The 248,174-nt window shown below is 38.5% G+C and overlaps 4 protein-coding genes and 1 long non-coding RNA gene across 20 annotated transcripts; 3 read left to right on the top strand and 2 right to left on the bottom strand.

The window, feature by feature from the left end:
- Positions 1-8,501: 8,501 nt before the first annotated feature.
- Positions 8,502-17,330, top strand: ODAPH (odontogenesis associated phosphoprotein). 2 transcript variants are annotated; one of them, XM_070263702.1, is made up of 4 exons: positions 8,502-8,659; positions 10,214-10,351; positions 13,702-13,847; positions 15,218-17,329. In XM_070263702.1, the coding sequence occupies exons 1-3, from the start codon at positions 8,593-8,595 to the stop codon at positions 13,836-13,838; spliced, it is 342 nt and encodes a 113-aa protein (XP_070119803.1). In that variant the 5' UTR covers positions 8,502-8,592; the 3' UTR covers positions 13,839-13,847; positions 15,218-17,329. The 2 variants fall into 2 exon arrangements, with proteins under 2 accessions (XP_070119803.1, XP_001490873.1); XM_001490823.3 differs by lacking the exons at positions 10,214-10,351; positions 13,702-13,847 and having other exon boundaries at positions 15,218-17,330.
- Positions 17,331-30,546: 13,216 nt separating this feature from the next.
- CDKL2 (cyclin dependent kinase like 2) lies at positions 30,547-61,821 on the bottom strand. Its single transcript, XM_023637955.2, has 14 exons — positions 60,968-61,821; positions 58,534-58,732; positions 52,420-52,614; positions 49,990-50,168; positions 48,758-48,870; positions 47,394-47,533; positions 45,462-45,550; positions 43,469-43,604; positions 42,330-42,619; positions 41,643-41,736; positions 38,252-38,375; positions 37,909-38,015; positions 33,685-33,773; positions 30,547-32,668 (listed from the first exon to the last, which is right to left on the bottom strand). The coding sequence occupies exons 2-13, from the start codon at positions 58,699-58,701 to the stop codon at positions 33,708-33,710; spliced, it is 1,701 nt and encodes a 566-aa protein (XP_023493723.2). The 5' UTR covers positions 58,702-58,732; positions 60,968-61,821; the 3' UTR covers positions 30,547-32,668; positions 33,685-33,707.
- An 11,444-nt stretch (positions 61,822-73,265) lies between these two features.
- Positions 73,266-152,255, bottom strand: G3BP2 (G3BP stress granule assembly factor 2). 12 transcript variants are annotated; one of them, XM_070263692.1, is made up of 13 exons: positions 151,365-151,658; positions 114,281-114,440; positions 91,046-91,164; positions 88,009-88,090; positions 87,042-87,215; positions 86,154-86,244; positions 85,347-85,449; positions 84,654-84,834; positions 83,554-83,652; positions 79,057-79,159; positions 77,229-77,357; positions 76,547-76,665; positions 73,266-76,190 (listed from the first exon to the last, which is right to left on the bottom strand). In XM_070263692.1, exons 3-13 carry the CDS (start codon positions 91,138-91,140, stop codon positions 75,918-75,920), a joined length of 1,449 nt encoding a protein of 482 aa, XP_070119793.1. In that variant the 5' UTR covers positions 91,141-91,164; positions 114,281-114,440; positions 151,365-151,658; the 3' UTR covers positions 73,266-75,917. The 12 variants fall into 12 exon arrangements, with proteins under 12 accessions (XP_070119793.1, XP_070119794.1, XP_005608759.1 ...); XM_070263693.1 differs by lacking the exon at positions 114,281-114,440 and having other exon boundaries at positions 151,486-152,245; XM_005608702.4 differs by lacking the exon at positions 114,281-114,440.
- Positions 106,943-129,645, top strand: LOC138923634 (uncharacterized). Its single transcript, XR_011437539.1, has 3 exons — positions 106,943-110,085; positions 111,494-111,622; positions 129,310-129,645. It is a non-coding gene; the product is annotated as an uncharacterized lncRNA (long non-coding RNA).
- Positions 151,719-247,341, top strand: USO1 (USO1 vesicle transport factor). 4 transcript variants are annotated; one of them, XM_005608703.4, is made up of 25 exons: positions 151,741-151,970; positions 177,578-177,664; positions 177,741-177,805; positions 184,895-184,971; positions 201,453-201,553; positions 201,974-202,076; positions 202,229-202,284; positions 206,722-206,842; positions 215,989-216,167; positions 220,303-220,443; positions 221,827-221,915; positions 222,313-222,467; positions 223,123-223,334; positions 224,751-224,771; positions 231,059-231,169; positions 231,493-231,611; positions 231,760-231,941; positions 232,225-232,346; positions 235,207-235,345; positions 236,580-236,743; positions 237,332-237,421; positions 240,059-240,157; positions 241,748-241,855; positions 245,542-245,757; positions 246,300-247,341. In XM_005608703.4, the coding sequence occupies exons 1-25, from the start codon at positions 151,905-151,907 to the stop codon at positions 246,387-246,389; spliced, it is 2,913 nt and encodes a 970-aa protein (XP_005608760.1). In that variant the 5' UTR covers positions 151,741-151,904; the 3' UTR covers positions 246,390-247,341. The 4 variants fall into 4 exon arrangements, 2 of the variants coding, with proteins under 2 accessions (XP_005608761.1, XP_005608760.1); XR_011437537.1 differs by having other exon boundaries at positions 151,830-151,970; positions 238,365-240,157; XM_005608704.4 differs by lacking the exon at positions 224,751-224,771 and having other exon boundaries at positions 151,719-151,970.
- The last annotated feature ends 833 nt before the right edge of the window (positions 247,342-248,174 follow it).

Raw genomic sequence — 248,174 nt, 5'->3', positions numbered from 1 at the left:
CACACAGAAGCATTTTATCATTTATATTTGGCCCAGAAATTAGATTCTACTCCTGATCTTATGACAGAATGGTTCTCCCACTCACTGTGGACCAAATTCATTCACATTGGTTCATTTGTATGCTCATGCATTCCTGCAGCCCAGAAGAATCGGCTGAGTATCTGCCATGTAGAAAGCACTGGGGTCACCCTCAAATAAATGACACCCTTGGAAGGTGAATCTTCTGAGCAGTGGCCCACCCCCTCTCTCCTCACAGACGACTGTTCTTCCCACTTGCCTTGTGAAGTACATCCATGGTCCTTTTGACATTTCGGAGAGAATAAAATATGAATTTATACAGGGTGATTTCTTAAAACTTTTTATAGAAGGAAGTTCCAAACAAAAGTAGAGAGTATAATAAACTCTAATGCACCCACCACCCAGCTTTAACAATGACACACATGGGCAATCTTTTTTTTTTTTTTTTCAGAAAGATCTAGCCCTGAGCTAACTGCTGCCAATGCTCCTCTTTTTGCTGAGGAAGACTGGCCCTGAGCTAACATCCATATCCATCTTCCTCTACTTTATATGTGGGACCCCTACCACAGCATGGCGTGCCAAGCGGTGCCATGTCTGTACCCAGGATTCGAACCGGTGAACCCCGGGCCACCAAAGCAGAACGTGCGCACTTAACTGCTGCACCACCGGGCCAGCCCCTCACACAGGCAATCTTGTTCCATCTATACTCCCATTCACTCCCCATCCTCTGATTATTTTGAAGCAAATCCCAGATAGCATATAATCTGTAGATATTTCAGCATCTTTTTCTAAAAAGTAAGGACTCCAATTTTTTGACAAAGCCATTTATTATTATCACATCTACAATAATCCCTTAATATCATCAAATATCCAGTCAATGTTCACATTTTTTTTTTACAATTTATTTACTTGAAACAGGACCCATATAAAGTCCAAATGTTGTAATTGGTTGATGTGTCTCTTAAATCTCTTTTAATCTGTAGGTTCTCCCTCTATCTCTTTTTATTTATTTGTTTTGCCTTGAAAAGAATGTTTTTCTTAATAAACCAAGTCTTTTGCCCTACCCTACTTGGGGGAATTTTGAGGATATTTTCGCAGAGCTTTTACAGCAATAAGTTGATGACCAGGGTATCAGAGCACACCCAGCACAGTGATTAGAGCAAGAATTCTGCAGCTGAGCAGCCTGGGTTCACACCACAGCTCTGCACTTACTAGTCACATGACAACCTCTGTGCCTGTTTTCTCATCTTTAATATGAGGATGACAATAGTACCCACCTCATTGAGTTGTTTTGAGGATTAAATGGCTTAATGTATATACAGTAATTAGAACAGTGATGCATGGAGGACTGGAAATGATATGTTATACAGGTCAGGGAGCTGAGAGGCAGTGATGCTGACTGGTCCAAGGTCTCACAGCAGACTGCTGGCAGGGCAGGGACTAAAACACTCATTTATCCCACTGGTTTAATACTATTTCAAACCATCGATAAATGAGGGCTCTCATGGAGCGGACATCACTCTGACCCTGCCCAGGATGTTTTTGCCATTCTGTTGTTAAATCACTGGGATGGCTTTAGGAAACTTCTCCAGGCCTTAATCTCCTGATCTGCCAAATGGGGGAATTGGAGTTGTGCCTGAGGTGCCAAAATCCCTTTTAGGAGAAATCCCAGCAGAAGATGCCGTAACGAGCCTTACAGAGGAGTCATACAGGCCACCACAGAGCGGCACCTTCAGATCAGGGTCAACCACAGAACCCTTAGATTCCCCAAAGGAGCATCTGCCCCTATCCTTCTGCCAGAGAACTCTGAGCCACCCCCAGACCTCCTGGAGATAAGCCTCGAAGCGCCAGCCAGCCGCTACTCCCTCAGCCTGACTCAGGGAACAGGCCTGTATCCACCACTCCCCAGGCTACCTGACACCTGTAATCCTGACTCATCACAGGCCTAATGACAGCTTTCCTGGATTACTCACGGGGCCATGTGAGGGGAATGCCTCTCCCAGACAGCTTCAGCAGTTTCTGCAGCAGGAGACTAGCCTCACTGGACATAACTGTAGCTCGCCTTTGTTTCTCCAAGGCCTGGCCACAAACGGGGCCTTCCCAACAGGACTGCAGAGATGAGCATCCCAACAGGACTGCAGAGAGGAACATCCCAACAGGACTGCAGAGATGAGCATTCCAACAGGACTGCAGAGATGAGCATCCCAACAGGACTGCAGAGAGGAACATCCCAACAGGACTGCAGAGATGAGCATCCCAACAGGACTGCAGAGATGAGCATCCCAACAGGACTGCAGAGATGAGCATCCCAACAGGACTGCAGAAAGGAACATCCCAACAGAACTGCAGAGAGAAACGAGGCAGGCTGCAGACGATCCATTCCTCAGACCGACATCCTGGTGGGTCCTTGAGGGTGTAAAAGGCGGTTCCTCAGAGCCACAGATGGACACTAGAACAGGCCAGCCTTTCTGAACATTGCTGGTCTAACCTGCCGGTGCTGGGTTTTTTTCCTCTCAGGCTGCTTGGTCCATTTCAATTAATACAAAAGGATAGTTTACATTGTCTCAATTTGAGAAGATAAAATAAGTTACTTACCAAAACCCGTTTTCACTGTAACCAAACCCAGTGTCTTCAGAGTTTGAGCTCTCTGAAATTCTAAACACATTTTTAACACACGAGGAAAGGGGAAAAGGGAAACTGAGAGGGGAGCAAACCAGGGAGGTCGCCATGAGATTCTCCTCAAAACACAGAGGTTGGGCCTCTAATTGAAAGACAGGCTGTCCTGAGGCAGGGAGGGGCTCTGCTCAGGGGCATCTTTCTGAAGTACAGTTGTTCGAGGCAGTTCAAGGCTCACAAACCAGCCTGCAGTTGCTAAAGTCACCCCACACATCTCTGCTAAGGAGCACTTGGCTATGCCCCTCATGATCCACAAACACCCAGGTTCTTATTTAGAAGCCTTTGCTTTCTTAAGTATCTTCATATGTGCTCGTCCCCTAAACCTGCAGAGCAGCGTGGACACATGTGAAAGTGAGAGAGAGAGAACATGGGTGCGTATTCGTCAGGGTTCTAGGAGAAACCGAACCAGTAGGATGGGCATATAGAGAATGGGGAAGAGTTCTTTCAAGGAATTGGCTTGCGGGATGGCGGAGGCTGGCAAGTCCAAAATCTGCAGGGTAGACTGGCAGGGTGGAGACCAGGGAAGAGCTGACATTGCAGATCAAGTCCAAAGGCCGCTGTCCGCTGCAGAATTCCCTCTTGCTCTTGCTCGGAGGAGGTCAGTCTTCTGTCTTTTTGTTCCATTCAGGCCTTCAGGTGATTGGGTGATGCCCACCCACAATCTGCTTTACTCAAAATCCCCCAATTTAAATGTTAGTGTCATCCAAAAACATGCTCCCAGAAACATCCAGAATAGGATTTGACCAAATCTCTGGGCACCATGTCCCAGCCAAGCTGACACTTAATATTAACCATCACAGGGTGCTGATGGGAGGAGAAAGAAAGGAGATGAAATTGCCCTGAGCTCAGATCCAAATAGCAGGGTGTGGCAGAGAGCTAGAGACCCTGGGTAAAGCCACCTTCCTGCCCTCATGTCCTTTGCTGACAGGGTCTTGCTGGATTATAAGGTGCATGAAAGCACATGCACTGGCAGAGACCCTTCTCCAGCCCCCTCCCCAGACATTCATTTACCCGTGTATTCCAGACTATTTATTGAGTGTCTGCTATGTGGCGAGCACTGAGGCTACAACTGTAATCAAGATTCAGCTCTTCTGCACACTTAAAAATGGTTAAAATGGTATTTTTACGTTCTATCACAATTAAAAATAAATTTAAAAAATATTTTAAAGACTCAGTTCTTGCCATGAAGGGTCTCGAAGTCCAGAGAGAGAGGACAGATACAGAGAACAACTTCGGTGTTGGGAGTCACCCACAGTGAGATGGGGCAAGCCAGAGAACCCAGAGCCCGTGGGGGTCAGCAGACACTGCGCCTTGCGCACCCACTCACCTTGTCCTTTCTCTCCCCTCAGAGCAAAGCTGCACTGGACATAGAATTTCCAGTCACACTACCAACCGGGCTACAAGTCAAATCCTCCTTATTGACCAAAATAGAATCCTCACTTCTCGTCCTGAATGTCACGGTCCCTCTCCACAGACCAATTGTAAAGTTTCTTAGTATTTACTCACTAAAGTGCCAATGTATTTTCACTCTCCCAATTTTTCTTTATGGAAAAGGCAATATTATAAGAGCATTTTTTTTAATTCAACCATAATCTCACCACCTGATCACACTCAACCACAGCAGTCAAATTCTCAGACAAAAACCTTGGCGGGCCAGCCCGGTGGTGTAGTGGTTAAATTCTCACACTCCACTTCCATGGCCCAGGGTTCTTGGACTCAGATCCTGGGCACAGACCTACACACCACTCATCAAGCCATGCTGTAGGGGCGTCCCACATACAAAATAGAGGAAGATTGGCACAGATGTTAGCTCAGGGCTAGTCTTCCTCACCAAAAAAAACCAAAAAGATCTTGGCTTTTATCTATGACTCCCCAGTGTCTCTCACACCCTACTTCCAATACATCAGGAAATCTTGTCAACTCTACCTTCAAAATATGTCCAGAATGTTCCTATTCCACACACCATGACTATTACCACCCCAGTCTATGTCGCCATCATCTCCCCCCATACTACTTCTGTACTGTATTATAACTGGGCTTCTTGCTTCCACCCTTGCCCCTAACAATCTATTCTCCACACAGTGGCCGGAGTTGTCCTTTCAAAAGGTAAGTAAGATCCTGTCACTCCTTTCTGCAAAATCCTCCAATGGCTTCCCATCTCACTCAGAGTAATGACTGGCCTCCCGTTATTCCTTGACCTTTTCTCCTCCTACTGTCCCCCTGACTCACTCTGCCCTGCTACAACGGCCTCCTTGCTGTTGTATGTTACATGCCATGCCTACTCCTGTCCCAGGGCCTTTGCACTGGCTGTCCCCACTGCTTGATACACTCTTCCCCCAGACATCCACATGGATAACTTCCTACCTCCCTCAAGTCCTTGTTCAAATATCATATTCTACTTAAAACTGCAACGCCCACCAACATTTCTTACTCTATTATCTTTTATTTTTCTGTATCACACATCACAGATTAGTCTCACATTCTAACATGTTATATAATTTACTCCTTTGTTATGTTTCTTGTTTATTCTCCATCTCTACTCCTCTAGAATGGTAACTCCACTAGCATCTTTTTGTCTGTTTTTCTCAGAAATGTAGCCCAAGCTCCTGGAATAGTGTCTGGCAAATAAATAGTTGTTGAATGAATGGTGAGAGAAAAGTATACATCCTTAAAGCAACACTTCCCAACCCAAACACCCCACTTCCCTGGGCTCCAAACCTGGGGAAAGAATGTGAGGGACTTCCCCTAAAAAGTACACAAAGCCTTCTTAGACTAGTGTTCCTTCTGTGATGACACGTGTCACTAGAGTATATTGGAAACTTTTTATCAGGGCAACCTGAACACAGACACTGGATAGAATGAAACCAATGAATAATTCCGTCTTGGTTGACATTTGGTTGGAACAAGTTCACATGCCAAGATGTGGTTGAACCATGTGACCCTTGAGTCACCAACAACTATTTCCTGACACTCTCCTTCCAAAAAAATGTTATAAATATCACTATATTTGTAGCAATTTCAGGCATTTAGTAATAGAAAGTTGTTCTTTTTTATTTTCACAGGAACGTAGACCGGCCTGTTTGTTATCAGGTATTCTGTGTAAGTGACACATACTGGAGACTGATTGTGGGGTGGGAAGGTCATTTGACACCATAGAGTAGTAGACACTAATCAGAGTAGCCCCGTGGTTAACATCCCTAGTGGCCCGGTCTGTTACTCCCACCTCCTCTTCTAGTCTGAGCTCCCCCACTGCCCAGCCACATGACCCGGTTGGCCGACCAGAGTTCTTCCCCGGGTCGTTTCTAAGGGAAGAGCCTCTTTCCTCACAGACTGTTAAGCCAGAGGATATAAAACAAAAGAGTCAATTAAAATGAAAAGATAAGTTCATTAATGAATTAGTGAGTAAATGAATGAATGAATTTTTAAAACAAAGTAAACATATTGAATTAGAAGAAAGAACATGAACTTTGGAGTCAGAAAAATCCCAATTCTGAGTCTCAGCCTTACTTCTTAATATCTTTGAGTCTTTGAGAAAGAGATGTAACTCTTCTTGAGTCCAACATCACCTCCTCGTGAAGTTATTGTAAGAAAAACACCTAACACAAACCGGCTGTGTGGACATCGGATCAACAGCAGTGACCCAAAGCCATTGTAGCTTTCTTGACGTTGGGAATACAGAAATTAGAATCTCACTGATCAGCCTTTAACAAAATAGTAACATTATGATTTGTGGATTTTTAAAGCATATGACTGCAAAGATATTTTTACCAAAATTACCACATTTGAAATAAGCTTTCAGAAATATTTCCCTATTTTTTAGATAAATAAAGATTTTTATGAATGAATCTGATAGCCAGATAAACTCACAACAGCTTCATTGATTCTATGTGTTGTCGAACACTTAGTTCCACTTTATATATAACATACAAATAAATAAGATATGGCAAGACTTAGTTACTCTCTACACCAATAGTAAAGAAAAAAGTTAGTATTTTCTGTCAAATGAGAATTTGATGAAATTTTTTAAAGTTTTATTCATTTTGAAATTTCATTCCTTTACTTTGTAAATTTCAGGGCAATAGATGCAAACAGAAAAAAGTTACACTATTTTGCTTTCGTTATTTATTTTTATCAACACTTCAATTGGAAGCTCGTCAAAAATCCAACACAGAAAAGAAAGAGGATCAGAAGAAATACTACAAATGTCCATCGACCAAAACTTTGGTTAAATAATTTACAATCCATTCATAAATCAGAACACTGGGCAGTAGTTAAAGAGATTACGTGGATCTAATTTTATTGGCATGGCGATATACTTCCAATGCAGCAGGCAAAGTAGCAGACGCAATACACACTCACCTAAAATTATAGGTTATGTTTCTCTGTTTTGTAGCCTTAGTACTTCCTCTCTCTTAACATTCAAAACCCTTTATTGTTATTCTTTAGTTAATATTTAATGTCCCTGCCAAACTGTATGCTCCGCTAGAGCAGGAACCCTATCTTAGCCCCAGCACCTAGACCAGTGTCTGCACACGATACGTGGTCAATAGAGAGCTGTTGAATGAGTAGGTAATGCCTTGATCTCAGGAACTGAGCTTGTTCTGGATGATCCCTACTTCCTTTCCAAACTGCTGACAAACTGTCCATTTAATCATCTGTTCTAGAATTCTGCCTAGGATTATCATCAAGTGGAATTTATCATTTTCTAATTTGAGTGTTAACATTCTTACTCATTTCACCTCTCGGTTTGCACGGTCTCCCTCGTTAGATTGTCAGCTCAGCGAAGCCAGGGACTGTGTTCTGTTTTGTTCTTTCTGCAATGCCCTGGAAAATGTTCTGGTCAAGGTGGAGGCCTTTGGAGTGATTGAATCCCTTGGCACATACAACCTCTTAAGAGAGTAAAGTCAGAACTGGAGTCACTATAATTTAATACGCCACAACTCCCTTTCACGGAGCAGGCGCTGTGATTGGCGCTTTCTGTCAGTTACCTCTTTCATTCATCACAACAATCCTCTGAAGGAAATACCCCAAGTCCCATTTTACAGACGAGGCATCTGAGGTTTCAAGTCTCAGGGACTCGCTCCTGATCACCCAGCTAGTAAGAAAAGGAACCAAGACTGGAACCAGTTTTTTCTAACTCCAAGGTTTATGCTCTTAACTACTTGTGACCATGCCCTCCCATTCGTCCAGCAACTGACAGACAAGTCCTTCTCTCAGCAAACAAACCTGGCCCAGATATACCATGGCCATTTTGTGGGCAGTTTGATGAATCAGAAGAAACCCCATAAAGCAACTTGCTAAGCTAATCTCCCCAAATTTTCAGATTTGTTTAGATAGTGACCCTAACGGCTACTAGAGAAGAGAGTTTTCTGATTCTGCTGCCCTTGGCTCCTGGACAACAGCAGAGAAGAGAAGAAGAAGCCGTAATCTGCCTGGGGCCTGTAAACAGCCTCTTCAAACCACCTGGATCAGGAAGACTTTGGATAGTGCCCTCCCCATCCTGTTTGGCTTTTTGAAGTCAGTAAGCTACCCAGAGGGAAGTAGTGTTGAGTATTTCCTGGACAGATTCTCTTGCAGAGGGAGACCCACACACACGAGTTAAGAGAAGGCACTAACATGGGAGAAGATTCGAGGGAATGAAAAGGATAGTGAGGGGGTGGTTGTCCACAACCCAATTCCAAGGACAGATGAATGATGTTTGGCTGTGGTGACAAGAAGCTTCTGGCTGATAAATACTGTCTGGAATTTCCTTGTGGATTTTTTGCCCTCATACCACAGGCCCTGATCGCTGTGGTCCACTATGCAATGCAAATTACCTGAATCAGGCTGCTGGTGACTCACCAACTCCCCTTTAAAGCTACGTTGGGTTCAAGGCAGTGCCTGCTCAGGGCAGGAGCCATGGCTCACCGGTTCTGCGTCTCCTTCTGGCTACTGGTCTGCTGGTTGGTGGTAACTGTGGCAGAAGGTAAGGGTTTTGTTTTTATTCCATTGTGGGCCCACTAATTAATAAGTTGTGTGAAAAGACAAAATTTGGCTCCATGATTATACATATCCATCCATCTGTGTGGTTAAAGAGAAAGAGACTGAATTTTATCATCCGAAGAGCTCTAGCTCTGTGACTTTAGATACGCTTAACCTCTCTGATATCCTCACATGTGAATTGACAGTATTAATAATATTCATTATTATGGGGGTTGTGAGGATCAAACGAACCATCATACAAGAAAGCTCTTCAAACTTAAAAGACTATTCAGATACCAGTTGTTATTGTTACAGGGCTAACGATTTCCACTTTGAATTACAGCAATGTCCACATTTTTATATCCCCTGCAGCCAAGTAATTTGCATGCGGTGGGTGCTTAGTCTCTGTTAACTGCTTTAATCAATCACATTTTTTTTCAGCTGTGTCTTGGTGCTACTGAGGTGAGCATAGATTTCTTTCTTCAGAATTATATGAGGTTCAATTTCTCCACTGTTCCTGTCATCTAGCCTTTCCCCCACTACAAAATTGCCAGTGGCCTCAGCCTTGGAATTGGTTTGCAGACCCATGGGGAGAGGAAAGAGAAGGATAGGGAAGAGAGGAGAAAGGAACGAGAGAAGGAAAGGGAGACTTGGATCTAAGGATTTTTCACAGTTCACTTTGTTCCAGAAAAGATACTGTCAAGAAAGGAGAGACCCAGGAGTCAAACTGAGTCCTTTGCCCCTTTCACACGCCCCTGAGGCTTTGCGGGGGCTCAGCCAGACCCTGTTCATCCCCCAACAAGCTCCCTGCTCCCATCCCCCAAAGCGGAGAGGGCCAGAGACATCAGAGCAGGTGGTGAGACCACCAGAGGTCACCGTGGCCAGTCCCTGCATGGACTCTGGCGATCAGATGGCGAGGAGACACAGATTACAAATAACACCTGCCGGTTCCCAGGACAAGGCCCCCAAGCATCTCCTGCTAAAAGGGGCATCTAAAAGAGACACATAAAACAGAACCAGCCACCTGACACTGCTTTCCAGAAAGTGAACCACTCTTCAGGAAGCTTTGTAAATATGTAGCTAAACAGGTTATAATGAGATGAGAGGCTTATTCACATCTGAAAAACACCCATTAACATGGGAGATTTGATTTCTGAATTTGGCTCACTCTTCCCCACCATCCCTCAGACTGGCGTGGAAGTCCTTCAAGTGTAGCTTCATTCTATCCAAGTTCCAGCTCCAGGTCAACGGACCCACCTCACCGCTCGCTTACACACACCGTCTGGCTCTGCCCAACATGGCCGTCTGTGAGTCTCCACTCTCACCCTGTTCTCTGTCCTCCCCAGCCAACTGGGGCTGCTCCCTCTTCCTGCTTTCACCTCTGTTTGCTGCAATTTTGTTCACATAATTACATTTAAATGTCACTATAGTATTGCCTTCACAAAGGCTTTCTTAAGGCACCTAATTTTAGAATTGGAACCTCTCTCAGACGTCTTGGAATCCTTATAACAGTCTGTACATCACCCCTGCGCTTGCTGCACTCTGCTCTGTATTACAGGTCGGTGTATCTGTGGCGTCTCCCCACTTCTCGAGCACAGGCCCCGTGTCTTTCTCATCTCTGCATTTGCCACAGCACCTGACACAGTAACCTGCACACTGTTAAAACGACTGGACTTACAGCATAGAATTGAAAGAGGTCTGTGCGACAGTTTCTGGGTTCCAGATTCTTTATCTGTAAACTTCGAGGTTTGCCCAAAGCCAGCCATTCCATGAGTCTACAAAATGAATTGAGTGGCAGTTATTGTGAGTAAACTAATCCCAGGACTTACACTTCTTTCTGGTTCAGCTGTGAAAGCACATGAGAATTGTTCTGATATTCCATGCGCCGTGTAAAGGAAGAACAGCATATTCATACATCAAGTATAAGGTGCACTTCTCTTAACAATCAGTATAGTTCATTACAAACCAGCTGTTGTCTGCCCAAATAACCACAGACTACAGGTAATTACATATATAAAAAAAAGTCTTCCCATCCTTACTTTTTTTTTTAAAGTACTAATTGTTGGTATGCTATGAATTTCATGTCTAGACTATAATAAACCCATTTAAAATTGATGTCCAAACTCCAAGCAATATTTTGGCTTGATTTTTTATCATACTCTAATTTTAAATGTAAATTATTATTACAAATTTTCTGGGACTGGAATTAAATACTCACTGAGCTTCACGAAAATCTACAGGAGGAGCATTCAACATCTGCCTGACCGTTCATTCCATTTATCAACCATGTGCCAAGCACACTCTAAGCAGGGACCACTCTAGGAACTGGCGACAAAGCAGAGACCAACAGTCCACAGGCCCTGTCTTCATGGAGGCCCTGTTCTAATAACATCTGCACCCTTTAGTCCTATCAATAGTGCACAGATTTTGGGGCCGGCCCCGTGGCCGAGCGGTTAAGTTCACACACTCTGCTTCAGCTGCCCAGGGTTTCACCTGTTCGGATCCTGGGCGTGGACCTAGCACGGTTCATGAAGCCGTGCATAGGCAGCGTCCTACATAGCAGAACTAGAAGGACCTGCAACTAGAGTATGCAGCTAGGTACTGGGGAGCTTTGGGGAGAAGAAGAAAAAGAAAAAAGACTGGCAACAGATGTTGGCTCAGGTGCCAATCTCAAAAAAGAAAAAATTTAATAAAAAAAAATTAAAGCTTAAAAAAAAAATAGTGCACAGATTTTACACATAAAATGTAACCAGATGAGCCCAATAAAATGAGGCTCATGCTAACAAAAACCTTTCTATCACATTCAAGATTAATAACAACAGTAGCTAAGCCCTACAAAATGCATAACTGTATGTTCTCAGGACTTTACATTTCTTATTTCAGATAATGCAACAAGCCAATGAGATGGGTAGTATTATTTTCTCCATTTGACAAAGAAAGAAAAGGAGACCCTCTAAGTTAAGGAAACTGTCAATAGTCACACTGTTATTAAATGGCAGAGCTCAGGGAACCTGACTCCAGAGCCTATGCTTTTAAACACTATGCTGTTCTGCTTCTCAAAGTGTTCTCAATCTGCATTTAAATATGTGACCTACTTTGGTATGATTAAGGTTACAGAAGAGCTCTCGTCTTTGACATTCAGTGCCTTTGGTGGCACGTCAGTATGTTACGTAACGAGAAATATTTGCTGGTTGGTGATCATATTATTCCTGAGAGGTAGGACCGTAGTAACTTTTGCAATTATAGAAACTGAGATTTCTCTCAGTCAATTCAATTCCACTGCAGGCCCGGTGCTAGGGATGAGAGAGAGTGGTCTACAGGGTGGTCACGTGGATATTTCAGTGGAGGAGGAATATAACCGCTGAAAAGTAATCACATGACTGAGTATTATGAAAGTGGACGCACAGGGTGCTGTGGAAGCATGCTGCCAGGGGCCTTAGCCAGCCTCAGGGCAGGGAAAGCCACCCTGAGGAGGTGAGACATGAAATCTGCATAGGAGTAAGCCAGGCAAAGAGGGCAGGAGATGATGCTCTGGGCTTTTTAACAGCCCAGGACTACTGATGACTTTTGCCAAAGTAGTTCTTGTGGAGGGGAGGAAGTCAAGTCAGATTCCAATAGATTAAATAGGTGGGGGGTCACGGGGAAATGGAGTCAGAAGTGTGTAGACTTGTCTTTGAGGTGAGAGAAGTAGGAACCAAAGACTTTCATGACAGATTATCAAAGTTCTCTCTCTGAAACATGAAGCTAAGGAATCTACTTAGAAAGGTAAAGAGAATTCTGAAGAGAATTCTTCAAGTGAATGAAAAATGAGAATTTTGAAGGGGCTCTAAGGAGAGTATCAAAGGTTTAGAAGACACTGGGAATGGAGCAGAACAAAGATAAACATAAAAATTGACGAGCAGTGTTAACTCAGCCAAAGTTGGAGGCCACGTATGGCATCAACCCACTCACTCAGAAGTGTGGTCTTAACCTTATAAGGACCTGTGACAGATTCCCAAACGAATCCCTATGGATCACACATTTTAGAACACTTGTGCTAGCCAACCAGTGACTGAAGTGGTCACCATGTGTCTAGTCTGCTGGAAGAATTTGGTTTTATGTCGTCCTGCCCACATTTTGGGGGTGGTTACTGGAACAAGCTTGTATCTTGGTCTTGAGCCCTTGGAAATTCTCAGAAGAAGAGAGGACTGAACACCACTGGACATCCCAGAGCCAGAGCAAACCTGCCTAGCAGCCACTAACGCCCCATTGTCGGCAGGAGGATTTGGAGAGTAGCCTCAGGTTTTAAGAAATGAGATGACTACAAGGAGTGGGTGGTTGGTTGGTTTTTAACAGCTGGAGTACAGCTTACTGAGTGGCAGAGCTCAAGACCTAGCTAAGCCTGATCTGACAGCAAAATGTCAAGATGGAGCTTAAGAATAAGGCTAGCTTCTCCCCTAGCAATCGGATTCTTGGCAGAAAGTTTTCACATTACAAAGGTTCAGTACTGATCTAATTGTGTGGGAGGAAAGAATGAGTAATGTGAGATTTAACCATCTTCTGTAGTTCAAAATGCCTTAATCTAGTCTCAATCACAGGATTTCAACTCGCAGTAGCCTGGATGGGTAAGGGAAAAAGAGTCAGTATTTCATTCAAGAAACAGACACCCATTCAAGCTAGCTTTAAAAAAGAGTAAAGCTAGGGGGCCGGCTCCGTGGCCGAGTGGTTGAGTTCACATGCTCCGCTGCAGCGGCCCAGGGTTCGGATCCTAGGCATGGACATGGCACCGCTCCTCAGGCCACGTTGAGGCAGCGTCCCACATCCCACAACTAGAAGGACCTGCAACTAAGATATACTACTATATACCGGGGGGGCTTGGGGAAATAAAGCAGAAAAAAAAAAAAAAAGAGTAAAGCTAGATGTGGAGTGATTATTATAAAGATATCTTCAAGAACCTCAAGCACAGTCAGCCCTCAGAGGCACCAGCCCTGGATAGTCAAAAACCAAGGCTGCTTTCACCATCACTCATTTACGACATGGTCTCTTGTCTCTTTTTCTCTTCAAAAGGTCTTCCCCATTCTACAGCTTCTCTGGAGACACTGGCTTCTCTGCTTACCCAATATTCATCTGGCCAAAACCTGACACTCCACCCTCTGCCCTACACCTTCCACGAACATCTGCCACTAACTGTGTCTCTTTGTTGAGATTCTCAGGTGAGAATCTGATTGGTCATTGGCCAGCCAATAAATGAGTTGAGTGTCGAACAGCAGTCCCATCAGCCGTAGCCAAGATGGGTAGGACTGACTTTTCCAGGGGTTGTGGGTGAACCAGAATCTCTGGAAGGGCTGTGAACACAAGAAGGCAATAAGCATACCCAATACAACCAAGAAACCTCAGTTCAGCTGTTCTAAAGATGAGGGGAATCTAGCTCTTTTTAAGTGCCTCAGTTCTCTCACCTTCCTGAAGGGAGCTCATTTTTCCATCACTCATACTCAGCAGCCCTTTCCAGGCCAGCGATTGGTAAGTCTCTTAAGGGAGTGAGGAGTAATTTTCTAAAGGGAAGCTTCGATTTACATAGCCATTTCGATCGGATCAAACAGCGAGAGAGAAGACCTTGACGCTTGAGCTTGATCCAAATTTCTTCTCGGAAACTCATTTCATCCGGGCCCTCCGTGCTGGTTCCCCTGCTGCGTGCAGATGCCCCTCCCTTCCTCTTGGGGGAGTCATTTCACTGCTGGGGCAAGCGAATGGGCCTTTTGGATTAATAGCCGTCAAGGAGCATTTATTTTTATTTTCTTAACATTAATTAAGCTCTTTTTTTCCACTGAATTTTCTTTATTTAGTTATAATTTGTGCACAATAAATGCACAAACTTAAAGGTACAGATCGATCACATTTTACATATACATATATATGTGTGTGTATATAAAGATATGTGCATACATATGTGTATATGTGTATATATGTCAATATAAATGTGTGTGTGTGTATCTGTGTCCATGTAACACTCACCCAGATCAAGATCTAAAGAATTCTTTGGTTACTTTTTCCACTAAATAACGCCTACCCTAACCTTAAGCTAAATTAAAAAAAATTTTTTACCATAGATTACATTTGCTTGTTCTTGAACTTCATATAAATGGAACCTCACAGTATGTACTCTTTTGTGTCTAAGTTATTTTGTTCAACATAACATTTGTGGGATGCATCCATATGTGGTTGTATGAGTAATTCTTCCTTTTCATTTCGGAGTACTATTTCATCGTATGACTACAGGCTGTTTATCCATTCTCTTATTGATGGACATTTGCGATGTTTGCAAGTTTAAGCTGATATAAATAAGGCTGCTGTGAACATTCGTGAACTAGTCTTTTGTAGACATACGCACATTCTCTTGGGTAAACTCCCCAGAGTGGAATGGCTCGGTCATAAGGTGCATCCATGTTTCATTTTATTACACTTTGGCAATTCTTCCAAGTAGGCTTTGAGACTTCTCTATTTCTCTATTCCAATCTTTCTCCCCTGCTGACACCTATAGTATCTCCTTTCTGCTCTTTCCTAACATGCAGTTGTCTCCCTCCAGGACAAGAAGAGGTGGTGACCCCTCCTGGGGGCTCACGAAATAATGGAGACCCCACAGACTGCCAGATCTTTACCCTCACCCCTCCCCCCACCACAAGGAACCCTGTGACGAGGATCCAGCCCATCACAAGGACACCCAAGTGTCCCTTCATTTTTTTCCCACGACGAAGGCCCAGAGTCTACATTAGGTTTCCAAACAGACCTTTCCTCCCTCCATGGTGCAACCGCCGTTTTCAGTTTCATCCGTTTATTTGGCCACGCGTTCGCCTTCCTCCTCGTTATCAGTATTTCCCTGGAAGAAATGTCGGGAGAGGAAGCTCATCTGAGGAAAGCAGAGAGAAGAGAGAAGCCCCAAACATGCTGAAGCCAAAGAGGCCAATGCCGCGGAAAAGATTATAAAAGATTTCTGTTTTCTTTTTCCAAACTAAAACTATTGGGTTTGAAGATTAAGTATCTTAAACACTTGAACACTAACTAGAAATTGTTCTCCTTGTCAGCAGTGAAGATACTTGGTTATAGATTATTTATGTTCACAAAACAGGAGCAGGAACTACATTCTTCTTATCCCAAACTTTTTATGATCACAGGATATTTAAACTAATAAAAACCTAAAATGGGTGGTTCAAATAATTCCTATTCAAACTGAGATGCCAAAAGAATCACCTCCCTCTTCTAAATTGGAGTGAAGAGCATTTAAATAACCTGAGATTGTTATAAACCAAATGAAGACCTTAATGACACCATTTGATGCTCACTGGAAAACTTGCAGAGCAAGGCGCATTTACAAAGTGAACTTTAAAAGAAATCATAGAAAACTGAAAGCTTTATTCTATTTTCTGTTTGGCAGTGTTATAGATAGCAGTTATTTATTCATTTATTATTATTGAGGTGTAATTGACATAACATTATATTAGTTTCGAGTGTACAATGTAATGATTCAACGTTTGTATATATTGCAAAATGATCACCACAATAATTCCAGTTAACATCTGTCATCATAAGTAGTTACAAAAATTTTTTTCTTGTACTGGGAACTTTCTAGATCCACTCAGTCTTTTAACAACAAAAAAAGAAATTATAAAGATTAAAGCAAAACAAAGTTACAGGAAGTCTGACTACAGATAATACTTTAATGATATCAAAAACTGAATTACCTAACCAAAAAACTCTTTATTTTTTTTAATTCTTTTTTTAAGGTGTGCTTTTTTGGGGGAAAAACTGGACCTGAGCTAACATCTGTTGTCAATCTTCCACCTTTTTTTTTCCTCCCCAAAGCCCCAGTACATGGTTGTATATCCTAGTTGCAAGTCATTCTAGTTCTTCTATGTGGGACGCCACCACAGCATGGCTTGGTGAGTGATGTGTAGGTGCGCACCCAGGATCTGAACCGGTGAACCCTGGGCATGCAAACTTAACCACTCTGCCATGGGGCTGGACTCCCTCTTTTTTTAACTGTAATATCTGAATGTAGTTTAATGTTAACTTTTTAAGCAACCAACACAAATTGGTTTAATAAGCATCTCTGTTTCTCCTATTATCATCGTATAGATACTAGCCTAAATAAGATACTTCCCCTAAAACTTTCAACATAGTTCTGGGCTCAAAAGTCTCGTTAAAAGTTTGCATGAATGTTCTCGTAACTCTAGAAGTGTATACACATAAGTTCACTCCACTATAGGAAACTTGTATTCTGAGGGTGCAACATAAGTAACAAATCCCACAGATTGCATTCGTTGGCTATTTCTTTAGCCATTCTGCAAAACGCTGTCTCCTATTTGTGCCACTCATCTTGCCTTGAGAGAGGAACTTTGGTTTTGCATGTGTGGTCGGTGGCTTACACCTGTGCCTCTCAAGAAGTATGTGCAAAAGTTGCTGCTGCTGCTGCTGCTTCTACAAAGAAAAAGAAAAGGAGCGGAAAAGACGTGAGGATGCTGGAATGTTGCCTGGGAAATGGGGAGAGACGTAAAATCATCATGCTGTGCTTCCTTGCTATTATTAAAAGAGAAAAAGAAAAAACTATTTCTTTCACTCATTTTATAGCATATTTTTACAATAAGAACAGATATTTGCTTCAAAATTGCAGGCTTTAATAAAAGCTGTGTTTAAAATCCTTATTAAGAAACTCTGTATTTTGTAATAAATCTGCTCCCTTTTCTGTTTTCTTTTTGGTTAGTGGGGCATAAGCAGAAAAGGGCCACCTTGGGCAAACTTGAAGACTGATAAAGGTTTGTATCTGGATCTTTCCTCCCTTTCTGTCCGCACTCCTCTGCCATGTCGTGCCCACCACTCACTGCTCACCTAGGCACTCGGTGGACTTACAGAGCCTCCAAGTGTCCCAAACTAAGCTGGCTTTGACTGGGCTTTCTCTCCCCAGACATTAGAAATTTGCAATCCAAAACTTCACTGCTCTGAAATCCAGTCCCGGAAGGCCTTGCTAGGAGACATGTAAACCCCAGGAAAACTAAGACAAAGTAAAGATGGATAAACAGTTTCAATCCATCAGTTATAGGAAACAGGCTACTCCCGTAGTGTTTCATAGTGAAGGCCTTTTTCAAGAGAACTCTCAGTAAAATTGCACCATTCCTCGCCCTTGGACATGCGTAGAGTTGTCTATATGAGAAACAGCCCACACCTGCAATTAAAAGCATAGGCTTTTGTGACTTAAAAAACAAATACATCTTTTAGGTTAATAAATTTTTCTCTTAAAATACACTGATGTTGGGGCTGGCCCACTGGCGCAGCAGTTAAGTGTGCACATTCCACTTCAGCAACCTGGGGTTTGCTGGTTCGGATCCTGGGTGTGGACATGGCACGGCTTGGCAAAAAGCCATGCTGTGGTAGGCATCCCACATGTAAAGTAAAGGAAGATAGGCATGGATGTTAGCTCAGGGCCAGTCTTCCTCAGCAAAAAGAAGAGGATTGGCAGCAGTTAGCTCAGAGCTAATCTTCTTGAAAAAAAAATAATACAGTGATGCCTAGCAGGTTTATTGACTCGGGGACAGCCTTCGATCACTAATAACTCAAAATGAATTAGTTTACCAAATGTTTTCCTCACCACCTAGGTGGGGTTAGTGGGTTTTGTAGCAATGGGAGTCTGTTGGAAGGGAGTGATAACTCTTAAATGCATCTTTTGCTTTGTGGCAGAAGTAGCTTGTGCAAGTCTAAAGTTCTAATTATGCTAAAGAGGTATAACCTGAGTCTGATCATCAGACAAACCCAAATTGAGGGACATTGACAAAACAATTGCCCTGTGATCTTCAAAAATGTAGATGTCATGGTAGACAAAGTTTAAAGAAGATTAGAGAGACATGACAACCAAACGTAGGATGTGCTCCTGGAGGCGGGAAGGAGAGGGCGAGATAGCCGTAAGGACACTGTTGGGACAACTGGCGGATTTTTAATGTGGCCCACGTGTTAGATAATAGTCTTACATCAGTGTTAAATTTTTTGAATTTGATAATTATGTAAGAGCCCATCCTCACATAAAAATCTGAAGTATTTGAAGGTAAGAGTATGATTTCTATAAATAAATCTCAAACTATTCAGGGAAAAAAGTGTGTCTATGTGGTGAGGGGAAGGGAAGGACGAAGAGTAATAAAGCAAACGTGGCAAAATGTTTTTACAATTGATGTATTTGGGTGAAAGGTATACAGGAGTTTTTGTGTACTATTCTTGTAATATTTCTGTAGTTTGAAATTATTTCAAAATGAGAGTAAGAAGACGTTATTAAAAACAACAGAGGTGTTAGCGACAGGGAGGCTCCTCTGGGTTTTATTTGTGGGGGAGGAAGTGGCCATTTAGGGCCTCAGGGGACAGATGGGGAGATGACAGAGTTAGATGAGACATGAGAGGTGGAGGTACAAAGAGAAGGAAGGTTAAAAAAGAGGCGAGGTCTTGAGAAAACTATCCCAGGAAAGGTGCGTTTAAAGTGCCTGCAGTGACCCAGGATGGGGACAGCCCTACTCCAGGCCAAGTTGTTTCAGCTGCTCGCCCGAGAAGGGGAATTTGGGCTCTGGGAGGGTACCACTCTTGCATGGGCTGAGCAGCCTCCAGAGCCCTGGCCCTGGCGTGTGTGGAAGGGGAGAGGCAGGGAGAGACGGGAGGAGGAGGAGACGCGGCAACACTGGGCAGTTGATGCCCAGGAAGTGATCAGGAAGGAAGGCAATGGGGTGCAGGGCTGCAGGTGAGTTGGAGAGCAGACTTTGCGCTTGTCAATACCAGCAGCCCCCTTTATTTCCAGACAAAAGGTTGTCAACAAACCTGGAAATGAGTCCTGGTCTTGTGGAAACTGAACTCAGCTTCGTGGGGCTGACCGCTCTGGCCCAGGGTGGTATATGACTTTGGTTCAGCCTGGGACAGGGGCCAGGCCAGGCCCAGCCTGATGGAACCCAGGTCTGGATGTGAAGCAAGACCCCCCTGGTGGGAGTTGAGGGTGGTCTAAGGAGTGATTTGGGAGGTAAGGTGCCACCCTAAGCAGTTACTGGTGTGGCACCCAAGGTGTCTGACAGGCGGGGGCCGCCGAGGCAGGATGCTTATGTGTCTCTGAACAAAACTGGCCCATGCTTTATATTCCAGGTGGATGCTGCTCCCCCTCAGACTTTTTTTGCCTCCAGGTTCAGGGCTAACCTCTTCTGTGAGTTCACTCTGCCTCTCCTCCTCCCTTAACTCTCTCCATGTTATCCGTTCACTTATGACATTGCTTCTGGTCATCTGGTCAGCCTGGGCCAGCTGCTCAAGTCACTGATGGAGTGGGTATTGTTGGTAACTGGGAAGGAGGAGAGGCACTCCAGGCCAAGACTCTGGGGGTGGGTTGGTGTTCTTTGCCTGTAGAGAGGGTGGGGGTTGAATGTACATCCTTGGGTGGCCCGCAGGGATGGCAGCAGCTGAAAGTTACTAAAACGCCTCATGGACCGTGGTTTGTTACTCTAGTGTTCATCATAGCCATCAGATGGCACCAGGGGACATGGAGCCCCTGGCCAGTGTGAATCATAGTGGGGCAGGAGGGAAGACCCTGAAGGAGAGAGCCAGCCTAACTTGACACCTTCCAGATAGGAGGAAGTTCTCCAAAGTCATGTTTCCAGCCCTCGCTCAGGAAGCCCTGTATTCAGGAGGCCACTATTTAAGGTTTTCAGATAAGCTTATGAGGTGGCAATCTTAACAAGTCCAAAGCAGATGCTTCCAGGGCCATCAGCAGAGGTGCTGCATTGACTGACTGACCCGGGAGCCCCAACCCCGAGGCACATGAATGCCAGCGGGCACCTCTCCTTTTCTGGGCTGCAGGTTTTCAGAAGCTGCATCTTCTAAATTGAGCTTCCTGTTATACTAGTTCTGTGCTATGAACCTTGCTTCAAGAAGATTCGTAAGCTGTAAAACATTATAAGGTTGATGCCACAACGCAGAGTTGTGCCTTGCAGAAGGAGTTTGTAGAAGGAGTTTGCAGATGGAGCCCAGTGACCCCCTCACCTACCTGCCTGCCTGTGCATTGGTCAGAGGAGTTCTTAGCGTGATGATATAACCTGTGTGTTCACATTTGAAATGCCTTAGGCAAAGGGAACATTTAGATGAGGCAGACTGGCAATTGAAGGGAGTCATTGTGTTGTATAAAGTCTGGGAGGGAACAAATTGGTCATGCCCGACTCTGTGTTGGAAATGGTAGGTCTAGCTTGGGCGTTCCAATTGCACTGCAGACTGCCAAGAGAAGAGAAAGGTGGAGGTACAGATAGTGATCTTTGATTCATCTTGCTCTATTCGTTTTTCTAACCTGAATTTTACTTGATTAGAATTCAAAGTAATCTTGGCATTCAAATGGGAGGACGCTGAGGTGAGGGTTGTTGGAGTGGGCACAGCTTGGCAGTGGCACAGGAAGGGGCAAAGGTGGAGAAAGGGAGAAGGTTGGTTAGGTAAATATTGCAGAGGGTGGAGGTGGTAGGGGTGGGTGGAAGGAAATTCTCTGGAGAAAAGACCAGTAGGCAGAGTTCTGGGGAATTTAATAGAGCTCCTGGGCAAAGAAAATACTAGTTAATACTAGTAAATTGCTAATGCCAGTTAAATTGTTGCTTGGAAGCAAGAAAATTGCTTGGAAACTTTCTCAACTGCTTAGAACTCTGCTAAGTGCAGGGGGAAAGCAGCAAAATTGTTTTGCTTTGCTGCAAGGTGGAGAAGACTGAAAAGGTGTAAATGAAAACCTGAATATCAGCCACTTGAAAGATGGGTGTCTGAAACTTGCATCAGCAGGAGATTAACATCCTTTACTGCTTTGCAAGCTTCCTAAGTGGTTCATTTGAAGCTGTGAAGGTGTGCATGCTGGGGATCAGTAAAAGATGCAGAAAAGATTTCCAAATGCCCAAATTGTGGGCTTCAGAAGTATTTACATCTGAGATTTCGGACTCATCTCGCTTACAATGAGATTAGATGTACTCTTGGGTTTGTCTCTCCTATTTTTGTTCGCTGAGATATTTTGTGATTGAAAATTCTGAGCAAAGCAAAAATGCAATGATTTCTAAAGGAATGTCATATGTTAAGTCAGGCTTTATAAACCCAACTTTTGGAGACTGAAGTCAGCATCATGGCAGAGTGAGCTTTCCTGGCAATCTCTCTCCTCCACCATACCACAAAAAAGACATTCATGCTCCAACAGAGGGCATCCAAACACAACACAAAAGACGTCTGAGAGACCCATGCAGCCGTATGATGGAGGGCGGAGAGGCTGGAGCCCCCCTTGGAGGAGGTGGAACGGGGTAAGAGAAACTTTGCTCCCTCCCCAAAAGACTGGGATCGGATCCTGGGAACGGACCTACACACTACTCATCAAACCATGCTGAGCAGCACCCCACTTACAAAACAGAGGAAGACTGGCACAGATGTTAGCTCAGTGATAACCTTCCTCAAACAAAAAGAGGAAGATTGGCAACAGATGTTAGCTCAGGGCCAATCTTCCTCACCGAAAGAAAAAAAAAGGACTTGTATGTTGCTCCATATGGTAAAAACTAGTCCTGTTGCATCATGGGCATAATTACTAATCCTTTTTCTTCCCCTTTACAGTACAAATAAAGGTTTGAGTTCTAAACACCCAAGAGAAAACTACAAAAAATTAATCTTGAATTTATCTATGCTTTGAAGATAAGTTAAAAATAAAATCCTATTCCTACATCCCACACTACCAATAACCTTGTAACAATTCACACATTAGTTATAAGAGTTACAGGGCATCTAGTCTGGTTGAGCTGGGACTCAAACATTCACTGATATTTAGGGAAAGGTAGCTTTTAATTGGGTAGTTTTTTTTTTTAAGATTTTATTTTTCCTTTTTCTCCCCAAAGCCCCCCAATACATAGTTGCATATTTTTTCAGTTGTGGGTCCTTCTAGTTGTGGCATGTGGGATGCTGCCTCAGCATGGCCTGATGAATGGTGCCATGTCTGTCCATGCCCAAGATCTGAACCAGCAAAACCCTGAGCCCCCATAGCGGAGCATACGAACCCAACCACTCAGCCACGGGGCCGGCCGCATAATTGGGTAGTTTTAATTCTCCTAATTAAAGGGAAAGTTTGGTTGGAAGTTTGGGTCTCAGAGGGAGAGAGAGAAGGTATAAGATGGCGTGTCATTCCATCCGTTGGATTGAATTCAGGTAGTCAGTGGTGAGCACCAGAAGCTGATACAAATGTCTTTAAAAGAAACTTTAGGAGCCTCTGAACATGGCAGAGCTGTGATGGGGCAACGTGACAAAGTGTGGCACAGATTGGAGAAGGAGGCCATTCTCCCCACCTCTGCACAGAACTCATTCCTTCTCTGGCACCCTGACAAACAGCAGCAACTTTGGGAAAATCAGGAAACAGCAGGATCCTCATCCTAGATGCCGGTTCCTCACAGAGGGCGCTGTCCACCTCGGCAGCCATGAAGCGCTTGCAGGGCTTTGTGGGCAGCAGGCGGCAACAAGGGACAGTCAACCCAGGAGAGGAAGGAAGTGCAGGCTGCGTGGGGTCTGCTACTGAATGGTTGCTTTGTTGCACATTTAATTACCGGGCAAACAATGGAGTTTGCTAAATGCCTGATTAAAAACGACAAATTAAGAAAGAGCTGACATTTTATAACTGTTACCTTATGGTATTTGGAAAATTATTTGAGGAGATGTGTTAGTTTGATAGGACTGCTATAACAAAACACCACAGACAGGGTGGCTCCAACAATAGAAATTTATTTTCTCCCAGTGCTGGAAGCTGGACGCCCAAGATCGAGGGTCAGCAGGGTGGCTTTCCTCTGAGGCCGCCCTCCCCGGCTTCCATATGGTGTCCTCTCGCTGCCTCTTCACACGGTCTTTTCTCTGTGCATGTGCCCCTCTGGGGTCTGTGTGTCCAAAATTTCTCTTCTTAATAAGGACACCAGATTGGACTAGGGACCACACTAATGGCCTCATTTTGACTTAAATCACATTCTAAGTCACTGGGGATTAGGGGATATGAATTTGAAGGGGATATGAATTTGAAGGGGATAAATTCAGCCCATAACAGGAGGTATCCAATTTTGATAGCATAACCACAAACTCCCAGAAGAGCTGCATGATTAGAGGAAGCTCTAAGTCTAAAGAAAACAGGGGTTACAATGTTCAGGCACTTTTATACATAAGAAAAATTAAAGAAGACCACCACTTTCCTTTTTCAAGCACAGAGCACATCTGACTTTTTCTTTTTCTTTTTTAGGATGATTAGCCCTGAGCTAACATCTGCTGCCAATCCTCCTCTTTTTGCTGAGGAAGACTGGCCCTGAGCTAACATCCATGCCCATCTTCCTCTACTTTATATGTGGGACGCCTACCAACCACAGCCTGGCTTGCTAAGCAGTGCCATGTCCTCACCCGGGATCCGAACCACAAACCCCAGGCCACCGAAGCATAACGTGCGAACTTAACTGCTGCGCCACTGGGCCAGCCCAGAATAGTGATGAGTTTTGATGGGTAATTGGCTGAGTAGGGGCAAGAGGGAGCCTGTGGGACCTGGAAATATTCCATATCTTGATCTGGATGGTGGTTGCACAGGTGTATACATTTATGAAAATTCATCAAGCTATATGCTTAAGATGTATGTATTTTACTATATGTAAGTTATATATCAATTGAAAATGTTTAAAAATGCTGCTGTGTAAAGGAATTCAGTAAATGTATGCTAATTATAGATTTTGTTTATCAAACAAGCATTCAAATAGTCTATTGACTGGTAGCTAGCAAGGTTGTATTAAGCAATATTTCACTGAGAAGTCAGACAGCGAAAGACAAATACTGTATACTATCACTTATATGTGGAAACTACAAAAGCCAAATGCACAGAAACAGAGAGTAGAGTAGTGGTTACCAGGGCGGAGGGGTGGGGGAAATGGGGAGATGCTACTCAAAGAGTATAAACTTCCAGTTAAAAGGTTAACCAGTTCTGGGGATCTAATGTACAGCATGGTGATTATAGTTAATAATACTGTACTATCTACTTGAAAGTTGCTAAGAGAGTATATCTTAAATGTTCTCGTGACAAAAAAAAGAAATGGTAATTATGTGATGGGCTGGAGGTGTTAGCTGACGCTCTGGTGATGATCATTTTGCAATATATACATAGATCAAATCAGGTTGAACTTACACAATGTTATGTCAATTATGTCTCAATAAAGCTTGGGGGGAAAAAAGCAATATTTCACTGAAATATCACCTTGCGACAGCAAGCAGAAGACTTGGCGTATTTTTTAGTACATATGTACCAATAAGCATTCATCTTTCCCAACTAGGGCCAGAAATTTTCCAACAGCCTTCAATATAACTCTATACTTCATAAAGTTGGCTAGCCAAAGAATCACAAAAAGAGATAAACATACATTCCAAACAGAAAATACCTCTCACAATTTCAACATTGGGAATTTATGAAAAGCATGAATTGGCGGTGGTTACCAGGGAAAAGGGGGGGTGGGGGGAGGGCACAAAGGGGGATGTGGTGTACACACAACATGACTAACAATAATGTACAACTGAAATCTCACAAGGTTGTAATCTATCATAACATTAATAAAAAAATAAATAAAAAAGTACATTAAAAAGAGCATGAATTGGACAGTAGCAGTTCAATGATTTATACAGAAGGCACCATCACAAACAATTACATCGGAAACCGCTTGGCATACATGTACAGGTCCTTCTGGCGGCCTGCACGACCTGGGCCCCCGCCCCCCACTCGTCGTCCCCAGCGTCTTCCTCTCTGACCTCATCTCATACTACTCTCATCCTTTCTCACTCCACTCCAGACACACTGCCCTCCTCGCGGCTCCTCAAATGAACCAAGGACACTCCCTCCTCAGGGCCTGTGCCCTTGCTGGTCCCTCTGTCTACAGCGCTCTTGCCCCCAGTATCTACATTACCCACATGGGTCCTTCCTTCACTTCTTTCAAGACATTCAAAAACTGCCACTTCTCAGTTTCCCTGGCCACCCTATCTAAACGTGCGGGCACAGACCCACTTCTCCCCGTCCTGGCTTTATTTTTCTTCCTAACGTGAATCACATTCAATCTTTCTATGTGTATTCTTAGTTATCTTGTTTATTATTCATCTTTCACATCAGAAAGGAAGCTCCTTAAAGGCAGTGATTTGTGTCTACTGTGTTCACTCCTTTATCCCCAGGACTTAAAACAATACCTGCATATAGTGGGGACTCAATAAATATTTGTTAAATAAACGAACTTTTAAACCTCCTGATATTTAACCCTGTTTCCTTCCCAATCAACTCCCACATCTCAGGGGAAGTCTCAGGATTTTAAAATCTGCTCCAGAAAAAAAGAACTTCTATGGAGGAGAGAAAGCTAAGGTTCCTACCCCCCTCTCAAATAGAGCAGTCAGTGGCCTCCAGCGCATGTTTTCAACGTTCTTTCAGGAATTTTAACATGACTCGTTCTCTGTTTTACTGCAGATAAAATTTCTCTCTTCAGTAGTTTCTTAGAGAATAGGTCGGAATGGTAAGCAGAGAGAATCCTCCAATTTAATTGCTCACTTAATTTTGCAATTTTTCAGGCTTTTATTAGCAGCATCTATCACTTTTTTAAAAACTTGAGTCCAATCCTCTTGGTAAAATCTTTCCTCCAAGGCCAGGTCAAGACATGCAGGTGTCCTGGGAAGGCTAATTATTTGAGACGACTCTTCAAACCATTATTCTTTAAATATCTGTTCAACAGGCAAGGAGAAACTGACTTTCTGACAACAAAATGTATATACATCTTGGCCTATGTTCCAAATAGGAGGTTTATTACATGTTCTGCACACAATAAACGCTTTAGTCTCTTTGGGAATATCTTTCACAGTTTCATGCACTTGGAAAACTAGATATCCATCCTCATCCTTTCAGAATAGAGGTAGATTTCATATAGTCATAGTAATAAAATCGTGTTCAAAATGTGTTTTAAAATTGTTTCCATATTGGTAAAGTATTTCTCCTTTTCTATAGTCCCTTTTCAGCTTTCTTTGGTAATTTCTTTTTAAATCGACACGTTAAGAGGTATAGTAAGGACTTAAATTTTGGACACAAAATAGATAGCTTATTTCCCCTGAGCAACATGCCCTGTACTTTTTCAAATTCAGAATTCCAGTGGACCAACTGCTGACTTAACATACACGTGAGCTGACTGATATCAAGGTTGGAAATGTGTCCGGGGCTGTACCATGCAAACTCCCTATGCTGCATTCCAATATCATCAAGAAAAATAGCCAGTGCCAGTGTGGACTAATCTTCAAATTTCCGTTCATTGTGAGCATCGACTTACATCTTGCTGCTTATATAGAAATCACGCTTGAAAACTATATTTTGAATTAATTCCAAAGATGTCCAGAGCCCTCCTTGGATTAGCACTCTTAGAAGTGGCCTGATTGGCCTTCCTGCTGCTCTGCGTTTGCCCATCTGCTCACATTTTATCGTCGTGAGGCAAGTTTACTTTCATAATTCCCCAACTTATTTTTCTTTTACTCAGGATTCTCAGCGAAGTCCACAGATCCCCTCCACCACCCCCAAGCTCCCATCAGCCAAGCCCTCCTCCAGCCACTGGTTCTGCCTTGCTGACCTCTGAGTCACCAGCCACCTGACATTAGGGGAGCCCTGACACAATCACAGAGACAGAGACCACATGCATTGGGTCTCTTCTGCTCCCACTGAGCGTCATAAACCCCAGGACTGGACTACTGGAGTGTTAAACTGTCAATGTCCACTAGGGTGCGCCACTCCACCGGCGGTTCCACCTGATGGACCGGCTATTTCTGCTCTCCTTTGCTACCCCTGTGGTTCAGATAGATTAAGCACTCCTTAACATTGGGCCCTTGAAAACGGAAAAAGAAGATCGTTTATTGCATGCACGAAAGGAACAGATAATACTCCTCAGGTAAAATTCATCATAGATTTTAGCATTTTTCCTCTTCGGAAGGATATGGCTTACTGTGAGTGGGGCTTTACTGCCCCCTCCTGGATCACGTCTTGGCAGCACTGGCAAACCTGGGCAGAGCCAAAGAAGCAGGGTGTCATCCTAGTGAAATGGACGTCAGGCCACCTGCAGCAACCCCTGAGCTCAGACTTTCATAACTCTCCTTAATTCCTGTCCTTCCCAGCAGAACTGACTTCTTCATCCGTCTACCCTAGAAGGGAGAAGTACTTATCCCTCATTGACTTATTTCCTCCCAAGACCCAACAGAAGCAAGGGGATCTCACCACCTTACTTAAGAAGACAAGCGTAATGAAAAATACATTCTTCTGGCTGGGTTATATTTCCCAATACAAAATAAGTTTTGAGCTACAAGATGGCTTGAGCCAAACTATATTATCTGAACCTGGTCTTTGCCTTTTTTTTTCAGAAGGTAGGAAACCTATGTACAAAGGAAAATCTCCAATGCTCAAGCTAAAAATCTGCTTTACCTTTTTTTAAAGAGCTTTAATACCCTTTTTTCACAGAAGAAACCCAAATGACCAATAAATACATAAAAAGAAAAACATATATGAAAATATATGTAACATCAGTAGTAATCAAGAAAATATAAACAAAAGCAGCATAACTTTCATCCATCAGATTGGTAAAAATGGAAATTACTAGTAACATCTAATATGGTCCGGCTATGGGGAAATAAACTTTCTCATATGCTGGTGAAGAATATAAATCGTACAGCATTTTTGGAGGACAGTTTGGTGGACTCAGTCAAAATCTAAAATGAAGCACACCTTTTGCAGCTTCAATGTCCCCCTCTTGCAAGCAACGAGATTGTTTCTCCAGCATCCATTCTATGTACACCCGCTCAGCTGTGTAGAAGCCAGGTGGTTCTGCAAGTAGGCTGTCATTGGCCCAAACCAATCAGCATAATCCTGTTTCCTTTCATTCTCACTGTTAATCCACACAAAGGAATTTAACAGAGGCCCGGCCAATCAGTGCATACCATTCCTCTGGCTACAGTGCTTGATTCCAGGGAAGCAGCATCCAAATTTGGCTTAATTGGAGTGAAGCTTGTTTGATGGCTGGGCAAACACACTTCCTCCTCTGTAAGTGAATGAGGACGCATGTAGCTCCAGGAGGCTAAGCTCCCAAAGTTTATACTATCTAAACAAAATTTTTTAAATTGATTCCAGATCTAAGTAATCATGACCATATATTTATTTCAACAAACACGTATGGCTCTATCATCTATTAAGTGAGTGATATGGAGTAAATTCCACAAACTTTCTAAGCCTACTACCTTGCCTGTAAAATATGACTAACGATTCGTACCTTCATAGGATTATTATTCCTGTTGTCAGATAGAAATCACTCTGCTAGACGGTGTGGAGCAGAAATAGATAAATAAGGTATGGTTCCCAATTTTTAGAGACACAGACAATTTATTGGGGATCATGACACTAGTTGTCGTGCTTGCCTGTGTGCCTTCAGAATCTGGCCCCGACTCTCCTAGAGGGTCTAGGAGCAACTTAATAAACAGCTTTTCTACTTAAAAAAATATAGTGGGGGAGACAGACAGGTAGGTGTAAGCAAAAGGAGAGATGATCCAAGGGAGAGGGCCGAAGACAGGTTGAGGAGGGACCCGTAACCAACCAACGACACACTGTTGCCCCAGGGCGAGGGCTAGGTTTAATCTCTAGCAGCAACATTAACGGAGATGACTTTCCAGACCTCGAGGCACGGAGAAAACTGTCTGGAGATAAACTGACAGAAAAACCTGTTCTCTTGACTGATAGGAGATCCCATCCTAGTCTCAATGTCTAATCGAGATATTTTGGTTTCATTTCTCTGATTCTTTCTCAGTTCATGTTAACCAACAATACATTTTCCAAAATTTTGCTCGCACCTTCCTCCCTCCTACAGGAGATGACCTTGCATGCAAAGCAGAACAAGAATGCATTTACCAAGACTATGCGGGGGGCGGCGGGGGGGTGGGGGGGGGGGAGGAATAAAATTTCACTGAAAGTGAAGGAAAATGACATTTTGTAAATGGGTTTTTTTCTTAAAGAAAATTTCTCAGTGTATAATACATTCAACATTAGATAGCCACAAACACGTATAAACACAAAGCTCTAGGTCACAAGTTACTCAGAAGTAATGTCAAGATTTGTGGTAAGGTACTTCTCAAAAGGACAAGTTAAGAAACATAAGCTGTATGTAGTTACATTTTCAAGTTCTTTTATGTCAAAGCTATCAAGAGAAAAAATGAGACCCTTTAAAAAGCAATGTGCGAACATAATTTTCATTCACATAGAGGAGTGCTAAGGGCTCATTTCTAATGCAAAAACACTTTACACAAAACAACAGAGAAAAATCCATTTAGTCCAATTCACTAGGACCAGCCTTAATGCCTTAGGAACAGGGACCTGGTGTTTCTAATCCCCGGCCAGTGGTTCAGTTGCACAGAGGACAGCTTTGAAAACAAACCAACCACATTTTTCAGTCTAGTCTGACTGACAGTTTAGTACAAATCCAGCCTTATCTTGGAGTACAACTAAGATAAAAGAACCAATAATGAGAGAGTCACGTAAGAAAATACACCTTCTAAGTTCCCAGTTCAACAGGAAGTCAGCTATTCTAACCAAAGAAGAGATTCTCAGTCAGGAGAACCAGGTTCTAAGCCGGAGTCTGTCACAACCTTCCCAGGTAGTCTTCACAAGGCGCGTTACTTTATGACCAGGCTGCTTGAGTCACTGGCTGTGTAAGGAAATTAACTTGCCACTCCCATATCCAAAGTTTCCCAAAAAGAATAAAAAGAGTATTTCAAACCTATTTGTTAATTACCATACAGTATTGCATACATCATTTATAGTCTCTTTAATTAAATAAATGCAAATAAAAACCATTTATGGAGATCAGTAAGATATAATATTTATTAATTTTAAAACATACATACACACAGCAAGCCCATTTCTCCCTACCAGTACATACATATATTTCCTATTAATATGTGGCTTAATCATATCCTTGTAAGGAGAGACAAAGTAAACTGAAACTGAAAAAAAGGGATGATTTTGGTTCAGCATCTATAGCCCCAGTTTGCAAAATCTTCTCTTTCAAGTAGTTCTGCTAAGGTTTTAACCAAATGTGAGCTTCAAGTGTCAAAGTAAATAATTTCTAGTTTCTTAATTCTAGAGTTCACAAAATGTTTTACTAGGCTAAAGATACTAAAAGCAAATATAGAAATGAGAAGGTAACTGATCCTAAACCCTCAGACATTGAGGTGATACTTTCACACCGATCTTTAAATAAAAATAACATTGAAATAAATTGGAGAACCACTTGGCTTTTAAGTATTGCCTGCTTTCCATGCTGTGGAGTCTGTTGGTAATATTTTTCAAAGTGAAAATAAAGTAACATTTTGATGGGAACCTCTTAATGCCTATACACTAATTATGTTCAGTGTGTGAGCCATACCAAGCTAGTCAAATCCCTGGTCAGGGGTTAAAGAGAGACCCTCAGAATCAAGCCCAAACTGTAATTGAACCACCTCTAGACTTCTTCACTGGAGCCTCCCCACCTTGCCTCCTCCCGAACGTCCTACTCTTTTGAGGCCCAAGTGTGGATGGTCAGAATTTCAATATTAAGCTCCTCAGAGTAATAGAGAAAAGTGCTAGTGAAATTCTTGGCCTAAGTTCTAGTCAATGTCTTTTGGAAAAAACAACACACTGTTAATTGGTTAAGGTAAAAAAACCCCACACAAATTCTGGTCCCCTTAACAACCATTCTCTAAAATGATAAATGCAGAGCATAACTGGAAACCCAGGAACCAAAAACCTGGAGTCAAATTGACTTAGCCCTCCCACCTAAAAGTTGTGGCCCAGTGCATCAGAAAAGATGCGTGGACTGTAGGTAAATGATTTTGCACCTTGGTGAAAAGCTTTTGGGAAGGCTAAGTGTCTGAGGAAACAAGGAGAGAGGAACATCTCTGGGTTCTAATATCACCTTCACACTATCGGTGGGCAGCAGTGAAGTCCTTAACAGCGGACAGGCCCTCCTTCAAGCCTCTTCAGCTGGGGAGTCAGTAGCAGCTGGCCCAGAGAAGAGTGAATCAGTTCTGATCAATTGGTGACCCTGCTTCCGGTCTCCTAATTTTGTATGTATACCTCTTTTTCAATGAGAAGCGCAGTACTCAACTCCAAATATATCTACAAAATTCTCCTTCACCACTCTTGTTTCAGTCATGTTCGGGCACACAGGAAGCTTAGCACCAGAATCTTACAAAACAGAGGGCTATCCAATGCCAGAGTTGTATAAGTCATTGGAAATAAAAGGTTTCTTTGCGAAATTTGCATTAGCGTGGTTCTTAGAAGATCAGCAAAGAGGCCAGATTCCCATAATACACTGATCAAACATCAACAATAATCACAGAAACCAGACATACATCTATCCATAGAGAGCAGTCACATATCTCCTTAAAGCCTAGAAACAAGCAAGATTTTTAATGAGCTTTTATAGTTACAATAGGGTAAAGGAAACATTTTCTCTTACTGATTCTTGTTTTTTCATTTTCTTCAACAGATCCTAGTTCTTATCACCTACTTCCACCAAACCCTCTCCTACATAAATGTACACATTTATACAGAAAACACACAAAGTTCAATGCATAAATAACCTTTTATAATGTTTCTCTCTCTCTCCCTTTTTTTCACTCACTTTTACTCTTGGGTAACTTTTAAAATACAATCTACTAACAGTAAATACACATTCTCATAACAAGAACAATATCACTATCTTGAAATAGCATCAGTGGACCTGAAAAGTGATGGGATAAGGGCTGGGGAGGGGCGCTTGTTCAATCTTCCTTTGAAACACTTGAAAGTCGTGTCTTTCCTTCATCTTCTGCAAGGCCTTTCTCAGAAAACGCAGGCAGTTCAGAAGTAAATGACCAAAACCACGAATCTCTCCTTCTGGGATATCACCACTTTTGTTGCAAGAGGATGTCATCTCAAGTGCTAGAGCAGCATCTAAAAGTACAGGGGGACGTATGCCACCAAACATTTTACATGAAATCTTTCTAGAAATTGATTTCTATCTCACTTGCTCTCTCCTATTGTATATATTGATAATATTGATAGGTATTACATAGTCTAAGAAAACCTTAGATCACATGTATCAAAAACAAGATTTTAAAGACAATCTTTAGGATAATTACCAAGCAAAACTATCAGGTGTAACACACCATCTCCTTTCATGTAAAAACATGACTAATTTTGACAAAATAGATCCAAGTTTTATAGATCCTGCAGTTTATACTGTATGTATAAAGAACGCATTGTAAAGACTTCTTCCAGGCCTTGGAAGGGACATGTACAAATGAGGCATTGAAACTTAAGCTTTGTTCACTTCACAGTAAATTCACATTTGACATCACGGATGTTCACGAGGCTTTGTGGAGGTTATCAGAATAATTCCAACAATACAGTAAGAGAATGTGGGATTTTATTATCATCACATTTTACAGAGTTAATGAGATATTAAACATTGAATGACTTGTCTGATGTCACCTAGCAAATTATCACTCAAAAAGGTCTGATTTTTGTTTTTTTAGTACTAAAAAGGTATATTTAAAAGGAAGGCAATCACGTATCTGGTATAGTGCTGATCCCTCTTCATTGGGGAAAAAGATTACCAAGCAATCATTTAATCTTTCTTGCTTTACAAGACTGATGGGCAAATGACTGATAATGGAGATAAGTCTACATCCTCCTGGAGCATATGTCACCCTAAATTCACATTACTGCATCCAATGAAATACAGGAGATTAGTTTAAGGGCAAGAGATTGAACTCTACGGAAAGGGATTTCATCACAGAGACAAATGCTACTTCTGTTTTTTCAAGTCGTACAACTCTTTCTCTATCAGGAGTTCTCATGGAATCGATAGCTACAGAATGTTTGGGTTGCAGGATATGTCTTCAGCAAGCTACAGAATAATTCCCATGAAAGGTTACACAGCTTTAAGTATGAGAAATCAGACCTACCCAGTTCAGAACAAAAACGACACTCAGTGCTGGTGTTCCACTCGAGGCAAGTCAGCCTCTGAATCATCTGACAGGGGAGATTCCGATATCTATAAGTTAATAATCAAGCATTATAGATTCTCAGTAATTGTAAAAGTCCCATTCCCCAAAAGTCCCAATTCTTGTTGTTCAAATATCAGACATTCAGAATGCACTATTCATAGCTCAAGTGGCTTGCACAGAAGAGGATGAAGTAAGGGGACATTATTCTTTGACCTCTTTGTTGATACATCTGTTAAAAGATACTTCTGATGTGCCAGGGCAGGGTCAACCCACTACAACCCACTCCTCCTATTTAACCCCAAAAGAACAAACAAAACAAAACAAAACAAAACAAAACAAAACAAAACAAAACCTTTGGGAAAAATACAAAAAATTGGGGATTAAGAGAGAAGAGTCAAAACTTGAAGATGTGACCCTTCAGGTGGGGGTAGGTTTCCAATTTTGTCTGTTTTTCACTCCTGTGGTTTTGCCCAAAGGACAGGCCCTAGTCTCAGAGTAGTGAGGAAGTGCAAGAGGCTAAAAGTCTGACAGAAACCCCATCTTTATAACCAGAGAAACCAGGAAAAAGGGTCCCTGCAGGCCAGAAAGCAAGGGGGGGGGGGGTGGTGGATTCTGAAGGGAAAAGAACTACAGAAGGGCATCATCTACTTCTGTGTGTAAACCCACAGAAGTCTCAGTCCAATTCCTGAGGACGCATGCTCCAAACATGGGAGAGCTCCAAACCAGCACAGCAAACGCTTAGAGAACTGAACTGAGATTTGAATCACCCGCACAAGTCTTGCAGGACAGATGCAAACCAGGATAACAAAGGCTTAGAGAACCGAGATTTGGACCACCTGTCATGGAAGGTAAGGCAGAAGTTACAGTGTGAACGAAACTTGGGTGACTGCTTCCTAAAACAAAAACTTCAACATTCTCCAGGGGATTACAGCAGGACCCAGAGACTACACAATATAACACATGTAGCCTCATGATGTCCAAGACACAATTCAAAACTACTGGACACAAAAAGATCTAGGAAAGTTGATCAATTCCCAAGAGAAAAGACAAACTACAGATATCAATCCTGAGATGGCCCAGATGTTAGAACTGTATATACATAGCTATTTATGTATATTTATGTATAGTATGTATGTGTATATATATAAATATGTATATAACATATACTTATATATGTTTGTTTGTGTGTATATAAAGACTTTAAAGCAGCCATTATACCTACATTACATGAGGTAAAGGAAAACATACTTGAAATGAATGAAGGGACAGGAATTCTTAGTAGAGAAATAGAAGCTCTAATAAAGAACCAAGTGGATTTTTTGGACTAAAAATACAGTATCTGAAGTTTAAAAACCTCACTGGATGGGAGTAATAGCAGAACGGAAATGACAAAGTAAAGAGTCAAAGAACTTGAAGACAGATCAATAGAAATTATCACATCTGAAGAATAGAGAGAAAAAAGATTAAAGAAAGTGAACGGAGTCCCAGGAATCTGTGAGAAAACAGCAGAAGGTCTAACATACATGTCATTGGAATCTCAGAAGGAAAAGAGAAAGAGATTGTGGTGGAAAAAAATATTTGAGGAAATAATTAACAAAAACTTCCCAAATTTGGTAAAAGAGATAAGTTTACGGATTCAAAAAGCTCAGCAAACTCCAAATAGGATACGCTCAAAGAAAACTGTGCTTAGACACATCATATTCAAACTACTGAACCCAAAAGATAAAGACGAAATTTTGAAAGCAGTTAGAGAAAAATGAAACATCATATATACAGGGAACAACAATTCAAATGCCTGAGATTTCCCTCCAGAAATCATAGAGATCAGAAGACAGAGGAATAATATCTTTATAGTCCTAGGAGAAAAATTAAAAACAAAAACAAAAACCTACCAACTCAAATTCTGTATCCAGTGAAAATATATTTCAGGAATGATGGCGAAATAAAGTCATTCTCAAATGAAGAAAAACTAAAGTTTGTCACCATCATTTCTGCTCTGCAAGAAATGCCTAAGGGAAGTTTTTTAGGCTGAATGAAAATGATACCAGAAAATAAAACTGCAATCTTTAAGAAATAAGGAGGAACAACAGAAATAGTGAGTAGTTAGATAAATATAGAAGATGAGCTAATCCTCATAAATTGTTTAAAATATTTATAACTGTTTAAAGCAAAACGTTTGGCATTATGTAGTGGGGTTTTCAATGTACGTAAATAAAATACATATAACTCTGACATAAAGTTTAGGTTGGGGGGGAATATGTTTGCAAGATTTCTACATTTTATACGTGGTACAGTATTTACTCTAGGTAGACCGTGAAAGATAAGTTATGCATATTATAATCCCTAGAGCAACCACTTAAAAATAAAAATGAAAAGAGATATTTCCAAAAATCCAATACTAAAAACATTCAAAAGAAGACTGGAAAGGGAAAACAGAACAGAGCTAGAACCAAACATATAAATAATCACGTTAAATGTTAATGGCCTAAATATTCAGCAGTAGGCAGAATTTTAAAGATATCCCCCTAAGATTCCTGTGCCTGGTTAGGCAAACTAATCTAGCTACTGCTGTGAGGGGATGTTGCACATGGAATCAATGTTACTAATCAGCTAACCCTGAGACAGAGAGATTCTCCTGGTGGCCCGATGTAATCCCATGCACGCTTAAAAGCAGGCGAGTGAGTCAGAGAGGGGAGGCAGAGGGAGATAAGAGTCAGAGAGTGAGAAGGATTCAACTGCTGTCACTGGCTTTGAAGAGGGTGGAATTACAGGTCACAGCTTCTGCCAGAAGGCCTTTTGCTCTCAGTCTTCTGTCACTTCTTTTTCCATTCGGATTTTCCACACGTACACTCGTGTTGTTTTGGTGTTAATTTGTGTTTTGTGCCACACCTACTTTCTCCTTTACTGTATTTTAAAGACAACTGGAAATTGAACAACTAAACTGAGAGTGAAAATGCAGAACCAATTTATAAATATAAAAGGATTAGTTCAGAACAACAAATAAAAATATTGAGGAAGTGTGAAGGTAGTGAAAGAAAGGCTTTCTAGTTTCATAGCATGAAACTAGATTTGGTTATGTCAGCCCTGAAAAGTGGTTTTGAACAACTGCACTTACAAAGAGCAAGTGAAAAATTCTGCACCTTTAAAATCCACAAATTTAATTTAGAAGTATACAGGGAATTTACTGAGACTCTGTGGTTCCCAAATGTAAAATTTGTGCCAGTGATTAACCTTCACACAACAGGAATTTGTTTAATTTTGATTACATTGCTACAGAAATTGTTGGCAAGAGATAAGACAAAGCAACAGCAGTCAATAAACTTTTTTCTCAGTATCTGCCTCTGTAATTTGTTATCCTCAACACTATTCCCCTTGTTTGTAGAGCTCTACAAAATTATTTAAGGAGTAACAGTAGGAAAAAGCATCCACACAGATAAGGAGGCAACATATGAATGGTCTCTATGAAATGGAAATGCTTTAATAAAGAGGATAGAGAATTAAATTCCAAAACAAAAGTTGCCTAGCGTCAAGCAAAGGTGAGAAATCTGTTTGAAGAAGTAAAGGGAAAGTACAATGATACACATCCAAAGCTTGTGGCTGGCTAGGGTTGGCTCAGCTGATTAAAAAGTCTGCCAGTTTTCCTAATGTAAACATGAGTGATGTGACCAGTGTTGATAGAAAAGTAGCAGAAACAAATATTCTGAAGAGGTAAGAGAAATTATAGAGAAAGATGACCATAAGGAATAGCAAATCTTTAGCACAGATGGAGTGGATTGTCTTGGGGGAAAAGCACCAAGTACACAGTACATTTTAAAAGAATAAAAACAATTTCAGAGTTTCACTCTTTGAAAGATAGGTTATAACTTCGGGGTTAATGCAATGAAACACCATAAACTACCACAAAACATATAGTTATATAAAAGCCATAGTTAGGCTACACACACACGCATTTTTAATATATAAAAAAACTGATTACTATAAGCTGGGGAACATTTATATAAATATATATGTAATAAAGGTAGTAAGGGCAATGAGAGAGAAAACAAAATTTAACAGGCAAAATTTTATAGATCCCACCAATAAACTACCCAATCTTTAAGAGCAAACTCTCTCTAAAATACTTTCATGGGAAGGATGAGAGAGACCCGAGTTCCATCCAACCTACAAAGCGTGTTTCTGTACCTGATGTAATGCAACACCGGGGGCATGCAGGTCGACAGCAGCTAGGGAAGGCATTCGAGATTCTGAGAGGTTTTTATTCTCTTTCCTTATTAACCTGGAATTTTGAGCTAGATAAAAAATAACCATAAACACCATGAAAAAATTAAGACATTTTTGTTAGTTTTTCACATTCTATATCTGTCCCTCAGTATACACTTATTGTACATAAGTCTGTACATATTTACTTACTTAAATATGTAAAGTTACTATGAATTTTTATTTTTAATATTCTGTTAGTTTATTTAACATACATTTTAAATAATGTAAACAAAAGGGATAAAAAGCAAAAGCATTATAAACATACCGATGCCTTCCAAGGCTCTTAGTTCAGGGAGATGATTATAGTTCAGTTCAGGTAAATGGACGTCTGTCTTTGAGTATTCCCTTCTTTTCTTATTTGCCTGAAGTAGGCTCTTTTCATTAGTGACCTAATATCATCAGAATGGTTGACACAAATGAATTAGCTTCTAGGTAAGCTAGGCTTGCTCCCTTCTATAACTATGTTCATATCCTAAAATTTATGGAATTGAAGGGCTGGAATAATGTAAAATTTGAAGAACATTAATAACACACAAAACCTTGAAACCGATATAACGTTACATGTCAATTATACCTCAATTAAAAAAAAAAGAAAAGAGGGGCTGGCCCCGTGGCCGAGTGGTCAAGTTCGCACGCTCCACTGCAGGCGGCCCAGTGTTTTGTTGGTTCAAATCCTGGGCGCGAACATGGCACTGCTCATCAAACCACGCTGAGGCAGCGTCCCACATGCCACAACTAGAAGGACCCACAATGAAGAATATACAGCTATGTACCGGGGGACTTTGGGGAGAAAAAGGAAAAGAATAAAATCTTTAAAAAAAAAAAAAAAAAGAAAAGAGGACTGTTGGCATCTCCTCGTCTAAGAGAAAAGAAATGTATTCCTTGAAGGCCAGAAAATAAAACATTCCTAAAACAGAAACACACAAACACACAACAATTTTACCCAATTATTTCAAACCTTTCCTCATTAAATTTATTAAAATTGCTGGCAAGCGGACTACTTGGTTGCTATGAGTTTCTCCTTCTCCCCCTGCCAACCTTCAGTGTAAGTCTTGGCAGGCAGTAAAAGGTTAAGAGATGGGCATCATTGTCCTGGTCCACCAGGCCAGCAAGGTCAGGCCTTGTGAACTCACTGGGCTTTTCAGCACATGGTTGCTCTTGGCCACCTCAATTTTGAACAGCTTGTCTTGTGTAAATCACGTCTCCTAGCTTGTTTTTTGCTTCCCCAACATAATCTTGTTACTCATTTTTCTATATTTGTCCTTGTCTTGCTCCTCAGGGTTAGCACATGATACCATCTTCCTAGGAATACAGTTTATTAAGAATTATACTTCACTTATTTTCCTAATTTTTCTTAGTACTATTATTTGATAAAGTCTAAAAAAAAAAATGAAGTACAGGATAGTAGTGGCACTTCGATTCTGCACTTTATGAATTTGACATTTTCCCAATCTGTTTCATTTAAGAATCACAGAAACACTATATTCTTTTCCATATTTTCAAAACAGATGATATGTAGAGATTATGTGACTTGCTAAAATTTAAAAAAACATATGTATAATGAAATCATATATATGTATGAGTATATACACACATATGTATGTATAACTAAATACACACACATATAATGACAGCATTAAGACAACTAGGTTCTGTGATGCCTCAACTTTAACACTTGTGCATCATGCCACTCTGCCTCCCAGCAAGTCTTCAGGAGTCCTGTGGTGAGTTTCTTTTTTTTATAGATGTTTCTGCTTGTTCTTTTCATAGAACAAGTGCTAAGGCTCTTGGTTCAAATCAGCTATAAAATAAAATAATTCACAAAAAATAGTTCACAAAAACTATCTACAAGTACAAAAATAAATAAGTGATGAGTTCGAAATACTAGATTTACATATTCAAAGAGTGAAAAATAAAATACATAAGAGGTGTTTATAATACTATATTTATGCATATCTCAGAACTGGGGCATGAAGCACGGGCGAGGGTACTGATCTTCAACCCAGAAGCTGATGAAGTTTAGGCTTAGCTCTGTCTCCATTAATTTTCATGAGGAAAAGACTCCAGTGGGTCTTCTCCCCGCTAATCTTTACCTCCTTTCTTGATGGCCTCTTGCAAAGAAAGATAAACGGAAATAAGATCTTAAATCATCAGCCAGCATTGATTACACAATGCCCGAAGGAAGGCTGTTATCAATTCCAGCGAAATGGTATTGAGCCAGCTACTCTGAAAAGCCTTGCTGATCAAAATAATCTTCCAAAGCAGACCAGGAATGTAAAACACAAACATCCACAAAGAAATCAGTAAGATGTATCAAAAAGGAAAGTACTAAGGGTACAGAAATTGTAGGATAAGAAAAATTAAAAGAAGAACAAACCCAATGTCCAAATGATAAGAGATATGAAAGACTATATTTTTCAGCTCCGAGGATAAAGAGAAAGGTAGAGAAGCGAAATCTGTGAGAAAAGTGTTCCTTTGGGGATATGTCCATACCTCCCTCTCCCTGCCAGAATTCATTTGCCACATTTCTTAAGCAACTTCAGTGTGCTAGACCCCATTCTAGGTGGTGAAGAGCAGTGAGGAAAACTAAATACAAACCCCTGCCTTGGAGGCTTACGTTCAAGTTGAGGGAGACAGACAATATGTAAATAAGAGAATATAGAGGATGTCAGGTTTATGCAATGGAAAAAACATAAGCAAGGAGAGGGGATAGAGAGTAATGGGAGACAAAATGAGTTTTAATATTAGGGAAGACCTCACAAGGAGGCTTGACGTAAGCCAAGGAGGAGAAAATCAAAATTTGGGGAGTTATCTAGGGAAAGAATGTTTTAAGCAGAGGAAACAGCAAGTGCAAAAGCCCAAACGTGGCAGCATGTCTGGCCACGTTCCAGGAATAATAGGGAAATCGGTGCAGTTGGAATAGACGGATTCAGGAATGACAGTTGCGAGGGTGCGATAGAGGGTGGCGGAGTGAGTTTTTCAGGGACTTACAGGCCCTGTAAGGACTTTGGTCTTTACTCAGAGATGAGAAGCCAACGGAGGGAGTTCTGAGTGGAAGAATGATGATGATTTAACTTAATTTTAAAAAGAAGCATTCTGGTAACTATGTTGAGCATAATAATGCTCCTCTGAACCTGCTACCTGCTTCTATTACAATCTGACACTATGTTTCAATTTGTTGATCCTCTACGAGACCACGAGCTCCTTGAAGAGAAAGATTGACTTACGCATTCCAGTGTCTTACACATAATAGATAATCAATAAATATTTGTTAAATGAATAAATAGAATACTTTCACCAAAAATCTGGTATGGGTGAGATAAGACAATTTATCTTCTCATCTACTCTAAAAAAGAACTGATCACACCAAACATTAGGTTAAGAAAATTTATCATTACCGAAAAAATTGAAACAGATATTTTAATAATAACATCTAATATTTAAACTTCCAGATTTATAATAAAACTTATCTAAACTTTAAGACTTTCACATTTATGATTATGATAGGCTGGGATGATATATATGCATAATTAAGGTTCCACTTTATGATATGTCTCCAAGTGAAATCCTCAGTTCTTCACTATCATCTTCAACATTAATGAAGGTCTGGAAATGACTAACGCTTGCTCTTCTACCACCGAGAACAGTTCACTTACTGATGTGGTCACATTAATATTATAAATGCCTGATGGAGAATGTTTATTTGGTTTAATGAATGGAATGCAATACTTCTTGGTTTTCTCATCCACCCTGTAATAACAACAACAAAAAGTTTAAGTTAGAACCAGCAGTAATTATTTTTTCAACCACAAAACCAAATGACATAGCACCAAGTGACATGCAGTTTAATCAAAATCTAAAGCCTCTTCTTAAACACGCAATGCACAGAGATCTGGGGACATATTCAGTCCTTTACTACTTCCTTCCTGCCTCCCACCAAGCCCCCAACTCCACCCAAATAAATTACCTTCCTTTCAGCAAAATTCCCAAAAGGAGCTTCTTTGTGCCACTAAATGCCCACGCCATACCATGCAGCAGCAGACCCTCAAACCAACTCTCTCTTTTATTACGACAACCGCCTTTCACGTTGTTAGACTAAATAGCTATAGGCTCTTCACCTTAAACAATGCAACCCTACTTTCTTGGGACTCACGTGAAATTTTTGATCAAATGCTAATCATTTTTATCACATAGGCCAAAAAGTCTTTTCAAACAGCAATCTGGCAAGAATGAATAGAATCCAGAAGCCTGAGAGTAATACGATATGGCTGAACTGACAAACAGTTGCATTGTGCAAATGTATCCTTAAACAACAATTTGTTCTTATTTCCCTAATTCTATACCTGTAACTCTGAACTCCTGGAACAGTCCCCACTCCAGAAGTGACACTGGGAGGCACTGCAGAAAGATTGTGCGTAAGTGGGGGAATTGCCACGCCTGGATTCCTGGTGCGATCCACACCGCTATCGTTGCAGTCTCTGAGGCTTGTTGAAGGCACTGTTCGGTTGTGGCTCTGCCCATTGTCATGGAGACAGCTGGCATTTGAAGCTCGACTGACTTTTTCTCCATCAATTTTTGAGCCTTTTATTTTAAATACTTTAGAATCCTTAATTTTGGGATCAGCGTTGGTATCCTGGCCATTAATAAAAATGTTAATAACATTAATGATCTGAGGAGAATGAAAAATCACCTCTTCCTATAAAGTACTTGTCAACTAAACCAGAATTCCACAGATAACACTTTTTGTGCTCTTTTCTTTATTCCACCTATGGAATTAAAATTAAACCCAGGATTCTTGTTCAGACATTTATTTCAAATGGAAATGCAAGTCACACTAGCTCTGATATATAAATCAGATTTATATAACATACATATATATCGAATTTATATCTATTTCGGTGGAAAAAAACATAGAAGAGTAATCAACCATGCCCACTTTTGTTCTTATATATTTAGAGTTAGGAAACACAAAATGGAGACCCCTTTCTTCTTTTGGTTTACTTGAGAAAACGGGAGTGGGTTGGTAGTGGATTTGAATTACCTTACTAAGAACAGATTCCGATAAGTTACCAGGAAAAGTAAACTTCAAATAAATTAAATACCCGAATCTCAATTTTAAAATGTTCTGCTTTATGTGAAATTCTAAAAATGATCATTTCCTCTCCTATAACTCAAGGGAAAACAATGGTGAGTTTGTGTCCATGTGTTTCCACGTGGGTGTGCAGACATATGTCTAAATGTTCTTAGATGAGTGTGATTTCCTGACAAACCCTATTGTACGGTCTGGTGCGCAGTCTGGCACACAGTTGGCACTCAATACACGTCACATAAAGAGTTTTTTTAAACAGGTAACAGCTACAGAGAAGATATATTTTTACAACTCAGCTAAAAGTTCACAACTTGTTCACCACTCAGAAAAGTTTTTTTTAATTTTCATTTTTTCCTCCCAAAATTTAAAGACACATTAAACATGGACATTTACCTGTACCACAAGTGTTTTTCTCCCTCCACCTAAGGAATCATCTTTTTCCTTTTCCTTCTTTCTATTTTGGGGTTTTTTAGATAAAGGAATATTTCTGGCATCTTTCTGTACTTTTAACTGTAGCTCCTGAGAAAACCTACATAAAAATACATTTGTCAATAAAATAAAATTGTGTGTGACAGATAAATCTAGAAAAAAATTGGTTTTCAAGATATTTATTTTGAAAAATTGAGTATTAAACTAGACTGTGTTATTTAAAATGAGAAAAATTATAGTATAGATTAGTAGTTCTCAAAAGGGGGCCCGTGGACCCCTTGGTATCCCTGAGAACCTTTCAGGAGGTTCAAAAGGTCACAGCTATTCTTATCTTAATACGAAGAGGACTTCTTTTTCAGCAGGTTAACATCTGCGCTGATGCTATAAATGCAAAGGCGGGTAAAACTGCTGGCGCCTTACCAAGAATAAGCAGCGGCACCAAACCGTACCAGCAGTCATTGCATTCCTCATGGTAAAAAAAAAAAAAAAGGAAGTTTCGTTTAAGAATGTCTCTAATGAAGCTGTAACAACAGTATTAATTTTATTAAATCTCAACCCTTGAACACGTCTTTTTTCACATTCTGTGACAAAATGGAAATACGCAATCAGTGCCTCTGTTTGAGACTAAGGTGCAATGGTTTTCCCAAGCAAAGGACTTGTGTGACTGTTTGAGATACACACTAAAGCAGCCACTTTCCACGAAATGACTTTTTACTTGAAAGAAAGAGCGACAGGAAAAACTATGGTTACTCAGACTTGGGCTGCTCGGCAGACATTTTCTTTTTAAAAAATGAACAAAGGAGCTTGTCACCTCAAGGAAAACAACTGATAATATTGTGTCAGTGATAAAATTCAAATTTTTACGCAAAATTAGAATTCTGTTAAACTTGTATCTACTACTGTGAGCTTAGCAGATTCCCAATACTTAAAGACTTTTCTGATGAGAGACAATGTGACTTTTTGATATTGTATAATGAAATGTATCAACATTTTAAAGATCTGCATAACAGCAAAACTGTATTTTCCAAATGACGAATGCATAATGTTACAAAAGCATGCATGGGTTACAGATCTAGTCAAAGTGCAAGATAAACCAATGGATTTTGATGTAACAGGGTACGAAAAGTTCACTGATACAGATTCAGATTCCACAACGCAATCAATCTTTAAGAAACTACCACTGTCAAGTTTTGGTACAGTATCAGTTTTTGGTATAAAGTCAAAGAATAACCACAATTATCTAAAAGGGCTATCAAAATACTCTTTCATTTTCCAACTATACATTTGTGTGAGGCCAGAGTTTCCTCACATACTACAACCAAAGCAACCAAAACAAGTTCCGCATTCACAGCTAATCGAATGCAGAAGCAAATATGAGAATCCAGCTGTCTTTTATTAAGCTAGATATTAAATAGATTTGCAAAAATATAAAGCAATGTCATTGCCACTCATCTCACCATTTTTTGTTTTGTCAGCTGCACTAATACCAGCAGCTGGAACAGCACGAGAGACCATGCCAGCAGGTCTGGCAACCACAGGTTTGGCACATCAAGGTCTCAACGTGTCAGCAGTGTCACAGGACTGGGTGTGGTACGAGTTCGGCAGCAACAGGAGATGGCACTTTTGCAAATGCATCAGCACCCAGGATGATGCATCACACAGCTCGTATCAACATAGAAATCAGTGACCTGAGTGGTAGATGTCACCACAGGAAAACAGAAAGAAAAGCGTGAAGTGACTGCTTCATGAAAACCAAGAGGCTTAATTTCCTGAATGCAGGGGACCACTCCTAGGAATTGTGTTATTGCTAAGGGTGAATGGAGGTAGGTAAATATTTGAGATCCTGTAAAAGCAAGTGGGTAGGCAAATAAGAGAAATACTGTTTGGTACTGTTATGGAGGCCTTACTTTAACCCTAGGTGGTGGTGTGACCTAGAAAACACGAGTCAGTATTATACCTCTCAGCAAATCCATCCATATGAAAGAAATCATGGTGCAGGAGCTCAGCACAGAAGGGCCTTTTGTCTGGGTCAATATGTAAGCATTTCTGGAAAACCAAGGAATACATACAGTTCATATCAAAGAAAAGCTGCCTACATTTAAATTTTTAAACAGAAAAATAGAAAATTCCTCTTTCATGTCAATGAATTTTAAACATCTGTAATAAATGATAAAGAATAAAGCAAAAATCTAGACAATGACCACCAATGGTTGCTAATATCACCAAAAGGAAGACCACCAGATATTCAGGGTCTCCAGATGGAAATACACCAACCTCTCATGAAGTAGTCTTGCCAAGCTCCAGTTCTACTATGAGTTTATAAGAAATGCAGGACACAGGGGAACATATTAAACTATTCTATGTAGCAAATTCTAAGGGACAAACAACCTAGTTTCTTCAACAAATAAATGGCAAGGTTTAAACAAAAAAGAAAGAGATGAAGAGGAGCTTATAAATTAAGAATCTTAAAAGACATATCAACCAATTGCAATCTATAGACTTCATGTGGATCCTAATTCAAACTATGAAAAGAAAGTATGAGAAAATAAATGAAACTTTGAGCATTGATTAGATGTTTTATGATATTAAGGAATTATTGTGAATTTTTAAAATTTAAAGCTCTTGCAGATTGGAGGGGAACGGATCTACTTGGTGCTTACTATTGTGCTAGATACTTTGCACAGATGATTTTAGTTTAGTGCAAGTCTTGTTCTGATTAATCAGAACTACTCAATGCCAGTAAAAATAAAAGGGACTCAATAAGTAGCTTTAAATGAACAAGAAAAGTTCTATAAATAATTAAGTTACTTACAAGTGAAATAATACAACATCTGAAATTTGCTTCAAAATACCCCCCCCTCAAAAAAAAGTTGAGGAGGGTCTGGATAGATGAAAGATTGTCAAAAGGCTGTTAATTGTTGAAGCTAGATACAAGTACGTGAGGGTTTATTATACTATTATTCTTTCTACTTTCTTTTCTATGTTTGAAAATCTCTATAATAAAATGTTTAGAAAGGTACTGGATTCTACTAGAAGGGACACAAGGCAGATGACAGTTATGTATTTATTCCCTTTAAATCTCTTCACAGAAGATCATAAAGCTAATCTCAACGAAAAATATTTTCATCTGTTAGATTACGTAGAAAAGTGGAAACGTATTATTCTAAGAACTTGTTATAATTAGTTACAAGCTTATGAAACTATTTTTTTAAATAAGTTATTTAAAGAATTAAAAAGTAAAAAATACCTTGGGTAAATGTTATGTGATCCCAGTGTTTTACAGATACTTATTTTATCAATACTTTAGGACAATCCTAACTAATAAGAATTTTTTTGAGCTAATAATTCCAAAAGGCCCACTTTTAGAGACAATTTGATCCAGTGAGAATCTTCCTAAGATCTCCTTCAAATACAAGGCAAAGGCGATGACCGTTTGTGAATTAGCTTCAGCGAATCCAGCGATGAGGCAAAAGCCCCTTTAACGATCACTATAGGTCATGGTCCTATGCCCCACACTTTAATATTTTCCGACTTCCCTACCATTCTTTTTCTTTTCTTATCCTACTTTTCTTCTCTTTTCTAGTTACACAAGGCTTGCATTTTAAATGGTAAACATTAAAAACATAGCGTTATGAGGATGTTTTCATACTTAAAACAGGCTAGATAACACTAAATGGTTTCCTAAAACAAGTAAAATTTTTAGGCCTTTATCTCTGAAATCCCCCACCCCTGCCAAATTATTTAAACCCTTTCTTAATGTACAAAGATTAAAATCATCGGGGTAACTTGTTGACCTAAAAGATCAACTAGAGAAGAAAAAAAGAAGAGAAAACCAAGTCTCCGTAATGTAAATTCCCCATCAGAAGGTGAACAGAAAAAGTGTGATAACCTTTGCTAAATCTATCACAACTTCAGAGAGCTTGGGATAGCGTCTTTCAAGAGGTTCTGTTTCCTTGATTTCAGGCAACCTTACTCCAGCAAACGCAGGATTCTTATAAAACAGCTCCTGATGTCTTGGAATTAGATTACCTGGAAGTGAGAAGAGCACAGATCTCTGTCATTATACATCATAACAGAAAGGACAAAGAGACAGGGGATGTGGAGTAGAGAAAAGAGGAGAACACCGCTTATGGAATTGGGGCTCTCTTAGCAGGAAAATGAGCCACACAGTGCTCTTATTGTCGTGGCACCGGGCAGTCTTTTACAGGGGTTTTGACAAAAGTCAACTCAAGGAAATTAACATTGTTATCTTGACATACTCATTTAGAAAATTTCAGTTGTATACATAGAACTGAAGACTTGAGGGAGCAGAGGAAAAGGACAGGTAAAGAACAGTTTATAATTTTTTAGATGTAAGTACCACCACTCCATTTCTAAAAACAAAGCAAAGAATGCTGACCAAAACAACGAAAATATTAATAGTCATATGGTCAGTCAATAGTCATATAGTTATATGGTTAATCTATATAAATCAGTTCCACCCTTTAAGAATTTAATTTTTGGTCAACTGATTTTATACTTGAATCTAAGGTCTGATTTGAACACTTTCATCCTTTTTCTCAACTTTAAAACCTAATTTAATAAAATATATATGAAAATTCTGCTGTAAGAAACCATTGTATTGTTTATTGAATTTCTAATCTGGAAACTTAAATCTAATAGTTAAATAACCCCCAAGTATTTCCCATTATGTCCATTTTCCAAGCTCTGTCTCCCAACAGGAGGTTGATATTTCAACAAATGTAAAAAGACTTTTATAGTCTAGTTTTCACACTGTCCAAAGCACTAAGAACAAAAGTCAGATTTGCAGCAAGATTTAACTACCTTGGAAGTCTCTGTGTCTCTCAATCTGAAGGTGAGGATGAGGGCAACAGTAGTATTACACCAAATGCTTGCTGACCCAAAGATAAGTGATCATTTACATCCTCTCTACATTGATTTGTTGAATGCAAAAGCGCAGAGAAAATGTACAGCCTTTACTCTTTTCTTTGAGGGGAGGGTAGGTGGGGGGTAATGATTAAGACCATATGTCAGATAGACCAAAGCCAGACTGAGAATGAATGAATGGATAGAGAGAGAGAGAGATACAGACAGAGATAGATAGACAGACACATGAGGTTTTCCTATTTGTTCCCTACCTCCACTTAAAACACATATCATCTTTAACATATCAACAGCTTGTGAAATCAGTGCAAGCAAACAAAAACATAGGAAAAAACCTCTAATATTTAAAATGCAGATGTATTATCTTACCTAAACACACCATAATATGATATAGCTGATCAATATCAGAATCTCCAGGAAAGAGGGGCTCCCCCATGAGCATTTCAGTTACCAGACAGCCAATGGCCCACACATCAACAGCCCTGAAAGAAAATCAATTTTGTGTAAAATCTGGCATCCTAATACGTTTACTGTCACTGACTCTGTTCTGCATATTACTGTTGGTATTCTTGGTATTGAGAAAGTAGTAGTAAGCCTTAAAGTACTCGTAAAAATACATTTCTCCATAAACAAAGTACTATAAACTTAAAGTAACCCCCAATTTTACATGCCAGATTTCCAGAAACTTCAGTCACGTGACATAAATAGAAAAGTCTTCTGAAAAGTCAAAACAGTTATTATGTGACTTTATTCCAGAAATAAACCTTTTGGATTTCCATTCAGAACCTATTCATTCTTTGTTTACACATAATTCTAACAAGGTTGATCCGTCTATCCCACCATACACTGAAAACAGCACATGAGAAGGAAGTGGCTGTTGGGGACACAAACAGTAACAACAAGCAGAACTGAAAGCTAACAGGGAGAAAATAGAAAAACTGTCCTAAAAGTTAGTCACAAGAACTTAAAGAAGAATATGATAGTGTCATTAGCATAGGTCAACTACCTTGAAATTGCTTAAGATCATAGCTGAATTATAAAATGGTACAAAAGTTCAGTATGGCAATAAAATGAGAACTTAGTCAAGAAAATATTAAATGGTGTATACTCTACAAGCAGAAAAACTGTAGAAAATATATTAGGAAGATTTCTATTAAAAGCAGTTAAAGTTAGTCCCTCTTTTTTGAAGAGTTCACTCATGAAGACTCTATGTTTTAAAAATTCACACTCAGTTATGTTCTACCCCTACCTTTGCCCACCCCACCTCACCTCTCTCCAACAGTGTCAGACTTACCCAATCAATGTTAACTCTCTTTACAGTGATAAATATATCTATTTCCAGTTCACTGTAAGAAACAAGCCACTTACTCACCTTGATTTCCCTACCTTTAAAATAAGTATACTCACCCCAACTTGTTTCACAAGAATGTTTAAAGGAGAAGCACCAAAAATGATTACAAATCACTTTCCAAAGTTCCCTAAATTCAAATCTTCCTTTCAGTGTTAGAGGGGTCTTTTATTATATTAGAAACATATTCCATTTTATCAAGAAGAGACAGTTAAATTGGCCCTCTCCCCACCCCGCCTTGCTCACGTCTTACTTGCCATACTTGACATCACCAACCAATAGCTCTGGAGCTCTGTACCATCGGGTTGCCACATAATCAGTATAAACCTCTCCAGGAGCTGCCAATGTTCGCGCAAATCCAAAATCACATAACTTGACAACACCAGACTGGGAGACTAATATGTTCTCAGGCTTTATATCCCTGTGTATGATCTAAGACAAAAAGCAAAGTATGACATATATTGGCACCTCAAGTTAAGCAAATTATTTTTTGAGCACCTGCCATGCGTAGCATATTGTTTTTGTCCCATAATGAATGCAAATAAAAGCATATAAGGGGCCGGCCCGGTGGCGCAACAGTTAAGTGCCTACATTCCGCCTTGGTGGCCCAGGGTTCGCTGGTTCAGATCCCGGGTGCAGAATGGCACCACTTGGCAAACCATGCTGTGGTAGGTGTCCCACATATAAAGCAGAGGAAGATGGGCATGGATGTTAGCTCAGGGCCAGTCTTCCTCAGCAAAAAGAGGATTGGTGGCAGATGTTAGCTCAGGGCTAATCTTCCTCAAAATTTTTTTTTAAAAAAGCATATAAAATTGTTCCTGGCTTTAAAGAACCTGGCACCTAGTTGGGCAAGAAAGAACCTTTATGCCTGAAATTTTATTTAAACAATCAAAGATATTGGATGAAACATATATTATTACTGACTAAATCAATTGCTCTGTTAATGACTGCTCTCAAGACTAAGAGAGTAAAGTTATCATTGAAGACTGGGGTGGTCAAGGAAAATTTTTATGAAAGGGATGGGTTCTAAGATAGATTGTTAATACTAAGTATAACTGGGATAAATGTAGAAATGGAAGGGCAATCCAAGTGAAGGCAACAAGGAGGGCAAAAGAGTGAAGATGGGAATAGGTCAGGAGACTCTGGAGAAATGCTTCTGCTAGAGTAGGGGTTATGTACGAGGGAGGAATGTTGCCTTCACTGCTAGTCTGGGAAGTATGAGCTTGTGTCAAGGCCATGGGAACCCATGGAAGTGACATGACCAATACAGTGTTCAAAGAAGATGTTGCTCATAAACAAGCTAAATCAGAGAGCGGGACTCGAGGCAGGAAGAAGAGCAGTGGGACAACTATGAGGTGATAAGGGCCTAAACTAGGCTGGTGCTCAGAGGAATGGAAAGGAAGAGAGAGAGTTTAGAAATATTTTAAATCAAGAATCAACAGAACTTAGGAAATAATCTCAGATATTTTATTTAAACCTGGGAATCTAAAACAGTGGTGGTTCCATTACTAAAAATAGAAAAGTCTACAAAAAATTAGTTTTGATGGAATAATTAGTAGTTTTGTTTTAGCCATATGGGTTTTTAGGTGGATTGCTGTGCACCCAAGCGAAGGCATTCATCAGGCAATTAGAAGTGTAAATAGGCTAAAACAAAGGTCAGTGGTTAAGATTTCTAAAGGAGATACCATTGAAGAAGAAAGGGACAATACTAAAAGTTCTACAGCTAGGCAAAGCAAACTACTAGGTCTAGCTCTCTAAAACAGGTAAATTGTATTTCGAAAAATCTAAAACATTTATTTTAAACTCTTTCAGAGGACTAGCATCCTAAATGGCAATCTGCACTGCTGAGCATTTTGCAAAGGCTACCAACTCCTATTACATCCTAGACATCTCATGGCGAGGTCACAGGGCCAGCCCCACACCTCCCATTAGCATTTATTACTTTTACAAGCACACAAAAAAGTCATTTAAAACATTTTGTAAAACTGGCAGAATCAATGTGTTGAGTTATTCACTTTATACTTTATAAGTATCATTTTACCTAGAGGTGCCTTTACATGATACTCGAAGAATATAAAATTATTGTGGTAGACAACAGGGTGAGAACAGGGATTTTCACATTTCACAACTAGGCAAAGAATCTGAACTAACACATACATGGATGCTTGGGTGTATGCATTTGTCAAAACTCATTAGTTAAATCTGTGCATTTCACTCAGTAAATGTTACCTCAAAAAAACCCCCCAAAAAACCAGAAAACAAATATTAAACTCTAGTTAATGATATGCATAGTTGAAGTATTTAGAGTTGAAGTATAGTTCTGATGTCTGCAACTTACTTTCAGATGCATAAATGAATAGACAGATTGATAAGGATAAATAGATGAATAAATATGTCATAAAGCAAATATAGAAAATGTTAACAAGTATAGAATCCAAGTAGTAGGTATATGGTTGTTCACTGTACACTCTTTTGATTTTTCAATATAGCCTAAAATTTTCATAATAAAATGTTTGGGGAAAGAATACACGTATTATAATATGTGAAAATTGGCAATATCAAAGTAACATAGTTCATTTCAATTACTTTACTAGTCCAAACTTCAGTTTAAACAAGTATCTCAAATTAACTGTATCTGGAGAGTCAATCACTGGCAAAATAACTATTTAAACTAAATACTTACATTGTGACTATGACAAAATCCAATTCCATTAATAATCTGAAACAAATACTTTTGAACTAGTTGGTAGTCTAGTCCATTTGGAAAGAGTTCCAAGTCATCAAGAATTGTATGATCAACAAATTCAAAGACTAGGTACCATCGCTTTTTTTTCTTACACACTTCCAACAGATTCACCAGATTTTCATGCCTCAGTTGCTGTTACAAAAAAAAATGCAAAATAGTTTTTACAAGACCAAATTATTAGCAATTAGTCACAATCTAAAATAGATCTTAGCATAAGAAAAACACATAAATAAAATGCATAAAGTATAAATTGTAAAAGTATATTCTAGTTTTTAAATTATAGTCAAAAGACCACACTGCTCCATTCTCCTCTCAGAGAACACAATGAAGCCAATGAAAGAAAAAAAAAAATGTAGCTCCATCTTCAATGACTCTAAGGAGGATCTATAACCCCACCCACAACAAATGAGGTGGGACTGCCACATGTAGTCAAGGTCAAACAGGAGTGTAGAAAGATACCAAGGGATCATGTGTGGGTACAAAGCTGGCAGAGCAGAGTTTTCCAAAGTTGGTGACATACCCTGAAAAGGAAACACAAACAGACAAAGCTTCTTTGATGAAACGGGAACAGGGCTCATGGACCGTCAGTGAAAGCATCGCTAGAACTGAATGGCACCGAGCAACAGCAGAGGAGGGGCCTGAACAACCACACAGAAACTGATCTGCTGGAAGCAATCTGTTGGCGACGCCGAATGGAAGGCAAAACCATTCATTATGAACAGACCTGCAAATACAAGTTTCAGAGAAACTAGGATAACAGAAGTCAATCCCACACTCAGGTCTGTGTTGTAAGGAGCATCACTTGAACCATGGTGGACTCCTACTAGCCTGCAACAAGATCACGACTTCTCCCTCAGATGAACCTCCCACAAATAGCTGGTCCAGGAAGGGTTCACTTTGTTACAAGATAACAAACAATAAAAAAGGAACCAATCCAGGATTCAAAGATACTATAAGAAAAGAGGTAGAAAGGATAAGGAAATGCAAATAGCAGATGAATATTCACCAGAAAATGTTCTCACCTTTAAAGGGAAAGAAAGCACCGGCATATAGCCATCAAAATCCTCAAGGATCCAGGAACTTTACACCCAAAGAAATTGTCATTCAAGTAAAAGACAACAGAGAAAAAATTTTGAACATGAGCAAGGAATCTATTAGTGCAGAACTAAGTCTTATAGCACAAATGTGGGCATGATGGTTACAAAATAGAAATAGGAAATTAAAATAGGATACTAAAAACCCAACAATGCACAAATGACATTACTGACAGATTGAGGAGAAAAAAGAGAAGCTGCAAACAAGATAAGAGTATATGTATGCTGATTTCTTGTCAATGGGTTAAAATTATATTTTGACATGAAATTTTAAATTACAAGGTCTAATTATATTTACAGATTTAATGTAAACACTAACACAAATAAGATATCTTCTAAAATCAGGTGGTGGGTAGTGGGAGAGAGAAGGAAATAGAAATATAACAATTTATAAAGGATTAAGTATATTATATAATGTTATAGTTATAAAGGTAATAAATAGTATAAAATAAAACCTTTCCAAATTACCATAGGAAACATATCCAATATTTTAAAAAGAATTCAGAGACTACACAGAAAGATATTTTTAAAGAAGTAATAAAATAACATAATATTATACATAATAATAACTAATACTTACATAATGCTTACTGTGTTCCAGGCACTATTCTAAGCACAAAAATTCTACAAAAAATAGGTACAATTATTATCCTGTTTTATAGATGAGGAAACTAAAGCACAGAGAGGTTAAGTAACTTGTCCAAGCTCACAGAGAAATAAATGATAGAGGCAAGATTAGAACCCAGGAATTGTGGCCTCTGTGTTTTCCCGAAAACAGTTCATTTTTGTTCAGTTCCTCCTTCATGTCCATAACCCCTACCCTATAAAAACACTCAGACCTGTACCTGATTTATATGTGAAATATTTAGATTTCTTATTCTTAACCACTAAGCCATGCTGACTCTAGAGGGGAAAAAAATGAAAACTAAGACCAAACTTATCTGTTCCATCACAACCACAAATGGCTAAACTCACCTATTAAAATAAAAGATTCCAGATTGAACATAAAGCACTTTCCAAATACATTACTGGTTAAACAAATTAAGGTATAGCCATACAATGAAATAAAATGCAGCAATTAAAAAGACGATCATATAGAAGAATATCTTAATCTCTAGATAGGGAAAACCTTTTTAAGCCAGATATAAATGGCATCAACCATAAAAGGAAAGATGGAAAATTAAACTACACTGACATAAGCAACTTCTGTTTACTAAAAGATAACATTAAGAGAGTGGAAGAAAGCTTTTTTAAGAAAATAATAGATAAAACCAAACTATAGTGCTCAGGAATGCATGTTTATTTGGTAAACGTAAAAAAAATTCAAGGCAATGATTAACATGCAAGTAATAGCATTTACCTTGAAGGAGCGGGAAGAGTTAGTGACTGGGACGGTGCAAGAAAGGGGTTGTTGGCAATGTTTTATTTCTTGACCTGGATGTGGTTCCATGAATGCTTGCTTTCCAATAACTCATTGAGCTATAATTACAGTTTTTTTGCACTGTCTATATGTGGGCTATATTTCATAATAAGAAATCATTTAAAAATACAACACCCAAAATTAACAACTCAGTGATGGAGATTAATGACATACGGAGGAGAAAATTAGTGAACTAAATGATGGGTCAGAATAAACTATTCAGAACAGTGCACAGAGAGACAAATAGATGGAAAGAAAAACAGGGGGGAGACAGAGGATTCAGTGAGAAGATTTAGTATATGTTAACTGGCCAAAAACAGAGGAGAAAGGGAATGAGTTGAAATAATATTTGAAGAAATAATAAGTGAGAATTTTCCAGCATTAATAATAGAAATCATAGATTCACGAAGACCCAATGAAGCAAGATAAATTAAAAGATATCCACACTAGACACATCATAGTGAAAGTGCAAGAAAACAAATCAAAGAGAAAAATTTAAGTGGCCAGAAAACAAAACTAACTTATGCTGTTTGGAATCAGGAGAGTTGTGACCTGGGTGGAGAAGGAAAGCAGTAGTGACTGGAGAAGGGATAAGGCGGCTTCTGAGGTGATTTTAATGTGTTCTTTCTTGACTTACAGGATGGTTACATGGGGTTGTTCAGTTTTTTAAAATCCATAAAGATGTATCCTTATGATAATAAACTTTTTTCCATGTATATCCTATGTCAACAAAAAGTTGAGAGAAAAAGAAATCCAGACATAAAAAGTAAACTTAGAAAAGAGCAGCAATTGGACTGACACCTGACTTCTCAAGAGCCTCAATGGAAGCTAGAGGACAAAACAATGCTATCTTCACATTGTTGAAAAAAATAACTGCCAACTTAAAATTCCATTTACAGCAAAAATATCTTTCAGGAATGATAGCAAAATAAAGGCATTTTCACACAAACTAAAATTGAAATGTTTTGTCTACAGTAGACCCTCACAAAAGGAAACCTAAATAATATATTTCAGGAAGAAGAGAAGAGATCCTGATAAATGATCTGAGATGCAGAAAAGCAGGAAGAACAAAGAAAGTGCTAAACATAAACCTAAATGAACATTGAACAATAATTACATCTTGTGGTGTTTAAAAATATTTGTAAGGATTAATATATGACAATGTCAGCAGATAAGATGGAAGGGAATAACTAGAGATAAGTATTGTGAAGTTTTTTATATTGTCTGGAAGAAGGATAAAAGTATTGGATAATGTTGGACTTTAACAAATGTCTCGGGTAACCACTAAAAAGATAGAAACACAATGTATAATTTTCAAATTATTAGAGGGATGATAAGTGTAATCAATCCAAAGAAAGAAAAGGAAAAGAAATACAGAACTAGTAAGACATACAGCACATATTAAGATGGTAGATTTATACCCAAATATATCAGAAATTACATTACACGTAAATAGACTAAATGTTCTAATTAAAAGGCAGAGATCGTAAAGCAGGGTACAAAACAAAATGTAACTATACAATGTTCACAAGAGACATATCTAAACAAGGATTGTGAAAAATTGAAAGTAAAAAGGTGGAAAAAGATATACAATGCAAACACTAACAAAATTAAACTAGTGTAGCCTCATTAGTTTCAGACAAAACATACTTTAAGACAAAACATCCACTATAATAAAAAGAGTTATTTCATGACGATAAAAGATTTGATTCAACATTGATATAATAATTCTAAATTTGATATACTAAATGGCCTTCCTGTTTATAAAGTTAAACATTAACTGAACTACAATGAAAAACAGACAAATCACTAACCACAGAGGAAGACTTTAACATATTTCTTCTCAGTACTGGATAGAACAAGCATACAAAAAAAAATCAGTCAGAATTTAGAAGATTTAGAACATCCAAATAACAAAATCAACAAACCTGACTTAATGGAATACTTTTCAAGCACACAAGGAATTTTGTTGTTGTTGTTGTTGACATATTCTGAACCACAAAGCAAATTTCAAGAATTTCAAAGGATTAAAATCTTACATAGTGTAAACTCAGATCATAGGGCAATTGTGCCAAAAGTAAATAACCAAAGGAGGGAAACCTAGAAAATTCCCCCATGTTTGGAAATTAAGAGAAATGAGAAAGTATTTTGAACCGCTAATCAAAATTTCTGGGATTCACAGGCCCACCCAGTGGCATACTGGTTAAGTTCATGCACTCCACTTTGCTGGCCCAGGGTTCATGGGTTCGGATCCCAGGCACAGACCTATACATCATTCATCAAGTCATGCTGTGGCAGCATCCCACATACAAAATAGAGGAAGACTGGCACAGATGCTACCTCAGCAACAATCTTCCTCATGCAAAAAGAGGAAGATTGGCAACAGATGTTAGCTCAGGGCCAATCTTCCTCACCAAAAAAAAAAAAAAAAATCTGGGATACATACCAAGCTTTTCTTAAAAGGAAATTTTCAGCCTTAAATGCATATATGAGGGGAAAAAAAAAAAGGCTGGAAATTAAGAAGTAAGCATCTATCTCAACAGGTTAGGGAAAAGAGCTGCAAAATAAATCAACCCTAAATAAGTAGAAAGAATGTAATACTAAAGAACAAAAATCAATGAAATAGAAAAGAAATATACAATAAAGAAGATCAACAAAGCCAAAAGTTGGTTCTTTCTAAAAATAAATAAAATTGATAAACCTCTGGTGAGATTGATTAAAGAAAGAGAGTTAACATAGCAGGCCTGAGACTGCTATTTTACCTGCAAAGTAATCTGTTGGCTCTGACCTGGGAACTTGGATTTCAGGAGGGTTCCCTTCAATTCCAGAACTGATCAAGTGGCTGACTGTGCAAATAATATTATTTATGCCAAATACCTGTATTTCTTCTGGGAGTCTGGAATTTTGGTAAAAGCCTGCTAGAGGCTACCTACATGACCAGCCCTCAATAACAAAGCTAGGCACTGAATTTCCAAGGAATTTCCTTGGTAGAAAATACTTCACATGTGTTGTCACAAACTCATTGCTGGAGGAAATAAGTGCATCCTGCATGACTCCACTGGAAGAGGATTCTTGGAAGCTTGTGACAGGTTTCCTCTGCAATGTGCTCTATGTGCCTTTTCCCTCTGCTGATTTTGCTATACATCCTCTCACTGTAATAAATCATAGCCACAAGTACAACTATATGCTGATTGCTGGGAGTCCTCCTGGTGAATCATCAAACCTGGGGGTGGTCTTTGGGACCCCCAACACAGATAACAGACAGACAGATAGATAGATACACAGATGGGCAGGTAGACAGATAGGCAGATAGATACAGGAGAAGCAACAAATACTTTTAAAATGTTTATATTCATAAGATAAATGAATATGCATATGTAATCATTTTATTTGTTTATTGCCAGAAAAGAAGAAATTTACATTTTAAACCTTATTATGGAAATAAAACAAATATAAAAACTAATTTTTTTTCTAAAAATGTAATCTTGATCAAGAAACAACTCATTTTCTTTCAACTCAATATGTGTATTCACCCACCTTTAGTAACTTGATTTCTCGCATAGCAATTTTTTTAACCATTTTGTCATCATCACTTTCTAAGAACTTCTTGATGGCCACAATTCTTCCACTATCTTTATTCCTACACTTCATCACCATTCCGTAGCTCCCTTCTCCAACCAATCCCAGGTTCTCATATTTTTCCATTTTAATTCAAAACCAGTAGGAAATTTTCTTGCTGTGGAAACCCAAACACAGAGTTAATAAAGTTGAGTATATTCATTCCCTCTACCCTCCCAGCAAATTAATTCTTCCTCACTTGTTTTCCATATTAGAGCAGTCCCTGTGTCGATGGCTGTCCTGAACTGACTCACAATTCCTTATTGTTTTCACATCTAAGCTATGTTTTCAAAATATTCACATACATTCTTAATAGACAGGCAAATGCAGTTGAAGCCATTAACTTTGAATTTAAATTACTAAATGTCACATTAATGATATTTAATATATTTTTAATTAAGATAAAGCAATACTTGAAAAATCATGCAAAACAACTACAGCTCACTTTAGAAAAACACAATTCCTTTTCGTTCAAAGGTGAAAAAGGCACAAGTGAATTTCGTTTTAGTGAAGAATAAATTTATTTTTTTACATCAGATTTAAAAGATCAAAGCTGAAAATCTTTATGCACTTTCTACTCACTTGGGAAAAATATTTGTTCACAAAACGATCACTTACCAAGTTAACACTAAGAAACCTTGATAAACTGTATTTCTTTACTTTTCTTACTATAGTAATTAAATTCCTATATTGAACTTACAAAGTAACAACTATGAAATCACAGTGTATAAGCAGATGTTTTAAAATTAATTATTAGTAGTACCAAATACAGTATTTCAAAATTCCTTTTATTTAATGATTACTCACTATAAGTACGATCATTGAATTTTGTGTTTAGAATGATTTTATATCCCATTATATGACATTTTCTGGATAAAGACAATCTTAATAAAATCTTCTTTACTTTACTAATGATTGATGAAGGTCCAGCAATCATTCCACTATGCATTTTGGTACAGAAAAAAACTTTTCAGTCCAAGTACAGATAGATTTTAATTCATAAGGTTTGATTGTCATGAAATATAAAAGTTAATAAGCTACAACTTCAAAGTTAAATTTATTTTTTAAATCTGATTTTGAAATTAAATTCCAGAGCAAAGATTAAAAAATATTGCTCTTAATCCCAATATGATTCTAAACATTTTGGGAGAAAAATAGTCTTTTGGTAACTATATATTCAAATGATGATTTAGGGTTGAATTTTTTTTAACTTGACAACATAAAAACACTCATTCATAAAACTTGGAAAGAGAAAAAAAAATCCTCGCCTGTTACATTAATTGTGTACATACGGCAACTGAAAATTAATTTATCCAGATTGCGAATTGTGATGTTTTACTTGCTTCCCTATTGGTACACTGATGACAAAGACAAAAGAAATATCCTCTTTGTTCTAGCAAACTGTGATAATTCAACGTATACAATTTCAGCAGTTTACATTTAATAATTTACAGTTTTATTTATACTTTTTTTTTAACATAGATATACTTTGAAAACCAGAAGACTGATCTTTGTGGGGGGGGGGGAATGAAAATAAATCTCAGTCAACACCAAGTCCAATTATTTCATTATTTTACTACCAGCTGTGATGGTGGGTTCTACTATAAACTGTTCATAGAGCAGTGTCCTCGACACTAATTTTCCATACATTTGACATTTCACCTTTCACTTAACATCTATTAACTATTTTTAAATAAAGTGTGTGCTTGAAAAAAGTTTTCGGTGTAATTCTCTCTCTCCTTTCCTTAATTTTTTTTCCTTCCATTAAGACAGCATATTTTATCAAGGAGTAGACCTTAGGTTTACTATGCCAAGGCCAAAAATAGTTGGAATCTATAACCTGGATCATTTTAAAACATTTTGCAAATGGTGTCCTCACTATTTGAAAATGCAAAGTGAACCAAATTAAAACTACCTTAAGCATGTTTAAGACACTCTGAAGCATATCACAAGCTAACACTTATGCAAGTTGACTACTCCAAGTTAATTCTGCATACCAGCTTCACATTAGGTCGCAGCACATTGAACACACCTGCTTTTTCAAGTGGCCCTGCCCACAAATACCTTTAAGTATCACAGCTTAAAAAGCCTCTGGTTTCCTGAAACAGTTACTCATAAACTATAACTTTTCATGCCTTCTACTCCTGAATGTAAGGATAACACAAACTAAAAAGAAGGCTGGCCAACTGGCAATGCGGTATGTCTGGACGTGTGCCATGTAAGCATACTGTTCTAATACCAACAATTTAGATAATAAAAATAATACTAATTTTTTATTTTGATAAAGACAGGCTGAAATGTAGAATAGATAAAAGAATGAGATAATAGAAGCTTTTAAAAGCGTTACACTTACTGTTTCTTTAAAATCCTTTCGCGTGGAAAGACCCAAAGGTTTTCAACTTGGAAACAAATTTGAGGTGAAATGCATCTCGCTCGCAGGTCTAAAATACGCTGGCTAGCAAACTGGCAGTTCCAGCGCGCTTCCGATTTCTTCTGCAGACACGGTCACGGGTCCTGGGTAAAGCAGGCAGGGAGGCAGACTGGCCTCGGCCCCCCGCAAGCTCACGCTCAGGAGGACCACGGGGCATGCTGTCGTCGTCAAGGCAACGACCTCACTCGCTCCCCAACCATAGGCACAAAGTCTCCAGAGAGAGAGATGGCCCAGGTCAGAATGCGTCCACGGCAGGCACCAACACCTGTTAAGGCCAAGGCCTGTAGAGAAATTAGCCGGAGTAGGAGGGCACCGCCCCCCGCCTCGGAAGGTGCTCGGTCCCGGGAGTCGGGGCACCTGCTCGGCTCCAGCCAGCCCTGGGCGAAGGCGTTGGCCTCCCAGCTGCAAGGGGGCGGGTCCTCCCCCGCCCGGGCCACGCCAAGTGCGCCAAGCCTGCCGTGTTCTGATTGGCTGAGCCCTGTTGTCAAGAGCTATGATTGGCTTAGCGCTCACCACCCTGCCCCTGCATCTGGGGCTCGGCTCAGGTAGTGTTCACGGATGCGCAGACGCCGGCGTTCACGCTCGCCTACTTTCTCAAGTGATGGGGTACCTTTCTGCCTCGGTTGAGAGATCTCTCTTCGCAACGGAGGGCAAAAGGGGATGATGGTGCTCACGGAGAGGGTAAAAGCCTTGGTGCTTTTGTAGGATTGGGAGAAAATAAAAGGGGGAGGCCATGCAAAGAACGGGACGCAGCGCTCCTCCCAACTTCCCCTGCTGGGGCGGGGAGCGACGCCCGGGCGCCCTCCCCGGGGAAGGTCCGGGCCCGACCGCGGTTCCGCGCTTCCTTTCCGGTCTGGGCGGTGGCTCTAGTCTGCCCCAGGTAGGAGATGACAGTCCAGGAGGTGATGACTAGTAGGCGAGGCAAGGTGAAAGTAGGTAAATGACAGAACTGACGTTAGAAAGGAGGTGGACAGCCTGGGCACTGAAAGTGAGGGAAACGTTTTGAGTGGAGGTAACGGAAGGAGAAGAGAGGACATGAATGAAGTAAGGAAAAGAGCAAGGACGGTTGGGGGACTAGAAGAGATGCACAATATTGGCTTCTGGTAGCCAAGTAGGGTGCAGCTGGTGGGGTGCGACGTTTAAGGCACAGACAACTCCATCCATGACCAGGTAAGACTGGTAGATCAGAATCATGCACATTGCTGAAGTCACACAAGAAAGAGGGCTTTCCTCATTATCAAGGAATTTGGGGTTTAGGCCATACCTCAGCCGTGAGGAGGCCTTAAGCACTCAGTTATCTTCACATTAAATATGAAAACGAAGTTTTATAATCGTATTTGGTCTCTATAATACCTTGATCCAGTTAGGAGAGTGTCCTGGATAGCAGATATTTATACCCACAGGCAATATTAAGGTATTATTTCCTTCTTGTATACTAAGAAATAAATATTCTGGTTTATAAATAATCTTTTGTGAGTTTTGTTAGCATGAATTAATCTTCCAGTGCTTGACCACCTTGGTCAAAACTGCTTAAAATCTAGTCCCTGAACCTGTAGTGATGAGGACCAGACCTGGGACTTGGGTATAGAAAGAATATAATTCTTTGGTCAATCCAAGATGTAACTCTTAATGTGGCAATTAGCTCTATGCTTAGCTGTGACCGAGTTGGAGGGAGCCCAGCCCTGCTTTGTTACCTCTATAGGCTAGAAAAGAATGTAATAAACTACTTTTATAGGAGGGGCAGCTCCCCTTTTACAGTAGTCCCCCCTTATCCATAGGGGATGTGTCCCAAGACCCCCAGTGGATGCCTGAAACCACAGATAGTACCAAACCCTACATATACTATGTTTTTTCCTATACATAACAGATTTGAGGTGCAATAGCAAAACTAGCAAAAAATTTCTTTTTCCTTCTTCACAAATTCACGGATAGATTTGTTCTTAGCAACCTCCGCATATGATTTTTTTTTCTTTCCTTATTAGGTCAAGAACTTTCACCTTTTCACTTAAAGGAAGCACTTTACAGGTTGTCTTTGGCATCTCTGAATTGCCAGCATTACTACTCTGACACTTGGGGCCATTATTAAGTAAAATAAGGGTTACTTGAACACAACACCGTGATATTGAGACAGTTGATCTGATAACCGAGATGGCTACTAAGTGACTAACTGGCAGTTATCGTATACAATGTGGATACGCTGGACAAAGGGATGATTCACATCCCAGGCAGGACTGAGGACGGTGGCCCGAGATTTCATCATGCTACTCAGAATGGCTGCACAACTTAAAATTTATGAACTGTTTATTTCTGGAATTTGCCAATTAATATTTTCGGACCACAGTTGACTGCAGGTAACTGAAACTGTGTAAAGTGAAACCAGATAAGGAGGACTACAGTGTAAAGTGACAAATCCAGGTTTGTTGGGCCTGAAGCTTGAGAACAAGAATGCAAAAATATTTTACTTTTGCAACTTTACGAAAATATTCAAACATAAACATTTTAAAGGCCACTTTAAGCAAGAGGCCCTGAAGCTTAAATAACCTGTTTATATCCCACAGGGAACCAAAAGGATAAAGAATAAATATACTAGATGTGGTGAACAGGTAATGCTTGAGAAAACAATTTCAAAAAGAATTGAGTTTGAAAGCCAACTGTAAAGGATACATAAGGTGTTCAAGAATTACGTATCCTGGGTAAAGCCATTACATGTTTGCTGAAGAGGAGGTAGCATTAGGTAGAAGCAGGATTGAGTTACTGTTTCTTTTCTTTTTTAGGAAGATTAGCCCTGAGCTAACATCTGCCACCAATCCTCCCCTTTTTGCTGAGGAAGACTGGCCCTGAGCTAATGTCTGTGCCCATCTTCCTCTACTTTATATGTGGGATGCCTGCCACAGCATGGCTTAACAAGTAGTGTGTAGGTCTGCGCCCGGGATCCAAACCAGCGAACCGTGGGCCACTGAAGCAGAAAGTGTGAACTTAACCGCTGCACCACCAGGCAGCTCCTATTTTCTCTTTTTAAGCAGAGAAATCTTTGTAGAGAAAAACAACAGAGAGAGAGGCTTTAAAGAGGCAAGAAAAGGAATAATTAATGAAAAATCAAGAACAGGTAGTGAAGGTAATAAAGTATGAGAAGGGTTTACCCTTGAAGAGGTTTAGAGAAAAGAGGAAAAACTGAGAAAAGTGTAGGACAGACACATCAGCTGGCCTAGATCGTCTCAGAAAAATAACTTCATTTTTTTCAGAAAAAGATAATGGTGAGATTGAGGCTCAAGGATTTGAAAGCAGAAATTCTTTGAAATAGGTAGTATGAATCAAGTCATTTTGATATGAAAGGAATACAAAATAATAAAACATGCTCACTTGAGCCTGGACATCATGAATTTACAGGGAAACCAGCCGACTTGTTTCATAGGACTTGGCATCCCCAGGGGCAAGAATGGAGAAGATAGATGATATGTAAGCTACCTCTTAGAGAATTGTAGTGCAAGGAGATTAAATAAAGGAGTTAAGAAATCAAGGATGATTTATATAATGTTATAGACCAATGTTACCTCAATAAAAATTTTTCTTAAATAAGAGATTTTTTGAGATATATATATTGGAAGAAATCAAGGATGATAGAGAAAGCACCACTGAAATGGCTTGCCATGGGTTGCAGCTAGATAGGAAGACAAATTATGACAGAACTTAGTTAATAAACAGAAAATACAGAGGCACTGAGGGAGTGGAGGTCATTGCAGGCATGAAGGGTAAGTTTAATGGGAGGGAAATAGGAGGAAAAAAAGTCACTGTCAAAGAAAACAATTTGTGAATTTAAGATCTTGGAAATGGCACATGATGATGATGATCAAAGAGTAGAAAGTTTGGCTTTTCCTTTGGGTAGCTGAAGGTTAGCGAAAAATGTCATTGGAGTTGAGTTCAAAGAAACTTAAGGTGACAGTATGAAAAGTCATGAGCTTTTTGTGAAAAATCTTAACACGAACTACCCAAGTGGGACAACAGAAGAGGTTGACATTTTAATCACTAAAGAAAGTGAAAATGTTGTAAAAGTTTAAAGAAAACAGTTGTGCGAGTACATGAGATTAGCAACAAGACAGAGCTTGAGAAATGGCCAAGAAACCAAGATCAAGAGACCAAGGACCATATCAGAAATTCCACTCCTAGGTATATACCCAAGAAAAATGAAAACCTATGTTCACACAAAAAACCTGAACACAAATGTTCATAGTAGCATTGATATTCATAACAACCAGAAGGTGAAACTCAAATGTCTATCAACTTATTCAGCCATAAAAAGGAATGAAGTACTGATACATCCTACAACATGGATGAATCTTGAAAACATGTTAAGTGAAGGAAGCCAGACACAAAAAGCCACGTTATGATTCCCTTTATATAAAGTGTCCAGCATAGGCCAATCCACAGAGACAGAAAGTAAATTAGTGGTTACCAGGGACTGAGGGGGAGATGGGAATGAGGGACTACCAATGGGTATGGGGTTTCTTTTTAGGGTAATGAAAACGTTCTGGAATTAGATATTGGTGATGGTTACACAACTTTGTAAATATACTAAAAACCGCTGAATTGTACACTTTAAAAGGGTGAGTTTTATGTATGTGAATTATATCTCAATTTAAAAAGTAGACTACAGGAGGATAAGAAATAGCCTCCCCAGAAATCTTTTTCTTTTTTTAGCTTAGAATAGCCCAATTCTCTTCCTCACATTAGCAATCATCTCTGTTAAATGACTCTTGGCAACAATCATTCTCCACCTATCTTGATGTCACAAAACAATGTGCTTAGGTCAGTTTCTTTCCAAAAAAACACCTGTCACTTAGGTCCCATGAGATACTGATTAATCATGGGTTTTTGGCATCACTTCAATTGAGTCACCAAGTGAACAGAAGGGCCATAAAATCTTCAGACTTCTTTATTTTCAGTTTATTATAGAGCATGCAGCTATGAATATATTCCACCATTCTATTAAGAAAATGGACTGACTCACTTTGGAGTTCTGGTTCTTTGATGCAAGGACACTTGCCATAGAAGAGAGAATTCTGTTCTCAGCCAAGTAGTTGATTCAATGACCTCATTACTACATTTAAAAATGACTAACACAATTACATTTGGAAACCTAAAGTACAGTCTATCACTTATTTTGCCAAGTTCAACATACACTGTATTTTGATCTGCCAGTCATCAACACATCTAACCTATATATATCATAACACTGTGAACCTGGAAATCCATTTCTCAAATGTTAAAAATAATATATATTTGTTGCACTGGTAACATGCCTCTTTTTTTTTTTTTGAGGAAGCCTGGCCCTGAGCTAATATCCATGCCCGTCTTCCTCTACTTTATATGTGGGACTCCTGCCACAGTATGGCTTGACAAGTGGTGTGTAGGTCCGCACCCAGGATCCAAACTGGTGAACCCTGGGCCACCGAAGTGGAACATGCAAACTTAACTGCTGCGCCACCAGGCTGTCCCCTAAAGTCTGTCTTGATGTCCCATTTCCCTCTAGCCTCTACTCCATTCCTCTGTTCATCTTCATAGCAACACTACAGAAAAAAGTCTGTTCATCTCTTACCTCCAGCTGTCTCTCAGGCTTTCATCATTATCACATGACTGAAATAGTTCTTCCCAAAAGTCACTATGACCTACGTCCTGCCAAAGCCATCAGTGGCAGATTACTAGCTACTCACATAAGTTGGTTCCTTTTCCCTGTAGGTATGGCTTGTTTATTTTCTGCAAACTCCATTGTAGTTAGGGGTGGCCATGTGATTGAACTCAAGCCAATGGAAGATGGGATGTGTACCATTCCCAGTCCTGGCCCATAAAAATCTCTGCTCAGGAACCTCCATGTTCCTTTTCCCTTTCAGCTGGCTATAATGGAGATGAAGCCACACATTGAAGTTGGTAGAGCCTTCACTCATCTGTGTCCCTAAATGACTAAGTGAGGGAGGGTCAGACCACTGGCCTCTTCACCACCACTCTCCTATTTTTTAAATGAAGGTGGAAAAAAAACTATTGTGTTTGAGCCATTAGACATTTTGGGGTCTATTTACTATAGCAGTTAGCCCACCCTAATTCATTCACTACCTTATTTGACCTCTCAGCAGCAGTTGACACAACTGCCTATTCTTTCCTTCTGAAATAAACTCTTAAAACTGAGCTTTTGGGCAGGCCCTGTGGCGCAGCGGTTAAGTTCACACGTTCCAATTCAGCAGCCCAGGGTTCGCGGGTTCTGATCCCGGGTACGGACATAGCGCAGCTCAGTAAGCCATGCTGTGGTAGGCGTCCCACATATAAAGTAGAGGAAGCTGGGCATGGATGTTGGCTCTGGGCCAGTCTTCCCCAGCAAAAAGAGGACGATTGGCAGCAGATGTTAGCTCAGGGCTAATCTTCCTCAAAAAGCAAAACAAAACAAAACAAAACAACCCCTGAGCTTTCCATGACACCAATACTTGACATATATTGTCTCCCTCAGTTTTCTTTGCATGCTTCTATTGTACTACAATCCTAAATTTGGGAGTATCTAAGGCCTCAGTTACAGCCTCTTCTGTACATTCTCTTCCCAGGTGAGCTCATCTAATCCAATAGCTGCAAAGACCTATACTGACCACTCACAGCACTGAGCTCTCAGAATTCCGAAATCATACCACCTAACATTTCTTCTTGGACATCTAACTGGCATATGAAACTAAAAATGGCTAAAAAAGAACTGGTGATTTTCCCTCCACAATCCACTCGTGCTCCTCCATCTCAACAGAGTACTGCCTTCCACCCAATTTGCATTGAAATCCTAGGAGTCATCCTTGAATATTATCTTTCCCTCACATTCAAAGTTCAATCCACAATCACATCTTCTAAGTTCTAGCTCCAAAATTTCTTATTAGCTGACCGTTTGTCACCATCTTCACTGCTACAACCCTAATCCAAGCTACCACCTCCTCGTCTCTTCTTGACAGGCTCCTCAGTAATTCATGTCACATCACTTCCCTGTTCAGATCCCGACAATCCCAGTGTGAGAGTAAAATCCAAACTACAAGGCCAACCTCAATTTAGCTCTTCCCTCTTTTTTGTTGGTGAGGAAAATTGTCCCTGAGCTAATGTCTGTGCCAATCTTCCTCTATTTTGTATGCAGGATGCCACCACAGCATGGCTTGATGAGCAGTGTAGGTCCACACCTGGGATCCAAACCCAAGAACCCCGGGCTGCCAAAGTGGAGGGTGCGAACTTAACCACTATGCCACTGGGCCGGCCCCAGCTCTTCCCTACCTCTTGATATCATCTGCTTACTGTTATGGCCACACTGGCCTTATTGCCTTTGAATACACCAAGCTCCTCTCAAACACAGGGCCTCTGCACTGGTTCTTCCTTCTACTTGGTATGCTCTTCCTCCAGATCTTCTCAAGGCTACCTTCTCCTCATTTCTGATCTCAAATGTACTTCTCCACAGGCCTTTCATTACCACCCTCAGCAATGAGGAACAGCCCCATCTCCAGTCTCTATTACATTCCCTACTACTTCTACCCTCTATTAGCCACATGGTCTTAGAAAAGTAGCTAACCCTACTGGCCTGAGTTAACCCTTCTGTAAAATAAACAGTACTCCTCCTGATAGAGTCACTGTTACAATAAATGAGCTGTACTGTGCCCAGGACTAATCAGGACTGAAATTACTTCATTTGTTGCCTCTCTCCCTCAAAAAATACGAGTTTCCTGAGGGTAGGCCATACCTGCTGTATTGCTAGCCAGCACCTAGAAAGGTTCCGGGAACATGATAGATGCTAACAAATATTCACTGACTGCCATACAAGTCTTTCTCCCTTCTTTCACTTATGTTTAAGTGCCTGCTTTGACACATCACTCTAAGTCACTCCTGATAAGTCACCATCCATTAAAATGTCTCTCATATCTGTTTTCTATTCCAAAAGTCATTATCCTCATCACCATATGGCAGGCAGCCTTGTTTTTACCTCTCCAAACTTTATTTCACCTCTTTAAAAACAAAAGTTTAAAACTTTAATAGGGTTATCAGATTAAAAGATGTAATGTGTAAAATGACAAGCCACCAAAAATTCTTTTTCTCAGCTCAGAGACTCACAGTATTTTGACAGCTATTTGATTTCTGTTCCAAGTCTCTACTCTGCCTCATTACTTAACGCTGTGCTTCCCAAAAGCAGTTCTTGATTAAGGGATCCATAATTTTCCGCTGGCTAATGCGGAGGCTGCGATTTTACAATTTTCTAAAGTAAAGCCAGGATAAAAATGCAATGCACATTCAAAGTTTAAATTTCTGGTGTTTAAAATCCATTTTCTAAAATTAAATACCTCATCCTTCAAAGCAGATCAACACTTTTGGCTAACCTAGTATTTCAAATAATTTCATGCTAGTGTGACTACATCTTCTGAGCCTGTCTCTTTGGCTGTAAAACAGATAAGTACACTTAGCTTGCCTAAATATGAAATCAGATGTAAAGCGACCAGCAGTGTGATTCATAGTATATCCTCAAATATAGTCTAAAATTCATTTTAGAGATGAAAATGGGTATAAAGATAACTATTTTACTGGTTACACTATTTTAAAGTGTCTGCTTTTCATTGATTTGTATCTGCTAAATATTCAGAACTTGAGTCATTCTCAATTCAAGACGCCTCAATTCAGCTGCCAAAAAATAAATTCCATCTATTTCCCTCCCTCAGATGTAATACAGTCTTGAACCCCTACACCAGTGTCCTAGTTTTCCTGCTTCCATGCTTGTCCTCCTAACCATCTATCCTCTACATAGCATTATTATAACACTCTCATGCTTAATTTTCTTTAATGGCTTCCTATTACAATTAGGAAAAAAAAAACCCTCCTTACTCTGGCTTAGATTACATGGTCTAGTTCCTATATCCCCTCTACCCCACCTCTTACCATTTTGCCTTCCATCGTTGACCCAGCTCCACCTCTGCCAGCCTCTTCTCATTACCCTCCAAATTTTTCTAATTTTCCAATTAGCTGGTCCTTCTGGCTGGAGAGCTCCTATGTTCCATGTTAACTCCAGAATGGGTGACTGGGGAACACCTCTAAAGGTGCCACTCAGTTGCTTTTACCATCATCTTATTTTAATGATATGCCCAGCATTTACAACTACTCTTCTCCATTGTCAAGTAAAATAAGCTTGAGGAGACCACTGAACTTGGCGTACTCTCTCATACATCCTCAACGTGAAGAACAGTGTCTGGCACAGGTGCTCAATAAACACTTGATAAACATTGTTAAATGGTTTGTCTTCATTAAAACAATGTTTAATAGTATTATGGAAAACACACACATCAAGGTTTATTTATAGGCACCATCTATGGGTTAGATTATAGGAGTTCACTCTTCTGGATTATGTGCATTTTCCAGAATGTACACAGCAGGTATTTTTTATTCTGGTAAAATACACATAAACTTTAACATTTCCTATACTGTTTTTGAAATAGAAGACACAAGCCAAAAATGCAAACTCTCCTAGATAGCCTGATATTTTCAGGTCTACTTTACATCAAAACCCAAGAGGGTTTCACTAGCACTCCTGCCCCTACCATGAAAGCTTGTTTCTCCTCGTGTTTATTTCTCCAATCATGCAAGAGTGAAACTTCGAATTCTTCTTTGATATCAACTCTGCCTGTCACCAAGACCTGGCCAATTTTACCCCCATTAAGTCTTTCAAATTCTTCAGATTTCTAACACCACCACTCTAGTACACTCTGGTACAAGCTAGTACCACCACTCTATATCACAGCTCTTGACGGAAATACTGCAGCATCCTTTTACTTGTTTTATTCATTTCATTACTGAACTCCTTCCATTTGTTTACTCTGTAACCAGAGACACTGTAAAACATAATTACCTCTCCCCCACTTGCCAAAACCTTAGACTTCCCATTGCTCTTGGGATAAAGAGCAACCTCCTTAAGGCTAACAAGGTCCTTAATGGTCTGCCCTCAGCTACCTTCTTAAACATGTACGCACTCACTCTCTCCAGTTTCAGTCCTTTTTAACCTGAGAGCAGGGAATCTTGTTTAATTCACCACTTATCAACAGCACATAGAACAGTGTCTGGCACTGAGAAGCTCAACAGTTAATGAACTGAGTGAGCTGGTGGAAGTTAATCAAAATAACATGAACAAGTCTTCTTGCAGCCTGAAAAATGGATAGGAGGAGGGAGACAAAGAGAAAATATTGAGAACAGGTAAGACTTCAAACATTTCTAGGTTAAATAGGTCAGAAAAATAGAGATGTTCATTATTAGAGAGTCAGTTATACATAGTCACTTAGAAAGAGATCACACACTGTTTTGGACTTCTGAATTGTGAATTATCTAGAACTTCAAAAGGGGACATGGCAAAAAGGATTTTAAAAAAAGACGTTAGGAACACAGGATAGGTAGACAGCAGAAATGCAGTTGAGTCAAAAACAGTAACAGCGAATACTTGCTGAGGGCCCACTACATTGTTTTAGGTGCTTTATATATTAACTTCTTGTCATAATCACGCACCTCATTTTGCAAATGAGGAAACAGCAGCACAGAAAAAGGGTAACCACTGACGGTTGGAGTTCCATTCAAGCCCAGGCAGTTTCCAAAGCCCTCCTCTTGACCATTACATTGCATGAAATCTACTGAATGGACAGTATATTGAAGCTAAGGTAGTGCCTGGCCTCATTGGAACCACCCAGAGAAAGTTTGTGGGGAAAGAAGAGACTGAAGACAAAAGTACGGGAGAGGTTATGAGGGGATCAGAGCACGTACAGAAAAGAGAAGCAGTTATAAGAATACTATTAATGCCACATAAGTGAAAGCATTCCAAGTCAGCAACCAGCTTTATCAAAACTGAGAAATCAGAGACAAAATGATCACTTAATTTGGAAACTAATAGAATAGTAATATTTCTGTAAATCTTTAATTCAGCATTTATAGTATTTTGCCCGGTATTTATTTGGTAATGCTATAAACAGACTTTGTTCCCTGTTAATTCTGAAGCACGTTAAACATAATGTGTATATATATCTACATAAACAGATTTGAAGATTGCAGTCTCTATTTGTCAAAATCACCCAGAAACTTGATTACTTAGGAATTACCTGACTTAATGATAAGTGATTTTAAACAATTATTCTTTATATGAACCTACTGAGATCTATCACAAAGGGAAACTTCTTTGACAATGTAATAGATTATTTGTCCAGTAATTTTAAATAATTTAGAACTGTGGCATCAAATTGATTAAAACAGTCTATTACTAAATAATCAGAAAAGTCAGGAACACAGAACGAAAAAAAAATCAAGGGTCTTTAGTCATCTGTAGTTAAAATATAAACTATAATGAACAAGTTGTCCTAATTTAAAGGGAAAATATGAACATCTACCCGCTAAATTTTCATTCACTTGCTACAAAGACTATATTACATACCATAATGGACATGAAGAATCTTGTGTGGCTAAAATTTTCAAATATTTTGGTCCATAAAAATTTCCTAGACCAAATAATTGGCTCCTTCAAATTTATTTGTGTTCAATACAGTGTGGCATATACATTTTATCCCTCTAAAAAATGTTTTTTCACAGCCAGAGTTATGCACAAATTTGTAAAGACTGATTTAAGGAATCTCCATAAACAGTATTACGAATATATCAGGAAAAAGTGATTTATACCATCCCCTTTAATGAAGGAAGTCTCAAGTTCTGAAATTATATATGCCTTAGCACTTCATTATATATTCATAAATATGACTACATGATTATTTCTCCTTTAATATTCTTTTAGAGCTTGATAAATATGTTCCAATTTCTGAATGGGTCATGTCCATAACTTCAGACAACCTCAATCTTCCTATCCCCTTTCTCCTTTCCTTCTGAGATGAGGTAGCAATCCTTTGGAAAACTCAACTTTTAAAAAAATAAATGTTTACTAGCCTGCTTTAGATCATTCTCACCTTCCTTACTATTTATTACCCTGTTCTAACATTCTTTAACTTGTATACCAGCTATCTAACTGAACTGGAATGGATCTGAAACAATGTTCAAGTCTTAATTAAATGTTTTACTTTTTCATACATTAATGACAAGCAGATGGTTATAGAACAATTCCTTATTTTTACTTAGGTTGTATGAAATGCAATTGGGAGAAAATATTTTGGAACACAAACTTATAGATTAAATTAGGGACATAGATATAAAATGCTGCAGACATCAGTAGTTTATTGTTTGTTTAGTCCAAACACATTCAAAATGGAAACTCAAAGAATACTTTCCACCTGAAACAATTAAACTAGATTCTACTAGCATATAATGCTTAACACATTACAGCAATAAAGATGGTAATCCATTGTCTTCTATACCTACTAAAGCCAAGATGGTAAAGCCAATTTGGTTGCAATAGTGTCATTAGGATAGAACATTACCATCAAAAAAAAAAAAAAAAAAATCAGCAAATAACAGTAACGGTAGATGAATATTTTTACTCTGGTTCACTGAAAAGGGGACAAAATGTTAAAAGTCCACAGTACTGCAGGTGAACAATCACCATGTAAACTTCTCCATGTGATGTTTTTTAATGTCTTATTCATGGTATGTAAAGACTGAAGCTGAATGGCTCTTCTGCTCTAATTTTCTATTACACTTAACATTTGTCATTGCTTTTGGTGCCAGAACAGTTTTCATGGGCGGCAGGGCAATATGTTGGACTGGAAATTCTCTCTATATATAAAATGGGAAGGAGAAAGAAATAAAGGAGGGAAAATATGCTATAAAAAACAAAACACTGACAATAATAAATCACTTATTTGAAAGTAGTTTGAATAAAGGCTTCAAAACTGCAAAGTAATTTTCTGGTAAGAACTTCAAGTACTATACATCAGAAAGTGTAAAAGTGTTTCAAACAGGAAAAAAAAAATTCTTAAGCCCCCCAAAATGGAAACTGAGAAATCTGTGTCCCCAAAATATATGCAATAGTGCAAGACTTTTCCTCAAACATGGAAGACCTCATTCAAGAACCAAAAAAGGACAGATTTAATTTTACTTATATTGCCCAGTACATGAAAAACAGAATATGTGCATCATTTGCTAGTTTACTAAATAGCAAACAGTTCCACAATTCAGAAGCAGTCTGCTACTATGTCAAGTGCATTTTTTGTTTGTTTTTACTACGATAGAATGGAGAAGTCTTCCATGCTAACAAGCAGCTTTAAGTGGTCACACTTATTTACCCCACTCCTAGCCTGAAACATCAGAAACTGGCATGTACTGAATGCTCCAGGAATAAAATTGGATATCCTTTGTCATACTTGCGGTTTACTGGAACTTGCTATAAAGACAGACAATCCAGCAGCTACAAACTTTGCTCACAGAATTGTTTAAGAGATTCATGTAAAAATAAAAGATGTCGTCCCAGACTTAAATTCAGAGCCACTCGGGTGCTGACATCAGTTCAAGAATTGTGCAAAACGAATGACAGTTCCCTGCCCCCCAAATAGAAAATGCAAACACTTAAGAGCTGCTGTTCTTTTCTCTGAAAATTGCAGTATCCTCACTTCCAGGTTTACTTGCCTTTACAGACTCTGACTGCTTTTAAAATGTTACTAAAAACGTACACCAAGTTGACTGACTTTTCCAAGCACCTCTGAAGTGATAACACTTCAACGTTCACATTCATGCTAAGAGAAAAGTCAACAAGAGATTTACTCAAAAAACTGACTTCCTCTTTCTCTCTCCCTCCCAAACACACAAGACTCCGTCCCACAAGGAACACAAAGTTGTTAACTGAAGAACAAGATAAATAATATGCTAGTCAATTTTACCGATTTTAAAGATACTGCAATTTTTATGCACTTCAATGATTTTTCAACATTTTGCAGCTGTTTGGCTTTGCAGCACAGCAATTCATACACTATACTGTACAAAATTACCAGCAAGACTGGAATGATGTATTAATAGAAGGCACCATCATGCTTATTACATTACCAGAGAACAAAAATACAGTAAAGACAATTTTCACTGTACACAGCTTAAAGAAAGGAAAAAGGGGAGGAGGAGTGTGTTGAGCAGCCAGCCATCCCTGTACTGTAGAGGGGCAGGTAGAAAAACCTTAGATATGGAGCTACTAAATCTGGTCTAATATTCAAGACCATAGCATCTGAAGTTCTGATTTTTGTTATTTAGTTCATAACTAAATGATTTCCTTCTGGAATATACTTGTAGTCTTGTTAAGGTTTATGTGTATACACGCTGGTCACAGCAAGCAGATAAAATGCCCTCATCATTTCACAAACTATTCTCTACCGGAAAAAAAGATGAAAGATTTTTTTCCCCTGTTGCCTCTTGTTGCAGATGTCAATATTAATGAGTTCAGAGTACCCATTAGTGCATTTTGATGAGTGCGTAACAAGTTTCTGTTGGTTTGGATTTTTGGGGGGAGCCAAGAAAAAAGGCAAGATTCTCCAATTGCACAAATTGCACTATTTGTGTTTCCAACATTAACAGGCAGAAACAGTAACACTTAAACAAAATGTGCAGCAGAGGATTTTTTGACTCATAGGACCTGAATTCAGTTGGGCATGTCCTTTTAAGTTCATTTTGCTGTAGACAGTTTAAGATATGGTCATTTCTCAGTCCTCAATTCTCCAAGTCTAGATTTATAAATTAACAATGTGAATCCTGTTGTGAAAATGGGGAAATAATGTCCACCTCAATTTAACTGGTAACCAAAAGATGCTTTTCACATCAAAGAAATGATCAAAAAGGCTGTGTCACATTCCAAAGCCAAAAAAAATTAACAAGAATGCAAACACGATGAATAATGTACCACTGCCGAGACTTTGCCAACAGTGGAGCTTCAGCGACGCTGTCCTGTGAAGCGGCCTTCCATTTGCCCGGTTCCTCTTCCAGAGCCAAGTTTCTGTGCCATGCCACCTCTTGGAGGAGGTCCTCTTCCATCCCGGTCACGCATCATTCCACCACCCACTATTCCACGTGGACCTCCAGGACCTCGATCATTGCGCCTAATATCCCTGCGATCATCACCACCACCTCTGGTTTCTCGCTCTCTTGCAGCTCTTGTTTTTTTCTCTTCCACATTTAAACGTACTTCCCCTCGAAACATAATTGGCTTTAAAAGTGGAGAGAGAGATTTACACCGGCAGATTAGACAGCAATAATAATATATTACCTTGCATACATTAAGAAGTATGAAAATCCTAAGAAACAGAAAAAACTTTCATGCAATTCTTAATATGCAATCTACTCCAACCTTCTTTACCAGAATAAATAAATTTAAAATGATCTGCATCTCAGACTTTAATACTACTAACAAATCTTTATTCTTTGCATAAATACCATTTCATAGTGAACTATTTTTATCTTTACCATTTAAAAAAGGTTTTCTACGGTTTTAAAATGCACCAAATTACTATTATATGCAACAAGAATAATAAAGTCTTGAATTATGTTCTTTGAATCACTTACTTTTGCAATTAAGATTCTCTGAACTGGTTCAGAGTCATCAAAAACCACAAAACCAAAATTTGGAAGCTTTCCCCCAACACCCTTGGTATTGATGCGAAGTTCCACAACGTTTCCAAAACCTGTGAAAACATACATTACACCAAGGTTAAATATTTTAACAGAATACTTTGTGGCTTTAATTGTTCAGGATAAATAACCTTAATTTCCTTGATCCATTTCAAAATAAAAGTTGCAAGCTGCTACATCCAGTGACAACGAAGATACATTCACTCATATAGGTTGTTCATCTAAGATGCTAACAACTAGCCTATCTGCTTGTTTTGTTACCCTTCTGCAGCTTTATCTGTCGTTTCAGAGGAAAGTCAGGGCATAGTTTTAGAAAGACAGGATATTTTCTATTTCTGACTTGTATTTGCCAAATGAATCCCATCTCCAAATTTAAGACCTATTCATCCAGCTTTCTTCTAACCTCTACAAAACCAGGCCAGTCAACACTAAGCACAGTCCCTAGGAAACATCTGATATAGCCTTCTACTCCCTTCTGGTCAATTAAGGTGACTGGTACCTGAAGACATACACAGTATATAGAGAGAAACGTTAAAAAAAATTCTAGTTACTCTATGAAAAAAAGCTCTATTCTCCTCCTGCTTAATTTTACAACAAAGCAAAATAAATCACGTACTCATGAAGAACTCTTTCAGTTCATTTTCATCAATATCATGTGGCAAGTTACCGACAAAAAGTTGATGACTGTCTGGATAGCGAATTATTCTACGGTTGTCAGATTCATTCTGTTCAATATCTCCTCTGCCTAAGAAAGGAATAAAGCAGCTATTAAAGTTGACATCATCATATAAAAACTAGTTTAAAGCAATAAAGGTAAAAATCACTTAATACTGATACTCCTGTTTTAGTTTAATAAGATAGCAAGCTCCTTGAACAGAGGTAGAAGTGCCTAATATTAGTTCATTAGTTAGAAAACAATATGATCCCAAAGTGTAGAAAGAGGGTACTGACTAGACTGCTAGGTCCCTTCTTCCAGATCTACTGGTCTGATTATATGAAAGTCAAATATTAGTGGTACAAGAATTCCTCCTTAAACCAAACTCTCGCCGTCTACCCAGGAACCAAACGCATCTCAGATAGAGTGCTATTTTTGTACTAAATATTTGTTTAGTACTTTTTTGGGAAGACTGACCCAGTGCTAACATCTGTTGCCAACCTTCTTCTTTCTCCCCCTCCCCAAAGCCCCAGTACACAGTTGCAGGTCATTCCCGTTCTTCTATGTGGGATGCCGCCACAGCATGGCTTGACGAGCGGTGTGTAGGTCTGCATCCAGGATCTAAACTGGCAAACCCTGGGCTGCTGAAGCAGAGCGTGCCAACTTAACCACTTGGCCATGGGGTAAGCCCCTGTTTAGTATTTTGAAATTCACAAATTATTAAATCTTTGGTTGTACGAAATAAAAGGCCTAAGTAAATTTAATAGTAATAATATCTCACTTGTATAGCCTTTCTACATAATAGGGTGCTCACATACATCGATATAAAATATTATTTGATCCTCCCAATAATGTAAATAAGACAGCAAGGCATATAAGTAAGGTGTCACACAAGAAAAATCTGTGTAGGGGCCAGCCTGGTGGCACAGTGGTTAAGTTCACACATTCCACTTCGGCAGCCCAGGGTTTGCCGGTTTGGATCCTGGGTGCAGACATGGCACCACCTGGCAAGCCATGCTGTGGTAGGCACCCCACATATAAAGCAGAGGAAGATGGGCACAGATGTTAGCTCAGGGCCAGTCTTCCTCAAAAAAAAAGGAAAGAAAGAAAAGAAAAAGAAAATATGTGTAGTAACTGAACAGCGTTAAGAGAAGCTCATAATTTAAGGGTCTCATTCAAGATCATAAACTCAGTTATTGGCAGAGCTAGGATGAACCCCAGTACCCATGACTTCTGGTTTAGTAACATATCACTTATTTCACTTTTGTGGGAAAAATTACATTTTCTAAATTTGATGTATACTATCTCCTACCTCCTCCCAAAAGCAATCTGAATATACTTCCAGAATTCAAACAAATGCTACAACATATTAGCTAACAATGTAAACAACTCAAAAATCATGGCAACTTACTTAACACCTAACACAATCAAAATAAAAAGAATCAGGGTGTGCTTATTGTTTATCTGTGAAGAGATAAGAGGGCTAAGTAAGAGAGTAGGTTATTGGCAGCTGGGTTTTGAATTCTTAGAATCAGTGACAATAACCAAATAAAATTTGTCTCAAAATTCTCCTACACCTTCAAAATACTTGTCTCTATGGCATGTCAACTAATATCCCCTAAAAGTTAGTTGTTTTGCCCCAGACTATATTTTAGCAGGTTAAACTTTTAAGAAATTTGGTACTAAAACAGTCTGTGTATAAAACACATTATAGTTTGGTTTTTCTTTTAAATAATTCAGTCTTTTCTAACTCTTCAAGCGTTAAAGGTTACAGAGGGGACTCACTCACCTGGTCTTGGTCCTCTGGGAGGGAAACCAGGTCGTTCTCTAGGTCGTTGTTCACGAACACGAGGTGGCTGAGACTGAACTTCTGGTTTAGCTTCAACTCTCGGCTAAAATACAAGCGAAAAGACACCTTATAAAGAAACACATTCCACAGGAGAAAAACCAACTAAAGCAACTACCAACAAGCTACTAGCAGGCATGGTCCTACTTTTAAGTTTATAATGTTTTTAACATAATATCCTATGTATGTGAAAAATAAATTTTTATAAAGATATTCTGTACCAATCTAGGACTGTAGGGTAAGTTTTGTTTTCCCACTCAAGGCTATATAACTCACAAAAAGCTGCTTTATACAAGCACATTTTTTCAATAAAATTACATCCACATTGAGATGGCCTAAAAGGTACTGCTGGAAAAATGCAAGATGAGCCACTCCATGTAAATACATATACAAAATAAAAAGCCACCTTTATCTTATAAAGACAAGACTGTATGACACATACTTTCTATCTAGCTTGCTGCCCTTCAAAAGTAATATTGCTCAGCAATATCTTCTAAACTCTACCCCATAAATACATCTTAAAAATCATTATTTTGATAGTGCAAGACATACAATTTAGCTTACTCTACCACCTAAAAATACCTTTAAGTTAAAATGCACATAAAAAACCATGATAGGAATGAGTATATATCATCTCAAATAGTCAGAAGTCCTTGAGCTCCCTATTGTTCTTCTTTAAGGGAAAGATGTGCATTTATTTAAGAACTGACCCCAATAATTCTCCTTAACTGCTTCTTGCAGGATAGTGGGGGGAGTAACAGGACATATTAAGATGTCTTCCAAAAGTTTATGCTAACTGCTGAATTAAACACATAAAATTACAGTAACTATTTTTAAAACAAAACAATCTGCACCAGCCATTACCTTTTCCTTAATACAATGGCATTTTCAGTATTCCCAACCTCTTCAGGCTGTCCATTGCCCAAATATTTATGGTCCAAGGAAGAAACAAAATACATGCACCTTCAAAGGATGCTGAAACACTCAGCAGGATATGAAGAACATGTCCTCAAATCAGAAAGCTAGTAATGTCAGTCTTGTCTTAATGGCTGATCATCTCTGAGGACCTCAGTCCAGGCAGTAGCTCAAACTCTTTCATCATTTAGATAATTGAGATATTATAATTTGCAAAGACAAATTTTGATACAAAGAGTTACAATCCTTTCAAAAATGACAATTCATTATAAATGATTTTACCCACTGTAACTAAAAGGTACATTAATTCCTATGCTAGCAGTTTTTAACAGATATGCCTGTCTCTTCCCAAACTGTCTTCTTCCATGTGGAGTTCCCATTTTCCTCAAGATGAAGTTGCTTCCTATGTTCTAGAATTTTGCTAGTTAAAGAATATAAAAATTTTAAGCCTCTTCAGTTTTTCCATTTATATGTTATTTATTCCTATAAGGACTATATCTTAATTCATTTCTATACCACCCAAAGAACCAGGCACAGTGTCAACAGAGATGTTCAGTAATTATTGCTTCATTTAAAATTAAATCACATTTCTAGTTCTCTAACCAAAAACACGTAGAAGAATGTTCTACGCCTGACAAAAGGACCTAAGTTACAGCCCTGACACCAATGCTATCTGTATTTGGAGTTTTAACACTACATGATAATTTGACCCAAAATGTGATGCCTGAAAAAGGCAGGTATGTAGAAATTTCAACTAAGGGGGCCTAAAAACACAACTTACTTCACTAGTATTACAAAACAGAATTAAAGAATAGATGTACTTTAACAAAGTTTGATGAAGCTAGTGTATATAGGAAATTAACATAAACAGCCATTGTACCTTTTAATTTAAAAATCTTAGAAAAGCCTCATTCAATCCAAACGTTATCAAAGAACTTGAGATGCCATGGCGGACTGATTCAAATTCTTTTCAAAACAGATTACAGACACAAAAATAACTACAAGTGGCAAAATAGAAAAGTTCTTCACTATCATTAAAGGACTTAAAACGAAAAAAAAATTAAATAATTTACAACATCTTACAAATAATTCATACACTGATTTAGTAACCTTTTAGTAGATGATACCAATGTAATAAAAATGACCAAAAATATAATATTCCTTTCAGTAACTGATTAATATACGTCAACTAAGCCAGCTGTGCACTCATAATTCTTCAGGTGCAATTTCATGATTGAAACTATTTACTCCAATGAGACAAAATGGCTAATATACCACATTGAGGCCTTCAAATTAATTCTATGCAACAGAAAGTATGCTCAACGTGACAAATCCCAGAAACGAAGATCAAACAGAATATGAAATAAAAATAAAACCATCAAATCAAGTCAACATGGCAGATAAAACCACAATTAATAAAGTCCTTCAACTGAACATAAGCTACTGGATAAACTAATCAATTTCCAGACACAATCTTTTCACCAAGAAATTAACTTACTTACTTCTAAACTAATGCCTACTAATACTCTAGAAATTAGACTTATTTCTCCTATTAATAATCTATGCTAGAAGTGTTAAGAAAATGGATACTACACCAAAGTCAACGAAATGAAATTGAAATGTTTATTAAATCAAGTGGGGAAATGATGAATCCATTCTAAATACAGCCTAAAGAGACGAGAAAGTTCTTTTAAAGTTTACATTATAAACATTTGAAAATTTTGTTTTAATAAGGGTGTGGGCTGGGAAAGACAATCTAGTCTCCTACAACTGAAAACCATAACTTCAAAAATTTTTTTTAAAAGTTTGTTTTTTCCTGAGCAAGAGATTAGGATTTAATGTAACGTAATTTAGAAATGCCTTAAACATAGTAGTATTCTTCTTTAATGTAAACAGAGACACATTCCCCTCCAGAGGGCTAAAGAAACCTACGGGTTTGCATGAGTCACATATGGATTCTGGTGTCTAATTGCACAAATTCCAAGTCCAGCCCTACTACTTACATAGCTGTCTGCCCTACTACTTAAATAGCTGTCCGACCTTAGGTGAGGTACTCTAGGCCTCCATGAACCTATCTGTGAAATGGGAATAATGATAGTAACCACCCTCACACAGTGGTTGTGAGGATTATATGAGAATGAATATCAAGTGCTTTACACAATGCCTGGCACATACTGAAGTCATAATAAGCATTAGCTATTTTAACTTTTTAACTTATTTATTTTTTTTGAGGAAGATTAGCCCTGAGCTAACATCCATGTCCATCTTCCTCTACTTTATATATATGTGGGATGCCTGCCACAGCATGGCTTGCCAAGCAGTGCCATGTCCGCACCTGGGATCTGAACCTGCGAACCCCGGGCTGCCAAAGCGGAACATGTGCACTTAACCACTGCGCCAGTGGGCCAGCCCTAATATTTTAACTAGCAGTCAGTTTAAAATAAATGTAGACAACTCTGTGAAATGAACTAACAGTCCAAAGGATTCCAAATGTAAATGTAATAAGAAATCAAGCATTTCAAAAGAAAATCCAGAAGTCACTTATGAGGTCTTCAGACGGGCTGAATTAATCAATATTTAGCAAATTAATTCGCTTCATTAAGACAGAATTCTGGTTTGTAATGTGAGGTAATCATTCAACATTTCCTCAATATCTAACTGAAAAAAACAGGTATCATGAGGCCACGTATCTTACTATTATGTAGCTGATAATGTGTACCAACACCAGAAAAACTATCATAATTACTACCCATGTTTAAAACCTAAAAGTTTCACTGTTTAGAGCATATAAGAGGTGTATACAGATAATTTTATGTGCACTAAAAATTTTAAACATAAATTTTCTAATGAAGTTTGATGCAAAATACAGGGGAAAAAATTAGACACCCTTTAACTATGCCTATAAATTTAGAGTTTAGTTAATTCTCAATTATATCTAATAAACATATTAGGTAGCCAGTGTCCTATTTTCAATGTTTTTGAAAGCTCTGAAATGGGTAAGATGACAAACAGACAAAAAGCAGAATACTAGAATGACCAGTTAAGGCGAACACTACAGTCATAAGTTGGTACAGGCTTCAATTAAACAGTGTGAACCACTTATAGACTGAGAGCTAAGGCAGTGTATGTTTTAAAGCTTTGTATTTTTTTAAATCAATGATTCTTTATAACGCCACACTACTTTGTGCCTTTCCAAATTAGTTCCCTAAGGTGTTTTTGCTAAATAAAATTTCTAACTTTTCAAAAAAGAACATTTTTTTTTGTTATTTTAAGAAGCCTTTTAAATGACAGTTATATATTGGTGAAACCAACTTAATCTGTATTCCACACACCCAAACCCCAAATACCACCTATGTAGATGATGAATGGAGATTTGGCACTTAAAATGTGTGTAGTGACATTTAATACCATTTTCTTGGTATATTTAAATCCATAATTTCTGATTGACTCATTTAAAAAAGTTTAAAGATAAAGCAATTGGCAATGTAACAAGGATACAATCCAATGTGTTCACAGATTGGTTACCTGTGAGACTGGTGCTTTAACATGGGGTGGAATTCCAGAGGAAGAAACAGTACCACTAGGAGGCAGGTTTTTACTGGTCACTGAAGCCCAGGAGAAAGCCTGCAGGAAATGCAACAAACCTAGACTACTAATCACGGAAAACCACCAACATTCCTATAGGGAAACTTCCAAATATATATATTCTTTTCATTTCTAAACTATTGCTCTACATTAGAGGACTCCTAAAAGAAAGGCACACACACACATGCCAGTCTGTGTGCCAACTTTCAAAATCTCATTAGGCAAGATTGTTTGACTCTTTCATCTGAACTACTAAATAAATCCACGAGCTTTATGCTCTAAGTAGATGAGCAAGTGGCAAACAAAACCACTAACAACTACACATGCTAGAAAACTAAGAGCCTAATAGAACCAATTTCTTTCCCCCTTTGGGGGAAACTGGGTGTGTGATGGTGTTAAGGGGAGAGGGGAAGGATAGGAAAGAAGAGAGAACTAGCTGGAAACTTTAACAGACATTCACAAATTGAACAAGGAAATCTCCTCCTCTCACTACTCAAATACACTTTAACCTTCTACTTTACAGAAAGATAAAAGATGTTTTAGGTAGGCTTAAATGATACACTATGGGTGTCACTCATCTTTCCAAGATAGTTTAATTGGTGTAGCAAGGAAACTGTTTCCATTTAAACCAGAAATAACAGGTATCTGTTCTTTTAATACAAGGCCAACTTGCTTAAGTTGGGAAATTGCATGACTCCTGTTGCATCTGTGTGCAGAGGACTCAATACAAAATGAAAGAGCAACTCAGTTTTATACATGGACTCGAATAATTTCACATAAGATACTAAACACCGCATACAGACAAGGATTTACCTTAAATTTCACTCTTAGGGGTATTTTCTTTGTGTGTGTGTGGGGGAGGGAATACAATGAAATTCCTCAGGATTACAAAAAACCCCACAGCTTCTTCCATATACATAAAAAAAGCATAGTTTACTATATTAAACAATTGAATATAACAGAACAAAGATCATGCTTCATTAATGGCACCAAATATTAAAGTGTGGTGTTACAGGTCTAAAGAGTTCCTCTGATCTAACCTTTGGTGGTTCTTGTGGCAGAGAAACAGGTTCAGCTGGAGGAGGAGAAGTAGACTTTTCCTCTAATTCTTCTAAGTTCTTCTCCTCCACTTGTGGTTTCAACTCTTCAGTCTTTGTTTCAGATTCTGGCTCAGGTTCAGGTTCATGAGAGGATTCTTCTAAAGGCTCCTCTATGCCATTACTACAATAAAGTATTTTGTTCATTTTTCAGTATGAGCGAAATGATCAGTTCAAATAAAATTCAGTACTTCTCTAATCCAACAGGCATAACTAGTAACAAGCTATTTTGAAGCCAAGTCCAATAAGAACTAGAAGGCAGAAGGGAATAATACTCTCACGAAGCAGCATTTCCTTAAGCCCACAATTTTAAAACTGGAACACTAAAAATGTTTACTTTATTACTAACTATAAACAAGCTTCATATTTATAAAAATAAAATATTCACTCTCTATGTTGTCCCAAACACTTTGCATTATTCACTAAGTGATTACTGTCTTGGGCCAAACCATGTCCAATTTTTGAATAAAACAATTCTTTCCAAATTTCTTGGATATACACAGTAAGTACTCAAACACTGGCCTGATAGGTAGCTTTATCAAAAATTTACTTCCAGTAATAATTCTAGGAACAAGAACCACTTTACAGGTACATTATAGTTTAGACCAAAGCTGGCCTTGCCCATCTTATTCTTACGTCACAGGGTGAGCTTCGTAGTAGCCACTGTTAGCATTTTCTTGCACAGGTTCTGGAGATGGCTGCCTTTCTTCTTGTTCCTCTTCTACTTCATCTTCTGATTCTGACAATACATAACACACCACAACTCTTTTTAAGAGGCTTAACAAATAATTCGATAGACATATTTTTAATATTTAAGGAAGTGATATGGTAGTAAAAACAAATTGGTCTATTTCTTCAAAGGCATTCAACTGCAATATTTCCCTGTTCTCTTAAAAAACTGAAGAGCAAGATAAAGTTTGGTACTTACTCTATTTTAAAAAAGGTCTATTAGTAAGAAAAGAATAGAAAATAAATGATAGTAAACCCCTAACTCAGTTTCTTTGTCACATCTATTCAACAGAATAGTGATAAAGGAAAAAAACTGCCAGCAATGGAAGATCAATGAAATAATTATGGTATAGCCAAAAACTGACAGCCAAGAAAGATATATTAAGTGAAAAAAGGCAAGCTTCGAGCCAGCATAACTCTATTTTTATAAAAATTAGTATTGGCAAGTATAAGATTCCACAAAATTATAAAAGGCACCAAACTCTTGGTTATCTATAGAGGAGGAGGTTGAGAGAAATTTTTTCACTTTCTACATCTGATTTTTACATATCTTCACATAATAAACATCTCTTTCTTTTATAACAAAAAACAAAGGAACAAAAAGTAGAAAAGGGGGTTTGACAGTTAAAACAGAGGCAAATTTCTGTAAGTTTCATACTTTTCATGTCCTTAAGAGTACCGATGGAACCGTTCTATCTTGAAAGTTAACCTCACCTTCATCAAGTTCTGGTTCAGAATCACCAAATACTTCATCTTCGTAACGAAACATATCATTGTGAACATAAAACTTATTTGGAACAGATCCCTACAGAAAAACAACATTCAAATATTCCATAAATTCCCATAAATGTGGCATTACATAAAAGAGCAAACTATATAGCATACACAATTTCTATTTTAATATTACAGACATAAGACAACATAATTCTCCAAAGTTAAATATACTACGTAAATATAAAGTAAATTAAGAGATCACTCAAAGAATACTGGAAGGCAAGGGGCCGGCCCAGTGGCACAGCAGTTAAGTGTGCACGTTCCGCTTCAGTGGCCCGGGGTCCACCAGTTTGGATCCCGGGTATGGATGTGGCACTGCTCATCAAGCCGTGCTGTGGCAGGCATCCCACATATAAAGCAGAGGAAGATGGGCATGGATGTTAGCTCAGGGCCAGTCTTCCTCAGCAAAAAGAGGAGAATTGGCAGCAGATGTTAGCTCAGGGCTGATCTACCTCAAAAAAAAAAAAACAATGGAACTCAAGAAATGGCTACTCGATATAAGAGAACAAAGACCAAGTAACAAAAGGAAGTTTTCCATTTTGTTTAGTATGGAACCTATGAAATACAATATGCTCTTTCTATTATTTCTCTAATCTTAATCATCTATTTACACATTTGTACCAGTATCTGACTTTTACTTTTAAATAGCCAAAGTGCACACACAGACAAAGCTCAAATAAATTATATCAATAGGTCCAACACAAATTTCTCAAAAATAGCTATATGCATATCTAAACCTGTAACAAGAAACTCTTTGGACACTTCAAGCAACTAATTAACAGCCAAATAAAATTATGTGAATGAAAATTACTTGAAATGAAAACTTACTTCAGGAGCCAAAACAAAGGTTTGCATAAACTTCCTCTCTGGCTGTCCGCTGTTAGAAAGCAAACCCATGACCTGGACAACTACTCCATCACTCAAGGTTGCATGAGCATCCACATGACGAATTTTAGTATGACATTCACTGAAGTTCAGAGATAATACTTTGTGGTGTATATCCTTTATCAGGAAAAGAAGCGGGGGAAAACAAACTCTTGTGATAATGTAATTACCTATACAATACCACAGACCTTCACAGATTTCCTCACAACTCTAGAATATTAACTACTTAATCTTTCTGCCCTATTTGAGTCCACTCCACCATGCTATGCATTATTGTCAGACAGATATTCCTAAACCACTATTTTCAACATGTCACCTCTCTATACAAGAAATCACAATGGCCTTCTCATACCCATGCAGTAATATCGCTTTGTAGAGCTTTCTCCCACTATTCTGTACTAAGTATTTAGTCACTCACACAACTGTGTTGACAACTACTTGACCTCACACCTAGTTTTACTTTACTGTGTGTTTGCTGATGCCATTTCTTCTACTTTCAATTTCCTCTTGTTTGGTAAGGCCAAATCCTGTAATTTAGAATAGAGCTGAGGTTCCACGTCCTCTACAAACTCCTAACAAGCATATACTTCTGTGCATTCCTGTAACATAAGGTTTAGCCCACATTTGTATAAACTTAATACCAAGTCTCAACTGGTTCATGTATAAAATACATCACGGATATAAAACATCCCACCTTCTTTGTATCCATCCCCATAATACTGTGTTTCATACAAAATGGACGTTTATAAGAACTCAAAGCAGATTTGACAATTATTATGACATAAATTCTAGTTACAACTAATAATCACATTCAAGAAGAAATCCATGGACACAACAAAGCTTTTTTCAAATCTCTATCTTAATGCAAAAAGGAAAAAAAAACTAAAATGTGTATGAAATTGATACTTACATTTTGGCCATAAACAGCCTCCTGGGGCTTTCCACTAGCATCTACTCCACCATGAACGTAGGAAGAATTCCTGCCATAAAACCTGTAAAAACCATTGATAATGATTAACATTCAACTGTCAAGAGAAATCTAAGAGGCAGCAGAATTCTGATGTCAAATGGACCCAGTTTCCAGGTCCAGCTCTGTCACTCGTTAGTTGCATAATCTTAACCAAGTTACTTACGGTCTTTAAATTCAATTTCCTTGGTTATAAAACAGAACAGTAACTACTCCACAGGGCTGTTGTAAGGGTTAAATGAGTAATGACACACAATCCTTAGTGTGCCTAGGACACTAAATGTACACTCAAATCATTAGCTATTCTCATCTAATTCTTATCACATCTATATTTTTAAGTGGAAGAATAAGATGTTGTTCAAAATACATTCTAAATACTGATGCCATAGTAATTGACCCATTTTTTCCCCTTCAGATACAGAAACGCAGTTATCTAGATTTGTTTGAGACTCAAGATGCTGTTTAACATTCTATTCAGAGTTCCAAACGATTACTAATTCCAAAGGCACAGATTAAAACAGTTTAGTTAGATTTTAAATAATTGAAACAATTCAGAGACAAGTAAAAAAAATCTACAGTATTTCAGCATCTAATTTCCTATTAATTTTTACACTGCTCTTAAATACATGATAAATTACTGTTTCTCTGGCATTACCTAAAGCAATTAGAATTAATCTTTCCAAGTTAAGGTTATCAAACATGCAAAATTAGTTTCTTCATAAAGAGAACTCAGCTCTATCGTAATAAAACATGTGTGACTTCCTCTATCCTCTATGCCAAGCAATGTTCTCACTGCATTATATATATGGATTCGTTCAACCCTCTCAACAACCTCATAACATAAAGCACTGTTATCTGAATGAGGAAACTGAGGTTCAGAGGAGGGTAAACTAACTCCCTTAAGGTTACCCTACCCATCAAGTGGGGCAGCTAAGACATGAACCCAGACAGTTTGGCTCCAAACTCCATGCGTTTTGTGTATGTGTGTGAGGACAACTGGCCCTAAGCTAACATCTATACCAATCTTCCTCTATTTTATGTAGGATGCTGCCACAGTGTGGCTTGACGAGTGGTGCTAGGTCCATGCCTGGATGGGAAACCAGAAAACGCCAGGGTGCCAAAGTGGAGTGCATGAACTCAACCACTACACCACCGGGCCAGCCCCCAGAGTCCATGCTTTTAACCACTACTCATATTTTTAAGTTTACACTACTTTACTACTTTCTCTCATGTGCTACTGGTAAGCATGTAAAGTGCTATCATTTTTCTGGAGGACAATCTGGCTGTAAGTATGTGTAAGAAAAACCACTAATGATTGTACCTTTGAATTAACAATTCTACTTCTAGGAACTTACCCTAAGAAAATAACTAGAAAGCTACACAAAAATGCATGTGTGAGGATATTCATTACAGCATTAACAAGTGAAAAACTACAAACTAAATTTTCATTAATAGGGAAATTGGTTACATAAGTATAAAATAGAAGTTGGCTGTCTTATTTGAAATGATGGTGGAAAGGCTTACTGTTTTAATTTTACTTTTTTTGGTCATTACAAAAAAAATTTCCTTGTTAAAAAAAAACGCTAAAAATGTTAGCATACACATTGTGAAAAGATGAAATATCAGGACCGGCCTGGTGGTGTAGGAGTTAAGTTTGCACACTCTGCTTCAGCGGCTGGGAGTTCACAGGTTCGGATCCCAGGCAGGGACCTAACACAACACAGCTCATCAAGCCACACTGTGGCAGTGTCCCACATAAAACAGAAGAAGATTGGCACAGATGTTAGCTCAGGGCCAATCCTCCTTACAAAAAAAAGAAAAAAGGGACTAAATTTCACATAATGCCCTATTAATTAGATTCTCCCCTGCAAACTCTCTCACATAACACTGTCAACAAGAATGTCTTTATTCTTATAATTAGAAAAGTGTACAGGTATTCATTTTGTTTTGTTTTGCTTTCATGGTTGGGAGGTGTTAGCTATATATATTTTAAAAAAGCCTCCTTGGGGCTGGCCTGGTGGCACAGCAGTTAAGTTTGCACGTTCTGCTTCAGTGGCCCAGGTTCGCTGGTTCGGATCCTGGGTGCAGACCTACCCACTGCTTGTCAAGCCATGCTGTGGTAGGGGTCCCACATATAAAGCAGAGGAAGATGGGCACCGATGGTAGCTCAGGGCCAGTCTTCCTCATCAAAAAGAGGAGGATTGGCAGCAGATGTTAGCTCAGGGTTAATCTTCCTCAAAACAAACAAACAAACAAAATCCTCCTAGAGTGACACAGAGAATATTACACACATGTTTAACAATGTAGGGCATATTACAAAACATAACTTTAGAATGCCCAGCATGCTTATAAAGAGTACCTATATATAAAAGAATGTACGTCTTCTTAAGAGCCTTTCTCACATTAAGTGGCAATAAATTTATCCTTAACTCAATTGGCTAGGGTGTTCAACAACACATACTTACAAAGCCTAATCCTTACAGAAGTCTCACTCACCTTCCACTTGCTAAAATACACCAGGAATAACAAAAATTATAAATACTATTCACAATATAAATCAACTTCCTTTCAATCTCTAGAAAAAATAGGCTTACAGATGTCCAACTCTTGCCAAAATAGTAAATAAGGCTACTGTTGCTGTTTTACCAAGGACTATTATTTTGTATATCAATCAGAGGAAATTCCACAAGTCTAATCACTTAAGTGATTCATTTTCCTAACATTGCTATAGAGAACTTAGGAAGATGACTTAAGCCTGTGATTTCAAATTGCAGACTGAAAACCCATAAAACCAAGGTTTTTCTTTTTTAATGAAATATAGAATACGAGAGTACATAACTGTATTACGTGTGTGTATAGACGTGCATGTGTTATATAATGGGATACTGTCAGGACATGAGATAAGAAAGACAAAATATATGTACTCATATTACAGAAAAGAAACTGAATAAAAATACTAAATAATCCACTTAAAATTTACCTGTGTAAATATTCCGGAGCTTTATTCAGCAAAGTATAATATTGCCTCACAAACTCCCGCCCTACAAGCAGCGGACTGGGCTTCTCCATAACCATTTCTTTGCTGCACAATGTCAAATGCTAAGGGAGCAAACACAAGAATAATAGCTATTAAAAAGTCATTTTTGTAATCTTCCATGAAGTAAATTTTCTTAGCCATACAAATGGGAATAAAGAAAATTAACACCATTTATTAAACAGTAGTTTGCAACAGCAAAATAATCAATTCCCAACAACTACTGGTGATCTCTAACATTTGCACCTGCCCCCCCCCCCCCCCCCCCCCCCGACCATCTCTTATTTCTTGACAACTCCCTGTCCCTCAATACGGAGGGAAGTAGCACAGTTCTCTTTCTTATTCCCCAGAGTCCAGAGCTGCCTCGGACTCCACTCCAAACACCATAATCAAGTCTTTCCATTCACAGTACCTTTTTCCTTTAAGGACCATTATCTCCTCTGTTCTTGGATTCCAATGATTTTTAAGAACCAGGCAGAGGGCACAAATCAGGACTTGGGGATTACACTTATCACAGGGAAAAGGTAGGTGGTCTTTGCCTTCTCTCTCCTTCTAGGGATTAATTTTACTATTTTCGAAATGATAATGATTACCATTAAAAATCACCAATAACTTCAGTACTCAGAAATAATAGTCTTTTATACTTGGTGTACGTCTTTCCAATCTTTCTATTAATGAAACATCTAACTACATTCCAGATACTGTTTATACTAAACGGGATAACCTGTTGAAAAAGATAAGACTCTAGCCCTCAGGGATTTTATAATCTGTCATGGAATATAAACAAACAGGGAGCAGAATGGGTTAGAGGTGCTATGGATAAAGTACCTCTGAACGGAAATCTCAAAGGTAAGGCCAAGAAAAACAAGTACAAAATTAAAATGGACACACAACCTCTCACCATTTACAGTACATGATTTACAGGTTTACAGCCTTTAGAACAGTCAAAATTATAACATTAGAAAATGGAGAAAGGGGAGGGAAAAAAAGAAAATTTGAATATTACTTGTTTATATCTAAGTGTGCATCTACTGGGCAAATCAGGAAGCAGTTTAAATTCCTGTGTAACAAATTTCAGTGTAGGTTTCCTTTAAACAAAAAATTTTATAGGCAAAGACAGACCAACCTAACCACTACAACTGTTATACTGTTTTTAACAAAAATCAGGTACCAACCATATTGGAGCCTACAGATAAGCCTATAGCTTTATACAATTCTAGTGACTCCAATTCAACTTTTACATAATGCTCTATTCGGTTTCCTGTATTTCCTTTTGCAACTGTCCTGAAACTCTCAGTCTACAACGTCCCCCCAAAAGATGTTTAAATTTTTATATAATGCCTCACTTGCTTTCAAGAATAGTTAATCACTGCTTCTACTGGCAGGGTCTGGGGAAGGGGCATTGGCAAGAAGCAGCCCGTGAAGAACCCAAGCAGGCCAAGGAGATGGAAGAGGAAGACGAGGCTTCCACACAGAAACAGAGAGGAGCAGAAGCCGGAGGAGCTAAAAGTGAAGGCCACGGGGAAGGGTCCTCTGGCCACAGATGGAATTAAAAAATATGGCAGAAAGTAAGCTGTCCCTTGTGCCTGAGGCAATGGTGACCCTTACTTCCATTCCTGTTTAAACATCTGGATTCTCTGCCATAACTAATCTGTTGCCACTTATAGCTAGAAGTAAGTGTTGTCTTGCAGCTTGTTGTATATTTAAGAATAAATTTTGTAAAATAAGAAAAAATTCATATCGTGGCTTATGTGTTCAATTCTTTTCACTCTGCTATTTCTTCTTAGCTGTGAGATCACAACAAACCCAGCCTAGAATCCTGACAACCTGCTCTTCAGTCTTCGTTCTACCTTGAATTATGTGCCACCTACAATTAAACCAACTCAATAAAAAAAGTTAACTTACAAAGCAGAATCAGATACTGTCATTTCAGGTACCATTAGTTTCCCCTAAATCAAAAAACTTCCAACAACAAGGATCGAACACACTCTAATGCATAAAAGGACTCATTTGCTACATTCAAAGTAATAAACTTAAGCAACACAGTATTATTATCTTGAAAGATGGGGAAGGGTGAAGAACAGCAGACTTTTCTACTAAAATTTTATAAAATAACTAAAATGTGGAAATTATACACACTTTAATACTGTAACAACTGTTGTTAAAATAATACTAAGACATGGGAAGATACTAACTTACACTCTGAATAAAACAATTGTGTACAAAATAGTTTTGTTCAAAGGGTTAATGACATAAATGCTATTAGGATTGTTTCTGGGTTTCGGGATTCTGGTTTTTTCTTATTTCTCCTCCATATTTCCAGATTTTCTACGGTGACACATTTTATTTATACCAAATCTCCCATCTTGTTTACAAAATACACATTCACCTACCATTTTTGTCACTTACATATAACTAAAGTAAAAAAAGGTACCAAATATACTCTCAATACAAAGAAAAGTCAATATACACTAGAGTTATTCCAACAAAGTTCAAGAGAGGCTTCAAATTGCCCAGTGCCTATACAAGTCACTGAAGTATTATGGCTATGATATCACCAATGTAGACAGAGAGCCAGGCAAGGGAGACAGGCAGTGGAGGTAACTTTTACTCGACTATTGTTCAATAAATTATTATTTATTCAAAGGAGGTAACGCGAAAAGTGAACTTCAAATGGTGAACGAGATAAAGCAATGTTAATATAAAAAGCCTAAGCAAGTAGCTATACGTAAGAGGCTATGCAGAGTCCACCTTTTTAAGGTACAGGGAGGCTCCCACAGGAAATGCTAAAACCAAATGATGTTACTCAGAGGATGGTGTTTCAATTAAATTATACTGACAAATATAATCACAGATCAATTACTTTTTTACCATAACTCTGATTTAAAGTGACACAGAATTTAGAGGGCTAAAATGTAACTGATGGATGGAAATCAACCATATCAACTAGAAAGTACAGTCATGCACCATGTTAACGACATTTTAGCCAACTACAGAGGTCCCATGAGATTAGTACCACATAGCCTAGGTGTGTAGTAGGTTACACCATCTAGGTGTGTGTAAGCACACTCTACAATGTTTGCACAACGAAATCACCTAACAATGTGTGACTGTAAAGGTATTAGAGGGGGGAAAGAAGCAACCTCACTGCTATCTATTTTCTTAATGCCAGGCTAATTTGTGTGTTCTACACAAACAACTGCCATCCTGCCCATCTTCTCTGCTAGAGTAGAAAAATTAAGAGTTCAATAAATAAGGAATGCATCAAAGTAGCATTAGGAATAAATTATAGATGAACCACCAAAAAAGGCAGTTTGGGTAGTTGTGGAAAATAAGACTTGGAAAAATTAGTAATATAAAATTTGCATTTATAATTCACACACAGTCAGTGTATATAAGAAGGTTGAAAGAACAAAAGAGCCAAATTACACACTCAGAATAAATGTGATTACAAGAATTGTGCCATTTTATTATTCACAGCAACGCACTCAACTCACGGGTAAGCAATTCCTGAGATTCGGGTCCTTTCATTTCTTTAACAAAATTTATCAAAACAAAAAAAACCCTTAGAACACGGGAATGAGAAAAAAGATTTTAACTAAGACCATGAAAAACTCATGACCTTTTTATCTTGATTTTCTGATTTTCAAATTGAGAAGAGATCTCTGGTCAAGCCTACAAGACTATATACAGCTCAACAAAGACAGCCAAGATTAAAGGATACTTATAAACAAAAGGAATCTTCAAAAGCTTGTTAGCCTCTAGCTCCTTCCAAGAAAAAAGCAATTATCATCTCACATTTTTTAGAGAAAAGTGAAATTCTATGTGTTAAACCCCACTTTCCCCCATTAATACTGGAAAATGTGGAGACTGATCCCATATTGGGATGAACAATGTAAAATTTATTCTTTTCCTTGTCAATTAAAAACAATATCAATCCATTTATTCATCCAGATACCAAGATGATTATACCTGGCTTCCCTCACTATTTACAGAGCCCCAACTACTTCAGAGATCATTCTACTCTCCAACTCTGTCCACCTCGCTAAAAATCCCTGTGTATGTTCATCAATATACCTTTTCTTTTTCTTTTTTTAATTCAATTTAAATTAATTTCTTTTTAATTTAATTTTTTTCTTTTTACTTATTTGGGCTTTTTTGGGAGGAAGATTAGCCCTGAGCTAACATTCCATGCTCATCTTCCTCTACTTTATACGTGGGACGCCTGCCACAGCATGGCTTGACAAGTGGTGTGTAGGTCTGCCCCTGGGATCTGAACTGGCGAACCCCAGGCTGCCGAAGTGAAACATGTAAACTTAACCACTGCGCCACCAGGACGGTCCCCGACTTTTACTTTTTTTTTTTTTAAAGACTGGCACTTGAGCTAACTTCTGTTGCCAATCTTCTGTTTCTTTTTCTGCTTCTTCTCCCCAAAGCCCCCCAGTAAAGAGTTATATATTCTAGTTGTAGGTCGTCCTTCTAGTTGCACTATGTGGGGCGTCGCCTCAGCATGGCTTGTTTAGCAGTGCCATGTCTGCCAAAGCAGAGCAGGAACTTAACCACTCGGCCACGGGGCAGGCCCCATCAATATCCTTTTATTCATTCCTATTTCTTAAAATGTTTCCTCTTCACTTGCCTAGATGAATTCCTGAAGCACATCTACTCCAGCTCTCACGGGAAACTGCTCTACATAAACTGTCACCATTTTTCTGAATCTCTTAATACCCATTGAGAGGGCAGTGGAAGAGAGGAAGAAAGTAACACATATACACAAGAAAGATAGAAAAGAAAGTCCCACTGGGCTTCATATCCTACAATTTGCTCACATTTCCTCAATTTCATAGTGACTATTTTTTAAGAAAACTGTTATCAACCAAAGTTATCACCCACTTTTCCTTCCTTCACCAAAACTTTAGCTTTTAGTTACGTACTTAAATTTTTTGTTTACTTTTTAGTTAGAAGTTCAGTGAATGACTAGTATAATGGGGCTTCCGCCGAAGCAAAGAATCTCAGGCAACATTAATATAAGTTTAATGTCTAAAATAAGCTGACAGTTCTGTTCTACTTTGCACAAGTTAAATACTAGGTGGAACAGTGAATGGAAATTACAGGAAGGTAGATTTAGATTCAATATCATGCAAGAATAACTAGAATAGAGCTACATCACGAATGGCCACTCATTGCAGGTATTTATTCCAGAGAGTAACTGAATTATTTAGCAGAAATACAGTAAAATAGTCGTATGTTCAAAGTTAGACTAAGGTTGCTCCAAGGCTAGGATGCTAGAAGTCTATGAACAAGAACTAGGACCTTTGACTCCTACTCCAATACAGTCATGTGTCGTCACTTAATGATGGGGACATGTTCTGAGAAATGCATTGTTAGGCAGAACATCATGGAGTGTACTTACACAAACTTAGATGGTATAGCCTACTGCATATCTAGGCTATAAGGTACTAATCCTATAGGACCATAATCATCCATGAGGCCCACTGTTGACCAAAACATCATTATACAGCCAGAGCATGACTGTACTCATTCCAAACCTTCCTATCTGTAATGCTAACAACCATACGCATTTACTTGGACTCAACTAAAATCTGTCCCCCTGAAAATCTTTCCTGATTCCTTAATAGAATATAATTGTCTTTCCTCTGAATTCTCTAAGTACTTTGGGCATTTTATTAATCATATTCTGCCTTAAATTACTAATTGTGCATTTGTCTTAATTTTCCTCTTCTCTACTCCTCTCTCAAATATAATCTGAGTTCTCCCTTAAACGTAATTCTCTGGAAAGTCACAATTCTAAAAAATCCAATGACTTCTCAGTCTTCTACCTGTCCACACTATCACTGTTGACCTCCTCCTCCCAATGCTTCTAGATTTCTACAACTAAACAACTTTCCTTCTCACCAAAATGCAGAAGTCCTCAAGGTCCTGTCTTCTAATCTGGCAGTTTCAGATAGTCTAATGGCTTCGGTTTTCTTATCTGCCTAAATTTGTATATAGTCTCTACTGTGCGTGCGTGAACTCAAACTTTACACTTTTAACCTCTTGCTGAATAAACACAAATCATCTCATAGGTAACCCAATATACCCATCACCCCCATACAGAGAAAATAGTTTCCTTATTTCTGTTAATGGTGCTACCATCGATCTTCGCTTGAAAGCTCAGCTCTAAGTGACTTTCCCTCTTTAAGCTTCAAACTGAAATCCTAACAACTCAAAAAGTCTCTTGGAATTTGTCCCATCCTTTCCACTCCCATTTAATTCAGGTCCTTTAATTCTTCCTCAAAAGTCTTGCAAGGTTATGTATCATACCTATGTAGGATACAATAGAATCCAAACACCTGCTTTCCATTTGAAGTATAATGCCCTCCACAGAAAGCCAGACTTAACACTGGAGGTCCTAACCAACCTTTCAAATGTTTATCTCCCATTACATTTCTCACCTCTGTAGCAAATTCTATGCTCTAAGAATACTATACCACTCACCATCATTCCCTGAACCTGCAATTTTCATTCTCTATTCCTCTCTTACTTCATTCAACAGTTGGATGAATGGGTGGGACAACACAAATTCATCCAAAATTTACTGAATGCCTACTATATATGTGTCAGAAACTATGCAAGAAAAAACAATGGTGAATATCATAGACTCAATCTGCTGCTCCAAATAAATCTAAAGTCCAGCGAGAGATGGACTCCTTAAACACAATTATCTTATGTGAGAAATGCTACAGCCCTACCACAAAGAACGTATCTCTTGAACCAGGAGCAGAAATCTGATGTGTAGAAAATGAGGAAGTGAATATTCCAAGCCAGAGCTAAAATGAGAAAAATTTGGGGGGGATGACTGTCTCCTCAAAACCTGACACCATCAAATCTTTCCCCTCACCACTCTTCAAAAACCTACTCAAGATCTTATTCCAATTCTACCTGGTTTTCCTAGCTGGGTCTCCCAGGCAGAATTAACCATTTCTTCTTCTTACTATTGCGTTATCTCTTCTTTAGCTCTATTAATGCACTTAGTCCTGGTAATATACTTACATATGCATAAGCACCTCGCCCTCCTGTTTGCAAGACTCCTCTGTGCTAATACTGAGCATTCGCCTGGCAGTGTTATGCATCCAGGAGATGCTCAAGAGACATTCTTCACAGCATCTACCATTACTTTGCACATAACAGGATTAAAAAAAAATTGAATGAATCTGTGATTCTAAAGACCTCCTAAGGGGCTGGCCCCGTGGCCGAGTGGTTAAGTTCACACGCTCCACTGCAGGCGGCCCAATGTTTTGTTGGTTTGAACCCTGGGCGCGGACATGGCACTGCTCATCAAACCACACTGAGGCAGCATCCCACATGCCACAACTAGAAGGATCCAGAACGAAGAATATACAACTATGTACTGGTGGGTGGGCTTTGGGGAGAAAAAGGAAAAAATAAAATCTTTAAAAAATAAAGACCTCCTAAAAAAAGAGAAGCAACCTATTAAAATACAAAGATACTTCAAAAGTTAATGAATAAAACTGCTATGCGGCAATACTAATCAAAAGATTAAGCAATTAAATCATCAACTATGCAATTTCAAAATATTTTAAAAGTCAATCTTCCACATAGCTTTGCTTATTTATATGTAAACGAACATATGGGTACACATCCATTTACACGAACACACACTATTCCTGTAATATAAAGTTAGAGACTTTTGAGATTAACTAAAGGTCGAAACAAACCAAGTACAGCAGTTTTAGCAAATAATTTTAAGAACTTTTAGAGATGAATTTCCAAAATCTAGCATTATAATAGACCCACATAGGGGGCTGGCCCAGTGGCACAGCAGTGAAGTTCATATGTTTTGATTCGGTGGCCTGGGGTTCACCAGTTTGGATCCTGGGTGTGGACACGGCACGGCTTCACACAGCCATGCTGTAGTAGGCATCCCACATATAAAGTAGAGGAAGATGGGCACGGACGTTAGCTCAGGGCAAGTCTTCCTCAGCAAAAAGGAGGAGTGGCAGCAGACATTAGTTCAGGGCTAATCTTCCTCAAAAAAACAAACAAAAAAACCCCAATAGACCCACATAACATAGTCAACTTATTTTCAAAGGTACTACAGTAATTTTGTTTTTTTAACAAAATGATTTTGGAATAACTTGACATCCATACGTTAAAAGCAAAAAGAAAGTGGACTCATACTTTGCACCACGTACAGAAATTTCCTTGAAATGGACCACAGGCCTAACAGTAAAACCTAAAACTGTAGGCTTCTAGAAGAAACACAGGAGAAAATCTTGGTAACCTTAGGTTAAATAAAGATTTTAGGGGGCCAGCCCGGTGGCGCAGGGGTTAAGTTCCTACGTTCCGCTTTGGCGGCCCAGGGTTCGCCAGTCTGGTTCGGATCCCAGGTGCGGACCTATGCACTGCTGCTTGTTAAGCCATGCTGTGGCAGGCGTCCAGCATATAAAGTAGAAGAAGATGGGCACGGATGTTAGCTCAGGGCCAGTCTTCCTCAAAATAAATAAATAAATAGATTTTAGATAAGACACAAAAAGAATAAAAGAAAAAAGTGACAAATTGGACTTTCATCAAAATGTAAAACTTCTGCTCATTTAAAGGTATCACTAAGAAAAAGAAAGCACAAGCCACAGTATTGAAGAAAATATTTGTAGAATACATATCTGATAAAGGACATATCCAGAAAATACAGATCTCTCAAAACTTAATAAGAAAACAAGAAATCCAATTTAAAAATGGACAAAAGATGAGAATATACACTCCACACCAAGACATACAGATGACAAACATGAAAAGATGCCCAGCATCACTAATCATAAGAAAAATGCAAATTAAAACCACAATGACACATCACTAAACACCTACAATAATGGCTAATGTTAAAAATCTAAAAATACTATCTGCTTCCAAGGGTGGTAAAAATAGGAACAACAAAATGATATAGCCACTTTGGAAAACAGTATGGCAGTTTAAAATTAAAATTAAACATGCATGTCCCATACTACCCAGCAATCACACGCCTACATAACTGCCCAAGAGAAATGAAGCATATGTCCACATAAAGACCCGTATATTGTTTACAGCAGCTTTATTAATAAAAGTACAAAAACTGCAAACAACAAAATGACCATTAGCCAGGTGAATGAACAAACAAACTCTGGTAAATGAGCAGTAAAAAGAACTTATTGATAAATGGAACAGCATGGATGAGCTTCAAATGCAGTATTCAAAGCTAAAGTCAACACTATGTGATTGCATTGCTATGACACTGTACAATGCAAAATTATAGGGCTAAATCAGACCAAGGGCTCGAGGTAGAAGAGAAACAACTATAAAGGAATTGGAAGGAACTTCGGGGATGATGGAAATACCTTATATCTTGAATGTAGTAGCAGTTTCATGACTACAGTTATATGTCTGTCCAAATTCACAGAACTGTGCACATGAAGAGTGGTTTTTACTGTTTGTAAATTATTTCTCAATTTTTAAAATCTACCAATACAATTATGCTCCATTATGTCAGTCACCTCATAAACATTATGGAGAAGCTACCACATACCAAGCATTTATAAGGGAAACACAGCACCCTGAAATCAAAAATATTCAACAGTTCAAAAAAGGGGCAATTTGGATCTGGCTCCGTGGCAGAGTGGTTAAAGCTCCACGTGCTCCACTTCAGTGGCTCAGGTTTGTGAGTTCGAATCTCAGGCACAGGCTTACTCCACTCACCACCCATGCTGTGGCAGTGTCCCACATACAAAAAAACAGAGGAGGATCAGCACAGATGTTAGCTCAGAGCTAAAGTTCCTCAGAAAAGAAAAAAAAAAAAATTCAAAGTTGCCATCTTTCACCTAAATTAATAAAAATGAAAATGATAATATCCTGTGTTGTTAAGGGCATGGGAAAAACAGGCTCCTTCACACACAGGGTTGGAAATATAACTTGTTATAACCTTTTGGAGATGTAATTTTGCAGTTTTAATCGAACTAATTAAATGAACACATAACCAGTAATCCCACTTCAAAGATACATTACAGGGGCCAGCCGGTGGCCGAGTGGTTAAGTTCTTGCACTCCACTTCGGCGGCCCAGGGTTTCCCCGGTTCGGATTCTGGGCACAGACATGGCACCGCTCACCAAGCCATGCTGAGGCGGCATTCCACATGCCACAATAGAGGAACCCACAACTAAAAATATACAACTAAGTAGTGGGGGGATTTGGGGAGAAAAAGCAGGGAAGAAAAAAAAAAGAATGGCAACAGTTGTTAGCTCAGGTGCCAATCTTTAAAAAATAAAAATAAAAAAGATACATTGCAGAGAAATAAATGTATGCACAACTGCACAAAGATTTATGTCCAAAGTTGTCCATTGCCAGAAAAGAAAAAAAAAATCAGTCTAAACATGTCCATCAAGGGGGAAATGGCTTAATAAATTTGCCACAGCTATAAAATACAGCACTACGTACTCATTAAAAATACGAAAAAAACAGGGACTGGCTCAGTGGAGTATCGGTTAAGTTTGTGCCCTCTCCTTCAGCGGCCCAAGGTTCACATGTTCAGATCCTGGGCACAGACCTAGCACCACTACTCAAGCCATGCTGTGGTGGCATCCCACGTAAAATAGAGGAAAGACTGGCACAGATGTTAGCTCAAAGCCAATTTTCCTCACCAAAAAAAAAGAGGGGGAACAACAGGCAAGTTATAAATGTAGACAAGAAATACTGTCTGCAAAAGTAATAACCAAACTGTAGAATAATATTACCAGTCCTATTACTTCAAACAGGCATGACAGAAAAAGAAATATAGGTGTTATGGGTCCAGGGAAGAAAAAAAGAAGGAAAGCTATATACCAACTTTTAATACCACTGGTAAGATACTTACAATATTGTCTGAGTATTACAAAGAGCATATATTAAACTTCGTAATTTTTAAATTTTCATTTAGTTTCTGATAACAGATTCATGATACTGGTTAGGAAACATGGATCTAGAATAAAGGTTGCAAGTGAAAACGCATTTAGCACTACTAGTAAAACAAAAAACTAATTTCTGACACGCCTACATTAGTGACAATTTATGGTTAAAGTCTGAGTGTGCTTAAATATTATCAACTAATTGAAGAGAGGACTGAGAAGGCTGAGATGAGGGAAATAAACTAGTAAAGATGCCATGCTGGAATATTAAATGAGCGGCTACAGAGAAAGAGTAATAATGAAAAATTTACTGCCTAGAACCTAAGGTGTACTCTCCAACTTTAATGTTTCCAAAAGGTAATTTAAAAACATTTGATACGCTTACTTGATACAGTACTATTTTTTCTGAAAACCTGATATCAATGATCTTAAAAACAAAAATACAATAAAGTGAACCCCAACTGTGAAACATCTGTTCATATGCAGTCATTAAAATATTGTCAAAGACTATATAAAACCATAGGAAAAAACACAGAAAAACATAGTATAAAATTTGCAACTAAGGTATGACTTCAAGAATGTGAAAGCAATGTAAAAAAATTGGGTAAAAAAAATGAAGCTAATATTTTATAGCTACTGTAGCAAAATATTTACCAGAGGAGATTACAATAGAAAAGACACAGTAATACAAGGAAGATGATTTTGTATTCCATCAATTCTCTTTAATCTCAGAGATCGCCGAAATGGCATCTCCATTCTTATTAAAGGAACTTCTCCATTACCCATACAGTGATAAAATGGCTAGACCCACATATCATAAAAGTGAATTAAAACTGATAACTTCAAACACCTGGCTACAACCACCACCACCACCACTACATATAAGCATCAAAGTGCACAATCAAAAATTCACTCTAGGGGAGGAGCCTGGAATGTCCAGATCACCATCTATAACAAGTGATAAGAACGGTGGTGTCTTTGCTTAAGTAGTTCTGGGGGAAAAAAATTTCACTCATCGCAAATCACTGACATGAAATTTCATGTCACACTTTGGTGGCTATTTCAATGCTGGAGAAAATGACCTAAATGAAAAGAGCTGAGAAATCAAGACACTATGTCATCTTACAAAAAAAAAAAAAAAAAGGTCAGGAAAGCAAAAGAAAACGACATTTAGAAAAAAATCTACAGAAATAATTTTTTGGCACTGTAAAGTTACATATACTATATCTTGCTTCTTATAAAAAGAATAAGATCTTTAGTAACAGGATGCAGTTCTCTTTACTAGAAAGAAACTATGTTACCAATTTGTCTATGCTTGTACACAGCTTATCTCTACTATAGGATATTTACTCCCTGTCCCCTCTACAGCCCCTTACTCAGAGGGGCTCACACTAGTCAGGCCCAGGGCTTTTCTCACTGAGCCACAGACTACACCCATTCTCAACAGGTACACTCATATTAAAACTTTCTGAAATTCTTTGTTAAAAATGACTTTACCAATCAAAACAGCAATGCATCTCTCTTTAGAGCAGCAACCTTCAATCTCTGATGTGGCAGACCAAAGAGTCACAAACAATATCTAAGAATCAGTGGTAGAAATAAACAATAAAACTTAGTTGTAGATCAAGCCTTTTCTTTCCTCAAAGCCCAAAGGTATGGAGGCAAGTTTTGAAGTTTAGCAACTATTAACAGTAACCAAACATTAAGAAATGGACATGCTGTCTCACAAAAATAAAACCATGTATTTATACTATGCTTTAAAGTTTAACAAGTAACCTACCCGTTCCTTTATCTCCTTGAAATAGATAGGCTATTAGCTTCATTTACAGAAAAGGAAACTGATGTTCAGGGAGCCTAAGGAAAGTTCAAGGTCCCTCAGTTATAGTTATGAGAAGGTTTGAAATCAGGTCTCCTGTCTCTAGTTATGTTTTCATTACACTTGGGTTAAGAACAAGTGCTTTGGAAGAACAGCCAGGGATACAAAAATATAAAAAACTTTTCAAGTCCAACTGTTAGCATATTTGATACTGTTGGGAGAAGCCAAAAGAACAAAACAGTAATGTAATAGGAAATCCAAGACAGTCGTCCCAACATACCTACAATGGTATATCAAAATAGGGTAAAATCTCTAGAAATTAAAAGATAAAAATAAGCTGAGGCATAGCAATCAAGAAACTGATTCTATTGCTTCTGACGCCAGTCCAGAATTCTGGGAAAATAACCAATTTGTTCTATCAGCTCTTAAGAGTCTACCAGTGGAGATCAACTAAATTATGTTTGTCAATTAAACACCACTGAATTTAAGTTCAGAAACAACCCTTAAGTTTGTACCAACTAAAACTAGCCTTGAAAAAGGGTCATTCACTACCTCCATACCCACTCAGCATAAAATGTGGGGGAAAAATCCTATTTAAAGCAACCTAGGAAAGAATTTTCAATCCTGATAATGGTTAATCAATAGCAGTAATTCTGCAGGATAAAGAAGCTGTTAAGAATCTAAAGACACTATTAGTACTCATAGATTTTCAGTAACTGATATCAAAATTTTCACATTTGACCTCGCATAAGGGAAATACGGATAATGCATATTTCTTGCTACCAACAGTGCCAATACCACTCAAAACTCAAGAGCTGTCTTTTGACAAGTTAACTGCTCAGCTGCTTAACTGAACACTCAATTCGACTATCAAATTACTGGACTTATTTTCTTCTTCCTTCTGTACTTCTGATCCCCAACCACCCCACAAGCATTCTGGGTCTCTCTACTCTCAATACTTGTTCATCAGTGACCAATATTTCAACCTCAAATATTCAACAGCTTGAGCCATAACAGTTCTTACATAGTAAGCAACCTATTTGAAGTCCTTATCCTCCCTACAATTCCTTGATAACCTTTCAGGATTAAATAGCCTCTGGAGATTAAACCATAACACAAGGATACACATGACTAATGCCAAAAATTTAAGAAAACTAGAAGGCAATTATCACCAAAGAAACAATACATACTTCAGTTCGAAGAAATTCAAACTAATCCTACGGTCTAATTTTTAAGACCAGAAATTTTGGATATCAAAAGGACCACTGGATTCTAACAGGGCCAAATATTTACTGTGAAACTTTGTTCACATGCCTTAAGCTATATTAACTTCCAAATATGGAGCTGGACAAGGAGTTCCCATCTTCGTCCCCTCCAGCATACAGGGCGCCCAAACTGCAGTTAATGGTTCACAGATCCAGGTACAGGCAACGCTAACATTTGGAAGACTAGCACGAAGTGTGGGGCCCTAAATCTAAAAAAACAGTATTTTAACGCAAGTTAATATCACAACAATCATATGGGAGGAGTGGGAAACAACTAACAACTCTGCTATTATTCCAGCTTTGCTGCACGTGGGTGGTGGTAGTGGTGTTTTGTTTTAAAGAGAGCAAAGGCACCTCCCCCCCACCCCCCTCCCCAAATCTGTTAAGAAACTAGGTATACCTTGGGGGAAAACAATTGATCTATGCGGAAAATTGTTGATGCAAATCCATATTCGCCCCAAAGCAGCACAGGGCCATCTTAGGAAATCTGCTTTTAGAGAAGCAGGTAAAATTCGATCATATTCGACTAACAAAATCGACACCATTTAGGGAAGCCTATGTTCCTCCTCTTGACTATCCTTTCTGCCCCCCCTACCCCCCACTCCCCACCCAACAAAGTATAGGAAGAGGAAAAGACCCACTCCCCTAAACACTCAAACGTCTTTTCTACTCCTGGGTCAATAAGGCAACGTCCGCACAAAAAGGACACGAAGACAGTGCACGTTATACATAACCCCGGTTTCTGAGCACGTTCGGGATAAACCCGAGGCGAGCAAGACCGCGGAGCCTAGCGGCGTCTACCTTGAAACCCGGATTGTGTTTCCGTGCACAGAAATGGTGCCCGGAGGCCGCTACTTTCGCATCTGCGTCGCTTCTGCCTCCGCCGACACAGCCTCTTTTCCCCTCCCCCACGGGCGGGGCGGCGACAGCCTCTCCGCTCCCAGAGAACCGGGAATAAGAGCCGCAGATGAGTCGGATGAGGCTGGTGGGCTGCCCACCTAAAACGTCCCCTTCAGAAAGCCCATTCCCCACGCCCCATACTAAGCCTCCACGAGCGCACCTTTGGGAGCGGCTCGCCACCTCATCCCCAACAGACCCCTGCCCCACCTGTGCCCTCGTAGTCCTCAGTCCACCCAACGCGGGCCGGTCACTTCCCTTCCCACGCGGCCTCCCATCCCTCACCTGAGAGGAAAGGCTCGGCTTCTCTCACGCACACACGGCAGCGCAGGCAGCCGGCAAGAACAATGTCTCTCTCTGCCGCAACACCTCTGACACCGGGGCTCACACGACGGTTGCCTCGAGCCGCGGGGCGCGAAGGGAATGTCCCCTTCCGACCACCACATCGACCTCCCTTCCCGGTCCCCGTACACACCTCCAACCAACAGCGGCGGCGGGTACGTCGCGCGGAGGTCAGCAGGAGAGTCGCCGAGGCCCGGCTGCCGCGGATCCTTCTCGCTTGCCGGCCCCCCCTCTGCTGAACCTCAAGCCTCGGAAGCCGGAAAGCCGCTAGCTCGTTTCCCCTACAACCACCTCTTCCCGGGCGCCAAGCGCTGCGACGAGCGACAAGGAACACAGACGTCCCGCCCCCTTTGCCGCCGCCCCCTCTTATTGTTTTACCCCTGCCGAAAGGCCTGGGGAACCCCCCAGCACGGTTTCGGCCAATCACGCATCTCCTTCGCGAATTGGACCCAACCTTCTGGCGTCCCTGTGCGGAGCACGCGCAGAACGCCGCCGCGCTCACGTATTCTCGCGCCCGGAAAGCCGGGGAACCGGAACCGGCCTAAAGCCGGGGCGAGAGTCCGCTGATTTTACGTCACAAGGAGGCTGCCTTCCTACTCCTCCGGCCGCCCTTCGAGATCGTGCCTCAACGGGAGCCTCTTCGCTGCGGCGCTGTCTTTGGCTCTGTCTTTGGAGACGCATATGTCTGGTTCCTTTTGATTATGAATATTAACCAAGGGGGAGATTTAGTAATTTTCTCTCTGAACGAGGCGTCTGCAGGTTGCTGCTGCAGACAAGCATAAAATGCAGCCAGCGGTTTCAGCGGTTTGCACCCTAAACTCATCTATGTTGTTTATTAACCCATCCTAGGAAATGGAGGTTTTTAGCTCCACTGAGAAGGTTACATTCATCCTAACACCTCAAAATAATATATATTACGGGGCTTACTAAGGCCTAGGCCCTGGGATGTAGGAAAAATAGGCCGTGGCCAGCACAGAAGGGAAAAGAATCTATTTCATTGTGTGCCCGTTCTGTATTTAGGTATTGCTAAGTACATACTAAGCATTTAACATACTAAGGCAGCTGAGAGCTGAAATCCCAGGAGATACCAGGATTACAGCCCTGTCCTAGATCTAGGCCCAGGCTTGGCCCCGGGGCATGGCTGGGAAAACACTAGACACTGCCTCTCCTGACCTTGATTCATGGAAAAAGCCAAATCGTACAGTCAAGGAAGCCACTTTGCACCTTAGTTCTCGCAGTGTTTCTCAGAGAATATCAAAACAGCAGAGGAATTTTGGGAGAAAAGGCTGAGGAAATGGTGAAACAAACGAAAGGGAAATTAAGAAAACACATTTATTGAATGCCCATGTACCAAACATAGTATGGCATATATACATACACATTTCATCAGTTTTCTTCATAATGCCATAAGAGCAATTTGAAGGTATTTTTCCTATGTGAAAGCTGAGGTTTGTGGAGGCAATGCCAAGGTTTCAACCTCCAAAATTTACATTGTTTTTACCTTAGGTTGCTTAGTCTTTTTTTTTTTTTTTTTGAGGAAGACTAGCCCTGAGCTAACATCTGCTGCCAATCCTCCTCTTTTTGCTGAGGAAGACTGGCCCTGAGCTAACATCCGTTCCCATCTTCCTCTACTTTATATGTGGGACTCCTAACACAACATGGCTTGCTAAGTGGTGCCATGTCCACACCCAGGATCAGAACCAGTGAACCCCTGGCCACCGAAGCGGGACGTGCACACTTACCTGCTGTGCCACTGGGCCGGCCCCACTCATTTTGTTATATGCAAAATATATGGGCAGACTATCACGTTTATGAAATGAACTTTGACATGTTTTTCCTTAAAGCATCATAATACATTACATGCAGATTGCTCTTTAAATCTGGTACTTATGTACCAGGCACTCTTTTATTTTAAGTAATTGTTAAGCTTTCACAATGACCCTATATAGTAGTTACTATTTTTATGCCCATTTTACAGATGAGGAAACTGAGACTTAGAGAGTTAAGTAACTTGCCCAAGGTCACACTGCTACTATTTGGTGGAGCTGGGATTCAAACACAAGCAGTCTGCCTTCACACTCCATGCCCTTAACCACAAGCTATAAAATACTCTTATTGTATTAATTGCCATAATTTATTTATCTCCTCTACTGTTGATTGACATTTCAGTTGTTTCCAGTTTGGGGCTCTTATGCACAGTGCTGTTACTCTTCACCATGTCTCCTGGTGCACAAATACAAAAAATCTCTAGAGCAGTGGTCCTCAGAAATCCCACTCTGATTCAGCAAGTCTGTGTTAAGGTCTGAGAATTGTGTGTGTGAGGAAGATTGGCCCTGAGCTAACATCTGTTGCCAATCTTCCTCTATTTTGTATGTGGGACTCTGCCACAGCATGGCTTGATGAGTGGTGTAGGTCCAGTGGCCAGAATCCGAATCCTTGAACCTACTCGGCTGCTGAAGTGGAGGGCTCCAAACTTAACCACTATGCCACCAGGCTGGCCCTAGAAACCACACTTTATTTTATTTTATTTTTTTTGAGGAAGATTAGCCCTGAGCTAACATCTGCCACCAATCCTCCTCTTTTTGCTGAGGAAGATTTTCCTTGAGCTAATGTCTGTGCCCATCCTCCTCTACTTTATATGTGAGACACCTGCCATAGCATGGCTTTATAAGCAATGGGTGGGTCCATACCTGGGATCCAAACCAGCAAACCCCGAGCTGCCAAAGCATGTTGGCAAACTTACACTGAAAAGGACCACACAGTAAATATTTTAGGTCTTGAAGGCCATGAATGGTCTCTATTACATATCCCATCTCTCCCCTTTTTTTAATCCTTTAAAAGTACAAGAAATATTCTTAGCTTAGTTCTAGGATTATACAAAAACAGGCCTCAGGCAATCCCTGGTCTATACCAATAAGTGGAGTTACTGGGAGAAAAGATTCAGTTTTAGTAAAAAATCCTAAACTGTTTTCCTAAGTGGTTATTTTTACTTCCTAAATCTCTCTCAAGTCTGTGCCCTCTGAATGACTCTCCATACTTACAGCCTCTGCCCAGATTCAAGCCCCTTTCATCTTTCCAGAATGACTGCAGTAGCCTCCTAACTAATCTCCCTGCCCTTCAAAGATAACCTCCATGACACACCTCCTCCCGAACAGACTGTAAGGCAGGAAGACCAATATGAATTGTATTCATTCCAGTGGCTCAAGCCAAAAACCTGTAAGTCACCCTTGACTCTCTTTTTCTCACACCACACAGCCAATCATCAGTAAATTTCTGTTCCCTCTACCTTCAACATTTATTCTGAATTAAGCACTTCTCATCACTTTACTGCTATTATCGTATCCAGGCCACCATCACCTACTGCAACAGCCTTCTACTTGGTCCCCATGCTTCCACTCTTATTCTACTATAGTCTGTCCTCACAGCAACTAGATCCCTTACAGCTGTAAATCAGAAGACATTCTCAAAACCTTCCAAAGGCAAGGCAATGAAATCCCAAGTCCTTACCAGAGCCTACAAGGCCTACCTGAACAAGTCCTTACCTGTTACTTGCATCTCTCTTCCTACTTTTCCTCTTATACACCTCAGCCCTACCTTTGACACTCCAATTACATTCCCACCCCAGTGTGGGCCTTGGATGTGAACCTTTATCAAAAATCTGTGGAAAATCAAAGTAAACTGTATCTGCTGATCTCCCCAAGCACTTACACTCAAATTTCTCACTCAACCATTCTAAAGGTAAGTTAGCTACGATTTTCCTTACACAAACCACCCTTCTTAGAATTGCAATTAATACTGCTTAAATAGTCTACCAGCTGTCTAAGCTGTGTTCTGTGGTTATCTTGTATTCTCTATATATTACATAGTTCCTAGGTTCTCTTCTACATTGTTTTTCATAAATACAAGTCAAATGCTAATCTACAGGTTGTCCGGCAGAGCATCCACTTACTAATAGCTTACAGGATTCTTTAAAACTCCTGGATTCATTCATTCAGTAGCCACTATTGAGTGCCAATCTATCAAGCGGAGCAGTAGGCTCAGGTTGAGGCAAAAATAATTGAAACATAGTGTCTTCAGGGAAGTGGAAGAGGGAGGCAGATAGGGAGAGCAAGAGGAAAGAGAGAAAAACAGAAAAAGACAAGGAGACACAGAAAATAGGGAGAGTCAAAGAAAGACAGTAGGGAGACAATGACAATAGAATACTGCTAAGTGCTCCTACACTAGGGATACTGACGAGCATGCTGTCCTTCTTCATAACATTGATTGAATTTTTTCATTTATAATTTGAATTTAAACTTGTAGTTTAAAATATCTGATATTTTCCCTGATGTGTGCGTGCACGTGCAACCGCGCATGCCACGTGCGTGCACACACGCACACAGTGTAAGTTCCACGAGGGAAGAACTCCTGTTTGCCTCTCCAATCCAGCACCTGGTACTGGAACATTGAAAGTGCTCCCTAAGCTGCTCCATCAAGTGGCGGAAGTGACCATCGTGAAAACACAGAGGGAGGCACAACAGTCTTTCTCAAGGGCTTCTAGTATTTTTGATATTTTTGCCCTAACTTCTAGAATAGTATATGATTTATTTTTATTCTTTCTTGATTAATAATAGCAGTTTTTAACACTGCAGATATTTTCCCTTGCTTATAGTTTAGGCCACATTCCATAGGTTTTATTCACTACCTTGGTATTCTAAATAGTTTGGAAGTAGTTTAGATTTCTTTGATTCAGTTATTGTTTAGAGAGTTGAGAATGTCTAAACAGTTTGGATTTTTAAATTTAAACTTTTTATTTTTACTTGTTTTACTGCTTGTAGTCTGTGAGTGTGGCATGTACATTTCTGTGCTTTGTGGAATTTGTTGAGATTTTTTCTTTGTGGCCTAATATATATATACAAGGTTTGTAAATTGTCTATAAAACTTTAGTCTATTGAAATAATCTTTTACTGTCTTTTAATTTCTTTTTCTCTTTCTAGTAGTTTTTACAATGCATTTTTAACTTTTTATTGAAATAATTCCATACATCCTGAAAAGCTGCAAAAATAGTAAATGATTTGCCCTTCACCTACATTCCTCATATGTTAATATTTACTACATTTGTTTTATCATTCTCATTAATTTTCTCTCTCTGGCTCATCTCCCGTAGGTCGTCAATTCCCTGAGGACACTACATTTCAACTGTTTCTGCCTCATCCTGTGCCTACTACTATGCTTGCTACCTTCACACTCAATGGTGGCTACTGAATGAACAGATCCAGGATTTTCAAAGAAACCTGTAAGTGGTCATCATAGATAGTCTGTCAGAAAACTGGTAGATTGTCATGTGACCTCTACCCATTAAAGAGCATCTAAAAGAAACTCTAGTTTAAATTTTGTTCTGACATGGGGTCCCCTTTACCCCTAAACACTTCAGTGTATATTTCTTCAAAGACAAGAACATTCTCTTGTATAACGACAATTATCAAAATCAGGAATTAACATTTATACAGTATTATAATCTATAGACATTCAAATTTGGTCAGCTGTCCAGCTAATATCCTTTATAGCAAAAGGGGAAAAAAAAAAGTTTTTCTGGTCCAGGATACAATTCAGGATTACAAATTCATTTAGCTATCATGTCACCTTAAGTCTTCTGTAGTCTAAAGTAGTTCCCCAGTCTTTCTTTTTCTTTCACAACCTTGATATTTTTAAAGAGTACAGGATAATTATTTTGAAGAATGCCTCTGAATTTACTAACCTCTGATGTATTCCTTATATTTAGAACTAGATTATGTGTTTTTGGCAAAAATACCAGAGAAGGACTCTTCTCTCCTTCTCAGTGCATCATATCAGGAGACACATGATGTCCATTTATCCCATTACTGTCATGTTAGCTTTCAACACTTGGTTAAGGCAGCGTCTGCCAGGATTCTTCACTGTACAGATACTATTTTCCCTTTATAATTAGTAAGTATCTTGTTGTACTTTGAGACTATGTACATATCTCATTTCTCATCATACTTTTACCCACCAGTTTGAGCATCCATTCATGATTCTTGGCCCAATTAGTTTTTGTTATGGTGGCTGCCAAATTGTGATTTTTCTGATTCCATCATTCTTTGTGGATTTATTACCCGCAATTCTATAATAAGGAGGACCTTTCCTTCTTTCCCATTTATTTTTTTCTTCTTTTATTTATATCAGTGTGAACTCATGGATTCCTATTTTATAATCCATGATTATCGACATTTATTTTCATGCTCACATTGTCCTCAATTTGGCCAGTGGAAGCCCCACCAAGTTAGCTCTTGTGCATTATACATTTTAATTTTACATTATTTGGCACATAAAAATGAACTAATTTATCTTTTCAAAAAGTAAAAGAGAACAAAATGTAACAAGGGCCTAAGAGAAGACAGTGGCAAGGAGAAAAGAAATTTGAGAAGTACACAGATGTCAAAACGTGTGATAATTAACTAGATATGGGGAGGAAGGGAAAAGTCTAGGATAGGATGCTTTGCTGGTTTTGTCTGGGTAACAAAAGAGACATAGGCAATATTCACTGAGAAGGCAAATATGGCACTTTGGTGAATGTTCTTCCAAATGTTTTTCTATTCATATGCTTATATATAATAATATACTAGCTACTTCATTCAATACCTTCTGATCTGGGGGCTGGCCCAGTGGCGCAGCAGTCAAGTGCACACATTCCACTTCGGCAGCCTGGGGTTTGCCGGCTCAGATGCCAGGTGCAGACATGGCACTGCTTGGTGGGCCATGCTGTGGTAGGCATCCCACATATAAAGCAGAGGAAGATGGGCATGGATGTTAGCTCAGGGCCAGTCTTCCTCAGGAAAAAGAGGAGGATTGGCAGCAGATGTTAGCTCAAGGGCTAACCTTCCTCAAAAAAAAAAAACCAAGCTGGAGGCAATATCCAATAATAGTGAATGGTTAAATAAACTATGACAAATATTATTGACACATCTACATCTAAAACTATAAATTTAAATATTTAAGAATACATTTTTATGTTATCTATTTATGTTTCAATCTTACATCAAACATATTTATGATACAATCTTAAATAAAAAATATAGTACTGAATTTTCTGTTAAGTAGGAACACGTTTCATCTTTTTGGTTGGCTTGGTGTTTTTCTGTACCTACTTTTCCATCGTCATGTGTTACTTTCACAATAAAAAAATTTATTAAACAATTAAAGGATTGCCTTAGTGCCTGAGGGAAGGGAAGGTTTTAGCCTTTCGTTCTCTCACTTCTGTTTCCTTTCTCTCTGATAACATATAAATAAACATTTATATCATCTGACTAGAAGCACCAAATCAAGCCATCAGAAGATATAAATGCTAAAACAAAAGAAATGAAATGAATAAAGGAGAAACCAGACAAATCAGATAAAAATCTGATTTAACAACTGATGTTGATGAAGAAAAGATGCTGCCAGACGTTATCATGGGGTGACCAATAAATTTTTATCTTAAGAATCAGATCTGATCACCATTAGCAGGGGCATTTTAAAAAAGAGTAAAATTACTAGATGTATATTAACTGATTCCTGATCTCTATTATAGATTTAAGCATAAAACACTTGTTTGACATTTTAGTTTACAATGCTTTTCCTCTACACCCTCTCATTTGACCATTTTCAACCTTACTGGATCTTAAAGGATCAACCAACTCCATCACCACCAATTTGCTGATGAAGTAGGTGTGTAAGGGATGACTTTACATGCATGTTTAAGGGCCACACACCCCATATAAGTAAGGTTTATGTAGGACCCCAAAATATGAAGACTGGGCATTGGAAGGGAGTCAAATCCAAATCCTTAAAGGATACTCCTTTTTCTTGTAAAGTGTCTTTATTCATCACAATTTTAACCTGTCAAGACTTATATAACATTTAACCTTTTGAGACATGCATAACAAATAGCTTGGACCTGCTACGAGTTCAGTTGGTAAGGATTATGCTGCCAGCAGTGTGGTTCTGGGTTCTGGAGCCACGCTGTCTGGATCTGCAACCCGGCTTCATCTCATCACTTATTAGGTATATCACCTGAGGCACGATGCTTAACTTTTCTGTGCTTCACTGTTTCTTAGCTGTAAAATGAGGACAAATATCTACCTTATTAGGGTACGGTGAAGATTAGACGAGTTAACATATGTAAAACATGTATAACCATGCCTGGCACATGGTAAATGCTCAATAAAGATCAGCACTTAATGTTTGGTGCTTGAGAAAGAATATGCGTCAGGTGTGCTTTCAACTGATTCCTTTCTCACTGCTCACTGCTTTGCTCTGAAGTAACAACTTACATTTGTATAGCACTTTAGTTTTCAAAACACTTTCAAACTCATCATCTCATTTCAGTTTCACAAACAATTGGCAAAGTAGGCAGGCTGCACACAGCTAAAAGTGGCCAATTTAAAAAGAGACCCCAGGCTCTTGCCACTATACCATATCCCACTGCCAAGTGACAACCTCCGTAGCCTTGGAGCAAGCCTTCCTAATTTAAAATGCGTTACTTGAGAATTTCAGGGATCTCTCGGGTGCAGCTGGCTTCTTTACAAAGCTTTCTGATGCAAAGAGAAACCTGCTCCCAAGAGTAAGATGAATTCATTCCTTTTAGAGCAGGAGAGAAAGGCTATTATGGCCTGAAGGAAGAATCAGATGTTAATTTCTCCTGAAATCTTTTCATCCATTATCTTTGTGAGACTGGGACAGTTTAGGGTCTAAAGACATGCTCTTCCTCTCTATTTGATTGTTGTATGTGAAATATATCACAAATCCAGAAAGGTGCATAAAATATTTGCATGGCCGGCCCATTTGTTGTTAAGTGTAAAATGTAACAATACGAGTGACTGCTATAGGTGGTGGATTTTAGCTATGTAACTTGTTTTCATCATATCTATTAAAGTCTTCAAGAAGAGGAGATTCTAAACGCTACCAGGGCTTGAGAGAATAAAAGTTGCAAACTCTAAGAAGGTCACTTCGTCAGAATTTAGAGACAGAAATCTCATCAAAAATCAACCCCCCGGGGCTGGCCTGGCGGCATGGTGGTTAAGTTCACACACTCTGCTTTGGTGGTCTGGGGTTTGTGGGCGAGGAGAACTCATCAAGCTATGCTGTGGCACATCCCACATACAAAATAGAGGAAGATTGGCGCAGATGTTAGCTCAGGGCCGATCTTCCTCAAAAGAAAATAAAAAGCAACACCCAATGAATGAGTTTATAGGATTACAAAAGTAACTCACCCTAAATAATGGTTTGTAAATTCTAATAGATTCCATTCGAATGCTCCAGAAGCTATGATGACAGCTAAGATCACCTCAGGCTGAGTGATCTAAGAGATACAGTAATCCTGGAAAGTGTAACAGCTATAATGTAAATAAAAGAGAGGTTATCTACCCTGAGTTGCCTGGAGTGCAAAAAGTAATGACTTTGGAAAGAAGCAAAATTTCACCAGTGTTTATCTCGCACTGTCCAGGGTAGTCTATATTTGGCAGACATAAACATTCTAGCCACTACTGGGCTACAGGACATGTTTAATTCTTCAAGCCTTACAGTCTGGATATGAGATGCCTTGAGGTTACCCAATTCTCTCCTCTTTGATTTAATGCTCACCAAGCACTCTGACCCAGAGGGGGCCCTGGTCAGCCGATATTCTGTTTATTGGAAAGGCATATGGCCCTTTATGAAATGGCATTCTGGTGGGTCGTTAATCAATCTTGGACGGATTAAGTTAGTGTCCACCAGTGTCCCTGAGCCAGATTTCCTCCTGGGGGGGAGGAGGAAGGTTGTACTGCAAGAAGCCAGAGCTGAGGAGCAAATTCTCCACTTAAATCTATGAGTATGAAACACATGGGTCAAATCCTATTTTCTTCACTAACTAGTTTTGTGACACCAGTCAGGTAGTTCACTTTGACCTTTAGTTTCCTCATGGATAAACAGCCAACTTTACGGTTGCTGGGAGGATTATTTATAGTGTTTAGCACAGTTTCTGGCAGAGTAGGTACACAGATCTGATTCCTGTTGTCACACAGGCAGACCTTCAACGTCAGGGGGCCCCAGCACGGCACTACATAAAGTCATAAACAGACACTAGCCCAGGTCTACCCTCCATCCTTCCACTCTCCATTCTCCTCTTGGGTCAAACACTTGCTTTGACAATACAGAGTAACCATGGCATAAGGCTGTCTCGTAAATAGTCAAATTCAGAAGGAGGAGGAAAAGGATACAATTCTTTGAAAGCAAATTTATGTCATTAGTCTCTTTTAGCAACCAGGCTGTAAAACTATTCACAGTAGTGAAAAGCCAACTGTATGCAAAATATAAAGCATTCATCAGTAGACAGAAAACTTAAAAGATGGTACAGCAGTTGTGAAACTTTTGATTGGAAAAAGATCATCATAAAAAATTACACAGTTGACACACTGTGAAAGCACTTTGGCTTTCTTCTACCTTGGCCAGTTGAGAGCAGAACACAGCCAATCCCTCATGCAAAGTGTCAGCATCAGCCCTTATTTTCCACCCACACATTTCCAGGTGTAACCACTTCCTCGTAAGTTCTAGGCTATGTGAAGTCTGGCTCCACAGCAGCAGAATACTTCTCTGAGCTCTACCTCGCCAGGAAGCGTATAAGAGGTTTATGACTAAGGCAAGAATCTTCCTCAGAATCAAGACTTGTCCTACTCTTCTGGTTAGACCATAAGCCTGGCTTTTTTTATATTTGTACCCTCCTCCTCCCGGACTGCCGCTCTGACCTATGTCTTGTTGACTCACCCTCTCAGGACGAGCCCCGGCTGTGGAAATGCGTTTCCTGCCTCGTGGAAGCTGGCTCAAAACTGACAGGAGCTGCCACTTACATTATCATATCTAGCCCAGCTTCAGAGATCCCAGACCTCAGCCCTCCCTCCACAGCCATGACCCCAAAGTACCCAAGTTCTTGGTGGTGACCTAAAAAGGGAAAGTTAACTGAAAGTTATTGACCAAAGGCCTTTTGTGCACAAGAAAGCAGTCCCAGATAAAGAGTGTTCACAGGGGCAATAATGTTGGAAGCAGGGTTTTTTTCTCTAAGCAACCAAGAGCTGTAGAAAATCCAAGGAAATTTCAGTCCCTTAAGTAAAAGAGTAATAAGAGAGTTTGGGGGGCTTTTCTATAAGCAGAGTTGGGAAAAGATTAAAAAGCACTAAAAAGGATTGTTAAAGAGCTTCCAGATTTAAGTAAACGTATTTCCTTAAATGTTGCTCTAAACCAGAAGTTTTTAACCTGAGGTGTATGCACATTTTTGGGGGGTGGAGATAATGTTTTTGAAACCATAAACATTTTGTATATATGTGTGTCTATGTCTTTTTTTTGCTGAAAAGGTCCATATTTCTTTGCTTTCTAAAATGCATCTATATCCTAAAAAGTTAAAAAATAATAATCTAAACCATACTTTTCTTCAGTGTATATCATGGTAATAATGATTTATTAAAATGCAAGCTTTATAGTATAAAGAATGCTATTTCCATTCAAAAGTCATATTTAACTAAAATTCGGTGCTAATCAATGGCCTCAGTTTACCATGCCTATGAGATGCTAAACTACTTCTTGTCTTTTTTTTTTTTGAGGAAGATTAGCCCTGAGCTAACTGCTGCCAATCCTCCTCTTTTTCCTGAGGAAGCCTGGCCCTGAGCTAACATTCGTGCCCATCTTCCTCTACTTCATATGTGGGATGCCTACCACAGCATGGCTTTGCCAGGCAGTGCCACGTCCACACCCGGGATCTGGGCCGGCAAACCCCGGGCCACTGAAGCGGAAGGTTCGAACTTAACTACTGCACCACCAGGTGTGCCCCCGACTTCCTGGTTTTGATGTTGTACCATAGGTTATGCAGGATGTCAAACTGGGGGAGATGGGGTGAAGGTTGCACAGGACCTCCCCATACATTTTCTTTGCAACTTCCTATTAATCTATAATTATTTCAAAATAAACAATTAAAAAAAATCTTTTTTGAAGCATAGATTCTAGAATCTGGCAGAGTTTGTTTTTTTTTTTAAAGAATTTCATTTTTCCTTTTTCTCCCAAAGCCCCCCGGTACATAGTTGTGTATTTTTAGTTGTGGGTTCTTCTAGTTGTGGCATATGGGACGCTGCCTCAGCATGGCTTGTTGAGTGGTGGCATGTCTGCGCCCAGGATCTGAACCAGCGAAACCCTGGGCTGCCGAAGCGGAGCACGCAAACTCAACCACTCGGCCACGGGGCCAGCCCCTGGCAGAGTTTGGTTCTTAATCCCAGCTCTGCATTTAAAACTTGTTCGATGCTGGCAAGTTATTAAGTTCTCTGTTTCCTCATCTGTACAAGGGCACAGGTGCAGTTCCTACCTCTAAAGAACTGCCGCATATACAGTTCTGAGCACATGGCCTGACCCGTACAGCATCATACAAACGGTCATGATTACTGTTAGGCCATATGGTCAAGGCCCGGACATCAGCCTTCACTGGGCGACAGGTACATGGTTTTCAGACACGGTCCTGAAAGAGGAAACAAACTGTCTCCTTTGGGGTAGTCTTAGAAACCCACATCTATAAAGTGACAGTAAACGTCATAAGCAAGGAGCTGCTCTTTGGAAATAAAAAGAAAATCTAGTGTAACAGAGAACAGTAAGGGGCTAATAAAGGAAGGAAAGGAAACACACACACGGCAAAAGCAAGGAATGAGACCGTGTTTTTAAATGGATATTCCAGGTCATATTTGCTCAGCATCAACAGTGTGCTTAAGGACCTTTCAAGTTAGACCCTTCATCTAAATTATTTCTTTTCTGTTTAATAGTAGACAAAATAATGATAGTATACATTTCACAAAGCTCCATTTGTTTTCCATTAAGGATTATTTAACTAAACGTAAAGTTTGGAAATGGGCTAATATGACTTTTAAAAGAAAAATGAAAGGAGGATCATATAATTAATCATTTTTATTAATAATTTGCTTTCAAGGAGTGTATATGCTAATGTGAGACACATGCAAAAAAGAATTTTAATATCATGTAACACAATAAGGTTTAAGGCAGAGATACGTCCAGGGTGCAGTGAGAACAGAGCAGGGGCAATGACGTCAAACTAGAGGGTCATAACTGCTGGAGGACATGACACCTGAGCTGAGTCTTGAAGGTGAAGTTAAGAATGAGGCAGTGAATAAAATGCAAGAGTTGACAACAGCTAGTTCAGGCAGAAAGAACGAACGGCAAGAGCAAAGGGGCAGGGGCAGTGGCAGCGACTTGTGAGCAATTTGGTGTTACTACAACATCAAGTTCAAGGATGGGCATGATAGCTCAGATAGTGGGGATGGGAGGTAAAATGACATTTAAAGAAAAGTTTTCTTCAAGCTTTCCCACTGTATACAAATCTTAGAAAAAATATTCGTGCAAGCACTTTCATCCCAGAACATCTATTTCTGTGATGGGCAAAGACGACAAGACATGTCTTGGAAGAGCTGTGCTTAATTTCCATGAACAAACTCCCCATTTCCTCTCTATTTTTCTCTGCAAACTGAGAAAACATAACAGTTGTTAAGCACTTAAAAGCGGTCCTTTTTTTTTTCTCCCTTGGAACAGGCAGGGGTCTGATGACCTTTATTATAAAATGTGAGATCTTAAGGGAATCACAGAGGAAGCTGGAGCAACACTGAGTCATAGAAACCTGTAGAAGTGATTGGTTTCTCCCTGACTGTTTGCTTAGGGATGCACTTTTCAAATTATTTTTGAGATTTCTGGTCTGAGGACTAAACATCGTGGCTAATTTTATGGGCACAGGGAAGGAAGCACATTTATTGGTTATCATGTTTGTTGTGTGTGTTTGAAACGTCACAGAGCCTCTGTTTTCAATACTTCTGATCTGGTTGGCCTCAAACCGAGATACTGACCTCCTACCCCAGTTGCTCGGTGAGACTGACTTTGGGGAAGAGAGCACAGCACAAGACCTGCACCCCCTGCCCCTTTCAAAGCCTCCCCAAGGCACCTGAATGTTCAAATACAATAGGAAAGGCCTGGTTCACAAAGGTCTTCCTTGTGCTTCCTTCTGAAAAGCAAACCTTGTTGGTCCATAAAAAGAAATTCCACAGAGAACAAATTTCTGTGCAAAGTACTGTACCATGTTTAGCAAGCAATCCACTAGCTTGTTTGAGTGTGCAGGGAGAGAAGAAATTGCTAAGAAAACTAGGAGTAAATTATATGGCACTTTCTAACACTTGTAGCTATAAAAACACTACTTCATCACTAGCTGTATGTTTGGTCTTACACTTAAACATTCCTAGGCAAAGAAAGGGGTTGGTCTACAGTTTTGAATACTATTAGATGTAAAAGAGAAAGAAAATTTTAAATAGAAGGGAAAGTCATAAGCAGTTCCCAAAGACATACCAAATGAAAAGATCCCAGGAAGAAAGACCTAGATAAGAAATTCAGTCTCTTATATTTGTGAAATGTTTATAAACATTCAAGTTTATTCAGTTTGAGTTTCTTTCTTTCTTTTTTTTGAGGAAGATTAGCCCTGAGCTAACATCTGTTGCCAAGCCTCCTCTTTTTGCTGAGGAAGACTGGCCCTGAGCTAACATCCATGCCCATCTGCCTCTACTTTATATGTGGGATGCCTGCCACAGCATGGCTTGACAAGTGATGCCATGTCCACACCTGGGATCCGAACTGGTGACCCTGGGCCACCGAAGCAGAACATGTGAACTTAACCACTGTGCTGCCAGGCTGGCCCTCAGTTCAAGTTTAATGACTTGTCCAACTAGCTCTGTAAGACCGAGGTGCTATCATTTGTCCTCAAAAGTGTCAGTCTTCTGGAATTTAAATTCCCAAACAAATCCTTCAGGAACGAGTTATTTTCATACTGACCAAGGGAGGTGGCTTATTCAATACTCATCTGAAGAATTTTAGAGGTACAATGAACCTTTCCAAATAATTTATTCTGAAGGAAACTGGGTGAATTTTACATCAAAAGATTGTCAGGGCTACAGGCAATAATATGGATGAATCTCACAAACATAATGTTGAGTAAAGAAGCCAGAGATAAAAAAGACCATATTCTATAATTCCATTGGTACAAAGCTCAAAAGGAGGCCAAACTAATCTATGCTTATAGAAGTCAGAAGAGTGCTTCCCCTTGAAGAAGGAGGGCACAAAGGAAGCTTTTGAGACGCCCATGTTTGGTTTCTTGATCCCACTGCTGGTTAGGGGTGAGTTCAGTTTACAAAACTTTAGTGAGCTGTACACTTATGGTTTATGCTTCTTGCCTTGTACATATGTTGTGTTTCAATAAAAAATCAAAAACAAATAAAAATAACAAAGATCATCGTGGGCCCTGCATCAATGAAACAGCGGGATTAAAAACCAACACTTGGCCCCACTGGGGGCTAGCTTGGTGGCGTAGTGGTTAAGTTCATACGCTCCCCTTTGGTAGCCTGAGGTTCACAGATTGGGATCCCAGGAGTGGACCTACACAGCACTCATCAAGCCATGCTGTGGCAGCATGCCACATAAAATAGAGGAAGATTGGCAAAGATGTTAACTCAGGGACAATCTTCCTCACATACACACACACACACAAAAACCAACATTTGCGTCCAAAAGAGGTAAATCTATACAGAAGGACAGTAAATTAGTGGTTGCTTAGGGCTGAAGGTTGACAGCTAAAGGGTACAGAGTTTCTTTTTGGGGTGATGAAAATGTTTTAAAATTGACTGTGGAGGGGCCGGCCCTGTGGATGAGTGGTTAAGTTCACACGTTCTGCTTCAGCAGCCCAGGGTTTCGCTGGTTCAAATCCTGGGCGTGGACATGGCACCGCTCAACAGGCCATGCTGAGGTGGCGTCCCACATAGCACAGCCAGAGGCACATCACAACTAGAATATACAACTATGTACTGGGGGGCTTTCAAGAGAAAAAGAAAATTGACTGTGGAGATGAGAGCACAACTCTGTGAATATAATAAAAACCACTGAATTATACACTTTTAAAAAATGAAAACAAAAACCAACATTTGAAGAACTATTATTTGGTACTCTTCATTGCTCAGTCCCCTTGACTGGTCCATGTGTGTTTACTCCCTAGACTCCCAGACTGGGTATCTGTTTGTGAATGAGTACAGATGTACATTTCCACTTGAAGAAGGGGCTAATCAAAATAACATGACTCAGTTCCAGTGGCCTCCTCGACCTCTACCTGTTTATTACTCATTTCTTACCTTTACTCTGGGAGCACTGCTCAGCATTGTGGGAAGTAGGTAGTGGTTCTCAACCTTGGCTGTACATTGATATCACTGGGGAACTTTGAAAACTATTGATGCCTGAGTCCCAGCCCTCGAGATTCTACTTAATGGTATGGAGTGCCACCTAGGCATCTTAATTTTTTTAAAGCTCCCCAGGTACCAAACTCTGGATACACTGATATTGACGAAACAGACAAACTCATACTTCCCAGGTGATTCTAATATGCAGCCAAAATGAGAACCACTGGTATAGTGGTTTTCACAAAGAACTGAAAATCTAAATTCTCACCCTGCCATTCAATAGCTGTGTGACATAAATAAGCTATTTGATCTCTCTGAACCTCAGGCATGACTTTGAGACATACCTAGCACATAGTGGGTTTGTTTAAAATGTCAGTTGTCCTTCCTTTTCTCTTTCCCTTCAAAAACTGGAGAATTGGGTTTTTTTTCCTGAGGAAGATTCGCCCTGAGCTAACATCTGTGCCAGTCTTCCTCTATTTTGTATGTGGGTCACCACTCATCAGCAGCCATGCTGTGGTCCATGCCTGGAAACCGAACCTGAGCCACTGAAACAGAGCGTGCCAAACTTAACCACTAGGCCACGAGGCTGGCCCCTGGAGAATTTTATGTTTTTAAAAAGCTGCTGTCCTATGACTATTATCAAGTTCCACTCTGATCTTCAGTGTCCTGTGCTTAATACTTGCTCAGACTTCTTAACCCAAGTTACTGAACTTCTTGTCCTCTGGTTCCCTGTTCCTTGATTTGTAGATTGGGAATCTGATCCCTCCTTGGCTGTCCTCCCAGGATTTGGCATCTAGACCACCTGTCAACTCATTTCTGATTTTGGCTTCCTCTATTGCTGAATCTTTATTGCTGCTGACCAGCCAAGCATGCCACACAGCAGACTTTGAGTTGGATCTTAAAGATCGGGTAGGAGTTAGGATTACGATCAATGCAGAGAATGGGGGTTGGGCAGTCCAGATAACGGGACATGAAGAACCAAAGAAAAAGCCATGAAAGCACAAGGAGTCAGGGCACATGGAGGGGTTCCGAGGGGTTTCCAGGGAGCAGAGGATGCAAACTGGGAGCTTGCAGCCAAGTCCAGCTCACAGTTGTTCTGCTAGCCCTCACCATGTTTAAAAGGTTTTTGAATTGGTTGCTAACATTTAAAATTGGGAGATTTCACGTGAAAATCCAGATGTCCAGCTTCTCTTTAAAAGATGATTTGACAACACTGGACCCACATTCCACATGATAACAATGGGGCAGATCAGTAGCTGCTGCTCCCTTGTGATGGGGCATCCTCTCCAGTTCTCTGCAGCCTCCACCACCACCTGCTTCACCTCTTTATTAACTGGACTGACTCTCCACGTGTCGGAGGATTCAACCCCTGCTAGAGAGGCAGACCTTTCCTGAACTGGGTGTTCAATAATTATTTAGTCAATGAACGAATTAGACTCAGAGGGAAGGAGAAAGGAAGAAGAAGAGGACAGACAGTCCCCCTAATAATAAAACTGAAGTTAAATATCACATTGTACACCTTAAATTTACACAATGTTATATGTCAATTATATCTCAATAAAGCGGGAGAAAAAATAATAATAAAGAGAGTAACTGTGGAAGGCTTCCAATAGAACACCGATCTGTGTGGACTATGGCCTGGGGTGAAAGGTACCTGAAGGCATTTTCCCATGTAGCAACATAATCAAGGTGAATGTCTGAAAATGTTTTAGCTACAACTTTAGCTAGCATATATACCAAAAGAATGCTTGCCTGACTTTATGGGACACTAGCAAAGCTGGGCCCTCCAACCTTTCACATGATACATTGTTGAGAATAAATAATAAAAAGAAAAGAATGCTAATAAAATTAATAACTGAAAAAAATCTACTTTAGAGGTAAGTATGTCTTTAAACTTCACCAAGTTCCAGGAAGGATTTAAGATGATACTAGAAAGCAGGATGAGCTGAAGTGTGAGGCAGCATTCCAGAAATAACAGTTGAAGAGATTTTGAGTAATTTTGAGCATGAAGTAATAAAGGCATGAAGGAAGTTAGGGGCAGCAGGACACAGAAGAAGGCAGGACTTTGAGAAGGTAACAGTCAAGACCTTGTGAATGTCCAGGAGAATGGCCCTATGGCACAAGGCCCATACCCAGAAGACTCTGCCAGTGAAGGTTGGGACACAGCAGTAGTGGGGCTGAGAAAATAAGAAAACAAAGCAGGATTTGATTGTCTGGGAGGGCACATGCTGAAACTAATCAACATTTCAGGGCCTCAGCAAAACAGGCTTCAGACCTAGAGGAAGAGAGTTCTTGGGAAGAAAAGACGAGCAGCATCCAGGTCCCCAGGAGGGAATGTGGTGTGACTGCAGCCACTCAGGTACCACACAGGCTCAATTTAGGCCTGCCTGATTTATAGCAATCAGACTCAGTTCTAAGATTCGGCAAGTTGTGATCCCTTCTCAGTTGCTGCCATGCCATCTCCTGAACTAGGAGAGTCCGAGCCTGGAGGTGATGGGCACTAGGGTCCAGGGCCTAAAGTTCAAGGTAGGAGCTGAGCTAAAAAGTCTGAGGTGAGCAGAGTCAACCTGGACATCCCCAGAATTTAGCCAGAAACATGGGTCGGGAGCTCAGGGAAGAAGTTAGGCTTGAAATAGAGATTTGGGAGCAAGAGAGTTGACACTGAGGACTGAGTGCTAAGAGAGAAGCTTAGGTTTCTATCAAAGCCTACAGAGGAGCCATGTTTAAGGGCTGAAGGGATAGGAAGCAGCTACCGTAATAGCCAAAGATTCACAAAGAAAAAACCTGAGCAGAATAGAATCATTTAGCATCACAAGCTAAGAGAGCAAGAAGTTTAAAGACAGGGGCCATTAATAGTCACTTACTGAAGAAATGACACACAGGACAGAGACTGAAATAATGTCCAGGATCTGGCTGGTAACCTTCAAAGAGTTTTCACAGAAAGGAGTGAAACCAGATTGCAAGGGGTTAAGAGTAGGGGCTTGGAGGACGCCAAACAAATCTGTTGGTATTTATGGTGGTAAGGTCTGGGTTGTGTTTATTTTGGCTGTGGAGTTGCTAGGCTATGACAATCACATACTGAACTCCTGCCCTGCTGCCCCCTTTATGTCTGGAACTCTAAGAAATCACCTGGATCCCCTATTCTTACCTAGTCCCCAGTAATAAAGTGTACTTGTTATATTTCTTCTTTTTCAAAGCAGAAGACAACTGCCCTCTAATTCCATCTGTGGTTGCCAACAGTCCATCACAGTGTGGGCTGTGTTAAAGGACGTTGGGGCTCATCCCTTTGGGAACAGCGAGGGGTTACCAAGCAGCAGACTGACTCTGAAGGAGGGGAGATGTTCCTCCCTTCGTTTTGCATGTTTGCTTTTACTTTCACAGAGTGCCCAGTGGTCTTGGCAAAAAAACAAAAAAAACCCCACATTTAAATGTCTAAATGATGCAGCATGACAGACAATTGCCAGCCTTCTAGCAGTTGTTCCTAATCGTCAGTGTCATCACGGAAAGAGGACTAAGTCAGAAGTGCTGCGGACACCAGTGGGCAGCCTGCTAATTTTATAATTGTAATCCTTTTATACAGTCCCCTGTTCACGTGTACTCAAGGGTAACATGAAGCTAAATTCACAGCATTTCCACATGATAGGTGCTCAGATATACTTGTTTAAGCAGTCAGAAAATGGTCCTTCCTAATAACAGTTTAAAGAAAAAAGAAACATGATTTCCTTAAAAGGTGCAAAAACTAGGGGGCTGGCCCCGTGGCCGAGTGGTTAAGTTCGCGCGCTCCGCTGCAGGCGGCCCAGTGTTTCGTTGGTTCGAATCCTGGGCGCGGACATAGCACTGCTCGTCAAGCCACGCTGAGGCAGTGTCCCACATGCCACAGCTGGAGGGACCCACAGTGAAGAATATACAACTATGTACCGGGGGCTTTGGGGAGAAAAAGGAAAAAATAAAAATCTTTAAAAAAAAAAAAAAAAGGTGCAAAAACTAATATTCAGACGTCATTTTCATCCTCTTTAAAAAGACAAGTGAATTGGGCTTTTTTTGTACCTGTCATCAAAAACAGAAACCTCAGAAAGAATAATAAAATTTAAATCATGATATTAATGTATTTTGCTAAAATATTTATGTATGAAATGATATGATGTCTGGGATTTGCTTCAAAATAATACATAATTTAGGGGAAGTGGGTAAGGGTATAGATAAAATAAGATTAGCATTGAGTCGATAATTACTTAAGCTTGGTGATGAATATGTGGAGATTTAACATACTAATCTCTCTACTTTTATTTGTTTGACATTTTCCACAAGATAAAGATTTAAAAAGTAGTGTGCTTTTGTAAGTTAGATAATATCTTGTAAACAAAATAAACTGGGAGGAAATATGCAAAATGCTGCACTGTTAGGGTTTATATCCTTAAGAGAGAAGGAGTTCTTACAAATGAATTATGAAGATAACAGCTAATAGAAAAAATGTCAGGAATGGGTAATTCACAAAAGAAGAAATACAAAAAGCTAATAATCATATGAAAACATATTCAACTTCCCTAATTATGGAAGATAGAACAATGGCCCCCCAAGGATGTTCATGTCCTAATCCCAAGACTTGTGAATATGTTACTTTACATGGCAAAAAGGGACTTTGCAGATGTGATTAAGGATTCTGGGATGGGGATATTATCCCAGATTATCTGGGTGGGCCCAAAGTAATCACAAGGGTCCTCATGAGAGGGTGGGAAGAGTGTCAATGTTAGAGACAAGAGAAGGCAGCAGAATGAGTGGAGATTCCACGACATTATGTGGCTGGCTTTGAAGATGGAGGAAGGGACCAGGAGCCAGGAAATGGAGGTGGCCTCTAGAAACCGGCAAGGCAAGGAGACCAGTTCTCCCTCAGAGCCTCCAGAAGGAAGCAGCCCTGCTGACACCTTGACTTTAGCCCAGCCACTGCCTGGAGGAAAACACACTACAGTGCCATCTGATCTCACTTTACATTCTTGCCTACTGATTTCCAGTGGGCCCTCAGTGACCCTGCCTCCACCACCACAGCAATTATGTCACATTTCCTATCAACTTACTCCCCTAGACAACTATGTCACAGCTTCTCTGCTCTCCTCAAGTTTCCCCACTTCTGCCCACAGACTCTCCCACTGCATTCCCTTTGGTCCTGCTGTTTGCTGGAGGAAGGGACTTAATCCCATAACACAGTCAAGAGCAATCAAGACACTTTCACTCTCCCACCTCTGCATGTATCAGCATCTGCACCCACACACACCTCTGTTCTACCTGCCGCTTTCCATATACCATGCTCCTTCCTAAGGCCAACCCTGTCCTCCTACCTACTCAAGAACATCACTCCTGCAGTTCTCCATCATGACCAATTTCTCTCTCGCCACTAGATCATTCCCATCAGCATATAAACATGCTTTAAAATAGTAACAAACTTCCCCTCTAGCCACCACCCCATTTCTCTGCTTCTCTTTTTATTTTTTTGAGGAAGATTAGCCCTGAGCTAACATCTGCTGCCAATCCTCCTCGTTTTGCTGAGGAAGACTGGCCCTGAGCTGACATCCGTGCCCATCTTCCTCTACTTTATATGTGGGACGCCTACCTCAACATGGCTTGCCAAGTGGTGCCATGTCCACAACCTGGATCTGAACCAGCAAACCCCAGGCCGCCGAAGCGGAATGTGCGCACTTAACCGCTGCACCACTGGGCCAGCCCCTCTCTGCTTCCCTTTAAGACTGAAACTCCTCAAAAGAGTTATCTGTACTTGCTGTCTCTAATTCCTCTTTCACCCTTTTTGAACCCACTCCAACTGGCTGTTAATCCATTTTCAGCACAGATCTGCAGGGTGGAAATTATTTCCATTTACAGGAGAGAAAACGGAGTCTGAGAGAAGTTAGGCAACTTGTTCAAAACCACGCATCCATAAGTAGCTGACTCTAAAGCCTGTGCCCTTCCTGTTCACCACTTCAACCCGGCTCTCCAACTTTCATTTCTCATCTTCTCCTATAAATTGAACTACCCAGCCAGCATTCTATAATATTGGTCTTTTTTTCTTTTTTTTAAAGATTGGCACCTGAGCTAACAACTGTTGCCAATCTTGGTTTTTTCTTTTCCTGCTTTTTTCTCCCCAAGTCCCTCCAGTACATAGTTGTACATTTTAGTTGTGGATCCTTTTAGTTGTGGCATGTGGGATGCCACCTCAGCATGGCCTGACGAGCGGTGCCATGTCCGCACCCAGGATTCGAACCAGCGAAACCCTGGCCACCAAAGTGGAGCTCACAAACTTAGCCACTCGGCCACCGGGCCGGCCCCAATATTGGTCTTTTTTACGTGTCTTATAAAGTGTTTAAAAGATTTGATGCCAATTAGTTTATGAACCACAGCATATTTCAGATTTCAATATATATTTCAACTAATATATTTCAGATTTTATCTGTCTGTGTCATGGCTTATATTGAGATAATGTTTTCCTTTGTAGTTATTGCTTTTAGGAAAGATTCCAAGACCATCTTGCTAAGCTGTGAGGCTACATTACGATAATCTACACCATATCATTTATTCAAAAATTTACTTATTCTTTTCATTTTAAGTAATACATACTCAATACAAAAATGTAGAAAATGGGAAGCAGAAATATATCAGCCATAATACCCTAATACCACAGAATACAAATACTGTTAGCCCTTTTATTTCCTTCCAGATTTTTGATAAGGATCGAGGCTCCCCCAGGAAGAGAAGGCCAAGGCGTCCTGCTCTACATACCGATCTATATCATCCTCTGGGAAGCACAGGACATGCTGACCTGATCCGATCTGATTCTTATCTAAAGTTATAGGACCTCCCAATAACCACATCCCACCTACACTGATACCATTTTAACGATTTTTTACATAATCTTTCCTTTGTCTTGTAAAGAGATAACTCACATACCTATGCTTTAAATTTAGCCCTACCCTCAACCCATGTTTGCAGCTCTTCACTGCCCATGGGTCCTGTCCCCATGCTATTCTCTGAATAAAGGAGCACTGCTACCAGACCTTGAGAATCCAAGAAATCTTTGTTTCAACTCCTCTGCTCGCCGAGCCAGCATCAGTTTTCATATGTGTGTTTTTTCTAGTTATAATCACAGCAAATATGGAAAAGTAATCTTGCGTTCTCCTAAAATATGCACAGAAATCAACATACATAAAAACACAGGTACTTAAGACATATGATATGTTTAATTCTGCATAGAAAAAACCAGGAAATAACGAAAATGCCCATCAATAAAAGAAGAGTTACACGATTTGTTTCTTCTTCAGTAAAGTTGAAATAATACTAGTACTTAATTGGATTGTTGTAAGAATTAAATTAGAAAGTGTATGGAAAGCATATGGTATATTAAATGACAACTGCTCAGAAAGCATATTATTTTTACAACAGCTTCTCTCTTCAGCCCTGTATTCTCTAAATTCAGCCCTTTCCAGCTCAGGTCAAAGTTCTCTAACCTGGCACCACTGTTCTAGAAAGCCTCATTACTCTTTCAGTTTCTAGGTTCCATTACTCTCGTTACTCTTTCTGTTTCGGTCAACCCAACAGACACCAAGGAAATTTATTCTGTGTCCTACTTCCCACAAAGATAAGTTCTGCTGCATTATTTTGTAGGTACTGAATATGTCTCTTTTCCCCAGCTTGAGCCATAATTTATCAACTCTAACCTTTCAGGAGTTGGGCTGCTAGGCCAAAACCCCTATTTTTTCCTTTCTCTTTTGATGGCTACTTCATCAGAGTTTTTGTTCGCTTCTTTTCCCTTGGGGTAGCAAGCTCTCAGTCTTTTTAATCCTGTATTTAGTTTCCTTGTCCATCTTTGGCATATCACAATATCAGGCATAAAATAAAACTCCCAGCATATAAAATAGTGCTGGTACAATAAACATTTCTTGAAAGAGTGAGATTTTTTTTAATATTAAAAAATACGGTGGTGAAAATATACTATTAGAGTTTAATGCCCCCTTAAAAACAGGAAAAGATTAAATAATTTTAAACCATTTGGTTTGAATAAAATCTTTTTCTTATCCCCCTTAATTTGCTAAAAGGAATCTTGTTGAGCAAGCAATATTTTATGCTTGCAACAACAGTGTCGTCTGGATCCAGTAAATAATATCCTAGTCACTGTGTTTGTTTATATTTGTTTTATATTCTAGCCACTTGTTTGAAGGTTTCTGGGCTCAAATACAAATATGTACTGATATAATTTTGGAGAACACTTGCACCCAATTATCTTCTACCCACTGGAATAATCTAGAGGAAAACACATAGAACATGAAGGGGTCCAGAATATACCACTGAGGCATAAAAATTATTTTGAGCAGAAGGCATTTGAGTTCCTGAAATCTCTTATCTGCTAAAAGCAGAGCCTCCCAAAAGAACCCAATTGTCATAAATCAACCAGAGGAGACTGATTCCTATCACCAGAGATGTGGTGAAGTCTCCATACCACAACCAGACACTGTCACAAAAACTCTATCTCCCACCTATAATCCTAAGATCCCATTTATCTTTCCAAAAACTCACTCGTTTTTCCATAAATGCCCTTTCTCCTTTTCCCCTTCCCTTATTAAAGTCTTTTGTTTTCCTGTAAATGCCCTCTCCCCATCCCATCCCCCCAATCTTAATGATGGCATAGAAGCTCCAAATTTTAACTGCCCCTTTGAGTCATGTTTTCCATGAACTGCTGTATGTGCATTAATATAAATACATCATTAAATTCTGATCTTCTCTTGCTAATGTCTTTTGTCAGTTTAATTCAAAGGCCCCCAACGACTAAACCTAAGAGAGTAGAAGTATTTCCTCCCTGACAACCTTATGATCTAGTATCTCCAATATTGCTTTGCAAATGCTGAATGTGAAATCTTCATATGTGCCCTGCTGTAAGAGTAAGCATTACGTATGGTTATATTAGCAGCATTGTAGATGGAAACCACAAGCAAGGTAGTTACTGCCCTAAATGCCCCTGCCCATCCTGCCCACCCTGGAATTTGGAAGTAAGATTGGCATCAGACAGAGCAGAGATATGGCATGTGACCTGGAAGAGATTCCCAGATGCCGCCGTGAGTGAGGTAAACCTGGACCATAACCAGTCTGAATATGCAAATATATCTAGAGAAGAAGGAGCCAGTGAGAAGGCCAGTCGGTTAACTTTGAAAGGATTAAAATAAAGGAGCCCAGGACACAATCTTGGGGAGATTCCGGCATTATCCAGGGCTAGGGCCACTTGGCCACTACACCAGAACACAGTATGGTCTCCACAGCAGGAAGAAGAGTCTCCTAAACTTCCTGAAGGACAGTGATTAAAACCGCTTACATTCTTTTGTTCCAACCCAGAGCAGGTGCTTAATAAATAAATGCTTACTGGGGGAAGGAAGGAAGGAAGGAGGCTCCCAGAAGCAACCTTCTGATTGTAATCTGGCTTCCCTGTAACTTCCGGGGGAGAGAAAATGCTGACAAGAAGTCTCTTCCTCCTGACAGTTAACACTTCTGACACATTAACAAATGAGCAAACTTGAAGGTGGTACAAGGTTCGGTTAGCAGAAGCCAATTTCCCAGGGTTTCAAGCAGTTTATGGACCACTCATGAGGACCAGACTCTGACAGCACTCAGCAGACCTGACTCAGTATCAGGGAGCAGCCAGCAGCCCACAAGATCCACCTCTCGGTCCTCTCATCCACGGCACTTACCAGTTATGCAACTTACACTGGTTCTACCCCTCATCCTTTCATTCAACAACTATTTACTAAGTGTCTACAAGGGCCAAACACAAAACTCTGTGTAAGCCTGTGAAACAGACAAAAACAGGGTTCTTGGCCTCCTGAAGACTGAGCTCTGCTTAACTGGGTATAGAGATTAGCAAGCAGGCGAGTTAAACACAGTGCAATCAGATCTGTGAGAGAGACATATGGGAGCACCAGATTCAGGTGGGTGGGAGAGGTTTCTTCTAAATTGAAAACTGAAAGACGAGGAGGAGCCAATTTTGTGGACGGGAAGTGGTCCACGTGGAGGGTAAGCAGAGGAAAACTCCTGGAGGTCAGAACATTTAGGAACTGAAAGCAGTTTAGTGAAGCTGGAGTTTAAAACAGGCAGTGGGGAAGAGCAGAGGATTGGGGGATGGCGGGGAGACAGGGCAAATTTTGAGGTCTGAAGGGCTGTTATAAATCAAATATTGTGAATTTTATCCTGAGGGCAATGGGGGAGGTACTGAGGTGTGTTAGCTAAGAGAAACCAGATGAGGTTTTCTTCTTAAAAATACACAGGCAACAGCAAGAACAAGGGAGGGAGTGTGAGAAAGACAGAAGGTCAAGAATGCCTGCAACTGAAATATCTTAGGCAGCTGGCATAATAATTTACCTTTCGTTCATAATTTCTTCTTCTGTTATTCATTTGATTCAAAAGGTGTTTTCAAGGTCATTTTGTTTTCTTTCTTTTTTTTTTTTTGGAGGAAGATTAGCCCTGAGCTAACATCTGCTGCCAATCCTCCTCTTTTTGCTGAGGAAGTCTGGCCCTCAGCTAAGATCCGTGCCCATCTTCTACTTTATATGTGGGATGCCTGCCACAGCATGGCTTTGCCAAGCGGTGCCATGTCCGCACGCGGGATCCGAACTGGCGAACCCCGGGCCGCCGAAGCAGAACACACGCACTTAACCGCTGCACCACTGGGCCGGCCCCTTGTTTTCTTATCATGAATTTAATTAAAAGATCATTTGAACGTAAACATAATTTCATTTTACTGCAACGTCTCTTGTCCATCTCAGAGTAAATGCTTCTCTTGACAAATAAATTTTGGATCTTAGGGAACATGCATAGCCCTTTGTAATTTTTCTATGAATAGTTATTTTTATTTTTTTACCTCTAGCCCTGCCCAGAGATGTCGTAAGATTCCTTGGGGAGGAAATGCCCAGAGGGGATAATCCCCAGAAAGGAGAGGGTCTCGGATACACTAACTGCCTGATGTCCCCACCTGGAGCTCCTCAGAGATGCAAATCACCCACTTGAGGAAACAGGACACCACACAAAAGCCTGGGCAGCACCTTCAGCCTCCCTAGGAGGTAAAGGCCCACCCTGAGACAGCAAGAGGCAGAAGCCTAAGGTAAAGCATTTTTAAGTCTCAAAAGTAAAAGCACAGAGGCAGAGCCCGACATGGATTCTATTTTACCATTTCAACAAAGGTCAGGAATTATAAACTAGAGCCAAATTTAGTCACCTTTGTACTTTCTTATGGATTTTCCTGTGGGTTGTCTCCAGTCTGTTTACTTGTAGTGATTACCTGTAAAGCTTATTTAAAAAATGAAAGGCCTGTGTTGGTCAGAACAGCCAGAGGGCACATTCCACCCAGCATTAGGCCTGGGGGGCCCGGCTCCCCTCAGGAAGAGTGGAGGGCGGGGAAGGCAGGCTGGGAAGAAAGGAACAGTAGGAGGGAAGGTGACCCCGAGGCTGAGGAGCAGAAAGCCCCCGGAACCCTGGAAAGGTTCTTCTACAGCCACTTATAGGAGCTCTTAAATGAGCACTGGCAGGGTCCTTAAAAAGAGGCAGGAGGGGTGAACAAGCTCTGTGGAAGAGCGCTGTGAAGGAGGAACAGGTATAAAGGCTTCTCAGTATCTACACCCCATTAGGTATCAGAAAGTTTACTGTCCTTAAAACTCATGGGTATGGGGCTGGCCCGGTGGTTCAATGGTTAAGTGCACACGTTCCACTTTAGTAGCCCAGGGTTCGCCAGTTCGGATCCCAGGTGTGGACAGGGTACCGCTTGGCAAGCCATGCCGTGGTAGGCGTCCCACATATAAAGTAGAGGAAGATGGGCACGGATCTTAGCTGAGGGCCAGACTTCCTCAGCAAAAAGAGGAGGATTGGCAGCAGATGTTAGCTCAGATCTTCCTAAAAAACAAAACAAAAAAACTCATGGGTAAAAGCAATAATAGCTATCATTTACTGAGCACAGGAATATGCTTAGAATAAAGAGCACTTGCTATATGCCAGGCACTGCTTAGGTTCTGCACATAGATACACATATATACATAAATACACACACTTCACTCATTTAATCCTCACAGCAGTCCTATCAGGTCGGTTCTATTACTATTTCCATTTTATAGATGAGGAAAAAGTCTCAGAGAGGTTACATACGTAACAGGATATAATTCACAGGTGAGTTCTACGGAAACTCATACTAAGATCCTATTACTCTTGAACTTAAGCTATTCTAATAAAACCGGATATTGAGGCAGGATTGTGTATATATATATTTTTAAAGATTTTATTTTTTTCCCTTTTTTCCCCTCCCCAAAGCCCCCCGGTACATAGTTGTATATTCTTCGTTGTGGGTCCTTCTAGTTGTGGCATGTGGGACACTGCCTCAGCGTGGGCTAACAAGCGGTGCCATGTCCGCGCCCAGGATTCAAACCAATGAAACACTGGGCCACCTGCAGCGGAGCATGAGAACTTAACCACTCGGCCACGGGGCCGGCCCCAGGATTGTATATTCTTGTATAGTGTTGTAGACTCTGGAGCCAGACTGGATTTGAATGCCAAGCTCTGCCTCTTACTAGCTGTGTGACTTCGGCCAAATGATCACAGAATGGGCATAAGGATAGTGCCTACCCTACAGGGTATTTATGAGGATTCTGTTCGCTTCTACATGCCAGTCCTAAGAACAATGCCTGGACCACAGTGAGCGCTCAATAAAAGGTGGCCACTACTAAAGGTCCACATTAGATCACAAGCAGCAGATCAGAGTGGAAAGGGACCTGAAAGCTAACAAACTTAACAGCTAAAGGGAAGGGGAAAAACATAAACATGGAAAGGTGTTTGATGGGAGAAGAGCATAATAAAAGACAGGTATGTGCATGCCATGTGACTCTCCAGTCCTCCACATTCACAACCAGGGATGGGCAAAGGAATGGACGCCAGATAATATCTATACCATTTAGGACAATTATCAAATGGATGAATGAGGCTGCCATTCACATTTCTTCTATAAAGAATCATTATTGGTTAGTTTAATTATAATCCTATGGTTTAACAAATCAACTCAGGGGCTGGCCCCATGGCCAAGTGGTTAAGTTCGCGCGCTCCGCTGCGGCGGCCCAGGGTTTCGCCTGTTCGGATCCAGGGCGCGGACATGGCACTGCTCACCAGGCCACGTTGAGGTGGTGTCCCACATGCCTCAACTAGAAGGACCTGCAACTAAGATATACAAATATGTACGGGGGCGTTTTGGAGAGATAAAGCAGAAAAAAAAAAAGAAGAAGATTGGCAACAGTTGTTAGCTCAGGTGCCAATCTTTAAAAAAAAAACAAAAACAAAACTTAGAATGTTGACTGGGCCTCACTCTTGTCAAATATAAATTTTATAAAATTAAAACAAACTTGTATTTTTCGAACTTTATGACATTTATTCGGAGCAGAATTGGGTTTAATGAAAGTAGAATCTATTATTCAATATTAAATATTGAATCTTGAGAATAAAAATGTAAACATAATCCTAATTGAATGAATTAGCTAGTTGGTTTTCTTAGCTGTATTAACAGTTGCTTTTCAGCCAGTGTATACATAAAATAGAAATTTCTCTCAAAGTGAATTCAAATGTACATTTAACAGATGGACCCTCTATTACAAGTATGTGCTTCGACAGAATCAGTTACCCCCTGCTGCGTGCTGAAATGGCTACCCCCTGCTGGGGGATGGGTGTTGTCTGAAGGGAGTATCCTCAATTTCAAACCAGAACCAGGCACTGTGAGGGTGGGTTGAAGAAAGGCTGTCAGGACCTCTCCCTTGCCCCCGCTCTTGGCCTGGGCTTGAGGAATCTAGGTGACTCCCCCTCTCCCTGACTAGACTTGGCTCTGAGAAAGAAACCTGCATTGTTTTCACCCCAGCCCCTAGCAACAAGTCCAGTAAATGACTTGTTGGGTCCAATCTGCATCAACAGTCCTGGAGCTAGAAAGATAGGACCGCCAGTGAGCCACAAGCTGGGGATCAGTCAACTCTCCCTATAAAACAGATTATCTACATTGACATCACTCTCACTCTCAGTGTTCATTTCCCTGTGGTGTCTCCTAGCAGATAGAACCCAGCTTTAGTTTGGCTCCGCTGCAGACTTGATTCACAGCCGCTGACTGGTCCACAGACTTGGAGGGGAAACAGTGCCTCCTAGAGGCCAACGTGCTGATGGCAGCAGAAATTTGTGAGAAACCTGAGAAGGTACATCTTGGGGAACAGAATGATGGTATTATGGTCCATTTGGCTCTCTACACTGGGATCTTCTTCTTTAAGTTTAAAATTTGAAGGTCTGTGACTTATTTTTACTTAAAAAGTGTCACTTTTTACAGAATCATCTATTCCAAGGATTGCTAACCTGTTCAATGTGACGGCACTTTAGGTGTGGCCTTTGGGAGGTGATCAGGTCTTGAGGGCTCCAATGGGATTAGTGCCCTTATAAAGGAAGCCCAAGAAACTTCCCTTGTCCCTTCTGCCATGTGAGGACATGGCAAGACGGCAGTCCATGAACCAGGATGAGGGTCCTCCTCAGACATGGAATCTGCCAGTGCCGTGATCTTGGGCCTCTAGACTCCAGAACTGTGAGAAATAAATTTGCTGTTTATAAGCCACCCAGTCTATGGTATTCTGTTATAGTGGCTCAAATGGGCTAAGACACTTGAGTAATAACCAACTAGCACTGATGACCCCTGGCTTCAATTTTATGAGAAGATATAAGCTAAGTTTGCTAGTTCAGGAAAAAAAAGCTTATTCAACATCCTACCACATACCAGGTACTGTGCCAGGTGCTAAGCACTACACTATTTTTTTTTTTTAAGATTTTATTTATTTTTTTTTTCCTTTTTCTCCCCAAAGCCCCCCAGTACATAGCTGCATACTCTTCGTTGTGGGTCCTTCCAGCTGTGGCATGTGGGACGCTGCCTCAGCGTGGTCTGATGAGCAGTGCCATGTCCGCGCCCAGGATTCGAACCAACGAAACACTGGGCCGCCTGCAGCGGAGCGCGCGAACCCAACCACTCGGCCACGGGGCCAGCCCCCTAAGCACTACACTATTATTGAACATTATCAATAGCTTATATAAATGGCAAAGTGTAGTGTGTATTTGGACAACTTCTTGAGTTGGTGGATGATTCAACATGAGAAACCAAAAGGGCAGCCTCTTCTTGTCTCCATATTTTCTGGCAAGATCACAGCTTTGTCACTGACTGGAGACAACTTGGAAACACTGTGCCTGGGTGGACCTCTATAAACCATTGGTTAGTGTTCCCCTTCTTACCAATTATCTACTTCTCCAAAGTGCAACAGCTTAGTTGGAGGAACTAAGTATGAGGGTTAAGCTATGGCCGTTGTCAGGAGCAGCCAATGACACGACCAGGGATCAGCGTGAAAAAGCAAGAGCAGGCACAGGCTCTGAAGTCAGAGAAATCTCAGATCAAATCCCAGTCATGGAGCTTTGTGACCTTCAGCAAGTTACATAACCTCTCTCCTTCAATAGTTTCCTCTTGCATAAAGGGGATGAAAGTAAAGAAGTTGAGACAGTTCATGAAGACACTATATGTAAAGTGTTAGCACAAGAAATTGTTGGTAGTAATTGTTGTCATCATTAGGAAATAATACTACCACTACCTTCAGGTAAAACTGAATATTCCAAAGGGTCTTCACAACAGGATACACCAAATCTCCTGTTCTCCCACCCTCTTACACTCTGTAAGCCAAGATAAGAGAACACAGGCAACAATAAAGAGCAGCATTTATTAAACACAGTTTCTAACTGGACCAGGATGGACACATGACCCAAGCTGAGCCAATCAGATTCCCAGAGTCATCCCGAGTCAGTTACAGGGAGCTGAGCTGTGAGGTTATGTTGAGTCTGGGCTGGGGTCCGGGCAGTGGCAAGCCAAATCCACTTGCAAGCTTGGCAGTAGAGAAGCCGTAAGTTAGCAGAGAAAGCGGGTCTCAGAGAGAAGAGAATGGAGCAGACTCACCAAAAAAAGCACAGACAAGAGACTATGAAGCCTGACACGGATAGACAGATAGATACACATGTACACATATACACACACCCTCCACAGTACCTGCATGTTGACTCTCCAGTTCTCATGAAGCCGGGCTGTATTTCCTGAAGATTTCCTTGAAGATTCCTCTCTGTCCTTACAATAGACCCTTCTTTGACCTGAGTTCTTTTGCAAGACTTTCTGTTCCTTTAAACAGGAGGAGCCCTCGACTCTCACAGAACTTCTTCACAACCTTAAGTAATGCAATTTCAGAATAAAGGAATAGAGGCACCACTGCAGTTGAGGTGAAGGGTGAACAGAGCGAGGATGTAGGATGTAGAGATGCAAGTACAGACAGTAAAACCTCAGCATCTACATATTTGGAATTTTATTTCCAGAGACCCAGAGATCTGTGACAGACAGTGAACTGTTATTTAAAAATGTGAGCAAGAGGCAAGTTACTGAATGAGCAGAGGGCCTGCGTTTACACCTCAATGGGGCTGTTATCAACTCTTACTCCTTTTTGTTTTTTTGAAGAAGATTAGCCCTGAGCTAACTGCTGCCAATCCTCCTCTTTTTGCTGAGGAAGACTGGCCCTGAGCTAACATCTGTTCCCATCTTCCTCTACTTTATATGTGGGATGCCTGCCATAGCATGGCTTGCCAAGCGGTGCCATGTCTGCATCCAGGATCCGAACTGGCAAACCCTGGGCCACCGAAGTGGAACGTGCGCACTTAACCGCTGTGCCACTGGGCTGGCCCCATCCTACTCCTTTTTAAAAAATTTATTTACTTATTTATTTATGTATTTATTTGTATCATACATTTTGTGAGAGAGATGATACACTGTAGGAGTATTTGACAATGTGAGCGATTTGGGAAGGCCACAGATATATCTCTCTCTCAGGAATGTCCAGGTTCCAAGGCATTCTTTCAAAAAACTTGGCTATGAAGGGAAGGAGGAAGGGTGGTCCCTAAACCCGGGAAGACTTCTGGATCTTTCCCCAAGACAAACTCATATGTTATGGGTGAAATTTGTTCTCAGAATCTTACCACTGTCCTTTTTGCATCTTTCTTGCCCTTCCTAAGTCACCTCTTGCCACAGGCCCCCCAGGCTGCCTGCTCTGAAACCCACTGACGTCTACCCTTCCTGGATAGTAACTAATGGTCATCTCTTCAATTAAAATGTTTACACTTGCAAAGCAAGGCTCTCCTTAGCTCCTGAGCTATATGAGAGAATTTATTCACACTAATATAGAAAGGACTCTTAAGCCTAAGGATGCTGTACTCTTTCCATTGATATTTGCACTTTTTTTTTTAAAGATTTTTATTTTTATTATTTTTTTTCCCTTGTTCTCCCCAAAGCCCCCCAGTACATAGTTGTGTATTCTTCATTGTGGGTCCTTCTAGTTGTGGCATGTGGGATGCTGCCTCAGCGTGGTTTGATAGGCAGTGCCATGTCCGCACCCAGGATTCGAACCAACAAAACACTGGGCCGCCTGCAGCGGAGCGCGAGAACTTAACCACTCAGCCACAGGGCCAGACCCCGATATTTGCATTTTAAGAGAAGATGTTTGTTGACCCAAAAGGCTAAGTCCTTCATGGCATTCTTTTATGCATTGTAACCAGCTGGGTTGGGCAGATAGTTTTTGATCCAATGGTCTTTTCAGCACCTCTTAAATCATACTGTTCTCCCCAACTAGAATGTAAGTTTCACAAAGGCAGGCATTTTTGTCTGTTTTTAATCATTGCTGAATCTCCAGTCATTAGCACAGTGCATGGCATAGTAGCTGCTCAATTAATGTTTGTTGAATGAATAAATGATGATGCCAGGGTTCAAATCCAAGTCTGTCCGGCTTTAAAGTGTAATGTTCTTTCTACTATATAAAACTGTCTCTTTCTTATAATTAATCTCTTTGCCTACCTTATAGTTACAGGAAAAGAGAAAAGAAAAAGGAAAGGAAGAATGGAAGGGAGGGAGGAAAACAGATGGTACCAAAGTAGAAAATATGAAATTCAGGTTCAGGCATCAGCTGCAACATAGGGCCTCTTGGGCCTCTCCTCCCAAGCAAACTAATAGGTTTGTCAGGGCTCTAGATGTTTCGCTTTCAAAACTATTTCTATTTAATATCTTTCCTAAGTTTGTTGTTATGTTTTTTAACAAGCAGCATGCCTGTTAAAAAAAAAATTATCCAGTGGAAATTATGGAACAGTTGAAAGAAGAAAACATCACCCAGATCCTTCTACCAAAATATAACCACTCTAAATTCACATCTTACCACATTTCCTTCTAGGCTTCTTCCTATGCATATATTCTAAACTTAGCTATGATCATTCAGTATATATAATTTTATTTCCTGATTCATTGCTTTTCTACCATCATTTTTTATCTCTGTCTTGTACTGATATTATTATTTGATGATGCTCAGTGTAAAATTCTCAGTTAAATCAAGCGAGATTTTGCTGCCAGTTGGTATTAAAATTTCATGTTTTTCATACTGATTCTGTGACAAGGGAATTTTAAAATTCCAATTCTTATCATTGGCAGGAGATGAGAGATTTTTACAATTCTTTATCTCTGTTAAATATTTCAAAAACTGCAAAGAATCAATAAAACACACAGTTGTGTTTATTATAAGGCTGAGTAAATGCCATTATCCTCTGACCATTTTACCCTCCCAGGTCTTTCCAGATTATGATCCCTGGGGGAATTAACAGCCATCGCCCCAAAAGAGAACAAGTGCCTTGGACTAGTACATGGAGGTGAACATGCTCAAATAAAAAGAAATTTGAATCAAGTTCTTATCTAATATATATATAATGCTGTCTTCATCTAGTAAATAGGACGATTCCACAAACAGTTGTGTAGATTAATACAGTACAGAGGTAGTTTTAGTTGTATGGCTCAAAAGGTTCCAAAAGATTTAAGAGGATCTAGAATTTCTAAAATCAGCAACAGGAAACTATGGAGGAAACTATGGTGTAGTGACTAGACCAGGTTTTGCCGACCTATTCTGCCATTTACTAGCTGTGTGACCCTAAGTAATCAAAAAAAGCAAAACCCAGTTCCCACAGGTTGGGGAGGGATACTTTTAAGTATCAACCGTGTTAGAGGCTCCTTGGTAGATGTTTTACAAACAGTATTTAATATAATCCTTACAACGATGCTATTGGGCTGGCAAGTTGCTTACCCAGTTTTTATTCTCCTTTCTTAACTAAGAGAACCCCAGTTTCATTGGGGGTAGCAATATGTCCATACCAAAACAATGTAATAATGCATTTCCCAGGCACTCTTGCAGCTAAAGTGGGACACAGTTCTTAACATAATAGGTGTAAGTTGAAAGATGGAGGTTTCTGGACAGCTCTTTATACAACAGGCAGACTGGCAACCACCATTGACTCAGGCAAGAATATCAATGGATGCTAACACTGGCGAGTGAAAGTTTGATGAGAAATAGGATATTTTTCGGTATTAAAGCACGTCCCCCAAATGATACTTATTCATTACAAAGAGAAAGGTAGTTAAGGGTACAGTGGAGAAGTTTGGCGAACAATACCTTAAATAAATGATCAAAATTAATATCACTAATAAAGGGACAAATTGATCTTAGGTGCCTCTCCAGATAATACTGTGAGAAGGACAGCACTTCTATGATATTCCTGCCAAAGATGCCAAGATGTCAAAGACGCACAATCTGAACCCAACCAAGAAGCAAGATCAGACAAACCCCAACTGAGGGACATTCTACAAAGTAACTGACCTATCAAAATCATGAAAGACAAAGAAATACAGAGGAACTGTTCCAGATTAAAGGTGACTGAAGAGACATAACATCTAAATGCAATGTGTAAACCTGGATTGGATACCGGACCAGAAAATTGTTTTTCCCCAAAAAGGAAATTAGTGGGACTACTGGCAAAATTTGAATAAGGTCTGTAGATTAGATAATTGTAACGTTATCAGTGTGAATTTCCTGGGTTTGATCATTGCACTGTTATTTAAGAAAATGTTTTTGTTGTTAGGGATTAGACACTGAAGTACTTGACAGGTAAAGGACCATCATGCCTATAAATTCTTCTCCAGATGGTTCAGAGAAAAAAATGTATTTATTTAGAGAGAAAAAAATTATAAAATAATTGGGGTAAAAATGTTAACATTTGAGGGATCTTGGTGGACATCATATGGGAATTCTTTGTACAATTTTTGCAACCTGCAATTCTGAAATTAGTTCAAAATAAAGTTAAAAGGGTAAAAGACAGGGGGAATGGGTATCAATTGATAGAGAACTTTTTCCCTTCACCTTTGCCCTTCTTCCTTTCCAGAACAATGATGCAATGCTGGAGATGAAGCACCCAGCTTGTAACCACAAAGATGAAAGCCTCAAGCCAAGGATGGCTGAGCAGAGATTCCAGCTCAGATCCCAGATGGCATCTTAGAGCCTCTGTGTCAGTCCTGTACCACCTGCCTCCTAATTCGTCTAAGACACTCTGGTTTTCTGTTGCAAGGCATGGTAATCACAACTGATACAGCAAAGTTAAGTGATTTGCCCAAGGCTACAGTCCCAAAGTGGCAAGACTAGAATGAAAACTCAGGTCTGTCTAGGTTTGTAAACAAAACATGCCTTCTGGTCTATATCATGCTGAAGCCTGGGCTTCTCTCTCTATGAAACAGGAATACGAATTTCTAGACTCCAGAGTGAGATACACGCAGGAGAGAACCTACAGCAGGACCTGGCACAGAGGACAGTGACTCAAATGTTTGCTGAATCAGTACTTCAAGAAACCAAGCACATCTGTTTTCAGTATTCTGTTATACCGAGCTATTTTTAAGTACTGAAAAAAAACTGTATTTATGTGGGTGTAATACTCTAGCTGCAGATATTAGTCAGCAGTTTCATTCAGTTTCTTGGATCTCTCTTGCCAGTCTCTCCCCTTCCTCTTCTTTGCCTCTTCTTTCCTTCATAGAAGCCCCTCTAACCCGCCTCTCTTTATCAATCAGCTCCAGGAACTCTCTCTCTCCACACCCCCATCCCCCTACAAAGAGGGAGGGGCGGAGCATGGATCCCATGAGGAAAGCTCTATGAACAGAATGGTTCATTCTGCAGGATAAGGCAGGGGTTAGCCCACAGGGAGGACCATCCTTCCCAGACTGGCAGGGAAAGATAAAAAACAGGGAGCCCGAGCCTTGGGCCAGAGCTGAGCAGCTACCCAGAGGCCAAGGTTCTAAAAGCTCCAGGCAAAAGAGCGAAAGATGTAGAAAGGCACTGAAGCTGGCCTGGACCAACCCATCAGACATGCAGCTCTTCTGAAGTTGAAGGACACGGCAGAGCTTGAAATCATTAATTTCTGTTAAAATGAAACATGTTAAATACATAGTTTCATTGATTTGTTTTATATGGTATGAATTTTGAGCTTTTAAAAAACAAAGATCTTGATATTTATTATACTATGAACTAAGTACCAAAATTCCAGTGTGGTCCTTTTGCTCTGACCCAGATACTAGAACCAGACCTAGATAGCGGTACCCTCGCAGGGAGGAGACTGGCTGTGGCAATGAGCTATTAAGACCTTGGATTCCGAGCTATTTAAGAGTCACTAGTCACAAACCTGGGAGAGAGGGAGCAGTTTTAAGACTTGAGTCTGGGTCACTTTGGGTCTCACAGACTGTGGCCCTGCCCTGGAAATGCCAGGTGTGTAGGGGGGTATTGGAGGTGGGGAGAGGGTAGTGGGGAGAGCAAGCTGGAGCTCCTACAGCTCTTTATACTACCCACAACAAGTGTGGTACTTGTGAGACCCTGGGCAAGGCAGCATCAGGGAACAGTCAGGCCAAAGAGAAGACTTCTTTCCTTTGCCTCTCTGTGCTCATGACATCATCTTCCATTCCTCTGCCCACAGACTCCTGAGCTGCTGGCAGAGAATTATGTCCACAGCCAGATCTCTCTTCTTTTCTCAAACCACCTGCCTAGTTCTGGACCCTCCACCTACTATCTGCAAGTTACTGAGTCCACCCCAATTATCTGTGTAGTGTGTTCCCCATCACAGCCATTGGCACCTTATAGTCAACGTCACTAAAGAGCTGGAATGGGGGAGATAGGGGACCATGGAGGTGTGGGCTAGCTTTGAAAAGTTCTGGTCCAGGTCAACTACCATCCTGCTGGCCTGAGGTCCAAACTACCTTGACAGACTGTACACTGATCTAAAGAGACAGTCTACAGAGTCCCCGGCCACGCCCCACCCCCCACCCCCCCACACACACACAGAGTCACTTGGGCCACAGGTAAATGAGATAGATCAGCTGTAACTTGCTCTGGGATCATGGATTGCTGGTGAAGGTGGTAATGACTCCTTAAGAAATCACCCTAAGCTTCCATGAAATCTTGGCATCAGCCAGTAATGTGAACATCAAAGGATTTAGTCTAGCTGTGGAACGGAACAGTAAAAACTTCACCCCCAACCTTGCTATTCAGGACCTGCTTGTTCAGCTGGAGGTGGGGGTGGGGGGCGGCGGGGCAGGGGGCAGTGGATGTAGAGTCAAATTCTCCATAGGGGACACGAGTGCCAGGGCCTGGATCTGATAAATCTGTCCCCCAATAAATAGTTTTATAAAAAGTCCTTTGGAACTGAAAATGGGATTTCCTAATTTAGGCATTTCATAAGTAAGCAATTCTGTTTATTGTATTTTCTTAAGAATAGAAACACATTGGACTGTCCTTTTTATAAAAGGGTGTAGATACAGCTTTGCCTGCAGATGTAAATACAAAGCAATGTAAAATTACTTTTATTAAATAATGCAACATGATCTTTTGAACCTTTTGCAGAGCAACAGAACTGATGTTAGCAATGTGCTAGTGGCACTGCTGGAAAAATATTTTTCAAAAAAAGTTGGCAAGCAGTCAAGTGCATTAGGGGATAGAGCGAGCATCTATTGTTTTTCCTATCCTGATAAGTTTTCTGCTGGCACAGTATTCCAGCTTTCCTTTGAGAAAGTCCCTATTCCCCTGTTCTTATGCCATGTGCTCTGAGATGAAGGGAGGATGCCCACTGCTTGTTTTAGAGGTAGGCATGTGAATCAAGGCCAATCAGAGCACCTCACATACTGGAGTACAGGAATTGGCCTGATACATGGGCACATGACCAATCAGATCCAATGAATCCTAAGGAGACCTTTGCTGGAACTCTAAGGAGAGAGGTTAGGCGTCTCCCTTGATGAACTCGGACCTGGGAGATTATAGGACTGCAGGTACTGACAGCTATCTTGCCCTTGTATGGAGCCAGAGAAAGAAATGAATAAAAAGCGCAGAGTCCGGGAACAGTGACAGCCCAGCTCTTGGGGAGACTGCCTTGATGACCTAGATTAAGCCATATCTGAAGTAATAGACTTTTCAGTAACATGAGCCAATAAAGTTTTGAGTTGAGTACTATTATAGGGTTATATCTTTATTTATTTATTTTTTTTGAGGAAGATTAGCCCTGAGTTAACTGCTGCCATTCTTCCTCTTTTTGCTGAGGAAGACTTGCCCTGAGCTAACATCCATGCCCACCTTCCTCTACTTTATATGTGGGACGCCTACCACAGCATGGCTTGCCAAGCGGTGCCATGTCCATACCCAGGATCCGAACCGGTGAACCCCGGGCCTTTGAAGCAGAACGTGCGCACTTAACCGCTGCGCCACCGGGCCGGCCTCCTACAGGGTTATATCTTTAAACGTTCAGTTGTTAAGCAATTGATGATAGATACCAAAGATGATCTGGATCTCCACTCTAACCTTTATTGAGTACTTACTATGTTTCATGTACTAAAGTACTAAGCACATTAAAGCTACTATCTAATTCATAAAATCCTAACAACCACCACATGAGGAGGGTACTACTATTGTTCCTTTCAAAACTGGTAGAGCAGGAATTTGAACCCTGGACTCTAGAGCACGTGAGACTACTCAGCTATGCTGAGTCCTTGCCTGGGTCACATTTTTTCACATCTCCTAGGAGAGGTGGCTGTCCAACATCTTAGCCTCTGAATCTTTGTTCAAATAAAATTGGAAGTATAAACAAATGAAATCGATCAAATGGAGCAGGATAGGGGCCTAGAACCCTCTTTCTTGCATCCTCCCCTCCCAAGGAATTCCTAGGGCTTTAAAAAATATTTTGGAAAGCACTTCATGGAACACAATAAGAAAGGATGAAGAATACCTCTTCTTATATGGAAGATTTCCAAGATATATTTCCAAGATATATTAAATGGGAAAAAGTAAGGTGTAGAACAGTGTATACAATGTGCTACATTTATTTGTGTTATTAAAAAAGAAGGAGAGAGAGAGGGATTCTGTATATATATATATATATATATATATGCATATATGGAAGGATAGACAAGAATCGTTTACATTAATTGCCTGAGTGGCCAAGGAATAGTAGAGACATTTTGCAATACACCCTTTTGTGCTTTTTATTTTAACCATTGAATGTATTACTTGTCTTAAAAAAGGAGGAGTTGGAGGAGGAGCAGGAGGTGAAGAAAACCACTGCATTAGAGTAATGAATCTCAAACCAAGGTGAGCTGGCCCCTGGGAGGCTGAGAAGGTTCTCCCAATGGCTATGATCTGATCCTAAAAATATAAGTCCTTTCTTCCACAGATGTTTATCTTTACACATTACTAAATGTTAATTACTAAGTAGGTCTTTAAAGGTGAACAAAATATTCATAAACTAAAATTAGTTAATAAAATTTTCTGAGAGCCCTGATTCAGACTCTGTTGAGGAAGTCTGGCTGCCATGTGATGCTTAGCAACACTGCAGAATTTCTGCTCCCATGCACAAAAGCTGAAAGTGGGAATTTCCTCATTTGGGGAATTCATTCATCCATTAAAGAGTTACCAAGTGCTTACTATGTGTCAAATACTGTGGTAAGCACTGAGGATAAAGCAATTTACGAAAGGACTAAAATCCCTGCCCTTCTGGGTTTACCTTCTGGTGGTGGCCTGGAAATAGACAGTAAACAAGATAAAGACATAAAATGTATACTATATTCCATTAATCCTATGATGAACATTTTTTGAAACCTGAAATTGGGACGCATCTTTTGGTAAATGAAATCTTACGATTGGTAGAGTTTTGGTTTTTTTCCTCTCTCTGAGGTGCACCTGATGGCATCTTAGATCCAATGAAATAAGGGAAAATAATATATATGGGAGAACAATGTATCAGACTGGAAAATGCTAAAGAGAAAAATAAGCAGAGCAAAGGGAGAAGGAGTATGGGGAGGTCACAACCTAGAACAGTCAAGAGAGACCTAAGCAACATGCAAGCAGGTTGGAATAAGATGAAGCAGCGAGCCATTCTTCTGGGTGGGTGGACTAGCGAGCATCCAAAATACAGCAAAGAACAAGTGGAAAGGCCATGAGGGGAGAGCAAATTTCAGAAACACAAGGAAGCCAGTGTAGCTGGAGTGGAGGGAATGGAGCAGGAGGTGAGGTCAGGGAGATAACGGAGGGGCTGGATTATGTAGAGGTGTGCAGACCACCTTTCTACGTAATGCATGATCACTGCCTCGAGTCTAGAGAATCAGAGCGCAGAGTACACAAGAGCACAGGCTTTGGAGTCAGATTGCCAATTTATGTCCTAGCTCTGCCACTTCCTAGCTGTATGACATCGGGCAAGTTACTCTCTGTGCCTGTTTCACGAACATTTGTAAAAGGGGGCTAATAACACTACCCACCTTATAAGGTTGTTGCCAGGATTAAGTAAGTTATTTTATATAAAGCCCTTTGAATAGACAGAGCCTAGCAAATAAGGAGCACAAATGTATGTTTGATGTTATTATTGATTGGTTACGAATTTCAACTGCTGCTTCATCATTATCAATTTATTTTGCTATGTGTTGTTTGGTTAATAGACAGTAAGGCATAACTGTATCAATAATATTTTTGGACACTGATTTTCCAGTAACTGGTCTTTAAAACCCTGTATATAAGGTATTTGAAACACAAATTATCATCTCTACTTGTCCTCTTAAGTAAGTATAGATAATTCTCCACCCCACCACCAGCACCCCCAAGCAAAAAACAATCTTGTGCAATGATATTTCATTGCTGAGTTTGCCACTAGAAAGTAAGAAAGGATGGGAAAAGAAGGCCACGGAACTAGGGGATTGTAAGGAAGCAATTTTAAAAATGGATTTCAAACCAATGAATTTTGTTAGTTGCTCTGTTGTCAGGTTTGGTTTCAGAAAAGAAAAATTTTTTCTTACTCAAGTTAAAATTTTGGATTATGTGTATTTTAATGACTCATGGTATTCTTATCCTGAATGTTTAGATTTATGAAAGTCAGAAGTACAAGGGCGTAAGTCAGACAGTCACAATTTTTTCATGTTTTCTCTTTCCTTGATTAAGAAATGGTTCTTGAGCATCTATCATGTTAAAGGAATGATGCTAGATGATTAAATGGTACAAATAGGAACAAGACATGGTCCCTGACTTTTCTTTATAAAATCAGTGGAAGTGGATTCACGTGTAACCCCCTTTCTCTTAAATTAGTCCATTTCATGGCTGTTCCATAGTGATGATGCCTCCACTCTCTTTCAGACCCCGAATGGGGGACAAATTAGCCACTGTACCCTCTCTGCCCCTTCTGGAATCTGGAAGTAGCAAATAGCACCACCCCTTCCCAGACACCAGGACAGAGGCAAGACTGTGAGGTCAGGGGCAAGTCTGGGGGTTCCGCCCTCACCCACTCTGCACCCAAGTGTCCATCCCTCCTGCCTATTGTCCCTTCTGTCCAGGGGATGCTGTTAGGGAAGAAAATAGGTCAAATGAAGGGAAAACTCACGGTACTTTGTTAGTGACCTACAATACTCACCAAAATTTAAAACAAAGCAGGGCATTTCAAAAAAGGCTGGTGTCTTAAAACAACTTTGCTAAAATGTCAAGGCGCTACTTTCTCTATTACCAAATAATATATGTAGTAGACACCCATGAGCCCCACTTCATCTCCAGAGACTTATCTCTGATGATGGGGTAGAGCAGGGCACAGGGAGGAGGTGAGGAGAGGCTCAGGGGTGAGGCTTAGGGACTGGGTGAGGTTCTTTGCACACATTACTTGGTAATAGAAATGCTGAGCATTTATTGGTTACTTTTTTTAGGCTGCAACAAAATGCCCCCATGGAAAATGTCTGAAGCAAAATGTCAAGTGTCTAGTTTTAAAGCAGAGGACAATGCTTAGTGCACAGTATTTTTGGCAGGATGATCCCCACCAATCTCCAAGTGGCCCAGGCTTAAAACCTTGGCACTAGGAAAGGAACTTTCACCACAGTTTTTGTGATACATGTTATCTACAATTCCACCTTACAGATGAAAAAGGATCCTCCTTCTCAGCATACTATTCATATATCCTTTAATGTTTTCTTAATTTATCCATCCATATCACCTTTTATGAGATAGTGCTAAGACACAGAGATACAAAAATGAGTAACATAGTCCAGCCCTTAACAGTTTGCCTTAACAACCATTTATTGAGCACTTACCACATATTATTAACTGTAAAGTGCTAGCAAATACATATGTATGTATCTGGATTTCAGGGAAAGCTTTCAGATGATGCCAGTTAAGTCTTTAAAAACTAGCAGGAGTTTCCTTGATGAAGAGGAGGGAAGGGAAAGGCATACGCAGGCATATATCCAGAGTACCTGGGGGAGGCAGGAGCTGGAAAGTAGGAAGGAGCCAGAACATAACAGGCCTGTATACCAACCTAAGGAGTCTGGATTTTGTTATGGAGAGAATGGAGAACCACTGGAGGCTTTTAAGAGGACTGACATGCACAGATGTTTTGTCGTTGTGAGGTGGACTGGGGACTGGACTGGACAGAAGCCAGGGCTTGAATGCAGACAAACTAGTTAAGACGCTATTGCCGTAATATTGGTAAAAAATGAGAACATAAACAATATAGAGGAAGAGAGGATAAAGAGCAGAGGACCTTTTGAGAAATATTAGTAAAGAGAAATGATAGGACTAGACTCGACCACCGGACATGTGAGGGTGAAATCCAGAGTCTAAGATTCCTCACAGCTTCCTCCTTCTAGCTTAGGCAATTATTTGGCTAGTGGTACTACTGAGCATGGCAAGGCACACAGAAGCAGCTTAAGGATTTTTTTTTTCTTTAAGAGAGGCTAGGAAGGATGATGAGTCCAATTTTAAATGTTGAATCTGAGACCTGTGGGGCATCCAAGTGGAGAGGTGTATGAATTAGTTAGCTAACTAGACCCTGCGCTGTTCAGCCTCAAGAAATTTACAAGACTATTCCAGAAGCATGTGTACGTAGCAATCTCATTTCGAAAAGCACATCGATTTGAAAAGACCTTTTCCATGTTTAAAAAAGTACCGAAAATTCAGAGGTTGAGACTTAATAAGAAAACATTATGCTACTAGCTGCCAAACCGACACTGCAGGTCAACGTATTTTCTCTAGTAAGCTAAAAGCGGAGTTCGGTTGGTTTCCTTCTCACACCACTTCAAATAGCGGTCTACCTGGTGTTTAGATCTAGGAATTCCTTTCAGCAGGTTTCAGGAGCAAGAGCTTAGAAATGCGCCCTCCAGTGGCAGTGGAATGAGGGGGCGCTAGCACCCTTTTTCTAACCACCAAACAAAGCCCTGTAAAGAAATTCAATTTGCCAGGATCAGAAGGCCACAACCTGGTACTGCTAACCCGCAAAACCAAACGAACTCTTCCAAGGGCCGGAACTCCTTACCTGTCAAGTTGGCCGAAGGAAAATTTCACTTTCGACTCAACAAAGTACGACCCCGGACTTGATAGCTCGCAGTAAGTCCCGCTCGGCGACAATTAAAAACCCTGCAAGCCAAAACACGTACCCTAACCGGATCCTCCAGCGGGCAGGGCCGGGCTTCGACCACGTGGGTGTTTGGGGCCAGCGGGAGCGACCCACGAAGGGCGGGAGTAGAAGGCGTGTCCGTGCGCAGTGGGCGGGGTCTGCGCAGTGGGCGGGGCTTGGGCGGACCCGGGATACGGGCCTCCTCTCCCCTACTTTTCCCCTTTGCCTTCGCCCTTCGAGCCGCCACGTAATGCCACGTCCCCGCGCATGCGCAGCTCCACTGGCGGCGGCGGCTGTTTCCGGGCGTAGGGGGCTGGAGCGGCCGCCGAGTAAGAGGCAGTGGTGGCGGCGGCCAGGCAGTGCAGAGTGCGGGCTTGGAGGCCAGGCCCTGCGGAGGGCAGGGGAAGTTATCTTTTTTCTCCCCGAAGGGGCCGGTAGAGCCGGTGGCTGAGCGGCAAGATGAATTTCCTCCGCGGGGTAATGGGGGGTCAGAGTGCCGGACCCCAGCACACAGAAGCAGAGACGGTGAGAGGAGCGGCGGGTCCGGGACTTGGGAAGGGTCCGGGCAGGAACGCGGACCGAGGACTCGGGGGCCGGGAGGTTATGTCCCGCGCCCACCGTGGGCTGGGGGTCCACATGCCGCCTCCCCCTTGGCCTCCCTTCGTTTCCTGAAACCCCCGAGTTATTCCTTCACGCCTCCAGCGCAGCCCCCACCGCCGCGGCTCTGCCCCACTCACGGCAGCCGGCAGGCCTGGCGAGGAGGGTGGTCCGCGGGTGGTACCGCCCGGGAAGGGAGAGGTGGCCTGACCTGTCTCCCACGCCCCTCGGGCCCCTCCCTCCTGCCCTTTCGCTTGTGTCGCCACTGACCGACAGGAACCTGAAGTCCTGCGCCCTCTCTCGCGGTCTGGAATTGGGGAAGACTACAAGAAGGTTTAAAGCCCAGCTGTTGATGAGAGCATGTGGCTAAGAATAAAACGAAGTTTGGGGCTCAAAACCACCTGCTCTTGTCTTTTCAACTGGAGGAAGGTCGTTCTGCCAAGTGTTACTAGTTCAGACTCCGTTTTTCGGGCTCACCCAAATAGATGCTCTTTGGGAGATACTCACTTGCACGTTGTAGTGATCTCTCGCGCTCAAACCGCTTTGGGGACACATCCCCCGCTTTCCTTTCCGCCCACCCCATTCAGAAGGCTGAACTCTTGGTAACACGCTTTGCAGTGTCACTTTAGAAAAATTGTTAGCCACTGAAAACACTATTTGATAGTTGGTTCGATTTTAGATTTAGGATAAACTGACTTTTAAGTTTGATTAGTGTCTATTAAAAATGAGTGTTTATGACATTTTTTAAAATAAGCTTTTTAATTGAGAATAATTTGGGGACTGCAGGAAAGTGACAAAATATGACATTTTAAAGGTAAACTTTGGGTAGTATTCGTAGACATAACGGATGTCTGTGAACATAGATCCTATCTTATGTTACTGGCATCCTGAAGGGTAACGATAACTTTCCTTTGTCAAGCTCTTACCTTGTGCTAGGTACTGTGCTGAGCTCTTTGTAGTCCACATTCTCCTTTAATCCCTAACCACCCTTCAAGATAGGTGATAGTATCCTCACTTTACAAAATGAAGAAATGAGGCTTAGAGGTGAAGTAACTTGACCAAGGTCGCGCTGCTAGTAATAGAACCAGGATTCAGTCCAGGTTTGCCTTACTTCAAGGCTTTATTGCTGGTGCCCATATTTTAATACTTATCTGGGAATTTTGGAAATTTATATAATATTATTAAAATTAACCTCACAGATTTGGCTTAGAACTGTTTGAAGCAGAAGTTGCAAGCTGGTGAATCTGTTTTCCTTCATTTGAAAATCAGGAGATTTCACACACACAGCCCCATGATATTTGGCTTCTCTTGTCCTTTCCCACATGCTACAAGGCAAACTAAGCTGCCCTGTTAGAAGACCATGCTCTCTCCAGATTACCATTATCACAGTCCACGTCTTCAGCCTTTCTTCATTTATTTTGTCTGTCTGATGTTTTTGTTTGAGGCACCAAATTTTAAAGTGATATTTATTAGAGCTTGCTTTGGCTTTAGACCTTGATTTGAATCCCTGTCTTCCACCCCTGATTGGATTAGTCAGGCAAGAGATGGCTAATACCCCATGAGTAAAATAAGGAAAATGCTTGCTTTTATGGATGTAATGAGGACTAAGTGAAATAAGAACTAGAAAGAGCCTGGCACTTAATATGTGCTGAGTAAAGGGGCGTTTTTATTACATGTTTTTAGGGGAAGAATACACTTTTTTGGGGGGAGGGGTTATAGTTGGCCTTGTCACAATGACTTCTGTAGAAAAGATGGTGTACAGTTAATTGAGTACTGTTTAGGGTTTTAGAGCTGGAAGGCCATTTGCAGACCATCCAGGTTGAACCTCCTCATTTTACAAGTTAGGAAACTGAAGCACAGAGCACTAAAGCAATTTGTACAGTATTGCACAGCTGAGACTAGAACACTTTGATCTTGCCATAGTGAATGGAACAACATAGTTTTTATGTAATGATTTGAGATTGAAGCTTGAGTATCACTTGTGTATGCTGTATATATAAACTGAAAGTGAGGGTCCTTGTTCTTGCCTAACTTTGAGCATGTACACTCAAAATTGGAAAAGTGGTTTGTCGTCTGAAGAGGATTAATAGTTTACTCTGTGTTACAGCATGAATAAAATTTGTTTCACCATCTCATTCCCTTAGGAAGAACGACAGATATAAGAGGTCATAGGCCACTAATTTAGAAGTATTTATAGAGCACCAGTAGAGTGTGTGGTACAGTATTAGGTGTTTTAATTGGTGGTTTGCTCTGACCTGGATGTTTGAGTTGCCAGAGCTTGGAACTTCTAACTTCTACATTATCATGTAGTATTTTGTAATTTTTTTCCATTTCTGCAAAGTTAAATTATCTTTGTTGTAGTTTTTCATCTTTTTCCCATGGAAAGCTCTTTTCTCTGTCTAGTCTACCTGTCCTTCAACTTCATCATCATTGCCTTCTCTAGTCTGAACCCCTTACTTCTCTCCGCTGCCAAACTGCAGATAGTCTCTTTCCCTCTGACCAATCTTCACGTTTTAATTAGATTGTGCATTTTCTTAGGCTTTTTATATATGTCTCATCTCTTCTAGTCTCTTAAGTGTGTTTACGGCTGGGTTCATATGTATTTACATATGTATGTACTCAATAAGTATTTGTTAAATGAATTAATAATAGTGTTATATGAAAGAAATCACAGACTGTAATCATAGCAGCCTACAAATTACTAGGCGCTAAAACAATACTTTTTAAAGACTGTAAGAATCAAAGTTCTAAAAATGATTGAAGTCTATTATGTCAAACTTTTGTTTTTTCCCCTGCTTTTTCTCCCCAAGTCCCCCCAGTACACAGTTGTATATTTTTTAGTTGTGGGTCCCTCCAGCTATGGCATGCGGGATGCCGCCCCAGCATGGCCCGACATGTCGGCGCCCAGGATCCAAACCAGTGAAACCCTGGGCCGCCAAAGCTGAGCGTGCCAACCCAACCACTCAGCCACAGGGACGGCCTCTATGTCACACTTTTTACTTGAGGAATTTTTCAGATTTAGTGTGCTTCGCTGCCTTCCTGCTTTTTCTTACTCAACTTAATTTTATCTGCTAAATATGTGAGTTATATTATTGATTGTATAGTACCTAGCTTTTCATACTCTCAATTAAGAGTGACTTTGGATTGATATTAAGATGTTCTACAAAGGCAGAGTAGCAAATATTTGTATGTGTATCACATGATAGTCAGTAATTCTATAATGTTCTGAGTATTTTAAGTCTGGAATTTTATCCACACCAAACTTTTCGTATTTTAGAGTCAAATACCTTTTAATTTGATTTTTCTTTTTTACTTTAGATAAAGAAAGGCTCTGATTTCTGATGATTGAAACCTTCTTAGCCTTGACATATTTTGCTAGGTGCAGATAAACACTAATTATAGTAAAAAATTGCACTCATTCTTTTGAATGCTCACACGTGCTTACTTTTCCATCTACCTTCCAACTAATACCTTTTTTAAAAAAATTAAGGTCCCTTTTTCAACTCTTTATTTTTATTTTTATTTTTTTTTTGCTTGAGGAAGATTTGCCCTGAGCTAACATCTGTGCAAGTCTTCCTCTATTTTGTATATGGGTCGCCACCACAGCATGGCTAACAAGTGGTGTAGGTCTGCACCCAGGATCTGAACCCGCAAACCTGGGCCACCAAAGCTGAACACACTGAACTTAACAACTACACCACAGAGCCGGCCCCATTAATACTTTCTTTTTAAAACTAGTTTCTTGAAAAATCCCAAGAGAAGTGTTAACTATATTTGATGATAAATCATAGGGGGATTTTCTCTTCTCAAGTTGTATCCCAAGGCATGAAAGTTGCTAAAGTTCAGAAAAAGTGTGCAGAACTCCTGTGCTGTTAGGGAATCTCTTTTTGGATTAGACTTTGATCAGAGGGCTTAAAAAGGAAAGGGGCTAACAATATAGACACGGCTGTACTTTCTTTTAATAAAAATTGTTATTAAGGAGTGTGCAGTTAAATTTAGATGTAGTTTTGGTTTGGTTAAGCACATTTTATACCACATTACTATAAATGTGTAGTCTGAAACTTCTGTTTGGATTCGTGTTTCATATTCTACATTAATAACCAGGTCAGTGCCGTAACTCGTATGTGTTTTCTCTCTTGGCTTATCTTGCAATAACAGTGTCAGAGAAAACTATAATAATGACTTGTGTTTTGATCACTTTTATATCCTACTAAAGATGTCTCATTTTTTTTTAAGTAGTGTCTCTTGAAAACTACATGGCTCTTTTTTGAAGGTTAATTATGTAGATAATTTAGGGTGGTTTAAAAAAAAACCCTTAGTGTTTAAGTTTTACATACCCTAGCATTACCAAAGCATGTTCCAAAGAACATACATAGACGTACTTGAAGAAATTTTGTTACCAAAGAAGCGTGTGTGTGATGATCAAAAACAAAACAAAAACCTAATATTTGTACAAGGTTTATTAAGCAGGCACACTGTGTTATGTTTTCAAATATTTTCAAGATGGAGATATAAAATGTGTTGGCCAGATTTATTAGACCAGATCTTTTTTTTTCCTCCAGAAAACCTTATGGGTCTAGTGTTCTGAGGAACTTACTTTGGGAAAATTGTTGTAGAGGATATATTTCTTAAAGGAATGCTACATTTTAGAAGTCCTTTATTATCATCAGCTTTATGGAGTTCGTGAAGTGTTGCCCACTTGAATACCTAAAACATAAACTAAGTCCTGATGCTTTATGGTTTGAGAAGTAATTGTAATCACTCTTGAATCTGATTATCTTTTAGGAGAGGATACAAGAATTTCTTATATAACTTTGTTGATAGCAAATATCATTTCTCTCTCATTTTATGTATTTACCTTCTGTTACTTATACGGCTTTGTTTTTTTGTCTGTTATGGATATCATAGAAAAGGCATGCTTATATTTTTATACCTTAGGCAGAAATGCCATAAACATTCTTTGTATGAAAAGTTACTCGCCTTTAATTTGAAAACTTTTGTAGTGTTAGATTTGAGATGGTAGCATTTGTGATAGGTTATTTGGTAGACAAGTTTCCTTACAATGCCTTGCTTAAAAGGATGTCCTTTTGGAAAGCATGGAGAATAAATGAAGCTGTGTATTACCTTAGCTGACTTATTGGTAATTGTAATGGAAATAGATCGTGTTAGATTCATTGGATTTATCTGCAAAGAGACTGGTGTTTTACTTTCTAATGTTCACACTTTTTTTTAGATTATAATAATTTAGGTCAACTGAAATAAGACTTGGTTTTGCTTTTTTTGTAAAATCTTCTCAGATTCAGAGTTGAATTTAAAACAAGTTTCTGGCTCTTTTTTGTATTCTAAAACAGTGATTTTTTTATTTCATTAAAACAATATACATGAATTAACTATTGCTTAACATGAATTATTTTAGTCCTACAGTAAACAGTCATGGTTAAGGAAGTTCTCTCCAAGGATGGTGTAACTATGTTTTAAGCTTCATGAAGGCAAAGTTATATCATCAAATAAGTCATTATTAGGTGCTTGATAAATATTTGTTGAATAGGGGCCCGCCCAGTGGCACAGCGGTTAAGTGCGCACGTTCCACTTCCCGGCAGCCCGGGGTTCACCGCTTCAGATCCCGGGGGCGGACTTGGCACTGCTTGGCAAGCCATGCTGTGGTAGGCATCCCACATATAAAGTAGAGGAAGATGGGCACAGATGTTAGCTCAGGGCCAGGCTTCCTCAGCAAAAAGGAGGACTGGCAGTAGTTAGCTCAGGGCTAATCTTCCTCAAAAAAAAAAATTTGTTGAATAAATGATGGAATGGTTTAATTAGATTTTTTAAAATTGGCATTCCAGTCCTTCATTTTTCCATGTCAGTTAAATAGTTATTGAATACTAAAAAAAAAACCCATGGATTTCTATTAGGAGTTGTGAGAAAATACTGCAAACTACATTATGTAGCTGTCCTTTAAGTTTTAAATGTACCTTCAGTATCCTAATTTTATGCTACCTTTTTTTCCCTCCATTTTACTTTTCAGTGGCTTTTCATGTTCTCATTACTCGTCTCATTTTTTTCTTTCCTAGTCATTCCTATTCCCATTGCTTCTTTTTTCATCTCCTTTGTGTATCAGTGAATAAAAATAAAAGGCACTGTTGGTTAGCAAAACTAACAAATGTTAAATTCAGATTATTAGGTTGTAATCCTGATTATGCTCAATTTACCAATTGTCATGGGATTATTTACCCTTTTCATATTTTTCTTGGTAAGTGGAATTGTGAATCTCACATAGCAATTACTGAAAAAACAGAAGAATTCTGATATATAATCACCTGCGTGAGCTGCATAATATATTATTTGCCTTTTCATTTTTTTTATTACACAAATTGGCAAGCAATGCTAGTAAAGTTTAAGTCCTCTTTGACTGCCGTCTCCAATTTCAGTTGTCTTACCAGGAATAACTGCTATTCTTAGTTTGATATAAATTCTTTCAGACCTTTATGAATAATCATACATCTGTGCAGTATAGAATTATATATTTGTATCAGCACGTTCATCCCTTTTTCTCCTAAATTGTACACTGTTTATAGTGTTCTATAGCTTACCTTTTTCATTGATTGATATGTCTCGGAGATCTTTATGTGTTAAAACGTGGAGCTGCTTTGTTAGACATTTAAAATACCAGATTTTCAGCTGCTTTTGTTAATTACACTATACTTTTTTTTATACTCTCTTTTAATAGACTATAAAAGCATCTTGATAACAGGATCCACGTCTAATCCATCACTGTATTTATCTCTGAGAGCATCTAATACCTAATAGTTAACATAGTATGAATTAGTTGAAAACTGCTATCTTTTGAGTTTTTCCTTGTTATCACCCCTTTCTGGTCCGTCTAAATAAAACTAACTCTGGGTAAAATTTTACTCAAATTTATTTTTTCCTCTTTAGAACTGTTTTTTGTTTATAGTATTCTGTTGTTTAATGTAAGAGTCACAAACTGAAATCCCAACAGTGTCACTCCGGTAACCTCATCATTCAATGAAACAGATCCAGTTAGAGAAGAGAGCCAAGGTCTGGGATGAAACTGGAACCTGCTTATCCTGACTTGAGATTGTAGCTCATGCTCACTTCCAGCCAGTTGCTCCCTCCGGAAATGCAGGCCCGGAGAGCAGGTTTAACATAATGGTTAAGCACTCAGACTGCTTTGGCTCTGAATCCTTCCCACTGCTTACTAGTTTTGTGAACTTGGACAAGTCACTCACCCCCTGTACCTTCGTTTCTTCATGTCTAAAATGTGGATAGCAATAGTGGCTATCATGCAGGGTTTTTGTGAAGATTAAATGAACTTAAAAATATACGGAACTTTAGGGGCTGGCCCCGTGGCTGAGTGGTTGAGTCTGCGTGCTCCGCTGCAGGCGGCCCAGTGTTTCGTTGGTTCGAATCCTGGGCACGGACATGGCACTGCTCATCAAGCCACGCTGAGGCAGCGTCCCACATGCTACAACTAGAAGGACCCACAACGAAGAATATACAACTGTGTACTGGGGGGCTTTGGGGAGAAAAAGGAAAAAATAAAATCTTTAAAAAAATATACGGAACTTTAGAACAGAGCTGGCACATAGTAAGTGCCATATTTTAACAATTCTGAGGTATACATTAGCATTTAAACATCTCTGAAGCCAGGTTGCATCTTGTAATTGAAATTTGCAGTATTTCTTTTTTATTAGTGATACATTAAAAAATTGGTGGATATTATAATTAATGGCTTCTTAAATTGTATGAAATACAGTGTTAGCTATCAGGCTGATTTTTTTTAATAAAAGGTAGAAATCTGGATTTTTATATGAAATCTTTCAATTTTGAAATGTTGGCTTAAAAATTATTTTAAACACTCTGTAGGCCAAATAGATTTTTCAGATAGTGTAGCAAATAAATACATTATTACAAACTAGGTAAAATTGAGCACCTTTAATGTGTTCTAAGTTTTGGCTGTTAAGTAGCCTTTGAGTTTTCTAGTTTATTCCTCCATCTTGCACATGATGAAACTGACTTAGAAAGATTGTGTTTAAGGTACAGTCAGTCCTTATTATTCATTGATTCCATGTTTGCAAATTCACCCACACACTAAAACTTATTTGTAACCGCAAAATCAATACACACAGCACTTTCCTTTCGTGGTTATTTGTGGACATGCACAGAGTAGCAAAAAATTTGAGTCGCCTGATATGCATGTCCCTACTTGAGGTCAAACAAAGAGATACTCTGCCTTCTTGTTTCAACTCTCATACTGTAAACCAGTATCCTTTTCAGGGTCCATTTAGTGTCATATTTTTTTGCATTTTTGTGCTTGTTATTGGTGATTTTGGTGTTAAAACTGGCCTCAAGAGTAGTGCCTTCTAAAGGTGTTCCTAAGCAGAAGAAGGCTATGATGTGCCTTACAGAGCAAATATGTGTGTTAGATAAAGCTTCTCCTAGGCGTGAGTAATAGTACTGGCGGCTGTGAGTTCAGTGTTAATGAATCAGGGATATATACTGAATAAGATGTCTTTAAACAGAAATACACGTAAAACAAGGTTGTCTATTGGAATGATTGATGAAAATGTATTTCCTTTAGGTGCAGTGGTTCTGTATCTTCTAATTCAGTGTTCATGGTAACTATAGAACCTAACTACTATGAATAACAAGATTCAGCTGTGTTCAGAAAGTAGCTGAACAGTGAGTCAATCAGGGATATGTTACATCAGGTAATAGAATAGAAGCAAGGTCTTATATATTTGGGCAATTTCTTTAAATTTTTCTGTTTAGATATTGAAGCAATAGTGAAAACATGCTTATTATAAATAATTCAGATCAGTATATAGTCTAAAATTGCCCCTTTCTTCCTCCCTTCACGATCTGATTTTCCATTCCCAGGGTAATCTCTAATGAAGTTTGGTGTACTGTATCCTTCCAGAGTGTTTTCTTTGCATTTACCAATATGTTTATTACACAAATGATTTTCTTTATAAGAATGGAATAATTATATTCACAGATACTTGGTTTTCTAAAAGTTTAACAGTAGATATAGGAATTTTTCTTTCCACTAATCAATGAACGTAGATTTTTTCCCGGGAGGTTTTCAAAAATATTTATAAATTTCTGTTTCAAACAAATAGTCTGAAGTATCTTTTTTTGTTGTTACCAATTTTCTCTTCTGTTACCTTGCACATCTTGGCTGTATTTACCTCTGTTTCTTCAGGCAGTGACTTTCTGGGAAGGGTACTTTTCTCAAGTGTATGGAATGGTCCTCTGACGTGTGCCTTGGTAGTATGCTGAGATAATGAGTACTTTGGTAAAAGGCCTAGGGACAAACATTTCGGACTTTTTAATAAAGTAGACTGCATTAATTTCTTCTGTGTTATACTAAAGCGGTACTCTCTACCCAGTCACTGTCTCATTTCCCGATTATTTCCCTCATCACACTTTTCAATTTCCTTGTCTGTTATAATGAGCTGACTTATTTTTTCTCTCTCTCATCTCTTTCCACTCCAGTTTGTCCTTATTATCTCAGCCAGGTTAATTGTAAAAACGAGTATATTAATTCCTCTAGTTTTTCTGAAGTATTATATAACGTGCTGATTTTTTTTTTTTTTAATACTTGGTAGCTTCTGATTATAGCTTTCCCAAAATAAAGCTCCAACTCCCTTAGAACAAGGGACTACCCTGGTGGGGCAGTTAAATCCAGGCTTTTCAGGGTCCTTAGTGGCTGTAGTGCAAGTGGAACCTATTCGCAGGAACTGCATTACAATGTCCCCCTATTTACCAAAAAAATCTTACAGTCCCTATAGTTTGCAACAGGTACTCAGACAGGTTTCTCTGCATAGAAGGCAACGTAGGATAGTGGAGTGTGGGCTTTGGAGTGAGATGTCTGTAGCTCGGGTAGAACTTGGACAGTGCCACCAAACTGGCAGTGTACTTTTGGGTACGTTGCTTTGTTTCTGAGCCTTAGTTTCCTTTTCTGTAAAATGAGTTTAGGTATTGGATCAGCTGGTATAACAAAGGCCAGAAAACAAAGGTCTAACCAAGGTAAAACTTTTTTACTTTCTCTAATAAAAGTCCAATTATAAGGTAATGCCTAGGGTAGGGTAGTTCTGCTCCACAGGGTGGTCCAGGGGCTCAGGTGCTGCTTTTTATCTCGGTCTGCCATCCCCTAGGATGCTGCCCTTATTCATATTGTTGAAGGTGCCTCATTACCACCAGGTTCAAGTTCCAGGCTGAGAGAAGGAGAAAGAGGAATAAAGAACAAATAGCTTCCTTTTAAGGACATAACTTGGGAGGTACTAAAAACTCATTGACCAGAATATAGTCACTTTCTGTGCCTAGTTGCAAGAAAGGCTTGTAAAGTTAGTCTAGGTAGACAGCCAGATGCCCAGCTAAAACACAGAGGGTTCTAATAACTAAAAGGAAGGGAGAATGGATAATAAGGCATAATTATACTGCATTGAGTTGTTTTTTCAAGTAAGGAATAAAGGAATAGTGGTCTTTAAGAGCCACAATTTCTGAATATAAGTTAAGTGTACTTGTGTTACAAAATTTTTGCTTGGTAAATATCAACTGAAAAATACAGACCTGTGTTTGACCTAAAACATGGCTAAGTCTTTGTAAGGTTTGGAACATATATAATATGTTTTCCTTTCATTTGGTTTCACTTGTCTGTAAAGAGTAGCAACATAGCACTGTATTATGGAGAGATCGCTTACTCAGAAACTTCAGCCATCTGGAATATTATCAGAAGGTAATAAGGCTTTCACGTAGCAAAGTACAAATTGCAAAGTCCATGTACTCAATCTCGATTTCAAGCCTGAGTAATTTTTGATTGTAGACATATTACTATCGAGCTTAATTATCAAATTTCTCACTCAGCAAATTAAAATATGCAAAATTTGAATGATCTGTTAGAAACATACATAATGGAAATGACAGCCAAAAGCCTGATAGGGTAGAATAATAGTACAAAGAAGTCATAAGAAGTTTGGTAAAATAAAGTTTGTTAACATTTATCGAGCATTTATAGGTTCCAGGTACTATGGAAAGACCTTTTGGGGTTTTTTTTAGATTTTATTTTTCCTTTTTCTCCCCAAAGCCCCTGGTACATAGTTGTATATTTTTAGTTGTGGGTCCTTCTAGTTGTGGCATGTGGGATGCCACCTCAGCATGGCTTGATGAGCACATCCCGTGTCTGTGCCCAGGATCCAAACTGGCAAAACCCCGCGCCGCTGAAGCAGAACCCGTGAACTTAACCTCTCGGCCATGGGGCTGGCCCCTATGCAAAGACTTTTATATTCATTACTTCATTTAACACCAAGACATCCCTATATATGATATTGGAGAGGACTTAGGCTTAAATGCTTAGAAAGCTTATAATTATATTCTTTAAGAAGAGAGAGAAGCTTATAATTAGTTTTAGATTTCTATCAGAAGTCACTAAAATGCAAAGACCACTTTGGTGCCTGACAGAAGATATCTGAAATAGCTCAGTCATGGTTCTGGATAAGTAAGTTGTTCTTATATTCACTTTTGGCTCTCATTGGTTTAGAGTATGATTAACTGACTTGAGTTTAATTGTCTTAAGTCACTAGAGAGGAAGTTCCTATTAAAATCCCCAGTTGCGAAGAATATGTACTTGCTATTAAAACCCAAGTTTAATGCTAAAAAACATGTTTATATTGTTAAAAATAGTCTTGAATCATGTTTACCTGAACTTGTTAATGAATAGATTTTATTTCTATAAGTATAAACAGTACACTTTTGTGATTAATTTTAATATTTTTAAGGTACATTTGCAACTACCTAAAAAATGTAGTGATTTGCTTATTAATCAGAGCCTGTTGAAGCAGATACTTTGAACTCATTAGAAAAGAAATCTATTTTTAGCTAACACTTTAATAGATTCTTATTTTCCCCCTACATTATCTTAGATCAATCACCATTTCAAGAAATAATAGTCATTTCAGATTATTGTAAAAGGAAAGTTTTCATATTTTATTTTATTTTTTATTGCAGTAACATTGGATTATAACATTATATAGCTTTCAGATGTACATAGTAATATATTTCAAATTCTGTGTAGATTATATCATGTTCACCACCCAAAAACTAATTATAATCCACCACCTCTCATGCGAGCCTAATCACCCCTTTTGCCCTCCCCCGTCTCCACTTCTCCTATGGTAACCACCAATCCAATCTCTGTTGCTATGTGTTTGTTTGTCATTGTTTTTATCTTCTACTTATGAGTGAGATCATACAGTATTTGACTTTCTCCATCTGACTTATTTCACTTAGCATAATACCCTCAAGGTCCATCCATGTTGTTACAAATGGCCAGATTTCATCACTTCTTATGGCTGAGTAGTATTCCATTGTGTCTATATGCCACATCTTCTTTATCCATTCGTCCCTTGATGGGCACCTAGGTTTCTTCCAAGTCTTGGCTATTGTGAATAATGCCGCGATGAACATAGGGGTGCATGTATCTTTATGCATTTGTATTTTCAAGTTCTTTGGATAAATACCCAGCAGTGGAATAGCTGGATCACATGGTAGATCTATTCTTAATTTTCTGAGGATACTCCATACTGCTTTCCATAGTGGCTGCACCAGTTTGCACTCCCAGCAGCAGTGTACAAGGGTTCCCTTCTCTCCACATCCTCTCCAACACTTGTTGTTTCCTGTCTTGTTAATTATAGCCATTCTGACCAGAGTGAGGTGATACCTCATTGTAGTTTTGATTTGCATTTCCCTGATAGCTAATGATGTTGAGCATCTCTTCATATGTCTGTGGGCCATCTGTATATCTTCTTCGGAGAAATCTGTTCAGATCTTTTGCCCATTTTTTAATTGGGTTGTTGGGTTTTTTGTTGTTGAGATGTTTGAGTTCTTTGTATATTTTAGATGTTAACCCCTTATCTGATATGTGGTTTGCAAATATCTTCTCCCAATTGTTAGATTGTCTTTTCGTTTTGTTGATGGTTTCCTTTGCTGTGCAGAAGCTTTTTAGCTTGATGTAGTCCCATTTGTTCATTTTTTTCTTTTGTTCCCTTGCCCGGTCAGATATGGTACCTGAAAATATGCTGCTAAGAGCGATGTCAAAGAGCGTACTGCATATGTCATCTTCTAGAAGTTTCATGGTTTCTGGTCTTACGTTCAAGTATTTAATCCATTTTGAGTTGATTTTTGTGCGTGGTATAAGGGAATGGTCTACTTTCATTCTTTTGCATGTGGCTGTCCAGTTTTCCCAACCTCATTTATTGAAGAGACTCTCTCAATCGTATGCTCTTGGCTCCCTTGTCGAGTATTTGCTGTCCATAAATGTGTGGGTTTATTTCTGGGCTCTTGATTCTGTTCCATTGATCTGTGTGTCTGTTTTTGTGTCAGTACCATGCTGTTTTGGTTACTGTAGCTTTGCAGTATATTTTGAAATCAGGGAATGTGATACCTCCAGCTTTGTTCTTTTTTCTCAGGAATCCTTTGGCTGTTCGGGGTCTTTTGTTGTTCCATATAAATTTTAGAATTCTTTGTTCTATTTCTGTGAAAAATGTTGTTGGAACTTTGATAGGGATTGTGTTGAATCTACAGATTGCTTTAGGAAGTATGGACATTTTAACGATGTTAATTCTTCCAATCCAAGAGCATGGAATATCTTCCCATTTCTTTGAGTCTTATTTGATTTCTTTCAATGTTTTATACTTTTTGGTGTACAGATCTTTCACCTCTTTGGTTAAGTTTATTCCTAGGTATACTGTTCTTTTTGTTGCAATTGTAAATGGGACTGTATTCTTAATTTCTCTTTCTGCTACTTCATTGTTAGTGTATAGAAATGCAACCGATTTTGTGTGTTGATTATCCTGCAACTTGACTGTATTCATTTATTATTTCTAAAAGTTTTTTAGTGGATTATTTAGGGTTTTCTATATATAAAATCATGTTGTCTGCAAAGAGTGACAGTTTTACTACTTCTTTTCCAATATGGATCCCCTTTATTTCTTTTTCTTGCCTGATTGCTCTGGCTGGGATTTCCAATACTATGTTAAATAAGAGGGGTGAAAGTGGGCATCCTTGTTTGGTTCCTGTTCTTAGGGGGATAGCTTTCAGTTTTTCTCTGTTGAGAATGATATTTGCTGTGGGTTTGTCATTTATGGCCTTGATTATGTTGAAGTATTTTCCTTCCATACCCGTTTTATTTAGAGTTTTTATCATAAATGTATGCTGTATCTTGTCAAATGCTTTCTCTGCATCTTTTGAGATGATCATGTGATTTTTATTCTTCATTTTGTTAATGTGGTGTATCACATTGATAGATATGCAGATGTTGAACCATTCCTGCATCCCTGGAATGAAACCCACTTGATCATGATGTATGATCTTTTTAATGTATTGTTGTCTTAACTTTGGTAGTATTTTGTTGAGGATTTTTTCATTGATGTTCATCAGTGATGTTGGCCTGTAATTTTCTTTTTTTGTGTGGTCCATGTCTGGTTTTGGTATCAGGATAATGTTGGCTTCATAGTATGAGTTAGGAAGCCTCCCTTCCTAGTCAATTTTTTGGAAGAGTTTGAGAAGGATAAGTGTTAAATCTTCTTTGAATGTTTGGTAGAATTCACCAGGGAAGCCATCTGGTCCTTGACTTGTATTTTTCGGGAGGTTTTTGATTGCTGTTTTGATCTCCTTACTGGTGATTGGTCTATTCAAATTCTCCACTTCTTCTTGGTCCAGTTTTGGAAGGTTGTATGTTCCTGAGAATTTATCCATTTCTTCTAGATTATCCAATTTGTTGGCGTATAGCTTTCCATAGTATTCTCCTATTATCTTTTCTATTTCTGAGGTGTCCATTGTAATTTCTCCTCTTTCATTTCTGAGTTTATTTATTTGCGGTTTCTCTCTTTTTTTCTTGGTGAGTCTAGCTAAGGGTTTGTCAGTTTTGTTTATCTTTTCAAAGAACCTGCTCTTGGTTTCATTAGTTTTTTTCTATTGGTTTTTTAGTCTCTATTTTGTTTATTTCTGCTCTGATTTTCATTATTTCCTTCCTTCTGCTGATTTTGGGCTTTGTTTGTTCTTCTTTTCCAGTACCTTTAGATGTGCTGTTAGATTGTTTATTTGGGATTTTTCTTCTTTGTTGAGGTAGTCCTGAATTGCTATAAACTTCCCTCTTAGAACTGCTTTTGCTGTATCCCATAGATTTGGCATGTCGTATTTTCATTTTCATTTGTCACCAGGATTTTTTTTATTTCTCCTTTGATTTCTTCATTGACCCAATTGTTATTCAGTAGCATTTTGTTTAATCTCCACATTTTTGTGGCTTTTCTGGTTTTCTTCCTGTAGTTGATTTCTAGTTTCATACCTTTGTGGTGAGAAAAGATGCTTGGTATTATTTCGATCTTCTTAAATTTATTGAGACTTGTTTTGTGGCCTAATATTTGATCAGTCCTAGAGAATGTTCCATGTGCTTTTGAAAAGAACATGTATTCTGTGGTTTTTGGATGGGATGTTCTATATATATATCGACCAAGTCCCTCTGGTCCAATGTGTCATTTAAGGCCCCTGTTTTCTTATTGGACTTCTTTTTGGATGATCTGTGCATTGGTGTAAGGGGAATGTTAAAGTCCCCTACTTTTATTGTGTCACTGTTTCTCCTTTTATGTTTGTTAATAATTGCTTTGTATATTTAGGTACTCCTATGTTGGGTGTTTAGATATTTGCAAGTGTTATAGCTTCTTGTTGGATTATTCCCTTTATCATTATGTAGTGCCCTTCTTTGTCTCTTGTTACAGTTTTTGTTTTAAAGTCTATTTTGTCTGATAAAAGTATTGCTACCCTCGCTTTCTTTTCTTTGCCATTTGCATGGAATAACTTTTTCTATCTTTTCACTTTCAGTTTGTGAGTATCTTTAGGTCTGAAGTCTGTCTCTTGTATGCAGCATATATAGGGGTCTTGTTTTTTTATCCAGTTGGCCACCCTTTGCCTTTTGATTGGAGCATTTAGTCCATTGACATTTATTTTTTTTGTTTTTTATTTTTTTGAGGAAGATCAGCCCTGAGCTAACATCTACCAACAATCCTTCTCTTTTTGCTGAGGAAAACTGGCCCTGAGCTAACATCTGTGCCCATCTTCCTCTATTTTATATGGGATGCCTGCCACAGCACGGCTTCACAAGCGGTGCATAGGTCCACATCTGGGATCTGAACTGGTGCACCCCAGGCTGCCAAAGCAGAACATATGAACTTAACCGCTGTGCCACCAAGCCGGCCCCAGTCCATTGACATTTAAAGTAGCTATTGATAAATATGTATTTACTGCCATTTTGTTGCTTTTTCTTTTCTGGGTATTTTAGTAGTTCTCTGTTCTTTTCTTTTTCTCTTGCTCTCTTCCCTTGTGGTTTGATGACTTTCTTTAGTACTATGTTTGACATCTTTTGTCTTACTTATTTGCTTACTTATTATAGGTTCCTGATTTATGATTACCATGAGGATCTTATATAATATTCTATGTATATAACAGTCTATATTGAGTGATGGACTCTTTAGCTTGACCTCTTTCTAAAAGCTCTACTTTTTCACTCCCCTCCTCCCAGATTTTTTTTTTTAAATCATATCTAATCTCTTCTGTCTGTCTACCCATTACCCTCTTATCATTGAAATAGGTAATTTTAGTACTTTTGTCTTTTAACCTTCATATTATCTTCACAGATGGTTCATCTGCTACCTTTACTATATTTTTACCTTTACCAGTGATTTTATTGCCTGGTTTTGGGGGGGTATGATAATTTTTTTATCCCTATTTGTGGTCATCGCTTTCCCACTTAAATAAGTCCCTTCAGCATTTCTTGTAGAACTGGTTTCTTGGTGATAAACTCGTTTAATTTTTGCTTGTCTGGGAAGCTCTTTATCTCTCCTTCCATTCTGAATGACAATCTTGATGGATAGAGTATTCTTAGCTGTAGGTTTTTTCCTTTTAGCACTTTAAATATGTCATGCTATTCTCTTCTCGCGTGTAGGGTTTCGGCTGAGAAGTCTGCTGATAGCCTTGTGGTCTTTCCTTTGTGTGTCACTTCTTGCCTTTCTCTTGCCGCTTTTAGGATTCTCTCTTTATCTTTAATTTTGGATACTTTAGTTGTAATGTGTCTTGATGTGGGCCTCTTTGGGCTTATCTTGTTTGGAGCTCTCTGTGCTTCTCTACTTAGATGTCTGTTTCCTTCTTTAGCTTATGAAAATTTTCATCTATTGTTTCTTCAAGTAAATTTTCTGCCCCTTTGTCTCTCTCTTCTCTTTCTGGGATACCTATAATATGAATGTTAGTGTGCTTGATATTGTCCCAGAGTTCCCTTAGACTGTTCTCATTCTGTCTAATTCTTTTTTCTTTTTTCTGTTCAGCTTGGGTGATTTCCTCTAGTCTTTTGTCTAGCTTCTGATCTGTCCTTCCTTATTCTCTACTCTCCTATTGAGACCCTCTAGTGAATTTTTCATTTGCAGTATTGTATTCTCCATTTCTGATTGTTCCTATTTTATATTTTCCAGTTCTTTGTTGATGAGCTCACTGTATTCATCCAGCCTTCTCCCAATATCTGTGAGCATCCTTATGAGATTTTGTTTGAACTCTTTGTCGGGTAGGTCGCTTATTTCTGTTTCATTTAGTCCTTTTTCTGATGTTTTGTCCTATTCCCTTGCTTGGAATGTATTCCTTTGTCTCCTCATTATGCCTCTTTCTCTGTGCTTGTATCTATGTATTATGTGAGTCAGCTATGTCTCCTGATCTGGGAGAACTGGCCTTATGTAAGAGATGCCTTTTGAGGCCCAGCAGTGTGCTTCCCTCTTGTCACTAGTCCAGATGATCCAGGAGTGACCCCTTTGTGGGCTACTTGTGTCCTTCTGCTCTGGCAGGGTTGCTCTTAATGCAGGTACCCAGGGAGTCTAGTCTTTCCTTCCTTAGCCAGCTGTTTATAAATCCAGTTTGGGGAGCCTCAGCACCGTTCCCTACAAGGTTTAACACCACACAGATTTCCTGTTAATTGGGTAGGTACCCAGCGTAGCTGGTTGCTAGGCTCAGGGGCTTACAATTGCTATAGGCCTCAGGCCTACAAGGCTATTGTCAGTTCTCTTAGAAGTGCAGCTGAGTGGGGCTGGCCCTAGGCACAGGAGCACTCTATTGTTTCAGGTTTTGGAAGATGGGGCTGATCCTTGTCATGGCTATTTGTGAAGCACAGGTCTTCTGCCGCTGATAAGCCTCAGCCCCCACAGGACCACACACACTGTCAGCACAGTCCTGGTCCAGGCACACAACCCCCTGGAGCATACCCCAATGCCGCACTGCAGAGGCCCCCACCTCTCCACCACTGCACCCCACAGTTCACCTGGTCATCACGTAGGCCCTGCCCCACAGAGGCAGACACATTCACCTGCCTGTAGAGGATCAAGGCACCCAGTCAGTGCAGGCAGACAAGTAGCCTGAGAGCTTGCTGTTGGGCGGGGCCAGTCCCTAGGGCCAGCTGCCTGCCCTGGCTGAACTGGATTAAATGTGTGCTCTAGTGGCTGTGGCAGACCCCTGGGCTAACAGGCCAGGGGAAGAACCCCAATGCGGTCTGCTGGGGTCTGTGTCAGCATGCCTGGACCAGGTCACAACAATGGCCACCCCCAAAGTCTCAGTCTCCAGAGAGGTCTCTTCTCTCACTGAGATGCACCCAGAGCCCACCAGGTGAGTCTCTTTTCACCAAAGGACTGTCAGCCTTCTTTCTGGTGGTGTTAGGTTGCTGAGACGGGTGAATTTGTGCGTGGGCCCTTTAAGACCCAGGTGTTTTCTGCTTTCGTCCGATAGCTTTTCTGGGGGTATTCCTGCTGCAGTTAATAGCCAGCGAAGCCAGATAGTAAGACCCTCGTCTCAGTAGTGCTGAGTCTGAAGGATGCTTATAGCAGTATCGGGCCCCTGCTCAGGACCTCACTTCTCCAGGGAGGGCTGCGTACCTTAGGGTGGCTCCCACCTGGTTGGTTGAGAAACTCCACTGCTCCTGAAGATGGTTTTTTTCCCCTCCAGAAGGAATTTTTGCCACTTCTGCCTTCATCAGGACTGTCCCTTGTTGTGAGGGCTCTTTTTATCCAATTTTGAGTTTTCTATCCAGGGTAATTTTTCCAAAAATAGTTGTAACCTTGTTGTGTTCATGGGAGGAGATGAGTTCGGAGTCCATTTACGCCGCCATCTTGACGAGATCTCAAGTTTTCATATTTTAGAAAGTCTCTTTTGGTGTATTGTTTTAATAGAACAAGTATATGTATGTTTGTGTGTAATGTAAAAATTATTGCTTTGGTTCATAGATGTATAAAATTGAAAAACCCAAATTAGACCAATTTTCTTATTCTAGATATGAAATGACATTTTCTATGTTAAAATATGTGTAAACAATAATAAAGTAAGAAGTCATTTTCTCTGCCTGGAATTCCTTCCTCATATTGTCTGATGAACTACTCATCCTTTAATTCTTGACGCAAGAGTGACATCGTTAATGTACCATTCTTAGACAGTATCTGTATTAGTCTGTTTGGGCTGCTATAACAAAAATACCATAGACTGGATGGCTTAAACAAGGAAGTCCAAGACCAAGGCACAGGCATGTTCTTTGTCTGTTGAGGGCCCGCTTCTTGTTTCATGCACAGCTGTCTTCTCACTGAGTCCTCTCATGGTGGAAGGGATGAAGGAGCTCTGTAGTCTTTGTGGTAAGGACACTAATTCCATTCATGAGGATTCCACCCTCTTGACCTAATCACCTCATAAAGGCTCCACCTCCTAATACCATCACCTTGGGGGTTAGGATTTCAGCATATGCATTTTGGGGGGACATAAACATTCAGTCTGTAGCAGTTTCACTTTCAGATAGAATTGTCTACTTTTTCTTTTGTGCCCCTGCTTTACTCATCACGTACTTATATACCTTTATCTTGTTATTATACTTTATTTACACAACTGTCTTCCTCTGCAAGCTCCTTGTGGCCAGAGACCGTATCTTATTTTTGTTAGCACAAGAACAAATACATGTGGATTCACTGTGTGTTTACAGATGGAGTATAATGACTGTGCATTCTAGTCTAAGAAATTTGGACTTTATCCAGTAGGCAACAGGGAGCCAATTGAGGATATTTTTATTATGGTAGTTTATTTTTTATCAATTAAGAGCTGATTTCATCTTATTTTGATGAACCGAGTGAAGATAGCATCTTTAAAAGATGAATTCAATCAGTCATGAAAATATCCTAGAAATTTCAGTAAAACATAAACCATTTCACTTTATTCCATTATTGCTCTTTTCTGCTTATAAGGGTAAAAACCTGTTTATTATCAAAATTCAAACATCAGAAATAATGTAGAAAATGAACATTTCCAGCAACCCACTAAAAGATAGTATGGTACATAGTCTTAATTTTTTCCTTATATTTTCACATAATTCATTAATGATATAGTTTTAAACAAAAATGAGCTCATGCTAAGCATACCATTTACAGTTTTCTTTTTTTCACTTAATATATCTTGGACATCTTTTCAGTCAGTACATATGGATCCCCTTCATTCATTTGATCGACTGCATAGTGTATGTGTACCATATGCTAGTTGATTGTTCTCTAATGAATGAGCATTTAGATTTCCTTATTATTTTTTCAATAAACAGCAGAAATTTATTGCTCACAGTTCTGGAGGCTGAAAGTCTGAGATCAGGGTGCTAACATGATCGGGTGAGGGTCCTCTTCTGGGTTGCACACTTCTTACTATATTCTTTCATGGCAAAAGCTAGATTTCCTTTTTAGCTATTAAAAATATGGCTACAAAGAGCATTCTAGTGTGTAACATTGTGTAGTGATGGGTGTGTTTTTAAAGAATAAATTCATAGAAGTAAGAATGCCTGGCTGAAAGGGTCATTTTTAAGTTGTAATAGTTTTTGCCAAATTGCCACTTTCTTAGATTACCTTCCCTTTGATAGAATATAAGCAAGTTCATTAATATGTTTCTTTGTCTAGCCTGGATAGTTATTTTAAAAATCATTTTGTTGAAGTACATAGAAAAGTACACATCATGTATGTAAATATCACAACCTGTACACACCCATTTAACCAGCACCCAGATCAGGGAATAAAACATTACCAGTACCCCAGAAGTCCCCTCTGTGCTCCATTTTGTCACTGGCTGCCCCCAGGAGTAACCACTATCCTGATTTCTAATAACATAGAGAAGTTTTGCCTGGTTTTTTATTTTATAAAAATGGAATCATATAGTATGTGGTACTCTTCTTTTCTTTTTAATTTTTGCGAGTCTGATAGATAAAAATAACCTCATTGTTATTTTAACTTGTATTTATCTTCATAATGACTGAGATTATTGGTGTATATCTCACAGCTTTTGAAAAAAATTAACAAGGCTTAAATGTTAGCATGTTAGAGTGAAAAATAAAAGACTGAAAATGGAAACAAAGCAAACCCCCAAACTCTAGACTTATGATCATCTCCCTGAGCATTCCCTTTTTTTGAGGAAGATTAGCCCTGAGCTAATATCTGCTGCCAATCGGCTTCTTTTTTGCTGAGGAAGACTGGCCCTGAGCTAACATCCAAGCCCGTCTCCCTCTAGTTTATATGTGGGACGCCTACCACAGCATGGCTTGATAAGCAGTGCATAGGTCCGCACCCAGGATTCGAACTGGCGAACCCCAGGCCGCCAAAGTGGAATGTGTGAACTTAACCACTGTGCCATCGGCCTGGCACCTCCCTGAGTATTCCTAAAGCTAAGTTTCTCCAGCATCAGATAGCGTTCATGTTTTCACGTTCAACAAATAGTGATTGAAGAGCTTCCAGATGTGGAAGTTCATATTTTGACACATGTCTCTCTGTACGCTAACCAAAGATGGAGTTGAGGCTGGAGTTCAAGCCCTGCGTGGTACTGGGACTAAGTACTCCAAAGCAGATGGGATTACAGATCTAGAACCAGTGCTTAAGGTGTAGCGTTAGGAAAAAGCAGAAAATGCCTACAAAAGATTTCCTATTCACACCACACATCTATGGACAGCTAATCTTTGATAAAGGAGCAGAGGGCCTACAATGGAGAAAAGAAAGTCTCTTCAACAAATGGTGCTGGGAAAACTGGACAGCCACATGCAAAAGATTGAAAATTGACCAGTCTTTTTCACCACACACCAAAATAAACTCAAAATGGATCAAAGACCTAAAGATGAGGCCTGAGACAATAAGTCTTTTGGAAGAAAATATAGGCAGTACACTCTTTGACATCAGTTTCAAAAGAATCTTTTCGGACGCTGTAACTCCTCAGTTGAGGGAAACAATAGAAAGAATAAATAAATGGGACTTCATCAGACTAAAGAGCTTCTTCAAGGCAAGGGAAAACAGGATTGAAACAAAAAAACAGCTCACTAATTGGGAAAAAATATTTACAAGCCACTTATCCGACACAGGGTTAATCTCCATAATATACAAAGAACTCACACTGCTTAACAATAAAAAAACAAACAACCCGATCAAAAAATGGGCAGAGGACATGAACAGACATTTCTCAAAAGAAGATATGAATATGGCCAATAGACACATGAAAAGATGTTCATCATCGCTAATCATCAGGGAAATGCAAATCAAAACTACACTAAGATATCACCTTACACCCGTTAGATTGGCAAAAACATCCAAAACCAAGAGTGACAAATGTTGGAGAGGTTGTGGAGAAAAAGGAACCCTCATACACTGTTGGTGGGAATGCAAACTGGTACAGCCACTATGGAAAACAGTATGGAGACTTCTCAAAAAGTTAAAAATAGAAATACCCTATGACCCAGCCATCCCATTACTGGGTATCTATCCTAAGAACCTGATATCAGAAATCTCAAGAGTCCGTTGCACCCCTATGTTCATCGCAGCATTATTTACAATAGCCAAGACGTGGAACCAGCCTACATGCCCAGAAACTGATGATTGGATAAAGAAGATGTGGTATATATACACAATGGAATACTACTCAGCCATTAAAAAAAGACAAAATTGGCCCATTCACAACAACGTGGATGGACCTCGAGGGTATTATGTTAAGCGAAATAAGCCAGTCAGAGAAAGACGAACTCTATATGACTCCACTCATAGGTGGAAATTAGTAGATTGATAAGGAGATCTGATCGGTGGTTACCAGGGAAAAGGGGGGGTGGGGGGAGGGCACAGAGGGGGAAGTGGTGTACCCACAACATGACTAACAAAAATGTACGACTGAAATCTCACAAGGTTGTAATCTATCATAACATTAATTAAAAAAAAAAGTAAAAAAAAAAAAAAAAAAAGATTTCCTATTCATGATAGCAGCTATAGAAAAAAATTAACAAAAGGTGTATAAGACCCAAGTAGACAAAATCGCAGTTATGCTTAGGAAAAGTATATTTGGCCTAAGATTCTTTAAGATGAAAGTAATGAGGTTTATGTTTTCAAAAGATAATTATGTAGTTTTTCCAATGTTAAAAAAAAAAGAAATTGTAGTACAAAAAATATCAACCAGTTATTTAATAATGAGAAAGTTGAATTATTTCTGTTTTGGAAAGTCAGTATAATTATTATGAAAGTAAATAGAGTTTAAGGTAGAAATAATTTCTCAACATGAGCAATTAGAGTGAATAAAATCAAAAAGTAAAGCCGAACTTGATTATCGTAGTGTATCTACAGCATAAAAAATGCAAATCAGTATAGTAAGCACTTTAAGGAATCCTGCAGTGCAGAAACGTGTTTAATTTTGTATAACCTTGTTTTTCCCACTGGTTCTGTGATCATAGGAAATCTATTAATATCTTCTCAGACACTAGAAGTCTGCAGAACATAATTTGGGAAACAGTATATGTATTTAAACACCATTAATTCAGATACATAGGGTGCAAAAGTTTGAATGATATCCCATATTTTATTTGTAGAATCTTAGAACTGTCATTAAAGAATGAATAATAACTTAAAATATTAACTGACTGTTAGAGCTACAAAGGACCTGAATATAGTGGTTTTAAAAACTGTTTTTTATCAGGTGTTTTCCAAATATTTTCATCTGTGGCTTATCTTTTCATTTTCTTTTTTTTTTTTTTTTTTGCTTTTTCTCCCCAAATCTCCCTGGTACATAGTTGTATATTTTAGTTGTGGGTCCTTCTAGTTGTGGCATGTGGGATGCTGCCTCAGCATGGTCTGATGAGCAGTGCCATGTCCACGCCCAGGATTCGAACTGGCAAAACCCTGGACCGCCAAAGCGGAGCACGCAAACTTAACCACTCGGCCACGGGGCTGGCCCCTCATTTTCTTAATATGTCTTTTAAAGAGCAGAAGTGATGAAGTCCAGTTTGTTATGTTTTTCTTTTGTGGATTGTGCTCCTAGTATGCACCTGAGAAATCTTTGCATAATTAAAGGTCACAAGGATTTTCTCCTGTGCTTTTTTCTAGAAGCTTTCTAGTCTTAAGTTTCCAAATTCTTTTTTAATGCAATTGTATGTATACACACAGTTTGGCGCTTTTGCTTCAGTGGACTCATAGTTTAGATAGGGTTTGACAGTTTGCTTTTTTTTTCACTCTTTATTAAATCCTAGTATTTTCATGTCAGTACAGTTAATTCTTTTCAGTAGCTGCATAGTATTCCACCAAAGAAGGTACCACAGTTTATTTAGTTTTTTTGTCCTTTTTTTAAAGATTTTATTTTTCCTTTTTTTCCTAAAGTGCCCTGGTACATAGTTGTGCACTTTTAGTTGTGGGTCCTTCTAGTTGTGGCATGTAGGACGCCACCTCAGCATGGCTTGACAAGTGGTGCCATGACTGTGCCCAGGATTTGAACTGGCGAAACCCTGGGCCGCCGAAGCAGAGTGTGAGAACTTAACCACTCAGCCACGGGGCCGGCCCTGTTTAGTTTGTCTTATTTTGTTGGATAGTTAAGTTGTTTCTAATTTTTTCTTGTTGTACATAATACTCTAAGGTTTATTTTAAAGTTCAATTTGAATTTTAATTCCTGCAAATTTATTAAAAGCTTTTATAATAGAAACATTTCATTCTTGTAGATTTTGAGGCATACATAAAACTTTTGATATACATTTTAATTAAAAGTTCTGACTTTTCTTGTTCAAACATATAGTGCAAAAATAGGGTAAGAACATGATGTACACAATTATTAAAAATTTTTTTAAATAACTCCTCATCTTCTATCATAACTCTTATGGCTTATGCTCACCTCTTAGTTCAGACAGTCATTATAAGCATGTTTAGAAAGCTCTAGCTCTACTAATGATTTCTCTTAATCAAGTCTTTGTGATTTCAAGTTAATTTCAAGTCTTTGTGAAAATCTGTTTGATCTCTGTAATGAGATTATAATATACCTAAGTAATTATTTAGATTTGTGAAAGACCATTTCCATGACATTGTATTTGTTGTTTTTTCCACAAAATTAGATGGTATAAATTTGAGGGAAAACTTCATGTTTCTTTTTTGTTCTTTTTATTCTGTTAATGCTATTTCATTTTTCTGTGACAGATCCAAAAGCTTTGTGACAGAGTAGCTTCATCTACCTTACTGGATGATCGAAGAAATGCCGTGCGTGCTCTCAAATCGTTATCTAAGGTCTGTAACACTTTATCATTAGTAAGTTCATTAATTTGGGTATTAGTTACTTTACTAACATTTTTCTTTTTTGCAGAAATATCGCTTGGAAGTGGGTATTCAAGCTATGGAACATCTTATCCATGTTTTACAAACAGATCGGTAAGTCTCTATGTGATTATTTTTCTCCCTAATTTTTCTTGAAATTTTTATTAATTTGTCTTAGAGTCACTGTTCCAGAAATGATTGACATATTAAGGCTATTAAGTTTTTACTTTCAGTTGTAATTTCAATAAATATTTATTGGACACTAGGTGCAAACCACATGTGCTAACCCTGAGGGTAGAGAATTTTCCGTTATATAAAAATGGACTGAAGTAATTGCTAAATAAAGTTGTCCAAGCTAATATCCAATTGCTAATATCAGTTATCCAAGCTTGCCTTTTTCGGAGAAATAAACTGTACTAATAGAATGAAGTGTTAAATCTGAGCTTATCTTAAGAGAAAGATCACTCAGCCTATTTTTAGCTCTTTCAGTTTCTCTTTAAGGGATTATATCTGCATCTTTGGTTTTAGTTAACAACTGTGCATGGCTAGCTTTCAAATCTTACCTCTAGTTAAATAGATCTTACAAGCTTTGGCTGCTCGATGGACATTTCTACCATGTCAGGATCTCTCACAGGTATCTCAAATTCAAAATGTTCAAAAGTTAATTTATTTCTGGTTGTCCTGTTCCTGATTATCCCCTACCTGGCATTCCCCTACAACTGTGTTTTGATCCAAGTTCATCCCAGTTGATAGCACCTTTCCATTCAAGCAGGAAACTGGAAGATTCATGCTGAATTCTTCCCTCTCCTTAAGCCATTCTGCCCATCCAAACCAAAAAAACTGGAATCCATGAGTTTTTCTTGATTTCCTTTGTTGGCCTTAGTTCTGGCTCCCAATATCAATCTCTTAAATCTTTTTCATAGCCTCTGTTTAGTTATCCTTTGCTGCATAACATATCACCTCAAAACTTAGTGGCTCAAAATAATCAATATTTATTATCTCGCAGTTTCAGTGGATGGGGAATTCAGAAGTGGCTTAACTGGGTGATTCTGGCTCAGGGTCTCTCATGAGGTTGCAGTCAAGATGTCAGCCAGTACTGCAGTCATCTGAAGTCTTGACTGGGACTGGGGGATCTGATTCCAAGATTGCTCATTCACATTGCTGTTGCAAGAGGCCTCAGTACGTCACCGTGTTGCTCTCTCCATAGGGCTGTTTGGGCATCCTCATGATATGGCAACTGGCTTCTCCCAGAGCAGGCAATCCTAGAGAGAAAACAAAGAGAGAGGCACAATGCTTTTTAGGACTCAGTCTCAGAAGTCATATATCATCAATCCCACCACATTCTGTTTGGTAGAATTAAGTTAATAAATACAGCCTGTATAAGAGGAGGAGAATTAGGTTCCACCCCTATGAAGGGGACTGTATCAAAGAGTTTTGGGGCATAGTTTAAAATCACCACTACCTCCAAATTGTATTCTTTGCCTCTGATCTCTTTGTCCTTCCATTCAGGCTGTACATTGCAAGAATTATCTGCCTGAAATGTAAATCTTTATCACTCACCTATTTAATGCATTTCCCCAGCACAGTGCAGCGTGAAATCCAAGTTCCTCAAACAAAAGCAAAGCGTAAAAGCTTTTTAAAGATTTCAGCACTGCTTGTCTGTCTAACCTCATAGCTTCTTTTTCAGTTATATTTCAGCAATGCTCAGCTGCTTGTTCATACCAGTTAGAACCTTTCCTCTTCTTTTCAGACAGCGTAACCCACACTGGCTACCTTTCAAAGCTAACTAATTCTGATGCATTTGAATAAATGCATTGGATGTGTCAGGACTGTCTCTGTCATTAACACCATAGTAGGTAACCCTGGTAGGCAGAATAAAGACCCCTCCAAAGATGTTCACATCCTAATCACCACAACCTATGAATGTTACCTTAGATGGCAAAAAGGACTTTGCAGATGTGATTCAGTTAAGGACTTTGAGAGGGGGTGGTTGCGCTTATCCAGGAGGTTATGATTATCCAGGTGGGCCCAGTGTCATCCCAAGGCTCCTTAACAGTGAAACAGGAATGCAGAAAGAGGAGGTCAGAATGAGGTGCTATGAGAGGATCCTGTCCTGTTGTTGCTGACTTTGAAGATGAAGGAAGGGTGCCATCCAGAACTGGAAAAGGCAAGGAAACAGATTTTCCCCTAGAGCCTACAGAAAGGAAGGCAGCCCTACCGAGACCTCGATTTTAGTCCTGTGAGACCCATTCAGACTTCTCACTTCCAGAACTATAAGATAATATATTTGTGTTACTTAAGCCACTAAGTTTGTGGTAATTTGTTACAGCATCAATAGAAAATTAATGCAGTAACCTAAGTTAGTTATCTGCTTTAAACAACATTCTAAGTTAGAGAAAATGGATCCTAGACTAAAAAAACTTTAGTGTGATGATTATACAAACATGTAATCTTTCTTTTTTATTCCATGTATCTTTAGTCCACATGTACATTTTCTCACTGAGTCTTATAAAGCTAATAATGAAATGACTGACTTCTCAATAGGAAAAATAGGATGCAAGGCTGGCCCGGTGGCATAGTGGCTAAGTTGACACACTCTGCTTCTGCAGCCCAGGATTTGTGGGTTCGGATCCCAGGTGCAGACCTACACACTGCTCCTGAAGCCACCCTGTGGTGGCGTCCCACATACAAAATAGAGGAAGATTGGCACAGATGTTAGCTTATCAACAATCTCCCTCAAGCAAAAAATGAGGAAGATTGACCACAGATGTTAGCTCAGGGCCAATCTTCCTCACCAAAAAAAAAAGGAAAAAGATGCTACCTCTTATGTAAAGTGGCCTGTATTGTCGTTTTTAGTGCACAGCAGAAAATAAGTGTGTAGATACTCTTGATATAAAGGTTAAGAAATAGATTTTTAAAAACATTTATTGCACATTTACTATGTTGCCAGGCACATTAGAAATAGGGTGTACCATATAGGCTTGTGAGTGTGTGAACTAATCATTCTATCATTTAGAGGCTGCTGGGCGAGAGTTTTCTCTTTTTTTTTAATTAGTTTTTTTATCGAGGTAACATTGGTTTATAACATTATATAAATTTCAGATGTACATCATTATATTTCGACTTCTGTGTAGACTACATCATATTTACCACCAAAAGTCTAGTTACCATCCATCACGGTGCAAATGTGCCCCTTTATCCCTTTTCCCTTCCCCAACTCCCTTCTCCTCTGGTAACCACTAATCTGTTCTCTGTATCTATCTGTGTGTTTGTTGTTTTTACAACGTGGATGGACCTTGAGGGTATTATGCTAAGTGAAATAAGTCAAACGGAGAAAGCCAAATATGATGTGATTTCACTCATGTGCTGGGTGTTTTATTGTGCCTCTTAGACAAGAAAGCCAAATTGCTATGAGCCTTTGTGTGTTTCATTCCCTTTCTTGTGCTAAATTCCCTTTCCATTTGCCTCCAATACTTATCTATTGTCTTCCGTTTCTGAAGTATCCTGGGAGTGTTTTTAACTTCATTGAATGAAAAGGTTTATATTCTGCAGCCATCTCCTTCCACTTCTCATCTTGATTACTGTTTTATGCTTCTTCTCCTGGCCTATCCAACTAACATCCTCAGAATCCTCCCACTGAATCCCCTTCATCCTTGGCTGCCTCACAGAGAGCTGTGTACCCTTTCTTGGCACAGCTTAAAACTCTCCATCTCTCCATGGGTCTGCTTCCCTTATAGCCATCTTGAGGAGAGACTGCTCATTCTCCTAAGTCCAACGCTCAGGGCCTGAAAGTTGTCTATTTCTCACTGATGTTTTCAAACCCTGACACCTGATTCGTTTTTTTTTTAATGGAGATACAATTTATACACCGTAAAGTTCACCCTTTCAAAGTGTACACATCAGTGTGTTTAGTATATTTCCAAAGTTGTGGAACCATCACCACTATCTAATTCCAGAAAATTTCATCACTTCAAAAGAAATCTGGTATACGTTAGCTCTCATTCCCTATTCCCTGCTGCCCACAGTGCCTGGCAACTACTAATCTACTTTCTGTGTCTATGGATTTGACTTTTGGACATTTCATATAAATGGAATCATAAATATGAGGCTTTTATGTCTGGCTTCTTTCACTTAGCATAATATTTCAGAGTTCATCCATGTTGTAACATGTATTGGTATTTCATCCCTTTTTATGACTGAATAATATTCCATTGTATGGATATACCACATTTTGTTTAACCATTTGTCAGTTGATGAACATTTGGGATATTTCATGAATAATACTGCTGTCATGAATAATATTGCTATGGACATTTGTGTACACTAGTTTTTGTATGAACATGTGTTTTATACATAGGAATGCAGTTGTTGGGTCATGTGGTAGCTTTGTCTTCCACTTTTTGAGGACTTGCCAAACTCTTTTCCACAGAGGCTGTACCATTTTACATTTCCACCAGCGGTGTATGAAGGTCTAATTTCTCCTCACCAACACTTGTTATTGTCCCTTTTTTATGAAATGGCTATCCTAGTGGGTGTAACTTGGTATCTTATTGTGAGTTTGATTTGCATTTCCCTAATGACTAATGATGTTGAGCATCTTTTCATGTACTTATTGACCATTTTTATACCTTTTTTGGAGCTCTGCTCAAATCCTTTGCCCATTTTTAATTGGATTACTTGTCTTTTTATCATTGAATTGTCTATATTCTGCATGCAAATCCCTTATGAGATATATGATTTATAAATATTTTCTCCCATTCTTTGGGTTGTTTTTTCACTTTCTTGAGAGTGTCTTTGAAACACAAAAGTTTTTAATTTTGACAAAGTCCAACATTTTTATCTTTTCTTGCTTATTTGGTGTCATATCTACAAAACCATTACCTAATCCAGGGTTTTGAAGATTTGTGCATGTGTTCTCTTCTAGGAGTTTTATAGCTTTAGCTCCTTACATTTAGGTCTTATATCCATTTTGAGTTAATTTTTGTATATGGTGTGAAGTAGGAGTCCAACTTCATTCTCTTTTTTTTTTTTTCTTTAAAGATTTAATTTTTTTTCCTTTTTCTCCCCAAAGCCCTCCGGTACATAGTGGTATATTCTTCGTTGTGGGTCCTTCTAGTTGTGGCATGTGGGACGCTGCCTCAGTGTGGTTTGATGAGCAGTACCATGTCTACGCCCAGGATTCGAACCAACGAAACACTGGGCTGCCTGCAGCAGAGCGCGTGAACTTAACCACTCGGCCACAGGGCCAGCCCCCCAACTTCATTCTTTTGCATGTGGAGTTCTAGTTGTCCCAGCACCAGTTGTTGAAGAGACTGGTCTTTCCCCATTGAGTGGTCTTTGCATCCTTGCCAAAAATCCACTGAAATAAATGTTAGGCTTTAATTTTAGGTTCTCTATTCTTTTGATCTATATGTCTGTCCTTATGCCAGTGCCGTACGGTCTTGAATACCATAATTTTGTAGTAAGTATTGAAATAGGGAAATGTGAATCCTTTAGCTTTGTTCTTTTTCAAGATTGTTTTGGCTATTCTGGATCTCTTGCATTCCCATACACATTTACAATGAACTTGTCGATTTCTGCAGAAATGGCAACTAGGATCTTTATAGGGATTGTCTGAATCTGTAAATCAAGTTGGAGTATAATACCATGTTAACAATATTACATCTTCCTCTTCATGAATGCGGAATATCTTTTCATTTATTTGAGTTTTGGGCAATTTCTTTCAACAGTGTTTTGTAGTTTTCAGTGTACAAGTCTTGTACTTCTTCAGTAAAATTTATTCCAGAGTATTTTAATCTTTTTTATGTTATTTAAATGAAATTGTCTTAATTTTACTTTCTGATTGTTCGTTGCTAATAGACAGAAATACAATTGACTTTTTCTAGTGAGCATGTATCCTTCAACTTTGCTGACTTTGTTTACTAGTTCTAAAAGTTGTTTAGTGAATTCCTTAGTATTTTCTATGTACAAGATCATGTCATCTGTGAATGGGTGTAGTTTTACTTCTTCCTTTCCAATCTGTGTGCCTTTTATTTCCTTTTCTTGCCTACTTGCTCTAGCTAGAACCCCCAGTTTAGTACTGGATAGAGGTGGCTAGACAGGACATCACTATCTTGTTCCTGATCTTAGGGGTAAAGCATTCAGTCTTTCACTATTACATAGAAAGTTCGTTGTGGGATTTTCATAGATTCCCTTTAACATTTTGAGGAAGTTCCCTTCTATTCCTAGTTTTTCAATAGTCTCTTAAAAGATGCCCCTCAAAATCTCTCAAAAACAGAATGATAAATACTAGTAAATTTTAAAGTCCACTTCATTTGAGATTTACATCCTGTGGTTGTGACCTACTTTGTCCCTCATCTTTGCTTTCATCTATCACTCCTAATCACTTCTTTGTATTCACTGAGTCTTTGTGACCTGTATCTCACTCTTGCTTTCCACTCTAAATGCCATCATCACTCATCATGCTTTCAAAATTTGTCTGCTTATCAGCAACTACAAAATCTTATACTTTCTGATATTATAAATAGTGTGTGTTTACCATAAGGGTTTTTTTGTTTTGTTTTGTTTTCTCTCAGAAAATTAAGTATAGAACAGGGAAACAAACCCTAGTAGTTCAACTAGAGATAACACTATTGTATTACAGCATTACATATGTTATATAGACATTAAATATGTATGTATCACAAAACATATATAAACATGTACACACACCCCCATAAAATAACCAGGGTTGTACTAATTTTGCTGATTTTAAAGTTGAATTTATTTTACAAATTTATTTATAGGTTTGTTTGTTAGTATATATAGACACACACACAAATGTATATGTATTTTTTGCTAGATGGGATCATTCTGTACATTAATTTTTATATTCAGTTTTTTCCTACTGGCATTAAATCCAGGGGTGTTTTAATCACCATGTCTTTAAACATTATTTGAAAATACATTTTTTATTGCTGTTATATGTATGGATTTACCATACTATTTTTTTAGTATTAGACATTTGGGTTGCTTCTAATTTTTCTCTGTTGTAAATAAAACTTTACACATTCTTTACAGTTTGCACTAATTTTTTCTTAGGGTAGGTTTTTAGAAATGGAATTAATGTTTTATTCAGTCTTGCTAAACAACTGTCTAAAAATGGTCGTAACAGTTTACATTCTAACTAGCAGTGTATAAGTGTAATAATTCTTTTTTTTTCAGTTCGGATTCTGAAATAATAGGTTATGCTTTGGACACATTATATAATATAATATCTAATGATGAAGAAGAAGAAGTAGGTAAGTTTATTTTGCTGTGTTTTCTGTACATAAGATTAACTGGATTGTTCCAATTTTGCTGATTTTAATCTAGAGTTTATTTTACAAATTTATAAGGTTTTTTTTTTTTTTTTTACCTTTTGTCTATCAGTAATCTTTAAGATGATTGCTTTGTGTGTGATTTGGAGATAGAATGAGATTCTTCTTTAAAAAATATTTTTCCCTGTCTTTGTATTTGGTTTTAGTGAAGCAATATGAATATTAATAACCTCTGGATTAAATAGTCATTTTCGGCTATTGATTGAAAATTCAAACTATTTTATTTATATGTTATCTGGTGAGCAATATGAAGTAGAAGGTTTTTTCCTAATACTTAAACTTTGAACATATGATTTATGTTAATTTCTAAAGGACAGTGTATTAAATTTAGAAAGTTTTCTTTACATTAAGTCTGTTTAGGGGACCAGCCCTGTGGCGTAGTGGTTAAGTTTGGCACACTCTACTTCAGTGGCCCTGGTTTGCAGGTTCAGGTCACAGGCACGGACCTACACCACTTGTCAGCCATGCTGTGGCAGCAACCAACCTATAAAATAGAGGAAACATTGGGACAGATGTTAGCTCAGGGTGAATCTTCCTCAGCAAAAAAAAAAAACAGAAAAAAAACGTAGGTCTGTTTAGTGTGAAATGATATGAACCAGTTTGAAATCACACATTTCTTTGGTATATCCTTCTTTTTCTTTTTTGTTTCACATTACTTGCGTACTTAAAAAGTAGTCTGTCATTTACTTAATTTATTTTATTGTTGGTACATGAAATGTTTGACTGGAAGTCTGTATGTGTGTTTTACATATTGTAAAAGCATGCATTGAGTAGCATTTCATAATACTGTTGAAGTGTGTGTTCCTTATATCATTAGGGAGACAATCGTTTCATTATTCTGGACAATTGAAGAATGGACATATTTGTGTATTTTATAAGTCTAATTAAAACTGAAATTATAGAATCTTTCAAAACTGAGTAGACAAATCATAAAGAAATGTAGATGATATTGACTTTCCACATATTTTATTTAAATAAAAGCAGAGCAGAAATATATGTAGACATTAGCTTCAAGGAATACCAGTAATAGGAACATTTGAAACTGGGTTGTATTGAATAGTCAGTTTCCTAGATTTAAATATCCTTGTCTTAAAATTTTCTTTCTTTCTGATATCTAGCTTAAAATTTAACTGTTTAGTTCTCAGGGGTGAGAAATCTTTAACAAACATAATTTGGTACCCATGGAAAAAGAGGCTGTCAGTCAGCATAGCAATACTTAAATACAATACAGACAAGAACACACTTTGAAGAAAAAGATACTTATTTTCCTAGTTAGTTCTCAGAAGAGAAAATTAGGTGCAACACACTTGTTAGAACACATTAAAGGAAAACTTTTTTTCCTTAGTTGTTTCAGATGAGAAATTTAGCTCTTTTTCTAGTTGGTTTGTAATAGATAATTTTTGTGTTTCAAAAAATTATATAGCAGCAATAATTTTTAGTTAGGCAGTTTTCCTTTGTTTTAAATTTATAATATAGTCATGTTTAGAGTCCAGTTTTTTGTTTCTCTGTATATATTTCAGCTCTTTATTTTTAATTCAGCATCCAAAAACTGATCCTTTGGATAAAACAGGAAAAATGATCCTTTGGAGAAACAGTGGTAGAATCATTTTTTCTAGGAAGATTAAAATAGGAACTTAAACCTTCTTCTGAAAATTTACTTAGCCTGGAAAAGTCATTAAAAAAAAATCTAGATATTGAGAAACATGTCCTTCAGTTCTATTAATGATACTTTCCTTCTACTGTTTCATCTAAAGGTAATTCTTAGCTGACATAATGAACTTCATTTTAGAGTTCTTTACCTTGGAGATATTTTATAAACCTTTAACTTATTGATAAATCTGTCTCAATCTTGAATATATAGCATATGCTATATCTCTTTTAGGATCTCAGGTATTTGAGTAAAATGAATATGAATCTCTTCTTCCAAGAGATTATATTGCTTATTTGACATTTTTAAGCTCTTATTTATTTTATTGTGAACACCACTACATAAGAAGCTGTTGTCTTTATCACCCACTTTTTATGTATTTATTTTTGTCTACCTTTTCAGATGATGTTGAAGGTAAAAGATTGCGTTTACATATGCATGATGCTTTTAGGCATAATTTCTGATAATATAAAAGGACACTGTCAAGTGATGTTTCATCTGGCTGGTAAAAAAATCTTGAGATTTGTTTCACTGTATAATAATTCCTTATTTAAAGAGGAATATTTGATAATCTTATATTGCTATTTATTATTTCTGTTACTACTAAATCTGTTGTCCAGAACACAAAAAATATTCTAGTGTGTCTTTTAACAAAATTAAAAATTTTTCTCTGAAAGGGCAATCTATTCAAATTACTTTCTGTGTACTTCCTGGAAAAAAATTTTTGAGGTGGTTAATTTAAAAATAAAAATAGGGGCCGGCCCTGTGGCTGAGTAGTTAAGTTCTCGCACTCTGCTGCAGCTACCCAGGGTTTCGCGGCTTCAGATCCTGGGCGTGGACATGGCACCGCTCGTCAGGCTGTGCTGAGGCAGCATCCCACATGCCACACAACTAGAAGGACTCACAACTAAAATATACAACTACGTACCAGGGGGCTTTGCAAAGAAAAAGGAAAAATAAAATCTTAAAAAATAAAAATAATATTTGAATATGTACATGCACATATTTATACATATAAATTTTACCAACATTCAATAAGAACTGGAAGGTATTCCAGTTTGGAGAATACTTATATGTTGATATTGTCCCTTTAAAATCATGTACAATAATGTCTGGTTGTTGACATTTTTATATTAATTCATAGAACTCACCAATATTGTCTTTCTTTTTTCTTGTAGTCTGTTTCAAGTTCCAGTTACATTTGACATTGGTATTTCTTTTCCTCATAATTAGAGTAACCAAGTTTTATTTTATTTAATTTTACCATTTTTCCTGAGATCCTTAACTGTTTAAAATGAGGAACAGAATATCCTTATGTAAAGTAGGTTTAAAATGGCACATAACAAAGTTGCCTATATGTAACTAAAAACTAACAAAAGAAACTAACTTATTAAAGTGTATAGCATTACCTTTTGTGACATTGAACCCCTTGTTTGAAAGCAGAAAATACCCGAGCATTGTGGCTTGACTTTTGTGACAAGAAGTTATTTTCTTTGTTGAGTAGTACAGATCAGTAGTTGTTATTTCTGTTATTGTTTCATCCTATTTGTCTAGAGCTTTAAAATTTACAGTGTTTTTATGTCCATTATCTTATTTGATCTTCATAGCAGCCTGTGAGTTAGGTGGTATTTTTCTCTTTTCTAAAAATGAGAAAATGGAAGCCCAAGAGATCATCTAACTTATAGTATCCTCTAGTAAATAGGATAACAGTATTTTTTTTGAAAGATTCTGTATATTTTTTTAAGTATTCCATAGATTTCTGATGTAATAAGTTGTGGCCATTTTTCTGACTAGATTCTTTATTAAATCTTATAATTTACATAACTACTTTATAGAGGATGCAGACAAATGTCAAAAAAATATAGGTGTACTTGTTTAACTAATTGGCCATGGTGTAAAAGAAGATTACTTGATATTCTCTCACTCTGAGTTAGGACTACTGTCATTAGAACCTCTCTTTCTATAAAGCAGATTTGTCCTCTATAATATGGATTATGAACTTAAGTGGAGTTCTAAAGAGAAGGTCCAGGAAGGTTTTTGAATATTGTTTATACCTCTGGAAGAAATACAACTGTAGATATATTTGCATAAATGTATATACACATATTTAGTTTAAAACCAGTGATTTAAATAGGCCTGAAATGTTTCCAGAGATATATAAGGGCTTTTTAAAAAGTAATCTTTAATTTTATATACCTGTCTTAGGTTTATTTTCACTGTAGTAACAAAAGACCATTTAGTTCTTCTTTTGTTTTTTTATTTACCTTACAGTAAAGGGTCATTGACTTTTACATGTTATAATAAGTATAGCATATAGCATATATTCGTTGTGCTCAGTGCAAACAATGAATTAAACTTTTTCTTGGGTTAAATGTGTATTCCTTAAAGTGTAGCACAAAAGTCCCAGATTTCTTTGTATTAAAAGGAGTCCATAGTTAAATAAATGTAACATACTATATCCCCCTCTGAAGCATCACAAAATTTACACTACTGTATTAAGTGCTGAGAATCCTTCAGTAAAGACACCTGTTAAGCTTTGTTTAATTGAAGTACATTTGTGCACAGGTGCTTAGTTACATCAGATTCCTATTAACGTGCCACACTGTACTGCATTTTGAGAAATAATAACCAAGGCTTAAACCCACAGCTTAGTTGTCTGCATTAATCCATGTAAAAACATTTCAACATTTAAAAAGATATTTCAGGACCGGCCCAGTGGCACAGCGGTTAAGTATGCACGTTCCACTTTGGCGGCCCGGGGTTCACTGGTTCGGATCCTGGGTGTGAACATGGCACCATTTGGCAAGCCATGCTGTGGCAGGCGTCCCGCATATAAACTAGAGGAAGATGGGCACGGATGTTAGCTCAGGGCCGGTCTTCATCAGAAAAAAGAGGAGGATTGGCAGATGTTAGCTCAGGGCTAACTAATATTCCTTGAAAAATATATATATATGTATTTCACAGAAGGAATCCATCAAGCCTGTATACATTTTTTTCTCCTTCCTTTTTATATGAGCTTACAAGTTTTGATATTCTCCCAAATGTATTGTCTTTTATTTTGAGCTTTTCTCTAGAAGTCACAGCTTTTGGCCCAAGAGCATTGTCTGCCTTATAAGCAAGATTTTAGACCCACTTAATATTTTAAATAATTTAAATAATTAGTATTACAAATTGAGAGCTTTCACATCACGTTTTGGATTTAGACTTCTCTTTTTTAAAAAAATCTGAGGACAGTGATGTCAGCAACATGTCGACATGAGACTCTCCCTTTGTCTCTCTCCTTCATCTACAACTACTAAAACATCCATAACTCAACAAAGCTTCCTCTGTCCAACACACCAGGACACTGGAGAAAGCTACACATTTGTACATCTGAAGATTAGTGGATTGGAACACACAGAGGAGGTAAAATCAGGCAACAGTGGAGGCAATACCCATGATTCCAGTCCGTAGCTGTGATCTGCAGCCCCAGGGAACCTGGTAGCAGCAGCATCCCCAGCCACAGAGAACTGGGTGGTGGCAGTGGGACCCACAACCCGGTGTCACTCCAGTCATTGCAGCGCCCACAACCCCAGCCCCCCGTACTTGCATACCCAACAGCCTCAGATGTGGCAGAAGCACCTCCCATTCCAGTGCCCCTAGCAGCGACTCCAGCAGTTGCAGTGACGCCAGCAGCAGCAAGACACTAGCAACTCCAGAGTCACAAACAGCTACAAGGAAGGCAACTGTGACATCTCTGGCAGAGGTAGTGGAGGGTGGGAAGTGCCAATTCTCAAATATAGCCAGAGGAAGCTCAAAGAAAAGAAGCCAAAAACTTGTGTCATAGTACCACCTACTGAAAAACAAAAGACCTCTAATTACCAATCTGTTGAACTGTTAGAATCAAAGTAAACAAAGCTTTACCTAAATAAGAAGTGTCTTCACTACTTCAGATATGCTGGCAGAGGAACAATGCAGCAAGCACCATGGAAAACTACGGTAACACAGTGTCACAAAAAGAAAATAACGGTTCTCCGGAAACCAAACTTAAAGTCATGGAAGATTGTGATCTAACTGATAGACGATTCAAAATAGCTGTCATGAAGAAACTCAGTGAGCTACAAAACTCAGAAAGACAGTTCAGTGAACTTAGGAATAAAATTAATGAACAGAAGGAATACTTTACCAAAGAGATTGAAACTCTAAAAGAGAGCCAGACAGAAATTCTGAAACTGAAGAACTCAATACATGAGATTAAGAGTGCAATAGAAAGCATTGGAAATAATGGAAGAGAAAATTAGCAAGCTCATAGATGGAAGTCTAGAAATGATTCAGGTAGAAGAGAAGAGAGAACTAAGATTTTTTTAAAATGAAAAATCTCTAGAAGAACTGTCCAACTCCATTAGATAAAGTAACATAAGGATAATAAGTACCACAGAAGGAGAGGAAAGGGAGAAGGGAGCAAGAGGTTAATTAAAGAAATAATAGCTGAGAACTTCCCAAGCCTGGAGAAGGAACTGAATATATAAGTCCATGAAACTGATAGGACACTAATTATCCCAACACAAAAAGACACGTTATATTAAAACTGTCCAAGGTCAGTGATAAAGAAAGAATTTTAAAGACAGCCAGGGGAAAAAAGACAGTAACCCACAAAAGAACCCCCCTTAGGCTGTCAGCAGAATTCCCTGGAAACTCTACAGGCCAGGAGAAAATAGAATGACATGCTCAGAATATCGAAAGATGAAAACTGTTAGCCAAGAGTACCCTATCCAGCAAAGTTATCCATCAGATAGGAAGGAGAACGAAAGGCTTTCTCAGATGAACAGAAGCTGAGGGAGTTCATCACTGGTAGACTTGCCTTACAAGAAATGTTAGAAGGAGCCTTTATACCTGAACAAAAAGGCAAAAGTACACAAAACTTTGAGTAAGGTGATAAATAGAATAAAAAATTACAGCTCTATAACAGAATAGGTTATTATACAATTATAGCATAAAGATTAAAGGCGCGCAAAGCTTCAAAAATAACTATAGCTGTTTCAATTTGGTAACAAACTCACAACATAAAAAGGGGTGATTTGGAACAACAGAAACGTAAAAGGGGAAGAGGAAAAGGACGGAACCTGCGTAGGCAAATGAAGATAAGACAGTACCAGCAGGAAAAGCACTATCTTATTTCTGAGACCTTTCATACAAACCTCATGGTAACCACAAAAAGAAAAATTCGGAACACAGTCACAAAACATAAAAAAGGAAATTCAGAAACACATCACAAAAAAACACCAAACTGAAATGACAGGCAGAAACACAAGGAAAAAGAAACAATGGAACTATAGAGCAACCAGAAAATAAAAGATAAAATGGCAGTATTATTTCCTCTTGTATCAATTATCACCCTAAATATAAATGAATTAAATTCACCAATCCAAAGACACAGATGAACTAAAATGAGACACAGATGAAATAAAAATGAGACCCAACAGTACAATAATATGGGTTCAGGAGACCCATCTCAGCTCTAGAATAAACATGGGCTTAAAGTGAAGGCCTAGAAGGTGATACTCCAAGCAAATGGCAACCAAGAGAAAGCAGGTGTAGCTATACTTCTGTCATACAAAATAGACTCCAATGCAAAAAGATAACGAGATAAAGGTGGATGTTATGTAAGGATAAAGGGGACAATTCATCAAAAAGAAATTTATTAATATATGTGTACATAACATAGGAGCATCAAAATATATAAAGCAATTATTAACAGACCTAAACTGAGACATTGACAGCAACACAATAATAGTAAGGGACTTTAACATCCCAATTATGTCAGTGGATAGATCATCCAGACTGAAAGTCAACAAGGAAATATTGGCCTTAAATGAAACATTAGACCAATTGGGCTTAATAGGTATATAGAGAGAACATTCCATCCAAAAGCAGTAAAATACACATTCTTCTCAAGAGCAGATGGAACATTCTCAAAGATAGACCACATGTTGGGAAACAAAACAAGTCTCAGTAAATTTAAGAATACTGAAATCATATCAAGCATCTTTTCCAACCACAGTGGTAACAAACTAGGAATCAGTTTACAAGAAGAAAGCTGGAAAAGTCACAGATATGTGGAAACTAAACAACATGCTAATGAACAACTGTTGAATCAATGAAGAAATAAAAGGAGAAATCAAAAATACTTTGAAGCAAATAAAAATGAAAACACAACATATCAAAGTCTATGGAATTCAGCAGAAGTGGTACTGAGAGGGAATTTTATGGCAATACAGGCCCACTTGGAGAAACAAGAAAAATTTCAATAAACAATCTAAGATACACCTAAAGGAACTATAAAAGAGGGACATATGAAGCCCCAAATCAGTAGAAGGGAGGAAATAATAAAAATCAGTGGAAATAAATGAAATAGAGACTAAAAAGACAAAAAAAAAAAAAACCAGTTGATGAAACTAAGCTCTGGTTCTTTGAAAGGATAAACAAAATTGCCAAACCTTTAGCTAGACTTTTATAAGAAAAAAAGAGAGAAGGCTCAAATAAATGAAAACAGAAAGGAAAGAGGAGAAAGTACAATGGATACCACAGAAAATCAAAGGATTATAAGAGAATACTGTGAAAAGCTACATGCCAACAGGTTGATAACCTAGAAGAAATGGATGAATTTCTAGAATCATTCAGCCTTCCAAAACTGAGTCAAGACGAAATAGAGAATCTGAAAGATCAATCACTAGAGTCAGGAGAGTGAAACTGTAATCAAAAACCTCCCAAAAAATAAAAGTCCAGGACCAGATGGCTTGTGTAGTGAATTCTACCAAACATTCAGGGAAGATTTAATGCCTGCCCTTCCCAAACTCTTCCAAAATACTGAAGAGGACGAGACGCTTCCTAATTCATTTTACAAAGACAAAACCAGACAAGGACAAAACAAAAGATGAAAATTACAAGCCAGTATTGCTGACAAACAGGTTCAAATCGTGCTGTATTAGCAAATCAAATACACAATACATTAAAAGGATTGTACACCATGATCAAGTGTGATTTATTCCAGGGATGCAAGAATGGTTCAACATCCAAAAATCGGTGTGATGCAGCACATTAACAAAATGAAGAAGAAAAATCACATGACCATTTCAGTAGATGCAGGGAAAGCATTTGAGAAAATTCAGCGTCTGTTTATGATAATAACTCAATAAAATGAGTATTGAAGAAAAACACCTCAATGCAACAAAGGCCAAATATGACAACCCACAGCTAACATCATACTCACTGGTGAAAACTGAAAGCTGTCTTCCTAAAATCAGGAGCAAGATAAGGATGCCCACTCTCACAACTCATATTCAACATAGTATTGGAAATCCTAGCCAGAGCAATTAGGCAAGAAAAAGAAATAAAATGTATCCAGGTTGGAAAGGAAGAAATAAAACTGTCACTGTTTATGGATGACATGAGTTTTTATATAGAAAACCCTAAAGAATCCACCAAAAAAACATTAGAAATAATAAACGAATACAATAAAGTTGCAGAGTACAACCAAAAAAGCAGTTGCGTTTCTATGCACTAACAATGAACTAGCAGAAAGAGAAATCAAGAATACACTCTCATTTACAATTGCAACAAAAACAATAAAATACCTAGGAATAAATTTACCCAACGAGGTGAATGACGTATACACTGAAAACTATGGGACACTGTTGAAAGAAATTGAAGACACAAAGAAATGGAAAGATATACCATGCTCATGGGTTGGAACAATTAACATGGCTAAAATGTTCCTATTATTTAAAGCAATCTACAGATTCAGTGGAATCCCTATCAAATTCTGAACAATATTTTTCATGCAAATAGAGCAAAGAATCCTGAAATTTATGTGGAACCACAAAAGACTGAACAGTCAAAGCAATCCTGCGGAAAAAAAGCTGGAGGTATCGCATTTCTGGATTTCAAAATATACAACAAAGCAATGGTAATCAAAACAGTGTGGTACAGACAGAAAAACACACACACAGATCAGTGGAACAGAATTGAGAGCCCAGAAATAAACCCACACATTTATGGACAGCTAATTTTCCACAAAGGAGCAAATAAACAATAGAGAAAGGAAAGTCTCTTCAGTAAGTGGTGTTGGGAAAACTGGAGAGCCGCATTCAAAAGAGTGAAAGTAGACCACTATCTTACACCATACACAAAAACTAACTCAAAATGGATTAAAGACTTCAATGTAAGACCTAAAACCATAAACTCCTAGAAGAAAATATTGGCATTACGTTCTTTGACATTGGTCTTAGCAGTATCCTTTTGAATATGTCTTCAGGCAATGGAAACAAAAGAAAAAATAAACAAATGGGACTACACCAGACTAAAAACCTTCTGTATACAACAAAATGAGAAGACAACCTACCAACTGGGAGAAGATATTTACAAATCATGTGTCCAATAAGGGGTTAATATCCAAAATACATAAAGAACTCATAGAACACAGCAGAAAAAACAACTTGATTAAAAAATTGGCAGAGGATCCAAACAGACATTTTTCCAAAGAAGATACACAGTTGGCCAACAGGCACATGAAAAGATGTTCAACGTCACTAATACTAGGGGAATGCAAATCAAAACCACAGTTAGATATCACTTCATGTCCATCAGAATGGCTGTTCTTAAAAGACATAACAGAGAGGATATGGAGAAAAGAGAACACTCTTACACTTCTGGTTGGAATGTAATTTGGTGCAGCCACTGTGGAAAACAATATGGAGATTCCTCAAAAAATTAAAAATACAACTACCATATGATGTAACCATTCTACTTCTGGGTATTTATCCAAAGAACACGAAAACACTAATTTGAAAAGATATACGCACCCCTATGTTTGTTGCAACATTATTTACAATAGCCAAGATATGGAAATAACCTAGGAACCCATTGATGGATGAATGGATAAAGAAGATGTGGTATACATATACAATAGAATATTACTCAGACATAAAAAAAGATGAAATCTTGCCATTTGCAGCAATATAGATGGACCTTGAGGGTATTATGCTAAGTGAAATAAGTCAGAGGGAGAGAGACAATTGCCATATGATTTCACTTGTATGTGGAATATAAAAAATAAATAATAGGAGCCCAGCCCAGTGGCATAGCGGTTAAGTTTGCATGTTCCACTTCAGCAGCCCAGGGTTCACTGGTTTGGATCCCGGGTGCAGACCTACGCACCACCTGTCAAGCCATGCTGTGGGGGCGTCCAACATATAAATAGAGGAAGACGGGCAAAGATGTTAGCTCAGGGCCAGTCTTCCTCAGGAAAAGGAGGAGGATTGGCAGCAGGTGTTAGCTTAGGGCTAATCTTTCTCAAAAATAAACAAATTAATAAAGGAACAAACACGACAAAACAAAAACGAACACATAAATATGGGAACAGATTGGTGGTTACCAGAGGGGAAGGAGGATGAGAGGAGGACGAAATGGGTAAAGGGGTCAATTTCATGGTGATGGATGGAAACTCAGTTCTGGTGGTAAACACACTGTAGTGTATACAGAAGTCAAATTATAATGTTGTACATATGAAACTTATATAACGTTATAAACCAGTATCAGCTCAGTTTAAAAAAAAAAAACAAAACTGAAGGACCCAGCCTCGTGGCTGAGTGGTTAAGGTTCCACGTGCTCCGCTTCAGCAGCCTGGGTTTATGGGTTCACATCCCAGGCATGGACCTACTCCATTCATCAGCCACACTGGGGCAGTGTCCCACATATAAAAAAAATAGAGGGTGATTGGCAACAGATGTTAGCTCAAGGCAAATCTTCCACAGGGGGAAAAAAAAACCTGAAGACTGATGACCTTCCCACACGGCAGCAGTCTGCTACAGCTGCTTCCCTTAGATAGTGCATATATACTCTCCATCCCCCCTATTGTCTTACACCCAGCCTCCTTCACTGACGTACATTACTGTCTTGCCCCTTTATTTGAGTTTATATACTATATCCATACCACTCAAATAAAAACTATTATGCAATAAACACCTCAGAAGCATTATTTTATTATTTATATACCCTAGTGTTGTCTCATGCAACAAATATGAATGTATGCAAATGGAAAATAGCTCTACAAAGCATTCATCATTAGGTCATCACATTGCCGTGATCATGATTTCTAGAGGGAGATGATTCTTAGGGAGAGATTATAAGTTACTTGCCTTTTCAACATAGATTTCTCATGTATTTGGAGAGCTATTCACTTGACACGTGTTCCCTGTAAGCTGCTTTTTGTACAGTTTTCTTTATCTGATTTTCTATCTATAGAATTTCATTAGAATTTGACTAGATATTTGTTCCTGGTACCATTTTCCACACAGTCATGGTTTGTTAGGGTTCTGGAGTGGCTTAAAACAAGAAACGCTCATTAGCCCACTGAGTCTTAGGATGTTTTATTGGATACATGGCATTTACCATACTGTGAGAATTGGGGCTCCTATTCATAACTGATTCCAATGATGGAAATTTTCAAAACATTTTATCAGTTCTCAAATTCTCACATCTTTTCCAGTTTTTTGGTGATTTTCCTTTCTATCATTACGTCAACTTGCAAATAAAAATGTGGAAGGTGTGCCATTCTTGCTACTTACCTGGTTCAAGTTTCTTTTTCAACTCCATTCATAGATAAATTCACCTTTGAGCTTTGAAAATCACAGTTTACTATGTAAAATCTTACTTTCAGAGGTGTGTGAATAATCAGGGCACCGAATTTTATCAGCTCCCAAAGGAACAACAGGAAATCCTTCAAGCAGATCCATGAGAGAGAATATCCCTTGAGTGCACTCTAGTTACGTTTGAGTATTCGGCTTCCTGGGTACTATTAGTGGCTGCCACTTTAATACTCTGGACGTATCAATGATTGTGCAGTAACATGATGATAGCTTTCAAATGCAGTGTTTTTCATCCCTTCATCCCTCTTCTACCTGTTTTTCCTTAAGTGGAAACAGTGACTACTTTCGTAAACAATTCTGAAGCCACCGTTAATCTGAGAAATCAAACTGAAAGGGCAAAAAATTAATAGTTTGCTAATGTTAAAAAATATGCAACATTTATTTTTAGCACTCAAACAATCATAAACTCAAATAACTGCTTTTTTGGTACATTGCATGTAATTTTTATGAGAAAGAGATAAATATAAGGTAAAATATCAACAGAGCTTGTTTACAGACAAGCGTGTCTCTTGGAATATCATACAATACATATATATATATAGGTGGGATTTTTTTTACATCTTTTGCATCCTGGTGATAATACTCGTTAATGGTAACTTACAAGAATCTGAAATTTTTTCAGAATCATCAAAAGAAGATTATGTTCTGTATAACTTAAAAACCTTGATAATACATATACATATAGTTTATGTCGTAAATCTTAGGACTGTGGTTCTCAACTGAGGGCGGTTTGGCTCCTCTCACCACCTGAAGGACAATTGACAACATCTGGAGACATTTTTGCTTGTCACAACTGAGGGGAAGTAAGGGATTACAACTAGCATCTTGTGGGTAAAGGCCAGGGATGCTGCTAGACATCCTACAATGCAGAGGGAGACTCTCACAACAATATCAATGTCAGTAGTGGCAAGGTTGAGAAACCCTGTCTTAGGAATGATGAGGAGCCGGATATTACTATCTGTTGAGCACTTATCATTTACCAAACACTGTGCCTTTCCTCAAAGAAAACCCTATGTGAAAGAATTGTACTTATTTTGCAAATAACGAAACTGAGGCTTGATATAATTAGGCTGTCTGCCCAAAGTAATGTGGCTACTAAGTGGACAAATATGAGTTTAATTTGTCTGACTCGAAAACTTTTGTGAGCTTCTTCCATAAAACTGTATTGCCTCTCAGGAAACTATTTGACTACTCCACACCCTAGCTGTTCTGTACGTAAAGAGAAATTACCTTTATCTGTGTTAGCGATGCTACATCACTTCTTTTTTTTTTTTTTAAAGATTTTATTTTTTTCCTTTTCCTCCCCAAAGCCCCCCAGTACATAGTTGTATATTCTTTGTTGTTGGTCCTTCTAGTTGTGGCATGTGGGACGCTGCCTCAGCATGGCTTGATGAGCAGTGCCATGTCCACGCCCAGGATTCGAACCAACGAAACACTGGGCCGCCTGCTGCGGAGCGCGCGAACTTAACCACTCGGCCACGGGACCAGCCCATGCTACATCATTTCTTGATCATGAATGTATCTGCCCAACCCAGACCTCTCCACTGAAGCTCAATTGTGTCTTCAAATACTTACTTGATATTGCTGCTTGGATTTCTTCCCCACCCCACCCCCCAGCTTTACTGAAATATAATAACTGCACATATATGAATGTACAGTTTGATGAGTTTTGATGTATGTTTAAACCCATGAAATCATCACCACCACCACCAAAATAGTGGACATAATCCAGAAGTTTCCTTGTGTTTGTTTATAATCCATCCCTCCTCCTTCTAGCTCCCATTCAATCACAGATCTGCTTTTGTCACAGTAGATTACTTTGCATTTTTCTAGAATTTTATAGAAATGAAATCATATAGTATGCACTCTCTTTTTGGTTTAACTTCATTCACTTAGCGTAATTATTTTGAGTTTTATCCATGTTGTATATCAGTAGTCAATTTTTTTGATTACTGAGTAGTATTCTGTTGTGTGAATATACAACAATTTGTTAATCCGTTCCCCTGGGGGTGGGCATTTAGGTTGTTTCCAGTTTTTAGCTGGTTCAAGTAAAGCTTCTGTAAACATTCGTGTACAAGTCTTTGTGTGGACGTAGATTTTCATTTCTCTTGAGTGAATTCCTAGGAATACAATGGCTAAGTGATATAGTAGGTGTGTGTAGAACTTTATTAGAAACTGCCAAACCATTTTTCCAAGTAGTTGTATCATTTTACATTCCCACTGGTGCTGTATAAGAGTTGCAGTCCCTCCACATCCTCTCCATCACTTGATATGGTCAGTCTTTTTAAATTTTAGCTGTTCTAATAGATGTGAAATGGTATCTTATGGTACTTTTAATTTGTATTTTCATAATGAATAATGATATTGAACACCTTTTTGTGTGATTATTTGCCATCCATATATCTTTCTTCTTTAGTGAAGCATTTATTCAAATCTTTGGTCCATTTTTTATTGGGTTGTTTGTCTTCTTATACTTGAGTTGTAAGAATTCTTTATGTATTCTAGAAACAAGTCTTTTATGATATATATTTCACAAATATTTTCTCTCAGTCTGTGACTTGCATTTTCATTTTCCTAATGTATTTTGAAGAGCAAAGTTCTAAATTTAGATTAAGTCCAATTTATCAATTTTTTTCTTTTATAATTTAGGCTTTTGTTTACTATTTATGAAGACGTTGCCAAACCTGAAATCACTGAGATTTTCTCCCATGTTTTCGATTAAAAGTTTTGTAGTGTTAACTCTTACGATTAGGTCTGTGAGCTAAAGGGTCTATTTCTGGACTTTCTGTTCTATTGGTCTATTTGGCTATCCTTTTGTCTACATGACACTGTCTTGATTTCTGTAGCTTTGTATAAATCTTGAAATTATGTAGTGTAAGTCCTCCAGCTTTGTTCTTTTCCAAAATTGTTTTGGGGTTTTTGGGTTCTTTGCATTCCCATATCAATTTTAGAATCACTTTGTCAATTTCTACCAAAAAAGGCTGACTGAGATTTTGATTGGGATTCTGTTGAATCTGGGGGAAAACTGATATCTTAACAATATTGCACTTTCTCATACAAGAACACAGTATATATATTTATTTAGGTCTTTTTTAATTTCTCTCAAGATTACTTTGCTTTTCCTGTCATCTGCTGGGTTTTTTCCATTTCTAAAGTATGTTAGTATTAAAATCTCACATTTGAAAAAGAACTATTTGAGGGAAAATAACTAAGTTTGGTCTTGACTGCCAGCTCTGTTCGTTTACACTCACTGCCTACAGCAATATGTTGAAAAGGATTAGCTGTGTCTGGTTTGGCTGAGGGAATGGAGAGTAGTGTATTTGCCATTTGTAGTACTGTAGGCAGATTTTAAATAATAATTTGCTTTGGTAATTGTTGCTTCAGGTTTTAGTGATCCTTTGTATTTTTTTGACAAAGTATATTGAAACAAATAGTTTAACCTAAAGACTTTTAAGGACAAACATAAAAATTTTTAAAGAATAAATGAAAAATTAAATGTTGAATTCTGATTTTATTGCCAAATAACATTATAGGATATATATGTTAGTTAAAAAATACATACTAAAGAATCTGCAGTTGTTTGGCTTAATTTTATAATTAAATTATTTAACACAGCAACACTAACAGTCAGCAAGGACTATGTGTTCAGTTATGGGAACTGAGGTATAATTTACATACAGTAAAATTTATTCTTTAGGGTTGTATAGTCCTGTGCATTTGGGCAGATGTATACAGTAGTGTAACGACTATCACATTTGAGATACAATATTACCAGCACCCCAATAAGTTCCCTTATACTCTAATCAGAAGTTTAACCTAAAAATATTCTTGAGAAAATGTAAAAATCTAAATATCTTTTCTTTGAATATATTTAAACATTTAAAGAATAAAAATGTATTTAAATGACATTGGAATTTATTTTAAGGCTATGTCTTTCCAGCATAATTGTAATATCACTACCAGCCACACTGTCCAAGAAAGTTAAATCATTTTTGCTTAGTTCCCTCAGCAAAAAGGATACTTTAAAATAACAGCATCATATTGAAGTACTTTATCTTTGAATATTACAGAAGAAAACTCCACAAGACAGAGTGAGGATTTGGGAAGCCAGTTTACAGAAATTTTCATTAAACAACAAGAAAATGTCACTCTCCTTTTATCTTTATTGGAGGTAAATAAAGAACCTTTCTATTTTTCTCATCCCTTAATAAGCTTCTTTTGTTGCCTTTTTGGGTGTTCTTGAGGAAGCAACATATACATACCTTTTCAAGGTAGTGAAATTTGTTGTATCGTTCCAGGAGATTCACATGCATGTTTCAAGAACTCTATAATCTGTTAAGATACTGTTTGCTTCTTATTTCCATTTTTACAAAATATTTTTTTATCTGTCAGTAACAGTTTAATCAGCTTGATCAATTTACATTAACTCTTTTTTTTTTTTTTTTTTTGCCTTTTCTTAAATTACCTCTTTTAAGTTTGCTAAACTATTTTTTTGTTGGTAGTTTTTGGTACCACTATTAACTGGAAAAAAAGTGGTTTTCTTAAAAATGTGAATTACAGATGTTAAATATTTTAAATGCTTATATTGCAGGAGTTTGATTTCCACGTCCGCTGGCCTGGTGTGAAGCTTCTTACTTCTCTTTTAAAGCAACTAGGGCCTCAGGTGCAGCAAATTATTTTAGTCAGTCCCATGGGTAAGTGACTCATCTATCTTATGTCATTTTGATTTAAAAGAGGATCCTCCCTGTATAGGGGGACTGAAATAATGTGTTAATAAATTGTTTACATTCGAATCACTATTTGTCTTTTTATCTGCCAGTATTTTTCACATGGTTGTGTGTTCTAGGTGTTTCAAGATTGATGGACTTATTAGCAGATTCCAGGGAAGTTATACGTAATGATGTAAGTTGAACTTGAAAAAGAAGTCTGAAAATAATGCTGTGCTTTTTTTCTCTTTGCAAATAAAATCTTTGTTGACTCTTATTCAGAGTCCCAAGAGGTTAGATTTGGAGAGTTGGGGTAATGGCCCATCTTTTAGACATGTTTAAGTTATATAAAAGGCCACATTATTTGTTGCCTGCCTATCCAGTATTTTGGCTTAGACAAATGATTTTACTATTCAAATTTGTGCCTTCCACAAGTTTAGGATCTCTTCCCTCCTCTTCTGAAAGGTTGTAGTGACGCCAAACTCTACCTCCAGAAAGAGTAGAGGAAACATCCCTAGACATTAACTGTAAATTTAACAAAGCATTGCATTTGGAATACTCACCCTCATTTGACTGAATATATGTCTCAAAGGATTTTCCATGTAATCTTTATTTAACTATAGAGTACAATTTGCTCTGCAGTTATTTTCCATTCTATTTTAATATTTGTGTATAAGTTTGAATATTTTGTGCTGATGTGATACTGTTTTGTTGCTTGAATATTTTTCTCTGTTATCTACAACTTGATCAAAACTATGATACTTTAGATAGCAATTGGAAAAATCTTTTTTTAATTAAATTCTGGAGATAGGAGTTCATATCAAACTAATTCACTCTCCATATCTATACTGAGAAGTCCAAGACTCATGGAAACCAAGTGATTTGCTCTTTGTTAGTGATGTCTTATTCATCTTGGTATTTGTGGTACGTGGATCTGTGCCTTTCTTACCCATCCTCAGTGCTGGTAAATACCATTTGGGTTGCTCTTAGCTCACAACTGGTTAGTGGCAAAGCAGAGACAAAACTGAAGTGCTCTTGACTTCAACTCCACATAGGTAGTTTTTTCAGCTTTGTATTTAAAATTTCATAGATGTATGTCAGCACAGTATTCTAAGTGGTGAAAAAATAGTAATGTAATTTATGAGGACATTTCTTATTCCTTAGTATTCTTTTAAGAATTGTCTTATTTAAATTGGACCCATCTACTAGGAATATTGAGTATCTTTCTTTGACTAAAATATTACTGTGTATCTTAAACCTAAAGTTATTCTCCTCTTCTCTCGTCCCTCAGTTTAAATAAGATGATACCCATGGGGCCGGCCCTGTAGCCGAGTGGTTAAGTTCATGCACCCTGCTTCAGCAGCCCAGGGTTCGGATCCTGGGTGTGGACATGGCACCACTCAGTAGGCCACGTTGAGGTGGCATCCCACATGCCACAACTAGAAGGACCCACAACTAGAATATACAACTATGTACTGGGGGGATTTGGGGAGAAAAAAGCAGGGGTGGGGGAAAGAACATTGACAACAGTTGTTAGCTCAGGTACCAATCTTTGAAAAATAAATAAGATGATACCCTACAAGCCATTTAATAAAGAAGTTCCCTCCTCCTGGATTGCCATTAGTATCATTACCATTTATTTTCATTTTCAGATATAATTTTTTTTGCATGACTGCATTATCTTGGTACTTAAATATATCATTTCCTTTCTCTCTCTACTTTCTTTTTTTCTGCTCCTAACCTTTTTTTCTCAACTTTCATTTGAGATAAATAAAATAAATAAAATTAGTCTTGATTTATGTTGTTTTTGATTAGTTTTAGGATTAGGATTTAAGTTAAATTTTTGTGGTAACATCTAGATTCTTGGTTTTTGCATGTTTTACAGCCATCTTTTCTTTGGCTTCAGTAAACCTATTCATCTGAATTTTTTCATGGATTACTATCATAACATTATGTAATATAACACCGTAGTATACCACAGTTGACAGCAGCAGTCAGAGGCAGCTAACTGGCACCTCTGGCAGTAATTAATGGCTCTCTCTGACTGCTTGGAATGATATACTATTTGTTTCACCCCCTCTGTTGTGTCTTTTTCTTTCTTTATCCTTCTTTAAAAATTCTCTTTTCTTTCTTTTTAATCAACTTCCTGATTGCACTTAATAACAGTTGTCAATGTTGACTAGCCTATGTGGGAGCATATTGGCAAAGATTTTTAGCCCCAGTTTGTTTTATATTTGAATCATTGATTCTGTCCCGGATTTAGAGAATTAGTTGGTCATTTATCATAGGTGCACTGACACTATCATTTTTATTTATGTTACTTAATGCTTAAAAATTAGCAAAAAGGTTAAGAAAACTCTAGGAAGTAACTACTGGCGTACTTCTAGATGACAGGCTTTAATTCCATTCTTTAATTTTTAATTTTTTATTATAAGAAATGTAAACACAAAATAGAGAGAACACGGACAAACTTGTCCCTAAACCCATCAGTTTTCATGATTTTGTTATACTTTCTTCATTTACCCCTCCCCTCACCACTCTTTTTTGGTTTTGGCTGGAGTATTTGAAAACAATCAATCAATATAATTTCACCATTACATACTTCAGTATACATGTCATATTTATATGACATTTCCTTATATAGCTGCATTGCCATTATCACATTTAATGAATTAACAATGATGTCTTAGCCCTCAGTTTAAATAAGATAACTATTCCATATTCAGGTTTCCCCGTTATCTCAAAAATATCTTTTACAGGTGGTTTCTTCAAATCAGGATCCAGACAAAGTTCTTTCATTACATTTGGTTGTTATGTCCGTTAACTTATTCTAAAGGTCTTGATTAGGTTCTGGTTCACCTTTTTGCTGGGATATTTCCTAGGTGTTACAGTGCACTTAATTTTACAACACATCAAGAAACATGAAATATCTGACTGTTTCACTTTTAGTAATCAGTGGGTTTGATTCAGGAGGTGACAGCCAGATCCCTCTATTGCAAAGTTCTCTATCAGTCTGACATCAAATTCCTCCGTTGCATTTGATCATCCATTAATGATCATTGCCCGAATCGGTTATTTTTTTTAAGAATTGCTAACTGATGATTTCTGTAATTCTGTCGTTCTCTCACATTGATTAAGCTGTAATCTTCCACAAAGAACTTTACTTCATCAACTAGTCTACTTTATTACCCTGAAATACAGTTCATACATGAAAGGCAAGATAAAAAAATAAGCCCCTTTAATCACCAGTATTTAAAGTAAGGAGTTGATATCTACTTATTTTCAATGGCCAGTGAGTATACTTTCATTTTTAATAGCGTTTCAGTAGATATGTTTGATTAGACCAATATATCTCTTAATAGTCAGGGAAAAGAAACTAACATGTATTGAGAACTTAAGATATAAGTAGTGTATATATACATATATAATAGGTTCTATGGAAGTTATTTTCTCTCTTCATCCTCATAAAAACCCTGTGACAGTTATTATCCTTGTTTTACACATGGGTATACTCGGACTCAGAATTTATGTAATTTGCTTAAAGTTGCACAGCTAGTAAGTAGGACAGCCCTTTTTAAAACTCACTTTATCTAACTCAGAGTTTCAGTGTTCTTTCCACTTTCCTCCCTTTCTAAGCTGTTAAACTCAAGTTGGCAGCATTAAGTGGGAGAATTTGGCATCTAAAAATAACCACTTTTGCCTTTTTCTCTCATCTTAATGTAGAGACTTGACAGGAAAATGAGTACAACAAACTCACTAAGGCCATAGGCATATTTTGTCTTATGTGAATACTTATCTGCCCAGTACTGACAGATAATTTGCCTCTTTGGGACTTTTGAACTGTTTACTATTCCTCTTCTTCCTAAGTAATATCTGCTTTTTTCATGAAATATTTGCCATCTGTTTGACCATCATGGTATTGTTGGGCTCTTAGGGGTTCGTAAAATACTTGGTGTTTGATAGTGAAATAGGTAGAAATGGGTAACAGTGAGTTTTTCTTGAATGATAAAGAGGTTGCAGAATATATAAACTAAATCCAGCTTAACAAGAGCTGGGAAGACTGAAAATCAGAAGCAGAGTCTGCTGTGAGGTCTCATGCTGGACATGCCATTCACGAGGCGTGATTTCTCATCTTTTTTCTATCAACTTAGAATCAAGTTTTGGCAATTTGGGGGCCAGATAATTACAAAAATATCTGAACTTTCTATGCTAGAATGTGATGATGTTTGTTGATTTATATTATTGAATTCACAATTTCAAATTGTTACTATTGTGAAGCATGTACAGAGGCATTCCTGAGACATATAATTGTGCTCAACTCTCTTAGGCCGTGGTGAAAGCTATGTAACGATTGATGAATATGCAAGAATTATATATTTATATTATATGGTGAAAGGAAAACTGAATTAGGAATTGGTAGACATGGATTCTAGTCTTGGCTCTGTCCCTTTGAGATCTACAACCTTAGGGAGGCAAATTGCTCACCTTCTCTGTCTCGATTTCCCTATGTATGAAATGAAGGAGTTGGCCTTGTGAAATTCCTGCCACTTCTAAAATTCTGTGGTTTTTAAAGTAATTTTAAAATGTCTTGTAAAGTTGTATTCCACTAAACATTATCTTTCTTCTCCATAAGGGTGTCTTACTACTACAAGCACTAACAAGAAGCAATGGAGCGATCCAGAAAATTGTTGCTTTTGAAAATGCTTTTGAGAGACTACTGGACATTATTACAGAGGAGGGGAACAGTGATGGAGGTATAGTATGAAGAGACTGATTTGAAGAGATTCTTTCCTACTCACTGAATTGTTAACTTCGAGGGAATGCAATTGGAGGGAGAAATGAGGACTCTTACTTTATATTCTTTCTTTCACTATAGAGTGTTATGTATGGATTCCATTTTATTTATCCTGTTTGATATTTGTTAGGCTTCTGGAATCTGGGTTGGTATCTTTCATCATTTCTGGAAAGTCTTAGCTATGTTTCTTCAAATACTGCTCTGCCACATTTTATCTTCCTAAATGCAGATTTAATTCTCAGTCATCTGATTTGACTTTCACTCTGTCATCTTACTTTCTCTTCTGTGTTTTCCATCTTTTTGTCTTTCCAGGCTTTATTCTGGGTTATTTCCTGTGACTTGTTTTCTGTTTTACAATTCTCTTTTCATTTGTATTTAATCTGCTATTAAACGTGTTCATTGAAGTTTTTTCCAGTTTTATTGAGATATAGTTGACATATAGCACTAAGTTTAAAGTATAGAGCATAATAATTTGACTTACATGTATTGTGAAATGTTTACCACAATCAGTTTAGTTAACATACATCTGTTGAGTTTCTTTAATTTTTCCTTTCTAGAAGTTCTCTTTGGTTCTTTGGCAAAATTACCATGTAATTTTCTATAATGCCCTTTTCTCTGCAGATATTTTCAACTTGTCTTTTCTTTTCTTTTTTTTTTTTTTGCTGAGAAGATTCACCCTGAGCTAACATCTGTTGCGAATCCTCTTCTTTTTGCTGAGGAAGATTTGCTACGAGCCAGCATCTGTCCCATTCTTCCTCTATTTTGAGTGTGAGACATTGTCACAGCATGGCAACTGATAGACAGGTAGCGTAGGTCTGTGCTTGGGAACCAAACCCAGGCCACTGAAGAAGAGCTCACTGAACTTAACCACTAGGCCACTGGGTCTGGCCCTCAACTTGTCTTTTATTTCTTTGAACATAAGAAACAATTATTTTATAGTCTCTGTCTGATAATTCCAATATTTTAAGTCTTTGTGGAGCTAGTACTTTTGCTCTGCTGGTTCCTGCACATGGTACAGTGTTTTCTGTGTGCATGATTATCTCTGACTATAAGTTGTGTTGTACTTAACAGAAATTATTTGTAGGAATTTGAAGCCTGGGAGGAAGGTAATTTCTTTCAGAGAAAACATATATTCGTTTCTGCCAAGCCCTGGGGATGCAATTTATCTGGGATCACCTTAATCCAGATTCAAGTCTTGAGATTTCCTAGACCACTCAGGCACTGCAAACCCAGGCTATGAGATGTGTGAGAACTAGTTAGCTTTTGGATTCTCACCCTGAGAATATAGCCCTTTGAAGTCCCAGCTTATTAGGTGGAGAGTTCTCTATTAGATTCTCTCCCTACCTTGTGTATGTCCTTGGCTTTGATTTATTTTCCCTCTGCCCCATGAGACTGTCAAAATGAAAGTTTTAGGTTTGTCAAGATCAAGAAATGTACTCTCAACCAAAAGCTACTTCTGTACTTGTTTACCTCTTGAAATATCCATTTTCTCTTCAGTTTTAACCTGCTAAACTATCAACTCTTTATTGTTCCTAAGGCTTTTTGGTTTTGTTTTTATTTTAATTCAGTGTTTTTAGTTGTTTTTAATGAGAGGTTGATCCAAAAGCCTAGCACTAGGGGCAGAGGAGAAAATGAGTCTATTTGCGCTCACTGAACTGGGATTTGCAAGTATAGTAGTACAGTTGAGAGTTGGCTATATTAATCTTGAAGGGAGGGCCAGGCTGGAGGTGAAGATTTGAAAGTCTTTAGACTATAGATGAGAGATGAAACAAAATTAGATTCACAACAAAGATTAGATGACAGGGCTGGCCCCATGGCCGAGTGGTTAAGTTCGTGCACTCCGCTTCGGCAGCCTAGGGTTTTGCCAGTTCGGGTGTGAACATGGCACCGCTCATCAGGCCCTGCTGAGGCGGCATCCCACATACTACAACTAGAAGGACCCACAACTAAAATATACAACTATGTACTGGGGGGCTTAGGAGAGAAGAAGGAAAAATTAAAATTTTTTTTTACAAAAGATTAGGTGAGTCCCTTATGGTGAGTGAAGGGAAGTGCTAGGATGGAACCTAAGGTATACCAGTAGTTAAGGGATGAGATCTAGAGGAGCAGGTATTGGTGAAAGAGACTGAGGAGAAACAGGCTGAGGGCCAAGAGGAGAACCGCACTTTTAGAAGGGTCAGGGGAGTGGGTGGCACTGCTAGAAGGTGCTAAGATATCAAACAAGGTAAGGGTAGAAACGTATCTGTGGGATTTAGAACATGGACATCTATGGTGACCTGGGGAGGGCAGTTGTGTAAAGTGGTTGCCTCAGAGTCCAGATTGCAGTGTCAGAGAAGTGAGTTAGAAGCAGGAAATAGAGTAGTAGAGAAAACACATGCCAGGAATTTAGAAGAGGCAGGGAAGAGATGTGAACGGGAAGTGCAGTTTGACGAGGAATGGTTTTTCTCTTCTTAAATTTTTTACTGATATTTCAAACATAACGGAAAACGGAAAATAGCATAACAAACACTTGTGTACCTACCGTCCAATTCTATTAAATGCTTACATTTTGCCTACACGTTTTAGATTTTTTATAAGAAATAAAACACAAGTCCTTTGTGTAACCATTCTAATGTGTTCCTCTACTTTCCTTCTCTAAGATGACAATATTCTGATTTTGTTGTTTTTCCTTCTCATGTATGTTTTTATACTTTTCACATGTATTTGTGTGAGTTTGTACACACACATCTTCATATTTATTCATAAACTATATAGCATTATGTTGCATGTTCTCAAACTAGATAGAAAGTATCCTGAATATAACTTTACAACCTTCTGTTTTTAGTCAACATTCTGTTTTGAGATTTATCCATGTTGAGACTTGTTACTCTAGTTTATTCATTTTAAGTGCTATGTATTATTCTGTAGGACAAATCCACTGTGATCTGTTATTTTCTTATTGAGTTGACAATTAGATTGTATCTGTTTTTGCTAATATAAACTGTTATAGTGAACAGTCTTTATATGTCTACTTGTCTTTGAAGTTTCTCTACACTATTTACCTACAAATAGAATCATACTTTTTTCATCTTTACCAGATATTGCCAAATGGCTTCTTTAAGTGATTTTCATCAATCTGTACATCCCTTAGCAGTGTTTTCAAGTTCCTGCTTCTTCACGTCCTTGTCGCTCCTTGCTTGCCAATTTCATGGAGATGAGATGATATCTCATTGAAATATTATTTCCTTTCTTAAACTAATTAAATTAAGCATATTTTCATGGGTGTTTTCACCATCTGTGTTTGTCTATTTGTCTTTTTCCCCCTCTGCCCATTTTAGTAGAAGATCATTTTTCCTTTTCCATTGCTTACCGGGAGATCTTTGTGTATTCTGGATACTAATCCTTTGTTGATTATACATGTTTCAGTTATGTTCTCCTAGTCTGGTTATAGTGTTTCTATGAAAGTTTAAAATTTTAATATAATCACATATTGGTTTTTTTTAATAGTTTATACTTTTGTATCTTGTTTAAGAAATCTGTCTCTTCCTCAAGGTCATAAAGAGAGGTTCCATCATTTTCTTCTACTAAAGACTTTAAAATTTTGTCTTTTACAGTTAATGTGGATTTTGTATTCGAATGATGATAGAAAATTTGTAATCAAATTTCTGTGTATTTGAGGTCTGTTTCTTCATTCTCTGTTCTGCTTCATTAGTCTGTTTGTCTAGCTCCTCGCTACAACCACACTCTCTTAATAAAGCTTCATAATAATCTCCTATCTATTAGATTATAGGAAAGATCTTCTGTCTTGGCCCTCTTCAGAATTGTCGTAATAGGCCTTTTCCTTTTGTTCCTTTATTTGAGTGAAACTTGTTTGCTATTTAAGTTCTGTGAAAATCCCCATTGGGATTTAGATTGGAAATATATTGAGTTTACAGATTAATTTAAGGAGAATTGTCATTTTTACCATGTTGACTTTTTCCATCCACGAACCCAGGTATGTCTCTTAATTTATTCAGGTCGTCTTTTATGTCTTTCAGTCATGTTTTATAATTTTGAGCAAAAGAATCTTAGACTTTTTTTTATTAGATTCATTCCTAGGGATCTTACAGTTTTTGTTACCATATGAAGGGGATCTTTTTCTATTACCTTCTCAGTTGGTGACTACTTGATTTCTGTATATGGCTCTTGTATCCAACCACCTGATTAAACCATTAGTTCTAGTTGAGCTTTCTGTGTAGATGGTCATATTTTCTACAAATAAGAGTAATCTTTTTCTTTTCCTTTTTAAATCTTATACCACTTTTCTTTTTTGTCTTATTGCACTAATTGGAATCTTTAGTACAGTGTTGAATAGTTGCTGAGTTTAATGAGAATGCTGATGTTTTACCGTTAAGATTGATTTTTACTAAGAGTGTTTATCATGAATGAATCTTGAATTTTAGTAAATATTTTTTTCTACGTCTATGGAGATTATTAGATTATAATTCTTTAATCTATGAGGGCTTTTTCTTAAAATAGGAGAGATGGCAACCAATTTAAGCAAATAGAGAAAGTGAGGAGTTGGGGAGGATGATCAACCAGTGGTACATAATACCTGAAAAAGGAGGAAGGAATGGAATCTAGAGTAAAGGTAGGAATTGGCTTTTAAGATTGGAGAAGCAGCACATCTTCTGTCATAACATGGGAAGACACAGGTAAAGATGTAGGTCCTTTTTCGGATTTGGTGATAAGGAGTTGAGTTGAAGACAGAGTCATATGCTAGGAGAGAAGAAGGAGGACACAGTTGAGAATTAGGGAGAAAGTTAAAATAGTCTTTTAGAGAACAGGAGAGCTGGTAGTTAGGAAGATTACCAGGCAGGGATAAAGGTCCCATTGAGGGTGTTCACCACAATTTTACAGCAGTGCAGATCGCTTGTCAGCTGCCTGGGTGCAGATGTAGGAAAAGTGCTAGGCAGACCATTTTCCACAGGCTTGGGCCTTTTCCAGGAAGGTGCTATGAAAAGACAGTAAGACAAGAGAGCTTAGCATATTATCTATAGAATGGAAAAAATGAAGATCTGTATAATCTAAGCTGGATAGGAGAGGAAGTAAAGATAGAGGGGGTTCCAGAAAAAGGGAGAAAAAAGGCTTGTTGATGAGTTGAAAGTCTCAAGGAAGCAAGAGAACAGATATGTTGAGATTACTTGAACTGGAAAGATAGGTTTTAGTAATAGAGTGAGAATTCTCTCTGAAGATGAGGCCCTTGGGACTGAGAGGTCCATGTTGAAATTGAAATCAAGAGTGACAGCAAAATGTGGAGAGAGAAAGAAGACTTTGAGCAAGATGCCAGTGATGTTTTCGGGGAACAAAGAGTAGTGACCATGAATTTGTTACATAATTTCAGTGAGGAGTGGTAAGAAATGATAAGCCAGGTGACCTGAGCCTCAAGAGAACAGGAAATTTTTAGGAGAGGGTAGAGGAACTATGATCTCTGGAAAGTACACTGGGCTGGGAGGATCGTAGATTTCATATCCTGATTCTAAGGTACATGGGATTGAGAACATGAACTGCATTCACTTGAGAACGTTTAAAGAAAAGGAACATTTCATGAAGTAATTGAGGGTATTGTTGTTAGTGCCATCAGGTCGATTCTGACTCCTGGAGACCCTGTGTACCGCAGAGTAGAACTATGCCTGGTCTTTTTGTGCCATCCTCTCACCTTCCAGCGCTATATCAGACCACACTCTGCTGCTGTTCATAGAGTTTTCATGCCAGTTTTTTTGGCAGTGGGTAGCCAGGTCCTTCTTCCTAGCTTGTCTAGTCTAGAAGCTCTGCTGAAACCTGTCCACTATGAGTAACCCTGCTGGAATTTGAAATACTGGTGGTGTAGCTTTCAGCATCACAGCAAGATGCAGCCATCGCGGTGTGACAACCAACAGGCAGGTGGTGTGGTTCCCTATCTGGGAAATGAATCTGGGCCATGGTGATGAGAGAACCCAGTTTTAACCCCTAGACCACCAAATTGAGGAGATAGTAGGTTTTATTAAGCAGTATTTGGGAGTTTGAGGTAGCGTCATGAAAAAATTTAGAAGGAGGTTAAGTAGGGGAGAGGAAGTACAAAACATTCTAAGATAAGAAAATGGAAGAGCACAGGTGACCAAAGAGGTGCATATTTTCAGAGGTGACCAAAGAAAATGGGATTTTAAAGCAAGGTGGAATTTAGCTAGTCTTCAGGGTTACTAAGACAAGTTCCAGTGGTTCCTTGTAACTGATAGTGGCCCTCAAGGCTCTAGAATTCATTTTGCACACTGGAAGGAAGGCCTTCCAGTTACAGTGAGGGCTCTGACATTCTGTTTCCTCCAGGGCCTTCCAATGGTCCTAATGGCAGATCTTATTTAAGGGAGATTTATGGTCCTGCGTAAGAGACAAATATAGTGGTTCTTCCTCATGAGGAGAGGATCCACATGGTTCAGCAATATGAGGTAAGGAAGCCTCTAATCCAGAGAGATCAGGACTGGTTAAATCAGAGATTCTTAAAAAGTATTTAAAATGTGCACCCTAAACATTTTATTTTAAGTTAAATGTAATAAATTTTTTTAAATGTATATTTTATATACTAATCTTTTGGGTTAGGGCCAGAACTTTTTCTTTAAATATGGGTCTGCTGATAAGAGTTTTTCATCATCTTTCTTGCAGACATCACACCCATAATACATCATGTACGATTTGCATTTTGGTTTCTTTGAAATGGAGTGCAGGACCTTTCTGGGTTTTTACAATTACTTGGCTTATTTTTTAGACTTGTATTATTCATACGTAACAATAGCTGTTCTTAATAGCTTGCTTTCATTGAGTTTTGCCAAAGACTTAAACTTAGTTTTCATAAGAATAGCTCTGTTGTCATACTTATTTTATCAGTTTACATAATAGTTAATAACCAGTGCAAATAGCATGGTAGATTTGTGAACAAAAGTAATTTACTCTTAGATACAATACCAAAACATGATCCATGAAAGAAAATTGGTAAGTGAGGCTTCATTAAAATTGAAAATTTCTCTGCAGAAGACACTGTTAAGAGAGTGAAAAGATAGGCTACACACTGGAAGAAAATATTTGCAAAACACATATCTGAAAATAGACTTGTATCCAGAATATACAAAGACTTTTAAAATCCAACAATAAGTAAACAAACCACCCAATTAAAAAATGGGCAGATGATCTGAATAGACACATCACCAAAGCAAATATATAGATGGCAAATAGCATATGAGAAGATGTTCAACATCATATGTCATTAGGGAAATGCAAATTAAAATAATGATTTATCACCACACACCGCTAGATTGGCGAAAATCCAGAACAATGACAACACCCAGTGCAGACAAAGATGTAGAACTAGAGAAACTCACTCATTGCTGGTGGGAATGCGAAATGGTACAACCACTGCAGAAGACAGTTTGGCAGTTTCTTACCAAACTAAACATTCTCTTACTGTATGAGCCAGCGATCATGCTCCATGGTATTTACCCAAATAAGTGGAAAACTTATATTCATACAAAATCCTGCACATACATGTTAATAGCTGCTTTATTCATAATTTCCAAAACTTGGAAATAACCAAGATGTCCCTCAGTAGGTGAATGGATAAACAGAACGTGATACATCCAGACGGGGAATATTAATCAATGATAAAAAATTATCAAGCCGCAAAAAGACACGGAGTAACCTTAAATGCTATTACTAAGGAAAAAATAAGCCAGTCTGCAAGGGCTACATACTCAGTGATTCCAACTATGTGATGTTTGGAAAAGGCAAAACTATAGAGAGAGAGTAAAAAGATCAGTAGTTGCCAGGGATTTGGGGGTGGTAGGAAAGAAGAATGAATACATAGAACACAGAGGATTTTAGAGCAGTGAAACTATTCTGTATAATACTGTAATGGTAGATGTGACACTTTACATATATATATATGTGTATGTGAAAACCCATATGCCAAAGCCCAAACAACAAAAAGCGAACCCTGATGTAAACTGTGGAATTTAATAATGTATCAGTGTTCATTCCTCAGTCATAACAGATGTACCACACTAATGCTAGACAGTAATAATAGGGGGAACTGGGAGGGAGAAAGTATATAGGGATTCCCTTTATTTGTTGCTCGGTTTTTCTGTAAACCTCAAGCTGCTGTAAAAAATAAAGACTGTTAATCAAAAAGAAAAAAAGCAATTGATTCTTGTAAACATACAGCTCAACCAATGGGAGTAAAAGTGGGGTGCTACACAGAGGAACCTACTAGCTGTGAGCATCCAGGGTCAGTCATGTGCTTTACAGAGGAAAAAGACCATTGGTTAAACCAGCACTCGGTGAAGGAGAGATCAAGCCTCAGCTGTGATAATAGTGTAAGCTGTAGTGTGGATGAAACTACCCTGGAGAGTGGTGTGCTGTAAGCAGAGAAAAGGACAAATGGCAGAACAGGAACCATAAACAATAGGAAGCCTGAGGAGTGGCCAGAGATCTGTAGGGAAAATCAGGAGAGAGTAGTTAGTGTCTTAAAAACCAAGGGAAGAGGAAGTGTCAAGGAAGAGACATAGAGACAACAATGTCGACTGTTTCTTAGAGATTAAATAAGACAGATTGATACATTCAACAAATATTTAATAGTGACCCACTGTGTATACACATGATATCTTGTCTCTGTGCCTGCTGAGGATACAGCGTAGGTCACTGTATCCTCGTAGGGTATTCACAAATCCTGCCTTCCATGAATTATAATCTGGTAGAGAAGACAGATGCCACATAGTAACAAAAGGAGCAGGCTACTGTGAAAGTATGTAGTTGGTGGTGCTAACCTGGTCATTGTATCTTGGTAATCGTTCCTGAAGAAATGATGTTTAATCTGAGATTTGAAGAAAAAACGTGAGTTACTGAGGTGAGTGTATGTTGAGCATAGAAGTTAAGAGATCACTGGGGGACCTGCGATAGAGCAGATTTGTGGCCTGTGGCCGTCAGGAGTACGAGCAGGTTCTCTCCCTTGCCATACTGAAGAGATGCTGAGCATGGAGATTTATGTTTTTAAAATGTTTGGAGATTGAATTTTCCTTCAGGTTTTATCAGCCTTAACGCTTTCATTTTACGTTCTTTCCCCAGGTATAGTAGTAGAAGATTGTCTGATTTTGCTCCAAAACTTGTTAAAAAACAACAATTCCAATCAAAATTTTTTTAAAGAAGGCTCATATATTCAAAGTATGAAACCTTGGTTTGAAGTTGGAGATGAAAACTCTGGCTGGTCTGCACAGAAAGTGACTAATCTGCACCTAATGCTGCAGGTATACTGTACTCAGAAATGTGGTGAGAGTTCGCACAGTGATCCTTTCAAAGAAAAGAAAAGTGCTTGCATTTGGCAAATCCGACATGTTCAGTTGCTTTGAGATGGACTTAAAAAAAGCTTTTAATAAAGAGAGAATACTGTTATACTGAGAGATAGAGATATACCACTCCCCCCCCACACACACACACACACCCATCACTCAGCTTCAATAATTATTAACATCTGGCAATTTTGTTTTATCTTTTATTCCCCTCTCTTGCGCTACTGGATTATTTTAAAGCAAATCTGAACAGAGTTTCCTGATGGTTTTTACACCAAAGAATAATAGAGTAGATTGTTTGAATTTTTAAAATGTTTTCTTCAATTGAGGTTCTGATAATAAAGTTTAATATTCAGAGTGTTAAGTTCAACACATAAATTCATTCAGTAAACATTTACTGAGAGCCAAGAACTGAATGCTAAGAAATGAATGATAGGGGCCGGCCCCGTGGCTGAGTGGTTAAGTCCATGCGCTCTGCTGCGGGCGGCCCAGTGTTTCGTCGGTTCAAATCCTGGGCGCGGACATGGCACTGCTCATCGAGCCACGCTAAGGCAGCGTCCCACATGCCACAACTAGAGGGACCCACAACTAAGAATATACAACTATGTACTGGGAGGCTTTGGGGAGAAAAAGGAAAAAATTAAAAAATTTAAAAAAAAATGTTAAAAAAAAAAAGAAATGAATGATAAAGTCCCTGTCCCCAAAGATTAATAGATGAGTTTTAAGTCCAATAGAAGTTAAATTGACAAGTCACCTGTGATTTTATTTAATCTTTATGGTGAAAGCTTAGTGGTGATAGATAGTAAAAGTGAAGACACTAGGATCCCAAATGATTTCTGCATCAAGGAAAATTATGAAATTCTTTGAAGTATTTTGCTTATTTATTTCTTTATTGAATTCCTTCTCCAAACCCTAAAGTTTGTATAGCAACCTCCTAACTTACTGACTGTCTAGTGATTCTTGTGGGTCTTTGAATGTCTCTGAATTGTGCCTGTGTCTCTGAAGTTGTGTTCCTCAAAACTAGATGGTTAATCCCTCTAGTACTTTGAGTGTGAATATTGTTGAGTGCCCTGAGGATTGCCTATGTAAGATTGATTGATAGTTAGGGTGACCATATGCCCCAGTTTGCCAGGACAGGATTCGTTTTATAATTACTGCTAGTGTCCTCTTTTGCTTCAAAAGTGTCCCAATTTGGATAATAAATTGTATAGTTACCCTGTTTAGAATATGCCTAAAAACCGTTAGGAAAATATGTTACAGAAGAACGTGGGCAAAATCTTTCTATTTATACTCCCAACTTCATCATTTCTGTTTTCACATGTCAGTATTACACATTTCAAGACTTTATTATGTTTTAGAAATAATGTCCCAAGTGGTGAGCTTGATATCTTTGCCCAACAGTGCTTTCTTTCTTTTTTTTTTTTGAGGAAGATTAGCCCTGAGCTACCTGCTGCCAATCCTCCTCTTTTTGCTGAGGAAGACTGGCCCTGAGCTAACATCCATGCCCATCTTCCTCTACTTTATATGTGGGATGCCTACCACAGCATGGCTTTTGCCAAGCGGTGCCATATCCGCACCCGGGATCCGAACCGGTGAACCCAGGGCTGCCGAAGCGGAATGTGCACACTTAACGGCTGCGCCACTGGGCCAGCCCCGCAACAGTGCTTTCTTAATAGAGGCAATTCCTTTAGCAAAGTACCCTTCAAATTGTGATTAGAAAGAGTGCAGGGATCTGTTGATGTGTAAAAAACTTATATATTTCCTGCCATATAGAGACTATTTAAAAGTGCTTAAGGAGCCTACTCATGTTTTATAGTTTAGGGTACTATGTAAAGAATCATTTTTGAAGAAACTGTCACTGTTTAAAAAGTAAAGGACTGTTTTTTACCAAAAATCATGTAGAATAGAGTGTTGCATATAAACATAAAAATACAGTATTCTAGTTATGTAATAAGTTGGTTCTTTAAGTATTCTGTACTTTTAAAAAGTCAGTAAACTAACCAGATACTGATCTTGGAGAACATAAACTTCAAAATTAACAAACTGAGTTTAACTCACTCTAATGTATTCTCCACTTGAAGTATTGAGTAGTTGGTGCATTCATGACTTCACAGGCCACAGGTTCTCCTTCTTTTTGACCTACTAGAGTGTTCTTTCTTTATAGCTTTATTTAAAGTTGCTTGTGTTTCAAATTCTCTGTTATGAAAATGCATCAAAAATGGTTATAGGGGCCAGCCTGGTGTCACAGTGGTTAAGTTCGCACGTTCTGCTTCTCGGCGGCCCAAGGTTCACCGGTTCGGATCCCAGGTGCGGACGTGGCACCCCTTGGCAAAAGCCATGCTGTGGTAGGCGTCCCACGTATAAAGCAGAGGAAGATGGGCATGGATGTTAGTGCGGGGCCAGGCTTCCTCAGCAAAAAGAGGAGGATTGGCAGTAGTTAGCTCATGGGTAATCTTCCTCAAAAAAAAACTGGTGATAAACACTTCTGTTTGGATAGATACGTCCTAACTGGAATTACGCATCATCGCAGTTATAATCATGGTTGAATTCTAAGCCACTAAAAATTGAAATTGATCTACTTGAGGATATTTCATTCTAGTTTTGCAGATTAAATTTGGGGGGAGCATGTTTTTGAAAACTTTTAGTCTTAAAATATTTTAATTTTTTCCTGGAATGATAGTTTTATGACTGGTTCTACATCCTGTCCTTATAGGAATCCCCTCTATGCCATTTTTTGGACAGATACTGCCAGTAACTCAGAAAGTTCATTGCTTTATGAGAGAATCCTTTTCGTTGTGGGGTAGTTCTAATTATTAAAAACGTAATCTATATAACGAGTCACTATCTGCCTTGTTATAACTTCTACAAACTTCCCCTTGGTTTGCTCTCTGGGAAAATACAAGTCTGTTCCTTGTGCTATTTTACATACTTGAATGTTGTTATTAGGGCTTCCTTTATTTCCTTAGAGTAAGTTTTCCCTCTTTCTTCAACTACCCTTTCTACTTCTCTGTCATCTAGAAATTTGATAATTTCTTTTCTTTATTTACATTATCAGTAAAGATGTCCCACTGCTATTAGATGGTATTATGGAATTATTGTTGATTTTGTTAGGTTTAATAATGCCAAGATGATTATACTTTTTAAAATCCTTATCAGAGATGCATATAGAAATATTTATGAGTGAAATGACATATATCTCTTGGTATTTGCTTTAAATATATATATATATATTTTTAAGTAGGAATAGGAGGAGAATAAATTTTAAAAGAATCCTCACAGAAGTGTGACTAGAAAAGTCCAAAGACAGGAACCAATGTGTAATCCTAAAGCCTCTCTCTAGTGACATCAATTTATTAAACAACCCTCTTGATAAAATATCATACATATCCCATTTGATCTTGATATATAAGATTTTGTAGACACATAGACCTATAACTTGTTTTTAGAATGCGAGAAATAGATAAAATTATTCTGAAGATGTAACTGCTGAACGCTTGTTTGTGATGACTTTTGTGTTTCTGAAATTTCATGTTCAAGTTCAGACTGATCATAGGATCATAGAATCTTGGGGATTTAATTAGTGTTGACATTCAGCGAGGTCAACCCCTTCCCTAATTCACAGATCTTCTACCATGTCTGCAATTGTTAGTTTTAGCCTATTCTTTAAATATTTCCAGTTTAGGAGGAATTTATCACACCTCAGGCCATTCTGCTTTCAGACCTGCTCTATAGTTGGGTAGTTCATCCTCGCTTTGATAGGAAATCTACCGTTTACTGTTACTCATTCATTCATTCATTTCCTGAATGTGAACTGTGCTACAAATACTGTGCTTGCTGTTTGGGATACAAAAATGGGCAAGGCAGTTTCTCCTCTGTGGGAGTTCACAGTCACCTGAAGGAGGCAAACTAGCATCTAGCATGATGTATGTACTGTAACAGAACTCTTGGCTTGAGAGCTGAAGGGAGGAGCACCTAGATCTGGCTGACAGGTGAACGAATCCTTCACATGGATTTTCTAGTTCATACAGATAAATTTGTCTCAAGGTTTTTCAAATCCTTAAAAGACAAATTTTATTTTCTCTTTATCTCACAGCTTATTCGTGTACTGGTATCTCCCACCAACCCTCCCGGTGCTACTAGCAGCTGCCAGAAAGCGATGTTCCAGTGCGGCCTGTTGCAGCAGCTGTGCACCATCCTGATGGCTACTGGAGTTCCTGCTGACATCCTGACCGAGGTAAACCAGAGGAAGCCTGAGCTGCTCTGTGCAAGGGGGAATCAGGAATCCTAGGAAGAATTAGGTATCGGCCCAAGGAAAAAGCAGTAATAGTTTACCATTTTTATGTGTTAAATTCCTTATTGATCCTACAAAAATATAATTAGCATAATGATTATGCCAATCTGCTGCCAGCTATTATGGCTATCTGCTAACCCAAGTAGAGTCCTCTATCTTTTCTTTTAGTATCCTTTTCTCTTTCTTGAGTTATAATAGTGTTCTTTTGTTCATTTTACTGATTTTCTATGTATTTATGCGTATCGTACTGTCATATGCTTACCACATCGTTCTCCGTCGCAGACCTTTTTCTGGACGACTTCCCTCATCCTGCTCCAGTGTGGGCTGGTTATTCTCTACTTCTGCCACATGTCTCTTGTCCTGGAGCTTTCAGCCACCATCCTCCTAGGATTTCCTTTTATTTCTCTCATGACTTCCATTCCTTAGTTATCTGGATTCCATGTCTTTTTCCCTTCCCCTTGGTTCATTGTCTTATTTTACTTAACTTCCTGAAAAGGGGTAAATGGCAAGAGAATGTTTTTAGCTCTTTCATGTCATTCCCCTACCTTCAGAGTTAATTTGGTGTTTGGCTAAGTATAGAATTCAGAGTTGGAAATATTAACACTCACCTTTGGGAACATTTTTCCAGTGTTGCTTTTAAGAAGTCTAAAGCCATTTTGAATCTTAACCCTTTTTATGTAACCTACTTTTTCTCTCTGAAAATGTTTGGGATTTTTTTTTATTTCTGGTTTTCTGAAATTTACTGTGCTATACTGGAGACATTTTTCCCCCTAATTGTTTTTGGCACTCACTGGGCCGTTTCAAGCCAGAGACGTACGTGCTTCAGTTCTCAGGATGTTTTTTGTATTCCTTGATAATTTCCTCATTTCTGTTCTGTTTCTGTAATTCTATTAATAGATTCTTAGAGTTTCTGGATCTAGTTTGTCTTTTTATTGTATTTTTTTGGAGGTTTTTTTAGCTTAATCCTTAAGTTGAATTTCTAATTTATTACATTTTAAATTTGTTCTCTGATTATATTTTAAAGCATACTTTTCTTGTTTTCTAGAAACAGATTCTATCTCTTAGAAGATAGTATTAATTTTAGTTTTTTGAGATTTTAAATGTGTGTGGTCGTGTTATTTTGAATTGGAGGCTTACACTTAATGTTTTAAAGTGTTATCTTGAGAAAGTGTTACAATATTATAATGTTGTCACCGATTTTTTTTGGTGTCTGAATTTTTGGCATTTAAAAGCACAAAGCAGAAAGATATCACAGTTTCTTCTTTTGAAAAAAGATTTCCTTCCTTGACTTACTTTCTCTAAATTTTTTTTTTAATTCCTTAACAGACCATTAATACTGTATCAGAAGTTATTCGAGGCTACCAAGTAAACCAAGACTACTTTGCTTCTGTAAATGCACCTTCAAACCCACCAAGGTAGGAAAGGGGAAATAGTGAGATTCCTCTGAGGAAGTAACAACTTACTTTAGTATATGTCATATACACATCTTACTCTTTTAAGAAGTTCAATTGTGTGTTTTGAAACTAGAAATTATCTGACAAGATTAATACGTTGGCATTTTGGGAAGAGTTTGAGGTCTTTGGAGCTGAAGTATTTGGGCTCCGGTGTCCCCTGTTCTCCTTAGCTGCGCCCTAAGAAAGCAATCTCTGCGCCTCTCCCAGCTGCGGTTAGCTTTTCTGTGAAACGGAGATGGAAATTCTGAACTTGCTCGTGTTCTGCTTATGGTTCTTCAGTCAACAAAAATGACTAGTTATTGATCTGCATACTTGAGTTGCAATGTTTCTTTCTGTTTTTTCTTTTTAAATGCAACAGACCGGCAATTGTAGTACTTCTCATGTCCATGGTTAATGAAAGGCAGCCGTTTGTATTGCGCTGTGCTGTGCTCTATTGTTTCCAGTGTTTCTTATATAAAAACCAAAAAGGACAAGGAGAAATTGTGTCAACGCTTCTGCCTTCCACCATTGATGGTAAATAATGTAGTTCTAATTTCTGTTTTAAAAAGTAAATAATTGTGGGGCTGGCCCCGTGGCCGAGTGGTTAAGTTCGCGCGCTCCGCTGCAGGCGGCCCAGTGTTTCATTGGTTCGAATCCTGGGCGCGGACATGGCACTGCTCATCGGACCATGCTGAGGCAGCGTCCCACATGCCACAACTAGAAGAACCCACAACGAAGAATACACAACTATGTACCGGGGGGCTTTGGGGAGAAAAAGGAAAAAATAAAATCTTAAAAAAAAAAAAAAAAGTAAATAATTGTGTTTCAAGCTTTTAATGGTAAGATATATCATAAATGATAAAAGACCCTAGATGTAGTAGAATAGTTAAAATATGGCGTTTTCTTGAATTTGCTTTTTACAAATGTAGTTTTTAATTGAAGTAATAATTTACTAAAATATTGCCACCATCAATTTGATGCCTAAAGTGTTCAAATATTTCTGTTCTGCTACTTTTCTTCCAAGGTACTTTTTTGTCATGTTTATTTTGTTTTGAAAAGCAGACTTTTGAAAGTGTTGCTTAATACTGTTAACAGATTTTTAAATAGTATTTCATACTGTTTTTTGTGTGTGTGGAAAAACAGCGTAATTAATTTTTATGTTTTTGTCATCTCTCTGCCATCTTTGTAGCAACAGGTAATTCCGTCTCAGCTGGTCAATTATTATGCGGAGGTTTGTTTTCTACTGATTCCCTTTCAAACTGGTGTGCTGCTGTGGCCCTTGCCCATGCTTTGCAAGAAAATGCCACCCAAAAAGAACAGTTGCTCAGGGTTCAACTTGCTACAAGTATTGGCAACCCTCCAGTTTCTTTGTTGCAACAGTGCACGAACATCCTTTCACAGGTAAAGTAGTGAGTGAAACTTCTCTAAGGGGGAAAAGTTTCTGCTGTAGGTTTTCGTGTCAGTGATACAAAGATTTAAGGATGCCCTTCGTAGATGCAGATGAAAAAGGAAAGAGACAAGGACTTATCTGCTCATTAGCTCATTGTAACCAGAAACAGTTTTGTGGCGAGAAAGCAATAAATACTCTTACAAGAATGGTTTTGCCAAATAGTTAATACCTAAGGTTTACGTCATGATGGAAGTACATGTTCTGAGCAGAAAGGTGGTTTTTGTCTTTTTCGTTTTAAATCTTGCGTGTCATTTTTTCTCTCTGCTCAAAGCTTAGTTCAGTCAGTTTACGAGAGGGAATAGAATAAAGTGGTTCACAGCTGTGTACCTCTGTCTGTCTCTTCCCAGAGCAATTGGTCTTCCTTTCAGAAAACAAAGATGGAAAACAAAGTCTATTTCTTATATAAGTTAAACAGTATACCCCTGATGTTTGTGAGCTCTCAAATCCTCAAAACGCCAAGGGATATAATTTACCTAGTAAGATGCAAAAAAACATAACTGAAAATGTTTGCATTCCTTTAGACTCCTAATGAGAACAAGAAAGCTTCATTGAAGAGTGGGTGCTCAGGTGTTTAGGAATGTCACTTACTATTAGATGATTTGCCCACATGTATGAGCCTTGCTGTTGAACAATTCAAGTTCACGCTTTAGCAAAACTATAAAGGCGTCGACATTCGGAGTCACTCAGGGACAGCGAAAAATGTGGATAAATCTAAAATTGCTCTGTCCACTAGAATTATCCTACCTCCTCCCATGATAATGTGCTGTGTTCCTCTTAATTTTGCCACACTCGTTGAATTGTCTTATTGTGAGCTTTTAAAGAAACATCAGTGTCATCCGTAGGAAGTTATAAATGAAAGCTTAAAAATTAACTGTAGTGAAAAAGGAGTTAAAACTCCCTTTGTTGTTTAAAATTGGTTTACTTCTATTGAAAGTTTATTTTGTCTTTGATTTATCATTTATCTCTTAGTGATTTAAAAAACTACCCAAAAATATTCATATCCTTACTTATTGAATATTTGACATTCTCATGTTACTGTCTGTTGAAAACAGCCCTTCATAAGCCAAATAGTAATCAGCTGTCACCACAGCTGGTAATCACCATGACCACAGACTTGGCTCTAACATTATAATTATGATTAATGCATAATGAGAAATCCTTAAGATAGCGATGTCTTCCCACTCTAATCACAGTACTATAAAATTATCCTTTCTCCTCTAAAATGTATACGCATTGTTATTTAATAAAAGAGTAGAACTATCCTCTCCGAAATTATTGGCTTGGGTTTGTATTTGAGGGATTTTTCTAGATTTAAATTTTTCTGAAGCAGTAATATTTATGAATAATTTTTAATGTATAATTTGCAGGGCGATAAGATCGACAGACGGGTATGTATCACTTGTTTGAGCTTAGGCATTTCCTCCTACAGCAAGGCCTTTTCTTTGTCTTGGGTTTTGCCGATTGGTTTTTTTAACTGCTTGTTTGAAGTTATATTCTACTCACACTTTCCTGTGTCAGCAGCTGTCTCTTTTGTAAGTGGCTCTGCCTTTTTTCTCCGTGGGACCTTGTAGTGGTGTTACTAAGAACTACGGGAATGAGAATCTGAAGCTGTACTTGTGCTTCCTCCGGGAATGCTTGCACTTTCTAGAATTCCTTGGTTTGGGTTTTTTGTGTTTTTCTCACCCAGGCTTGCTTCTTTATTTCCCCTGAAACCATTTCAAATGGTAGTGAAATTTAGGGTTAAGAATTTTGTTTCTACTTAATCAGTATAGGAGAGAATGTGATGACTTATTATACTTAGGTTACTGAAAATGTACAATAGTAAGTATAATATTGTAATTTGAAAGGTTTTAAATTAACTATGGGTGTTCTGGATGTAATCCATAAGCTACAACTACCATTGGGGATTCATTTTTGATGTATAGTGGGGGGAGTGTGATTTGTGTTTGGTTTGGTTTTGTGGAGTGTTTGGCAAAAAGCAGTGTACTTTAATATTCGTATTTGGGCATGAGTTCAGCTGTGCAGTGTCGGTAGTAATAACTGAGGTCCTGTTAGGAATTGTATCTTTATGTATAAGCATGATTTAACACATTAATAACTCACGCACGGACACACTGGCAGGTTTAACCTGCAGAATTTTTTATATTAAGTATTTTATAACTATACAAGTCAGTCATTTAAAAGGGAATTTTTTTGGAGGTATAATTTACACAGAGTAAATGCACAGACCTATGTGTTCAATTTGGTGATTTTTTAATTTTTTAAATTAATTAATTTATTTTTTGTGCTGAGGAAGATTGGCTCTGAGCTAACATCTGTGCCAGTCTTACTCTATTTTTTAGTATGTGGGCAGCCAGCACAGCATGGCCACTAACAGAGTGGTGTAGGTTCACACCCAGGAACCGAACCCGGGCCACTGAAGTGGAGTGTGCTGAACTTAACCACTAGGCTACTGGGGCTGGCTCCTCATTCTCATGATTTTTGATGGTTGAATATACCTCTATAACAAGATGTAGAACATATTCAGAATCCCAGAAAGTTCCATCATGCCCCTTTCCTATTAATTCTTTATCCCCAGAGGCCACCACCAGAAAGTGAATCTAATCGTAATCTTTAGAACCTCATTTTAATGCTTGAACACTAGAAGTTTAAAATGTTAGTTTCTTATATTTTTTAGTAAACAATGCAAAAATACTAAACTTGAAATCCACAAAGTAGTAATAAGAGGGATTTTTATTTAGAAAATGTAATGAAGAAAATATAATAGCGTATGTTAAAGATAAGATGATCCAGCTTCAATTATTTTGTTTGTGGATCTATTCCATCCTGTCAAATCTGTCATTTCTAGTAACTAAACCCTCAGAATGCTCTGAAATTATAATTTCAGCATTCATTTGTTTTTCCAAATCTCCTCAATAGTTCACACACTCTGGGAGGCTGGAAAGAGATATGTACTTTTTCTTGACTTAAACCTATAAACAAACATACAAACAAGTACATAAATGTATAAATGAAATGAATAGTTTTAGTTAGAAAGTGGGGTGTAGCTTTCTTTTACCTGCTCTGGCTGTTTATCTATAAAGAATCTGTCAGAAGATCAGAAAGCAATGACAGAATGTTTTGATAGCCTTTAATGCCCAATTTCTAATTTTATTTTTTGGAGGGAGAGAGCAGCTTGATCAGGATTTTGTTGGATTGATCTTATTCTTAACATTTTTTGATGGTACACTGGACAAATACTATAGCATTTTTGTAGTTGCTAATAGTTTTTTAAAAAAAATTTTTGGAAAATTTAGAAAAATAGTAGAAAGAGAATAACCTCCCACATTCTACTACCCAAAGATAAGTACTGGTGGAATTTTTTTTACCAGACTTTTTTTTTTCTATACTGTTAAGCAGTGATCATATATTAGATTCCCTTTTGTATTCTGCATCTTTTCTTATAGGTATTTTCCATGATATTAAATACTAAATCAACATCACTTTATATGATTAAGTAATATTTCACCAAATGGATATACCATAGGTTAGTTAACCATCTCCTTATTTTTGTGCATTTAATTATCTTCTGTTTGTCTCTGTTATAAATCATGGTTTGGTGAACATCAGACTAATATAGTCTGCACAAAAGATCATTGTTATACAGTCCTCACTTTGCATGTTTTCAGTGTGCATGGATTTCTGTTAATGCAGCAAAGTAGAGGCCGCCTTAAAGAGTCATAGAATTGCAGAGCTAGAAAGGCTGATAATAGTTTATAACATTTGTAGAGCATTTACTGTGTACCATGTGCTCACTGTTAGTTCTTTACATGTATTAACCTGTTTAATCCACTCCACAACTCTATGCAATAGGTGTTAACTATTACCCTTATTTAAGGATGAAGAAGAGTTCAGTAAGTTGCCTAAGGTTTCATGTCTGTCAAGTTTTAGAACTGGGATATAAATCCTGGTATCTGGCTTCAGAGCCTGTCCTCTTAACCTCTGTGTTTGAGCTCATTTAACCTAACCATATCTGTTTACAAAATGAGGAAACTGGGGCCCACATAGCATAATGAACTTGTACAAGGTAGGACAGTAGAAGATTTGGTTAATTCCCAACCAAATGTCCTATTCATTGACACCATACTCCCACTCTTAGAATTAAGAATTTAGTCCTTTAAAAATATATGTATGTATTAGGGCCAGCCCGGTGGTGTAGTGGTTAGGTTTTCACACTCTGCTTCCATGGCCCGGGGTTCACAGGTTTGGATCCCCGGCACAGACCTAGCCCTGCTTGTCAAGCCGTGCTGGGGCAGCATCCCACGTAAAATAGAGGAAGATTGGCACAGATGTTAGCTCAGGACCAGTGTTCCTCACACACACCCACATACACACACACACAAAATATAGATATATGTATATACTTGAAATGGGTAATGCATGCTTTAGAAATCAAAATGATATAAAAAGTATACAATAAGAAGTCTTGGCCCCACCTATGTCCTAGTTCCCCGCCTCCTATTATTTGTTTCTTCTGTAGTCTTCAGGTGCTTCTTATGCATATCCACTGTTCTGCACCTTGGGTTTTTTTCACTTAACACCATTTTGCACTTCCACTAGCAAAGTGAAATAAGATTGCGGTGTACTAGATTATCTGTTTCCCCAGATCCTCACCAACAGCATGTCGTTAGACTTGTGTTTTTGCCCACTCTCTTGAGTGGTGAAAAATGTTATCTCAGTGAGTTTTAATTTGCATTTCTCTTACTAACAGGTTGAATAGCTTTCTACATGTTTATACACCATTTGAAGTTTTTCTGTGAACTCTCCTTTCTTATATTTCATATCATCTGCCCATTTTTCTATTGGGTTGTTAATCATTTCTTCTCTTATAGGAACTCATTTTATATTAAGGAATTTAACCCTTGTCTGTGATAATTTACAAATAATATTTTTCCTGATAATGTCTTTTGACCTTGGTATTTTGTTTGGGATTTTTTCTTTTTTTGTATCAGACTTTTCTTTTATGGCGTCTGCATTTTAAAACATACTAAGAAAGGCCTTCCCTACTTCAGGATTTTGAAGAATTTGCCCATATTTCCATCTCATACTCTCTGGTTTCATGTTTTGCATTTAAATCTTTGTTCCATTCTTTTCAATGATCTATGAGATATGGATCCTCTGATCTTTTTTAGATAGATATCTAGCTGTCTCAACATTTTTAAAGCCTATCTATAACCCACTGATGGTTATGTGCTATCTTTTTCATATTCTAGATTCCCATTTGTAGATGGATGCATTTCTGGACCTTTCTATCCCTTGATTCCTGTGTTCGAGAGCTAGTATCACCTCATTACTCTTTTTCGTTTTTAACAGTTTCCCTAGTTACTCTTGCTTGTTTATTTTTCCATATGAACTTGAGAACCAAGTTGTTTAGGTCCAAGGGAAAGAAAAACCTGTTAGTGTATTATTATTTGGATCACATTAATTTTATAACTTTAGAATTAATATCTTCGTAATCTTGAGTTTTTCTGTCTAAGATCATGGTCTTTCTGTTGATTTATCTCTACTTTTGTGCCCTTCAGCAGTGTTTTTCAATTTTCCTCCTGTAGGTTTCATACAGTTTTGATCAGGCTCATTGCTGAGTACTTTATGTTGGCTATATTAAATGGGTATACCCTGTTATTTTCTGACAGGTTCCAGACTGTTTGACTTTGCTATTCTTATCCTTCAGTTAGACCCCAAAGGGCATCCTAGAAGATTCAAATTTGAATCTAATTCCATTTTTGTTTACTCAAACAATCAGCCAGTGATTTGATAGGATGCCTTTGTACATACAGGTTAGGTAAATTTGGTACCTGCAAATGGTATTCCAAATAATAATAAACTTCTTATATATATATATATATATATATATATATATAGGAGAAATCAATGAAACATTTGCATTTATAACTTGAGTAATTAGTTTTAAGTTCTCTGTAGCACATAGTCAATTGAGAATAATTGTGTGTTTTTTTAACTTTTCAATCTACTTGGATCACATGAAGATAGATTGTGGGCACAGTAATGACATAGAGGCAAGGAAAAAGGAAAAATAATGCATCATGTAAAAACTAAATTCATGCTAATTAATGCTTACTTGGGAAATCATTGGAAGAGCTCTAGTTTGAATTTGTTTAATTAAATATTAAGTATACTTGAAAGTAGATGATGGAAAGGCAAAGATATTTACATCAAGGTTCATGAAATTAGAACAGTCTGGGTGGTAGAAATTTTTCAAACACAGTGATGGTTACTTTAAATCCATTCCTTGTCTAGATCTTTGAATAATTGTATTCCGTCTATTTTCTGAATTTACCCCCAAAGTGATGCATTGCTGTGCTAATTTCCATTACTTTGTTTCAAACAAGTTTTGTTTTTCTTAAACAAAAATACAGGTTATGTAATACAATATGGGCAGTGGCAATATTATGAGCTAAGAGAATACCCCACATGGGAGACATAAATGTGTTGTGCTAAAGTTTAGGAACTAATTTTGATGGACATGCTAGTTTTCAATATTGGTTAACTACACTTGGCAGCAGTATAGTTAGTGGTTTGGGGCACTTAAGCTAATTTGAATAATTTTTTTTTTCCTGAGGAAGATTCACCCTGAGCTAACATCTGTTGCCAATCTTCCTCTTTTTGCTGGAGGAAGATTTGCCCTGAGCTAACATCTGTGCCAGTCTTCCTCTATTTTTTTTTTTAAGATTGGCACCTGAGCTCACAACTGTTGCCATTCTTTTTTTTTTTTTTTCCTCTGCTTTTTCTCCCCAAATCCCCCCAGTACATAGTTGTATATTTTAGTTGTGGGTCCTTCTGGTTATGGCATGTGGGAGGCCGCCTCAGCATGGCTTGATGAGCGGTGCCATGTCCATGCCCAGAATTCGGACCAGCGAAACCCTGGGCCGAGGAAGCAGAGTACATGAACTTGACCACTCGGCCATGGGGCCAGCCCCCTTCCTGTATTTTTCATGTGGGTCATCGCCAAAGCATGGCCACCAACAAACAGAACCCAGGCCACCAAAGCAGCACTGAACTTAACCACTAGGCCATGGGGCTGGCCCCTAAATAAATCTTTTCTCCTTCATTATGTTTGTGATTGCTCATCATCTGGCATGTTGTCACTGAGTTGGTAACATGGTTTATTCTTGTTAGAAAATATATTCTCTAATAGAATTTGACTAAATAATTCAGGACATTATTTCTTTGTATTTTTCTTGATGTTTTTTGAAGGAGGCAGAATTTTTCCTTTTATTAGAAATTTGTTTTTAAAATTCTGATTAAAACATCATAAATTTGCCATGAAAATTTATGTTATTATTAGGTGTTTTAGGATTGATAAATTTTTTTAAGCATCCATATCGTACATTTCTTCCTTAGCAGACCAGATTTTTACACTAAAGTATTTTAGATAACGCAGTATATGCTTATGAGCATGAATCAATTCTATTTTCTGCTGTCAGTTCATTTTGGGAAATGGAGCACATAGAGGACACAAGAATGCATTCTCTTGTTCAATTTTTTGAATCTGGATTCCTGGCACATCTTTTATAAAAGATGTTAAATTTCTGTTTACACAAATGGGGAGGGATCTTAGGGCAACTTTAAGTTTAAAAAAAATAAAGTGAGATTTCTGTCAACTTATCTATTGCAGGGAAGCAAAATACAGACAAGAGTTGGATTACTAATGTTGCTTTGTACCTGGCTAAGCAACTGTCCCATCGCAGTAACTCATTTTCTTCACAATTCAGCCAATGTTCCATTTGTATCCTTTATGTTTGAGTAACGTATGTATTTATCTTTGCTATGTCTTCTTCTCAGAGGTAGCTCTGTGTTCCAAATATTTGAATTCTCTTTATCCGTGTTGCAACTTTGTAAACTGTTAAGGTGGTAATGATACTTGCCTAAGCTGTATATGTATGTGTGTGTGTATGTATGTGTGTACCATTGTTTGTTTTATGTCTGCTTGGCCTATATAGAGAATTTCTTGTAGAAATTCTTATGTGAAATACGTGTCAAATTCAAATTGCAAAATGAAGAACTACTCTAGATATTATGAACCTTTAGTCTCCTTAACAAAGATTTCAGCTTACAGGACAAATTGCAGAAAATCTTGGAGAAGAAGAGCAGTTGGTCCAAGGCTTATGTGCCCTTCTGTTGGGCATTACGATTTACTTCAATGATAACTCTCTTGAGAGCTACATGAAGTACGTAAGGGGAAAGCACTAAGGGAAAATGACCTGCTGATGTCATTACGAGATAATGATAAACCTTTTCAGCCAAAGTATAATGTAGATCAAGCTCTTATGTTTTGTTATGACTTTTTTAAGTGTCTCAATATGGTTATCTCTGTAGAGAAAAACTAAAACAACTAATAGAGAAGAGGATTGGCAAAGAGAATTTCATAGAGAAACTAGGCTTTATTAGCAAACATGAGCTGTATTCCAGAGCATCTCAGAAGCCCCAGCCAAACTTTCCCAGTCCAGAATACATGATATTTGACCATGAGTTTACGAAGCTGGTAAAAGAACTTGAAGGTAAGACACAAAAGTTATATTGATATTCCTTAGAAAGTACCTATGATTGTATCATATTTGTATGTTCTGGACATAATGCAGATCATATGATAAGCCTGAAAGAAGAGTTTTTTCCCAGCTCTTGGTCTATAGCCCATTGAAGGACTTTTGGCGTTCAGTAAAATTGGAAAGATTGTTTCCTATCTGTCATGTAGTTAGTCCATATGTTTTACTGATTAATATTTAATAATAAAATAATATTTTAAATGTTTAAAATAAGTTTTAAATGAGCTTTCTTTTACAGGTGTGATAACTAAAGCTATTTATAAGTCTAGTGAAGAAGATAAAAAAGAAGAAGAGGTGAAGAAAACATTAGAACAGCATGACAGTATTGTGACTCACTACAAAAATATGATTCGAGAGCAAGTATGTACTGATAAATTGTGTGTACTGTATGATATACTGATACTTTTCTACTTTAGGGAAGAATTTTTCCTGGACTTCAAATGCAAGAGGATACAGAAAATAAAACTCACTATTTTCCTAAATAGTTCAGAAGCATCTGCATATTCAACAAACTGAGAGCTTAATATCTACTAAGCATTGTGCATGATGATGTGGCTAAAGACATGAGTCGGACATGTTCCCATGTCACAGTCCCATGTGGGGAGAAACTTATACATAGATTATTGTGACATTCATATTGTAACATATTGAGTCTAGTGATAGAAGTAATCAAAGGTATGTGGCAGCACCGAGAGGCACCTAATTTAGCCAGGTAGGACCAGGGGCTTGGAGAAAACAGAGAAGCTGAGTCCTAAAAGGATAACTAGGAGTAAGCTCCTAGAAGGAGACAAAGAGAAGAGAGGCAAGAGGTGTTACTGGCATGTACATAGAACACTTGGTGGCTGAATAAAGGAGAAATTTGAGAGGCAAGGCTAGAGGGAGGGAGCCCAAGAAGGAAGAGTTCGTGGTGGGCTAGGGAGGAAACTGGGGCACTGATGGTGGTGATGATGATGGCTGCCTTTTTTTATTTACTGTGTTCTAGGTGCTCACTAAGCACATGTTAAACACTGTCTCATTTAATTTTCACACTATCTCTACAAAGTAGTTAATATCTTCAGTTTAGAGTAAATGAGGAACCTGAGACTTAGAGAATTTAAGCTTGTCCGGGGTCACTCAGTGATTGGTGGGACAGAATTCAAATACATGTGTGTTACTGGGACTCTAAAGCTGTGCTGGTGATGTAGAGGGGACAGGCCTGAGAGTAGAAACCAAAGAAGATAAAACTGGCAGGACTTGGTCATGACTGGATGCAACTGTGAGGGAGCAGGAAGGGTCAAATATGATCCTTAGACCTCTGTCTTGCACACTGAATAGATGGTACCGAATTAGACAGAACAAGAGAAGGAGCTGATTTATTAGAGTGGACAATGAGTTAAGTTGAAACTACATTTTCAGAATCATCAATTGACATTTTCTTTCCAGGATACCAGTGAACCTCTACACTTGCATTGTGTTAAGCACCTTAAAACTTCCATTATGTTCCTTCAAAATGTATTTCTTGGTTTTTTTCTCTCATCTCATTCCTCATTGTGTTATATACTTTGATTGGAATCTAGACAGCGCTGCATTATTATCTGGAAAATGAGATTATTGAGGTTGCTAAAATGCCGGTGTCATACAGAAAGCACACTGGTGGCAGTGCATGTGGGGCAGGTTGCACCCCCTTCCCTGTGCTGCCCTCCACCCCCTGCTGCTCATGCACAGCTTGACACAGGGGTGGCCAGCAAGAGCTTGGCCAGCACCCTCTAAATACGAACGGCCTGTGTGTTGTTTTCTTCCCCACAATCTGTATTGTTGAAAGTGAAATTCTAAGAAAGAATAAAAGTAGTGGTATATTTAGCATTCAGTCTGAGCTTTTGAGTTTACAAGCAAATCAGTAAATTAGCTTCATGTTTGAATGATCCAAATTTAAATCATTAAGCTACCCATTATTAAGATTTCTCATCTGTCTCTTATCACAAATATTCAGTCATTTCCTGATGATAAAATGTAATATTTTTGGAGCAATGAAAAATAAATATATGGAATATAATGTTACAGCCTACACTTGGGACTGATAAATACAGTTGATTTGGAAGAAGCAAAGAGTGATTTGACACAGTTACTATAATGACTCATCTTTAGAAATGTTAATTTTAAGTAGTCTCACCATTTAAAATGCCATTTGAAAATCAGGCAACAAGCTTCCGGAACTTTATAGGGGCTAGCCCATGGTATAGTGGTCAAGTTCAACATGCTCCACTTCGGCCGTCCAGGTTCAGATGCTGGGTGTGGACCTACACCACATGTCAGCCACACTGTGGCAGCAGCCCACATATAAAGTGGAGGAAGATTGGCACAGATGTTAGCTCAGGGCTAATCTTCCTCAGCAGAAGAAAAAAAAAAGTAAAATGTTTATATACTTTGAATGACATTTGAGAATCCGTCCTTAGGAAATTCTCCAAGATTCAGGAGAACAATTATATGAACTAAAGTATTTATTGTAACGACGTTTATCATTTAGAAAAATGGAAACAACCTCAGTGTTGCTTTTAAATATAAATTATATTACATCTACTGATTAGATTTTAAATGAGCATTAAAAAATTATGATTGTGGAAAGTATGTAGAAATATGGGGAATTATAATCAAATAGTAAAGGTTACAAAATTATATATGGAATGATTATGACAAGTTTTAAAAACTTGGCCTGGAAAAAAATTAGAAGAAAATTAAGAAATAGATCAAATTCCGACTAGTTATATTAGAGTGGTGAGAGTTGGAAGCTCTTTTTTCAGTCTTCTAAATGTTCTGTTATATAATTGTCTTTTAACATCAAAAGTAATATAGATGGATATTTTTACATACACTTACTAAGTTTCTTAAATAGTTTGGTGTAAATTTCTTAAATAGTTTGATGGACCATAAAATGGAGTCGTGGTCCACGTTGTCATCCCCACCCCTCCACCCCCACACCTACCCCTCACCCTCATAATTGCAGTGAGATTGCAGGCTATGCCATAGTGCTTATTAATGGAGCCTTGCTTGAAATCCTACACTTCTGCTGCATGTTAATTGGCCTTGGTGCATATATTAATGTATTACTGCTTAATCATTGAATGATTTTGGAATTGTTAAGTACTTTAACATCCTGACCAAAAATAATCTCTAATTTTTAATTTGTTCATCTTAAAGCTAATTAATAGGAACTTGAAACACTTGAATTATTTTTCTTTCACAGGATCTGCAGCTTGAGGAATTAAAGCAGCAGATTTCTACCTTAAAATGTCAAAATGAACAGCTCCAGACAGCAGTTACACAGCAAGCTTCTCAGATTCAGCAACACAAGGATCAGTATAACCTTCTTAAAGTACAGCTAGGTAAGTATAGCTAGCATCTCTGTTGTAGTGTCCCCAAGAGCTGGACAAAAATCAGACAAATTATTCTTATGGACTAGTCTTTTTCTAACCTTAAATTAATCAGAGTTCGAAGTCCAGGCTCTTTGCTGTTGAGGATTATCTGATGGATTATCTGACATTGATTCTCAACCTTGGCTGCACATTAGAATCTCCTGAGTTGTTTTTTTATTTTTTATTTTTATTTATTTTTTGTTGTTTGTTTTATTTATTTATTTTTTTATAGTTTTTTGTGGTTTTTTTTGAGGAAGGTTAGCTCTGAGCTAATATCTGTGCCCATCTTCCTCTACTTTATATGTGGGACGCCTACCACAGCATGGCGTGCCAAGCGGTGCCATGCCCGCACCTGGGATTCAAACCAGTGAACCCCGGGCCACTGAGGCGGAACGTGCGCACTTAACCTCTGCACCACCAGGCCAGCCCCCCCGAGTTGTTTTTTTTAAAAAAAATACCACAATACTGAGATCTCACTGGAGTTTCTGATTTAATTAATTGGGGTTGGGTCCGGGCATCAGTAATTATTACAAGCTCCCCAAGTGATTCTGATGTATAGCCAGTTGAAAATGACTGGTCTAACTTTTTCATTTCCTCATCTGCAAAATGGAGATGATAATAGCATCTGTGTCATCTGAGAATTAAATGAAATATATAAAATTCTAGTTCTGTGCCTGGCACATGGTAAGAGCTTAAATGCTTGTAAATAGTATCATCCAATAGTGCTTTTGACTGGAATGCTAGCCACTTAGAAATACAGTTTATTTGTATGAAGGTGACTGAAGTTTTCAGGAAAAAATTCTCTCGGTTACTTCTTGTGTTTATGATAATGATTTCTCAGTTATTTTAGGCCATATAGAAAGCTATTACTTTGTGAAAATTTTTAAAGGGATTTTATTTGCTCTTACATTAATTGACAGAATTAGAATTAAAACTACTATAATTCTTAATTATAGATCACCAAACCATGCAATTTAGTCTTAATAAGACTATGCTGTTTTTCTTCCCAGAAACCCTGAAAGTATCATCAGTTCACTATTTTTATCAATACACTATATTGCAAAGATGTAATATGTTTACAAAAGTGCTGCCAAAGTAATTGAATTAAGGAAATTTTATGTATTTTTTTATATTTGAATCTTGTAATTCAAAAAAATGAAAAACTTAAGTTTCCTACTGGCTTTTCAAATTTTATGCCTAATAGGAAAAGACAATCCGCATCAAGGTTCTTACAATGATGGGGCTCAGATGAATGGCATTCAGCCAGAAGAAATTGGTAGGTTGCAAGAAGAGATAGAAGAACTGAAAAGTAATCAGGAACTTTTACAAAGCCAGCTGGCTGAAAAGGACTCTTTAATTGAAAATTTGGTAAGTAAATGTTTAAAAATTTTAAATAATAGATCAGGAGTAATTCTCATTATCCTGCTTGTTTATTTTTCGGGATCCCTTAAGCCAATATATCATATTAAGGTTTAGAATATGAACTTTGGTGTCAGACTGACTGAAGTTTCGATGCTTCCTAGCTAATTGAATTTAAGAAGCTTAGTTAACCTCTTTAAACTTTTTTCCTGATCTATAAAATGGTGGTGGTCATATTTGTTTCATTGTTGTGAGAATTAAGTGAGGCTCTGTATAAAGCTCTTTTAAGACATGGAAATCTCTCAATAAATACCTGCTTTTATGCTCTTTCTCCATATGACCTCAGCTAAGTGCTTAGATTTAATAAATTACTTGGTATAAGCATAAATTTATTAACTATGGAAAAGTTGTAGACAATATGTGCTATCTTGAAATTTTATCTTGAGTATAAAAATTAAAATGTCAATGTGACTTTTTTTTTTTTTTTTTTTTTTGTAATCTACAAGATATAGCTTATATGTGTACAGTTCTGTTTTGGTTTTTTCCTATCTCTTTAGGCTGAAATTATTTCATAGTTTATTTCTTTGCTATTTATAGAGATCTACCCAAACATCACCTGGCACAAATGAACAGTCTTCAGTGACAGCTTCAGCTAGAGATTCTGAACAAATTGCAGAATTAAAACAGGTAATTTTCCAGCTTGATCCAAGTTCTATTTTGTCTTGTTTTAATTATGTATAGTCGAATAATAGGCCTTCAGTGCCATAAATCTAGAACTACTTTGTTGGGTGTAAGCAAAATTTAGTAGTAAAGACAGCCGTTTGAAAATCCAGAAGTTGTTTTAATTACACAGTAAGGGTATTTTGGTTTTATTGTGTTCTTATTATTCAATGCTGTTCTTTTTAACAGATCTCAGCATCTTACCCACATTATTTGTAGATCATCAGTGAATAACCATTAAGAAAAATTTAAATATATTTATAAGCTGCAAATATTGAACATATAAAATCTATGCCTAATTTTCTTATACTATTGACCATGATAATTGCTTAGTTAAATGTATTGAGTGTTTAAACCATGCTGTCCAGGAAAATGTTGGATTTTAGAATTAGAAAAGGGAAAAACAGGAGGTAAACTTGTATATATCTCAATTAGATGACTAGCTAAAAAAGCAAAATAAACTTTTTCTGCTGTAGTAATTTATAATATCTAGAAAAGCAAATTAAACTTTTTCCACTTGGTTAATTTGTGATATTTATAAATTCCTATTAAACTGGATAGTCCAGATTTATCTTTATCTATCCAATGAAGAAAGTTAAATGTATTTGTTCAAGAAAAGAGCTAAAAAAGAGAGAGAAGAACTATTTACATGTAAAATTAAATAATGCAGTAATTGGAAGAAAAACCTAGAAAAGTATCAGATCGCTCATTAGTATATTATCCCTAAACAGGTTGGTTTTTTTCCTTTTTAAATTTTCTTTCTTTCCTTCTTTCTTTTTCCTTCCTTCCATGCTTCTCTCCTTTCTTTCTTATAAAAGGAACATTGTTACTTAAAAAAATAGTAGTAAAGTAATATTAAAGAAAGAAGTGGATGGCCTAACCAACCTAAGACTGACTTTTCTCCCTCCAGTAGTCTGCTGGTCCTGGCCCACTGACATGGCTCATCTGAGAGAAGAATGACTGTGCACACAGAGAAACTATATCTTATTTGGATAATGTCTGTGCACCCCAGTAGATTCGACAATCAAACTTTTTTTTTTTTAATCGTTTGTTGTTAAGGATTTACCAAGTCTCCTGTATACGTCCACAGTGTTTTGTTCTTGTGAGGAAGATTAGCGTGCTGTTTGGGTTTTACTAAGTCTACCTACACTAGAGCTATATTAAAATTAAAAGGAATTAAGTTATTAATATACAACCTTGGTTTGTAAATCCCAAGTAAAAATTTTTCTCTTTGTGTTTCCCAATGAATCTTTTGTTAGATATTTTTATAGAAGAAAATTAGTTATATTTTAAATGGCAGGTTTTTAAAATAATGTACAGTAAAACACTGTATAAAAAGAAAAACTCGAGGCCAGCTTCGTGGCTGAGTGGTTAAGTTCTCGTGCTCCACTCCGGCAGCCCAGGGTTCGGATCCTGGGCGCAGACATGGCACCACTCGTCAGGCCACATTGAGGTGGCGTCCCGCATCCCACAACTAGAAGGACCTGCAACTAAGATATACAACTGTGTACAGGAGCGGTTTGGGGAGATCAAGCAGGAAAAAAAAAAAGATTGGCAACAGTTGTTAGACCAGGTGCCAATCCTTAAAAAGAAAAACAAAATGGTCCATGATTTCAGTGTCTACATAACTCATTTTGATAACTGAAAAAACAAAACAAAGAAAAGCCACGTATGTCCATGATAGAAAATTTTAAGAAACAAAAGAGCTTTTTGCATGACGACATCCCACCACTTACCAGTGTCTCCAGACATTGCCACATATTGAGGGGGAGATCACCCCTGGATGAAAATCACTGTTAGAATTGCTTTTCTTTGTACTTTTTTGGAGGAGAGTGGGTAAGAAGTTTGGAAATTTCAACATTAATAATATGTAAACTTTTGATTAATTACTCCATTTTCATTGCAGTACTACTACTTTCATCTGTGTTTGGTGGCCCCTCGTCTAAAAATGTCCTATTTTGCCCTTTCCAAGTGATAAACCTCTAGTCTTCAGCCAGGCCCAGAGGAAGAGTTGCCTGATGCCTGAGATTGGGATGGGGATCCAGCGGTCTGTTCCTAAGCAGACTTTCCACCAGCCCTGCTGTTTTAGATCCCATTTTTACCCACACTTCCAGAGACATCTGGTGGGCCTGGTACCCAAGCCTTGTGGTAGTTTTGTATTGCAAGTCAGGCAGCAGCTTGGCTTTCTCAGAGATCAGCTAAGGTTTCAGCTTTCTCAGGTGTGCTGAGTCAGTTACGGTGTCACTTGCTTTCTCAAATTCCCCAATTTTATTGCTCTTTTCTCTTATTCTCTTCATCCTTGTGGGTTTCTCCCTTTTTTCTTCCTTCCTTCCTCTTTCCCTCTCTCCCTGCCTATATGATTTTTTACATGGAATCTCGAAGGAAGCAGAGCTGAATGTATTTGATAAACGTGTCTAATTCTCCATTTTAAGTTTGAAGTTCAAGAATAATTTTTAGAATTAGATTTTAAAACTTGAAAGTTGTAATTTTAGAGAGAAGCGCCAAGAAAAGAAATAATTTTTTTAATTTCTTCCTGAGAATAGACATTTCCTTGATGAAATTAATGCTATTTAATGTTATGACTCAGTTATTTTTGTCTCTTAGGAACTGGTAACATTAAAATCTCAGTTAAACTCACAATCTCTGGAGATCACCAAACTACAGACAGAAAAGCAGGAACTATTACAGAAAACAGAAGCATTTGTAAGTTAACTGTGTTGTTTTTTCTTCTGAAAGGTAGTAAGCAGGAGGTTGTGATGTTATTTCTCAGCCACTATGGAAAAGAAGCAGATTTGTCAGATAGCACCTTCCCTTTAGGTTACTCACTAGCCGTTCTGGTCACATAGGCTTCTTGGCCGTGGTGGCAGCCATGTTGTAGTCAGACTCACCAGATCTGTTTAATCAGCTACTTAATGGTTCATTTTGCTGATGTTTTGTATTTCATCCCATCTCTGTCCCCTTCAGTCCAAGCTGGCACATTTTCTGCTGGTATAAAATTGTTCAAAAACCTTGTTGGTAACCCATGTAATTCACAGGGGTCTAAGCCAACAGACAAGAAGGTTCTCCTGGATCCTTCCTGGATTACCACATCTCTAGTCCAGCTTCTGCTGAGATGGTTGATTGGGTCCATGAGTCACAGAAGTAACTTCTTGCTAAATGGTTGTCCAGCCACACCCTTGATGTTTCACCAGAGTATGCTTTATCATTTATTGCAATAGGATTGGCTGAGAATTTTTAAGTCTTCAAGTTCTGACTCCCTTTGCTTAACAATTCCTTCTTCAATTTGTCTCTTTTCTGTCACATTTTACGATAAGCAGCAAGGGGAAACCAGGCCACACCTTTAACACTTTGTTTAGAAATCCCCTCAGTTTAATATCTAAGTTCATCACTTATAAGTTCTGCTTTTCACAAAACACTAGAACACAATTTAGCCAAGTTCTCTGCCACTTTATAACAAGGATCACCTTTCTTCCCCTTTCCAGTAACATGTTCCTCATTTCCATCTGAGACCTCACCAAAACCACCTTTAACATCCATATTTCTACCAAGATTCTGTTCATGATATGTTTTCTCTAAGGCCATGGAAGCTTTCTCTACAGCTCTCCTCCTTCCTTTATGAGCCCTTACCGGAATGGCCTCTGATGACCGTATTTCTACCAACAGTCTCTTCAGGGCATTTTAGGCTTTGTCTAACATGCACCTCAAAACTCTTCTAGCCCCTACCAGTGTCGAAGCCCCTTCCACATTTTTAGGTATTTGTTACATCAATACCCCACTTCTCGGTATTTTGTAGAAAAAAGGTGGGGAAAGATGGAAAAACTGTGATTTAAGAATATTTCCTATAGCATTTAAGAAAATACTTGCATTTCAGCAGTTAATGGCATTCAGCTCAATTTCCCCACCTGTCTCTCTGAGATGACAGTGTGGACTTAACTTACAGAAATTTTATGAGGAAAAGGCTTTGAAAAATATTCTCTGCTTATTAAATGCTATGCTGCAGCTACGTGAGATTGTCTCATTGGTTGCTTGTTTGGTCCGACCTTGAGGCAGCTTAGCCCAGACTGCCTTGTACTCTGCTGAGGTCTGATGCCACACCACTCCTGACTCAGCCTCCTCCTCCTCTGAGGGGAGAGCTCACCTTTCTAGGGAGAGCACTCACTGCCTCTAAACAATAAGGAAGTATGTGGTCTCTTAGTGGAAGTAAAACTTCAAAATAGCAAGAAAATAAATCACTTTGGGGATGTCATTGATTGGAACTTTAAAGAAGCATTTCTTTCCAATTTCTACTTTCAGGTAAAATCAGTTCCTGTACCAGGAGAGAGCGAAGCTGGAATGGCCACAGAAACTACCGATGTGGAAGGAAGACTGTCAGCATTATTACAGGAGACTAAAGAATTAAAGGTTGGCTTTGGTGAAATTTTTATTTGTTGCATGTTATATGAAATGAACTCCAGGAAATTTGATGTTTCTCATTTAATTTCTCAAATCCTTAGATTTATGAAGAAAGCTAATGGGGTGTAATTTTATCTCACAACATGTGCATTCCTATTTTGATGATTAAAGATGACACAAATGGAGATTTTTAAATGCCACTTCAAATAATGGTATCAATTATATAAAATAAGAATGTATATGAATGTACTTTGAAAGGAAAAATCATTGAAAATAGTTAAGTTTTCTAATCATCTCTAATCACAATAAAAAATGAGTACAAATTTGGCTAATACGCAGGCACATGTAGGCTTTCCCTAAGGCTAAGGAACATAAGCACGTTAAATCCTGCCAGCCTATTATGTGACAGAGAAATGAGAATAAATAACATAAAGAAAAGAATGAGGGAACAGTAATAAAAATAAAAGACATCGAAAAAGGAAAATAATGTGTGATTGTACCCTTCAGATTGTAGTCAAAATTTTTTTTATTGTGGTAACATTGGTTTATAAACATGATTTAAATTTCAGGTGTAGAACGTTGTAATTTGACATCTGTGTATACTAGAGCATACTTGCTTCTGAAAGTCTGCTTTCCATCCATCACCATAAAATTGACTCTCTTTACCCATTTCACCCTCTCCCCATGCTCTTCCCCTCTGGTAACCACCAATCTGTGATCTACTTCTATAAGTTTGGGTTTTTTTTGTTTTTTGGGGGTTTTTTGTGTGTTCCGCATATGAGTGCAATCATATGGTATTTGTCTTTCTCCATCAGACTTATTTCACGTGGCATAATACCCTCATGGTCTATACGTATTGTTCCAAATAACAAGATTTCATCTTTTTTCATGGCTGAGTAGTATTCCTTTGTGTATGTGTGTGTGTATATATATATACACACATATATATACATATGTGTATGTATATATATACACCACATCTTCTTTATCCATTCATCCATCAATGGGCACTTAGGTTGTTTCCATATCTCGGCTATTGTAAATAACGCGGCAGTGAACATAGGTGTACATATATCTTTTTGAATCAGTATTTTCATATTCTTCCAGTCAATACGCAGAAATAGAATAGCTGGATCATATGGTAGTTCTATTCTTAATTTTTTGAGGAATCTCTATGTTGTTTTCCATAGTGGCTGTACCAATTTACATTCCCACTAACAGTGTGTAAGGATTCCCTTTTCTCCACATCCTCGTCAACACTTGTTATTTCTTCTCTTTTTGATAATAGCCATTCCAACAGGTGTGAGATTATATCTCATTGTGGTTTTGATTTGCATTTCCCTAATAATTAGTGATGTTGAACATCTTTTCATGTGCCTGTCGGCCATCTGTGTATCTTCTTTGCAAAAATGTCTGTTCAGATCCTCTGCCCATTTTTCAATCGGGTTGTTTGGGGTGTTTTTATTGAGTTGTATGAGTTATATACTTTAGACATTAGCCCCTTATTGGATATATGATTTGACAATGTCTTCTCCTGGTTGGTAGGTTGTCTTTTTGTTTTGTTGATGGTTTCCTTTGCTGTGCAAAAGCTTTTTGGTTTGATGTAGTCCCATTTGTTTATTTTTGCTTTTGTTGCCCTTGCTTGAGGAGACATATCCAGAAAGATATTGCTAAGACTGATGTCAAAGAGCATACTAAGTTTTCTTCTAGGAGTTTTATGGTTTGAGGTCTTACATTCAAGTCTTTAATCCATTTTGAGTTAATTTTTTTATGTGGTGTAAGATAATGGTCTACTTTCATTCTTTTGCATGTGGCTGTCCAGTTTTCCCAACACCATTTATTGAAGAGACTTTCCTTTCTCCATTGTATGTTCTTGGCTCCTTTGTCATAAATTAGCTGTCCATGTATGAGTGGGTTTATTTCTGGGCTCTCAGTTCTGTTCCATTGATCTGTATGTCTGTTGTGCTGCCAATACCATATTGTTTTGGTTACTATAGCTTTGTAATATAGTGTGAAATCAGAGAGTGTGATACCTCTGGCTTTGTTCTTTTTTCTCAGGATTTCTTTGGCTATTTGGGATCTTTTCTGGTTCATACAAATTTTAGAACTTTTTGTTCTGTTCCTGTGAAAAATGCTATTGGAATTTTTATAGGGATTACATTGAATCTGTAGATTGCTTTAGGTAACATGAACATTTTAACAATGTTAATTCTTCCAGTCCTTGAGCACAGAATATCTTTATGTTTCTTTGTATCTTTAATTTCTTTCAGTAGTATCTCATAGTTTTCAGTGTACACTTTTTTCTCTTCCTTGGTTAAACTTATTTCTAGATATTTTGTTCTTTTTATTGTGATTGTAAGTGGGATTATGTTCTTAATTTCTCTTTCTGCTACTTTGTTGTTAGTATACAGAAAGGCAACAGATTTTTGTATATATATTTTGCACCCTGCAACTTAACTGTATTCATTTATTTCTAATAGTTCTTTGGTCAAGTCTTTAGGGTTTTCTGTACAGTTGTGCATTACATAACATTTCAGTCAGTGATGGATCACGTATTTCGGTGGTCCCATAAGATTAGTACCATATAGCCTAGGTGTGCAGTAGGCTATACCGTCTAGGTTTGTGTAAGTACACTCTGTGATGTTCATACAATGCTGAAATCACCTAATGATGCATTTCTCAGAACGTATCCTCATCGTTAAACAACATGTGACTGTCTATAAAATCATGTAATCTACAAATAGTGACAATTTTACTTCTTCCTTTCCAGTTAGGATGCATTTTATTTCTTTTTCCTGCCTGGTTTTGGACTGGCTTGGTCAGTCTGGCTAGGACTTCCAGTACTGTGTTCAATAAAAGTAGCAAGAGTGGGCATCCTTGTCTTGTTCCTGATCTTAGAGGAAAAGCTTTTAGTTTTTGACTGTTGAGTATGATGTTAGCTTTGGGTTTGTCATTTATGGCCTTTATTATGTTGAAGTACTTTCCTTTTATACCCATTTCATTGAGAATTTTTATCATAAATGGATGTTGAATCTTGTCGAATGCTTTTTCTGCCTCTATTGAGATAATTGTATGATTTTTACCCCTTAATTTGTTAGTGTGGCGTATCACATTGATTGATTTGCAGGTGTTGAACCATCCTTGCATCCCTGGACTAAATCCCACTTGGTTGTGGTGGATGATCCTTTTAATGTATTGTATTCAGTTTGCTAATATTTTGTTGAGAATTCAGATTATTTTATTGTTAAGCCATGGATTTTATTTGAAGTATTTTTCTTTCCCATGTAATTCTATGTATGAAGTTAGGATAAAAAAATGTTTTTTAATTGAGTTCTAATTTTGTCACTAACTAGGCTTCTGCTGTAAAATGTTTTGTGTCTTTATTTATTCCTCTGATTACCTGAAATGGTATTATCTCTTAGGATATTTTGAGGAATAGCTAATTAAAACTATTTTTTGGATGTCTATATAACCATCTTGGTTAGGTAGCCTAACATAAATTCTTATGTTACTGGATGTGTGTGCGTACGTGTGTATGTGTGTTTGTATTTTAAACCTCCCATCCAGGCCCCCAGCCCAAAACTCCTCATATTGAATAAGTACAGTGATTTGTCATAGAAAGAACACATTTGTTAAAAAGTCTAGGAAAGTAAATACTAATTTTAGATTAGTGATTTTCACCTTTTTTTTCCTAGAATGAAATTAAAGCTCTGTCTGAGGAAAGAACGGCTATTAAAGAGCAGCTGAATTCATCTAACAGTACCATTGCCATTTTACAAAATGAGAGAAACAAGCTCCAGGTGGACATTACAGATTCTAAGAAAGAACAAGATGATCTCTTGGTGTTGTTAGCTGATCAGGATCAGAAAATACTTGCACTAACGAATAAACTCAAGGAACTTGGTCATCCAGTAAGATTGAAATGTTTCCAAACATGGTTTATATTATGTTTCTTTATAATATATTCTTAAAATTTGTACTGTGGCCTGGAAATGTTATGCCTATGTATCTATATTACAGGCATAGATGTGTAGGTGCATGAATGTGATATTGTCTACACTGCTTTCACGGTGTTCAGTGAATTGACTTACAACGTGGATTAGGCACAGTTTCCAGCTATGTTAACTGTTCTCTTTTGGGCTTTAAACCTAGAAAGTGAATTAATTTGATTGCTCCTATGATGATCGATTACTCTCACCATCCAAATGTGCCATTCTCTTTTGCCATGTTTGGTTCAGGTTTGTGTGCAGAGAGGTATAACTATCCGTGAGCAAGTTAACCTATATAGCTCATCTCATATTAAAAATGAGAGGGAACCTTGAGCATTAAATCAAGGAAATCAGATGGCTTATAATTACTGGAATAAAGAATTTATCAACAGAGTGTATATCGCCATGTGTTGAATGTGAGGTGAACAAATCTTCATAGTGTTAAATGTATATTTTCCCTTTAGGTTGAAGAAGAGGATGAGCTTGAATCCGGAGACCAGGATGATGAGGATGAGGAAAATGAAGATGATGGAAAGGACCAGGATGATATCTAGCTTTAAAATCTCTAGGCACGATAGAGATTATGTGGTAACTTTGAAGATGAAGTCTTAAGACAGTGCTTTGGTTTGCCTCCACAGAAAATAAAGATTTCGAAATCAAGTGGAAAACATTCACTAATAAGACTATTGATGTATTTTGTAAATGATGCCACCCCTATTGGAAACCCTGAAACTCTAACTTTATGCAGAACACACATCTTTTATTGAAATTCTCCTGAACTGTCCCCAAATATAATTTGCAAATAGCTTCAGACACCAAAAATATACCATTTTAAGGCATGTGGTGGCAGTGCTATTTGCCTTAGTTCCTTGGTTGTTTACATAAGTTCTGTATGTGTCTGTTATTTTCACTTGTCAGAATTTGTGGCTTTAAGTACTAACACATTTGATTTAATGTGTATTGGAATCATCCTTTCTAAATTCAGTATTAGAATTCTTAGCTAATGATTTCCTTTTAAAGAAATGGATTTATTTAAAGGCAAGGTGGCATGGGCTGGGGGTAATATACATCATCAGCCCTCCATTCAGTGTGACTCCTAAGATGTGCAGGGTAGGGCAGTTTAGAGTGAGTGCCTTGATGCCTGATATGGCTGCATTCGGTACCTCAGTGAGGAAATGGAAAGATACTGACATACAGTCAGGATGAGGCTGTTCCTGAGAAACTTTTGCAACAGTGAATTTAGCATGTGGTTGGTTCTGGTTTTATTTTAAGGTAAACATTAAAACAAATTACAAGTTAACAGCTCATACAACTCAGATTTAGTATTGAGTATCGTAAAACATATTATGTTCCTAGTTTTAAAAAGACCCAAACTATGATTTATATAATTTATTGGCATTTTTGCTGAATAGGTTTAAGTCAGATAGTAGATTTTTAAAAAGCAAATGAAGCAATGTGTCAAAATTTAATGTTTTCGTAATAAAAATAGATATTATGTTCACTTAATCCCTGGTCATGTTTCCTTTTTTTAAGATTTTGAAAAAAGCACTTTATTCTTAATAAAAGATGAGGCAAGTGGAAGTGGTGGAGGAGTTCTCTTACTAAAAGTACATTATAGTAACTGAATATTAAAAGCAATCTTATCATTCAAAACTAATGATTAAGATTCCAGAAGATTGGAGGCGGCCAATTGGAGCAGAAGCAGAGGTTAGAGAAGGGTTTGGATGTTTCTAAACTGAGCATTGAAGTTCTTAGCAATGATTTCCATTAAAAGAAGTAGGTTTATTAAAGGCCAGACACAAGAGTTGGGGATAATGTATTTCATCTGCCGGTTAGCTTCAGGAATAGTTTGAACAGTCCACTAGGGGCACAAACTTTTGAAAGAGGAGAAGTGTCCTCACGTATCTTGAAAAGGGAGATGGCTGTGTGTTACAGAGCACCTGTGAATGCCACACGGCACCCCTGCATCTTCCCACCACTGCACCACCATTCCGAGGTGGCACTTGCCGTCAGAGAACCACATGACTGTCACTGGACGAGCTCAGACTGTGAAGTCTTCCTAAAGTTCACCACGTAATGAACAACTGCTGAATGACTTCATTTCAGGCTAGTGTTATAAGGATGAAGAAAAATGGGTCAGGAGTAAGATTAAGACTTCCGTAGATGATGGAAAACCACAGATCTTCAGAAGGAAACATCTGCAAAATCAGTGATGGTTTGCCAAAACTCAGTCACTCAGGCTGGCCTGGAAGAATACACGAGGAGGCCTTGTAGCTGCACATTCCAGCCTGGAGCCCAAAGAACCATCTTCCTAACCATAGCCGTAGTTTTTTGCCTGG

This window comes from Equus caballus, chromosome 3, assembly GCF_041296265.1.
Source record: "Equus caballus isolate H_3958 breed thoroughbred chromosome 3, TB-T2T, whole genome shotgun sequence".
Classification (NCBI taxonomy): domain Eukaryota; kingdom Metazoa; phylum Chordata; class Mammalia; order Perissodactyla; family Equidae; genus Equus; species Equus caballus.
This window is presented reverse-complemented; position numbering and strand designations above follow the sequence as displayed.

Bases quoted from the DNA above. Each gene is read 5' to 3' on its own strand.
- ODAPH (XM_001490823.3), top strand. From the start codon at position 8,593: ATGGCTCACCGGTTCTGCGTCTCCTTCTGGCTACTGGTCTGCTGGTTG. The intron at 8,660-15,217 runs GTAAGGGTTTTG...GTCTCCCTCCAG, and splicing joins GGTGGTAACTGTGGCAGAAG to GACAAGAAGAGGTGGTGACC.
- CDKL2 (XM_023637955.2), bottom strand. From the start codon at position 58,701: ATGGAAAAATATGAGAACCTGGGATTGGTTGGAGAAGGGAGCTACGGA. The intron at 50,169-52,419 runs GTAAGTATTTAG...TTTTTGTCTTAG, and splicing joins GATTTTGTCATAGTCACAAT to ATCATACACAGGGATATAAA. The intron at 33,774-37,908 runs GTACAGAAACAC...ATTAACTTATAG, and splicing joins CCGGTGTTGCATTACATCAG to ATATCGGAATCTCCCCTGTC.
- G3BP2 (XM_070263693.1), bottom strand. From the start codon at position 91,140: ATGGTTATGGAGAAGCCCAGTCCGCTGCTTGTAGGGCGGGAGTTTGTG. The intron at 88,091-91,045 runs GTAAATTTTAAG...TGGTTTTTACAG, and splicing joins GCTCCGGAATATTTACACAG to GTTTTATGGCAGGAATTCTT. The intron at 77,358-79,056 runs GTGAGTGAGTCC...TTCCTTTCTTAG, and splicing joins TCCCAGAGGACCAAGACCAG to GCAGAGGAGATATTGAACAG.
- USO1 (XM_005608703.4), top strand. From the start codon at position 151,905: ATGAATTTCCTCCGCGGGGTAATGGGGGGTCAGAGTGCCGGACCCCAG. The intron at 222,468-223,122 runs GTAAATAATGTA...CCATCTTTGTAG, and splicing joins TCTGCCTTCCACCATTGATG to CAACAGGTAATTCCGTCTCA. The intron at 241,856-245,541 runs GTTGGCTTTGGT...TTTTTTTCCTAG, and splicing joins AGGAGACTAAAGAATTAAAG to AATGAAATTAAAGCTCTGTC.